We start from the raw sequence: 240,754 nt of genomic DNA on the forward strand, positions 1-240,754 counted from the left end.
AATCATATTAAATTAAAAGTTAAATTATTTTTATAAGAGACAAGCAAAATAAAAGATATATTTTCTTTATTACAGTTTTAAGGTTTTTGTTTGTGTCCTTTTGTCCAGAATACCTCCGGCTTTGTTTTCAGTGCCACTCCAGCTATTTTCCTGCCGCCTGTTCCTGGCAATCCGCTCAACTTGCATCATTTCCGCCGGGCTCTCGCTGCTCTCGCTTTCCGTTTTACTGTTTTCCGTGTCTTTTTTTTTTTTTTGTTCGTTTTCGTTGTTAACTAATTATAAAGTTGAGAGCGGAAACATTTACAAAACATTTAGCGAGAAATGCACATTTCCCAGAAACGTGTGCGGACTCGGTAATAAGCGAGTTTGGTTTTCGTCCCGAAACTTGCTAACGAAATCAAAAGGCCAATCCCGATTCGGCCCGTCCCGGCCCGGCCCGGCCCTCCCATTTCAAGCTGATCCTGTCCCGCATATCCTTGTCGCCATCGTTCTCCCACTCCTCCTTCTCATCCGCATCCGCATCCGCATTTTCGTCGTCGTCCTGTCGCCTGCGACACGTAGAATGGCCAACGGGGCATGCAAATGCCTCCGTCCGGCGACCGCCGACCGCAAACGAGGCTCTCCGGCTCTCAGCTCTCATTCTTCTTCCTGCCCGGCATCACTCGCTCACTCACACACTCTCGCTCTGTCGCTCTGTCGCTGCCCCTCCTCAAACTCACTCAAAAGCTCAGGCCCGAAAAAAAGGACTGAGACGGGCATATCCTTTTATCCCCAACGAAGGCTTGCTTACTCTTTATTTTTTTTAAAGGAAATTAATGGAAAGTGATTTATTAAATTTAATTATAAACACTAAATGCTTCCTTTAAATATAATTATTTTTATTATTATTATAATTATTTCAAAATATGTTGTTTGAGTTTTTAGCTTGAATTCCTAATTATTAAATATTTCAAAAATAAATAAATATAAAATCAAAGTTAATATTTAAATTTCATTTAAAAAAAAGAGTAAATTACTTAGCCCTAATGTCTGTTAATCGGCTAATCAAGTCACATTAGCCATGGCATGCCAGTAAGCCCCTGGTGAGGGCATTAAATGGGATGGCAGGGCATGGCCCCATGCCATGTGGCATGTGGCACGGGGAAGACGCACCAGCGCCAGATAATAAATGTCAAGCTGGGTGAGACGTGGCCATTGTGGCTTATGGGCTTGGAACTTTTTAAACTTCATGCATTCCTGAATACGTAATCGTAATCTCTGCATATGCGTGCAACGCACTCCTGCACCCCCACTCGTTGCTGCGGCATTTTGTTGAATTGCATTTTTTTTTTTTGGTACACTTTTTATATATGTATATATATGGGAGTATACGAGTATTTTATTTTATCGCTGCTGCGGCAAGATAACAGGGGCAGTCTGTAAAAAAGCTGCAACAGCGAATATTATGCAACTGCAGCTACAAAATGATGCAAGCACGATTTTAATAAAGCCACAACACATATATGATTTTATTTATTTTAAATATTCCAAAATTATGAAATCAATTAATAAATAAAAGTCACATGTCTTATACTTTACAAAACTTAAAAAAATAAATAAATCATAGAAATGCTATTTCAACATTTTATTTTCAAAAATTGTGTCATCTGTTGTCGCTAATTTTGACCAAATACTTATATGTATATATATATAGTATATGGAAGTAACATATTGACCAAAAAATAAAAAATATGAAATAAAGGAAACTTTAATCCGAAGAAGGAATAAGAATTAAATGTCCGTCGTCGTCGCATTGAATTCGAAATATGTTCAGAATGGAACGCATATTTCGAAGGATGGGCATGTCCTTTTGAGAGACGCGTTTGAATCCAAATATTAGCAGGAGGACGAGCGAGGCCATCGAGATGACGAAAACACCCTGACTGGCCAAAGCCCTAAAGATCAAGGACTTGCTCTCCCGGGCCTCCTCCAGCCAGTGGCACGATCCCACTGCCGTGCAGGTAACAATGGCGCCCATAAGTAGGCCTCCCCGGCATTTGCTCGGCTTCTCGGAGGCCACCATCTCGCCCAGACGCCGCTCGAAGGCTCGCAGGTCCTCTGCCGTTGGATCCACAGACCCGGGCATGTCCTGTCACTCTCAACAGCGATTCAGTCTCGCTCCAAAACAGTGTTCTATTCCTCTTTGGCCTCCAAGAAACGGCAACCAGGTCAAGTTTTCAATATGTCGACCTAATTCCACATTCTGTGTTGAATTTTGCGCCAAAACACTGAAATTCGAATATTGGATGAATTATTTAACACTTGACTCTCAAAACAAATGTAGGCTTAACTTGTCTGTACTAAAAACCGAAAAGAAAGTGAAGCCTCCTCAAAAGGAACTGTGATACAAACAGGCCGGCCTATCAAGCCCCTTTCAAAATTCTTGGAATTTTGAAATTTTTCAAAACTTTGTGGGCCATACCCTTTGAAATCCTAAAAATCCCCATCCGGCGCCTTGCGATGTCTATGTCTCGGCCAATTTCCATCCGATTCTTGAGCGGAATGTTTTAAATGATTTCTGGTCCCATTTCCCGTCAATCTGCATCAAAATCTGGACATCAAAAATTTTTTGAAATTTTTTCAAAATTTTGTGGGCCATCCCCTTGGAAATCCTGGAAATCCCCATCCGGCGCCTTGCGATGGCCATATTTCGGCCCATTTCCATCCGATTCTTGAGCGGAATGTCTTAAATTGTTTCAGGTTCTATTTCCCGTCAATCTGCATCAAAATCTGTGCAGAAAATATTTTTTGAAATTTTTTCAAAATTTTGTGGGGAAATCCTTCGAAATCCTGGAAATCCCCATCCGGCGCCTTTCGATGTCTATATCTCGGCTAATTTCCATCCGATTCTTAAGCGGAATGTCTTAAATGATTAAAAGATCCAATATCTAGTAACCAGGTTTACAATTATTAAGCTACATCTTTGATACACTTTTTCAGAAGTATTTGCGTGGAACCCCTTTCAAAACATGACAGTTTCATGCAAGTCCTTCTGTCACCGAGCAGTTGCTTACTATTATTTTATCAAAAAAGTCCCAATTGAATATTTACACGCTCTGGGGGACAAGTTGGAGCTGTGTTATTACAGTTTGAGTAATTTAATTCGTTTTTGGCTGGGGGTCGTTGAATTCCTTTGAGCTGGAGCGTATTTGCATTGAAATGTTGTGGCAGCAAACAAGGCAGCATTTAACTTTTCAACCTACCTGGAAACTTGTGTTGTGTAATGAGCCCTCGATGTCCTGCAACTGATTCCTGTAGGACTTCAAATAGAACGTCAGGTAATAGAGCAGGGTAGACGGGTAGCCGGGTAGCCGGACGGAAAACGGAAATAACAGCAAATAAGAACAATACCAATTTGGCCATAATACGGTAACCGGTATTTTGCACCCATTAAATCTGTCAGGCAAAATCTGTGACGGTCATGTTGGCCAGAGAACGAGGACCAGAACGAGGACCAGGACGAGGACTAGGACCAGGACCTGGGCCAGAAAATACACACAATAAAGTGCTGGGTTGCTGGGGGGAAGGGAGGTTGATTTGGGGTTATTGCCACGCGGATTACCATTCGGTTTTCACCTACCATACCATACCGTAGAAGAGGCGAACTGGGATTGTTATTAAGCGACTATAAAATATACTACCTACAATTTCTGTCCATCCTGGGATAGAGAAGTGCTGCTCAATCGGCCGCTACTGGTAACTGGTAACTGGTAACTGGATTTTCACCAATGCCATTGCCAATGCTATTTCTATTACCCACTACCACCCACTCCCACTAACGATTTCCATTCTCATTTCTATTTCCATTCCCCACATCCTCATACACATTCCAGTAGAATACATTACAAAGCCAGCATCCCAATGGAGTGGGTCTCTGACCATTTTATTCCGGAACAAGTGGATGCGGCGACATAATGTCTTCTCTAGCGATGGGTTTGATTCCAAAAAGGGCAACTAAGGGTTAACAATCAATGGGGTTAAGGATAAGTTATGAAGTTTTCCTATAATAAGAGGAATAATATTTAAAGAATTTAGTTAAGTTTTATGTCTCAAAACTAATCATAAAAGTATTGCCTATTTTTTGGGGCTAAGACTCCTTTACAGGATACTCTATAAAGTCGCATCCCTAGTGTCCTGTTTTCCGACCCGATCCGATCCACTGAAGCGGGGCCAAAAGCGTTCGGAAAGCGCTGACAATTCAGAGACATTACATTCTTTTCTATGTACATGTTATGCAATAAATAGTCCCCCTTTATAATAATCTAATGGCAATTGTGGGCGACAGTTCTCGTTGTCGCCTGTCCACCACTATTTCTCACTCTTTCTCCAGTCCAGTCCAGTATTGCCATCTCTTTCGTTTCGTTTATCTTCATCTCTTTCGCCATATTACTACTACTCGAACGTAAATGGCACGGAAATTGTAGAGTAAAGAGGGTCGAGTAGTCGAAGTGGAAGAGTGGAAGGATGCTTGGCTCCCAGGAGACACTGGACAGGAGACTGGCTGGAGTGGGGGGAAGGACCTACCATCCCCAGTCACTTTTGTGACATCAAAGACGAGAGCATCGAGCACTGCGACTCGACTCTACTAAAAATGGCAACGAAATTATGCAATTAGTGGCGTAATATGAAGCACTTTGCGGGCGTTGTGGGCGTTCTCGTTAATAAAGGTTCCCTCATCATTTTCACTCCCACACTCACACTCACACTCATACCCACAACCATTTCCATTTCCCAATTTTCTTGACTTTCCCTCTTGACTTTCCCTTGGCGGAAAAAGTTTTCCTTTTTCCACGAAATAAACTTGGCCCACGATAACGATAATGAAGTCAAGGGGCTCCTGGACTCCTGGACTCTCGGCCAATGCCAAAGATATTCGGCCACAGATTCATAGATAATCTGCGAATGGCGAAGGCTTTATTGGCCGTAATGTCAACTTAAGTTTGTAAACGACTTTTAAATTTCATTGCTCATTTATTTAAACAAAGACATTCAAAAATTAAGTACTACTGAGACACTCTCATAAAACATTAACAGATTTTATTTTCAAAAGTGAAGCAATAAGTGGTGCTAAGTATTGGAGGGAACTTTATTTTCAAGATTTTTTATACTAAAAATATAATTATAATTATCTTCTAGTGTCTAGCTATTTAAAAATTATTTATATCTTTTTATTTATCAAGTTATAGAATTTATAAAACATTAATTGGAAAAGAGCCTTGAAGTCTTAATTCTTCCTACAGTAATGGGCTCTTAGTATCTCTCTTAATATTAAAAATAAAATGCGAATATTTGATTTCATTTTGCATTAACCCTTAACCCTTAACCCTTAGCTTAGAACCCCCCCTAAAAGAATATGAAAAACATCAGTCATGCAACCAGCCAAGAAAACTCTGCAACAGGGGCAAGGATGCAAGGATGCAAGGATATAGTGGCAATTTACGGTTCCTGCTCCTGCATTTCTTTCTCCTCTGCTCTGGCTTTCTCCAGCTAGTTCCTATATTTTTCGTATTTTTTGTTTTCCATGTAACCCTTGCTGTTTGTTTTTTTTTTGAGTGTGCTTCAGGTAGCGTGTAACCTTGGCGTCGCCTTGCTCCTTTTATTTTTGCTAATGCTGCTGCCGCAGTTGCTGCCTGCTTAACGGTTTGCTTTGCATGAAGCCAGCTTTTTTGACGGCGGTTAGGTGGCCAGGGGTGGCCAGGGGGGGCTTTGGTGGCCCAGGAACCACAGCCACAGAGTCCCAGTGGTTGTCTGGGCGGTGGGGGTGGTACTTGTGGGTGCCCCACCTCTGCCGTGCATGTGGGAGTGCGGCGAGCAAATACTTGTCTTGTGAGTCGCAAGCCAGATAAATGCACTGAAAAAAATACTATTTCCTCTTAAAATTCATTAGAATTATTAACTGATTTTCTTTTATTTTTAGAAATTTTATTAAAATTATTATGGAATTTTTTCAAAGATTGTTCATTTCTTTGTTGGACGGATTTTTAATTTTTTATAATGTTCTTAAACTATCCTTATCCTTTAACTATCCTTATTCTTAATATTGTAAGTCTTCTTTAGTTAAATTTTTTATAATTTTTTATAGCCTAATAGTTATATTTTATATATTATAAACATAATATTAAATGTCAATTCCTATAAACAATTGGCTGTCTATTTAAGGGTTTTTGGATTTTCTTTTAAATTACTTAGAAGCTCTTAGACTTTGTCCTTCTTATATGCCAAACTCTATGTAGCTTCTTATATTTTCTTTTAATATTTAATAATCTCTTTAAACCGTTTTCTCAGTGTACAATTAATTCGCTGTTGGCGAAAAAATGTCATAACATGAAGAGTGATATTCCACGCTCCAATTACGAGCAGTCGTGCCAGTGCCTGAGCCAAAAGAAAAATGTGCATGCGACTCCCATACATACAGTATATATGGCTATAAAGCCACGCCCACTTACACGCCCTCTAGCCCTGTAGCCCTGTACCCTCTACCCTCCATCCCCCCCCCTGTGTGTGCATGCATTTGCGCTTATGTAACCAATGTCATCGTTATTTTTAACTTAATTTACATGCTTAACTAAAGTTGTCAGATAATTATGTTGACGCATGCAGCTTTCAATTATGTTGCATACACGAGAGGCCACGTCAACGTCTCCACCTCCATGTTGCCACCTCCCTCCTCTTACCACCTACCACCCAGTAAATGCCACAGATACACATACATAAGTATGTGTGTGTGTGCTGGGCAACATGGCGTATGAATTTTGGTCTGACATGTGCACATCATATTATCATAATTGCGGCGGGCGTACGTGAATAAACCAAATGAATGACAGTCGATGCATGAATGAATGCGAACGAATCCCGTGATTTGTATTCATTTGTATTGGTTTTTAACACATGATTTCCACTCGCATCGATGGCTAAAATACTATTGGCTGGGAGCTAGAGAGGTTCTCTAAAAATATTTTTAAATATTTCATAAACATTCCATTTTAAATAAAAGCATTTATTATAGGTTTGAAATTTAATTGAAATTGTAAAATTTATTCAAGAACCAAATTCCATTCTGTTAACAAATGATTTGGCCTTTCTGACCTTTTTTGGCCAAAATGAAGGGAAAATACTTTCCATTTCATTTCCACTCGACACACATCCATCTTAATGCCACATTTTCTTTCTCCTCTCTTTTTTTTTATCTCTTATTTATTAATTTACATTTATTTTATTTTTATGTTTTTTTTTTTGGCCTTTTCCCTTTTGAAAGCATCGCGACAATTAAATTTAATAGCAACGCAATTAACTCTTAATTTCTATTTTTACGGAATGTTTTTTGTTTTTTTTGTTTCTTTTTTGCAACCCAGTGACCCATTGTCCTTGCCACTAAGCGGCAAATATTTTAGTTCTCCCTTGTCACGCCCACCTGCAAAAAAATTGGCAAGAAAAAAGTAATAAAGAAGGTTAGATGCTCTTGGATTTATTTTTATTTTTTGGGTAATAGATATTCCTAGAGACTCTTGGTCTTAAAAATAATAAAATCTTTGAGAATTAAAATAACAGCTAATAGAATTAATGAAGAGCTTTAAAATAGACTAATAAATTAATAGAAAATAAGAGAGTAACTAACTAGGTAAGAGTATCAAAAAGAAAGATATCCAAAAACACAAACCCAGATAGCCCCTGGACTGCGACCACTGCGACAGAGGTCGTTTTATTAATTAACCAACAGGCAGCAAAGTTACTCACCCCTTATAGTATTTTTTGTTTGGGTATTTTGAAACCCCTTGGCCCCTCTCAGCATTATTTTAGTGTACAACCTTTCCCAACCTTTCCCAGGACGAAGGACTAAAATGTGCGGCAAATTGCGTGAATTATTCCTGCGTGTGTTTGTCTGTTTGTGTGGATTTCAGTGTTTTTTTTTTTGTCGGTATGATGGTGCTATTCGAGGGGGAATTGAAGGGTTGACGGGGTGGAAAGGTGTTGCTGGGCAAACAGGACATAGCCCAGGACCAGAACCAGGACCAGAACCAAATTGAAATGAAATGAAATGCCTGGGACCTCGCCGGGGCGACGACCCTTTGAATTACTTCATTAAATTTGCATATTAGGTGCGGATTTGGTTACATTTACCGCACTTTTTCATTTGCCTCTACTTTATTTTATTTTATTTTTTTGTCCGAGCTTTTCCCCCTTTAGCGTTTGTATCCAAATGTTTTCACATATTTTCAGAGGGCGTGTTTTTATCCCCCTTCCCCCGCCTTCCACCGGTCTGTTTTTTTTTTTTCTGTTTTTATCTTCATACATATTGTTTTTTTCGGGCAACTGGGCAGCCCGCACAGATTGAATGAGAATAATGGGAATCCGCTTAATGGGCAGCCTGCGTCGGCGGCTAATGGACGTCATAAAGCGTCGAAGCCGAGAAGCTCGTTGCTACGCCACTTGCCACTTGCCACATGCCACTACCACCCGCCATCGCCGCCACTCAGGTGGGGCAAAAAGTGTTGATCTGTTTGCCGTAAAGCGCCAAAAGCGGCTTAGTCGCTCAATTGTTAATTCAACTGCCGCCCCCGCAACGGCCTCCTGGCACTGGGCGACTCGGTGGGTGGCTCTGCTCTGGGCTGGGGGCGGTATAAACAAGGCCAGAGGTTCCAGAAGCCTCCATTCCACCTATCTTATTATTTTTCAGTTGCAAAATGTTAAGCCTTTTCAATAAATCAAATTAAAGCTTAAGATTAAGGTTTTTTAAGTTTAATATTTGCTAAAATAATTAATTCAAAATGTAATGTTTAAAGTTTAAAGTAAAAATGTTCAACAGGTCGTATGAGTAATATTCTTAAGAAATCAAAATGGCTGACTTGCCGTAGGCGCCATTTTCGGAATAAATTACTCATACGACCTGTAGGTCAATGACATATTTTAAATATTTTGAGCGAATTAGTTTTATTATCATGTTTTCTTAAAAAAGTATGTTAAAATTTAAAAATATATGACTTCAGTATTTCTTTGCCAGCCCACAGGTCGTATGAGTGATTTATTCCAAATATTACTCATACGACCTGTGGACTTATAAGATTTTAATAGTAATAACTTAAACGAACGATAGATATGCTTAAATTCTATTAACTATAACTTGTTTACAGATTTTATAAAATAAATATAGTAATTATAGCCTGAAGAGGAAAAATAGTACCTCTTTAAGACCGCCTTGCCTACTCCTTTGTCAGTTTAATGCCATAAAAGTTATATATTATATAAGTTTAAAAATAAAATGAAATCCTTGTTGGCCCGCTACCATCTTGGCCTCAATTACAAGGAAGCTTAACGTGATTGCGATTGTTGTTAGCCGACAGCCGGGGAGAGCCTGTTGCTGTGACACTCGGCAATTTGGATTATCCGCCTGCCATGGCGATCAGTAAGCACCTCCACACACATACACACACACACAGCCAGCACCTCTTGATCCTGTGCTAATTCCACTGCCAGTGCCACGCCCTCACCGCCTTACTTACAGCTACCCCTGCCCTTGCTCCTCGGGCACCTGTTAAGTTCATGAGCCCCGCAAAAGGGCCCCAGACTAAGCGACACTGGCAACGTCATTATCGTGGCCATAATCATGCGCCCGAAGGGACTGGGACTATGACTGGGACAGGGACAGGGGGTGCCAAGGGGAAGGATACTGAGGGGGTAGTGTGGCAAACAAGTTTGGGACAGGTTGGCAAGCCTAGACGGCGAAAAATTCAGCGATGTCGCCGCCCGCCCGATGCCATAAATTAGAAAGTGTCAGGTTCGTTACGTAAATTACCTGGCCCATAAAAAAAGGCGCTGGCAGAGGGCGTTGTGGGCGTGGCCAACGCACCCGCAATGGCATAGGAAAAGCGGCAACAACAATGGCAACAAAGGACACTCAGAGAAATAATATTTTAAATAATACAAAATAATATTCAAATTAAAGAAATAATATTTAGGACTATTAAAGGTTTTTGTTGATGTTTTTATGTTTTATAATTATTTATATTAAATAAAATATCTAAAATATATTATTTTTAAAACTTTTATGTTTTTATTTAAATGATTTTATTAATAATTATTTAATTATTTTAAATAAAAAATTGAAGTATCTATTCTAAACCAGCCATCTATTCCGTTTGAAGCCATGACTTTGTGGATATTTCTTTTTGGTTTATTTGAAATGGAATAATTTTTGTGGGAAGTATTATATTATTTCTCTCTGTGTAGCCACAACAGCGCAACATAGCGAGAACGACAACGACAACGACAACGAATTAATGTCTTTTTATTTGCGCCTGGCGCGTCGAAAGGGCAAAAAGATTTGTCAAGGATATTTACGGCATGGCGGGCGGCAACTGGCAACTGGCAACGTGGAAGGCGACAGCGGCGGCGGCGGCGACGGCGATGGCGGCTAGTGGGCGTGGCTCAGCGTCTAGCCCATTTTGCATACATAAAAAATAAATGAGAGACAGAGATAGAGAAAGAGATAGGGCGATAGATACAGATGGAGAGTGGGCAGAGTCTTCTGTGGAAAAAAAAAGAAAAATATATATGTATATATAAAGATGCTGACCCAGAAATAAAAATGAGATTAAGTGTGATTAACACGCGGCCGAGCTTAGATGCCGCCGCCGTCTTTCCACTTTTTTGAATCAGTGTGTGCACTGAGAGAAATAGATTTGAAAACTAAAATAAATAAATTAATTAATAATCATAAAGAAATAGGTCAATACAGGTTATATTATTTTATTTTATAATTATTTTTTCTTCTATTATTTAATATTACTAAATATTCCATTTTCACTTTCACCAAACAAGAAAGTGAGTTGAAAAAAGAGATTGGAGAAAAAATGGTTGAAAGAAAACAAAAGGACTGAACCTGCCCCGGATTGGGGCATCATCATCTTCATTATAGCCATCGTGCATCTTTTGGTTGATTCACGCCGCGGATTTCTAAGGGAAAGGGGAAGGGGGGGTGTCGGCAGGAGGCAGAAGGCAGGGGTCAAGGGTCAAGTGGGGCAACGGGGAAGTAATTTATTTAGTTACAACTTGATTTGCATAAAGCGAACATTTACTTTTTAATTAGGTGTAAAATTTATGCACTTCACTTTCAGTTTTGGCGGCCATGGCTTTCTTAATTCCCTTCTCGAGTGAAAGAGAGGGATGGACTGTGCGAAAGGGACGGGCAATGACAGACTAGAAAGAGAGGGAATGTCCATTCTAGTATCAAGATGGGTTCTGACAAGGTTCTTCAAGTGAATTATCAAGATGGCCCATAATCTTTCGTCACTGGAACATTATGGAAATAGCAGGATAGGACTAGAAAGAGAGAGATGGCTAGTGAAGGACTAGAAAGAGAGAGATGGCTAGTGAAGGACTAGAAAGAGAGAGAATGTGCCCCCTAGTATCAATTTCTAGTAGTTCTTCAAGTTAACTACCAAGTAAACTTTCGTCACTGGAATACTTTTCCCTCGGCTTCATGGCTTTAAGCCACTTGATTAAATTAGCTTGCCAACTTAACAAGCACCCCCCCCTGGCCTCAGGCTCCCCGGCTCTTGCCCCAACTTGTTGCATCCTCTTGGCTGGAAATTCATTAAAGTTCTCATTAGAATTTGTTAATATTTGAGTCTGAAGTTGCACAACTTAATGAGTTGCTCATTTTCGAGAGTGTGTGTAATTCGATTACAGATACTCCGGAAAAGACGGAAAAGTTTCTTGCCCCAAAATGTGGCAAGCATAAAACATATGCCGTTTTCATTTGATTCGTGATGATTGCATTTGCCCCGATTCGATGCCACTTCGATTGCAAGTCTGCCACTCGTGCAACGTCTGCCTCATCACGTTCCTGATACATTTGCCTCATGCCCCGTGCCCCATCCAGTGGCAGGTGAAAATACTTTGGCCCGGTAGTTAATCGGTTTGCTTGCAACGACGGGTGTTGCCACAAAAAGGGGTTTCAGTCGGGGGTGTCCCACAGTCCCGAAGTCCCGAAGTCCCGAAGTCCTGAAGTCCTTTTAGTCCTTTAGTCCTGTATTTGTGGCGCAGGGCAGTAGTGGAGTGTGAACGTGCCCGTGCCACAGGCCCACTTAATGCAACACACTGAGGTGCGATAAGGAATTTCTAGATTTCTTTTCCTTCACAAGCTAACCAACACATACGAGACTGATGTCCTTGCCCGACAGGGTACTCCTTTGTTTTTTATTTAAATAGCTACAAAATTGAGGTTTTTAAGGAAAGTTTGGAATGAAATATAGAACGGGTGGTCTAAGGACTTCTTTTAAAAACCCAATCTTAAATGATATATTATTTATTTTTTAGTGAAAGCACCCTGTTTTAGTTCGAATGCGTCTCGGTTTTTATTTTCGTTTCCTTTATTCAGTGGCAACTTTTGTTGCCTCTTGTATTGTTGTGCTGCCTGTGTGTTGTTTGTGTTGTTGTTTGTGTGCGCATTTCAGTGGCAACAACTGTCAATCTTTCCGCTCCGCAGCAGCGGCAGATGATGCCTCCGGTGGGTTGAACCTGCCACCTGGCTCCGCCCACCTCTTAACGCTTTTTTTTCCCTTCTTTTCTTTTATTTTTTTTTTGGTAAAAGCCATCTCCTTCAGCCATGTGGTCGTGTGTTTTGATACACATATTGTATCGTTTTGTGGCACAACTCGGAGGTCCCTACGTGAGCAGGTGGGTAGAGTGTATGTGTGTGGGTGTGTTGGGAGGTGTAGGCTGGGAGCCCCAGTTCGGCGGCATAAGTGCCTGTATAAAAAAGAAGTCGACATTTATTTGCGAGCATGTTGTAAATTGTAAATTACATTCCTAATCTTTGGAAGGCCAACACACACAGGCACACACACTAACTACAGTTGAAGGTAGTCTACCTTATCCCATATAACTTTCCACACCCAACTTGCCACACAGCACCTCCCTACCCATTTGAACATCTCCCAAATGACGCACAAATAGACAGGAGACGAGGCACAGGCACGCACTTTTGCTCATTTATGTTTTAAATTTCATTTCGAGACAATGGTGGAGTGTTTAGAGAAGGGGGTCTCGTCCTGTGGCAAGTGAGGACTGGGTGGGATTGGGTGGAAAAGCCGGAAAATTCGGGCTCGCAAGCCGAGGCGAGTCAAGTTAAGTAAAGTAAAGTAATGCAAGGACAGGAAAGTTACAATTTAGAATCCCAACTTCAGATGTCGTTGTGCTTAATGCTTTGGGGACTTTGTATTCTCCGTTTTGCCTTTTGTCCTTGCCTTGATTTGTATTATAAGGATATATGCGAGTGTGTATGTGTGTGTGTGTGTGTGTGTGTGTGAGTGTATATTTACATGTATGGGTGGCTGAATGTCGCTTAAAAATCTGCTACAGTGACAATGTCACGTTTTGTGTTAATTTAATTACAAGAAACCATTTGTAAATATTACGACGTGATTTGCAAAGCACGCATGCCCCCCTCCTCCCCTCCTCGCTTTACTTAACCTCCCACTGCCACTGCCACTGCCACGCCCTGTATAAAAGTTGCCTGAAAATGATATATAATTTTCAAGCATTTTCATTTGCATTTGCAATTCATACGCCACCCACACACCGACGGATAAAGGACTTCGCGCCGTTTGTTTGCCTACTTTTTGGGGTAAGCTCATACTTTCATCACCCAACCCCCCCTTGCCCCCTTGCCACTTTGCCCCTAGGTTGGCAAGGATACAATTTCCCTTCTGTTGCTGAGTCTGCAGCTTGCAGGGCAACATGTTGCCAGTGGCAGACTCATGTTGCTGAGGCTGAATCTGTGAGGAAGGTCAGTTTTTGGCATTTATTGGCTCTGTTTATTGGTTGGCTTGTAATTTATTATTATTATACGGGCTAGTAACTTATTATTGAAGAGGTTGTTAAGGGGTTGAAGGACATATTCATAGAAATTTTATTTATTATTATTATTTTCAAAAAAATATATATTTAGAGTAGAAAGTACTTCGGCCCTTTTCTCAGTCATCTATTCTGTTCTTATGTTTCACTATTTAAACAATACTCCCATTTTAACAGAAAGTGCCCATAAATATTTCAAAAAGCCTTAAACAAAGCCTGTTGAAGGCAAATCCCTGCCATCCTCGACCAAAAAACCAAAATCCCCCCGAAATTAGACGGCATTAGCCGTTAAATTGGCTATAAAATACAATTAGGCATTGAGACATTGATACACTGATGTACTAATAGACTGATGTACTGATTTACTGATCTACTGTAGATATATAAATATATATGTGGGTTTGATGAAGTGACTGGACCCCGGAGGCCTACGAAAGTCACACGTGGCCCGCCGAGTCAAGTCGATGAATCAGAGACATAATTGCCTTGCAATTCCAAGTGTATATATAGGATTCGTGTATAGTCCTTCCCCAACCAACACCACCCCCACCGGGGATTAGTCGTATGTTATGCAATTACTCATTTGGAGAGAGGAGGTGGAAGGGATGCCTGCAACATGCCACACATTAAATGCCGCCATAAGAAACTACCTAGAGTGCACTCTGGGTCGCCTCGCCTATTACTTCTGCTAATGGCGAGGAATTGCAATTGCAATTTCTATTGCAATGGCAGGGATTGCAGGCTGGCAGACTGGCAGGATGGCAGGACTTTGGGTGGGCGGGGCTAAACACTTAGGGCAATTCATTACATTTCCCTCTTTTTTTTGGAGCGAGGAGCAGGACGGTTGGTTCTGCAGGAAAAGTGCAACAGCACCTTCTTGACAGGACATTTCAACGGGGATTTTTGTGAAATTGAAACAGCAGGATTAAAGCTCTTAAAGGACTTGTATTTTTATTTAAAATACTGATTCATATTTACATTAATTCTGTTGCGTAATTGGGCAATCTTCTCCTGGAGAACAGAGATCTTCTCTTCCGTTTCTGGGGGTTCTTTCGGCTCGGGTTCCGGTTTGGGTGGTGGGACTTCCTCCAGTATTATTTCCGGTTCGAGGGGATCGTACTTGTCGTCGTCGGATACAGTCATGGAAGGAGCATCCGAGTCTTCGGAAACTGATCTGATCTGATCCCTGGGATCGGACTCCTCCTCGCTGGACTCCAGGATCATGCCGTAGAGCTCATGATCTTCTATGAACTCTTTGTTATTGCTTTCCTCCTCCACGTCCTCATCCTTGTTGCTTTTCTTCTCGGGATCTGGTCTATCTAGGTAGTCCAGAAGCTGATTAACGTCGAAGGAACTGATCGGGTCCAGGGGATCGCATTCGTCCGATGATACTGACATGGATGGGTTGTCGGAATCGGACAGTGCTCTGTCCAGTGGATCAGGATCAGACTCGGTTTCCTCTTCACTGGTCTCCAACAGCATGTCCTGCAGCTCATGATCGTCTTTTTTGTGGTCCTCTTCCTGCTCTTTCTCCAGGCCTGTCTCCAGGTCTGTGTCCAGGTCTGTGTCCAGTTCTGTCTCCAGATCTGTCTCCTGCTCTTCATCCTGCTTCTTCTCTGGCTGCCTCTTGTGCACCACCTGCCATGTGATTTTCCGCCTCACCTCCGGAACCTTCTTCTCGCCCACCAGCCTCCACCTGACTTTGTCCTTGTCGTCCTTCCACCTGCCCTTCTCCTCCACCTTCTCCACCTTCCGCCCCTTCCCCAAGAACTTAAACTTCCGCTTTATGAGAGGCTGTTTCTTGTACTCCAGATTGTTGTGTTTCGCGTAGAGAGTCGTATCGGTGACTATGGACAGCAGGATGTTCTTCTCGGGAATCTCCACTGTCTTGAAGTATGGTGGTCCCAGTTCCTCAACAGTCGGGACATACTTCCAGCCATCTTCTATGCCAATGTCCCGGAACTTCTTCAAAGTAATGGTGGACTGGGAAGTGATCCAGCTATCCTGCATGATTATATGGTGTTTTATTTTCTTTTCTTCGAATTTGTCTTCCATTTTTACTTCCATCTTGGGGGGTTCTAATTTCTACTGCCAGACTACAAATATGATATAAAAGTCAAGGCCTCCTACGTTTCAAGGATTTTTTGGGGAAATTTTTAAAGAAAATGTGAGAAATTAAAGATCTGGTCACACTCTCTGGTTAAATCAAAACGTTGTCTTTCTGGCTGGAATTGATTTTCTTGGTTTTCGTAATCAAAAGTTTTGTTCCCAAGGCGCGTTTACACTGATTTCCGGGCCAACACACACTCACACACAAACACACTTGGGGAAAATCTTAATTTTCTGCAGTTTGCTGGTTTTTTGGCCAGGGGCGTCAGGGGCGTCGGAGCTTCAGGGAGGGCGTTAAAAAGGGGTCGCGTCGTTGTCGTTTTTCGAGGGGTATAATAAATTTTTGTGTGTTACCAACACTCTGACAAATTAATTAAAATGATTGGCCTGCTGCTGCTGCTGGTGGTGGTGGTGGTGGTTCTTCTTCTTGTGTAACTCCAACTCCTTGCCACACAGATGTCACGTTTATGTTGATAAGAGGATGGCGGGAGTAGGGATATGGGGTCTTTGGGGCATGTAGCTGAGTGGGTGGAGGTGTAGAGGTAGGGAAGTGGCAAGCTGCCTCTGTGGCAACCTCCAACACTCGACATTGGCGACGTGTCGCTTGCAATTAGCAAAGTAAGCTTAATGTGGTTTCACTTGAATTACTTACGAGTGTCGCTGATGCGACAGCAAAAAGTGTGCCACTGCAAGTACAGTGAACACTCCACAGACACTCACCCAACACACACACACAGAGACACACACACACAGAGACACACACATACATACATGCAACATACCTCAGCTCATCAATTGCGACGTGCTGGCAAATGCAACTTCATTTATTTTACTCAAATTTCAAACTGCAACCGATGCACTTGCTTTTGGATTTCAACAGACTAGATTGGGTGGCAAGGTGGCATATGCCGTGTGGCAGGGGGGCAAGGGAGGGGGCATGGTGTGGCTTCGATGCTGTCTAGGCTCTTGGGAAAAATCCGGAAAAGTCATTTGGATTCTCAGGTTCGAAGAGTCACAATTTTTAGGGTTACTCGGGCATGGCATTTCTGGGGGATTTCTACAAAAAGAGGGAAATTTTCAGTACACATTTAAAAATTTTCAAACTTTAAGGGGATTTTTTTGAAGAAAAAGTTTCTAAAATAGTTCCAGATATTTTTAAAGGATAAACAAATATTATTTATATAAAAAATATATAGTTTAAAGTAGAAAATAAAATATAATTTAAATAAAATAATAATCAGTTAAATTTAACCTTTTTAAACTTAAACTTTTGTTGCATTTATCGATTTCCCTTTAGAGTTGCTTAAAATCGAACGATTTAATTTTAACAGCAACCCTGGGGATTGCTTCCGGTTCCTCCTTTTCTTTCTCCTTTCTCTCTCTGTCCCTTTCCCGCTTGGAATTCCGGCAAAATGCAGAAGTAATCAGTGCAATTTGCTCACGCCCCTATCAGTTTTCGATCAGAGGCGTTAAAATTGTTAAAATGCAAATGACAAGTGGCAAGTGGCAAGTGGCAAATGAAAAGTGCAAACAGAACTTGAGCGAAAGTTAAGAGAGCATACACAGACAGACACCCACACCCAAACACAGAAATATATGAAATGTGCCAGACAGGAGAGATCGAGGAGTTCTCTTCATTAAGGCGTTGTCTCCAAATAAGACAGACAAAAAAAAAAACCAAGAGAAAGGGGAACACGGAGAAGAAAACAAAAGTGGGCGTGCACAGTTCGCCAAAAACCGAAGCAAATGAAACACGTAACGGGAAAAAGTTGTGTGTCCAAATTGCAAACGTGCAAGAGCATTCCAGACACTCGACAAGGGAGGGGGGCCTTGGCTCCAAAGAGACCAAAGAGACTAAAAAAAAAAAGAAGAGCCAGAAGCCAGGGGCCAGAAGCCAGAGAGTAGGAGGAATAGAGCTGCAGATGAAAAGAGTCGGCGGGGGGGAGGGGGTGGTGAGACATTTCCCGATGGAGCAGCAACGGTTTCTCTTTTGGGGCGTTTAAGGGGGCAGGATGGTTTCAGGGGCTGAAAAAAAGCACATTTTTGCGATTTTTTTTCTCATTTCTGAGTGAATGAAATGATCCAATTTTTTTACACGATAAGTGGCTATATTTGTAGAGTATTTAAGAATATTTTTTATTAAGAAATAATTATTATTTATTCCGTGACGGCAGTCGGCCGGAGTCGCTTCAAAAAATTGGTCTCTTGCGGTGCGTAAAGTCTGGCCTTACAGTGTTATCTAAAATCAAAAAATTGAATTGATTTACTTAAAATATTTGTTTCTTGTGCGGATGAACGAAACCATTTTGAAAAATATGCAATTTTGGATTTTTGGCGCGGTTTCAAAGTCAAAAGTGCCATTTTTACATAAAAATCCGCCCATTTTTGCCCCTAAAAAAAGTAAAAAAAATTTTTAAAAAAAAAAAGCGTTCGTTCATCCGCAAGTATTTATTGTATTAAAGATGTGTACAAAATTTTATTAAGATCCGAGCATTACTTTTTGAGTTATGTTACGCACCGACTTGGAAAATGCTGTTTTGAGAAAAACGCGTCTAAAGTTTTAAAAGCAATGGAAAGGTTATGGAGAGAAAGAAACTAGAAAATCGGTATCTCAGCAAGTTTTAGTCCGATCGACATGAAACTTTCACAGGATATTCCTAAGATAATGTTCTATTATATAAAAAATTTCTGAAAAAAAATTTTTTTTGAAGTCTCAAACCATCCTGCCCCCTTAAGAAAAATGTCTGCCCTTGTCGTGTGTCATTGTTGCTCTTGCATGCATAATGACAAAAAACAATGAAAGCGACAGAGAGCGGGGGGAGAGGAGCCTCTCACATAAAGAGAGACAGGCGAGTGCACTTGGGCGACAATTAGAAGAATTTTAACCAATTTTATTCGTTGGATGAGCGAGCTAAAAACAACGACAAATGAATGTAATTGTGTGTGACACTTTCGTTTTCCACTTACACATACATATGAGATGTAACAAGGACATACATACATACACACATAGTGCACAGTACAGTGAGCATGCATGAAAAAAGGAAACAAAAACAAAAAAGCAAATTATTTATTATGGTTTTACGGGGCTCGCTTAAATTGATATAAAGGTCAAGAGTGTGCACGTGTGCTCAGTGTGTGGATTTAGCCCACGAGTGATGGACCTGCTATCCCAGATCCCTATACATACATATATCCTGCAGCGCACTCACACACACACACACATCCCATTCTTGTCCCGCTGTGGCTGATGAGCGGGCGAGAAACGAGGCCACTTCGTTGCCCAACCTGAACTCCAGTGGCCTACCACGCACAGACATTCATTTGGGGGGCACACTGTACGAAAAGCACACACACTCTCTCTCTCTCTCTCTCTGTGCCCATAAATATTTAATTATTTGAGCTTCTTTTTTATTGGCATAATAAACGAATACCTTATAGTAATAATGCATTTCAAATATGCATTTCATTTTCAGCCAATTTGTTTAATTTTAATGATTAATTTTGAGGAAAGCGATCAAATAGAGACTTCTTGTTCTTTGTTTTTCATGTAGAAATTATTACATAAAACATAGCATACTTTTTTGGTGGCCCTTCCTGTTTGTTTTTTTCTTTGTTTTTTCTTTTTTTTGTTTAAACTATTAAGGGATAGGGATATAAATGTTTTTATTTTTTTTTAATAAATTGTAATATAGTGGTTTTATTTTTAATTATTTAATTTTTAATAGAGGTATAATTGTTAAAAAGTCAATTGAAAACAACTACTAGGGTGTTTTTTGGTTCTTAAAATAAAAAGAAAACAATATGGTATATTTTTCATAGTTTTAATTGTAAATTTTTGTAATTTCTATGGTATATAATGGTAGTATAATACATAATTATTTATTTTAGAATTTTAAAAGCTTAAAATAAACTAAATAAATAAAAAACTAAAAACAACATTCTGAAGTTCCTTTATGCTAATTATATTTCCTAAAATAGTTCCTTAACATAGTTTCTTAGCAATAAACAAACTTAATATATAGTATTATCCATTAAAAGATTTTCTCGCTGTGTTGACTTTGGCAGCGGGGGCAAGTTGGCCGGCTGGAACATGGACACGTGCAGCATTTGCAACTGGCGCTAGTCAAAAGTTTGCTCGGCCAAATTAAGTGTTCAACAGTTTGAGTGGCTTCTGGATTATGGGTCAGATCCCCACCTTCCCACCTTCCCACCTTCCCACCTTCCGCACCTCGCCCCGGACCACCTCGGATAGCTACTTAAATTATGTTTCCTGGGTTCTGGGGGGGCTTAAATTTCAGGTTGAGTTTAGTTCAGTTTGCTTGATTATCCAAAGTTGCAAGTAGAGGGTTTCAACTTAAAGTCCCATCCGAAGTCGGAAGCCCCCAATTTCGTTTCCATTCCTAAGCCGATTTCGGGCTAGTCCTTTCAAACATCAAAGATGTACATATGAGTGTACATATATGTATTTTGGTTTATGGTTCCAAATGCTTTGCATAATCACGTCATAATCAGTAATAATAAGTGCGGTTTTTCGTATATTTCCGTTTCAGGCAAAGTGATTACCGCCGCAATAGTAAACCTCAAAATGCAAAACATTCAATGATAATTACACGCCTGGATGGTGGACTGGATGCACTGCATTTCAAACTGATAATGATTCCGGACTTAACCGATATAATTATAATAGCAGGCCTAGTCCAGGACCCAGGACCCAGGACCACACCAATCTGTTTACAAAGGAGTCATCATCATTAGGGGGGAACTTCCAAATGGGAAAACCAATTGTCAGTGTGTGCTGCCACTTTTGGCAATTAGTTAATTGAGTTTCTGGTTTGGCTTTAATGAACTAAAGATGCCAAAGGATTAAAGCTACAATAAATGGCCTAAAAAATGGGCTTTTTTATAGGCTTATTTCCTCTTTGAGGCTTAAGCCTTTGACTAAAAGAGTGAACTTAAAAAACTAAGTAATACTTAATGTGTTTATCTGTTTTTTAATTTAAATTAAAATATATATATCTTACAAAAAAAATCCCCTTTTAAATCATAGTTATTTTGTCACTATTTTTTTAAGCTTGTTGCTGTTGGGCCTTGGGTGAGAATGCAACAGCTGCCTATTTTCCATGTTGCATGTTGTTGCTGATGTTGCTGCAGCTGTTGCAAGTGCAGATGGCCGATGGTAGATTGTAGATTGTAGATTGCAGATGAACTGGCCGCCACCACCCATGTGATATATGACCGATGTTAGCTGGGCTGCCATTTAATCGCACATCTCGCATGTGTGCACCTTCGATGGTCAGCGGAATTTTATTGAAATCGAAGTGGATATGGGTGTGTGGATATGTGGATGATGGGTATAAGGATGTGGATATGGTGTAGTGCAGATGTGAAAAGCTGCAGGCACTGCAAAGCATCCGATTTGGGTTAATCTGAATGCGAATCTGAGGCGACGTTGTAAAAGTCATTCAGTCAGGAAGCAATAAAATCATTTTACGCCAATGCCATGAAAATGCTGAATTTGAATAAAGCTGCTACTGCTACTGCTACTACTGCTGCTGGTGCTGCTCCTTCTCCATGACAGTCTCCATCATCATCATCATCATCATCGTCAATGTCATCATTAGCATTATCCTCATCATCGTCATCATGATGAAGGAGTTCTAAGGACAAGTGGGCGGGCATTTTGTGGCGGACGAACGTGGGGAATGGCCAGAACTTCGATGGCGTCTTGACTGCCTCGTTTCCTTGTCGAGCAACCAGGACCATGGACCATGGACCAAGGACCAAGAAACATTTTCTGCTGATGCAGCGACCAATGCGGCAGCACAGCTGGCGACAGCTCCTTTCGCAGGACTTCTCGCAGGACTCTGCGTCAATTATGCGAATGCGAATGTGTGTATCTGTGTGTGTGTGTGAGTATCATCTGTATTGGTATTCCCATAGAATGCGAATGTGAATGTGTGGATTCCAGTCCGATTGCAAAAGCGCGCACTTACGCAAAACGAGCTCCGGCTAATGCACAACGCATATTGGAGCAATTTTCAGCGGAATGGTTATCCGTTTCAAAGCTTTAGATCACTGAAAGAAAAAAATTGGGGAAAAGTTTAGAGAAAAAAGGGGAATTTTAGTCAAAAAAAGCGTAAAGTTTCCATAAAATTCTGTTTGATTTTAAGGGAATTTATTTGTAAGTCTTCAAAGACAACAAAAATATAACTTAATAATTTTTCCCACTTCTTTAAGGTGTGTTTTTAAATATATATTTTTGTCTTATAATAATTAAGGTTTAAAGAAATTTAATTCCTAATTTTTTAATTTATATTCTTTTGTATTTTAAAGTATAAATATTTCTCACTGTGTACCTTTTACAGTCCTAACTTTCATCTTGGATTCTAAGAAAACGTCCAGCTGACAGGACCAACGTCTTCGCCTCACTCACACACACACACACACACTAACAGATAGACAGACAGACAGAGACACACTCCTGTGGAAATAAACCATGTCCATGTGAGTGTGTGTCCTGACCCGCCTTTCCGGCCCAAGCATTTTGCATTGCTGCCTCGTCCTGCCATCGTAATGTGTGTGTCTGTGTGTGTGTGTGTGTGTGTGTGTGTGTGTGTGTTTTACTTCCATTGCCATTGTTGTCAATTGCATTGCGAGGGGCATTGCGATTGCGATGCCTTTGGCCGCATTTTGAGTATCCTTTTGGCCGTGGCTGGCCAATGTGGAATGTTTGTCCTGGCCAAATGCATTCATTACGGATTGTATAACCACTGCCGGCCAGGGCCAGGCTCAGGCCTAGGATAGTATAAGATTATTCTATGAGCCTCATATATCGGACGTGCATAGACCCGAAATTCGGATGCTCAAACAAACTTTCAGGACATCCAGGACACCCCAGGACAGCAAGGACATCCAAGAAATCGAAGCAAAACAAAGTGACACACCCATTTGCCGTTGGATTAGGTCCGATCTTTTAGCCAGAGTGAAGAAAGTGCAAGTTGGTAATAATTTGAGCAGAGCCAGGACCAGAAGGACAACAAGGGTATGAGTAATATTTGTATACTGGGTGTGGCGCCACGGGACATGGGGAAGGGGCATGGGGAAAGTGGCAAGTGGCAAGTGGCAAAAAGTTGTACTGTCGTAGTGGCCATTGTCCGGCCACTGCCGGTCTGTAATTGAACCTCTGCCCGGATCCGATTGCACTTTATATTACATTTGCTATTATATTCCGAAGGAGATTCATGCAAATCGAAGCATATTCGATACAGATGTGATTATAAAATATTTTCCTTTTGCCACTCCCTTGTAGACAAACAGGACACCAGTTAAGCAATTGGATGTCCTTGCCATTAAATAAAAGAGCATACAAAAAAAGAGTATAAATATCTCAAATACTTCACTTCATACTTGTGTAATTTCAATTAGAAAACTAAAAAATGTTAACTTTGTGGAATCCCTGAAATATGCAACAAAATTTTTGATAAATTTGTGAATGCCTCTCCTGGTGAGTGTAGAAATATTACATATTTAGCATTCATGCCGAGTTTATTTTAAACATTTCCACTTTGTCTCACTCTCAGTTCTTTTGTGGCTTTTTATGGCCACAATTTACATGGCTCTCTGCTTTCATTTACAATATTTTCATATCCTTCCACACACACACACACACACACACATACACACACACACTTATACTAGAGACAAACGGCAGACAGAGTTGCATGTAATTTGCCTTTACTTCGTTTTGCAGTTTCCGTTTCCGGTTTTGCATTTCGTTGTAACCGAAAACTTCATTGAAATTGTTTCATTTCATTTATCGTTTATACGTATTCGGGTGCCCAAAGGACCAAAAAAAAAAAAAAAAACAAAAACGAAAGGACAGCAGCCTTATCGCATCATCGTCCTGCCAACTGGCCAACTGGTCGTGCATTATTTTTCGGGTCCTTCGACTTTATTTTCTCATATTTCTTATTAACTATCAAATGGTATACAAAGGACATTCGACTACGGAAGGTCCTTTTGATTAGTGCCGGGGAAATTTATGCATTTCCATTTCTGGTCTGCGGGTAATTGGAAAATATAATAAATAAATTCGAGCGATTGATTGGATTGGATTTCAGTCCAAAATCGCTTCAGAGTCGCTCCTTTTTTTTCGTATATATGTTTAGATATTGGGAGTCTGCAGTCGGCAGTCAAAGGATTTGCATAAAACTAAACGAATGTAAATATTTTCATTTAATTTAATAATAATTTCAACTTCTACTATTAACATGTTGCTTTGTATTTCATAATACTCGGTAATCGGATTAGTAGTCCTACCTTCAGGGGCAACTGATTTTATTCATTTTTTCTGGTCGTTTTTTTTTTTGGCCTTATTTTTTGTTGCTTAACCCCACCACCAGGCTACCCCTTCTTGGTACTTTTTTTTGTTTGGCTTATTTTATAGGGGGGGAGCACCCCCTACCCGACCCCCATCCGATGATTATGGCCAGGCAATAATTCCATAGCCATTTCCTTTGAAAGAACGTCCAAATGCAATAATTTACATGCAAATGCGTTTGGCAATAAATGTGCCAGCAGCAGTGAGACATTGAGCAGAGTCCTTGAAATGTGGGGGGAGGGGGCGCTGAAGGGGGCGTGGCCAGGACAAAATCAAACTAAAAAAGAAACACACACACACACATATATACTGAGTGTATGGGACAAAGAAAATGCTGCAAACTGGAAATGAGTTTCGCGGAAAAGTGGGTAAAAAATAGGGGGGATTGGAGGAGGAGATCCAGGAGAAAAAAGAGGTCCTGGGGGGGGGGGGGCGGGGTTAAGTTCAAGACGAAGGCGGAGCAGCAATGGCCACATCTGTTTTGGCATTTTGGAAATGTCGCGTCAAGTTAACGGCTTTTAAACAGGGTGTCCTTTTTATCCTTCACTCTCTTGGACACAAAAAGGATCAAATATATCCCTTGTCCTTTGGCCTACTTGCCGTTAAGGTAAGAACTTTTGACAGATTTCATTTAAATATTTAATAATCGTAACCCTGTAAATGCAAATCGACAAATGACAGCCTGGCCATTCGCTTTGGAATTCGGTTCTTCGTTCTGCTTCCTACGCCCTGAGTCGTCCTTGCTCCTCCTTCGGCTTGTCGCGCAAATCCTTTTGACATTTTATTTACAAAACGCATTTGTCGGCAACGGAAATTGGCACAGAACACAATAATAAAGCCGCACAGGAGATAACAAGCGCAAATAAACGACGGGCTGACGACGGACGGCGAAGGAGTGGGGCAAAAAAAAGTGAAAAAGGATTTCCAAGGATCCCCTGAATGAAGGCATGGCCAGACAGGTGCTATGTGCTGGCAGAGCCAACCCAGGAGCTAGGCAGGCCCAAGGCTGGAGAAGAAAAATAAAAAGGCATCCATCTTAACCCGAGTTTCCACTTTGCAGCGAGTCGCTAATGAAGTGGCATCATAGATTGACAGCGACAGGGGTGGGGTGGCGGTTGAGCATAATGCCAAAGAGATTGGCAAGGATAATGCCTCAAACGCTGGCCATTCCACCACAGAATAGTCGCCATAGGCCGGAGAGACACAGGAAAGTAATACCAACCATTAATAATATAATAAATTAGGAAAGGACTATTCATATCATTTCTTGATAGAAAGACTTGCTTGAAAAAATTCTATAATATTAAGAATAAACAGAATAAGTCTTAATAGTTTATAAAATATTTTCTTCAAGTGTCCTGCTTCCTGGGCAGCAGGCCCCCTTCTCCGGTTGCAATCAAAAACGTCAAGTGCAAGTGCACGGAGGCCCTAAAAATCGGGGGCATGCCGCCTGCCGCCGACACGAATATGAAGTCATGCTGAAAATTTGCAAATCGATGCGGATTGCCAGGATGGAGCCAGGTGAGGCCCGAAATCTGCAAGGAGGGGAGCTGCAAGTTGGCCCAAATGATGGAAATGAAAGCTAAACCTATTAGAGCTCAAAAGCAACAAAGGAAACTGGCTGTTGCAGGTCTCTAATCCAAAGGTCTCTAATTTTTGCTCAAAAGCACACAGTCTTAAATTTTAAATAAAATACCAAGCAGACTTTGAAGTTAAATAGAATTATATGTTTATTGCTGGAAATTAAATAAAATCAAGAGAAAATAGGAAGCTAGACAGCGCAACGGAAACGGAAAGTGCAGTCTGGCTAAAAGGGATGGCAAAAAGGATACAGGACTGCTGGGCATCTCGGCTGTGATCCATCAGGACCACAATTTGTCAGGCGGGCAGTCAGCCAACACTCGTCCAGCTAGCCACCGTCCATCCATCAATAACGAATGCCGGATAGCTGGATGGCCGGATGGCGGACTCAAATCTGGTATACAGATTCAAAACCTGGAGCAGTGTTAGTTTGTTTAGATCGCAACGAATTTGCGGCACAATCAATAAGGCATGCATCGAGGCGAATACATTTCACTACACTATCCTTAGTCCTTCCCACTCACTTCACTCTTCCTCACTCTTCAATAGCTCCTTATAATATAATATAACAGAAAAAAAAATCAAACACAGCAATTGTTCTTAAAGTTTAAGAAAGGTTATATTGGCTGGGGGTCCTGCGGGTCCTGCGGGTCCTTGGGGCTTCGCTTAAAGTTTCGCTGTATGCACATAGTTTGGCTTGTAATGCGGTAAATCCTGCTCCTTTTGTCGAAAGCCTGCGGCTTGCTCTCACCTCCGAATATCCGTGCTGGCGCCTCTGTAACTCCTCTTGGCCCTCTTGGCTCCTTTTCTATTTCGTCCTTATCCGACAGCTGGGATTCCTACAGCCATCCAGCCATCCAGCCACCTACCTCCCTTTTGGCCTCAAATCGCCGAGAGAGGGAAAGCAAAGTATTAAAAAAGTTTTCAAATTTTCGTGAGGCCCGGCAAGTGCAGGTTACTCTTTATTGCGTTAAAAATTTTCGCTTTCACAAAGCCTTATCTACGATTCCCTACCCAACACAACACCATCACACACACACAGAGGCACACTCACTATCGACAGCCGCCAGTGGGCGTCTGCCACGCCCCATGGCGGCTTTTTCCATGAGCTCTGTAATTGATTTATGTGCCCAAACGTGCGTTGAACGTCTGCTTACAATTTAGCAGTGGCCCCCCGGTGCCCGAATCACGTCCGAGCAATGGTCGAAAGGAAAAAAAAATACAAACCGAAACATAGCCTCAAAAGTTCTGATCCAGGCTATGAGATACCCGCTACTCAATTTCAGATACTCATCTTAGGTTCTGAAAGATGGCAAATAGAAGTAGACACACTGAAAGTTTAAGAAGCTACTGAGTTACTTAAGTTGGGATCTCCTTTCTTATAAAAAATCTATAATACCTAAAATAAATGAGGGCTTAAAGATACTGTTTATTTAGAAGATGGTATATCGGATAACCCCTCTGAAATACCCTGTTTAAAGTAGTACTCTGACTAAAACCTAGTCACTAGAAGACATCGCTGGCCACATCCACTCGCCAGACTCGCCAGAAGACTACAAATGAGCTCGAAAGCCGAGGCGAGGATTTAAAATGAGATCGAGAGTGGGCCACGTTACTGCATAATGGATGATTTGGAGTGGACCAAGAAGGTGCACAAAAGAATAAACAACTCACCGGAAGATACAACAAAGAGATACTCAAGTATCTCAAATTTTGAAGACTGGAGAGTATAATGGGCAACCGCAGGATAACGAGCTGGAAGTTTCCATGTACGTGCGTAAATATTAATTTAATGAATAATTAATAATAGGCGAGGCATGGAGCCGACATCCTGGTTAACTTTAAATGGCATTCCACTTTAAAAACTTTGTCACCAGACCGCTTCCGCTTTTCTCACCTCGTCATGCAATCAATTTGCATGTGTCCGCTTTCGATTTTTTTGGACAAGGAGAACAATCTCTTCTCGCTTGCCGGAAAACCAAACAACTTGGCTGCAATCTTACGGCTCCATAAACCTGCCCATGGGGAAATGCATCTTCGGGATGCGGTGCTCCGCCGGTATAAGATTGAGCACGGGATTGAATGGAGTGGAGATAAAAATTTATGGATTGGTCATTTATCACATGGCAGACGCCAAAGACAAGTTTCGGCATCCACATTACGTGTTTCTCCTTATCCTGCATCCTTGCATACACCGAAAAAAATAGGTTTTTTTTATTAAAAATCTGAACTACCTGATGATCGACTAAAAGTTACAATAGTTTGTAAAGGATATACATTTATTCCGCCGTTTATTTTTGTTACAAGCAGGACTCACTATTGTTTTCTGTTCGTCCTGCCGGGTCCTTGATGGTCATTAATATGGATCCTTTGTTTCATTCAACTGTGACGCAACTGTAAGCAGCTATAAAAACCAACACGAAAAACGAGAAAAAAAACAGTAATAATAACAGACACAGACGAAGGGAAAATTTAAAAGTTGCATTTTTAATGGAGTTTCCTTGTCAAACATGACTTTGATTCCCTCACTGGGCCATCAGCTCACTACGCGGCCCTCTGATCATCCACTAATGTGATTTGTACTTGGATTGCCGCACACAGATACTCGCCACCACCACAGTGGCATTAAAGACACACAGATACACAGATACTCAGACACACGCTGGCAAATGTATTCAAATGTTTCACCATTTTTACACGTCTCACACGTCGAATTCCCCAATGAGAATGGCCCGCATCCAGCCAAATGGAATGCGTGGCCGGGAAATCCCCGAAATACTGACACACGCAAATATCACACCCACATAGACCCACTGGGAGTCACACCCAAGCACACACACCCTGCCAACACAACTGCAAAAGTCAGCTGTTATGGGTGTACAAATCTGTGGCCAAATGCCATCAACTGTTTTTGTTCGGAAGGCGCGAAGTGAAAATAGGCATCGCCCTTGCTCTGAACGAGGTGTGCAAACAAAACAGGAGATCATAAATATTACAAGGGGTACCCCTTGAAAAATTTCGAAAAATTCGAAATTTCGAAAACGGCTTTTAAGCAATAATTTGAATGAGGAAATCCGGCCATTAGTTCCCTGATTACAAAACTGCATCTTATTTCCAGATCGGAAATAAATTGCCAGAGCTACATCCTTCGGAAGGGACAGAAGTGCCCAATTTTTGAAAAAATCCAGAAATCGCGATTTTCCAAGGGGTACCCCTTGAAAAAATTCGAAAAATTTTAAAACGGCTTTTAAGCAATAATTTGAATGGGGAACCCCGGCCATTAGTTCCCTGATTACAAAACTGCATCTTATTTCCAGATCGGAAATAAATTGCCAGAGCTTTATCCTTCGGAAGGGACAGAAGTGTTCGATTTTTGAAAACATCCAGAAATCGCGATTTTCCAAGGGGTACCCCTTGAAAAAGTTCGAAAAAATTTAAAACGGCTTTTAAGCAATATTTTGAATAAGGAAATCCGGCCATTAGTTCCTTGATTACAAAACTGCATCCTATTTCCAGATCGGAAACAAATTGCCAGAGCTATGCCCCTCGGAAGGGACAAAAGTGTCCGATTTTGGAAAACATCCAGAAATCGCGATTTTCCAAGGGGTACCCCTTGAAAAAGTTCGAAAAAATTTAAAACGGCTTTTAAGCAATATTTTGAATAAGGAAATCCGGCCATTAGTTCCTTGATTACAAAACTGCATCCTATTTCCAGATCGGAAACAAATTGCCAGAGCTATGCCCCTCGGAAGGGACAAAAGTGTCCGATTTTGGAAAACATCCAGAAATCGCGATTTTCCAAGGGGTACCCCTTGAAAAAGTTCGAAAAAATTTAAAACGGCTTTTAAGCAATATTTTGAATAAGGAAATCCGGCCATTAGTTCCCTGATTACAAAACTGCATCCTATTTCCAGATCGGAAACAAATTGCCAGAGCTATATCCTTCGGAAGGGACAGAAGTGTCCGATTTGTGAAAACATCCAGAAATCGCGATTTTCCATCGGGCCACAATTGGCCGAGATACAGGATCTAGAAAGCGCATTTCTGGCCCGATCTGGCAACGCTGCGCATTTTTCGAAGCGCATTTTTCGATATCGAACAACTCATTTTCGACCCGATTTTTGAAAAAATGGAAAGGGGTGACATTAGGAAATTGGCGTTTCGGCGAATGTTTCCTTAAAACCCATTGGTTGGGGGTAGCTGGAAGCAGTTTAAGTGAACAGACATACATTGATAGACTAAGAAGCGGTTTAGACTTCAACTTTGTTGAATCAAAATAAAAGAAATTCCTCAAAGGCGAAATTTATGACATAAATTTGTGCACGAAACGTATGTTTTGTCGTGTGGCCATTTATTGTCCGCGCGTCGCCATTCTCAGCATACGAACACACGTATATTCAAGCGATCCTGTGGCCCCTGCTGACTCTGTCCGCCCCTTTGGCCAGCAAGGCTCTCCTCTGCAATATTGGCTTTTTGTTCTATTTTTGTGACCCAAAAAACATATTTTTTGTTTTGAAACTTTTGTGCATTTTTTGTGTGTTTGTGGCTGCGAGTGGCTGGAAAAAGTGCAAAAACTAGAGGCAAAAAATTGAGCTGTCATCAGGCATAAAAATATGTGTGTATAACAAACGGAATGACACTTGAAATGGCATTCGGTGGCGATGTGAGGGATGGGGGAGCTGAAGCTGGGGCTCGGATGAAAGGTGAGGCTGTCCATGGACAAAGTTCAAGTCCCATAAAGCCGATTCTTTTGCAATGCGGAGTACTGAAATCCCTTTGACTCGTCCATGTCCGATGACACAAACCCTACATGGTAGCTTTATGTTTTGTGAGTTTTTGTTTTTTTATTAAAAATGAACAATGGCCCCCCAATTTGTTTTTTCCAAACAACTACAAATGATACTTCTGCCAACAAGCTCCCATTTAAACAGATGCTATTTAAGTGACTCTATTATGTAAAATATTAGTATAAAGTATGCTTAGGTTGGAGGCTGGTGAAGATGTTTGGATTGGGAAATCCTTTCAAATCAAAAAGTTGGCCAATTTTCGGCTTGATTCCTGTCGCCGCTGCTTTGGTGCGAATATTTTGTTCGCTTCATTGATTTAATGGAAAAACTTTTCGCTGAGTTTTCTTACTTGTTTGCTGCTGCTGCCGCTGTTTGTGTTTACGTACTCTGGACTCTGGAGTCCGGACAATACATATATGTTCAAATAAATATATATATATTTATATATAAGTATTATCGGAGAGGAACATATGTACAAGATATATACGTATAGAGTAGTGAAGGAGAAAAGCTACCCACAAATCGACGCCCATAAATCGAAGCGAATCGTGTCGTGTGCGGTGGTTTTTGGTCAGTTCCATGGCTATCATAAAAAATATTTGTTGTTTTTCGGTCATTGTTGTATATATGTAGATGCGTATGTGCAGATATATATATATATATATTACGGTTCTTGGCCAGGCTGTTTATAGTAATTTTCAATAGTTTTGCGGCGTTCATATGAGAAATATGCTTCGCGTTTATTTTCGCCCATGCCCATCTGTTTGTCTGTGGCATAACTTTCCATATTGAAGGTCTATTTGTTATGGCTTGGCATTTATTTGGTAAAGGCTTGCGAGAGCCAATGGAGTGGAATTTAATTCGATTTATCTTTGACTTTAGTCTTTAGTCTTACGGGAAAGGCATAAAGGACCTTTCCATCTTTGCCGGACTGCTGTCGAGGATAGTGAGAGAGAGAAACTTTTATTTTTCATTTCCTGTTTCCTATTACCTTTTCATTTTCCTTCCTATTTTTTTTTTATATTTTTTCTGCTGGAAGTTGGCAGGTTAGAGTGCCTTTCCAATTAACTTCGATGGGTGATCCTTTTGATTATTTTCAATTAGTGCGACATATTTACAATTGTGTCAAGTGATGTGTTAGCTGGCATGTCCGGCAATTAGACATTCAAATCGACACAGTCCACAGTGATGTTATTCCACAAAATAGATGGTGAGAATCAAAAAAATACACCACTAGTACCAGACACACGAGAAGGACACACGAAGGACCATGCCATGCCATGCCATGCCAAGGGAAGTTTGGCCAATTAAAGTTTGTTTTAATTAAACAACTTGGTAACTTACTTACTCGCCCGACTAGTGAAATAGATTGGCGTCAGTCGCTGCTGCCAGTTTTGGCCCAATTTGCCTTCCAGGAGTCGCTCTGTGTGTTTGCACTTGGCCAAGATGCCTCTCAGTCACTATTATTTAGCGTTTTATTGCGTGGATAGGGCTCAATTTCCCCAGCAGTTTCCTGCCAGCCAAACATCCTGACATCCCTCGCTTCTCCGCCTGCAATTGTGCCTTGTGCCACAAATCCTGTTGCACACACAACGCCCAAGCACACTCAGAGTGTACATGTCCTGTTCATATATGCAGTGGTGCAGTGGTGGGTGTGAGTTGCGGGCCTAATTAAAATTCTGCATAGCATTTAATGCCGCTGATGAGAAAACGTGCTCAAGACAGCGGAAATTTCCATTTAATTAAAATTTGCAACAAAAAAACAAGAGGGCGAGGATGTCGACTAAAAAAAATAAAGGCAAAGGGTAGTCCTGCACAAATGCAGGCAAATAAAATAAAAAAGGTAACCTGCTCCCAGGCATGTTACTCCTCAAGTGGAGTTGGTTTCGAGTTCAATCACAGACTCTCAAAAAACATAAAAATATTATTACAATTTTTACATCAAAAGTAAATACGAATTTCCGGATTAAAGCTAAGAAATCAAAAGGTAGAAATTCATTTTGAACTGCCAACTGAGAGATATATATTTTCGGGATGAACAAAAATGTATGCAAACTAAAGCCGTAATTTTATGAGATTCTCTGGGGAAAGTGGCCTGCAGCCAGAGTACATAGAGAGTTCTTTTTACTTTCGTATTTTATGGACAAACTTACCGCAAGCCTATGTTGCAGGTTGGAGGTAAACACAGGTGCTACTGCTGTTGCAGTTGCAGTTGCAGGTGTTTCCCCCCAAAATGCAAATGCAATACCGTGTGCAAATATCCGCTGCAATCAAATAGTGAAGACCTTTTTTTGGATTTTGTTTGAAAGTTTCTTGTCATTTATTAATATTTTACTTTGTGTTGCTTGCCATACAATATTTGGTTTTACTTTATTTAGTATTTTTCTTTTTTTTGTGGATTTTCATTTTTTTTTCTTTGTTTTAATTTATTACATTTATTGGTTTGTTCGTTTTCTTTATTTCTGGGGGGTTTTGTGTCTGCTTGTTTGTTTAATTTTACCTCTGCAGTTTGGTTGGGTCGGCATGTGTTTGCTTTTTATGCCCTACAATTGAACGAGAATTGAAGGGAAGAGTCTGAGTCCTGCAGCAAAATGTACTTTTTTTTTCTTTTCTTTTTGTAGAGCATAAGGGGAAGCATTGTTCAATTTGATTATTTTTGCTTCCTTTCTTTATAGATTTTTGGTTTTTACTTATTTTGTTGCCTTAAGTTCGATTTTTTGATTTTGATTTGCATTTCGTACTCGTACTTTCCATTTCCCCAATGGCCCACATCTAGTTGTTATTGTTTGCCTTTAAGTTTTCTTCCCAGAATACTTTACTTTCTATTGCAATTGCTGTTGCAGTTGCAGTTGCTGTTTTTGGTTTTGGTTTTATTTTGCATATAACAATATTAAAATATTTGCAAAAGCCCAAGCACACAGACATTGGGACACACTGAGAAAACGAGAAAATCTTCTTTTGAATGAGCTCTGGGTGTGTGTGTGTGTGTTTTTGGCAACATTTCATGGATTTTGATTCGGTTTCACTTAACTCGTTTGCATTATTTGCTAGAAATTCTTTAGCAGCTCTATTATTTGCAATCTATTCCTAGACTAGACGGCCTTAAGTTATTCTTGTTTTGTCATTATGCTGCCTGGCCATCAAATTGTTCATTTGCCAGCTCATTTCACTTGCTAAAGTAAACCTTTATGCATATTCTCATCTTCGACTAAAGCTTAATTTGTTTACTAATCTCAATCTCACCAAGACAAAAAAAAAAAACAAATATCCACTGGAAATAATCAAAATAATAGTTAACTAGGAGAAAAAAAAGTCCGACTTAATATTTGTATATATATATATATCCATATGAAACTCTTTGAGTTTTGCTAACAATTACGCATAATAATCGGGGCCAGCTCTTAATTGTATATTTTTTATAATTATTTAGTTAGTTTTTAATATGTTTCCTCCGTCTTTACACCGCTGCAAGTGCTCATATTAATTGTATTTACTTTACGCTAGTTTTTATCTTTGATTCTTTAGTAATCGTTCAAGTACTTGCTAAAAAAAAAAACTCACATACATTATTTATTCACTAAGTCTAGCTCACAAAAAAAAAGTGTGTGTGTTTCTTCCATTTTTTTTTATCCATTATATACTATTTATGGATGTATATACGGCCATGATGGATTTTCAAATGTGTGTGTGTGTGTGTTTGTGTGTGTGGGAGTGTGTGTTATGTAATTCCTATAGATAGCCATCGAGCTTAGTTTGATTTAGATGCAACATTTTCTCCCCCTCGCATTTCGCATACTATTTACGATTATTACTTTTGCAATTTTTTCCGATTCCGATTCCGATTTTATTCTAACTTTTTTCTGGCTGAGATTTCGCTTTGATTCCACATTATTTACATTGAAAATTCTGCGATACTTTACTTTATTCCTTATTTTCTTTGCTTGCATTTTTCATTTTCATTTCGATTTCCATTTTAATTTTCATCCCCATCGCCTTTGTGCTCTAGTTTCAATTGTCATAACTAAACGAACGTTGAACGCATCATCGTGATTATCACTAACCTAGCTTCTTTTATTTTCCATTTTTTCCATTTCAATATTTTTGTTTTTTGGAAAGTTTTTTTTATTTTTTGGGCCTCCTCCCTCGTAAATTAAATGCATAGTTTTAACATAGTGGAGAAAAAAATGCTTTGGCATTCGCTCTGATTGCTAAAAAGTTGTTGACTCCATTTTTCGGGAGTATGAAATATGATTTATCCAGGGGGGGGAGCCTAGGGTTGGGGATTATTTGAAAAACTAATGCCGATTTGATTGAAATACTTGGCAGTGGGAGGGCCGGGGTGGCGATTCGGATACGGATTCACTTAATTCACTTTGAAATCACATAAATCACGCCATCAATTTAATTATTAAAAGCGGATTATATTGTTGAATGCCAAAAATCCGGACCACTCCCTCGCATCCTCCCACTCTCCGACAGGATCCACTTCGAACTCATTTATTATCGAATGAGTGGGCAATTATTTTGAAATTTCTTTAATTTGCAAAAATATTTTTGGCTTTTTTTGGAAAGTGTTTTAAATTATCATTCAAATGCTAATGTACGTTTGAAAGCGTTTCGATTGCATTAAGCCTACTTTGTGATCCAAAGTGCTCTTCATTTTGGTTTGTTTGGATTTTCAATCAAAAAAATATTAGTTTATTGGCTTTTTTCCGGGGCTATCAATTATTTGTTGATTAAAAGTGGAAGTTTTCATCGAAATTAGCTACTGATTGCTAGAGATAATCTTTTGAAGAAATATCTAAAAGAAACTAGTAGAGTTTCAGTTTCCTGATAAAGTCTAAAAAAATAAAAGAAAAATTAACCCATACCCTTTCGTCCCTGGAAGTTTCTGCTCAAATATGCTCAAGAGCTGCCACTAGTGGCCTGCTAACTAACACACACTCAAGTGATTGGTGTTCAGGACCACACCCGCTGCCATATACCCGTTGTTCTGGCGGTGGGCGTGGGCGTGGTTGTGGGCGTGATTGTTGTGACTGTGATTGTGGGCGTGGGCGTGGCCGTGACTGTGGTGGCTGGCACTGTTATCGGTTGGAGCGACCGCCGTGGAGGGATCAACGACCAGGCCGACAATGGGACTGGCGGCCTTTGCGACGAGGGGCAGGCCAACGGGGACACCACCGATGGGCGTGGTGGCTGTGGTGGTGGTGGTGCCAGTGCCAGTGCCGGTGCTGAGGCTGGTCCCACTGATGTGTGCACTGATGCCGCTGGGCACACTGGACATGTGCGGCGAACTGCCCGACGGCGTGCCGGAGCTGTTGGCCGCGGCCTGGGCAGCTGCCGCCGCTTGGGCCGCCGCCGCCGCCTGGGCAGCAGCCACGGCAGCGGCAGCACTGCCGGCACTGGCAGCGGTCCGGGTCAGCTCCTCGTTGGGGATGGAGAAGTGGCGATAGGAGATGTACTCCGGAGGCAGGGCGGCCTGCCGCTTGGCATTCTCGATCCTCTGCTTCTTCAGCTTCACGTAGCTCAGCACCGAGATCATCACGATGAAGACTATGATGCCCAGACAGCAGCCGACTATCAGGCCCAGTCTCCGGGTGAGGATGGAGTGGATGAAGCCGTTGCTGGACAGCCCATTCTCGTCCGTCACCAGGCTGGGCGTGGAGTCCAGCGTCTGGACGTCTGTGCAGGCCGAGATGTGGGAGTTCTTCAGCACCTCCATGAGCACATTATCGCCGCCAATCGCATTCTCCAGATCTGGATCCTGAGCCTGGTCCTGGGTCATGGCCATGCGACTGTGATGCTGGTAGGGGGAGTACGACTCCGGCAGGGGGGCCGACACCACCAAAGCCTCTTCGTCGCGGTTGGAGTCGTTGACATGGAGGCGTTGTAGCGCATTCGCCAGGGGCTCCGAGAGCCAATTACCGCTCCCGATGACGCAGATGTGATACCGGGTATTTGGACTCAGTTTGGTTAGCTTGGTGGAGCTGGCAGTTCCGTTCAGCCGCTTGCCGTGTATCTGTGGAATAAATTAGCCAGGTTGCAAGATGGTTATTGTCATCGCAGTTTAGCCATTGTCATTTTCATCTACTATCCATCCCAGTATCCCCATTCCCATTCCCATTCCCATCTCAGCATCCCCATCCCCATTCACATTCTCATCAGGATCAACGACAGTATTAGCATCAGCATGGCCGATGTTTTCGTCCTCGTCCTGGTCCTGGTCCTGGTCCTGGTCCCTAGTTTCCTATCCTCTCCATCTCCCTCTCCCATGTCCATGTCGCTTTATTAAAAACTTTCCCTGCGGCTTTCGAGTTTCCCGGATGGTGGCCATCAGCAGTTTATCGATGTTGCCGGCAAAAAACTAAGAGGCAACTGGCCGGGACTGGCTCTTAAAGCGTTTCGAAAATTGTAATGAGCAGCCGGAGCACAAGGGCTTTGCATTTTAAAGCGGATTTATCGATGAGGTAGTGGAATATTAACGGATAACCAAGCCCGGCCTGAAAGTAGGATTCTATCCTAAAGGCCAGTAGCGAAAAACCTCGTAAACCTCATTTAAAATTTTCCCTCTAGGCTTTAGTTTATTAAAAGAAACTAACGATGTTATTAGATTTTTAAAAAATACAGTCAAAAAAAAGGATATAGTTTTTAAACAAAAATACTCACAAACTCTATGTCTATAATCTCCCAAGCTAACCCCCTATTTTTTCGAGTGTAGGAAAAGTGTGGTAGGAAAACTTACCTCATCCGTGGCAAGAGGGTAACGGTCTCTGTCTCGCTCCCGTTCCTGTTGCTCCTGATGGCGATGCCGCTCCTGGCCATGACTCCTGTCCCTGTCCCTGTCCCGCTCCCCATCTCTGCCGCGCTCCCGTTCACGGTCACGGTCCGTTGGAGATCCGGCCGGAACGAGTCCGTCGCCGGTGGCGTGGTAAACAATTTCGAAGCCGGTGAGGCCCAAATGGTCGCGACTCTGCCAGGACACGACCACCGAATAGGGCTGGATGTCCTGGATGGCCATTTTCGGTATTAGCGGGGCATCGCAGAACTGCTGCGGCTCCATTTTGCCAAACACCTTGCCCCGCAGCTCCGAGGGGTGTTCGCACCTCAGGTAATTAATGGAATCCCCTCCGCCTCCTCCTCCGCCACTGCCGCCGGTGGCCAGCGACCATTTGCGATGATCCCGCAGCCATTCCCAGAGCTTCTGGGCGTCGCAGCTGCAATGCAGTGGATTCTCTGAAACGAGCAGTCAGACGGTATAGCAATAAGCACCAAATTGGCCATGACATCGTCCTGCCAACACACACACACTCATACACACACACACACATATATATTTATATACGTAAAGGACTCGTATCAAAGGACAGTTGTTAATCCTTTTGATAAGCCGACTACATGCAATGGTAATTGTTTGCCCTGCTTCCCAGCGGAACTCATATTCCTCGATTGCATTTCATGCTGGGGCTCTTCAGAGGTGTTTCCTCACACACAACACCTTCCCTGAGTTCTACTTTCAAGGGAACCTCTACCTCCATGATAATCGCAATTTTTTTAACTTTACAGAGCAAGGCTTAAGGGGTACTCCTTGGAAAATCGCGATTTCTGGATGTTTTCAAAAATCGGACACTTCTGACTCTTCCGAAGGGCATAGCTCTGGCAATTTATTTCCGATCTGGAAATAAGATGCAGTTTTTTAATCAGGGAACTAATGGCCGGATTTCCTCATTCAAAATATTGCTTAAAAGCCGTTTTAAAATTTTTCGAAATTTTTCAAGGGGTTCCCCTTGGAATATCGCGATTTCTGGATGTTTTCGGACACTTTTGTGCCTTCCGAAGGTCATAGCTCTGGCAATTTATTTCCGATCTGGAAATAGGATGCAGTTTTGTAATGAGGGAACTAGTGGCCGGATAAGTTAATAGTTAGAAATTGAAGAGACCTTGCTGGGGATCTGATTAATACATTGGAGAACCCAAGGTTTTGATTTTAAGAAAAAATATTTTACAAAATAACAAATCAAACAGACAATAAGAACAGATAGTTATCTGTTTGGAGTGATGAAAAGTAAAAAATAATTATTTATCAGAAATGTATCAAAGGAGAAAGATAAATAAAATAAGAAAATGAGATCCAAGATGAGCTAGGAAGGGAACTCGTGAGGATCCAGGCTTGTTAAATTAAAAAAATTAATTAACAAACCATGTATTATTATTATGAATGCATTGAAAAAGGACCAAGGCTTTGGTTAAAAAAAAATAAAATAAAAATATTAAAAAAACAGCAAATGAGAACGAAACATGAGTTGTGAGGAATGCTTCATAAGAGCCCATTGCGGGAAAAGGGAAAAATAATTAAAATAAATATTTAAAACAAAAATAGAAGCAACGATGCTGGGGATCTGATTAATACATTGAGAACGAAACATGAGTTGTGAGGAATGCTTCATAAGAGCCCATTGCGGGAAGTGGGAAAATTAATTAAAATAAATATTTAAAACAAAAATAGAAGCAACGATGCTGGGGATCTGATTAATACATTGGAGATCCCAAGGTATTAATAGAAAATAATAATAATAAAAATGAATAGGATATAAATAAAGTAAAAAGCATACCAAAGAACACCGCTTCGTAAGAGCCCATTTGCATGAAATAGGAAAAATTCCAATAAATTTTGAAAAGAATATAAGGAAAGAAGCTCGCTGGGGATCTAATTAATACATTGGAGAATCCAAGGTTTTTTTTTAATTAAATAAAATAATATAATTATAATTATAATATTTATATAATAAAATAGAAAAATCCAACCACAAGCGAGTGCATTACAAGGCAATTGCTGGTATTTAAATAAATATTTAAATAAAATAAAATAAGAAAAGAAGAATAAGTATTAAATAAAAAGGGAGCTCGACCTGTTCTGGTCGAGGAGCCAACAGCTACTGAATGGAAATGGGGACTCTTCCAAGGGCCTCAAGTTGTGGAGACAGTGTGGCCAGCATTCTATAGGCCTACCAATGCCACTTTTTATCCCGATTACTATTCTCCGATTATATTCCCCTTCCTATTTAAATATATATTTAATATTATTATGTTGAAAACTTGACTTACCCTCCAGTTTGAGAGTCTTCAGATTGGTTTCCAGCGGCTTCAGAGGATCCAGGGGCACCAGTTCGAAGTAGTTCTTCCTGAGGTCCAGCAGGTGCAGCTTCCTCAAGTAGCGGAAGGCGTCGTTGGACAAAACCGTCATCCGATTGCCCATCAGAAGTAGCTCCACCAGGCCGTGCAGGTTCCGGAACGTCTTCTTCGAAATGCGATCCAACTGATTGAAGCTGAGGTCCAGGGTTTGCATTTCCGATAGATCGGCGCTGAACTCCTCGAGGTCCTTGAGGGTGTTGTGCGAAATGTTGAGGAATCGAAGGAGCTTGAGGCCCTGCAGGCGCTCCTTGGGCAGCATTTCCAACTCGTTGACGCTCAGGTCGAGGGTCAGGAGGTTGGTGAGCGACTTGAAGGCGCCGGGCGATATGCGGGTGATGCGATTGTTGACCAAATGCAGGTGCTGCAGTGCCTGGAAGGCCTCAAAGTCCTTCGACGTCAGTATGGAGAGATTGGTCTGGCAGATGTAGAGCTCCTTGAGGTACGGATACCGTTCCTCCTTAACCGTGTAGATGCGATTGATGGGATTGCCGGTCAGGTTCAGCCAGGAGAGGCGCGGTATGGAGACGTCCGAGAGCGCCGAGGACGGGATTTGGAGGAATCGGTTGCTGGACAGGTCGACTCTCTGCAGATTAATCGAATGCCTCAGGAAGTTGGCCGGCAGGGACAGCAGGGAGTTGCCGCTCAGGTCCACACTGTCCAGCTGGGTCAGGTTGACGGCATTGAAGCCGCTCAGGGCTGTGATTTTGTTGTCCTTCAGGATGAGCTGGCGGAGATTGAGGGTGCCGCTTAGCTTGAAGAAGTCTATGGAGGCCAGGTGATTCCTGGCCAGATCGAGGCTCTCCAGGGTGCTCAGGTTGTAGAGGGCGATGTGGGGGAACTCAGTGAGCAGGTTCCGGCAGAGGCGCAGCTCCTTGAAGACGTTCAGTCCGCTGAAGATGTTCCTGTTCATCTGGCTGAGCCGATTGTCGCAGAGATCGAGCTTGACCAGGTTGGGGTTCTTGGAGAAGAGCAGGTCCGGCACTTGCCCCAGACTGCAATTGGCCATGGTCAGCTGTTGCAGGGAGCGCAGCTTGTCGAACATTCCGGCCATGATGCCGCCGCCATTGCCGCCCAGGCCCACATGGCTGAAGTTGTTGTGGGAGAGCTGGAGCTTCCGCAGGTTCGGCACGTCCAGCTTCTGGATGTCCGCCGGATTTAGCAAATTCCTCTCCAGATTCAGGTCGTTCAGGTTGGTCAGCGACTTGAAGGTGTGCTGCTCCAGCTTCCGCAGCGAGCAGTTGGCCAGGCTGAGCGAGCTGAGGGGCAGCTCGTCGAGGAAGACGTCCCGGGTGATCTGGACGAGGGGATTGTGGGACAGGTCCAGGGACTTGAGGTTCTTCAGCTTGGCGAAGGCATACCCCTCGATGGCCTCAATGTGGTTGCGGGCTAAACTGAGCTCCTCGAGGCTCTGCAGCGGGGCGAAGTAGTCGCGCCTGAGCTGCCGCAGCTGGTTGCCGCTGAGGTCGAGGAACTGCAGCAGCAGCAGGCTCCCGAACGTGTCCTTCTCGATGTCCCGGATGCGATTGTCGCTCAGATAGAGCCGGCCCAGCTGCGGGGTGTCCGCGAAGAAGGATCTCTCCACGCGCACCAACTGGTTGTCCCGCAGCCACATAATCTGCACCTTCTGCTGGCGGCGGAAGGTGCGCGGATGCACCTTGTGCAGGTAGTTGGCCTCCAGCTGGACGGACAGCAGGCTGGAGTTGTCCTCCGGGAAGATGTCCTCCAGAACGGTCAGCTGGTTGTCCTGCAGATTGATGTGCTGCATGTTCAGTAGCGTGTGGAAGGCCTGCGGTTCGATGTCCTCGATGCTGTTCTTCTGGATGTGCAGCTCCTGGAGGGCCGGTAGCGGCTCGAATACCCCCTTCCTCACCCGGCGGATGCGATTGTTGTGCAGTCGCACCTCCCTCAGGTGCTCCAGCTTCCTGAACATGCCGATCTCCAGGTCCTGGATCTCGTTGTTGTCCAGCGACAGGGACGAGAGCTTCGTGGACTTGTCGAAGAGGGTAACCGGCAGCAGTGGTATGAAGTTGGAGCGCAGATACAGGTGGTCCAGGTTCACCAGCGTGCTGAACACATTTGGATCGATGTGGCCGATGGCGTTCGACTCCAGATAGATCACATCCACATTGGTGGAGTTCGTGAAGGCGTCGGCCGGCAGCTCCAGGATATTGTTCTCGCTGAGGAACACCTCCCGCAGCTGGGGCAGGTCCGAGAAGACCCCACCGATGGAGTGGATGTGGTTGTGGCTCAGATCCACCGTCTGCAGGCGCTTGTTCCGCTCGAACACCTTCGGGTCGAGGGTGACGATCCGGTTGTGTGACATGTCCAGGGACATCAGCTCCCTCAGGCTCTTGAACGCCTCCGGCTGGACAATCTCGATCTGGTTGGCGTAGAACGACAGCGTCTTCAGCTGCGGAAAGGCCCGGAAGCAGTCATCTCCGATCTCGGCAAACTGGTTGGAGCTGAGGTCCAGGAAGATCAGGGAGGGCAGTTGCAGGGCAGCTGCTGCCGCCGCCGCTGCCGTGGCATTGTTGGTGGCCAGCTGGATGTCCCCGTAGAAGGTGGCTATCCGGTTGTTGGACAATCGCAGTATCCTCAGGTGGTCCAGCTTCCTCAGGGCCATGAGCGGAAAGGTCCTAAGTCCGTTCTCCGACACGTCGATCTCCTGCAGGCACTCCTCCAGTCCGGCGAATGCGTGCTCCGGCATCCCCTGCAGCCGGTTGCCCTTCAGGTTCAGCTTGGAGAGCCGCAGCCCATAGAAGCTGTAGTCCTCCACCCGTACTATCTCGTTGTAATCAAAGTCCAAAGCCGTCAGCTTCTGCATGGCGCTCAGGGCGCGGGAGGGCATCTGGAGGGGAATAGTAGAACATATTAAATATTAGTTATATAATCTTAAATGGCTTAAAGGTTAAGGGTTAGTTGGCTCTTCTTTTCAATCAAATTCCGTGAAATAAAACGCCAAACTGCCAAACTGGAATGCCAAACAAACCCTCGCGTAATCCCCGATATTGCGTATACGCCGCGTGGCACGTGTGTTTGCACTCGTCCTGCTCATCCTGCCCTCCACCTCTCCACCTCTCCACCTTTCACCTTTCACCTTTGTGTCCCGCGATCAAAGTTAATTCCCCCCCTTTTTTTTTTGTTGCCAAAATCTGTAATTAAAAGTCCCATTGTGCGGAATGCATATTTCACTTGATTTCTCTCTCGATTTCTGTTTTTTTTCGGTCGCTGTTCGGTTTCTGTTCACTTGAACACCTGAAGCGTCCTCGGCGGGGGAATTGTTTACTTGTTTGTTCACCTGGTCAGGTGTAGCCATCGGTTCGCGGAGCAATTAAATTGCCTCGGATGCCAATAAATTGAAACCCACTCGCGTGGCTCTTACACGCGACTAGACCAGTTGACGGGTAGCTTCTGTTTTTTTTTTGTTCCTCCCCCCAAGAGCTTATTTGCTTTTCCGGAAAAGGGGGGTTCATGGGAGAGATTGGAATATTATTTGAGACGAAAGGTATTATTAAATTTGTATGCAATTCTGGTCAGGTCAGGTCAGGTCAGGTGGCCTAGCTACTCTACTCCATCCTGAGATAGTTCTATAATCTAATGGATTCCCGTTTTAATTTTTATTTAAAAATAGTTTATAAATCAGAAAAAATTCCTCCTCCCACAGCCACCTAGTTCTAAATCTTGTTCAGACCCTTCTATGGCCTCGAGTTGGGCCGATGATACTGTCCGTAGCGCGGCGAGGAACGGGAGCGGGAACGGGACCTGGACCTCGACCTCGACCTCGATCTTGAATGGGAACTGGACTGGTAGCGCGACTTGAAGCGCGTCCTGCCACGCCCACAGCGCGGCGACTTCGAGTCCGAGTGGGAGATCACCGAGATTGACGGGGAGTGGGACTTGGAGTTGGACTTCTGACGCTGACGGCGGCGGACGGGAGAATAGCGACGGTATTGACGCCACGGCGCTCGCAGCATGTTCTCCTGGAAGGCGGAGACGACGATCCGCTTGCCGTCGATCTGGCCGCCGTTCATGTGCTTGATGGCGCAGGCGCAGTCCTCCGGCCGGGTGTACTCCACGAAGGCATAGCCCCGCCCCAGACGTCCCTGGAACCGATCCGTGGGAAAGTCCACCGCCGTGATCTCCCCGAAGTGGCCGAATATCTCCGAGATGTGCTCCTTGGTCACCTGGCGCGACAGACCCTTGATGTGGAGACGGACTATCCTTACTGGCAGGCGATTGAAGTTGAAGTTTGATCCTTTCCCGTTATTATTGTTGTTGTTGTTGTTGTTGTGGTTGTTGTTGTTGCTTCTGTTGTTGTTATTTCTGTTGTGGTTGAAGTGGCGATTTATGTTCCTAGAGTTATTCCTTTCGTCCTCCAAGTCACTGTACACTGGACTAGCGCTGCGACTGCGCCGATTCCGTTGCATGTACCGCATCCGGCTGTTCTGCCACTGGCGCCTTGGGCCATCTGTCGAGTCCGGGGACTGGTCCATGCCCCGGCGGCAGGGTCTGGCGGTGTTGTTGGGGAAGGAATGCCTCTGAGGCCGGTTCCCGGTCTGCTCCTTCCCGGCCATCTGGCTGTGGTTGTTCTGGGAGCTGCTGATGCTCGGCTTCGAGGTGGTAGTGGTGGTGGTGGTGGTGTTGTTCTGGGTGGCGTCGAGATTGGTGTTCTTCTGGTCCTGGTCGCCCTGGTTGAAGGTCTGGTTGTTGCCTTGATTGGTTTCTTGGACTCGGGACTGGTTGGGCTTCTGCTGCTGCCCTCCCAGCGGCTTCGTCCCGGAGCTCTTCATGGCCCCCGACGACTTGTTGGAGGCGCTGGCGATGCTGATGATGGTCTTGGTGGTCTGGTTCTTGCTCTTGTAGCTGTTCACCTCGGGGAAGATGGACTCGCTGTCCCGGGCATTCGTGAAGTTCGTCGTCCCGGTGGTCACTACCACCCCGGAGCTACCGGCTGGCACGGTGAACTTCGAGGTGGTGGACAAGTTGGCGTAGTTCGGTACCTGGGTCGGATGCTGCTGCTGCTGCTGCTGCCTGTTGGGCAGGTGGCTGGATTGGTTCGAGTGCTGGGTAGTGGTGGTGGTGGTGGTGGCACCTGCTCCTGCTCCAGTTTGGGAGTTCATGCAGCGCACTCGCTGCTTCCGGACGCCTTCCGGGGCGTGGCCGGCCGCTGCCGTGGACAGGGGAGTTGGCGCCGGGACGGGAGCTGGGACGGGAGCCGGCACCGGCTGCGGCACAGCCATGGCCGCCGGTATGGGCGCCGGCACCGGCTGCGGCACCGGGTCCGGGATATGAATAACAGGCGCCGATTGGGTAGCCGTCGCCTTGACGGACGTGGAGGCGACAATGGCAACGGTCTTGGTGGATCGGTCCGAGTGCCCGGATCTGTCGCGGCGACTCCGCTTGCCGCGCCGCAAGTTGCACCCCCGGTGGCGACGACGGCGACGGCGCGGCCTATGGTACCGCCGGCGGCGGCGATGGTGGTGCCGGTGGCGGCAGCACTTGTGCTTCCGGTCGGACCTTTCCGGCCGTTCCGGTTCGTCATCGCTGTCGCTGGACGAGGAGGAGCTGCTGGGTGAGCTGGAGGCGGTGGAGGAGCCCGACGAGCTGCTGCTCGAGTCGGTGAAGCTTGACTCGGAGCTGGAGTCGCTGCTCATGGAGTTCTGGGAGGGGGCGGGCGAGGGGCTGCGCTGCCGGGGTGCATTCGGGCCGTTGGCGTCCTTGGGGTTGTTGCCCTTGTTGCGGTGGTCCTTGCGGTGGTTGCGCTGCGACTGCTTCGGCGATCCACCACCACCACCACCACTACCACCACCAGCACCGCCACCGCCTCCACCACCACCGCCCTCCTTTCGCTCGCGCTTCGGAGCCGACTCCCCGGAATCGGGAGCCCGGGTCTTGCATCCTCGAAATTTTGGCATTTTTTTCTTGCTTTTTTTCTTTTAAAATAAAATAATAGATTTTTTTAATAATTTTTTGTTTGGCTTTTAGTTTTTTTTTTGTTCAACTGCTGCTGCTTTAGAGAGAGGCTTCCTCACAGAACGGCTTCCACTGACGAATGAGGTTACGGGGCTCCAAAAAAATGGTTTAATGACAACTGGCCGGCAAGGCTGACTCGATTGGAGTCCAGAACTTGAATCTTGAAGGATAAATATACGGGCCTACTGTCCTATTGGCTTTTAAATCTTAATCTTTCATTGAAAATCAATCTAGTTGGCAGGGAAAGTGCCAGTATGCCTTGTTATTAGACTGGCACTGGCCTACTCCCTGAAGCCAAGACCTTTTCTGGCCAGAATCTGGCCCTTAATTGCACTGCCAATTTGTGATTCTGGCCAAGAGGACCCTTTCGGAGACATTTCGACAGTTGCCAGTGGAAACAAAAGTCTGTGAATCGCCAGGAGAGACGTTTAATTGCACTGATTCGACACATACACGGAGTGGGAGAGAGGGATTCAGGAGCCAGGGGCCATCAGGAGTGGTGGGCGTGCCATCAGGACCAACAGGACCAACAAGAGGACCAGGAGATCTGGGCAAGCCGAGTGTCACCTGAGCTGGACAAAGCGAATTACGGCCTTTTAATTAATGTACTGACATGGAAATTTATGGCAGTCGATTTTAATTTATTGAACTTTTCGCGGCGCCCATCCAGGACACTCGACGGACGCCCAGGACACGACTTCACTCGACAATTTATGGCCAGTCGCAGTGGCTGGCTCGAACGCGAAACTCTGGCTTCTCCCATAAAATAATATTTATTTTTATTGTTGGCACATTATGAAATATTTATGGTTATTTTGAATTTCAAAGACACTGAGCAGTGGCAGTGGCATCTAATCCCTCTTGACTGGAATCACTGGACGGGAGGCACAAGGTCCTTGGGAGCCGCTGGGTATCCTGCGACAGCGGGCGATGCACGTCTCCTGGAGCAGTTCCCGGCCGGTGATCCTTCGCAGGCAGTTCTGCTGCTGTCGCTGGCAGGGCTTCAGTCTACGGCAGTTGTTGGTCGACTCTTCCCTGGCACAGATCGTCCTTGGGTCCTCCAGGTCCTTGGGAGAGCAGCGGTTGAGGCAGCGAGGCCGGGCCATCCTCTCGGCCTTAATGGCCACCAAAATTGTGGCAATCAGCAGGAAGAGACTCAGCTTGGACATGGTTTTGAGGGAGGATTTTAGAACCTAGGGATCTTAGGATCTAGAGTTCTTGATTTCCAGCAAGGGAGTGATATCTTTCGAAGGTCCAAGCTTACTTTTTATAGCTCTGGTTCTGGTTCTGGTTCTAGAGAAGATTGTAATCTTTCCGCCATATATTGTATCTTTTGAAAGAAAGTATCTTCACGGCTTTTGTTTCTTAATTTCTTTCAGCTCTCAGTAGAGGTCTCCAGGTTTTGTTTTCTTTTTTGGAAGCTTCTTGGTCTTAAGCTCTTTTGTGAACAGACTTGTCTTTCTGGAACTTTCCTACAGCCTATTGTTCTACTAAACCTTCCGGGTAACTCTTTTTAAGACTCCCCAACCTTATATTTATATAAAAAGCCACTAAACTAGAGTAGTTATTAATCAGAAGTTAGTAAACTTTGAGCCTCAAGATGTATCCTAACAGATGTGGAACTATTTTGGGTAAGGATTCAAAAACTCATATCCTAAAAATAATAATAATAATAATAACTACTGCCCTTTTATAGGCCTTATACTAGTAGCTCTATGTTGGAAAAGTAATGCCACCACCACCGAAATAGCCACCAGCACCACCTCCAGGATATCCATTATCCGGCCGCCCTTCCCCCCGCGCTGCATCCTGCTGCCGGTGTGCCTGGCCAGCAGTCCCCGGGTCTGCGGCCGACTGCCCAACGGAGACTGCCAGCGGTTCGGCAACATCTGCCAGCTCCTGCTGGCCAATCGGCGTGGCAGCTCGGCCGGAGTGGTCCACACCAGGGATCTGGAGTGCCGCGGGATTAGGGGTGTGGGCGCCTCGAAGCGCCGCCCCTGCTTCTATCCCTGTCCCGCCCGTCCTGTCGCTTGTCGGAGGACTCCCCCCGAGCAGGAGATCTGCGTCCGGTCGCGGAACGGCCAGAGCTGCAAGGTGCTGGCCAACAGGTGTCAGTTGAACAACCAAAACTGCCACTCCAGGCCCAGGAATAGTGAGTTCTTGAAAGGAGGTCTCTATAGATCTGATTTTAAATCTTTTTCTTAAATTCCAGACTGGCAGCGGACTGATAGGAGGCTCTGCGGCAACAGGCAGGTGGGCGACAAGCCCGATGTCTGTCTTCCCATCATTATCTTTCCACCCAGGACTACCAGACCGCCTGTCTAATATCTTGACTAAATTATAAACTACATATATACTATAATATACAGCCAATAAAATGTGGAAAATAAATGGAAACTACAAGACAAAGTGATATTTATTTTAGGGAATTATTTAAACACCTTGGAAGGCCATATCTTAGAAATAATATAACCGATCTCTCAAATGAATACTCTGAAAGATTTGTAGGTTTATTTTCTATTCATTTCCAGAAAAAGTTAGAATAAAGTTTTGAATCTGATTTTTTCACATTTTTCTAAAGAAATCTCTTCGAAAAAAGGGAACAGTATGGAAGAGGGACTATATCTTAGCCAATTCTTAATAGATTCGTGACAAGAATATTCTTAAAAATTCTCCAATTTGTACTCTATAAATATGAACTAATAAAAACAATAGATCCTTGAAGGAAACCCCTTCAAAAGACTTCCAAAAAGAAGCTCCTAAGAAGATTAAAGTCTAGTAGCTCTCCGACCTGTTGAATTTTTTTAATAATCTCCCTCGTCAATTATTTGATCGCCTTTTAAATGCTAAATCATGGATTGTTTTTGGACCAGGATTCGGGGAAAATGAGCCGAAACAAAGGACGAAATGAGGCAGAAGGCAGCCGGCCTCAGAATTCACGAGTTCAGTGCTAATTTGGGGCCTAATACGCTGATGAAATATATTCGGGGAATCACTTTGGTCTTGTTTACTTCCGCATTTTTCCGCTTAAAGCTCTCAAGCCACTCCCACGCCCACGCAACGCCCCACCGCCCACTGTTTCACTTCCGGTATGCCTGTCTATCTGTGTGAGTGTGAGCTGTGTGTGTGTGTGTGTGTGTTCGTTTCCGGCTGGCCGATTTTCGCCAGTTGCGTTTGCCAGCTCGCCTGCAAATTATTTTATTGAACGCAATTGTTTTTGGCTTTGGCTCGTTTGTTATTCAGCGGCGGCGGCAAATTACTTTTTATGGCTGGCGGCTAGCTGTCCCTCCTGCCTCATGCCCCATGCCACATGCCCCTTGCCACTTGCCACTTGCCATCACTTGCCACTGTTCACTGTTGAATGTGAAACGCACGCAGGGATACTGGGATTTTGCTTTTGTGGCGGCTGTTTTTCCAAATTTAATGGCTTAGAAAGCCATTTGCATTTTTTTGGTTGCCCAACTTTGTTTAACATTATTTGGCGCCGTATGTTGCCGCAGGCTGTTCTCAGAGGGCGTGGCAGGGCGTTCGTCCTGCCCGGTTTGAAGTTAAAAGGACTAATTAGCCTGAAATGCATACGAGTCTCTCATTGGAGGCATCTCTTTATCCAAGTTCTGAACCTCCTCCCGCCACTCCGCCCAAAAAGTATGCTACGATTTCTGTACAGTTTGAGATTCATTGTGTAGGGGTCTCCCTCTATCCCAAAAACCACTTAAATTTCTAATATTTCTTTGCAAATAAAATTCAGATCGAAAACCACACTCACCTGTGTCAATTTGCCGTTAACTATGCTCAAGGACTCCAGGCTGGAGCGGACGTTGCGCAGGCTATTGTCCTTGAGGGCCTCCAGGTGCGAGTGCGAGAACTGCAGATGCCGGATATGGACGCCCGGCTGGAAGACATCCTGCGAGAGGGACGTCACCGAACGATCAAAGTCATAGATGGATAGCGAATGGATCGGGGCCGAGATCCTCTCCAGGGTCGAGCGCAAGGATATCGCCGTGGTGCCAGGACACTCCAGAAATAGTCCTGTGGGATAAATGGGAAGGGGGGGAAAATGATAATGAGAATATTAATCGTATAGCCGCAGAGCCCAGAGCCGCAGAGAGCACAAGGGGCATTTTGTGCATTTCAATTAGTCCGACCAGCACATCCTGTATGTCCTGCAGGAGCAGAAGCAGGAGCCATAGCAGCAGCCGAGGCAGGTCATTGTAATTCATATTATTGCCCCGGCCGGCTGTTGTCGGCTAAGTAGCATGTCATATTCGTTTGAATTCACACCCCTTTCTAATCAATATTCATGGCAGGATGGCTGGCCATCCAGTGTCCTGCCAAAGGACTCTCAATAAATTCAAAAGGTGCCAGGGACTATAATATTGGCTTTGTAATCCACCGAATAATTATATCTGAAGACGGAGTTGTCAGTCAGAATGCCAGATTGGAAAGCAATGGCAGGACAATGGAAAAGGACTCTCCGAAGGTCCTGCCTATGAAAAACTAACCCTAAACCTGGAATACCCTTTGGTAGAGTGCATTATTTACGAGTTGCTCTAATGACTTTCGACTTAATTGTGAGAATTCGTTTGGAGTGGGTGGACTGGCCCGGCCTGGACGGCATCTGATGAAATAATCGCTCTCCGGAGGAGTTGAAAGTAAACAACTCTGGTGTGTGACCACTGTCCTTAGAGGCGGGGCAAGGACTAAAGGGTAAGGACCAGACAAGATGTCCTGTAGAGACTAGCTAGTTGGACTTCTTAGACTGCTAGTTCGTCAGAGAAGGTAAAGGACATGAGGCTGGGAAGTACTGGGTATCATTCAGTCGACTTATCCTTAAGGTCCTGCCTCCATTGGGTCGACTTGTTATTGCACACACTCCACACTGCACGTCCTGGGTGCAATAAACTTTGCTCCGACGTCTCCGGCTGATGCGTTTAATTAGTTCGCTCGACCGTTCGCACTTACCATCCTCGAATTTGTAGCAAGGACAGGCCGAGTTGTCGAAGCTGGGACACTCGATGCCAGCTGCTCCACCGCCCCCTACACCGCCTCCTACACCACTCCCTGTTCCTGGTCCTGTAGCTCCTGTGATGGGCACTCCTTGGGGAGGAGATGCTGCGGCGGATGGGGAACTAATGCCGCCCATCTCGGTGAAGAGGAGCTCACGTGCAGTGCCTTTGGCACTGGAGATCCTGGCCGAAGGTGTCATCGAGGCTGCGGTTGCCACGGCCGGCAGCGGCAGCTGGAGGAGCAGCATCATCGGTAGCAGGAGCCAAGCCAACCGCAGGACATGCTGCTGAACGCTGGCAACATTATTGCAATTTCCCATCTCCCTGGCCATCGCAGTCCTCCTGGCCCGCCACTGGCAGGCGGGCCTGTCCTGTCCATCGTCCTGTTGGTGTTTGAATTTGTATTTGTGTTTGCTTTTGCATTTGGAGTCTGTTGGCTTGGTCGGCTGTTCGTGCTTCTTGGCAGCCGCTGTTGCTGTCGCTGTCGCTGTTCCTGCCTCTCCTGCCCCTTCCACTGACGCCTCTTCATTTGTCCCCATTGCCGTTTGCTCTATTTGATGTCCTTGCTCCTGACGCTGATTATGGTATTGTTGTTGCTGTTGTTGCCTTTGTTGGTTTTGCTCAAGTTCCAGTTCCAGTTTCAGTTCCTGCAGCTTGTTTCGACGTTCACCTCGTTGTTTTTGCGGCTGCTGGTCCTGACTCTCCTTTTCCTTTGGAAGGACTCTCTGTCCATTTGTTGACTTCGTGCATTTCGCTAATAAGTTTGCCAGCGTTGCTGTCCTTTTAGAATCGCTGCCTTTGCACATTTTCCCACGATGTCCTCTCAGCCGCTCTCAGATCAGATGTCTTCCACTGGCCTTCCACATATCCTGGAAAAAGGACACACACAAATCGAATAAATTGATTAATTCCAACTAGTAGATATTGGTAGCTATTTATTTATTAAAAACACTTGAAATAAAATGGAAATTAAACAATAAATCAAGTCTAAGGACGAGACCAACTACCGGAAATTCGTAATAATTAATATTTCTGTTGAAGCTGTTGCCCGACTGGCTGGCTAGCTGGCTGGCTGGCTGACTCTTCTGGCTCTTTTGGCCAACAAAAAATGAAGAAAATTTCCGGTTAAGGCGACAGGCAGCAGGCCACAGCCATTCCGTGCATTAGCCGCCATAATTTTAATGGCGTTTAATGGCCCAGGAATGGAATTGAATGGGAATTGTGGCAGTATCCTCAGAGTAGGGAGCAAAGAAACGCATTAATTAGAAAACGAGCAAGCGAACAACAAACGACTAAGTAATAAAATAATAATAATAAAGCATGCCAACGTGACCGCCTCGTCTCCTCGGGAAAAAAAAGCACTAAATTAGGCACTCCTCAGTCCTCAGTCCTCAGACCACCTCCTCTTAGAGAAAAAAATTCACGCACTTGACACAAATTCCTTTCGGGTGGCGGCCAGCATTAAAATTGAAAATAAAAATAAAAACGAAATTCAAGAGCGTGGCCAGAGGAGGAGGAGGAGGACTATGTGGAAGTAAAAGTGCTGCAAAGGCACGAAAGAATATAATTCATATTACAGGCCGAACAAAAACCAAAAAATATGGAAAAAAAATGGTCTAATGTCAGCATAAAATGACAGAGATGGCGAAAAATAGAAAATAAAATGAGGACCAAAGGACCCTCGAAAGACAAATGAAATTGCGGCCACAAAATGGGTTAGCCTTGGCGGTTAGCCTCCCAGAACTCAAGTAGCGTCATCCCACTCGCCACTTGCCACTTGCCACTCACATAAGCAGGCTCCTATTAACTTGCTCCATAATTAAGCCCTAATGGGCTTTTGCATTTTAGCTTTAATTGCAATTCCCAGCTAGTTTTCTTTAATACACAGCCGGTTTCTCCCATTATTCGATTTATTTTAACTTCCTTTTTATTTTTTCGGCAGTTGCAAGTCATACTTTCAAAATAATTGTTTTATTTATGAATTTTCTTATCGAGGGTTTGAAGAAATAGTTCCAATAACTACAAAGAGTCTCAGAGTTTCAGGCATAAAATTATGATTTTATGAAAAAAATCACTTTATAGCTCTGATCGAGGGCTATAACTTGGCCAATTTCGATCCGATTCTCGCAAGGAATGCCTTAAATGATTTGTGGATAGATTCTCCATAAATCTGCATCAAAATCTGGGAAAAAATAATTTTTCGATTTTTTTCAAAAATTGCAAGTGTCACCTTGGCATAGAGCCCACTATATAGGCTATATCTTTATCAATTTTTATCCGATTCTTGCGAGGAATATATGAAATGATTTGTGGATTGATTCTTCACAAATCTGCATCAAAATCTTATCATAAAATATTTTTTAAATTTTTTTCATATTTTCCCTGGGGGTCCTCTTCAAAAAGTGTTATTTTGGGGTGTGACCCAGTGGGAAGGCTATATCTCGGCCAATTCTCATCCGATTCTTGCGAGGAATACCTTTAACGATCTGGGAAAAGATTCTCCATCAATCTGCATCCAAACCTGAGAGAAAAATATTTTTTCGATTTTTTTCAAAAAATGCAAGGGGGTCCCCTTCAAAAAGTGGAACCTTGGCATAAAGCACACTATATAGGCTATAACTAACGCAATTTTTGTCCGATTCTTGCAGGAGATACATTAATCATTTTGTGAATAAATTCCCCATAATTATGCATCAAAATCTGACAGTAAAATATTTTTTAAATTTTTTTCAATATTGTCAAGGGGGTCCCTTTCAAAAAGTGTTCGTTTGGTGTGTGACCCACTGGGAAGACCAGATTTTGGCTAATTCTTATCCAATTCTTATACGGAATACCTTAAACTCTTTATGGGAATATTCCCAATAAATCCTCATCCAAATCTAAGAATAAACTATTTTTTAGAATTTTATAAAATTGTTCTGAAAATGCTCTAGTCTTGCCTTGAAGCTAAAACCAATAGTTCTGCCAATCTGATGTCCCAGAACTGTCCACTAAACCAGTTTACTGTTCGACAAAATGTCTAATTTCATAATTCCCCGACACTTTAGGGGGTGAAATGATTATTTAATGACTACAAGCCCAATCGCCTGTATGGCTGTGAATCACCTGTATGAAATGCCCCAACCTCCAACCTTCCCCGAAAAAAAAACCAACCCAGTACCTTTCACTTTCAATATCGTCCCCCGGCGGGACAGAAACACTATAATAAATATGGGAGTTACATGGTTCATCCCCTGGCTGGTGCTGTTTTCAATTAGTGGCCATGACAACTGAAGTTTTTTACTTTATTTTTCCATTATGCGGGCGGTTTGCGTTTCGTTTCGTTTCGTCTTGGCCATTTCCCAATTGTTGGATAAGTTGTTTTCCCGGCAAACAGTTTTCAGTTGCCAGTTAGCAAGTCAGTCAGTTGGGCAGTCAGTTTGGCAGTCAGTCAGTTGGGCAGTCAGTCAGTCAGTCATTCAATCCGGTTAGCTGGACTCTACTCATTTTGCGGATAATTAAAAGTTAATTGAGTAACAAGAAAAGCTCGTAATGCAATTGCACTCACAATTGGTAGAACGAATTGGAAATTATGCCACTGAATCGGCAAATCAATAAATGAATGCAAAATGTGGCTTTCATTAAACAATTAAATCGAGTGATAGTGAAAGTAAAAGGACTCTTAAGGACTATTATATAGTGGAATAAACCCACTTCTGATATCTTGTTTCTGTTAAGAATTGCTATTAAAATAGTCCTAATAGTTGCAATTAACACTAGCGCTTATTAATCGATCTGAAATCGATTCGAATTTGCAAGAATCCACCTTGCCTCCTCTGGGGGGCAAGGACATGATGAACTGCCACTTAACGCGATGCACACAGCTCGCCGGGAATGTTGAAAATTAATTGCAATTAAAAATCCCGATCCCAGGGGCCAAGATACATATAAACGGAGAACAGAGAACGGAATGCAGAGAACAATGAGCTGACAATGACAACGATGACGGTGGACGGTGGAGAGTGCAACCTCTGAACTCCTCGTTCTACCAATTCAGAAACAGAGTTACAGATACAGATACAGATACAGATACAGATACAGATACAGATGCAGAGATGGAGATGGGTAGGGAAAGCCCTGGAGAAACCTCAGCTCCGATGGCATTAGCGTTGACAGCAGTTGCCCAACAAAAGGAACAGCATCAGTAGGAGTAGCAGTGGCAGCAGCAACAGCAGCAACATCAGCAACATCAGCTTTGTTTATGGCAGTAAGCATCTCATCACTCACGCGAGGGCACTGAACGAAAAATATACCAACAAATAGAAGGAATAAAGGTCCTAAAAACAGTAAATAATATATAATTATTACTAACTTGCTTCCTATATTTTTTAAGAATTTTTTAAACCCAAAACTACTATTACTTTTTGAATGAAAACTGGAAACTTTTAAGAAAAGTGTAGAAGAACCTGCACCTGTGTTGGCCCTTTTTTTCTTGTTGTTTGTGTGTGTTGGCCAGGTTTACTTCCTGTCCCAGTGCAACACCAGTAATAGTAACAACAACAACAACAACAACAAGAACAACAATAGATATATAGAAACAACTAACAACATCATATCATCTCCCCCATTTTTGCCCTTCGTCATGCTCCTACTTTAGACTCGACTGCTATTTCATTTTAATGACTCACGTGACTTTCACGTATCTCTTCAGAGTCAGAGCCCTAGCTCTACATAAAAATATATACTATACTATATATATATATCTACAACAACAAGAGGTAGAAATAGAAGTAGAAACAACAACAAGTATACAAGAATATAGAAAATATTGTCCGTGGCAGAAGGGAAGGCAGAAAGGGGCCAGAAGTATAATCATAATAATAAAAGTTATACACCTAACATGCTATTACATAACAGGGAGCAAGAGGACAGACCAAGGAGACCCTCCAATCCGCCCATCATCAGAAAGAGACAGGGCTAGACCCAAACAGAAAGAGACAGGAGAAAGGGACTTCTTACTTCATTTGAGACTCGTATGGAGCTACTATGGAGCTACTAAGGGAGTGGATGGCAGAATATGCATGCTTAAAAAGGGGGGGATCAACTCTACACTCTCCACTACAAAGGGGGGACTGCACTACATGCAGCATCAAAACATTCGGTTAATTAGCTCATCAGCAAATGGAAACTATTTGGCCCGAAAGAGTCAAGGGAAGTGGAAGCCGATTATCGAACTGCACTGACTGGGAGAGGGGATTACGAATATGTATGATTCGGAAGACGAATTCGGAAGTCCACTCATTAATAATGGTCTCCAAGTGGTCACTACTGATGGAAGAATCAAAGGATGAGTGCTTCGACATTTTCTAATTTCCAAAATAATAACTATTTGAGAGACAAGGTAGTGTTTCCTAAGAAATCCCATTCTAGGAGCTGCGGCTCCTCCACTGACAGGCCATTCATCAAATGGTTCGACTTCGGTTGCTTCCTTTTTATTTTCTTAATTTTTTTTCTCTCTATATATATATATATATTTTTTTTTTTTTTGGAGGAAAAAGTAAGGAAGACCCGGGGGGTAATTGGCCAGTCAGATGAATGCCAGAGGCACAATTTTCCATGCAGTTTCCATCGCCTCCTGTGACAGGCCTGAGACGGGGAATATGCGGGATATATCTGAGGGATATGGGAGATATAGGGGATATATCAGGGAGGGCATAAGTGTGGGGGGTGTGTGTGTGTAAATACCACGTCAAATGAACTTCAAATGGCGGACAGACAGGAGGCTGTGATTGACGGGGAAAGAAAATCCCAATCCCAAGTCATGGGAATCATGATTTTAATTCAGATTCAGAATCAGATTCAGATTAGAATTAAGGTCTCTATAGTTTAGTCCATAAACTAGACCTAGTCTAGTCCACCAGCCAGTTCCAATTCGGGCTAAACCAACTGCAGTTTCTATTGAAAAGCGTCACAAAAACGGTTTCCATTTTTTTGCGACTACTGCTCCTGACCATAATCAGTTGGCAGCTGGTTTTCTGTTCAGTTCGGTTTCGAGTTTGAAAATAGAATCAAGCGGAAAACGCCAAAGGCCCATAAACTTGGCGCTTGGATAGAAACCAACCAGAGCCAGAGTATGGATGCTCTTTAGGAGGTATTAGTTGGGAGGTTATAGCTCTGAACAAGACAAAGATTTCATCCCAAAACTCATAGGTTATATCTCTAATGTTTGTAACAAAAATATCTCTCTGGAAGCCCCCTCTATTAGTCACTTTAATAACTCCGTTTAGAGGGTATATTAATGGGAATTACATGCACATACTAAACAGGCAACTGGAAATGGGCAGCCAGCGAGCCAGTGAGAGGACTGGCAACTGGCTGGCTCCTCCTGGCCAGTGAGGCGGAAGCCCAGAGCCAACGGGCAACACCTTTTAAAGTGCCACCAGAGGCCCACAAAAGGAAGCCATAAAAGCAGCAATTTAAAGACGATTAGAATTGATTGTAATTAGTTTACAACAACAACTAAACAACTAAGAGGGGGCCTCTCCACTCTCCACTCTCTACTCCAGTCCCCAAATGAAGTTATTTTTATTCTTGAAATGGAATCTGAAAACTTTTATTTTCCCAATTTAAATTAGAGTTCAGAAATCGTTTAAAATCTTGCCAAAAATAAGAATCTGAAATGACAGCCAATTACTGACTGACACAACCTGGTGTTTCATGTTCGATTGTTTGGGAAGATTTTCAAACAGAAATCTTCAGAAGAATCAGGAAGGCGATGGCGAAGGCGAACCAAATGGTTAATAACAAAGAGCGTGGAATCTGAAGTGGCGACTTATTAATGGGCCACAGATGGTGGTTGCACACCAACATGCACCACCGAGTTTCCCTCGGTGTTTTCCCTTCCAGGAAAGGTCTTTCTTTCGTGCCACCTAAGGTTGTTTTTTTTCTGTTTCTGATGACTCATCGTCGTCCAGTTTGAATGTCACGATTCGGATATATCTTTTTTTCTTTTTTTTTGTCCAAAGTCTGATGTCTGAAGTCTGAAGTCAGGGGTCTCGGGGGTCTTCGATTCCCGGTAAGCCGTGTTTTGCTTATCAGTCTCGGAACACTGACCGCCTGCTCGCCAAAGATAGGCTCACTTTTCGAGGGGTTTCTTCGAGGCAAATATTTCACTCGGCTGTCGTCGAGTTGGTCAAGATTTGGGAGTAGCGAGTAGGACTTTATAGACTCTGTGATACCTGGTACTACTGCTAGTAGAGCAGGATATCTGGCAAACCTAACTAGTAGTTCTAGGGAGTCTAGATCCAAAATCTCATAGCTCTATCTCTTATGGGCTGTGGAGTAGGGAGTAGGACTTGACTATGTAGGGTAGACTATGTGATACCTGTTACTGCCACTAGAGTAGGGTATCTGGCAAACCTAACTAGAACTTCTAGGGAATCTAAAGGAGTCTATATCCAAAATCCCATAGCTCTAACTCCTAAAGTCTCTGAGCTACAAGCTTTTAAAGCAGACTGGCGGACAGTTAGGCGGACAGACGGACAGTCGGACAGTTGATGGGAATACCATATATACACTAGAGCTCTCCAAGTACCAGGTACCACCAGAGCAATGCCCCTTCAAGATAAAATAAATAAACAAATTAGACCCAAAGAAAAGTAATTATGTTTTAAAGTTAGAATTATGACTAAATTACTATACCCGGTACTATTAGAGCTAACCCCCAAATAGACTTGCTCTTTAACCCTCTAGGGTTAACCCCCCACTAAGCACCCACAAAAGAAGAAATAAAAAAAGAGAGAAATAAAGAGGAAAAGTGATATGTAAATGGCTTTTCGAATGGCACACTTGCGAATTGCTGTCCACTTTTCGTGTTGTCCTGTGGCATGTGATCCCTTTTTTGTGTCCTGTGTTCTGTGTCTTCATGGCTTTTCTTCTACTACTTTTTACAGTGAGCCCCCCCCCCCCCCTTCAATTCCCTTCCCGGCAGCGTGTTTATATGTTTATCATTGTTATTATTTATGTTTAGATTTGAATGTCAATGTCGGATGGCATCGGAATCAGATTCGGGACTCAGCATCGACATTTATTTCAAAGTTTTTCTTTTTTTTTTTTTTGGGGGGTAGAGGAGTGGGGGAGTGCCCTTTGAACTTTGATGGCATTAAGTTGTCACTTTGCGTTCTGACTTGCCGAAAAGTACATTTAAAGCGGCGCCTATATCCCCCAGATACACAGATCTATATCCCCCACCCCTCCCCCCTCTTGATTTATCTTCCTCGCTTTATTAGCTGACAACAAAAACAATTACTTTTTCCCCCCCCAAAATTTCCCCTTTGAAGAGGCAAGTCAGTCCTTTAATGTCTTTCTCTCCATATTTTTCCCCCAATTTTTTTGTTGTTGAAAAATAATTAAATTATTAGCTGGCCATTTTGCTTACTTAACTATTTTTTTTAATATTTGTTTTTTTTCTTTCGACAAAACTTTTGACAACTTTGGGTATTGTTTGTACTTTTCTTAATTAATGTTGGGCACTTTTCAAAAATATATATATTATAAGTATATCTGTATCTGTGTGGCTATGGGAGTTTGTGGGTATTTTTGTTGAAAGTTGTTCGGAAAGTGAAAACGAGAACATTAAAAATAAAAAATAAAAGTGAAAATGAAAATAAAAATGATTAGCATGGCGGAGAAATAAACGGACAAAGAGAAAATAAGCAAAAGAAAAAAACAAATTCATTTTTTTTTTTTAAAGAAAGAAATTAATTTCCATTGAAAATTCCAAATGCCACTCGAGGAAAAAGGAGGAGAGTGGGGAGTGGGGGGAGAACTGGGGAGGCAGAAGGCAAACAGTCGAAAGACAAAGAAATTTTTTAATTGATTTCACTTAAAGCATCAAAACAGCGCCGAGGAAGAGCCCAGCCAGCTCATCAGATGGAGAAATATCAGAAAAAAAAAAATAAAATCAAAAAAAAAAAGGAAGGAAAAGTACCAAAAAGCGGATGATTTTGAGTTGTTGGCTCGTATTTGTTAAACTTTTTTTTTTTTTTTGAAAGGTCTGGAGTCAGTGGCAAGTACTTGGCCAGCAGACTTGGCCAGGGGGAAGGGGAGGGGGCTTCCAGATCATACACAGCGAGAAAATGCAAGACAATCAAAATTAACAATTTGGAAACGGGGGAGGGACATCCTCTATCCCTCTAGCCCTTAAAAATAAATTTTTTAAAAATATCTAAAAATAAATTGCCCTCAAAAATCACTTTTTAAATAAATTTCCCTCACTGCCGTTGTGGCCAAGTGGACCTAATTGGCCATTATGCTGGCCTGGCCTGGCCTGGCCTGGCCCAAAACAACTCAAGTGCCGGCTAATTAAAAGGTAGCGTGAAGTACCAAAAACCCAAAACAATTCAAAAACGCGGCTAAATCGCCTCAATTGGCTTTCCTAATGGGATTTATTTTAGTCTAAGGACATTTGCCGAATGTCCCTTATCGGACAAGTGTTTTTTTGTTCTCAGGACCTTCTCAGGGTTTTCTTGGGGGTTCCTGCCAGTCTTCCCAACCGCAGGAGTCGTCCTGGACAACAAATTCAAAAATAAAATTTTCTCAACAAAAAAAAAACCCAAAAAACAAAAGATTAAGAGGAGAGGTCTGTCAATGGAAATTTTCAGGGAAACCGCTAGAGGAAGAGGAAGAAGTGTCTATGTAAATTACATGCACTGAGAAAAACAAAAACAATAGAGGGAGAAGCAGACACATGCAGTGGCCATTTTCGGTCATTAATCATTCTTAGCGGGCGGTGACCGAGTACTGGGTTCTACACGTCAAAAAATAAATGTTTTTTAAATGATTTTAGATTAAATAAAATATTAAAATGATTAAATATTTAATAAAAACGCCTACACTTTGAGAAAATGCATATTTTTTGGTAGAAACATATTATTTTGTAAGCCAAGAACAAGGGGACATTTCTCCCAGTGCACTTACAAGAGAGCTGTTAAAACTAAGCTGGCTTTTAAGCTTGGGGCTATGGGGGCCACTCTCTCTTTGGCTCTCTGGCCAGTGCCGGCTCTGGTCTGTTCTCTCTCTCTCGCTCTCTGTGGGAACAGATCTCTCTGTGGGCGATCGTGCGTCGACGCCGGCAGCGATAGCGACAGCGACGCTGGACACGAACGTATAGTCGTGGACTGTGGAACCTGAATGGTGGAACGCGTTGGGAAGTCAATGTGAGCTGTCGCGGCCGCGCTGTTAAGAGTCTACACTGCAAAAACAACTGTGAACGTGAACGGTAACGGTGTGTGCGCTGCTCTCCTCCGCGCCATCTCTCTCGCCCATCTACTAGGCCTCCCGCCCCCCCTTTCCAAAAACTTGCCAAAAAGAACTACACCAAAAAAAAAAAAATAAATAAATAAAAATAAAAACAATAACAATAACAACAGCAATTTCTAATTATTGCAAAAAAAAAAACAAACAATAAAAATAAGTAAAATATAAAAAATAAAAATTAAAAACATGTGCAATCGGTCAGAACGTGTCTCTAAAATATTTCAATTATTTCCATAAAATAATAGTAATAATTCCTTAATTTATTATAATTTTTGAATGGCCTTATCTAGTTTTGGTTTCTAACTTTGACCCGATTTTGGTTCGGATCGAAAGGGGAACAAAACAAAAAGCGAGATTATAAATATTCCAATCTGAGAAAGGAAACAAAAAGCAAAAAATAAATCTGAAAAAAAATTGTGAAACTTGATTGTTGTTATTGTTGTTGTTGTTGTAAGTGGCAGGCGCCTGATAATTTATAATCTTCAAGAATATATATATATATATAGACTACTACTATATATAGTCTATATATAAGTATATATATTTTTTTTCGTCAAAGCGGAAAGTGTTGTTTCTTTTTTATTAATTAATTTTTTGTTGTTTTTTTCCAACAGATTTTCGAACTACAAACTACTTGTTTTTTTTGTGGAGTGCGTGAATTAAAAACATAATTATTTTTGTGAATTAAAAATAAAAACAGTGCTCTAAGGTGCTTATAAAAAATAAAAATAAAACCGAGTGTCATAATGACTTAAAAAACAATAAAAAATGAAAGGCAATCGGCGAAAGGAAAACTTTAAGCAATTAAATAAAATTTAGACAACTAAAAAACTATAAAAAATTAAATCACAAAAGAACAAGTGTCTGCGAACAAAAAAGAAAAAAAAATAAAAACCAAAACGAACCAAATTTGTGTTTAATATTTATTTGTATGCTAATTTATTTTTTTTTTTACAATAACTTCGTATTAACCCAAAAAAAAATCGTAAAAAAAAAATCAAAACCAGTGAAAGATAAAAAATAAATAAAAAAAACCTAAAAAAAACGCGCAACTTTTTATTTCATTTTTTTTTGTGAATCTTGAAGATCTTCTTTTCGTTTTTTTTCTCGTTTTTGTTGTGGTCTTGTTGTTTTTGTTGCTTTTTGGATATAAAACAGAAAAAAGTAAGTGGATTATAATTTTGTATTTTGTTGTTTTTATTGTTGTATTTTTATTTTAATACCATTAAGTGTGTGTTTTATAATTTCCCCGTTTTTTAATCATTTTTTTTTTTGTTTGTTTTTCTGTCGTATGTTGAGGTGGAAACACGTTTTTAATGCAAATTCAATTGAAATCACGAAAAAAAAATCAAAATCAAAATTTCAGCGAAATTTTTTTGGTCCCAAAAGCCAGAAATAATACGAGTTTCTTGGGTTTCATTTCAGGGTTTTGAGGGTTTACCTTTCCAGGTCGTAGGGTCGTAGGGGTCAGTACTTCCTGTAGACACAAAAATATCCCTGGCAGTCCTTAAGTGACTCGGGGACTTTCCCGAATCACGCCCGATGTTGACCTTCTGACTGCCAGGAGAGCCAGGAGAGTGTGGGAAATTTTCAAAAATAGACATACAAGATAGTTATGGGATAGTTAAGAACCCGCCCTCATAGAAGATGCTCTTAACCCTCATTTTTGGGTAATCTTTTGGTCCATTGAACTCTCCCACTCCCACTCTTATCAGTTGTGGAAACTGGAAACTGGAATTTTGCGAAACTAGAAAAATATCACGATTAGGCGGCCAAGTCACATGACTTTTGGGGGGAATCGTACTAGTGACCATTCTAGTGATGTCACTTCCCCAAATGGGGCCCTATCAGTGCCGCATGGCCAAGTGATCACTTCCGCTGGCCACACAAATCAAATCCAAAAACCATAACCAATTCTAAAAACCAAAAAAAAAGGGGGGGAAATAGTGGAAAAATTTGTGGAAAAAAAAAACGAAAACCCCGCATGAAAGTTTAAAAAGTTAATTGCATTTAACTGGCCCAGAGGTAAGGGTGACTGAGTACTCAGAGAAACTACTAGAAACTAATAGAAACTCTCTAAATAATATATACATTATGTCTCATAGTTACCCCCTAATTTCCCTCAGTTTATATTTAAAAACCAGTCACGGTTCTGGCACACAAATTAAATAATAATCTCCAATTGAAGTTGCCATTTAGGAGAGAGTCTCCTAATTTTGTTCAGTGTTTTGGGGCAGCATCACTATTTCATCTGGGGAGGCCCTGGGCGGTACGTGCCTGAGGCCCCAAAGCCCAAAAGTCCCACAACAAAGTATCTGAATAACAAAAAGCAAATTTGAATCCAAAACCAATATATAGTACGACCTCCAAGTGGTCTCTCTGACTGTTTGCTGTGGAATTTTTTCGCCCGATCGCCAGATCGCCATGGCATTATATAGATCACGGAATAGGTCTCGGAATAGTTCTTCTCAGAACCACAAAGAGTTTGGAAAGAAATCAGAAACTAATGGGCGGGAAAAGTGGCGGAAATTGTAGTGATTAGTGGGGGAGGATGGGTGGGATATTGGGAAGAGGGTTTGGGGTTGGGTTTTGGATCAGATATTATGATGATCAGGATCAGGGTATCGGAGTAAAGAGAGTTGTCTTGGTAGACCTCTGGAACCCAGACCCCTAGACCCCTTCAGACTCTCCTCTTGATATATTTTTGTATCTGAACTATCTTAACTATATCTTAACCCTATCCTAACCCCTATTATAACCCTAATTTAGTAATACTCTTGATAGTAATCCCCTTCAATATTTAATCTTTCATTTATTCATTTTTTGAAGCCCTCTCAGGTGGCACTTGCTAATAAGGCACTCATTCGCCGTTAGATGGAGGCATCCACCTGCCGCCCGCTACTTGCCACACGTCCTATCCCCCACTACCCACTCCCCCCCTCCCCTTGTACCCCTATATTCTCAGGTGCAGCGTAGCGTTGCCTCCAACCCCTCCACCCCCCACTTTGGGACGCTCCATCTCTTTCTGGCCCGCATGGTTATTTAACCATGAAGGCGGATGAATATAAGGCAACAGGGGCGTAACCTGAAAGGGGGGCAGAAGCAGGGGCAGGGGAGCTGGCGAGGGGGGAGGGGGGTCTGGGACGTACCGCTGACTCATCGGCGAGTCAAAAGCGAAAAGCGTAGCACGCACTCGCCTCAAAAAAATCAGCGAAGCGTCAAAGTGTCGACGAACAGGTGCCTCTCTTTTTTTTTTGGAGGGGCGGTGGAGTGGAGGAGGGGGGGTTTAATTGAAAAGGGGCAGGGGTAGAGAAGGGGAAGGGACAGTGGCAGAGGCAGTGGCAGTGGCAGGTATCCCCCAGAGATCAGAAAAGAGACCTTTCTGATTGTGGCAGCACTTGTTACGCCTTTGTGGTTACCGGCTCTGGTCGGGAGTTTTGATTGAAAAATAAAAAATAAAAACAAATAAAGGCTAAAAAATAAAACAATAAATTTAAAATTAAATTAGTTAATAAATTTGCTAAAAAAAATTAATTCATAAAAACAAAGAAGCTTATCATAAAAATGATAATTAATGTCTTGGATAATCTGGAAATAAATTTAAAATTGTATCCCCCCCTATAGGACCCATGATATCTCAAAGATACTGATAAGAAATTTCTTCCAAAAAAATTTATGAATATTTTATAAGCTCTTCTTCTTATCTTTCTCTTTCTTTTTCTATTTCTTTTTCTAATTTTTTGTATTTTTTTTTTGGAACGGAAACCGTAAACAGTTTTGGTGGCAACTTCTAATGGCCTTTCCTCCTTTTTTTTTTGCTGGAAATTGTAGCAACTATATAGCTGTTGCAGGTGCAGTGTGCTCCCCCCCCTTAAAATTACAACAATAATTTGTTGTTGTTGCCTCTATTAGTTGTTGTTGTTGGTGGAGAATCGTAATTTCCATTACACGTCTTTCTTTACGACTCTGATCCGCCTCCCGCTTCCGCTCTCTGAGCGAGTGTATTTTTGTATTTTTTATGACTTTGGTCACACTTAAGAGTGATTTTTGCTTTTTCTTAGCTGTGGATCTTGTTTTTGGAGGTTAAGAGTTCTAACTTGGCTCGAAGCTTTATTTCTAGGGGGTCTATTATAACACTAAGTATCACTGGAATCAGTGGACTATATCTTATAGATTATTTTATCTTTTTTTATCTTTTTTTTTTTTGGGGTAGAGTATCTCTTCTTCTTCTTACCTTTAAGCCCTTTCTTCCTGTTCTTCTCTGCCTCTGCCTCTGCCTTCGTTCTGACTGAATGCGTCGCGTCGCTGCTACTTCCGGTTACAATTCCTTTTTATTGCACTTTATTACACATTCCGTATTCCGTTTTCACTTCCATTTTAGCCCTCTCCCCCTCTTAACTGGCTTACTAGCTTCTAGTTTATTTTTTTTTTTTATTTTATTTTTTTTTTGGTTAAATGATTTAATTATTCAGCTTGTATGATGACACGCCTCACCGCCCACCGCCCACCGCCCCCCGGCCACTTGCCACGAGGTGGCTGTTTCATAAAAATAGACACAAAATTAAACGCTGTCGACCGCAAATGTGACAAGCACTTAATTTTCCTGTTTGCGTTAAAATGCGTGTGGCAAGTGCAGGCAGCCAGGGTCCTGTAGGTCCTGCAGCACGACCACCCCACCACCCACCACCCCCCCCCCCCGGAGGATGTCATTGAATGGCAATGCCATTGGACAGGCGACAAAAGGGTTAAAGTTATTTTTTATTTAAAATGAGGTTAGAAATGAAGAGGGGGGGGGGGGGGGGGGAGGATAATAATTAATCTTTTGATTAAAAAATATATTTCATTAATATTTATATTTATTTTTTATTTTTAATATTAGAAAATGTCTTAAATATAAAAGGATCTACTTAGTTCCTTTTAGCCTTTTCAGTTTCTCTCCAAAACTCTGCCTATTTGACTATTTTGTGTGTAGTTTTCGCAGTTAGTGGCATGCCACGCCACGCCCCCTCTAGGCCCCTTAGCCCCCCCCACGCCTTTTCACATTTCTCCTCTTTTTATGTTCCCCGGCATGGCGAGAGTGTGAAAGCATATGTTTTCACAAAGCTATCGTTGTGTGGCAGGTTCCTAACACCTCTCCCCCTACCCCGACCCTACCCCCACTATGTTTTTGGCAACGAATGTTATGAAGTGGGCGGGGCGAGGCATGCCTCCCAGTGGCATGCAAAGCATGAAAAAAAAAAAAACTGAAAACTGAAAACGCATGTTTTTGCGAGAAAACTCTCTATGTTGCAGATATCGTTGTTGTTACTGTCAGAGGTGTTTGGGTGTTGCAAGTATTGCAGGTCTCGTGTTGCAGGTTGCTAGTTGCCAGTTGCTAGTTGCCACTGTGTGCTGCGTTACAGCTGTTTGCGGTGGCTGCCGCCAATGTTTTGGTTGACAATTCTCGTTTGGCTTTTTGGCATTTTTCATGCCACACACACACACTTGCAACACACACACACTTGCCACACATATGTATGTACTCTCACCCCCACAATCATAAAAATTCATGTCCTCGTTTTTTTTTTTTGCAAATTTTTATTCGCATGTTTTGTGGCACTTTTCTTGTTTATGTTTCTGTTGCAAGGGATGTTGTTGCCACTCCTCCTTCTGCCCCTACTGCCACTCCTGCTCTTGCCACAACAAAACAAACAACATAAGCCAATGAGTGGCAGAGCTTTTTTGAAAATATTTTATCAGAAAATGTTATTTTTGAAAAATAACAAAAATAACGGTAAAAATAACAAAAGCAGACATGTTCAAGCATGTCGGAACATGAAAGGAATCATGTATGAACATGTTGTTATTTGAGAGTTAAGCACTTTCTTTTTATTATTATTATTATTATTATTATTGTTGTTGTTGTCAGTTTGAGGTTATGTTGCAGTTGCATGATCAATTACTTGGCCACATGACCGACTAACTGACAGACAATCAGAGATGAACAATGCAACATGCAACATGCAACACAACAACACTTGCAACAGCAGCCAGCCATCCACTTGCCTTGCATGCCACAGAATCATGTGAGAAATGTATTTAATACGGTTGCGACACCGAATTGCAAGCAAGCAAATTGCCACCAGCACCCCAGAAGGCCACCCTCCACCCCCCCCTCTTGGCTAGCCACCCACGCCAATGCCACACAATGCAAAGAGAATGCAATCGCGGGGCCAAAGTTTGCTGCAGCTGCAACAGTTGTTGCTGTTGCTGTTGCTGTTGCAGCTTCGTGTTTACTGTGTGTGGCATCTTCTGGAGCGGATTCCCATGAACTGATGGCGCCCTCAACAGAACAACAACAACAACAACAACAACAAGAAGAAGAAGAAGAGCAAGCAGTGGGGCAAGCTTCTAAGAGGGGGAAAGGGAAGGGGTCGTGTGACCACGAATGCTGACATGTTGCTGATGTAGTTATACAGTGAGAGAAAAAAATCTATGGCCATCTATAGAGAAGAGATACATCTTGGAGAGATACATTTTTTCTGTCAGTGGTGGGTGCAAGGGGGGGAGCAGATCACTCCAGGGAGCAGATCACGACCAAGCCCTGGCCGGGCTGGCCAGAGAACCGAACGTGAGATGCCAGATAAATCAATGCGACGACTGGGCGGCTAATGGCAGCAACATGTTGCAAGCAGCTAGCAGTCGGCAGCTAGCAGTCAGCAACATGCGGCAGGAAAGAAACAATGATAAGCCCGCTGGGACATAGAAAGTTGAATGACTCTACCAGGGAGAGTGGAGAATAGGGAGAGTGGAGAAGGGAGAATTGGAGAGTTAAGAAGTCCCAGATCAGGGAATATTGTTTATATTTTATTAAAATCTAATAGAAAAATAAAAAAAATTAAATAAAAATTTAGATTCAAGATCTCTGTGAGAGAGAAGACAATAAAAAAAAGGAAAATCTTACAAAGATTATGGAAAATATGGATTATTATTCCGAGAACATTGAACTCCAGTGAACTGAGAGCCTGCCTACACAACACTGAGAGAAATAATATTAAATAACAATTCTAGAAAAAATATAAACAAAAGAAATCAAAAGAGAAAGTTTAGACTCTTCTTAGAGTCATAAATAGATTGCAGATTGTTTTTTGTTTATTATTTATTTATTTTTTAGATTAAAAATAAAAATAAATAAAAAGAAATAATATTAAATAATAATTCTGACAAAAAAATATAATTAAAATAAATCAGAAGTATCAGAACTTTAGACTCTTGAGTAATGACTAGATTGCAGCTTGTTTTTTGTTTGTTTTTTTTTTTTCTTTTAGATTTTTTATAAATTTTTTTAATATTTTTTATTATTTTTTTGTTTAATATATAGCTATTGACAGACTTTGAGATGAGAGGCCTCCCCTTCATTGTCAGACTTTGTCAGAAAAATTAATTGAGCTTTAATCGTGTCTTGGTCGCGGTTCTTGTCTTGCATTTTTTTTTATTTTTTATTTTTTTTTTCCATATATTTAAAAAAACAAATGGAAAAGTTCAAGACCCATGGGTTCTGTCAAGGTGCCACTCTAACTGTTTTTTCTTACTTTAAATATTAATTAAGTGCTTAAATTATTAAATACTAAAAATATCCAAAAAGCAAGTTCCTCCAACCACCAACTAGAACGAATCGTAGAATTAATTGATTATTTCGATTCTAAAAAAAAAATATAAAAAAACTATGAATAAATCACCCCCCCTTTTTTTAGGCTGTCGTCATCTTAATTTTATTGTCTCCGCCCCTCCACCAGCCCTCCCTTGACAGACTTATAATGATCATCAGTTGTTCCCCGTTTTATTTCGCATTTAATTTAAGCATTTTTTTATTTTTTTTGCATAATCTTGGCTGTTAAAAAAATTATTAATAAGAAGAGGCGAGAGTGAGAGAGTGGAGTCCCCCCCTACTGCTGTCGATTGCAACAGCCGAGGCGCTAATTTGATTTTTGTAGCTTTCGCGGCGGCGCCTCCCCACCAACTTGCAATATTGCAGCAAAAAATTATTACATTTTGACATTTAAACTTGTTTTTGGCATTTTGATTTTTATTTTTATTTTATTGGTCGAGTGGCTGGACAAGTTTTCTCCCAGATACGCCCTAATAGATACAGCTACTCTCAAGATACAGATACATCTCAATCTAATATTTAAAAGAAGCACTTCGAACTGCCCTCGGAAATCGAAATGTCATAGCTGTTTGATTCTCAAATCAGCAACAGTATCCTATCTATCTATCAGTATCCATCAGATACATCTGATGTATCCATCTGTTGTGTTTTTGTATCTTCCATTCGATTGAAATAGACACATGCCAGGGATGGAGGAGGAGGGCTTCTGATTGGGGTTCGATTCGTTCACCGAGGCGTAGAATTAAACTGTCAAATTCAACAAATAACTGGATTTGTAACAAGGATTCCGAAAAAATAAAAGAAATCTAGGGCAGATACCAGTGAAGTGGGGAGTAAGGATGAGGTTTAGTTAAATAAATAAATTAAAATAGAATTTAAGAGGCAGATGATTAAAATCTTTAAGTTGGACTCCCTTAAAAAAGCCCTTTTTTAATTTAGTTTCTCATTCAATTGCAGATTTATCCGACCGCTCCAAAATCCATCCGGTGGCTCCAGCAACATCCTGTTTGAAAAAATATCCACAGGACTATACAGGAGGACCTCTGTTTTTTGCTGAACTGATACTGGCCAGGACTGCCTGGCAACCTCTTTCATATATCATTTGCCCTTTATATGGCCTGATTTGGGGTGAGCATTGCTTTTTATAACCAACTATATATTAATTCTCTTAAGGGGGGTACTCATTTTCATTTGGAACAGTTTGGAAAAATTTATTTAAAAATCTAATAAAGAAAAGAAGGAGTTTTTGCTACAAAATCTCATCTATTTCAAGGATAGATTTTTTCTTTTAAGAGTATATTTTTTAAGAAGAGTATCTATTAGTCTACTAGCCTGTAATTTTTGTAAAATATTTCTCTTTCTGATAAATTTCAGGCCATAAATCGCACAAAAGGGCAAAGAATTTCGCGGGGGCGTTGACAAGTCTAGCTACCCTAGCTATTTTTTTTTTTATTATTCCCATATCCATATATATAATATTTCCACTCTATTTTAGTTGATTAAACACAACTGTTTACGTTTGCTTATTGCCCGAGTTCTGTTCGCACTGTAATGTGCTTCTTTTTTTCGCTGAGATTGCATTCACAATTTTTGTACAGGTATACTTTATCACAAGTACTTTATTTTAATTTATTTTCCCCAGTAAAAAATAACAAACAAAACAAAAAAAAAATAATGAATGAATTTGAAAGTGGATGAAACACATTTTTTTGTACAATTTAATGAGTGATTTTTAAAGGTTGGATCATCGACTGCAACTGAAATTCTTAATTGCTTTTGGTTGAGAATTTTTGTTGGCATTTTTTTGCCAAAAGTGAGTGCAGTGCCGAGTGCGTTTCTTTATCAGAAATGGCCATAAATTATGGGAACTTGGTAGGAGTTCGATGTGCATGTGCATAAATATATGGCACTCTTGTTGCCGTTGAATAAAAGTTACAAAATCCGAAATTAATGAACTCGATGCCGATTTGGCAAGCACTCTCCGCTCTGGTTCAATAACATTTCAATTGCGTTGACATAATTTTAATTAAAACACACAAACAAAATCGAACTGCGGGTGCAGAAACACACAATGAATTTAAAGCTGAAAGTGGCAAAAAGTCAGGCCGGCTGCTTAACGGGGTTAACCAGGCCGAACGAGTGCGAAAAAAATTATAAATTGAGCTGGTCGAGGTGGAGTATCTGGGGTAGATACCCTTTTATGTAGAGGGAGTAGAGGACTAGCGGACAGGCGGACAAGCGGACAGTTGGGGAAACTCACAGGGATCTATTACTACTATACCTCTACTATAACTTTGTGGAACCTCTATAGCTAGTCCTGAAAGATCTCAGAACTTGAGAGTCTAAAATAATGACTAACGGACAGGCGGACAAGCGGACAGGCGGACAAGCGGGCAAGAGCCTAGAAGGACAGATGGACAGGGATCTATGGATTTAGGAATATTATTTTATAGAATCTGTATAGTTAGAGGGACTATCCTCTGCAGAGTCTTAAACAGTCACCAACGGACAGGCGGACAAGCGGACAGTTGCCTAAAAGGACAGTCGGACCAGCGGACAAGGATCTCCCGCTTCAAAAACCATATCTTTATGAAAAGTATAACCTCCTTATGAACTCTACCAAGTCCCCCCCCACAAGTCACTCCAAAAAACGAACAATACCCCCTCTTAGAGTGCGAAACCCCCTCGAAAAAACCCAAAATTTTAGGTAATTTCCATGGGAATTGCACTTACCAGGGCTGAATGAATAATATCACCAAGTCGATTGGCACAGAATTTATATAAGAAACAAGTGGCAGTATAGCTCCCCCTGATACCCCTTTTTTTTTGTGGTTTTCCCAACGCCTCTGGGACTCGGACCCGGAAGCGATAACAGCTGACGAACAGCCGCCAGCTGAGATAACTGGCCATGCACCGAAATACTCGTACAATGAATAAAATATAAAGTGAATAAAAACACAAAGTACATACAGTGGACAGCACAAAACAAGCGCCCTCTTGTCACACTCTTTATGCGATTTTTTTCTATATAATATATATATATATATATCGCATATATGGAGAATATATAGAGCATATATCATCTGTCCCTGCCCCTGAAAAGAGTGCAAGAGCTGCACATTTCAGAGAAAGTGATGATTATTTTGGTTTTCAGTGTATGAGACTTCAAGACAATTACTTAACACGATTTTATAATCTAACTATGTCACTATGCCGACTAATTGGGGGCTAATATCTCAAAAAAATGTGTCATGACAAGAGGTATCAGTGGCTCTCCGAAGATCTAAGCTACTGGAGCTACTACCATCCTCCAGAATTTATGCGAAAAGTTCAATTGCTTTTAAAATGTCAATAATTCGGAGGTTGCTGGCTCTTGTTTTGTTTATTTTGAGGATTGTCTCATGAATGTTGCATGTGGCAATTTATTTATTTATTGATTTACTTTGCATTTTGGCGACCTCTTCTGACTCTCAACTGACTCAAAAAAAAAAAACAGCAACTAGATGATGGCAAATTGGCTTGGGCCATTGTCACGGATATAGATATAGAGATACAGATACAGATATATAGATACAGATACAGATACAGATACTAAAAACAGTGTGAGATTGTTTTCACATTTCCATTCCCAGTCCGTGTGTCAAAGGTGTTGGCAATTTTGCAGTCAATTGGCATTAATTGAGTGTGAACACAAAAATATTTTTGTAAATTGCCGTCAGTCTATGGTGGGTGGGGGCGTGGCATGCGGCATGTGGCATGATGACCTCTTGGGAGGGGGGGCAGGCTATTAATGTTCTGCCTCCACAGTGCGGCTGTTGGTTGTTGTTACCGCAAATGCGCCGCGCAATATGCAAATTGATTTGCCGAACAATTCATTTGAAAATGCGTTGCATAAGCCGCAAAACTGCAGCCCACAAAACAGAAAACAGAAAACAGAAAATAGCAAACTGAAAACTGAAAACTGAAAGCTGAAAACCCAAAAACACAAAACAGAACAAAACAGAGGGCTTTGGCCAAAAAAACACAAACAAAAGAAGTGGCGGGGAATCACACAGGTTTTGGTAATTGATTGAAAAAGGTCCTGCAGGAAGGACTAAAACTAAAAGGACTCTTTGGGGTTTCTGCGGTTTCCAGAGACAAGTTAGTGAAAGATCTTGGCTTATAAGCTGGCTCTAATATGGTTTTAGGGGGGGACTTTAGGTCATAAAGCTGTTTAAGTCTGGTTAGTCTTGACTATTTCTATTCTAGAGGCATCTATAATCTTATATCATAGATATTTATATTTCATAGATATTTATCTCTAACTCTTTAAACTCTATAACAACTATATGAGTAACTAACGGACAGACGGACACACGGACATGGAGCTACTCTAGAGGGATCTATAATCCCAAATAATAATAATCTTAATAATATAATCCTATATCATAGATAAATAGACAATTAAGTATAATAACTATATAAGTTACTAACAGACAGAAGGACAAGTGAAGAAAAGTCTTAACGGACAGACGGACAGACGGACAAACGGACACCCGGACAAGAATCTATTGAAGATATAATCTTTTAAGTCCCAGATAGTCCTAGATGGGTGGTCCTACGGATAAATGGATAAACAGATAATCCTTAAAAAAAAATACCAACAGACAGAGTCCCAAAGGACAACACTCCCAACGGACAGACGGACAAGCGGACAAGTGAGTTTTTCCTTTAAAAAATCCTAATTCCTTATTAAAAATATATATTTCTGATAAAGCCCCTCCTCGAAACAGCCCACTTTCTCACAATTAAGTGCGCAATTTGGAAATAAAAACACAGTCTGTTTCCAAATCTGTTTTCCGATTCGGCTCACATGGCCAGGCCAGTTAATTTGGCAATTTTTCTATGTTTACATGACTACGACGCCCACAAGTGGCGAAAAGGCGAAAAAAAAATAAATAAATAAGGGAAAAAATCAACAGAAATTAAACAATGAAATGAAATATGGCACAAATAAAGGTATTGGCCTTGAATGGATCGGTCGGTGGGTCGGGTCGGGTGGGGTCGGCCCAAATGTTTAGTACGCGAAATGAAATACAAATCAACAACGCAAATAAATAATAAACAATTGTTTGTATTTATATTTTGTATTTTTTATACCAAGGGAGTAGATGTGTGGGTGGGTTGGTGGCTATCACGAACTATCGTATGAGTTTGCCTCATTGGGGTTACATAAAAAAATGAAAAAAAATGAATAAAAAATGCAAGCGAGACATGAAACTGGAATTGAATTTAATTTTCATTCGGATTTGGCATTTGTCCATTGATTATGGCAATTGCGGCGGGTTCAAAACCCCATTTCTATATATAATATCCCCCTCCCGACAATATCCATTATCTATCCGGAATGGAACTCATTTCTTAATGCCCCTTCGAGGCCATTTCAATTCGAAAGGGTTATTATGAGACTATGAGACTCTTCCCTATGAGAGACTCTTTTCAGAAAGCCAAGAATTTACAAAAAAAAAATAGAGACTCGACAAGTGATCATGATCAAGTATCAGATACCAGATAACCATTATAAGTTTATGTAAATTTTTAATTGGTTCATAAAGCTACAGTCTTGTTCGGAGTATGTCCCTGACTTTTATAGATATGGTTTCTAATTTGGAGGCTAAGTCTGCAGAGCGACCACACCTCCCAAAAATACCCAAAAAAAAAATAATAACAGAAATGGAAAGAAAATATAATAGTTTTGCCAAATAAAAAAAAAAAACATAAAAAATAAAAACTAAATGCGTAATGTTTTGGGTTTTAAACGATTATTGAAAGTACTAATTGGTCTGGTATTGGGGGGATTCGTCATACCACTCGGAGTGGGTCTGGGGGGCTAGCCATTGAGAGTTCAACACTGGGGGGTGGGGGGTGTGCACAACAAGGAAGCCCATTGTGCCCAGTGGTTGTTGCAACACCGCACTGCCTTGCAATGTCAATGGCAGCCCGACCTTAGCCACGTTTTTGGGTTTTCAGTTGGCTTTTGGTTTTTGTCTCCACCGAACCCTATCGGTGCTTATCTGTATCAGCATATCTTTATAGAGACTAGAGGGCTATAGAGCTATATATATACATATATAGAGCTATGGAGCTACAGTATCTGTATCTTTGAGCCATGCAATTAGATGCGGCTAGCAGGCGTTCCAACTCGTTTGTTTTTACAATTCGTTGGTACTATCCATATAGGTATCTCTCATCCAATCCCATTCCAACCCATCCTAAACTATACTATCATATCCCCAACCAGCACCATTTTCTTTGCAGTGTAATGTTTGTTTCACAGGCACTTGTTGCCGCTTCTGTTTGCTGCATTTATTTGTGCTGTGATTTGTGTGTGTTTTGGGTTCTGTATCTTTGAGTTTGCTTAGTGTATCCATAGAATTTGGCCAGACAATGGTTGTCAGTGGCTCAGTTAGTAATGCATGGCTTTTTTTTTTTTTGATAAACCATCCGTCGCGACCCAAGACATACAGATACAGATACAGACAGTAGTCTGACTGGCGACAACGAATCTTAGAGATACGGCAAAAAATCAAATACTGTCGCTGGGTTTCTTGGTCGATCCGATGATCTTGTAATTGTAGCTCATCGGTTTGTATTTTTTTTTTATTTTATTTTATTTTCTGTCGAGGAGACTCGGACTCGGACTCGGACTGTGATGTGATGTCGACATTGACGGCGTTAATTGAATTGCAAACAGTGAGTGGTTGGCTCTTTTTGCCGCTGTTTTTTATCCATTATTTTCTTTTCGTTTCTTATTTGTACTTTTCTGTGATAGTGCCAAAGCGAAAGCTTCGAAATCGGAGCGATTTTGTGGCTTTCGATCGAGATTGGAGAAGAATTCCCCAAAGTTACCCAGAGTTGCGAGGGGAGAGCTCATTGACCTAGGTTGGGATCAAGACTCTATAGATAGTATTACTTTTATTCAAAGTTTAGATAGTTAGATAGTTTAGATATCCAAGAGGGAAGTGAGATATCTAAAAAATCTTTTATAGCCTCTAGTATGACTAGTATCTCTATTAATAGTTGCCATAAGCTAATAATATATACTAGAAACTAGTAACCACTAACTTGTATATAATTTTAATTCATTTGATTATCAGTTAAGTGAAAAAACAATTCAGTCATTGAGCCATGCTTTCAAGGGAAGACTCTGGAAAGTCCTTGAACTGTTATCAGAAATCAAAGAAAGAGATACTGTATCTCACAGCTTCTTATCGCCTACTCTTTTTTCTTTTTTACGCAATAGTCCCCTCTCTGTTTGGCCCTCTTATTCGTAACTGTAACCATTGTATCCATCAGATACACGAGCCTCAAGGCTGATCGCGGCAGGTAGAAACAGAAACAGAAACAGAAACAGATGCAGTTGCAGTTGCAGTTTCAGGCTTAAGATGCAGCTGCTACCTGGCCACGCTCCTCCTCGGACTCTCTCCTCCTCCAGGATCAAAACAAACAAGTGTGGCAAAAGATTTAGCGCCAAATTGTGAGAGAGTATCTTGCAGATACATAGCAGACACACACACCACAAGATACTCTGTTGAGATACTGAGATACAGAGACACTTTTCCAGAAAACTAGACCGACTGCCTGGCGGCTGTGCTGGTTCTTGGCTCTTTGGATATTGCGTAAGTTTATCTTCTGCATTTGTATCTCGCCGTCTCTCTCCTGCCCTGTATCTCAGTATCTTTATATCTTTGTATCTCTCTCTTGTGGCAATGTTTTGGTTTTGGTTTTGGTTTCTCGGCGATTTGTCTACCAGCCAGTTGATACGAATTTTTCGTATATTTTCCGCTCAGTCTGTATTGAGATCTTCGCCCATTCAAGTCGCTTCCATGCCACACAGATACAATACCTCAAAGATACCTCAACCCAAATCTAACAAAAACTAAATATATTACTTATAAAAATAGTTCTTATATATTTTTTTTTTTTTGTTACAAGTGCAATATCAATATGTGTTGTGAATGAAAGTGCATCATCGTGAAGTGAACTGAAAAATCGGAGATATCTAGTAGAGAGGTGCGGAATATAAATCAGGATTTAAATTGGAAATTGGAAAAATATCTTTGGATATACACCGACTGTAGACTGTCCCGACTATCTCACAGATCCGTGCGTCACAAAAATAAATATGTTAAGCCCCCGGCAGCAGCCAATTCATATATCAGACTTAGCCGGAGAGGGCAACAAATTAGATTCCCCCATCCTCTAATCGCTACTTATGCTAATGCCCTTAAAGGGGGCTGGGGGGGGAGTGCCACCGGAAGGGGCAAGATTATATGGGATAACCAGACCAATCCCTCCAAGAATGTTAAGTCACAAATGCATAATTTGGAAATATTTCTGGGGATTCCTAACCAAAATGATTCAAACTCTTAGGGAGACTGCACTTGGAGTTGGACTCTTTTTGATTAATTTTTTATTTATTTGATTTATTTTTCTTTTGGTGTATTTTGGGGGGCTTTGAAGCTCAAGTTTCGTGCCTGGCTTCGGGTTCTGGGGGTTTCTGTGCCGTGCTTCTGCCTAAGTGCCACCGAATGTAAATCGAATCGAGTGCCGGAGTGCCAGAGTGCCAGAGTGCGAATGCGGTGCGTTTTTATGAATTCGGCACGCGTCTGCGTGCGCATTTTGTCCGTCTGTCCGCCTGTCCGTCTCTGTCCGCGAGTCCGCAGCCTGTCCGCAGCAAACACCAACCCACACCTCCAATCCAAGCCAAAAAAAAAAAAAAAAAACAAAATAAGAACAACATGAACCACACGACCAAGTCATAAACACTTTTTCAGCCTTTCATTTCGTCTATTGATTGTTGATTTTTTTGTTCAGATTTTTCTGATTTTCCGATTTTCTGATTTTCCAATTCTTTGAATGAAAAAGTGCACTTTGCAGATCACATCCAGCTGTTGGTTATTTTGCAACTGTGAACTGATCGCAACCCTTTGGTTGAGAGCCTCTAGAGCTTCGTGTAATTGAAAACTAATTGCGTTTCTCACGCCCGATTTTCACACGCATTTCGGTTTGTTTGGAAATCAATTTAGCATCTGAATAGTTTATGATCTCTCCTCCAGCCATCTACCATACGGCGGAGGGAGAACGAAAAGCCCATAAACTTGTTTCTAAATTGGCGTGTGAAGTGCCCCAGCAGATAGGAGATGATGATTCTGATTCTGTAGGAGATCTAAATAGGAGCTAGGAGGTAGGAGGTAGGAGGTAGGAGCTGGTGGTCTATCGGAGGAGAGGTTACTCGGTTCAATTTGCGATTGGAAACAAACGCCATTGACTGTCCGAGATTGTGGAATGTGCGGCAATTATTTTCCCAGCCGAGATGATGTCAGAGAATGCAGATTTCTGATGCCATTTGGCCGATAAAGAAAGCCACAGACTATATGATCTCATGCAAGTGCAAGTCAGTGTGGCAGTCAGGGCCTTTGGCTTTGGGGGCAACTTGTTTACAGTTGGAGGGAACGTGCAACAGTTTTTGGCGGCAAAGCCAACTTCTTGTCACTGGCTGGCCAAACTAGTTAACACGTGCGTGGGCCACCACAGATACAGATACAGATACAGATACTATTTTCTGAGCTAGAACTCACCTTGAAAGTCACTCCAAGCCAGAGATTTCTGCAAACAAAAAAATAAGAGAGAGAAATGATTAATTTAAAAAATATATGTATATATTTTAAAAGCTGAAAGGATAAAGGATAAAAGTGCGTGTTTGTTGGTTTGGGGATATGGCAGACTGGCAGACTGGCAGACAGGACATAAAGGAACATATAGGAATTGGTATTGAATCATTGAATCGAATTGAATACGTGCGAGCACGAATCCAACAGCCCCCATCCCAGGCACTCAGACATCCCAACATCCAAACACATCACAGGATAGAGGATACAGGATACAGGATACAGGATCTGAGCGATGACTACGTGTTGCTGTTTTGTATTAGCAAGATGTCAATGTGTGTTTGCGGAATTATGTACAAACATTCGTAGTCCGTAGTCCGTAGTCCGTAGTCCCATTCGGATTCAGAGTCAGATCCGTATCTGTAGAAATGCCACTGTCCTCAGACCTCATACCCTCTTTTTTTTCCGCGTTAAAGGCATCAAATGTTGTCCGAATCCACAAACCAAAAAAATAGACAGATAGATAGATAGATAGAAAGATAGATAGATAGATAGATGGATAGCCCAGGCCTTCTCCTATTTTCTATCTTTTTTTTTTTTTTCGCCTTTCACCCCAAATCGACATCAGTTGCTGATTTTTAATTAAAAATTTGCGACGTGTGAAGTTGATTTCAATTTGGTGTCCGCCAAACTGACGGACAGATGAACTGATACAGCTGAGATGTCCTCTGACCACACTAGTCCTCCCTAGTCCTGCCCTTCCTGATGACAGCCTGAAACAGCGGTCATCACATGTCCGCCAAAAATGCCAGGAAACGGGGGAATGGCAATTCCTATTGCTGTTTGGTGTTTTGGGTTTTAGGTTGTTTTTTTTCGGGTGGATCTATGTGTCCAGTGTCCTGTGTCCTATGGATAGTGTCCTGTGTCCCTGCTTCATAAATATAGATTAGGAAATCGGAAAAAGGGGAAATGGAGCGTCGCATTAGTGGGCGGCTGGCGAGTGATGGGATAATCTGGGGAAAGTGCATTCCAAACAGACTGATTTTCTGGCTTTTGCCGGGCATTTCCACATGAATAAATAATTTTTAGAGGGACCAGGCTATTAATAAACACAAATAGAGTGTTGCAAAATGACAGAACAATGACAGTTTATTTAATTAATGGAGTAATATGCTAAATTAGTTAATTAATTGGAATTAGAAGGCTCTCTTTTGGGAGGGATATGATAGGTAGTTCCTACAGTTATAAAATAAATAAAAATATATATATAAAAAGAAATATTGAAATGTAGGGCACTTCCTCGGTAGCTGCGGGTGTCAAAGTCATTGCTTTATATAATACCCCTTACCGTTATGACATTAACCTTATCGGCCAGACCAGATACGAGGGCTATACGGTATATATATAGTAGGTACTTGACATTCAGATTGAGGGTTTCAAGGGGGGGCACTCCACAACAGACAAAAAAATAAAAATAAAGAAAAAAGAAAAGAAAACCCAAGGGAATGAGTTACATCGCTCTGTGGACAGTTTTTACGACCGATACGCGACCCAGAGAGACACACGCACTTTTCGTGGCTATTAACAAGTAATAATGCCACCAACAACAATAAAAACAACAACAAAACAATAAGATATAGAACCAAAAACAGAAGCAACAACAATGGGCCATAAACTTGAGTGCAACAGTTAGAAAAAGTCGCGGTCGCGATGCCACACACTTGAACTCATAAATTCCAAGAACCACGCCGATAACCTATATATGTTTATATATATATTTATGCCTCTTTCTATATATTGTTGTGTGTAGTGTGTGGTGTGTGGAGTGTAGTGTAGTGTTGTGTGTTTAAACACACTCATTTATATGCCCACCTCCTCCTACTCCTCCTCCTCCTACTCCGTATAAATAAACACTTGTGCGTGTCTGTCTGTCAGTCTGTTCCCTCGATATATTTCCATATGTGTGCTTGCTACGCTTAAGTGCAACAGCAGCAGCAACAGCAACAGCAGCAGCAACAGCAGCAACAGCAGCAGCAGCAACAACTGCAACATCCAGAGCAACACTAGCAACAAGTTGTTGCCTTCAGTTGCCGCTGATTATGACAACACCGATGACTGATGTACGATACACAGATATAACACAGATATATCTCGCAGTCTGCCTGATATAACCATTAAAAGAATCCCCCTTCCCCCCTTCCACCAGCACAGTGGATGCCGAGTATCTGACAGATAGCATCTTGAGGGATGGATTTGAGAAGAGAGAGATACCACTTGCCCCACTGTCACTGGCCAGCATTAATATTGTTAACGTGGCCCAGAACCGGTATTTATTTGTTGTTATTCAAAGGGGGGGGAGGGGGGAGACAGTAGGGCCAGTAACGGAGGGAGAAGCGGACAAACGGACAAGCGGACAGGCGGACAAGCGGACAGAAGAACAGCTGCTGCTGCTGCTGCACAAATACGAACAAAAAAAAAAAAGCCAAAAGCGCATTGGGTGGCCCAGCTCGGGTCTGATACTCTAAGAAAGAGTCCATCAGATAGTTCTTAGAGAGGTTCAAGATATTAGATACATTCTGTTCTTAAAGATACTGTCCATCTGTCCGCTAGAAGCTTTGAAGTACAAACTTCTAAAAGCCTATAGAGCCTGTCCTGCTGACCGCCTAGTCCCTCCTCTTGATTCCTATTCTTACTATTTATTTAATTTTAAAATTTAATCAAGAAACCCCTTATAACTGACCTTAATTTGTAGTCGAAAACCCCCTAAAGAGCATCTAAGATTCGCCCTCAAGCCAAACCCTCCACTTAACCGTTTAATAGTCCCCCTTGTTTATACTTTCTCTATTCTGATAGACATCTCCCGCTCCGACTCTTTCCAGCCACCACCAGGAGCAGCCCCCCGAAATCAGAGCAAAGATTAGAGCCAACTCCGGAACAATGGCATTGCCGAGCTGCCTCTTAACGGTTCTGGGACTGACGGTCATAGCCTCCCTCTCCCTGACCACCGATGCCCTGCCCATCACATCGCGGCCCGTGGAGGACATCCAGCGGATGGTGTGGAAGGACTGGGTGAACCTGGGACCCGAACAGCAGACCCTCGAGAAGGAGAAGAAGGTCACGGCCAAGTCGATATTCACGCTGCCCTTCCGCCACTGCCCGCCCCACCACACCCTCTACAACGAGCTCTGCATCCCCCAGAGCAACATCAATCCCAACCAGCTGATTGTCCAGGAGCTGATCCTGGCCGAGACCGCCAACGGCAAGCCCCCGCCGGCCCCCATCGCCGACTACGATTATGGGGATGAGCCGGAGGACAGTGACGAAATAGTGTTCGATATTGGTGGCATTCCATTGCCGGCCATCGGTCCAGTCCAGCCATCTGGCCAGGATCAGGCGCTGCCCAGCGAGGATGCCCCGCTGAAGTTTAACATTTTCGAGAAGAAATTCCCCACGGGAACGGGTGAACCCGACACTGAGCTGGGAGCACTGCTGGGAGCCATTCCCCCGCCAGTCGCGACAAACACAAATGCGACAAACACAACAGCTCCGGAATCGTCATCGAGTCCTCCGCCTCCGGGCTATGGGATGGATGATGGGAATCGCATTGCCAACGGCGACCTACAGGCCTCCTCCAGCAATGCTTTGGCCACCACGGCAACACTCACACTGCCCAGCAGCACCACCACTACTACCACTAGCACCACCACCACCACCACCACTAGTCGCAGTGACATTGGCAATGTGGAGGCCATTGTTTTGCCGGCGGATGGATCGGCGGTGCAGTTGGTGACAGGTTCTTTGACCGACGGAGGCGAGCCGGATGCGAAAACGAATGGAAATCGTAAACCGAATATGGAGGCGGAGGCGGATCTGGCCCAGCTGCTCAAGGACGACGCGTTTGTGCCGGCCTACGAGGGCAGCATCGAGGTGCTCCAGCCCCCGTTCAGCCATCGCCGGGTGTCGCCGCCGTTGAGCGCCGTTCTGGAGGTGAAGAACACCGCCATCACAACCACCAGCGACGAAGACCTGGAGATCGAGGGCTCCTCGGAGGAGGGCGAGGAGGAGACAACTACCACCGATATAGTGCCAGTGCCGGAGGAAGAGGATGCTGGGACAACAATCGCCACAGACGACGATGAGACAACAGATATTGTGGAGAGCTCCCTGACGCCCACAACAATGGATCCTGAAACAGAAACAGAAACAGAAAGAGCAACGACGTTGGAGTCGCTTGTTCCAGACTTAGATGAAGGTAAAAATGGTCTCGTCTTGATAAAATCGAAAGTGCAACCGGTTCAGGTGACAACAACAACTGCCAGAGCCAGTAGTGATGCCTATACCAGCTCGACTAGTGACCGGTTTCATTATCAGCACTTCGAAGATGTTGCTGCTGGCAGCAGTACAACATCAGCAACATCACAAGCAACATCACAAGCAACCGAGTCATCTAGCAGCAGTAATAGCATCAGAAATCGGAGCCAACTGCTTGAGGAGAGCGACAATCTAATGACAAACACAATTGGGGAGGAGGAGGAGGGCCATAAGACGACAAGTGAAATTAATGTCGAGCAGGAGCTGAAGCTCATCAATGAGCTGGTGAAGAACAAGATGAAGTTGCAGATGCGGACAGCAACATCGGAGGCAACAACAGAGTCATCTAGCTCTCAGGCCTGGTCAAAGGTGATGCCAGAACTAGCAACATCAACTGCAACAGCAACATCAACTGCAACATCAACTGCAACTGCAACATCTACAACTACGGAGACAGCATTACCAGAAACTACAACATCACAAGCAGCCCCAACAACTTTAAGTATTAGTAATCCTAGCAATAGGAATAGTAAAATAATTAGAGTAGACCCATCACCAGAAACAGCAACAGCAACTAAAGCAACACTAACAAGCAACAGCAACAGCAAAAGCAACAGCAACATGAGCGATGGCTATACCCCCTTCTGGTGGCTGCCGAACATCGGCTGGCGTTTGGATCGCCAGGTCGATGAGAATGGCGAGGATCGCTCCTTACTGTTGAGACTCTTCAGCACATTTCGTGGCAGCGACAGGTCCTCCGAAGGACTACGCTGATCTGTTGCAGCAGCAACATCCCAGCAGCAGCAGCAGCAGCAGCAACAACACCTAAGTAGCCCTGCTCCTTGCTCTTTTCCAGAGCAACTGGAGCAGGAGCCTCCCAAAACACAAACACTTGCTGTCGATTTCAATTTAGTGTTGAAGTCCGTTCACAGTCGTACCATCTCGTGTCAGAGTTATTATTTATTTTTTAATGTTCTACCGCCTTTTTAATGTTTCGAATTGAGTGTTAAATAGTGCCGAAGCCATGTCCTGATTGTAAATAGTATTTTGAGCAACAACTTTTCATTTTTAGATTTCTAATCACAATTTTCTCTTTGATGAGTGCTTCAGTTTTTCTTTTAAGTTGTTGATTTAATTTTAGTTTGATTTTTTTTTTCAATTATTATTTTTTTTTATTAATATTAATACATTAATTTAAAGGATAGTTTTATGCTGCTGGCTTTGTTGCTGCCGTTGCCTTAGCAATATTTAATTGTGATTATATAATAATAGAACCGTAGCCCTAAGTGAGTGTTAGGATGTAGGACTTGAATGTATCACCCTTCCAGGTTTCTAATATTTTTTTTTTATTCTACATAATTATACAATTAATACTACTATTAAAAAACTATATATTGTATGTATCGGTGTGTAAAGTAAAGATATACTATATTGTTGTAGCTGTCTCTGTGTACATATTATACTCTCTAGTGCAAAGCCATTGAAATCGGAGCATTTTTTAAAACGCGTGTGTATCGTAGGAACTAAGCTTAAATATTTATACTAACCCATTGTCCTGAAAAAATCGAGAAAATTATAAAAAAACTAGTGTAATGTGCATGTATATAGGTTATAGAGAGAATCTCCAGATCCGAAATCCGAAATCCGAAATCATAAATCCGAAATCAGGCAAGCCAACATGTTTTTCTTAAATTGAAATTCAGCCAACAACCAAAGTTCTGAAGAAAAACAAATGCGAATGCAAAAAAAAAAAAAAGAATTGTGGCATTTTTTTTGGGGGGGGTGGCAGAGTGGGGCATTCTTCGTGACTTAATAGCTAGGCCAGGCCAGGCCAGGGTCTGTGGCTGGTGGCTGGTGGCTGGAGGCTGGTGGCCCAGCTTTGTGGTAAGTTTCCAACTATGAATTGGGTGCGATTATGCGGGATTAAGTTGACTTTCGCAACTTCTCGGAGCGGAGCAGGGGCATGTCCTGGACTCCTGGACAAACTCCAACCCGAAAACCCAAAACTCGAACTGCAATCCATTCAACTGTATAATGCCAAGTGCCACGCGACTGGGAACTTTATAAAGATGCCGTTGCTCACCTCGAAAGTCTGGCTGTCCGTCTGACTGTCCGTCTGTCCGCTTGTCCCTCTGTCCTCTGTCCGCCTGCCCTCTGTCCGCCTGTCCACCTGTCGCTTTTGCAAATTGCCCAACGAAACGGACAAAGGGACAAAGGTGCCCCTTCTCGAGGCTTCAGACTTCAACTCGAACCAGAAGTCCCATCCAATTTGCCAACAGACTGTGGCACTTTTCGAGCCTTTTGAGTGACAAATGGCCCAAAAATGTCCTTCAATCACAAAGGATTATATTCTTAATAATAATGATTATTATTGCAGTTTTTTAAATAAATTTGTGAGAAAAAGTGAAAGATTTGCGAGGCATTTGAATCATAAATATGTCGAGAATAGAACCTCTCTTGTGGAAAATGGCATTAGTCTTATCCTTTTTTTTATATCCTTTTGCCAGCCAGCTCCTTGCTGACAAACACACTGGGCGTGTGTATGTGTGTGAATAAAATCATGTGAGAGCGTCTGTGTTTAACTTTCTATGTTTGTATTTGTATCTGCATCTGTGTGTTTGGCTAACGAGCTGCATTAGTCCGCTGATTGCAAGGGGGTGGGTGGGGGGTAGTGTAATACGCATCTTGTTTCCGGTCCGGAATATAAATATCACCTGCCATGATTTGCATGGGAAAGCACATACGCCATCTATGGGCCTGTGGAGGCATCTTGTTTCCTTCAACCATTTCTGCTGCATACTTTTGGGCAGCACTTTTCTAAAGAGATACATTTCAATATTTTGAATTCTCAGGTGTTTTGAGTTTAAAATGCAAGAAACACTCTTTTTTTATCATTTTTTTTTATAGCCAACAATAAAAGTCATTGGCATTACCATTAATCACCCCGAACATACTTTTGCATATATGATTTCCCTTTCTTTTCGATTAAAAAACAGGAACAATCTGCAATGGCAGTCTTGCAATGGCAGTAATTGGTTAAATGGAAAAGCATGAGGCAGTCAGGACTATTAAAACCTCAACAACTGTAAAGTGATTGCCGTAAAAAAAAAAAGGACACAGATACAGATACAGATACAGATACAGATACAGATACAGAGAGGACTAAAAAGCGGCTGGCAGGCAGAATGCCAAATGTCCTTTAAGCCAGCCGATGGCAAAAGGAAACTTCTGTTTATTTAACTATTAAGCAGGATTGCACACAGACACAAGGACACACACAGACAGCACTTAAATGCCATGCCAAGAGAGTGTGTGTACAGAGTGAGTGTGTGTGTAGAGTGTGTGTGTGTAGAGTGTGTGTGTGTAGAGTGTGTGTGCATAAAATATAAATGAAACGGCGCCTAATGCTTTGCAATACAAAGTCTCAATGTGTTGTGCAGTATTTTAGTTTTCAATGCCTGAGCTTTTATGCAAAGTAAACACACACACTGGCACACCCACTCTGGCACACCCACTCTGGCATAAGCATCCCAACCATATCCTTTACCATCCTCCACCATACATACATAATTTTTCAGTGTACATATTTGTGTTTGTATTTACCAGCTGAAGCATTAGGCCGGCCATTGTCTGTCTAACAACGCAGCAGGGCTGCCTGGCCGATTTATCGAAACAGTTATCGGGAAAAAAAGGACTATCTTTTTTCTGTTTCAAGTCCAGGTTCGACTACGCTTTCAACAAATATTTATTTTTTTCTCTTCATGTTTGTGTTTTATTTTTACGCATCTCTGTCTCTCAATAAAGTACAGGCTTCACAATCTGTTCAATGAATCTCAATAAGTTTATTCCTGGCTTTATGCTTATGTCTGTGACTGTACATGTACATGTGTGTGTAATGAGTATGAGTGTGTGTGTGTGTGTGCTAAATCAAGCGGTAATTGGTTCTTCTCCCACCATTTTCTGGCTGCCAGGAGCTGTAGTAGTAGGCCTGTGGCTCGTATCTCGCAGCTCGTATCTCGTAGCTCTCTCTCGTCCTTGCCGTTGTTGTTTATATAATTGAAACTAACGCAAATAAAGTGCAAAAGCTTTCTGATTATGGGGATTTGCGCCTGCCACAAAATGAGCACGGCTCAAGTGGTGTTGTTGCCCCCGCACAGTTGAACAAAAGCCAGAAGGTGAGCGATGACAATGGGTGGTGTTTGAGTGTCCGCGTGTCCGCTACACTGTCCGCCAGTTTAAAGTGTTATATCTCGAAAGTCTTGAGAGGTAGATCTATGAAATCAGCTATATAAATTCTTTGTTCTTTTAGCTTTAGCCTCTTAAACCCTCTAATCTTTTAAGTTTTTTTTATCCCTATATATAGACCCTTCATCCCACTGTACTTTTCGCCATAAAAGCCAAGATTTGAGGTTGTGGGGAGTGTGCTTCCTTGATTACTGTATGTGTTCGTTTGCTTAGTTAAGCTGCTGTTAACTTAAGTATAACAATGATAAGGATAATGCCAGGCGATTCGAATACAGATTCAGATTCAGATACAGATACAGATGCAGATCCTGTGATACAGCTTGAGGTTCAAGTTGCCTTACACATGTTTGCACCTTAGTTAGTGCTCCCTCTCCATTCGAACTAAGCCACTTTGCCGAAACTCACTTTACTTAAGTAATTGGAATGGTAGGGATATGGAGAGACTTAATGCCAGTCTTATCGCTGAGTTGTTGTGCAATTTGCCAAATGATATTCAGTCTGGTGGGATTTCAGATATCATCTCATTAGATCGGCTCAATGCCATTTGTCCTTTGGAAGGACGTCCTCAAAGTGATCATTCAACTGCACTCTATTGCATTTAGTGATAAGCCCGAAACTGAAACCATTGCTACAAAATTTGAAACACAAATTCAAACTCCAAATCAAGCAACTCAATTAATGGCAATAATTGTGTAAATTGCATATAAGTGCGAGGCTTAATTTTGTATTTCACATGCGGCTGACTGCCAGGCTGCCTGACTGCCTGACTGCCTGACTGCCTGCCTGCGGCATCTCGTGGCATTCTAGCTATTTGCAACCTCATTTTTCCCCACCACCACCACTCCCTCTCTGCAAAAGCAAAAGCATCTGTGAAATTTCCAAATTCCACAATATGCAATCGAGTATTGAAAGGTGGATAGATGGATGGATGGATGGGTGGATGGGTGGGTGGCAGTGACAGACAGTGGGCTGTTCAGATTGAGATTGTTTAGGGGCGGAGATGTTGGCAGCAATTAACCCATTACTATGACGGGGTCATGACGATGATAATGACGACGATGATGACGAGTCATGAATCATTTTTGCCCTCGAACCCCCAACCTCCAATCTCCACCGACCTCCCAACTGTCATAGCATCTGAGCCCCCAGGTCGCACTTTTTGGACCATTTTGCAGTCATTGCTTTCGCGGCAGACTTTTTTAATTGGCCAGAGGGAGGGGAGGGCCAGGGGATCCTGGACGAAAGGATATGGCCCTAACAAGCGTGTTGAGCCGGCCGCCTGTGTTTTGTGTAATTTGGGAGAAAAACCAAAGCCCTGCAATCTCGTAATGCCTCCACGTATTCATTCATTCCTGTTGTCCGGCCGGGAAAAAGCCACGATGACCACGGCTGCCCCTTCGACCCCTCCCTCCTCCTCCTCCTCCTTCTCCGGCCACTTGTCATAAATAAGCAGTGCAGCTTGCAACATCCTCTTGCTCCTCCTCCTCCTCCGGCGGACAACCCCATGTCCTTCCCTTCAACCTCCACTGCCCGCAATTCGTAATCCCTTGCTCGCACTTTCAATCCCAGGACTCTTTCGCATTGAACGAGCGAATTCAATTTAACGAGAAATTGCAACAATCACCGCCACCCCCTCCCCCTCCCCCTCCCCGCCGGCTTCTGATCCTCCCTCTCTTGTACGGACATTCTGCGGACAGCCAGCCAGGCGGGCAGGAGGATAAAAAAAAAAAAAATACCAAAAACAAACGTCCAGACAATGGCAAGGATTTCGAGCAACAGGAGCCACAGAATCGGCAACAGCAATAAAAACAAGAAAGAGATGGCTATAGTTGGGAGGGTAGGAGAGAGAAAGAGATGGAATGATAGGGAAGGTCCTTGCAAAAAGTCAGAGCCTGAAAAAGGCGGAGAGCCGAACCGCTGGCCAGCTTATGCCAACAATGTAATTTTGACGCTTGATCTCGACACAATTGCACACACATGCGTTAAAACACTGAGAGAAACTTATACATACTAGGCAGTTTTATATATTTGATTTTAAGAAAAAAAGGAAGTACTATTTTCTTATGATTTTATAATAATTTTTTAATCAAGAAAGCAACCTGACAGTGTCTTTTATAGATCTCTTTCCTCAGAGATGTTTTGTTTTAAGATTTTTTATTAATTTATTTTAGTATATTTGGTATAATTTACTTAGTTATACTCTTCTATATTCATTTCTTTAGTCTCTAGATTTTTGTTCAGTGCATTATCCCCAAAAGAAGCCACTGCAAAATGGAAATGGAAAACGCGTGAAAACAAAAAATAAAGAAAGCGGAAAAACAACTGCCAAAAAAGCCCGCTAGATAATGGACACCGTGGAATTTTCCTGGACTTCCTGGAGATAAAAAAATTAAGCAGACTAAAGCATACACTTCCCAAGAATAAAATAAAATTAAATAAATAAGAAATATATTTAGTAGAAATAATTAAGAGCTAATAAACTAATTAAAAACTAATTTATTTAAAAAAGAATATAGTTAGTCTTCTACAAGCATTATTATTATATTTATTATTAAATTATTATTATTATTAATTTAAAACTAAAAACCCGGAGCCCTGAAGAGCATCTCTCTTGCCCTGAAGAAGCTCTGTGTGTTTTTTGTTGTCAAGTCTCATCTTTTTTTTTTCTAGAGTTTTTTATGAGTTTTTCACGCGTTTTTCGTGCGACTTCTGTGTGTTGCATTATTACTGCCCCACTGCCCCGCCCCGCCCCGGGCCACCATCACCCCCGTCCTCATACCACCCACCCACCTTGTACCCTTTAACTCGCAAAAGCCTCATAATATTTCATGGCTGTTGCAGATTGTTGACATTTCGGCTGCTCTGCACCTTCGGGCATCCTCCCACTTTTTTTCTTTCTTTTTTTAGTTTTTTTGTTTTTTGTTGCTTTGTTTATGTTTTTTGTGTGAGTTTGCCTCTTTTTTTTTGTTGTTTTTGTGTCGTAGTTGTTTCGATTATGCGGCAAGAAGGGGGAGGTAGTCGGAGGAGTGAGGACTTTAAAGGGACTTTGCCAGAAACCCACACCAGCACCCGCACCAGGACTCTGCTGCCATCCGCACTGCAGCGGATGCAAATAAACGCGGCGCATAGCTCCGCATAGCATAGAGGGAGGGAAAGGGGTGCCCCACCAAGGGGGGAGGGGTGGTGGTGTGGGTGGCATAGGACGGGGGTGTCTCTGTCCCTGGTTTAGCTGCATCCGCAGTCGCGTGCAAACAGGATAAAACGCGCATCTGTCGCAGTGTCCATCACCATCATCATCATCATCCTCAATGTCCTGTTCCGAGTACTGGTCCCTGGGCCCCCTGTCCCCCTCCTCCTCCTCCTTCTCCCTCTCCTTCTCCTCCCCTGTCACCCTCCTCATCATCAGGATGTTGCAACGGACATGATGTCCCTGTTTTAGATGTGAGTTCTTCGCAAAAGTGAGGGAAAAACGCGAGAAAATCGCGAAAAGCGCTGAAAAGCATAGGATGGCGCTGAAAGGGCGCCGGAGGATCTAAGCCCGGCGAGAGAAATTATTTTTAGAAACAATGGCGTGGCGGTTTAATTAATTTCCGGTCAATTTAAACTCATTGTTGGCCATTCAAAAGGTCACAGCCGTTCAGCGACTTTCATTTCTTTCAGAACATCGGCTAACAAATGCATTTGGTTTAAAGTTCCTTAAAAAATATTCGAAAAATGGAAATAGACATTTTTATTCCTAGATTTCATTAAAAAATTATGACAAATTAAGCCACAAACGGTTTGAGGCATTCCCTACAGGAATCGGATGAGAATTGGCCGAGATATAGCCTTCCCAGTGGTCCAGATGCGGAAAACCCACTTTTTGAAGGGGTCTCAACAGGAAAATTTTGAAAAAAATTGAACAAATATTTTGCTGTGGGATTTTGATGCAGATCGATAGATATTCGATATACAAAGCGATTGAGGTATCTCTCGCGAGAATCGGATGAGAATTGGCCGAGATATAGCCTTCCCAGTGGGCCAGATGCCGAAAACCCACTTTTTGAAGGGGTCTCCCCAGGAAAATTTTGAAAAAAATTTGAAAAATATTTTTTTGTGGGATTTTGATGGAGATCGAGGGGAAATCGATCCAAAAATCGCTAAAAATACCCCAGGAGGGGATCGGGTGTGAAGTGGCCAAGATAGAGGCACTGTTTGTGAGAGATTTGAAGGCCCGGAGGGGAAACTGGAATCGGAATCGGAATCGGAATAGTAACCCAGCGGAGAGCCATCGAAAACGATCACTAACTGTCCGTTTATTATTCACACAAGAACACAGCACAAGAGACGAGTCCAAGTAAGGATACGGGAAGCGGGGAATCCCACAGGACACACCGAGGACGAACGCGCGAAGAAGATCCTTGATGCGAGGCGATGACTGCCGCCGTGTGCGTGGTGGTGACGGTGCCCACCGAAGCGGAGGAGCTGCGTCTGAACCCGAGGTCCTGCTCCTGCTGCGGCGGGAGCTTTGGGGGGAAAAGGATCTCGGAACTGGGCGCGGATCTCTGCGAGCGATGCTGGCGCCTGGGCCACATAGCGGCCAGCGACGGTGAGGTGTCCTTGGCCTCGATCTCCCTGCAGCAGCATCTCCCGTCCCGCCCCCACCATCCCCTGCCCACCAGGTCGCAGAGCCGAGCTCTGGTGATGCCCTATCTGAAGAACAATGCCACGCTGGAGCACGTCCTGCGGGCGATTGTGGACGAGCTGCGGCTGGAGGATGTCTTTTGGTCGCAGGACGTGGAGGGCAAGCAGCTGCAGGCCCGATTCCATATGCGCCAGGACGAGAAGTACGAGAAGCTCCTCTGCACCCTGCAGGACTGGGGCGTGGGCGAGCGCCCCGGCAGCCAGGTCTCGGCCCTGACCTGCCTGGAGACCAGGGTCAAGTCGAGGGCGCAGGGGTTCAAGGAGACGGAGGACGGGCAGTCGCTGGCCCAGGACGAGGACCAGGAGCAGAGCCAGGGTTGGCAGAGCTTCATGGACTCGGTGCGGTGTCGCTTGAATGTGAATCAGGTGGTGCGGCAGGTGAGGCGGGACGCCACGCTGACCTTTGACTTCGTGGTGCTCCTGATGGCCGCCGCCCTGCTCTCCTGCGTCGGCCTGGTGGAGAACAGCTTCCTGTTCCTCTCCAGCTCCATGCTGATATCGCCCCTCATGGGTCCGATTATCGCCGCCATTTTCGGCTCGGTCATCGGGGATCGGGAGCTGAGGTGTCTGGGCCTCAAGAACGAGCTCCTGGGGATTGCCGTCTCCGTGGGCATTGGCTTCTTCTTCGGAGGAATCGTCTGCGGATTCGGTCACTTCTTCGCCATCTCCTCGGGCCTCACCGAGGAGATCGTCTCCCGCTGCGACACCCACTCCCTCGCCATCGGCATCTGCACCGCCCTGGCCTCGGGGGCAGCGGGGGCCATCGCCGTACTGGGTGGCAATACGGGCTCCCTGGTGGGCGTGGCCATATCCGCCTCCCTGCTGCCGCCGGCCGTGAATGCCGGCCTGCTGTGGGCCCTGGCCATCGGGACGCATCTCCTGCCACCGGATCATGAGCTGCTGGGGAGTCTGGCGAAGCACAGGACCTACTCCACGGACCTGTCCATTGAGCTTTTGGTGTGTGCCGCCGTTAGCATGGCTCTGACCCTCCTGAACATCGTCTGCGTCTGGCTGATGGGGGTGGTGGTGCTGAGGATCAAGGAGGTTGCTCCCGCGGTCCAGAGGCATCACAAGTTCTGGCGGCACGACGTCCGCACGGCTAGGGAGGTGGCCCTCCTGGATCCCGCCCTGCAGGACGCCATCGACCGGCTGGACGAGAGCCAGATGGACCTGGAGGCGCCGCACTACCAGCACACCTGGTCGCCGGGCATGGAGCACCCGCGCAGGATCTCCCAGTCGGGAGGGACTAGTCACAGTGTGGCTCCTGGATCGGCCAAGGATCAGCCGAATAACTACCACACGGTGCATGGCTTCAAGGAGTTCTGCATCACCCTGCACCGCCTGAAGACCGTCAAGAAGGAGCCGACCACTCCCCTCAGCATCATGGATCTGTTCACCCATGGAGCTATTCCCGAGGCCAGCTCCGGCCCCACCACCAACACCTCCCCCCAGACCCAGACCCAGACCACCACCACCACCACAACCACCGGTGGCAGTGGCTTCAGCAGTTGCCGCAGCCTTCCCGACGCCACCAGTCTCTCCCGGCTCTGGCCCCACCGCCGGCCCAGTGAGCCCAGTCTCCCCAGCTCCAGTCCCGACCGGAGCTTCAGTCCCGGCGCCATCACTCAGCAGGAGTCCAGCAAGGAGCGTAGCAAGAGGAACGTCCACTGGCGCAAGGAGCAGCAGCACCAGGACAGGCATCAGCAGGAGAGGAACAGTGATCCTCCCCGACAAGGCGACAATATGACGAGTCGGGAGAATAGTCCCAGGAGGAGGACTGGCCAGGTCCTGATACCACTGCCCACTTTGGAGGAGAGTAGTCCTTTGAGGCCACTGGCCGACCGGCCACTCATACTCCGCACCGAGTCCGAGGAGCTCAGCCTGGACATAGAGCCCGCGGACGATGAGTTTCAGGTTTAAAAAAAAAAACAGAGAAGGGAAGGAGAAGGAGAATCTGTAACCAGAAGGTGGAAGCGACCCATCGAAGAGCAGAGCAAATATTCAGGACATTCGGGATATTCAGGAGATATTGTGGGGGGAGTGGCCTGAAGGTCCTTGTCCAGCTTTGATTACTCGACGATCCGGCGGCCATGTCCTTGTTTGCCAACCACTCCAAGTCCCGGCCGCCGGCCATTGATGGCGCCACCACACACACACCCCCACACACACACACAACAAATTGAGAAAAAAAAAAGGAAGAAAATATTCAAAAAAGGTGATTTCTACCTTGGGCAGCAGAGTATTATTTAAAATATATACGTATGTAGAAAAAAAATCAATAAAAATTGGAGTTTTCAATCAAAAGTCTCCTTCCTATTTCTCCTAAAAATTAAATAAAAAATAGCAATTGTTCACTGCCCTTTAAAGCCAAAAAAAAGTAAGTGAATCACGGTCCACTGTCCACTGACTTGGTTGGCTTCAATTGGCACCAGACCAGAAAAAATCAAATAAAGAGCGACCAGCAGAGTGGCCAGCAATCTGCTCCGTGGTAAGTGAATTAAGCGAAACATTCTACCAACCCGGGGGGGTTGGGGAGTTGGCAAGTTAAAGGTTACAAAAATGTGCAAGGGGAATCGAATTAAGCCGCAGGACAATCTGGTGGTCAGGACATACTGCACATGCTTCAATTTTAAATAGTTGGACTTGATGTCTTTAAGCCATTTCGGTGTAATGAAGTTTTATTGACGATTAGGAGCGTATCCTTGGGATTGATTGTTTTATCGTTCGCTTCCCTTTCGCCCAGGCCATTTCAAGTGTTAATATCCTTGATGTGTGTCCTTTTTTCTTCTGTTCTCTGGTCCATCTGCCGCCCATTAGATGGTAACAACAATTACGTGTTGCGCTTTTATTGTGGCCAGTTTCTTTCTCTCTTTCTGGTATGCATCCTTTTGGTCACTGCCAGGACCAGGACCAAGTGCGAAAAAAAGGATACGAGCCACGTGTGATTGCCCTTTGATGTGGCCTGTTGTTATTGCTGTTTCTGTTTCTGTTTCTCTTCCTGTTGCTGTTGTCTTTTCTCTAATGTTTATTTGCCATTTGAACAGGTCCTTTTTGCACCTAACCCAGCTATCCTTTTCCCTGTTTTTCCTGTTGTTCCAGCCCAGTCCAGACCAGCCCACCTGCCAGCCAGCCAGCCAGCCAGCCTTGTTTGTCCTGGCCAAGTGCGACATTTGGCATGTCCACGCAATTAGCACCCTTGTCCGGTCCGCTTTCCACCCATTACTCCCATCTGGGCTCTTGCTTTCTCGCCTTTGGCCTACTGCCACTGCCACTGCCACGCCCACTCGTCCTTGCGGCCCTCGATTAACTCATTCTCGCCCTAGACCAGTGTCCGCTAACGAGGCCACATTTGTCCAGCCATCGAGGACTATCGAGGACTACCGAGTCAAAACAAACGGGCACTGCAAGAAAAAGGGTACTGTTTCTAAATGTTTTTAGAGTTTAATTATTAATTAAAATCTTATATTTTAAGGTTTTAATTATATTTATATTTAATTTTTATTATAAGTACTTCGAACTCCACTGTTTCTCTCAGTGTTTGGGCCTAATTTGAAGCACCTACACCTCGTATAATTTTATGATAGCCTCTCCTCGCTTTAATGGAAGTGCGAGGAGCCATCCCGCCCGGCATTTCAGAAAACAAACAAACAGTTAAGTGAGATTGTAAAACACTTCAAGTTCAAGTCCTTTAAATTAAGGACGAACAAATGCTGAAAAAAAAAACTAAGCCTTGACTGCCGGATTACTGGCTGCTCATTATTTAGCATAATTATTTATAGTTTTATTTATCACTCGCAGCAAGTTTTTATGGTCGTTTCCGTTGCATTTTAACAAAAAAAAAAAAAAAAACAAAACAAAAAATATAAATAAAAAACACAACAAAAAGGAGGAAAAGGACGAAAGAAAAGCCCAACTGCAGGACGAAACTTTCCCAGCCGGCCAAAAGAAAAGCCAAAGGAAGCCTTGGAAACCTGTAGAGGGAAAAAGAGCTCTGGATTCCAGGCTCCAGGAGCTCCCTGGGAGCAAAACATTTAATATTAAATGGGGCAGGAGCTGGGCGAAACTTTGATCCTTTGTGTGCCTGTTTTGTTGTTGTGCTCAGTGCCTCAGTGCCAGTGAGCTAGCCATACACTGAGACAAAAATAATTGCCATTTTTGTTACTATTTAACAGGACTTTGTTTTAAAATTTGAAAGAAATCTGAGATCTAGAAGAATTTTCTGACTTGTTTTAGATTTTAATCAATTTTAGTAAGCTACTCCCCATTTCTCTTAGTGCAGTTTAATGCTGCTTGGCTTGTGGCGGTCTTCGTGCCTCAAATAGTTGCACCTCTGGCCACTCCAAGGCCGAGGAAATCCACAGGACGAAGGAACTCGACTCGAGTAGCTCATCGAGTGGATTGTTGTGCTTCTCATACTTTCCTCTACATATTTTTTTTCTCTGTAGTTTTCTTATATTTTTTTTTATTTTGGACACTGCTGGCGGATTACCAAGCACATGCTTAGTGCCTATTATTTATGGACCCTTGAAGCTGCAGCAGCTGCATCTGCCGTTGCAGTTTCAGTTTCAGTTTCTAGCCACAAGAAGCCAAGCGATGGCCAAGCGTGGCATGGCCAATTGATTCCTCGGATGGTCCATGGTCCATGGTCCTTGGTCCTCCATTATCCTCGCAACACACCAACAACAATAATAGGAAGCCGGATTACACACAGTATTTTGGTACTCGGAGGCAATCAGGTGAGCCAGATGATGAAACAAAGTCCTTCAAAGTTAATATGAAAAGCATGTCGTGTGCGGCATTAACTGCCTTTGTTTGGTTCCTCGACTACCTCTAGTACCATCATACATATATCCTGCAAAGGGAGTGGAAGTGAGGAGGAGTACTTGGCCAAGATTACTGAAATTTCATTTCGGTCAGACATTTTTGTGGCCTCACATAATGTGGAGAGCTAACAATTGTAAGACGATTTCGGACCAAAATGGGATTAGGCTAAAAATAATCAACTAAACTTTTCTTTAGAGCGGCTAATGGATTACAAGGATAATGGGAGATGCTAGTACAGAGAGAGAAAATACCAACAAAATACAAATAATCAGTATGTAGTAACTAGTTAGTATTTATTTTAAAAAGTCTTGAAGAAAATAGTAAAATCTAGTAACTAGGTTGCTTTTCGATTATTTATCGATTAATAATACTACTAGTCTATCAGTAACTATCGAAAAATCGATAACCTCAAGAAATAGCTCTTTAATTTCTATCCCTAACCAGCTAGTGTTAATTACTTTTCTAAATTACATTTTTCCCCCCTTTTTTCTCAACCTAAAAATTCCAGACTTGCCTCTTTTTTTGTCAGAATCCAACTAAATAAATATATATTTTTCCCGCTTTTATTTTTTTTCCTTGTTGAACTTGCAACTTGGGGGCGAACTTTGCTTTGGCAACAACAAATTGCAGTAGCTTTGTCTTTGGGATGCGTTTTAGTCTGGCCATTGTTCTTAGAGTCCAGGACCTTTCTCCTTTTTCCCAGGACCTCTCATCCACCCCTCCACGCCTCTACTCCCTTCCTCTCTGTCTAGTCCTTTCTTTTCCTGCCACTTCGCCTTGTAAATTATGTGTTTTAATATTTTACAAAGACTCAAAAACTGCGCATTTTGTTTATAATCTTACGCCCATTCACCCTCCCCCTCTTCACTTTTTCGCTTCTTTTCAGTTTTAATAAGCCGACCCCCCTCTCCAAAGGATATTTTTGGGGGGAGAAGGGAGAGTGGCAGCAGAGGCTGGCAAATATAAATAACTACGAAAGGACAAAAAGATCCGACAGGCGACGAAATGAGCAGAAGTGATGGAAAATTCTCAGTTGTAACTTTTAATTTGGCCAGAAAGGGGGGAATCTGCCAGGGGCTGTTATTGTATTTATGCATCCTGCGGAGAAAGCCCGGTCCTTGGGCGAGATCTCCAGGACTTGTTAATTGCCGGATTTTGGAATGATTCGAAAAATCAGATAGCTTTTCTAGAAGCCTACACTTGGAGAAGTTATTTTTCCACAAGGGGTTGTTTCACAATTATTGGAAAAATTTTGAAAAAATATTTTGTTTTAAGATTTTGATGCAGATTCGCGGGAAATAGATCAATAAATAGTTTAAGGTATCCCTCGCGAGAATCGGATGAGAATTGGTCGAGATATAGCCTTCCCAGTGGGCCAGATGCCGAAAACCCACTTTTTGAAGGGGTCTCCCCAGGAAAATGATGAAAAAAATTGAAAAAATATTTCGTTCTGGGATTTTAATGTAGATTTATGGAAAATCCATCCACAAATCATTTAAGGTATTCCTCGCAAGGATCAGATGAAGATCGAAGCAGATATGGCCTATAAGCCGCAGAAGGAACTATATTTTCTGAAAACTTTGTTTCTCTCTCTGCAAGCACCTGGAAATGGGCAATTACAAGGATTTGACGTGAAAAGGATATTTCAAAAAATAAGTCATCCTTGCTGTGGGCCATCCTTTGCACTATTTTTCCCCCTCTTACCCCCCCGGTGGGCCCTGATCCTTTAATGGCCAAAAAGCATCGACCTGGGGCGAACTGGGGACTGACTTACGAGTATAGGCAACTTAATTATCTGCGACAATTACAAGCAGGCAACAAATCTAAGCAGGAATGTCCTGTGTCCTGTCAGGACGCCATATACCATGTGCAAGTGTATGCGAGTGTGCGAGTGTGTGTGTGTAAGGGCTGTCAGCACATTTGTCTACGTGGCGTATGAATAATTGCAAATGCCAACAATGGGCGGCGTTTGTCGTTGTCCCACCGTCCGTGTGTCCTTTGTGCTTCGTCCTTGCTCCTCCTGTTGCACATTCCACATTTGATAAACAACTCAAATGTACCTGGGACATGCAGTTCCTGTCTCCAGTCCTGTCTCTGGCTCTGTCTCTGTTTCTGGCTTCGTGATAATTTAGATAAATAATTCCAAATGTTAATTGAGTGTAAGAGTTTAGGATGTTGAACAAAAGTTCTATTCCTTGTTAAGGATATGTGTGTGTGTGTGTGTGTGTGTGTGTGTCTGTGTGTGAAAATTAATTAACTAAATTATTAAGTGGGCAAGTCCTGGTGGCCCGCAAAATGAATATTGTAAATTATGATTTTATTATTGCTGCAAGTTGTTGGCCATTTTAATGATAATGTCGTGTGCTGGCCCATGTGCTGGCCAAAAACAAGGACACACAAATACACATTGGCATGTCCTGGCGGTCTCTGGTCTCTGCCATTTGGCATTAATTGCGGCCTAGTGGCCAAAAATTACCTTTTCGAATGGTTTTCGGGGCGTAGAGTGGCGTACCGACGTCGCCAAAAGCATTAAGCAATATTTATGACAGGCCCAGTTGGCCCCAGTCCCTTCCCAGTCGGACATAACACCAACCCACCCACCCATAGCTGCACCGCCAAATGCTTATTTAATGAGTTAATTATTTTTTTGTATTTATTGCAATGCCAAAATATGCGAATGAGCGAACCTGAAAATATGCGCAATTAAACGCTAAGCACGACCAGTCCGGAAACCCATTAGAATTTTCTTTCTTTTTTTTTTTTTTTCTCCCCCTCTGGCTTCGAAAACTCAATTAGCGAAGGGTCTTAAATGTCCAAAGTAGGGGGTAGTACGTGGCAAAAAAAAAAAAAAGAATAAGGGAGAACAAGTGCCAAATCATCCATATAAGCCATGGTAGAGGAGGGTATGACAGTCCCCCTTCTTCATATTATTTTCTCAAAACTATCTTCCTTAAAGTTCTGAGGCTTCAAATTCTTAAACTCTCTACGATTTATTGAAAAAACAATGAATATCGGATGGCAGATGGCAGTTGATGGAGGTTCAAATGTTGCAAAGCCATCATTAACCCGCGAATTAACTTGTTTAACCCGTTGGTGGCTGGCCGCAGGAATTGATGGCAAACATGATGTGTTTTCTGCCGCACAGCCAGACAAAGGAAACTTTTCCAATTTCCACAGAGAACCAATCCAGAGAATCCAACCGCCCAACCATCCAACCACACGAGAAATACTTTGTGCGACTCTTCGCGTCAATCAATCAATCAGGCAATCATTCATGCGAACATTAATTTATTCATTTTAGCAGAAATCGCCAAACGATTCTGCCAGCAAGCCAGCCAGCCTGCCTGCGAAGGGGGGGCATCTATCAGAAACGAGAAATATATTTTTGCCCATTTAATTGCTCTCTCTCGAAACGCTTTTAATTACTTAACCGGAAATTGGCAAATAAAGCGATTTAATAGGCACTTTCCATACAATTTCTTTTCAAGTTTTTTTAAGAAAAAAAAATATAGCCTACCTATAGGGATAGGAATACTATTTGAATATCCTTTTTAATTAATCTTACTATTTTTTTTATTAAAATATATTTTGAAACAAACACTCCCCTTTCTTACTCTTACAGAGCCTTAATCAAGTTTTAAATGGTTTCTCCCCATACCTCCCACTGAAATCACCCCAGAATCCCCTTGGAATCACTCCCTTCAAGGTGCTGGGGGGGGGCTGCCAACTCGTTCATTGTTATTTATTGTGTGTTGTTGTTATTGCCGGCAATTTATTTCAATTTCGCAAAGTTTTGTATTGTCATTGGGAGCGTTCATTCGTTCGTTTGCCTTTTTCCAATTAGAAAGGGGTGGTGGATTTTTGGGAGAAAGAAAATAGGGGGGGGGGGGGTCCAACTCAAACCATCCATCCATGGCTTGGCTGTTGAGTTGGAGCATAAAAACTCATTTAACTTTTACTGGCCAGCGAAACGTCAAAGGACGAAAGGATGGCCGCGGAAACTTTTCCAGCTCTGCTCGAGAATAACTGTTGCATAGTTTTCGGCGGTGACGCATACAATAATTGTTTTTTCCCTCCAGCGGAACGAATGGAATCGAACAGGAAACTGTCAGTAGACAGTCTGTCAACGGAATGAAACGGAAGCTCAAAACTTTTGCCATCAGAGCCATTTTCAATTCTGTTTCATTTAATGAGCGACCTGTTTACAAGCCTCTTAATTAAATGGGTCAACAGGGAGGCTCTTCTAATTGAAACGAACTACAGACTTTAAGGGTATTCGAGGTGTAATCTATATTCCTCACCCTCCATCTCGCTGCCAAAAAACTTATTTTCTCAATAAATTAGTTTGAATTCTTGTGGCGGGGAAGTGGAATAAGCCATAGATCGATCCCAGGAGTCTACTGGCTACAATATGCTACGTGGAAAGAGTTATTTTCTTTTTTTTTTTTGGATTTTTTGGGAGATGGGATTGAAGGAGTGCCGTGGAAGGGGCATGACTTGCGGCTGGCCGCTTAATTTTCGGTCTTTGCCAAGCGTCCAATTTGCCGCCACATTGCTGCCAAAGTTGTTCGCGAAAAACTTGAAACTTTGCCATCCATTCCTCCGGAAAAGCGAACAACCAAAGTTCCACCAAGGTCCCCACCAACTAAACTCCACTAATTTCAATTGCTGTCGGCTAATGTAAGACAAGTTCAGCCCAGAACACTACCATACATATATATAAAGTAGAATATTTTTGAGAAAAATGCCAAGTGCAATTTATACAAATTTCACGGTCCTGTTAAAGTGTCGAAAACTTTTCACGGTTACTCGGACAGCTTCGCGAAATTAGCTCCCATGTTTCCCTAAAAAAAAAAAAAAAAAAATAATAAAATTTCTAGAGTTTCATTTAGACTCTCTGTTCAAACAATTCCCAGCGATAGTTAATTAATCGCTTTCGTGTGTGAATTTCATGCCTTTTGAATTTGAATTTTACTCTAATTCCAGCATGTCCTTGCCAGATACCCTTTAGGATGAGACTTTAAGGCAATTAATTACCTTTCTATCACAGATCTCCTTTTATTTTTATCTACCAGATAGTTAGTTTTTATTTTTAACTATTTGTGTGTAATATTTTGTTTCGGAATACCCTTTCTCCCCTCACTTGTTTCAATATATGTATATATTTTCACAAATTCTTTTCGCTATATTTTTTGAAAATATTTTCCCCACCGAGCTGCAAAATGTTTGTGCTTCCGATACACAAAAAACAAATGCAATCGCCCAGAGTTGTACTCTCTTTTTTTTTATTTTTGCGCCATCCTGTGCTTGAATGTTTATTTTATTTTTTTAGTTTTTTCGCTGAATGTTTTATCTCACCCGCTGCGTTTTGGGGGTTTTGTAATATTCCCCAATGTCAGTTTGATGGCCAAAAAATACAAACTTTGTTCCGCGAACAGGGGGCGTTGGGTTGGAAAAAAGTTACGACATTTAATTGGAAAATTAAATTTAACGCTGGTAGCTAAGGCCCCCGTGTTTTTGGCGGAAAACAATGCTACTATTCATTGCATCTCTGGCTCTAGCTCTGGCTCTGGCTCTGGCTCAGGTAATATCTAAAGTAAAATGCATTTGAAATATTTTGGTGCTGCTGCTGCATACCGGGGATTCCCCGAGCCACTCCAAGTGTCATGTCAAGTGTCTCGTGGAAGGAGGATCCTTCTCCTACTCCTACTCCTACTCCAACTTCTCCACCAACGCTTTCTATTCACTTTTTCCGGCTTATGCAATTTTCCAAAATGACTCGGAATTCATTTGACAAATTGTCTGACCAGGAAGGACGACCAAGAACAGGACCAGAACTAGGACCAGTAAGAAGGACTGGTGGGGTGCATCATTTCATTCCTGGGATAGCTGTCTGGATTCGTTTTGTGCCCTGTCATTCGTCGAGCAAGTGGCAAAATTAAATTTAACAAGACGAGTGCCTGGGCTGCCACATTGTTTTTAAAGTGCTTAACAAAGGGGGCAGTGTGGCAGTGGCAATGTTAGCAGCAATGCCAGTGTGGCAGTGGCAGTGGCAGTGGCAGAGATGGAATAAGAGATGCTGCCAAACACCTTCCAAAGTTGACCCACCGACCATCCCTAAAAAGTACCGCCCCAAGAAGTGGCATGAAAAATGAAATGAAAACCAGCAAGTAACCGCAATCATTGCTCGCCTCGCCGCTCGTTAGCAGTTCTTGCCACAAGTGGACAGTATCGGGGGCAGGAACTGAAAGGAGACTGAGTAAAAGCCAACCTCAAAGAAAAGCGTCGAATGCAGTTCGTGCCTTTTGATTTGAAATGAATTTTCGCACTCCCTGTTCTTGATACTTCGGGGGATATCCAACTATTTTCAAAGGACTATTATCCTTGAAAAATATTCAAAACTCAACAATAGACTCTCCTTAAAAGACCAAATACTATCTAATATTTTAAAGAAAAATATGATGTTGTATCGGGTATCACATAGTCGTTTAATGGAAGGCTTAACCCGCAGTCTCTGGCCTCTACTCCCGCCCGGTATCCTGTCCTTTGTCCTTTTGTCTCCCGGCTGCGGGCGCTGAACTCATTTGGCTTTGGTGTCGGCCTGCTTAGCGAGAGAATGGCTACAAGTGCCGGACAGCAGCAGCAGCAGCAGCAGCAGCAGAGTGCGAATGGTAAATGGGAATGAAAACCAGTCTGGCAGGCTACCCAGCCCAGTCCAGTCCAGTCCAGTCCAGTCACTCATCCTGTGCATCCTTCATCCTCCAACTCGTCCGGTTCGTTCGTCTGTCAGCATTCTGGTCGGTTGGAAGGGAAAGGAGCTTTGATTTTGCGGTTTTTGTGGGGAACGAGACTATATGCCACTCCTTTTGCATTAGGTAATTACTTCTTTGTGACGCTCGATGAACTGCAAATTCATTAAGCTGATGGATGCACTTGCTCCTCAACTCCACCCGCCACTCCTCTAATTATTCCCTATTTTCTGGACTTTTCTAATTCATTTTTGACACAAAATCAAACTAAACTTTAAAGTTTAGTGTCTGGGCGTTTTATTGAAGCACTTTACAGGTGCATGATTCCATTCTCTCGACGGGCCACTGAAGCCCCCAATGAATCCCCAAGCGTCGATAACCATTTGTTGCCTTGTCTATGGCCGATCCAAAATTCATGTTCGCCAGAAGTGAAAGCACTTTGGCCGGCTTGCATCGGATTATGACTGCGAAATGCAATTTGGGCCAGCTCCTCCGGATGGCTCCTCCCTTCGAATGAAACTCAAAGGCGGAAAAGGGCCAGCTCCAAGTCCCAGGCTCCAAGACCATCTGATGCTCCTAACGAAGCCGAATTTCAAGTGTGCATTTCCGACACACTCTCCGATCCGCTTGGAGGCGAACTTCATGGAAAATAAACTTGCTTATTGAAATGCAATTCCGAGTTGCTATTTTTAAGTGAAAAAAAGGATACTAGCAAGGATACTAGTACAGTGTTTCTCATAATTTCTTTACCGGATTTTCATTATAAATAATTTTTAACTAAAATTCCCCCAAAAAAAAAAAAGGGGACCCCATCCACTCGATACTGAGAAATATAAACAAGAAAGCTTCAGAGCTGCTGAATTCGAGGCAAAAAGTGAACAAAAGCGAATGCCGCAGCTGAAAGTAATACAAATAAATGCGAGTCGGGCAGAAAATAGGAGGAGAGTTGGAAAAAAATATGGAATGTAGAATGTAGTAAGTGCATGCCAGAAACAGAAACTCTCAAAGTTTATGAAAGGCGCGTCGACATCGTCGTCGTCGCCGCCAAAGTTTTCTGTTCTTTTTTTTAATACCCTGTAGTGGGAAGGGTATATAGAGCTTAAGTGATGAGTACTAGGTATTAATATTAAGGCTATAAAAAATATATAAAATTATAGATAAATATTTTCAAACAATAATTAGATTTAGAGACTTAGTCTTTGAAGTTTATTTCTTGGAAATTATTATAAAAAATTTAATAGATCGTGTTTCAAAAGATTTTATACAAAATTTATAAGTTTAAACTTTAAAAATATCTATAATATAATGGACAAATATTTTATAATGTGTAATTATGTGTTTTAATGATGATTTTTTACGTTTAAAGTTAGTTATAGATATTATTAAGTTAGATATTAGAAGAAACAATGTACAAAATGATGAATTTTGATAAAAAATATATTTAAATTAAAAAGGAAAGTTAATTTCTTAAGCAATTTATAAAAAAAAATGGTAAGACAACCTATTCAGACTCTCTTTTTTAGTGAAAAGAGTTTCAAACCCCTTACCTTAACTTTTCCATTACAGGGTACATCTAAGATGTTTCTTTAATTTATTACCGACTGGACTTTATATAGAAATATTATATAGAAACGAGTGTGTGTGTGTGAGGAATATCCTTGGGAGGGGATGGGAAATGGAGAGCGGGTCTTGTATCGCCAATTACAGTGTCTGTTTGAGCGTACAAAGCGTTTTATGAACCAACTCAGACCGCCCGGCCGATTTTCCGATGCCGGTCACGCTTGGACTTTGTCGAGGAACTTTATTTTTTTTCTTATTTTATTTTTTTTTTTACCATCCGAGTCTCTGCCCTCTCGACCACTGTCCCTGCTGGTCTTGAACTTTTTTCGCTTTTGATTTTATTGCCAATTGACCAACTTTTTGGGTCGATTGCTTATGTTATCGGACAAAGGGGAAGAAAAGCCAAAGGAAAAAGGCGACTTCTAGCTGGCTCTCTTACTTAAAATGCCAAGACAGCTGTCCTGGATGAGTATCTTGGTATTTGTATCTGTATCTATAGAAGGAGGAGCAAGGCATCCGCATCTTAGCCGGCGGCCAAATCCCCCAGATGGCCATTCCTTTGCCAAGGATCCGCAAGCATATTTAAAATGTCTTCAACTCACCTCAATGGCCACGTGGCATCCTGCACATCCTGCAAGCTACAAAGAAAGAGAGAAGAAAGAGTGAGTATCCTGTGGGTGTAGGAATAATAATAAGCTGGCCAGCCAGCAAGGCGGGATGATAATCAAATTTAAATTGGCTCAAATGGCCAGGATATCGACAGGACCAAGGATATTCTTAAAGTTTAAGGACATTGCTTAAAGGCTGGCATCTCAAACATAATCCAATAATAATTATCAAACTTGAAAATAAACCACAAATGGCTTTCATCAATCACACTGGCAGTGGCGGCCAGTGGCCAGTGGCCAGTGACCAGTGGCGGCAGGTACACCGCCATTCCGGTCACAAGGATAACACGATAACAAGGATAACCGCAACAATGTACCCTTGCATGGCCCCTAATTATCGACTTAGGGGCATTTGGGGCCAGCCTCTTGGCTTATTAGATACCACAGCCACCAAGCCCTCCGAATCCAGTTCAATCGGACGGAGGGGGACTTAAACCGGAAACGGAAACGGGCATGGGTCTCGGAGAGAGCTAGGAATTTCTGGGTGGGATTGAAGGTGAAAATGAAGCCAAGGATGAACCGGCACGAAGCTGCCAAATCTCCTCATAATAATAGTAATAATAATAACAATAATAATGATCAAATTCGAGAAGAAAAAACAGGCCAAGAAGGCACTGCGAGAAATAGGAAAAATATATAAAATATTATAGAATTTTTCAGCAGAAGTCTCTAATATTTGTTATATTTTATTCCCCTTTTCTCTCAGTACATTTAGACCGAATTTGTGCCGCATTAAATAAATAAGAGCAGCATGTGTCTGCCGCTTCGTAATAAATGCGCGATTATTTGTAGCTTTTATTAGCGCCAGAGCTGGATCCTGGCTCCTGGTTCCTGGCTCCTTCGGGGTGAAAATGTGCCAAAGCATAGGGTTTTCCCTTCTTATTCTTATATTTTTCCCTTTTTTTTTTACAAGCCAGCCAGAACACAAGCCGGAAGCTGGGAAGCTGGCAAGCTGGGAAGCTGAAGCATTGGAATTGAGGTAATCCCGGCGCACTCGGGCTTTGTTTTCATGTCAAGCGACTGACGCGGCGCCTCAAGTGGCTTCAGATTTATATTCCGGGTCGGGAATAAGTTGTTTGTTAAAATGGAAGAATTATTGCCAGAATATGCAGAGGCTTTCGAGGCGGTCTTATGAGGGAGTGTGTGTGATACCAGGTACTTCTGAGATCTATTTCTTTACTTTTCTGTCGAAGATGATCGGGAAGATATATAGATACTTTATGAGGAAGGAAACTGGTCCTTTGAAAGTAAACTTTAAGCTTTAAAAATGCTACTCTTAAAGCATAAACTTCCATATGATATCTGATGGCAATCCCCCCACTATTATCTCCATAAATACCTTAAATTCCACTTTTGTTCCGAGGCCCATTTAAAGCCTCTTATTTTCACAATTTAAATGTTTACCCCCCCTATTTTTTTTGCGCTGGAGTGTTTGGGTTTAAAACTGATTTATGGCCAGGTGGGGGTAGCATTTAAGCCGAGGCCTGGGCTTCACCTGTTGAGGGCGCCTTTGTTCAGAGCCATTGTTGATTTTGTTCGGTTGCTACAAATTAGCCATCGATGTCGCCGCCTTTTGTTTGTGCCACGCCCAGTTCTCTCCCCCTCCCCCTCGTGAACAACCTGAAACCAAAACCAATACCACTTTTCGCCATTCGGTGAGGTGTGTGTGTGTGTGTGTGAGGAGTGTGTGTGTCGGCCAAAGTCAATACTGGGCCACCGAAATTGATTGGCCAAGGCAACCAAAAAGCCAAAAGAAAATAAAAAGGAAATGTTAAAAGAGAAATTTATTCCGCGAATCAACGTATGAAAGCAAATTGAATCACTCGACCGACCGAATGCATTGATAAATATTTTCTTTTCAGAATTTCAAATTGGCTTTTATTCGGCGAGAGCCAGTGTCTTAAATTTCAAGAGACAGGAGGACAGAAGGACAGGCTGTCCGCTTGTGATCAAAAGGACAAAAGGACAAGTGGACAGAGAAGCGGACAAAAGGACAAGTGGACAGAAGGACAGGTTGTCCTCCTGTGATCAGATGGACAAATGGTCAGAAGCGGACAAATGTAAAGTCGGAAGACAGAAGGACTAGAGGACAAGCAGACAAGTGGACACGCGGACAGTGACTCTCAATCTGATCTAGGACTTCCTTATCCTTCCAATCCTTAAAACTATCAGCGATACCTGCTCTACTAATTCGAGTAACTTTATTAATTCAGCATTTCATTGAAAGATTGAAGAGGCAACTTTTGGGTCAGTGGTGTGCCGAGAGGGAACTTTCTGCGCCCTCGAACCACTCCCTACCCCTTTGAAAAGTTCTCCCCCCACACACACACACATATGTATATAGATATAGTATATATATCCCATATATGAAACGCTCTGCACGCCCAATTTTGTGCAATGCAGCCCACTTAAAGTACACCTTTTTGGAGCAAACGCTGAAAATGGTTGTTGACTTGAAATGCCCTCGGGCGCATTTCGAAATTAAAAATTTTGGCAGCGATAGAAACTTCCTGTCTGTGTGGGTGGGTGGTTGGATGGAGGATGGAGGATGGTGGCATCCTGCCACCACACTCGTTTTCACCCACTTTCTCCGGGAGACGGGAAATCTGCATATGCGTGGAGAGCCCAAGGACTCAACAGGAGCCTTCAAAAATGCGCTCATGTCGCGAGGCAGCAAAACTTTATTGCGCCATATTTTCTCGAGCGGCTAACACACACACACACACCGACACACACTCACACAGGACATGCTCGTCCTCCATATGCAATTTTTATCAACGGCAGTGCAGTGAAAAACATGGCTCCTGATCCTTTTTTTTTTTTTTTGGGCAACTTTTCTCCGCGGTATCAGGGTAGGCCCTCAGTTCGCAGCTCGGCTCTTCAAAGGATAATGTAAAGGATACTGTACGGTGTCAACACTGCGTATACGCAATAGACTCCTTTGCTCTCCCAGCCGATCTACCATTTTTATTTTTTTTTTTGTTTTTTTTTTTTTTGGCAACGAGACAAAAATTTCATTCAAAAAGCCAACAACAGAGGGAGCGAGTTGAAATTTTTCGGCGATTTACGTTGCTGGCAGGAGAGCCTTTTGAATAATGGCCATAGGATACATAGGGATATGGAGGAGTGTCCTTTTTTCAGGCTTTTTGGTTGAGGCAACGCGACAATTAAACTCAGTCCCAGTCCCAGTCCCAGTCCCTGGCAAATGGCAGTTTTTTGGGGCAAAAAAAAAAAAAAAGGATGCAACAAGGAGGCTTAGACTAACGAAGCCAAATAAATGCAAACAGAAAGGATGAATTCTAAAATGCAAGTGCATACATGATACAAACGTGTTTAAACATGAATATTATAGAAGCCAGGATAGCTATCCTTTCGAGGGCTAGAGAGGGAGAGAGATTCTTTGATTTTGAGGAACTCTGACATTAATCGCTGGGCTCTTAGGGCCCGAGAAGGTTTAACTCTGGCATGTAAATCAGGAATCACGTTTTTCCAGATTCAGACACACACACTACACACACACATACCATACACACATCCTGGCACACACACACATATCAACAAATCAAGTGTCCCAGCTCAGCCCATAATGGCCATTTGGTGTTCAATGTGCCGCCACATGCAACAATTTCAATCGAAAAGGGGTCTGGCAGGAGCTTCAGAGTTGCTGAATTGATGGCCAGGACTGCTGATGTCCTGCTAGTACTCGTCCTGTCACTGTCCCTGTCCCTGTCCCTGCCTCTCCCGTCCATTAAAGCTGACTTAAAGCCAGTCACTTGTTCCGAATTGATTTGCAGAAACACGATTTTGATTTTATGATAATTATTATAAATAGAGTTGCAGCTGCAAGGACCTGCTGTCCTGCCAGGATACAACATCCAAGGACATCATTTGTGGCTTTGCGAATGCAGTTGCAGCGATTACTGATTACAGGATTACAGGATAACTGATTACGGGACAACTGCTTCTCTATATTGTTGTATCATTTTCGCCAAGCGACTATCCTTTGGATGTCCTTTGTGTCCTGCGAGGGGGGGAGTAGGAGGTTTGTAATAGGAACATTGTAATCAACAGGACCCGCTGAAAAGCAGACATCAGCTCCTGGATACTCTGGGGGCAACTCCCGGGAATTCTTTAGTATCCTTTAGTCCTCCCACTCCTTTTGATCCTTTTTTCATATTTTTTTTTTGCTGCTGCTGTTGTTGTTGTTGTCGTACTTCCGTTCGTCATTTTCTGCCGTTCTGCTTAAGCGGATTGATTGTGGCTAATAAAAATGGTTGTAACAACAGGGCTTAACAATGCGGTTGGGCCTTTAAAGTTGCATGGATCCGGGGGCATGCCCTCTCTCTCTATCTCTCTCTCTCTCTCTGTTGCCACGCCCATTTCCGTTTGCACTTTGTGGGAGATGGCAAAAAAATCCTTTGGAAGACGGCAGGAAGTGGCTTTCTCCGATGCCTTCCTGCCGGCTGCTGAAGCTTGTCAACCAGGGCCTGCCTTCCTTCAGATCCTTTACAAAATCACATAATGGCAACAATAAGGAAATCGCATGTGGCCCAGGATGGTGGCATGTTGTCCTCCAGGACTCTCAGGACTCTCATAGTAATGTTTATGAACAGAAAGTCGCGTTTTTTTTTCACTTTACACAACAATGCAGTGGACAGAGGGCCGGCCGGAGAAACGGAAGTCTTTCGCTCCCGAAGGAGCAAGGATATTCGACTCCTTTCTTTTTTATATTTTTTTCGCCTGTCGCCGAGCAATTTCGAAGGCGTTGAATTGAATTCAAAGTCAAGCGCAGAATCTGGGCTTTCATTCTTATTTATTTTTTTGGTGGCAGTGGCACAGTGGCAGTGGCAGTGCTTTTCTTTTCTTGCCACTCCTTGGATGCCACTCCCGGAGGCAGTTTCTGCATTTGCTTTTGAAGTGGCAACAACTTTGCTTTATTTTTCTTGGGCCTCCTGTCTTCAGTTTCCTGTTTCCAGTAATGTTTTTTTCTTCTTCTTTTTATATATTATATAATATATATTTTTTCCCAGCTTGGTTTCAAGGGAGTAGGGGGTGAACTGCTAATGAATGGAAACTCACTTAAGTCGGTAGACTTAACCCTCCACTGAACAAAAAATTCCCCAAAAAAAAATCCCTTAAAATTTATATTTCATATTTTTCAAAGAATTTTTTCTTCAAGTGTATTTGTACACCCACGCATGTGTATAATTTCATTTGTATTTCGATTGAAAAATTCTTGTAACTTTGTTTCAGGAAGGAGGCGGCGAATCCTCCTCCTCCGACCCAAAAAAGTATGCTACGGAAAATGGCTAATGCGCGCAAAAAAGCTTTTGATGTTTTGCATGAATGGCTGACACTGTACTTCCACTTCTTGGCTTCTTCTACGCTCTCTGTTGCTCTGTAGCTCCCCTTTATTCATTTTAATTGCATTTTTGGTATCAAATTCATATGTATTATGTGAGTGAGCTTTTTCCCATTAACAAGAGGAAATTAAAACGAAAAACTCATAAAGTATACACACACACACTCTTATACACACACACACACACATGGAAGACAGGAACAATTTATGATTGCCCCATCCAAGCCGCTAATTGCGTTATTTTTGTGTGTCTGATTTTCATAAAATTGATATTTTGTTGGCCAATTTTCATGGCAAAGTGGCAAAGTGGTGGAAGGATGGTTGGAAGGATGGCTTTTTTTGTATGGCTTTTACACTTTCAGGACCAGAAATGAGCGATAGCCCCCGCCCCCGCCCCCGCCCCCGCCCCCTTCATACTCTGCCATACATAAATAATTAATTTAATAGTCTGTTTTATAAAATCAAAGCGTAACAACAATAACAAGATTTAGTTGAAAATTCAATGAAAATTATCCGATAAAAAATACACTCATCTCTCACTCTCTCTGGAAATAAATTCCAACTGGATATATTTCATAAAAAATATAAAGATTTAAGTTTAATTCTTAATAATAAATATTAAATGGCAGGCACTTGTTAATCGAACAATTTAAATTGGAAAAAAATTATATAGAAAAAGGTGTCCATCTTGGGGACATCCTTGAGAGTTTTTTTTCTCAAAAAACTAACATAAAAAAAGGACAAAAAAGGATAAAAAAAAGGACAAAAGAAAAGACTAAGAAGAAGGTGAAATTCTATCCAGAGAAATAGGAGTTTTTTGTTTGGGCTTCTATTTTTTGGCAAAAAACTTGCCTTTCTTGTGCCTTCCCGCATTTCCCATTACCATTTCCCTCGCATCCTTCCAAGGATCCTTCTGCTCCTTTTTTCTCATTTCCCAACATCAACTAACCGCGTGGCAAGAAAAAGTTTTGTTTTGGGATTTCGGTTCGGTTCGGTTTGGTTCTGTTCGATGTAGGCTGCAGTTGCAGTTGCACTTCAGAGACGCCGCACAAGGACCAAAGGAGCAGCAGCTGCTGGCTGCCGTGCCAGCCGTTCCAGCTTGCAGCTAATAACAGTTGCAATTCGAAAAGGACATTCGACACGGAGAGAAATTTCTAGACAAAGATTTAAAGCCATGAAGTGTAGAGCATTTTTAGGAGAAGAGACATCCTTTTTGAAAGAAATAGATCCTTTTTTTTCAAGTGCCGAAGCAAAAAACGATTTACGCTGAAAGTGCCAACAAAGGCGCCAAAGTTGCCCTGGTCTGGTTTCAGCTGCTCCTCCTCATCCTCATGTTCCTGTCCACTCGTCCTTTCTGTTTTCTTTGCCTTCACTCCTCCTGGTATCCTTCCGACATTGCGCATACGCCAGGTTGGCTCTTACTCCGAGTGTGTGTGTGTCGGTGTGTTCTGAACAAAGTTTGCCGCTGAGCGTTTTAATTTAATACACAAACTTTGGTGGGCGAAGGAGTTGGTTGGGAGGGACGTGGGGCGTGGCTAGGGAGGCAAGGACGAGGGCTAAACTGAAACTTGACTCAACGGCGGAGCTGCTTCCTTCTGCTATTCGAGCTCATCCAAGTGGATTGGCGGTGCATTTATTTAAAGTCAAGTTTGTTGATTTGCAGCTCGCAGGCTCACAGGCTCGCAGGCTCTCAGCCTCACAGGATAAACAGCAAAAGGACAACAACAAAAACCAAAAAGAAGCAGAAACAACAAACGAAATGAAACGAGAAATAGGATAACATTCCCCAGTGATCATTTTCGTCCTTTTTTTTAATATTATTTCTTAACAATTAATGCCAAGGATACGCTCAGGTTAATCGATGTCTCTTCAGTGTCCTTTTGTCCTATTTTTACTGCGCTTGATTGGACTGTGAATATGAAAAATATATGGATATTAGAGAGTGCTTACAGGACTTTGGCAGGACATCGGCAGGACGAGGCAAGGGAGACACTTTTAATCAACAAAATGGGGCACAAAATCCAGAGAAAACGCCTCGCTGAGCTCAAATAGAATATAAATCGCAAAATAAATAATTCGTTTGAAGCGTATGGACATATTTATTTATTTTCCATTTTCGATTATTTTTGCCTTTTTAGGATTTTTGGATTTTTGGATTTTATTTCCGAAAATTACATAAATAAAAGGACATGGATGCAGTTTGGAGGGTCGGCAGGGCTCATCTCATTGCCGGAATTAGGAATATCAATGTCTTTGGCATTTTTCCTTATAATTTGTCATTCTGTTTGGATCCTTGTGTATCCTTGTAGCTTTTGTGTCCTTCCAATCAATCCATATTACGCCATCTTTGGCTTCGAAGCCAGGACTAGGCCCAGATGGATGAATTGAAGTCCTGCCATTGACTTGCCGGATAAGTCCTGCAGCAGCAAACACAAAATAAAGAAGAAACAGGTGTCCGAATACAACAAAAAAAGGACACGGGAAATAATAAAAAAAAGGGGGGGAGCAGGAAATAGAGAAGTGGGAGGAGAAGAAAAAGAAAGGACGACAGGACCTAAAAATAAAAATCGTGTCTCGTGGTGGTCCTTTTTTTTACGACTTGCTGACAAATGAATGCGTAGACAAATTTAATGAGAGCCGGAAATGTCTTTTCGTTTTCAGTTTTTGTTTTTTTTTTGGGTTTTTCGGGGTTTTCGAACAAATTTATGGGGAGGGTCCTTGCCACATCCCCTCCCTTGTAGCCTTGCCCCTCGGGCTCGGACGCTCCATAAAAATTACGACAGTGTCCGTAAAGTCCGATGTAAAGTCCTTTTCCCATATGCTACTCTGAACCGGAAACCGGAAGGAAGAGGAAGAGCCAGACAAACGGAGAGAAGAATGAGGAGAGGCAAAAAAAGTGAAATAAATGACAACAATAAAATATAAATAAATAAATAAAATTAACTCATAACCACTTAGACAACCGCAGGACAATGCCCAGTGGGAAGTCCTTAGCTGTCTCTCTCTCTCCCTATCTCTCCCTCTCTCTTTTACTTCCTTATTTTATATATTTTTTTCCTCATTTCATTTTGTATTATTATTTTGTGTGCTTTTTTTTCGCATTCGTACCGCAGATGAAGTGAAACTAACAACAACATAATTCAGTGGAGCTCGGGATTCAGGACTCAGGACTCCCGACTCCAGGCCTCCCAACAAAAGGGACAATCTTCATTTTGTCCACTGCCTCTATTAGTGTATGTGTGTGTGTGTGTGTGTGTAAGGATACTTATGGCAGTGCGTGTGTGCCCGGCCGGAAGCGGCTACGGCTACTGCCACTTCAAAAATGCCACCACGAAACCTTCATTTATCAAGTTGACATTTTAATTTATTAAAACAAAATGGAACGAAATGAAATGAGACGCAAGATGGTAGGGGGAGAGTGGGGGTGGGGGAGTGGGGGAGTGGGGGGAGTGGCAGGGGGCAGAGCATGGGCGTGGCTGTCCAATTTTTGAGTAGGAGTTGGGTTTTCCCAAAAAAGGACACTGTTTCAAGCCAGTTTTTCAATTAAATTAAGTTTTAAAGTTCTTCTCTTAAAAATAATTCATAAAATATAGTTTAAATAATATATTTAAACTTAAAAATTAATAAATAAAAATGATATATTATATAAATAGCTCCTATTTTAATTTTAAAGATAAAAAAATTGTGAAAAATGCCGAGACTCGCTGCAAATGAATGTGAAAAAGATGACAGGACTCTGGCAGGATGCCACTTGAAGGGGGGGGTGTGGCAGTAGAGGGGTGGCCTATAAGAAGTAGAGGAGCAGAGTCCTGGGGACATCCTTAACTGCCGCATGACCAAGCGGAATAAGATGCAAGTAAATATGACTGAGAACGTCGCCAGGAAAGCTGTTCGAGCAGCATAAGTACCATAGATATGGATACAAGTCTTTAAGAAGCTTCTTCTTTTTTCTATAAAAAAATATAAAATAAATCAAAAATAAATATTTAAAAAATGTAGAAACTAAAACTGATTTACAAACTAACAATAATTCAAACAGAAATGATTCCAATTCACATAATATTTGCATTTTTCAATCAATTATTCACTTTTGCTTCAAAAAACAATAAGAATTTTAATTTTTTTTTTGGAAAGAAAGGATTACTACCCTCTCTTTCTTTTATGTTTTCTCTCCCTTTCCCCTTCAAGACATAATATTTTGTACATTAAATAATGGCTGTAAAGAAATGTGAAATGAAAATGATAAATAAAATAAAATGAAATATAAATTCCGAGCCAAACAAAAGGTGCACAAGAAATGTAACCCTTCTGCCGTCTCTTTCACTCGATGGCTACCTCTCTCTTTCCATTTCTTTCCACCAAAAAAAAAAAAAAACGGGAGAAAGAAGAAAATTTGAAGAAAATTCTGGTGGTATTTTATGAAGACTGAGCCGCAAGGACTTGAGGGGCGAAACACATTTTAATATTCAAAAAATGTTGGTTTTTCCCGCCAACCATTAAAAAAAAAATAAAATAATAATAATAATAATAGGAAATAGCAACTAATGCTGTCCAGTGGGTCAACGGTGGCTGAGGGAGGGGGGTCAGAGGTCACGGCAGGGGAAGACGCAAATGTCTGGCCGCCTGAATGGCGGTCGCTGGAAGGCTTTTGAGCGATTTCTCTGCCTCGGTTCTGATTCTCAGGGGGGGGGTTCTTGTAAAAAATATACAAAAAAAACAAAATATATATTAATTATTTTTAATAATCAAATAAATCTTAAACTCTATTTTTTAAGGAGCCTGAGAAGCAGCTCGCAGCCTTTTTTTCTCAAAAAAAGACTTTCTTTCTCATAACTCTTTTAATTTTTTCTCAGTGCCTTATCCCACTGCCACGCCTCCATACCTTTAGCGGCGTAAATTGCTTTTCATTTGTTCCTTGTTGAGAGGGGGAAGGGGGTGGGGCAGTGTGGCAGGGACTCGAATGGAAAGGGTGCAGGACCCGAAGAGCTATGGGGGCCGAGAATAAAAAGGAGAAGCCTTAGTGACGAATGGGGGTAAAAAATGGAGCCAGAGGCGTACCAGGTACAAGGGGGAGGGGTAGGGGGAGGGGGAGGACCATGTCCGGCAACAGCTGTCATGACGCCGCGCGGTGGCAACAGTTTCGACTGGCCCTTAAAAAATATGAAATTTAACCACAACGACGACTGCGACTGCGACTTTGCCACAAAAGGAGAAACGCTTTACAAATTGAAACGAAATTTTCTCCAGCACCGCAGAATGGAGGAAAATGAATGAACAACGAAGGTAACAGAAGGGGGTGGGGAGGGGTGAAGAGGTGGTGTGGCAAGAGGGGAAAAATTGTGGGCGGAAAACTGAAAACTAGCGAAGCGGCAGGAATTGAATTGCAATGGTTGGCGTAAGTCAGTAAAGGAAATTAATGTTTATATTTATTAAGCAAGGGGGTTTTCAATTTATTTTAAATTAAAAATATATTTTAAAATAAAAGTTAAATAAAATATAAAATAGTAAAGGCATAAAACAAGCAAACTGACAAGTTAAAATAAAGAAAGTGTTTTAAGAAACTACTATTACTTTCTCTACTATTTTTATTAAATATTAAAAAATAATCCTAATTATATAAAAAATATATATTTTAATGATAATTTTAAATCATTATTTATTAACTAAATCAAGTATAGTTTATACTTAAAAAAACTATAAATATCTTCTAATTTCTTCAAAACTCTTTAAGAAATCCCATAGAACCCCCCCTAATCTTAATTTATTTAATTTAAAATACAACCTTAAACCTTAAATGATGGAAAATCAATCTGTATCACTTGAAATTAATTAATTTTTCCTAAAAACCTTTCAAATGCCCAACAGTTTGCAGTCGAAGCGTGAAATTAAAATGCCCATCGAAGGGTCGGTTTAAAGCTTCAATTCAATTGAAAAATAAAATACAAAAAAAAAAATTTGTTATATAGGAGCTATGATATCAGAATCGATTAATCGGAAGAGCTGTTCAGGTGAATGATGAAATAAAATGCGATGAGCGAGCAATTAATTCGAATATTTAATAATAAATAATAACGCCGCGAATAGGCCATGAATGAGTTAACACATAAATAGGTTAATTTCAAGCCATTTGTTACCCGCTGCGACATTCACCCATTAACCCATTCTCACGGTTGGACCATTGAGTCCAAACAGTGTTACCCCCTTTGCCTTTTGGGGAGAAGCGGAGAACGGAGGACATCCAATCCGCCATTCATGTCCACCTGATCCACTGCGGCCACCGTCGACATTCCGCGAATCCATTCAAAATGAATGCATGTCCATGAAAGGGTGGGGGCTGTTACTGGGTATGGAGGATTTTTTTGTGCCATTCCTGGTTTTTGGCGGGCATCGCTTTCAACATTCTCGCTCCCAAGCCAAGCCCCCCTCGAAACATTAAGCAAAGTGGCCCGCGTTCCATTTGCAACTGACTGTGGGACTGGCATTGCTTTTGATTTTAATGGTTATGCTACTTATCATGTCCTACAACGAGTTGCTAAAAAAAAGGATACTCCTCCCCATCCCCACACTCATCCCCACACCCATCTCCACTCTCTGTTAAAAAGTTACAACTACAAGCTGTCCATCAGGAGGCAAAAAAATAGAAACTGAAACTGGAACAAGGTATGGAACTAGGGAGTACCTTTTTAGGGTTTATATATTTTTTAAACTAATTCTAAACTAATTTAACTAAACATAATTATTGTTATTAATTAATTAGTAGTTAAATAATAAAATAGAAAGCCTTTTATTTTAACTCAGAAACATTGAAATAATTGTTTTTTAATTTGTAATTTTTATTGAAAATAAAATAAGCCTAAGATCTTCAAAGTTTCTTTAGTTTTTAGAGCTCCAAAAACTTTTATTTTGTATATAATTTAAAAATAAATATCTAACTTAAGATATACCTTAATTTTAAATCAAGAATTAAACTTGAAAACCTAAAAACTCATCAGAATTAAGGAAAAATTGAAAACCATTTGATGGCTGCGAATATTTCGCGGTTAGATTTTTTTTCCCCAACCAGGACTTTTCCGGGGAAAATGGTGGAAATAGGAGGAGGAAATAGTAGGAAAATAGTAGGAAAATGGTAGGAAAATTTCACAGCCAGCCAGGAGGCCAGGAGGGGGGGGAGTGACCCAAATATGTTTGCACAAATGAGTTTGGCGGGCATTAAATGATTTGTTTGCCCAGCACGGAATCGAATTAAAGACGTCAGTTGGTCAGTTGGATGGGAAAAAAAAGGGAGGAGGAAGGATTTAGCAGGTGGGCGTGGCACTTATGCCATTTGTCGTCTGTGGCGGAAATTTACACGGAATTCAATCCAAAAAAAAAAAGGGGGGGGGGAAAACAAATAGTAAAATTAAAAATAAAAGTTATATGAACGGGAAAAGGGGGAAACAAACAAGCTCGAACTCTCGTACATGGATGGTAGTAGCCCCGGAGCTCCAAGCTCCAATCCCCAATCCCCAATCCCCGTTCTGGTATTTCGTCTATAAATAAATTAGCATGGCAAACAAGTTGGCAGTTCTCCGCTGAGTCCGAGTGTGAGTGTGTGTGTTAGTGTGCGGCTTGTTACGGCTAAAAAGCTGTTTCCGCAATGAGCTTGTTTCCTGTCCGCAAGGACATGGTTCCTGCTACTGCTGCTGCTCCTGTCATTGACAAGTTAGCTATAAAAACTAAATGCGATGCCCAACACTGGACACTGACATCCAAAATAAGCACAGTGGGGGAATCCCCTTAGCACAGTGGCCTCGTTAAAAGGGGGATTCTCTTCCATAATTCTTAACGAGTTCTGAGATTTTAATTAGAAGTGTTTAATGGTTGAAGGGGTTTTACTTTTTATGATCTTGAGATATATAATTAATTACAGTAATTAAAAATACTAAAATAGTGTTGGTAAAGTTGAATTTTGTAGCTCTAAAAAGATGGCTCTTATGATAACTATTATTTTTTATGATTTTCTTTAAGAACTTAGATCTAAGAGCTTTATTTTTAAAATCCTATATTAGAGACGCCCCCTTTTTTCGCTCTCCTAAAAACCAGCTACACCCCTGGCACTAACAAAAACAAAAATCAGAAAAAAGTCGGGTAAAAAATCTAATTTCCTGTGAACAACATAAAGTAAATGTTTCAAAACTGACGCCCCAGGATGGTGCAGCAAGCTGAAAGGACTAGGCGAGGGGGCAAATTGGAAGAGGAGATGGAAAACCCTCTAGTCATGTATGTATATGTGTGTGTGTGTGAGTGTTAGTGTGAGTGTCTGTGACAACATGGCCGTGGTAACAAATGCGCTACTTCGGCCCGCCATTTGCCATTTTTTTTCCTTCTTTTTTTTTTTTGGTAACGCTCCGGCAGAGAGCCTCTGGCATAAGTTATGAGCCCCGCAATTCGAGCTCCACCCACAGTAGCTCCTCCTGCCGCCCGCCCCCCCCACCTAGTGCCCCTCGCCAATCTGGTGGCATGAAACTGGCATGAAACATGTGACCGAAGCAAAGGGGCAGGGCTGACCAAGAGCGCCCCCTGTCGGCTGCAGACGAAACCGCAGGATCAAGCGGGTTTACAAAAAAAAAAAAAACTAAAAAATGGAGCAGGAAGGGATAAGGATATAAGTTTCGACTATTGGTACCCAATAGCTTGAAGGTTTTCAACAGAGACAAGTTCCTAGACTATAAATACCTGATACTCTGTTTCATTTGCAGCTTTGGTCACTCTAAAAAGCACACTTTTTGTTTAAAACTAATCTATTTCAACTATAAACTTCTAGTTTGAAGAGTGTTTTTTAGCAGATAGTTAGAATAACTATGATTAGTCTAACTTTCATAAGTTCTTAGACCATAAACCCCCAAAACTCTGTTTCATTTACAGCTTTGGTCACTCTAATAAGCATCTATTAAATAAGCAACCAATACACCCTCTATCTCACCAACTACCAGGTACTAAAATCACAAAAAACACCAGCTCCCAAAAAAATGCTGATTAAACCGCACAAGGCACAAAGCAAGCGCTTAGAAAAAAATTGGTCTAGAAATTATTTAAACACGAGACAATTTACAGCGAGCTGAGAAGAGACTTCGTTTTTTCTTTTTTTAAGCCGTATTGCTCATTTTGCATTCGATTGGCTTTAACTTTATTGGCTCATTGGGGGAGCAGGAGCCGGAGAGGAGGGAAGCCAAGCAAATTATCGCAAAAATTTATCCTTGATCGTTTGTCTCGGCGGAAGCGAGGAAGTGTTGCAGGATGAGGAGGCCAAACCGCAGGCTGTGAAGCGAGCAAAAACAAAAAACCCCCCGAAAGCAAAAAAGGTGCAAAAGCGATTCCCAAAGGACACGACTTCCTAAATGTATGGCAGAGTGTGTGTGGAAATTGGCTAAAACGAATTTACACAAATTTATCAACGTGGCCCAGAGAAAGGCAACGAAGCAAGTCCGCCAAGAACTCAACTTCACGTACAACCTCAAACCAAAAACCAAAGCGGAAAGAAAGTGTCAAGTGTGGTCCCCCATGCCATGCCATGCCTACATAACATACATACATATATGTTAGGTCCTTTTGGCGGAAAGCGGAAATGAATCATTTCATTAGAGTTGGCAACGCCTACGACATGAGACACAAGAGCATTAGGGGGGCAGTAGCATGGTAGCAATGGCATTGGGGAAATGGGCCAAAAGCCACAGCGAACGACCCAAGAAATTGCCAAGTAAAATGTGTTTGACACTTAACGTAGGTCGCTTGACCGTTGCCACAACGTTGCGAGGAGCGTCCAAAAAAAAAAAAAAAATATGAAAAAAAATAGTAGGCGTGGCATTAAGTTTCTGCAAGTTGTGCCAGGTGAGCTACCAGAACACTTAACACGTGTAGAACGAACCGTCGAAGCGGAAACGAGGCCAAGTCCCCTCTTTCCTCTTCTCTACAAAAAAAAAAAAAAGAAAATGAAAAGAAAATCCAAAAGGTAGAAACTTGAAAAGCAAAATACTCGTGGGAAAATCCATTTGAATTATATATCCGCAAAGAAATAAATCGGAGAGAGGCCAGAAATCATGGCCAATATGCATATAGATTGTCAACAGCCAAGTAACAATTTAAATTCGCAAACAAAACAGCCAGAAACTAGTTGGCATCAATACGAAATGGAGAAACTATTTTAAATAAAATATTCCGAAATGCACAGAAAACAAAAAGGCGTTAAGGTATTAATTATATAAAATAGAAACGGCCACACTTAAGATTGTCAAAAGTGTCAAAAATAAGAGACATTCAATTGATTAATTATTATTATTTATGATTTATGAAATGTAACTTTTATTAAAGAACATTTGAATTTCTTCAAGTGTCTAGCTACTCTGGCCTCACTTTTTGTTTATTAATTGAGAGTATGGCTTTTGAGGTTTTCAGCATAGATATCTATATATTTTTGATTTATATTCAAATGCAATTTTCCCATTTTCCCTCAAAAGCCTCCCTGCCGTCTTGGCTTCAATTTATTTTCGGAAAATATTTATTCCCCCAAGGGGGGGAATGAGATGGCTTCCCTCCACCGAGATTAGATGGTAAGTTTTAAGTTGCATTTTCCCCACAAAGTTTTCTATTATAATATATGAAAATTTCTTAGCCAGTTTAGGGTTAGGATTTTTTTTTTGGCCGTGTGTCCCTTGGGCTGATGACGGGGCGTATGCGTAATATTCACTTTTATGGCCAAAACACACACACACATTGGCTTCTTTTGTTGCCAAAAACTCAATCGCTTGTCGGGTGGTAGGGGGAGAGGAGTGCGTATTAAATACAATTGAATTTTTTGATGCGTTGACGCGATAAAGGCAACGAAACCGAAAACGCTTTTATGTTTATTCATACCTGCTGCCACCAAGGAAGCGATTGAGAAGCCAGCTTCTCCTCCTCCTCGATTGTATTACCCTTTTCCGCTGCCATCAGCGGAGAAATGGCAGTCATTTTTTTGCATATTTCTTATCAGTAAGCATTTTTTTGCTAATTCAACATTTTTGCAAAAAAAAAAATGGAAGGCAGAGGGCGGGAAGTACTTGGGCAACAGCTTTTTGTTGAACCGACTTTTATGATCCTTTATTTATGCGCCTGATTAGCATCCTTTAGCTCACTCGATTTGCTCTTTCTTGCTTTAAATATTATACATTTTTTGTTTTTGGGGAATTTTAGAATTTGGAAACTCATTTCATTCCCTGTGAAGCCACAAAACAGAACAGAAATCGTATGCATAAGCAATGATTTCATTTCTATATGAATTATGCACCTCAAAAATACTAGACAAGCAAGTGCAAGGACCAAAAAGGATAACCAAAAAAGCAAAAAGAAAAAATATAGGAATATAGTTACTTAATCCTGGCAGAAACATCTTTCAATATAAATTTCAACGGCTTGTCAAGCTGTTTCCTGCAAAATGCCGCTGGCAACTGTAATGGCATCGTTCGTCCTGTGTCCTGAGTCCTGTGCTCCTTCGTCCTTGCTTGGTCCCTTATTCATTGCTTCTGAATCCGGCAAAACTGTATGTTGGGATTGAGAATTCTGGATGGAGGACTCTGTAGTAGTCCTGTTGAGTCCGTGCACGGCATTTTGCAGGCGTTGTTGTCCTTCTCGTCCTAGTCCTCGTCCTCGTCCACGTCGTCGTCGTCGTCTCTATTACATTACTGATTGTTTTCGTATGTGTGTGTGTGTGTGTCTGTGTGTGTGGCAGTCCCCTTTATCCTTAGTCCTTTCACTCGTAATTCTGTAATATTTTGCCTTGCTGCTTCCATCATCAATCCCCACTATAGTGGCAGTGTGTGTGTTTTTCCAACTGTCGTTTACCATTCATTCTGGATAAATACAAAATGAAGATGATCCTTCGGGAGCTTTAGTTATTCAATTCCACATGTACTAAATTTAATCTAGCATCCGACTGGCATTTCTCAGTCTGACTACGACTCTCTCCAGACTCCCCATTGCCCCTACACCTTGGATCTCTGTCCCTGAGATGTCCTAGTTATCCTTTATTAAATAAAAATCCTTAACTTATAGCTTCTTAATATCTAAATTATTTTTAATAACTCTTTAGATATCCTTTATTTTTTTGGCCAATTTTATTGCACATTTTGTCGTAAATCTTTAGATTTTCTCGTTGTGTCCTAGTGTCCTGGGCCTCCTTGTTTGTTGGCTTTCTAATTTTTCCTTTTTACAGTATGCTTGTGTGCCAAATCCCTGCTGGAGCCTGGCTGCTTCGGAAATCTATCTATTTTTCCTGTGTCTCAGGCTTGGGCTCATCCTAGCCTTCCAGTTTTCATCCTGATGTCCTAGTGTCCTGCTGACAGGCTCAGTCACACAAGCGGACAGTTGGCATTTTTATGCGACTCTCTCTCTGTCGGTCTCTTTCTCTCTCTTCAGTCCAGGACCTCCTCTGGTCTGGTCTGGTCTGGCATGGGACGAGTGTCCTTCTCATTGCGTTTTCCAAATGCGTTTTGCCGCCTTTGGCACTCCTTGTTTGCCCCCCTCCCATGCGTGTGTGTGTGTGTGTGACTTGTTTACCCATTTGAGTCGAAGCAAGAAACTGCAATGCCACTATCCTCCCCGCCCCAGTGTCCTGTGAAACGTGTGTTTGCTCATCTTGTTTGCCTACTGCTGCCTATTTATCTTTTCTTCGTCCTGCATTTGGCTTTGGCTTTCCCAGAGATCTCCCTCCGCAGAGCCGACCTCCCACCCACCCACTGCTGTCGCCACTTTGTTATTGCTGCATTATCTTTCAAATGGCATATTTATAGGATTTCGCCTGCTTGCTCTCCTCTCCTCTGTCTTCTGTCCCAGCCCAGCATCGAATGTAGTTTATTGGCAGTGGCTCAGTGCGCCTGATGCGCATTTCCTCAATCAGCTCGTCAGGACTTCAACGGACAGACCGACAGGCGGCCAAGTCTAGCAAACAGTTGAAGGAGCAACTGGCCAGAGAGTCCTGCCAAATACAGGACACCAAAAACTTGGCCACAGCCACCAAAAGCTGCCAGGATCTCCCGAAGAGACCAACCATGTGACAAGAGTTGGGAAACTGAGATAAGTTTTTCGGGAAGTATTGGAGAGGTTTCAACAAATAATTAATAGATCTTCGTGGTAATCTAATTTTGAAAGATTTTTTAATGTCTTGGATAAGAGAGCATGTCGGAATGAGAAACTATCGAGATTATCGATTACTTTTCCCTAAAAAACTCAAAACTATCGATAGTTTAAATTAAGTTTAATAATTTCTCTGATAACTATTACTCTGATAACTATTTCTATGATAAAGTATCGATAAGTCTCTCCCCAAACCCCCTTAACTATCGATAGTAGACTCTCCAAACAATCACCCTTTCGCTCTCACCTTTCAATTAATAAATTTGCCTTTACAATTTGAATTGATTTAATGTCAATCGAAGACTCCTCCACAAATAATTTATATTCCGAATCATTTACCAAAATTCAATTATTTCCCAACCAGCCGCCATCCACTGTGCCATCTCGCTTTTGGGGCGAGCCACTTTCGAGGCCACTTTGTCTGTTGCTCCTGATTCTCCTGCTCCTGCTCCTGGTCCTGCTGCTTTCGGCTTCGATACACAAACTTTTACTTAACCATTTCGTACACAGTAAATTCATTTTCTCAATTGCCTCTCACCAATGTCGATGTCGCTGTCACTGGAGGAGAGATGATTCTCCTTCCTCCTTCGCTGTTCGCCGTTGACCTGCTTTTTTTCCCCTTCTGCTGGTGGCTAGTGGCCCTCTTATTTTGTCGTCCTTCTCGTCCTTGGCCATATTTTATTTGTGTTTATATTTGTTTGTATGCATGTGTAAATATTTTATTTTCCCTTGATTTTTATTATATTTGTCCGAGCCCGTTCGGATAAAACGTAATTCCAACTGACCCGGACAGAGGCTCAGCCGCCCCATCAACTGCCGACAATCGACCGAGTTTTTGTGTTTTATGGTGAGAAATCAAAGCGTCACACGTGGCGTATGAGCAATGTGCGGTGCGGCTTAGTAGCGCCTCTGGGCCAGAAGGCCCCATGTCATTGCCATTGCCATGTCGGTAGTGCATCGCACTAGGCCCTCTCTCATATTCGCATATGAAAATTGCATCAACTTTCATTTAAAACGATAATGGGAAATTGAATTTCCCATCGAGTCGCACCATTCTCTGGCAGCAACAGCAATCCACTCCACTTTCAGAATCACCGCCACAATCCGCACACAAAACGAGGTAATGGAAATGCTAATTGGTAATCCATACCCACGCCAATTGGAGTGCGAATGTAAATACGGATGCGAATATATGGTATATGGGGAGCAGGGATATATCCTCCTGTTTTTGTCCTGTGGCTTGGCCATCTCATATTCAGGCATCAGGCATCAGGGAAAGGGAGTCTATAACTAAACCATAGCCTTAGTAACTATTTGAGTCATAGTTATGATAGACCCTTCCACTTTAATGGAAGAGGTTTTAGGGACAAGTGACACCAGGACTCTCCCCTCATCAAATCAGAGCCACATCCCTCCACAAATCACTTTGTTGGCCATTCGTTTTAGCTTAGTAACTTTTATTTAGCAACCTACTGTATCATTCATGGCAACATTACTCATTCGAGTCCTTAGTTTAATGGCGACTCCCGATTTAATTCGATTCGATCAGGAGTCGCTTAGATGCCTGAATGCTTTCCGGACACGCGATGAAACACCTTTTAATTTAACGCTGACTTTTTATTATCATTGCGAGTGCTGTTTGGATTTATTAACTTGGCTTTTATGGGCCAGGACTGTCCTTGGATATCCTTCTCCCTAGCAATTAGAGCGGAGGTGTGGCAGAGTCGGCAAAGGCCTGTCTGACAAAATCAGGGCTAAGGAATTATCGATCCGTTCTACAAATCTTGGTTGCCTTTCACCCGATTTTTTTTGTGGAGTGAGGCCATGAATTATTTATTTGTGCGGACATGAATTATTGTTATGAAGTTTATTGCAAACAAATTGCGTCCTGGGACAGTGGAAATCAATAGCAAATAAATAAAAGCGCCAACAGTTTTTGTGGCTTTCGTTGAAACAACACCCAGTGCGTGAGTGGATGGGGGAGGAGGTCCTGAATATAGGATGGTCAAGATACGGAATACGGAATACGGAATACGGGCTCCAGCTTTCAGCTTTCAGCATTCAGCTTTCGGCACTGAACTGACCGATCCGAGAGTTATGTTTGAGCAGACAACAATGGGCAGAGATGATATACCCCACGAGGGCACCACGAGTGCCCCACGAACCCCAAAAACAGAGTACCCCGTAGCATTTTGTGGGCAGAGCCATCAACAACATGCACAGGATATGGCTGAGCGCTGCGGGCGATTCATGAAATTTAATGAAGCAGGCCAGCAGGACTATGGGTAGCAAAGGGGCCAATGGGGGTATGAGGTATGTGGTATGAGGTATGAGGTCCTGGGACCAGATTCGCATGACTGCTCGACTCGCGGCGGTTACACAAAAAGAAAATAAAACAAAACACATCGAACAAACACACGAACGAGTAACATAACTACACAAAAATAAATAAAGGAATTAGGTATCCTTGCAATAAAAACACAAATATTTGTATTTCCAGCTAATTCGTGATATTCTATCTATATATGGGCCGTGTAAGGGATATTATTTTCGAAGGACAAACAGCTGATAGAAGTGTAGAAAAGGGCGTATGAGTTGTGTGTTTGAAGTTGGCTTTTTAATTAAAATGAATATTTAATTGGAATTGTAATTAGGAGTTAGTTGCGGGCAGTAAGTTGAAGGCGAACCAAAAGGACAACTGTCCGGTATCTGTAACTCTTACCTGGCATTTTTTTGGCGGGGCAGAGGGACAGAGCATCAATTTCTGATTAAAAAGGATAAACACTGCCGCATGCTTCGGTGAACAGCTACAGGATAACCGCCGCCAAGGATGAGGTCGCTGGCGATGAAAGCACACAATCTCTTGTGTTCTCTCGCCGCCAGACAAACACTGGGACATTAAGGATATTAAAAGCAACCGCAGTGCGAAAGCACTGAGGCCAATGGCAAGTGACAAGCGGGCGTGGCAAGAGGCGGTGGCATGCCTCACTTCCACCATCCCTCCCATCCTTTACGTATTCGATTTCAATAACATTTAGTGGCAATTTCTTTTCGCCTGTTTGGCGCATTTAACGACAGCAACGCTGCCCATTAAGCCAAAGCCAAACGCCAAAGGAGTGGATCTGGATCACAGGACTCCCAGCCAGGATTGCCAGGACTTGCCAGGCAAAAAGCACCAGCACTAGCACTAGCAGTTGCTGTGGCAGGACTAATGTCGTGCCATTAAGCTGAGAGGTTTTCGTTTTTTCGGGCCATCCAGTAGTAGTCGTTTCCAATTACACACATTTTCGAACCAAAAAAAAAGGACACACTAATTTTGTAGCTGGATTATAAAGTTGATTTACTTTTTTTCTGGCTTGGTTCTTTATCCTTTATAGTTTTTTTTATAATTATTATCTAAATAGTAACCAAGGAGCTGCAACTTACCCTTGATATTCGGGGAAAATCTGAAAGAAAAGGAAGGAAAAGCAAATCAGAAACTCGTCTTGTCTTTCGACTTCAAATAATGTTAATTTCGTGGCAAGAGTGGCAAGGATAATGCTGATATTGCTGGCAGGATGTGTGAGTAAGAGGAAGAGCAAGAGAAAGAGATAGAGCAACGCTGATGAATGCGACAGACAGGGCGTGACACTGCCACGAAATTGCAACTTTAACTGAATTTTAATAAAGGATCTGGAAGCAGTAGCTGTAGGTGTATCTTGTATCTGGTAGATGTATCTGTATTTGTATCTCTTACTGTGTATCTGTATCTATCTATCTCCTGTTAAGACACCTCCCTCTCACCTTGGCCCCAAGACTGCCTCTCAATCTCCTTAAAATTGATTTAAAATAATCTCGTATGAGACTACTACTCTCCCTTAAAAAAATGCAATAAATATCCTGGCATTAAAGGTCCTGCCTGCTGCTGTTTGTGGATAATAATGTGATTATGACAATATGCAGTGTCCTGGCCCTCTCCTTTCATTAAATTAGTTGCATTAAATGCAACCCATACATCCTGTTGTCGCTGCCGCCATCAGATTTCCGATTGCAGCAATCGGAAAGAGATTGGGGCATGCGGCATGCGGCATGGGGCATGGGGCAATGGGGCATGGAGGCTAGTTGAGATTTTCATGACATAGCTGCGGCATAGCGGCATAGCGACATAGCGACATGGCGGCTCGGGGCATAGATAAATCGTTGGTAAATTTTATATAATCTAATAAAAAATTGATGGCTTTAGAGTGCGAGGCTGGCGGCAATAAATAGCAACAGACTGCTTCTGGTTTCCAGGATCGGGGCTGTATATCCTGTAACCAGTAAACGACCCTCTTCTCCTCTTCCCCTCTCTATTTTCCCTACTATTATCCTTGTCCTTGCTGCCATCTTGCCGGCAGCCAGCAGCTAGCATCCTGCAGCCAACAGCCAGGCTGGTTATCCACTTTAAGCGATGTATTCGAGCTGATGCCAATCCGTTGAAAAGCGCTTGCCAATAAATGATGAGACATCGACAACGAGCTATCGAGAAGGAGCTGCAGGAGCTGCAGGATCCTGGCTGTTAGATGGAGGGGGGGCGAAATGGTAAACGGAAAATGGGAAAAAACTGTAGCATGCCAACAGGCGAGGAAGCGCATTAGCTGCTAGTCCTTTATATATGCAACGCCGGGCTTAATGAAATGAGTTTGTTCAACTTATTGCTCGCTGAGGCATGCAACATGCCACGCCTCTGCCGCAGCACAGATTTTTCGAGGGCCCTGCCATCTCCCTCCATGCACTCCATGCAGATACAATTTGCCGAAGGACTCTCACTCTGAGGTTGACTAAACAAGTTGCCCATCCTTTTAATTAAATGCAAGATGGCTGAATATGGCTCGGATATCGCAGTGATTTTTAATTTCCTGAACTGCATCTTACGGCGAAACAATCGATAGACTTCTTCGCGATGAAGCCTCGCATAACATTGACCCAAGTCCAACATCAACACTCGCCAGATTGTGTATTGTATCCGCTGGAACAACAGACTCTCGCACTCGCCTCAAGAGTATCCTTTACTTGCCGAGTATCCTTGCCGCCTTTCCATCCTTCTTCCAATCTCAATTTTTATTATTTTGTAGCTCTTATCGCGCTGCGGTTATCGCACTTGAAAGGACGTGAGTTTCAAGAAAACTATCGCCAGGACAAAGTTTTCCCAGGGTCCTGGCGGGGCTGGGCGGGAATGGTTCTCGCAGGGCGGCCAACAATTAAGTGGGTCACCAGCCGCAGGTCGCGGCACGTTGGCAAGTCAATCAGCCAATCAGCCGTGACCCAGTCAGTTCCCCAGCTCCTCGGCTCCCCAGTGTGTCAGTCCCTCCGCCTGTCAGTCCCTCGCTCCAGCCCAGAGTCACTCCGTCCTCATGTCGGAGCCCAAGACGCTGGCTGGTAACCGAGGCCGCAAACTTTTCCTCTGTTATCTTGAAAACATTTCAAAGTTACACAGCGGACCGGCGGACTTCGCCTTACTCTTGTTCCAACAAAAATAACTCCAAAACTAAATATTCAGAGTCAGGACTTCATATACTCGGTACTTATTCGAACTTCATACCCGGTACTTGCAGGTATGGCCCACTGGGAAGGCTATATCTCCGCCAATTCTGATCCGATTCTTGCGGGGAATACCTCAAACGCTTTCTATATCAATTTCCCATCATTCTGCATTTAAATCTGACAACAAAATATTTTTCCAATTTTTTTCAAAATTTTCCTGGGGAGACCCCTTTAAAAAGTAGGTTTTTGGGGTATGGCCCACTTGAAAGGCAATATCTTTGCCATTTCTGACGCGATCCTTATGGCTATCCCTTAATTTTTCCAGAAGCACAATCCCCAAAAATTGTCTTGAAGAACACCCCTTTAAGGATTTATGCGGAACCCCCTTAAACTCCAAGTAAACCCCCCAGTAACCGGTTATAAAAATCTATGCAAACAGTTTCCAGTTAGAGGCAGGGCGAGTTCCGTCTATTAACAAATTGGCACGCGTCGCACTTTAGCCGAAAGTCCTTGCCTTAAAGGCCTCGCTCCTCAGCTCCTCCAATCTCCCCCCAATCTGCTCAAAATGTTAGCCAAGAAAATATTTATTTATGACTAAAGTTTACTCCCAGTACTGGTTGGATGGCTGGCTCACATGTCGAGAAATGGGGTATAGCGTTAATGTTTTTATTAGCATGGAACATGCTCTGAAAACTCCACAAAAATTGGGCGGAAAACTGTTGAAGACTGTTTGGGAAACTTTATGCCGCCGCGTTTTTATGTTTCCCAGACGAAGTAGTCGACAACTCCAGAGTCTCGACGATGATGGTGATGACTACTTTTGCAGTGCCGATAATGATAAAGATATGGAAGAGACAGTCGAGGATGAAAAAATAGGACTACAAGGGAGTTCATTTATGAAACTATGAAGTTAAACCATTAAAAAATATATTTATTGTCTAAGACTATGTTTAAATTTCTTAATATTTAATTTTTCTTAAACCATCTAGTAGTTTTAAAAGCCTGATGATTGTATTTCTGGCTTCGTGATTGCCCTCGTTTGAAATTGACTTAAAAAAAGGAATCATCGAGAGCTCGAGTATGTGTTTTTTAATGCCAAAGAAAACGTTTGGCGCGACCCGAAATGGGCAATCAACCGAAATGGCACAAGACCCACACAAATCAGTTGAAAAAAGAGAAGATTTTCTTGTTTTTTTTTGGGAGGTAATGGAAAAGCAGACGCCAGTCAGTCAGCCAGTCAGCCAGTCAGTCAGATTTTCAGGCTGATGACAGACATTGAGCATCTGATTCTCCTTGAAGAGGCCGTCAGGACACATGTGGTAATGTCTACCGGGGACAGGACCACAGAACGAGCCACTCAGTCAGTCATCCAGGAGTGACAGACTCTGATTCAGATTCAGATATAGGCCAGATCTATGCCCGAAATCCATCCTACCTTTTAAATAAAACATAAACCCCAATAAATACCTAAAGAGTTTTACAATTTTCACTCCCATTTGCCATTATTTTTTAACTGCATCGGACTCGGAGCAATAATAGCAATGCCTTTTTAATTTCAATAAATTTAAAAATGTTTTTACGCCCCACGGAGCGTGCACTTTGCCCTGGACATGGGTCATGGGATTTCCCATGGCCTTTATTTCCAATGGGTCCCCCCCTTAACAAATAATAAAGCACAATAACAATGAGAGTGGAGCAAAAGTGAGTTCTCAACGAGCTAGTGGCCCGGTCAGGGTGCCCAAATGAACTATTATTTGAGTTCAAAAATAAATTTTAATATAAGTGGCATGAGTTTTTATTTATTTTAAAAATATTTAATATAATTAAAGCTTGAAGTATCCTCCCACCGAACTACTGTTTTGACTTTGAAATCAAAATACAATCAGGACCTCCCCTCATTAATATTTAAAAATTAATTAAACATATGGCCAGTGCCCAGTGCCCATTGGCTTTTGGAATAGAGCCTTCTCGCTCCTTTTAAGGTAATTAGTAGAAAAGCTTAATTAAACTTTATAATGGAAATGCTGGGGAATCAATCAGTGGCATTACCTTGAAGCGATCTCATAAACGACTCCATTAACCATTAACAATTAACCATTAATGCGGAATAGTACTGCGGAGAGCAGAACGGCCATCAAAATCTAATGCCCTGGCCTGGCCTGGCCTGGGAAATGTGCCTCGGAAATCAATTGGCATTTTGATGGACAGTTTTGTAATTCAGCTGGCTGTCAGTTGCAAGTTGCCAGTTGCCCGTTGCCTGAACCAAAAATCATAGGGCATGGCCGGCATTTAACATTTTAAACGAAAAATCATAATAGCACATGGCCATAGCACATATTGTATGTGGATTTTCAATTGAAAGATTGGAGATCATTGTCACCGCAGTCGATTGCACTTGGAAATGCATTTCGGGCTTATTACGCCGGACTCCCAATGGCTACAATACGTAAAATGCTCGAATATCTAAAATGGTAAAAGCGTAAACGTATTCCAAATGCAAATTCAAATGTCCAGAGTCTATAGAGTAGAGTCCAGAGTCCAGGCTATGGGCAGTCCTCGTCGTTTGACATTTGCATAAAATGCGAATGGTCGAAGGCATTGTCAATCAGTCACAGAGTCAGTCATTCAGTCAGTTTGTCATTCAGTCAGTTGGTCATTCAGTCAGTTAGAGAGTGACTCATTCAGAAATTCATTCACTTGGCCGTCTATTGAGTCTGTCATTTGGCCACCAACGACCGTAGACCGTTCGGGTTTGTTGATCTATTGACAGTCCTCGCCCCTCCCGGCCTCTCTCCTAGTGTCCTGGCCCTGTCCAGTTGTCCTTGTCCCACAGCTAGTGCCCCTCCCCCTTCGAATTACGCACTCACTTGACCAACAGGCATATATATCGCTTTGGTTTTCACAAAAAACCCTCCAAATACCAACCAATTACTGATTATTTTTAACTTTTTAATACAAAAATAAGCTTAATTGTAATTATTTATTAGTTAAATATAAAATAATAAACCCTAAAGAAGGCTAAGCAGTCAAATACCCCCACCATAACCAATTGTTTCTACCAAGAATATGCCAAATATTGAAAATCAAATAAAAGCCAAGAGTCTGAGAGGGTGCGGAGGCGGAGGAAGAAAGGGGGCGTGGCATTGTGGCATGATGGCATGGCGGGTTGGGAAAAAAGTCAAATGGATTGAATATTGAGTTTATGATGTTGTCGCTGGCAATTTTCGTTGGCTTTAAGCGGTTTTGGCATTAGATGGCTGGCTACGCCGGCTCTATTGTGTGTCGGTGGCGTATACGCAATATGCCAAGCGTATACGCAATATGTGTGATTGTGTGAGTGTTTTGGGTGTTCTGGTGTTCTCTTGGTCTGTGTCAGTGTGTCAGGATATGCCTGTGTGTATGTGTTTTGTCGATTATATGCTTCAGAGAGCTGCCAACACACGCAACTTCCACACGCTTCACTGGAGCAATCGCGTTTTGTTTTTGCCATTCCGGTTACTTCTCTCAGTGTATGTGTGTGTGTTGAGTGTGTGTGTGTGTTATGGAGTCATGCAGTAAATTGAATTTTGCCCACAACAACGACATTAGCCATCTCAGAGCCTCTCCTCCCGCTGGTCTAGAAACAAAAAAAAAAAAACACAACGTCTGCCACGAAACTGTTTTGATTTTTTTCTTTTTTTCTGATTTCGACCTTTGGTTTTCTGTTTGTTTTTTTTTTTTCTTGGGGTTTCGGGTTAAGGGACTTGGGTAAGCCCTTCCGATTTTAATCTTGCTTTCTGGGCTTTATCGACAGCATAATTTTATATGCCAACGCGCGCTCGGCATTAGCATATGAATGATGTCTGGAATTGGGTTTCGGTTTCGGTTTGGGCTTCTGTTTCGGTTAGATATTTGCTTTCATTTCTATTACTGGGGGCTATGTGGGTGATAATTGTCTTAAAGGGGGATAGGATGTCATTGGAAGGATAGCTGAAGTCTTGTTCCAGACCTTAGAGAGTCTTTGAGAGAGAAAAGTTAAAAAGAAAGAGTATAAGATACCCGCTACTCCTCTAACTCTAACTTAAGACTAACTCAAGACTAAGACTACTAATATTTCTGTTTTCTTCCTCTTAAGATCTAATATATTAGAACCTCAACTCTAAAAGAAATTCCTAATTTCCAATTCTTAACCATTCATCTTTGAAATTTCATTTTTCTCCTCAAGCCTCCCTCTCTCCCACTCCCCCCCACCATTTGTCACACAATCTGACAACTTTTTGGGGGAAAACTACTTTTGAGCTTTTCACTTTCCAACAGCTCTGGCCATTCGGCTCTGGCCTCTCCACTGGCACCTCCTATGTGCCAGCCCAGCACCCACCCAGCACCCAGCACCACTCACCAACGCTTAGGTAATTTGAGTCAAACTTTATGCGAAAGTTGCAAATTTGCACCGCAATTTGTGCAAACTTTTCCAGCTGAGCATTGAAATGACATCATCATCAGCACCATTCCCCGGCCCAGGCCCGACTGCCAATCGAAGTGGAGAGAGTGCAAATCAATAAGGATGGCGGGAAAAAAGGGTAAAAAAAAAAGTAAAAAAGGATAACAAATAGTGCAAGTTCTCCTTCCTGGCTTCCAACTGGCAAAAAGTGCAAGGAGAAAGTGCCAGAGAGAGAGAGAGAGAGAAAGCAACAAAAATCAATTTCAACTCGTCAAAAAGTGTGGCCAAGTGGCGCATTTAAAAACTAACTTGAATGACAATTATAATGTGGCACGTCCACACTGGCCTCGCAACAGCCAGCCGCCCCTTTTCCGGCTGATTTCCATTCACATTTTTCAATTTCCCTTCAACTTGAAGTTGATTTTTTTGGATTTCTGGCCATTTGCATTTCACAGTCCATTGCCGTTTGTTATTTTTTATTGTTTAAATCATTTTTATTATTTCTTGTGGGTTGGGAGTTGAAGGAGAAGTAGCCCAAAAAAAACAAAGGGTTTCCATACCAATTCTTAATCCCATTCTACCGCACAGAGAAATTCCTCCCCAGGGCAATAACTTTGAACCCAAAAAAAAAAACTGATGAACTTAATGTTTGGTCAACTTTGGCTCAATGATTTTCAAGTGACCCCCGACCCGGTTAAGGATCAAATCAAGTCGTTCGAAAACACAAACAAACAAGGCAGCTGGGACGAAAGGCATGGCATCTCCGGAAGCGTGTTACTTTAGTCATTAATTTGAGATTATCCCTGGAATTACTCGAATGTTTGCCGGCACTCAAATAGACTGTTAATTGAGTTGTAAACTACGGTGGAATTTCATAAACTCCCAGAGTGTTTATTAACTAATACAAGTAACTGTATGATTTATGATAATAGCAGTAAGGAAACTAGAAACTCTAAATCAAAGATATATATATATAAATATATCCTAGCTGTCATCGTTTCACATTTAAAGAGACTTCATTTTCCATTCGAAACGCGTTCGAAATGCGAGAAAAGTGCTGGCAAATGCTTTTCTGTTTTGGTTTTTCATTTGCCGAGTTCTTGCCACAAAATTTACAGACACACCAGAACACACACACACACAGTACAGTGGCAGACATTTGCATATGCTCTGACTATCTGACTATCCGACTGACTGACTGACTAACTGGAATCCTTGTCAGCTGAATTACGCGCTTTAAAAACAATTTTGTCGATTCCTGTTGTGTTGTTGTGTGTTTTAGGTTTTTTAATATTTTATTGCGCATATCAAATTCGCATTCGAGCGGAAATCCCTAAACAGGGCCAAAACGTTTTACCCTCTCTGGCTTTGGGGTGGTAGCTGGTAGGTGGGTGTGACTGTGGTGTTTTGGGAAAAAATCACATAAGCGATTTTCACTGAGAACAAAATTGGGGATTAAAATGCTAATATGACTAAGCTTTTATTGAAAAATAAGAAATTTTAGTATTATGATTTAAATAACGTGACCTTTGGTATGAAAAAAGTGTGACCTAGTCTTAGTTGACAAACAGAAAAATGGTCACATTGGCAAGAGAAAGTTTATAAACTCAAATAAGTTGATAAAAAACTATGAAAGTATGATCAGTAGGATGAAAAAAAGTGTGACCAAAGCCTAAGGATAAGCAATGATATTGAAAATATGACTTTATAACCTAAAATCTTCAAAGATCCTCTACTAAGCCTGCCTTTCTCCCTAATATTTTCGCAAAGTGCACTTTCTAGAGGCTTCAACCGACAGACAGACAGTTGCACGTGCTTCTGTCACTCGCTTGTTGGCTGCGATGTTGTCTGGCCATGTTTATGAATACATTTCGCCCCAAAGAATTTCCATGGGCGTCGCAACAGGATGCTGTGGAGTTTGGTGCAGGGGGGAGGGGAGTGGGAGAATCCTGAATCGATAGGATGGATGGTTGGCTGGATGCGTCTGGTTACCTTGAGAGGTTTGCGCCTTTTTTGTGGCCTCCGGCCGTGTGTACTGAAAATCAGCACGCAAAGTTATATTTTATTGATTCTAAACTGACTGTGATAGATGTCTGTATGTATGCCGCTCCCCCCCTACACACATATATGTGGGCGTATATGTATTATCTCTGCGCTTGACTGGGCAAAATACCATCATGCTGATGTTAAAGTGCGCACGTGACGCTCCCAAATCGAGAAACCAGGGGATTTTCCGTCCAGGACCACCATCAAGTGGAGCAATCACTTTTTTTTTTTTTTTTTTTGCTCACCCGCCCTTTTCTTTCTTAATTTTTTTTTTTGGAATTTATTTTTCTCTGGTACATGGGGCCCATTTTTCGTTTCACATTCAACGCCTTTATATGAGGGTATACCAGCATTACCCATATCGTTGGACTTTTAATTTCGAAGGACTTACAGTGGTGAGGTTTTTGAATAAAAATTCAAGTTATCTTTCAGATTATATAGATTATATGATTAATTATTTGATATACTCTCTTATAACCCCCATTATATCCTCTATAATTTGTAGAAATATTCTTAAGTAATCCCTTTTTGAGAAAATCATCCCACAGTGCCAGCGAAAGTTCGGCGGCCAGGTACTTTTCGCATTTTCCTGGAAAAGCGGATGGGTAATGCAGTCGGAACGTAAGCTTTTGCCATATGTTGGATGCAGGAGGAAATTGTGAAAATTGAGAGAAAAGGGCCAGTCCTCGTGGTCCTTTTTTTTGTCGTTGTTGTTCATCCCTCCAGTTCCTGGTCGTGGGCCTGGTCGTGGTCCATCCGGTAGAACGTGGCAGGACAGCATTGGCGATTGACAGTTTAATAGTTTTCCCAGTCAATATTATGCTATTTCACGATGCACCCTGGACGGGGCCCTGGCCAGCCCATCTTGCAGTGTGTGCGCCCAGGTATCCAGTATCCAGCCATCCAGGTGCATATATATAGCTTCCTTTTTCAACCGCCGACTGGCAAGGCTCATTTGGCTCTTTGAAATTTGATTGCATATGCAATTTTGGCAAGCTTTTTGGCCAAAGTCCTGGCCTAGTTGTCTGTCTCTGTCTATGGCTCTATGTGTGTGTGTGTGTTGGCCGTAAAATATGCAGATTTTATGCCGGAAATATAATTTTTGCTGCATTAGCGGCAGCCTCTGGTCGGCTGGCAACGGCGCGAATACGCGATATTCGATTATAGTCTCTCCCCACTCTCCTCCTCTCCTCTTAAGTGCACAAGAAAAAAGACACACACTCTATACTATATATATATATATATATATATATGTAGATATTTTTTGGGGTTTTTATTTTCAGAGTTTGGGAATAGAGCCGGGGATTAGAGTGTATTGGCCAAAAAGTATCGGTTCGGCTAATGCATGGGGAATTAGCGAATGGTTTGGAGATTTTGTGGGGATTTTGGTATTTGGTGTTGCCATTCAAAGGATAACAATGCAAAAAATTCATCAAGGTATTAGTTGGACAAAAAATAATCTTAAAAATAATAAAAGGATAATTAAAAAGAGTTAGCGGACAGGAGGACCAGAGGACAAGCGGGCTAGTAGAGCCTTTAAAGGCTCTATTTATTGGCTTTTAAGATACTTTCCTCTTAAAGTTCTCTATAAGAAACAAATTATTATAATAAAATAGTTAGGATAGGAGTTAAATTAACTAACGGACAAGCGGACAAGCGGACATGCGGACTTGCGGACACTTGTAATCTTTAAATTCCCTAAACTCCAGCTCCAACCCCATTCCACCTAAAGTCCCTGCCAGACCTCTTCTCCTCCCAATCCAAAAACCATGTCCAAGACAATTTTAACTGCCTTTTGAAGCCATCCACCCCCTTGTATCGATAACTGGATTTTCGGCAAACAAATCGGTGCGGTGGCACTCAACGATCTGTACGCTTCATTGCCGTCTAACTTATGACATTGGGGCGTGTGTTTTTCGGCAACTTCATTATCGATTGCTGATCCCTGGGATTAGACGGACGCCCATGGAAGACAATGTCTCTCACTATGTCTTGTGGAAGGACACACATGGTCCTTACTACCCCAACCCCCCTTCCGAATGGCCCATCCGTTGTGGCGCACAAATTTGTCCACAAATTAACACAAAGCGTGCGGAGCTGTTTTGGTCCCCTCTGGCGGCCGCCCATTTGCCGCCCCCGAACGGAGCACCTAAATTGTACCAGTTAGCCCCATGACTACCCCCCCTTTTTGGGACCAGAGAGTGACCAGTTTGGTAGGCACTCGCACATTTGCTGGTAACATTTATCGCCGGATTTCCACTGTCATGCCGAAATGTTCAACAGAACGTACACAGGCAAACAGAGGAGCGTTTGTGCCACATAGTGTGGCACAATACACGTGCACCAATACCACTGAGAGAAAATTTAAAGAGTGTTATTAATAATAAATAAAATGGAAAAGGAATAAGAGATTTGTGAGCTTCTAATAGAAGGCTATTTAGTCTCTATTATTTTATTTAAAATTTATTTGTTTTTCTCTCAGTGCCTTTAAAGGACAAGGCTTGTTTTGCGGCTCGTCGTTTTGTCTCGTATGTTGAATAGAAATAAATTTGCGACTTAAGTCCTAGCGCGCATTAATTCGGCCTAATGTCGTGTAGTCGCATCCGACCCAGCCTATCCCCTACCCCCTAGACCCAGTCCTGAAAACCCTACGCCCCTGCATACACTGTTTTCGGACTAACATTTTATTTATGACCACACACATGAAGGGGGGGTCCTTTTGTCGTTTCGACCACAGTCAGTGGCATAAGCCAAAGAAGGGGAAGGGATCCCACAAATCTCTGGCACCAATACCAATGCATTGTCCGAGAGAGCGGTCAACAAAGCCGATTTATGGATGGCCCAACAGGGCAGTAGTCTCTGCCACTTTCAAGGGGGGTTAGCTTCAAAACTAAATATAATTAGGAACAAAAAAAGAGGGTTTAAGATCTGATAAGATCATCTTAAGATTTAAAATCGAATAACCTTCCAAGAGAAACCCCCTTTCAATCGACACCCCTGCCCTTTCGTGTTTGGCATTCGAATGCGTGATGTGCGTGCCTCCTCGGCTATTAAATTATTTGTAAACAATTTTTGATATCTGATTTTATGCTCTTGTACAGCATTATGTCCTGTGAGTCCTTTCGTTCCTCCGTTTTATGCTAATTTAGGAATTAGAAAAAGGGATACGATACAAGTCTGCCCAGTCCTCCCAGCCAAGAGGGTAATGGCTTGAAGGAAATTATTAAAAAGAACCCAAAAATACAGAATTCAATTCATTTGACAACTTTTAGTCTGTCTTGACCAAAAAAAAAAAAAAAAATGGGGAAAAAAAGATGGCTAAATGCAATCAGCAGTAAACAAAGGAAGGCAAGAAACGGTCTTAAGACAAATTAGTTGCAACTTGCCAAGGGGGCAGGGAGGAGGATGAGGAGTTTGTGGCAGGAAACTTTTGCCGCACTTTTTATTTTATTTTTATTTTTTTTTTTAGGAAGCTCCTGCAGGACCTCCTTTTGCCTTTTATCGGTTCTGTGGGCTTTGTTTAAAGTTTTGCTGGAAATGCGAAATAGAATCGGACAAGCTCCACTCGACGAAGTTTTCGTTGCACTTTCATTACTTTTGCACACTCCCCTTGGTCCTTGGTCCTTGGTCCTTGGTCCTTTCGCCACCCCAATATTGTTATGGCTTAAAAGGATACAGGACTCCACTCTGCCTCTCTCTCTCTCTTTCTCTGTGTGGCAATGCGCGAATTAGCCAAACAATAAATAAGTGCACGACAAAAGTGGCAAAGAAATTTCGAACAACAATGAAATTACTCGTCGCCTAATGCCACCAGACTCCTCCTAGATGTTCCTGCCCCATGATGTTGCAGCCACACATCAAGGACAAACTTTACACTTTGTATCCCGCAGGGTGTGCGTGTGTGTTTACAAGTTGATGATTCTCAAATTTCATTTCTGTTTTTCTCCCAAAACTATTTCTCTTCTTTTCTTTTTTTTGTTTTGTTTGTCGCTCTGAAAGTTTTTTGGCCAACAGATTGACCCTCTTGCCACTTGCCCCTTGCCCCTTGACCCTGCCCCTGCCCCTTCCACCCGCCCCTCCCCCCTCTGAAGTATGTAGTCATCATGTCGAGCTGACCAAATTGTCGAGTCTCTAATTATTTTGGCTGACACTGCAATGTTATTTTATTACTATTTTTTTTTTTTTTGGAGTGGCAGTGGCAGTGGGAGGTGTGGCAAGTTCTGATAAGAAAGTTCGGCAGCCAGGCAGTTCGGATGTGGCATGTGCAGTTCGCTTTTATTGCCACAGATAGCCGCAAGTTTCCGCTAGCCATTTGGAGTGCTAGCCAAGGAGGCAAGAAAACTTTGCAACTTTGAATATTGCTCATACGTCCTGTGGTCCTGTGCTGTCATCAGAGTTGCATTTCAGTGTCCTCTAATTTCAAAGAAATAGAAGCGGGAGTCTTCTATTCGTATTTAAATTTGAGAATTAAGTGAAGAATTCTGGGGCAACCGAAAGCATTATTTTGAAGTGCAGCCGTAACTTAATTTGCGCGCGAGGCAACGCGTCGTATGCGTAATGCCAGCCAAGGACTAAAGGGCTAAAGGACCAAGGAGCCAGGACTCAGGCAAGGACTGGCAAGGAGTAGAAATCTAAACAACCAGCCAACCCGCCAAAAGGGAAATCGCCAAGGAAAATGGAAAGCTTCTAAGTATAGAGTGTGGAAGCATGTGGCATGTGGCACAAGAGTGCCAGAGGGGGGAGGGTGCATTGGGTTATGAATGCGACTTTGACTGCGATGCGTTTAGTTGAGCGGAAGTCGAGTGCTTCGGCAATTTGTAGCAAACTCCTGATGCACCCAGCTACCAAGCTCCCTTTTGTTTGCCACCGAAGCTCTGAATCCGGTGGCTCTGAAGGGATATGCGGTAAATGAATGAATTAGGAAGCCAAATCCCGGATAAGCTTAAGTGTGTGGCATGCACCCTTCCTAGCCCCCCCTTGCTAGCCAAGTATTTGAAGAAGCAGCTTATGCATTTAAGCAAAAAGTTGCCAGCAGTTGAGAAATTATTTGAAAGAGAGCTGCCTCTAGTAGCTTGGGGTTTTTTTTTTGAAAAAGTTCACAGAGTTCTTCGAAGGGTTTTGGGGTTTCAAGTATTTTGAAAACTTAACTGGGACTTAAGGTTTTTTTTTTTTAATATTATTTATAAAAAAATAGTCTCTATAGCATGAACCATTAGCTTTGCATTATAAGCTTTGATAGAAAAATATTAAATTTTATTAAGCCCCTTAAAAATTTCTTGAAATCTGGCATTTATACCTAGAGGTTTTACTCTTTTTAATATTAAATTTCTTAAATTGTCTAACATACCTTTCCTTTTCTCTACCTAACATTATTAGTTTATAATTTTATTTATTTTTAAAATTTTTCCCCCAAAGCTTACTTTTTTCTCATTACATTACGCATTTCATTAAAAAGCCCTTGAATTGCTTTATTATTCCCGTTGCCATCGCCACATTCTGTAATTATTCATTGCATTTAGAAAAGTATTCAGTTTTCCGCTTCTGCAGCTACTGCCTTTTTGCCAATGCTTTTCCAGCCATTTTCCTGCCATTTCTACTGCTTTTCCAGGCCCCAGTATGTGGGGGAATGTTTTGCTTTTGTTTTCGGCTTCATTACATTGAAGTTTTTGTTTTTTCCCAGCCATTTCCTTCGGTTACTTTTTATTGTCGACTGCTGATGTTGCTTTCCTATTTTTTTCTATTCTATTTTTTTTTTTTTTTTGAAACTCTGATGGTGTTATTTTTTAAGTTGGTGTGTGCTTTTTTTTAAGGTCTTGGCCCTCGGTATGTGCACGTTTGATTGTTTGTGGAAATTAAGCTTTGAAAAATGACTAGCTTGCTGGCTGGCTGGATGGCTGGCTGGCAGAGGACACTGGCTGCAGGATGCAGGACACAGTCGTAAGTATTTGGAAAATTACTTTCATTTGTTTGTGCTTCGTTTGGCTTGTTATTGCCAAAGTAGTAGTAGTAGTAGTAGCTATAGTTGTCCTGGCAACTTGCTTTTTGTGGGTTTCTTTGCTGGTGGAAAGCATTTTCATTTATATATTTAGTTCTAGAGTTGTAGAGAGCCCCCAGCCCTTCTTCTAGTTGTGACCACCATTTTGGCTCGGGAGCTGTTGCATTTGTAAATTACAAAAATGAAATTAAGTTCACACTTTGTCATGTGGGGACATTTACGGTTTTTAATTGTTTGTGTTCGCTGCGTTGAGCACTTGAGTTTGGAGTTTCCTGTTTCGTGTTTCGAGTTTTCTCCATAACAGTTTCCATTTTCTATTCCAGCACAGCCCAGATGGAGGAAAATGCTTCCTACTTTTCGGGGTTAAAATGAGTAATGAACGCTCTCATCGTCCTGTTCAGAGTTTGTTATACATTTCGCCTGTGTACATTAATAATTTCGTTAAATATTTGGCCAGGACCCCCACTGAGCGAGGCTCTGAAGTGTGTACGAGTGTGTAAGTGAGTGTGCTTTTCAAATTAGAAATTATTCTTGGCTTTAAGATAGAGGCTAAGGCAGAGTAATAAGAGTAAAGATGGTGCAAATTAAAGCGATTTTTTAAGCCAAGAACTAGTTCTTATAGAGTCTTCTTACTTATTTATCTTTTTTTTAGGAACAATTTGTTCCTCTGGCAAGTTGAAATCTTATTTGAGAAGAAAATTGCGGCGGAGATTGGCCAATTCGATAAGGATACGGTGTTTTTAAGGAGTCCTCTCGGCTTAGCTTGTCTCCTCGGCTTATCTGACGCCACTGACATAATATAATATATAGCTTTTGTTTTTCTCCCCACAAACTTTACCAACCAATATATGTATATATAATGTATAGAGAGAAAAAAGAGACTGTGTATCCTGCGAGCAATTACATTGGCCCTAGCACCCGGCCTGATCCTGATGACTTGGCTTTGCTTTCAATTTGGCTGCACTTGCCAAGGAGTCAAGAGAAAAAAAGTAAAACCTAAACATATATATGCAAAAAACCTCATACCAGAAGACAAAATGGCCAAACCAACAAAATGCAAAATGAAAAACCACCATACCATCCAGAAAGCAAACCAAAAATGTTTTGATATTTGTTTTTGGCCTCAATTCCGGTTTATATCCTTACAGTTTGTAACATCGGTAGATGCGGTCAAAGATTAGTTTTTGGGCTGGCCATAAAAATCTGTTCGTAATAAAATGGAAAATAATTAGTAAGCCACCCTCCCCCCAATGCCCCAATGCCATTACCAGTCCAGTGCCTTTGAAGGAGCCTCTGCTCCTGTTGCCATTGCTGACAATTTCCTTAATGTCAAATGGAACGGAAATTGATAAGGACACATCAATTTGTAGCCATGTTGCGGATGGCTAACTCAAAAAAGACACAAAACAAGCCAGGAGATGGGAGTTCATTTCTTCAGAAGTCGAAACTTGTATGCCCTTTCAAGGACTTTCCGAAATACAACTATCTAACATGATTCAGATAGATTCCTTGAGAAATAAAGGCTATAGGAGTTAAGATCTGAAACAAATATTTTCCTAAAAAATACTATAGATAGTAGTGATCCTTTTTGGTCGCCAAGCAACCCCTAGTTAGAGCAAAAAGGACTCCCTGGGGGATTTGCTGTTAAGTGTGGCCGCAGCAAAATTTAATTGCACTGTCAAATGAATTATGAATTGATGAAATTTTCGGTTCTTGTTCGTTTTTGGTTTCAGTAATTGGAACGTGAACGTTTCCCTCCCTCCGAAGAGCCCCAACCCCCAACTGCCACACTCCAATTTCGATTGCCATTAAGTGCCCCGGACATGGTCCACAACAGCTGTTGCTACAAGGCTCAACAAGGCTCAGTTTCCTTTCAACCATGCCTTCTGCCTCCTACCTCCTGCCTCCTGCCTCCTGCCTCCTGTCAGTCTCCTCTATCCCGCCCTTTTTGAATTATCCTCCCCCGCCAACGCCAACGCCAACGCCCTCGCCCCCATTCCCTTTCGCTTTTCAGCAAATATTTGAATTTAGAGAAGACGGAGGAAATGTTCGGCTTTTGGAGGAATCGTTGCCACTTTTAGCCTGTTGCTCCTGCCACCAGCTCCTGCCACCTTGCCACTCTACTCTGCCCCAACTCCTCCCTTTTTGGGGGTAAACTCCTTTGTGGCTGTCCAACAATGGCCCGAAATGATTAATTTATTGAAACTTACGCTTATTGCCGTTTTCACGAAGAATTTTATTTATGCGCTTTTATTTGGACAAGCGGTGCCGATAATTTGTCAAAAAGTCGTAAATTATAATGTTACAAAGGCCCTCCCTCTCCGTCTTCCCTAACAAAAAAAATCAAATCATAAGCCACAAAACTTTTGGTGAAATGGGGGACAAGACTGCTCCATCTTGAGCAGGAAGGATGAGGATTAGGTGGTACCCTTTAGTTAGTAGTTTAGGAAAAGGAACAGTACCGGGTATCATATAGTAGATACACTATAGATCTAGGAACTCTATAACCTCTAGATATATCTACATATATAATATATTAGAAAAAAGACTACCGGGTATCATTTTCTAAAGGAACTCAAGATCTATAAACATTATCTTTAATCTTATAAACTAATTTTGTATCTATATTTTGAACATATGAATTTTTTTATCATTTAACAAGAAAAGAGGGAGTAAAGGGTATCGGATAGTAAAGATCTAGGTCTTGGAATTCGATGTATCACTTTTGAAACCCTCTTTTAAATGTATATCTAAGAAAAGTACTGGGTATCATATAGTGAGGGAGCTCTAGATCTAGAAACTGTGTAACCTATAAACTTATAGGCTCTATATTTTACATTTCTATCCAAAATATATCAATATATTACAAAAGAAAAAGTACCGGGTATCATATAGTAAAGAAACTAGAACTAGAAACTAGAAGATATATGAAAAGTTATAGACTTTCTAGATCAAGTAAGGCGGAGTGCCGGGTATCATATATCAGATAACTCTCTCCCCATGAAAGCCACTTCCCTAGACAGTATACCCCTAGAAAAAGACAGAAGCCATTATAAGAAAGAGATGGCACCTAAGTAAGCATTCAATTTGCTTGCGGTTGATACACTTTTTTTTCTGTTGTCCTTCCTTGTCCTGAGAGGAAAAGGCTCTTCCAGGAAGATTGGGGATTTGCGGTTACGCCGCACAACTTTGTGGGTCGGTTGGCTCGCCCCGCCTCCTTTTTCTCGCAGTGTGTGTGTGTGTGTGTGTGTCTGTGTGTGTGTGTGTGTGTGACAAAGATAAACACATCCCAGCAACATCTCATCGACAGCGGCAACGATAACGCCTTTAATTATTAATTATTATCGCCGCAAAGCCAAATGTAAAAGCTTCAATTAAAACTTCTCAACACAGAGGCACATTAAGGATACCTGAACGTATTTCATTTATACATTATATACATTATATAATATATATATAATATATATGTATGAACTGCATTGCTCTCGACTCTTGGCCCAGATTGCATGTCCTTTTTTTTTCATTCTCTCTCCTTCAGCTTCAGCTTGGGCTTCAGCTTCTGTGTTAATGATTTATACAAGGATTAATTTATACTCACTAATGGATTTCACTTGGCAATGTCCTGCCAGCATTCAATATTATCAATTACTCAGCTTCTCCAGCTTCAAGGGGGTATGGTTATTCAGTATGATATAAAAAATACTCGCAGGAGGAGGGAAAAAATTAAAAAAAAAACAAGAAAGGAAAGCTAACTTCGGGCGGAGCCGAAGTTTATATACCCTTGCAGTTGAGTCGCAGTCCGCTAGGTGGCGCCACGCATCTTATATTATTAGATATATAGCGGATCGTATATAGTTGGCCGATCCTTATGAAACTTGGAAAATCGAATTATTTTGCCAAAAGAGGAATCCATTGAAACTCCCATCCTTCTAACTTGAAAAACAACGAAGTTATAGCATTTCCGATCAATCAGTTATATGACAGCTATAGGATATAGACGGCCGATCCTGATGACATTTAGCAGATCATATAAGTTGGCCCAAATTAGAATGCACAGAAAGTCCCATCCTTCTAACTTGAAAAACAACGAAGTTATAGCATTTCCGATCAATCAGTTATATGGCAGCTATAGGATATAGTTGGCCGATCCTTATGAAATTCGACAAATCAGATTGTTTTTCCCAAAATAGAATCTCTACCAAATCCCATCTTTCTAACTTAAAAAACACCAAAGTTATGCCAATTTCGATCGTGCTATGACAGCTATAGGATATAGTCGGCCGATCCTTACGAAATTTTGTACATAAGATATTTTGGTCAAATATAACATGTGTAGAAACTTCCAACCCTCTAACTTAAAAAACACCAAAGTTATGGCATTTCCGATCAATCAGTTATATGGCAGCTATAGGATATAGTCGACCGATCCCGGCCGTTCCGACTTATATACTGCCTGCAAAGGAAAGAAGGGTGTGTGCAAAGTTTCAACTCGATAGCTTTAAAACTGAGAGACTAGTTTGCGTAGAAACAGACAGACGGACAGACGGACAGACGGACAGACGGACCGACGGACAGACGGACAGACGGACAGACGGACAGACGGACAGACGGACATGCTCATATCGACTCAGGAGGTGATCCTGATCAAGAATATATATACTTTATAGGGTCGGAGATGTCTCCTTCACTGCGTTGCACACTTTTGACCAAAATTATAATACCCTCTGCAAGGGTATAAAAATAAATTAAGCAAAATTAATTATGGCCCAGTAAGCAACATTGCCATATACCGCATGCAAATTGCTGGGCATTCATTTTATGGCATTTCTCCTGCTTTCACCTTGCTTTCTCTGTGCTTTTGCTTTTTATTGATTTGCTTTTTCAGGTGCGGCGAGTCGAGGGCCCAGGACCAAGCCCACGACCAGGCCAAGATCAAACGATGTTCGCATAAAAATCAACTAATTTCCACACTTTAGGATGCAAAAGTCCAAACCAAGCAAACAAACTGAAGGGAAAAATGGAGAAAAAGGTGGATTTTGCTAAAAATAATACGAATTATAAATGCCCTTTGAGAAAGGCTTGGAATTTAAAGAGGAAATAGAGACTCTCTTATGGTATTTCTTATTTTTAACCTTCTTTAATTTTAATTTTAACCCCTAAAAAATCAATATACCCTTCGAAAGAGTATCTCTATAAAGAAATAGCAAAAAAATAAATAAAACCCATAGAACGCTATGCGGAAACGGCTGTCAATAAAATAAATGAGCGCTATTAGCAGCGGAAAATGATGAACACTTGAAAGTGTTTCGCCGGCAAGCTTCGACCAGCCACCAAGTCCTGTCGGATCCTGGGACAGCCACGCCCCTTTTGGCCACCCAACGCCCCCACGCCACACTTTTTTATAGCAAAAACGCAATAGATAGAGCAATAGAGAGAAGGATGGAGAAGAGAATGCAAAACATTGGCCAGGAAATGGTGCGGAAAGCCAGTACTACAAAGTACCGAGAAAAGTTCAGTTGTCCCACAATGGAAATTGAATGGAAATTATATAGTTTACATATAAAATTTAAACTTAAACATGTCTATTTAATATATATTATTTTATCTTCATTATTAAGCAACTAATAGCCTTCTAAATAGACACTATTTAGCCGCTGTAAGTAGCTATTTAACCACTGTGCCACATTTTTTCTCCCCTCGGACTCTTCCGGCAGACTAACTCGCAAGATAGTAAGCCAGACACCCAAGAGGGGGTAGTCCCACTCTAATGCCAGGAGGAAAAAAAGGGGGGGAGCCTGTGGGTCACAAAGCCGAAGGCAAACAAGTCGCGTACATTTGTGCAAATAAAATTTGCTTGAATAATTTTATGAATGGAAGACAAACTGTTCAAGGGGGTAGATGGCTTGAAGGGAAAAAGGATAAAGGATAAAAGGGTGCAGCGGGATGAGGGGGTAAAATTTAATTTATTATTACATCAATGGGTTAATTGCACAAAATTTGCCTCGAATGCAGGCATGTGTTTGTGCAACGCAAGTGCCACACAATTATGCAGGACTTTCAAGGGTTTTTTTCTTGCGGTGCACTTGCCACGTCCTAGTGTGAGTGTGTGAATGTGTGGCAGGATGTGTGGTCGCATGTGAAGTGTTTAAATAAACGACAACACTTGAAATAAATTGCAGCAAATCAAGTTAAATAAATTGCGCGAAATGTACGCCACGCCATGGAATGAATGGCGGGGCTCTCAAGGACAAAAAACTGAGGCGAGGCGAGCAAGGAGCCTCGCTCGAAGGACGAAAGCGACATCAGGACGTCAGAGCATCGTTATCACATCCACACACGGGGCTTTCCTCTCTCCTCCTCCCTTTTTTTCCCAGATTTCTTTTGCAGATTTTTTTTCGTGATGACATGCCTGGATCACCATCTGGAAACCTCACACTCGGACTCATACTGGAATTTTATTTCCCATTTTCCATATCAATTTCTTGCTGGCGATTTTAATTGCAATGTGCGGAAATCACCTGTAATTATTCTGTGCGATTTCCTTACCCATTTGACTATTGAATTACAATGCAATCAGAGGGTCTGAGGACTCAGGACCCAGTGGGAGAAACGATTATCGGAAGAGCAATTATTAAGGATATGTGGAGGGAATCAGAGGGGAATCAGAGAGGAATCTGTAAGGAATCAGAAAGGAATCAGTCCATCTATTTCAATTTCATTCTTGTTTAAAGAAAACTCTCTTCAAGGACCCTGATTTCCCTCTAAGGATAATCCCAGATCTCAGAACTCAGAAGAGAATAGATTATCAGAAGAGCAATTTATAAGGATTGGTGGAAGGAATCTGTAAGGAATCAGTAAGGAATCAGAACACTCCTTCAAGATCTCCATTTCCCTGCCAAGGATAACCCGTAACCCTTTGTCCTTCTTCAGATTTCTCAACGGAGAGCATAGTGCGATGAAGTGCGTGCTCCGACAGACCGTCGTCTGCCCGATTGACTCATTCTGCCCATTTTGATGGAATGTCCTTTTATATTTTTATACTCGTATGTGCATGTCCTTTTGGGCCGCCAAGTTTAGCACGTTGTTTGCTTTCGCCGCTTTGTGAACATAACAAAAATAAAAAAAAGTAAAGTCGGCCAAAGGAATGGCAACAAAATGGGGGTCCATGGATGGGGAGGGGGAGTGAAATTCCTGGGAAATATCCTGCGAGGTGGGATGGTGGGGGTGGTGGGTGTGGTGAGTAAACGAAAAGGGTTGTAAAAACGTAATGGCGAGTTAAATAAAACAGGGAAGTAGGGAAGCAGGGCGGGGGAGGAGACAAATATGCCAACACTCGCACAACCAAACAACAAAAAAACAAAAAAAAACATGAAACAAAAATGTACAAAAATTTATTCAAAAGTGTCATAAATGTAATACAACTTTTCCTTTATGGCAACTGCATATGTGTGTGGGTGGGTGTGCCTGTGTGTGTGTTGTGTTTGTGTTGGCGCGTTGTTCGAGTGGCACTCTCCAGAAAACTTCTCGTCGAGCCAATAAAAATAAAAAAAAATACAACAAAAAATATATAGAGTTGCAAATAAAATAAAACAGAGCTGCCGACGCCTGGCAACTAAAAAAAAGACACCCAAAAAAAGGATGCAAGTCCCCAAAAACTTTATCCTCACAATACAATCAAGCGTATGTATCTGTATCTGTAAGTGTATTTGTATCTGTATCTGTATCTGTATCTGTGTGATGGCATAATGCGTTTTCATTTTCCATCGTCCTAGGCAATTTTCTCTGGCCTAAGCCATTTCCAGGCTCCAGGTCAGGCTCACAATTGCTCGAAAAACGAAAATAATAAACCTAAAAATAAATCATGAAATTGCATTTTGCCATATAGGTCTCCAAGGATAACATTTCACAAAAAGATTAAATGGGAATTACTTGGGAAAAATACTAGAAATAAATTTAAATAGTAATTACTTTTAAAAGAAAGATTTGAATTAAACGCCTTACAGTAGTGGAGGGCACTGTACCTGCTCTGCTCTGCTCCCATCTGATCGGATGGCCAGTGCGAAAAAAGGACTTAAAACCCTTTCAGTGGCATAAACCCAAAACAAACACACCTGTAACGCCAACAAAAAACTTTAAAATTGCAAAAACAGAGCCAAGATTGTAAAAACAGTTTTTAGTGCATTTCTGAGCGGGAAATCGCCTCTCATCGGGAGTGCGGCTTGTTGCAAATTGCCATTGGCGACGTCGAAATGACTGCCTATAGCCAAAAAAAGGGGGGGCACTCATGCCACCCGCAGGACTCTCTACTCATACTTTCATCCTGTAGCCATGTTGGTGTATTCCGGAAAGCCAAACTGCAGTGAGAATTATTTTAAATTGTGGGGGAGCTTTAATGATCATTTAGTTTGGTTTTAAATTCTTAAAAAAAAAATATTAAAAAATAAATAGATGTTTTTAGATGTTCTTAAGATATAATTCTTAAGTTTCCATAAAGATAGTTAGCCACTTTTATTATTTTTTCCATTTAATACACCTTTTTTTTAAAGAAAACAAGCTTTAAAACACTAGAAGAATAAAAAAAAGATAAGGTGGAATATCAATTAAATACACTCAGAAAAATAAAGAAAAAAATAAATATAGAAGCTTTAAGAATAAGAAAAACTAAAGAGAAATCCCCTTTAAAATAATTCCTCCTCAACTTAAAGTTATAAACAAAAATCTCAACCTCTAACAATTAATAATCTTTAAAAATAAATCTCTAAATAATAAATATTTCTCACAGTGCTTCTTCGCCAAAAAAGCAAAGAGAACTGAACCGTATGCAAGGCATTTGGGCCCAAAGTTATGCCAGAGGGAAGTGGAAGTGGAGGGACAGTGGTGGCACCCCCTACCCTTTTTCGAAGCTCTGCAAGATTGCTTTAAGTTTTATTGGTTGTTGTTTGCAAAGCAAAAACTTTACTTTTGCGCGCTTTTCTAACGGTGCAAATACACACACACATACACAGGATATACAGGACATACACATACATAGATACTAAGGACATACACAGATACAAGAAATGGCGAAGAGAGAAGCTGGAGAAGCGAAAGACCAAGAAAATGTGTGGCCAAAGTTGCCAATGGATCCTTTTCGATGCTCACAGACTCGCATCCTGTGGGTGTCTTCTCATCCTGCCTCCTTTTCAGGATTCTCATCCAACTTGAACCCGTATCCCTTTGCTATTGCTTTTGCTTTCATTCCGCTGGCTGCTCTTTCTTTTTTTCGGTAGCTCCTTGCCCGCGTCTATATCCTATATCTTTCCTATTCAAGTAGGTATTTTCTTTCCCCCGCTCTTTTTTTGCCTCTTTGTGTGGAAACTGAAACTGCCGTTAGTCAGCAGTCAGTGGAGGAGTCATTTCCATTGCCATTTCCCCATTCCGCTTCCCCATTCCCACTTCCCACCGGAAGTCCATGTTCCATGTTCGAGGAGTTGAAGTGCCAGGAAAGAAGTTGGCGTTAAAGTTCGACCTTTTGGTAACTACTTGCAGTTTTCATAAACAAAATAGTTGGACACCGCAGCAGTGGTGCTTGGCCCTCTCCCTACAGCAGCCATAACAATAATCGCAGTAACCATCATCACTATTGCTCCCAGGGAGCTCCATGTGCCAAGCCCATCAACAGTTTTTCCAAAAAGTCGCAGGAGGGCGTGGGTCTCCATCGAGAACCCCACGGGGAAGGCTATATCTCAGTCGATTTTCATCCGATTTCTGCGAGGGATACCTTAAACGACTTGTGGACCGATTCCCCATCATTCTGCATCAAAACCTGACAACAAAATATTTTTTAAATTTTTTTCAAAATTTTCCTGGGGAGACCCCTTCAAAAAGTGGGTTTTTGGGGTATGGCCCACTGGGAAGGCTATTATCTCGGCCAATTCTGATCCGATTCTTGCGAGGAATACCTTAAACGCTTTCTAGATCGATTCCCCATCTTTCTACATCCAAATCTGACAACAAAATATTTTTTCAATTTTTTTCAAAATTTTCCTGGGGAGACCCCTTCAAAAAGTGGGTTTTTGGGGTAGGGCCCACTGGGAAGGCTATATCTCAGGCAATTCTGATCCGATTCTTGCGAGGAATACCTTAAACGCTTTCTAGATCGATTCCCCATCATTCTGCATCCAAATCTGACAACGAAATATTTTTTCAATTTTTTTCAAAATTTTTCTGGGGAGACCCTTTCAAAAAGTGTGTCTTTCCCTTCCAGCCCACTATTTATGAATTCTTCGGTAATTTTTTTGCCACTTTCGGACGATTTTGAGTCCAAACTGAATTTGAATGCCATTAGCAGTTATGAATTTAATATAATCGGCGAGTGAAAGGGTTCTTTGAGGCCCATCGGCCCAAATGGCAGGCTCATATTCATCAATCAGTTGCCCTGAACAGAACCTGCACTCAAATTTGTATTCAATCATTTGGGGGAATCATTGCGGGCCACCCGTTGATTATCATTAGCGAGACACAAAACGGATACAAAGGCATTTTGGCCACGCCCCCTTTAACCAATACTCCCACACCCACACACTCACACTCGCACTACACATCCCATTCAGACACACACACACACACACAGGCACACCCCGCTCTAGCGCTTCTGGAATGGCACTTAATGGCCGCACACAAAACATGGGAAAACTTTGTGCAAACTTTTCACAAACACACACTGCCGTATGTGATGGTGTGTGCTTGGCAGTGTGTGTGTGTGAGGGAGTGTGTGTGTGTGTGGGGAATGTCATTGGCGGAAATTGAAACGCACATGACAATCCATTTCATCAGCAGTTTAGTTGCCTTTGGAACATTTCAGCGCCAGAGAGCTAGAGAATCGGAGCTGGACTATGAAAAGAGGTGTTGCTGGAGTTTCTAGCCAACAACTTTTGGCTAGAGTTGTCCGCATGTCCGCTCAAGAGAGGGTTAGTCTTTAAATAGGGAACTCTTAGGGCTAGAATTGAGAAACTAAGCATAAGTAGAGGTCTTAGGCTTTGTTAGTTTGAAATCTTAACTATAAACTCTTTAATCTAATTAAATAATTATCTAAAAATATTTAATACACTCCCTAGCTAGTTTCTGATTATAGACAGCACTGACAGCCCCCCGGAAGTGCCCAGTTGGTAGAGCAGTGTATGTGTCTGGGGCTGTGACGTGATGTGAGTGGCAGCCACTAAGCCAAATCAACAAAAATCAACATTTCAACAACAAAGTCCTTGACTGTTAAACTTAACCGGGCACAGCATGTGATTTTCGTAGGGGGAGGGGGAAGGGAAAAAAAAGGAGGAGACAGCAAATGCCATAACAGAGCATAATAGAAAAACTGTGTCTGCAAGCATCTTGGGGCTATAAGCTTCATGTCTGTGACATTCAAAGGATCACAGAGGACAGAGGACAGAGGAAGTTATCGGAGGGGCAGGGCGGATGAATGGATGGTTGGATGGTTAGGGGGTGGCACCACCCCATGAGTGTATAATCAATGTCAGTCAATATTTTGGCAAACTCTTCAGGACCTAAAAGGGAGTCGTCAGGGAATGGAATTGAATTGAAAAAGAATGAAGAGCCAGAATGAAAACGAAAACGAGAACGAAAACGAGATCCAAGCGAAGGGCAACAATAACCAAACTAAATTACATATGCACACAAAACTTGTCACTGTGGCTACACTGACAAAAATAAAGGACCAATAAAGGATTAATCTTATTGACTGTAACAAGAAATCATAGAGAAAGAGACAGATTTTAAGACGAAACTCTAGATCAAAAGTACCAGTTATCATATAGTCTTGAAACTTCAAGCAACTCTCATAGTTTTTGAGCATTTTTTCAGTGTAGTCGTTATGCTAAATGACAAGAAACAAGCTAGGGAACAACAACAATGGCAAACACATTTTCTGATTAGTTTGCAGAGGCCACATTAGTCCCCAGTCGCCCAGAAACGCTGACAACTGACAAAACTCTATATAAACAGGCTAAAAAAAAGAGAAGGAGAAAGAGAGGGGGCTAGCGATTTAGAAAGAGATAGAAACTAAAACGGACAAAGGTCAAGCAGCAAAAGGATGAATATTTTCAACCCAAATAGGTCGAATCTCATAGGCCGAACAGGACTACTTCTCTCCGAAAAATTTAATATTTAAATCAAGACTTGTCCGCTTGTCCGCTTAAGAGAGGATGTATTAAGAAAGAGACAACAATTAAAACTAAAACTAATTTGAAATCTAATACCTCTTCTTAAGTCGCAGTTCAAAACAAATTAACTAAAGTCCTAGTCGTGCATACTTAATCACTGACACACTCCACTAATTAGCTTTCAAAACGAATTTAAATTATTCAATGAAATCGGGCCTTGTCTCGTCCATTTCGGCAGAGACAAAGACAAAGGCGATCGAATGGCAATGACTGGTAGGATGGATGCTTAAATAAGCAATTGGCCTGGTTAAGTGCGAATATTTGACAATATATGTATAATTGTAATTACCTGGACGTGGCAGATGGCAGATGGCATTAGAACTGAAATGTCCAGATAACTTCTCGACTTTATTTGACAATTAGTTCTTGGTATTTGCTGGTGGATTGCTCTCAAGGAGCAACTACAAAGTATAGCATACATTAAAGGGCATAGAGGGTCTACTCTCTTGTACTTTAGTTTCTATTTAATATATATTTAATATATCTATTTAATATATTTTATATATTTAATAATTATACACATCGTGCTTACTTTCGAGCGCATTAGGCGGTTCGCTTCTGTCAGCGACGCGTTAACTTGCTTCCTAAGTGAGTTCACCCCCTTCTTGGCCAACTCTTTGTGACCTGGTCGCTTAGGTCCTGGCTATTAGCATCATTTGTGGACGGACCTTGCTGAAATTTGTTTTTAATTTCCCTCAAAGCCGGTAGCTGCCTCTATATATTATATATTACATTTTTTTTCCTTCCCTGCACGCACATTCCCAGCTTAGATGCTCTTTCTTTTCGTATTTTTTTTTTGTTTTCGTCGCCCTTTGTCACCGCTAAACTGCCACGCCCCCAGCTTCACCTTCGTCCTTTGCCCTACTAATCCTACTACTACTACCACATCCTTTCACCACCAACGCCTTTCGCATATTAATGAGGTCCCGTCCTTAACACGCTCTTGAATTAGTTGCCAAACGCGCGGTTCGCACTCGTTTTTGGTGTTCACCTTGCTCTCCCTCCCCCACCTAACTTTTCCATGATTTTCCATGGGTTAAGCAACAAGCTGTGGGAAAAAGTGGGCGGGGCTATGGCTATGGCTATAGAGATGGAGAAGAAGTGCCTCCGCCACCCGCAGACACTTGCGGTTGCTGTACTTTTCACCTTTTTCCTCTCGGCTCGTTTCGGGAAGCCAAAAGCATTTGCCATTTTAATTTGCTCCGACCGGGGTTGCTTGGAATTCCATTCTAAACCCGAAAGGCATTTTAAATTCCATTTAATAATGCTTTAAAAAAAAAATAAATAAAAAATCTTGAGAAAGTTAAGTAAGAGGTCTTTAAATCGTAAGGGATTTTAAGCCAAAAAGTCTAGTATCTAGAGTAAATAATTCAAAAGAAAGGCTTAAGTACCGGGTATGAATATCTTCCACATTTTTAGTATATATTTGGTATTACATTTTCCCTAAATATAGAGTATTTTTCAAATCGCCTAACCAAGTTCCAAAACTCTCTTTTTCCACGCTTTTGTTATTTCCACGTATATGCCATTCTGAGTTAAACAACTTTATCGGGTCTCGTTTTTGAATTAGCCTCTGGTTTCTGGTTTCTGGTTTCTTTTTTTTCCCAGCCTTTCTGTTGCTTATTTTGCGCTTAATTTCCGTTTTAATTCCGCCGCTTTATTCAAAACCTTTTTTTTCCGCCATTCCCATCCCGAAAAAGCCATCATCATACCGCCGCACTTTCACTTTCACTTTTTCCTTTGAGCCCGCTTTTTTTTTTTTTTGTCCGCCCAGCTTTCTTGGCCAAGACGCGTTTGGAATTTTGGCCGACTGGCAGAAAGACATTCGTCCCATAACAATTAGGTAGAGTTTTCTCCTCTTTTATTTTTGTTGTTTTTTTTTTTTTTGGGCCGTGTTTATCCTGCGAAGCCAGCAGGTTTCAATAGGGCCTTTGTACTTTTGTCTTTGACTTTGACTTTCACCCGGCCAGCGAGATGGTACGGCATTTGGCTTTAACATTACCAGTTAGTTGCTGCTGGTCAGTGCTGACGTCGGCACTCTGGCACTAAAACACTAAAAATACAAATACCTAAAGGGAAGTGCACTGCGAGAAATAGGTTTAAGGTCATTACTTAATTACTTTTCATAAATATCATGCTATTTCTCAAGAAATCTTCAAGTAAGAATGGTGAGAAGTACCGGGTATAGATACTATATCCAAAATTTGTGGTATTTTTTGATTATTTTGTATTATTTTTGTCACTTTTCTTAATAAAATACAATATTATTATTATAAATATCAAGATTTATCCCAAAAATGTATCCCAAAGTTATTCTAAGTAAGAATGCTTAGAAGTACCGGGTATGAATACTATCTCTATTATTTTTAGTATTTATTGATTAATTTTTTTCATTCTTCTTAAAACCTTATTATTATCCCCAATATCAAGATTTAACCCAATTAAAAATAGCAAGAAGGACCGGATATGAATAATATCTCCTTAATTTTTCATATTTTAGTATTTTATAGACCATTTCCTCTCATTTTTGTCCAATTTAAAAGCCTAATATTGTATTATCCCTCCAAACTAACCCATTTCTCTCACTGCATGTGCGTAAAAATTTCATACGCCAGCAGAAAATTCATTCGCGCGTGTCCTGCCTCCCGAAACCTGATCTTGGGCCATAAATCGAGCCCAGTCTCAATGCGCCGATGTGTGTATGGGTATGATTTATAAATGAGTTGATGCATTACATCCGCCCCTGGAACATCTGCCCCCCCCAGCATCTGGTTCCTTAACACAGCCTGCCACCTTAAGCGGCAATTGCGAAATGACCACCCTTTCTGGTGGCCTCATAAATGTTGCAACGATTTTGTCACCACACAGTGACACGACAGGTCACCCCGAGAGGTCATAGCGGAAGGGAGAAGGGAGATGCCGCCCCCAAACCGCATAAGCCCACACTTGACCGCAACAAGAAATCAATTTGAATAATTTGAAAGGTTTCTAATCTTGAAATTAAATAAATAAAGCCCATTAGAGTGTAATCTGCAATTTGTGATAAGTGCTCGATAATCTCGATAAAAAGGATATAGTTTCCTTGAACTATTCAAGGAGCTGTGGGTTATCCTTCCCCCAACAAAAACAAAGAATAATTAACCCTTTGATTTTCTTATCTCCATAATCTCCTAATAGTTCAGCAGAAAATGTGTTTCCCTTTGGGGGCCTATTATTGTTTGTTTATTTTATTATTAAATTACACATAATTTGTTCGGGGCTTTTATTTTTTTAGCCATATTTAGGAGTGCGTGTGTGTGTTTGTGTGTGTGTTTCTGAAAACCACCTGGGGGTCAGTTCAATTATGGGGTAATTGAATAATACACATGATGCCTGTATAATATTCTTCTCCTCTAGATCGTATGTGTATTCTGTATCTGTCTATATGTTTATGGAAATGGGTATACGTGCCTGGTAAATTAGCACACACACACACACACACACACTCCCACTCCCTCACACTCATTAGAAAAGAGAAGCATTTTTTGGTTACTTTCATGGTCCTTGCCTGGCTTTCAGGCCTTCTGGCTTTTGATTCTGTTTCTGACTTGACTTTTTTAGCTTTGACTTGCGTTTTCCACTCGAAAATTCAGCTCATATGTCGGTCTATGTACACTTGCCTCCCTCCTCCAGACCTTAAACCATATACGTATGATACGTAGCTGTAGCTCATCCAGTGTTTGAGCTCAGCTCTCGGTCTCGGTCTCGGTTGCTTTCATTTTTATTTTTTGAGCATGAAATGTTTGTTTTGTTTCTGTTTTGCGCCTAAATTGTTCAACGCTTTTGTCCTTGTCTTTATTAAAACTTTGCCGGCAGGCATCGCAGCCAGAAGGATATCCAAATACCAGAGACTCTCGCAACCAGGCACAGTGGCCTATTGTTTAAGATTGTGCCAAGAAATCTATGAAAGAGTGGTGTTTATTGAGGGTAATACCGATAAGTTATAGTATTCATATCCGGTACTACTAGATTTTAATTATTTCTTAGAAAAATGATAAAATCACAACATAGATACCCGGTACTATAAGAGCAGAAATAACTGAAATAATAAAATAAAGACAAATATTCATACTCGGTACTTCAGGATTAAGGAAATACCTCATAAAAATGTTTTAAAAATAAATAAACTCAAGTATTGATACCCGGTACTCCTAATTTTTAATAAACTATTTTTTAAATAATTGAAAAACAAGTAAAATAATTTTAAAAACCCTTTTCTCAATGTCAAGCTATTTAAATCTTAAAATAAATAATTTCCACCTATACAACAAATAAAAATAATAATAAATTGTAAAAAAATATCAATACCCAGTACTCTTCACCCATTTATATTCATTTAAAATCACTGTACCCCCACACATATTGACAGTCAGAAGGAAATAGAGACATGGCCAGCGAAAGAGACAGCCTGAGAAGAGGAGACAGAGCCAGATAGACTGGGCTGGAGTGGGTGGGAACCATTAACATTTTCTTTGGCTTTCTTTCGCTTGTTTGCCTACACTTTCCCGGCCCTGTTTTCCCCAATCTCTGGCTCTTCTCTTGACTTTTCCCCCTTTTGCATGTTGCCGCTGGTTAAATAATCTTGTTCTTGGCCCCACTGTCGAGTGGTGTTGGTGGTTCTATTAAACGAGAGAGAAGGCTCCTGGCTCCTGGCTCGGCTTGGCTGACCAACCAAGTTGACCCCCAAAAAGTGAATGGACCTCGTCTTTCAACTTGACTTTCTGGCATTGCAACGGCGAGCCGGAGCCGGCCTACAAGAGTCTCCCACCGGCAGGCTCTTGGCCCTGCTCCTTTCAATGCAATTCGTATTCATGGCAGCATGTGCAGTCGAGCCAGGTCCTGGGTCCTGGCAAGGACATTCACTCGGCTCATCTGGCTCTCAGATCACACAACAACAAAAGACCCATTCCTTGAACCATTCTACACTTGAAACTATAATTTATAAATTGTCTTCAAGACTAATAACATAATTCCTCTTAGACTTTTATTAGTTATTATTGTTTTCTTTATGAATCCACCCCTTTTTTTTCTCAGTGCACTCAAACACATGTACTCTCAATATGGCCGGGCACATTGTATCCACTTTTGAACTTTTGATTCTCTTTTGTGGCTCGAGACTACGGTGTGCACTTGTCTTTGATTTTCCTCATTTTTCCAGCATTTTCTCTATGGCACTTTATCCTCCCCAATCCATTTTCCTTCTCTCTGTTGTCCTGCCGCTGAAGGGTAGAAATGGCCAAGAGATGGCCACGATTTGGGTTCAGTTTTCAAAGCTTTAACCTTTATTACGTTTTAGCTGGAAGGCCTGACCCTGACTTTAATGAGTTTAAAACATTGATTTTATTTTATTTTTCCAACAAAAAAAGTGAAACAAACTGTATTTTCTCTCCTTTAACTCTCTGAACTAGCCGTACAATATGCAGCAGCGCCCATATACGTATGGAGCGGGAAAAGGAACTAGTTCTTTAAGAGAACCAACTCTTTATTACGTTTTAGCGGGAAGGTCTGACCCTTGGCCTTACTTTAACGAGTTTAACTCTCTGAACTAGCCGTACAATGTGCAGCAGCGCCCCTATAAGAATTAGTTCTTTAAGAGAACCCAACAGAAAAGGCAAAGAAAAAAGAAATCTATTCTCTGGCCAGCAAAAGAAAAGGAAAATATTTTGAAAAGTTAACGTGAATAATATTTACTTACGGGCATAATAAATAGTGCTTTTGTATGGAGATTGGGCCGGCAGCCGGCTGCTGGGTAAAGAAAGAAAGGACTTCTGAGGACGTTCTCCTACTCAGACAGGCAATCAAAATCTAAAGTATCATCCATTCGCCTTCCCATATCCTTGTCTACACACACACACAGACACACACATATACATATAGAGAGAGAGCAGGAAGGAGCCGGCTGTAAGTACAACCATTTGTTTATACTTGCGAGCTGGATGGCTACGTTATTTGCTTAGACAACCAAATCAAATTGAAAAGTAAACTCAGTTAGCATTCAAAAGCTACAAAATGTATTCCACCTATGGCTGTCTGGGCCAGAGAGAGAGAAGGAGCCCAAGGACCAAGGATATATGTATGTATATTTGTACAAAATGGCGCCGGATAGGTCAAGTTTCTGGCACTGGCACTGGCCCTGGCCAGCTGAAAATGGCGGAACAAGAAGGATCCATCGATAAATCAAATGATTTTGAATGCATCTTTGAATATCTCCAGGGTCCCATGAATCCTACTTATTTCTTTAAAGTTCTCTTTCCAAAAAGAGAAATACTTTAAAGTGGAAACTTTAACATCAAACAATGAAAGGTTCTGTCTCCACTGTCCTGTTTCCTTTCTCCAAAATCATGCAAATAGATTTACAATAATCATAAATATAAAGCCCCGGCTCTCGGTCTAAGGCTGCATTCGTTTTCAATTCGAAGGAGATGGAGAAGGAGATCCTTGGGAGCTCAGGCCTCCCAAGGATTTCAGAAATCCATGCTGCTTGACAAACACAAAGGTGTGGAGGTGGTGGTGGTGGAGTCCTGAGCCTTTGACTAAACAAATGACATTGACAAAATAGACACGGAGACAGATCCTGGAAATGAGATTTGAAGATGGAGAGTCAAGTGGAGGCAGCAGGCAGGAGGTAACAGCGGAGGGATGCAAGGATGCCAGGATAACAGGCAGTGTAGGCATGAAAAGAAATCGTCTTAATTTCACTTTGTTTATGCTGAGTAATAACGAATTATGCAAATTATTTTATAATAAATTTATGCCGAGAGCAACAACAACAGGCCGGGTCGAATCGAACGCACAAACGAGCAAGGATATGAGAGGCGAGGCCGAAAAGGAAAAAGGACAATGCGGCCCAGACTCAGACCCAGACACTCCCAGGCAGGAGGCAGGCGGCAGGATAACAGCGTTTAGCACAAGGCGGAGAAGGCTGGAGATGTCCTTTTAAAGAGTTCTAATATTTTTCAATATTTTATTTTATAAAAAAAACTATAAATTGTATCCTTAAAAAGAGTTCGACTTCAAAGGACTTTTAGCCTTTTTAAAGCCAAAAAACAGACTTGCCAACTCTAACAGAGGAACAGGAACCGTCACAGGACTCTGACCAGGGGCGTGGCCCGGGCTTATGTCCCCATCTTCGTCGCCATCTCGCTCCCAATCTCCATCCGCCATCCGTTTGGGCTTTTGCCTTTTCGGGGCGGGCGCGTGTGACCAAGTATGCATGAAAATCCAATTTGCCTTCATCCTTGTGGCAGGACGGCTTGTGGCAGGGGCAGGGGCAGGATTGCAGGAGTGCCACGGAATGTTTGTGTGTTGGAGGCAACACGTAACACGTCACAATCAATGCGAAAACACGGCAACCAGTAACTGTTACAGTTGTATTTATGGATTTTACACAAAAAGAGCCAGATTATCCTTCTGTATCCCTTTTTTTTAAGGATTTCTGTTTTAAAGTCTCCCTCATAGATCACAAAATTAAAGCTCAAGTTTCTTCACTTCGCTTCTCTTCTAAGAAAATACAAATACAATTAGAGTAATTGCAAAATGTTTCTCCCAAAAATTAATTAATTATTCTATGTAATATGATGGCAGGCGGGAATGGGTGGGGGGAAAAAGTACATTTTAGTCGGAAACTGACAGGCTTCCAGAAAATAGAAAAACATCCAATAAAAGTTACTCCCTCAGCCCAGGCCTGGCAGTCGCTCTGGCAGTCTCTCAGTCTGTGACATAATTAAGCCCAAGAATGTTAATTTTGTGCTGACTGATTGGTTTTAACCTCAAACCCATGGGAGAATATACTTTTTTTTTTTATGGCCTATAGCCATAAGCCTATAAAAGTCTTCAAGTGATGGTCAAAAGTGAAGGAGAGTCCTTCCCGAAAATCTTCCAATCCTTTTGTGTCTATTTACATTTTTATTGTTGGCCCGGTTGGGTCATAAAAAATCTGATTAAATACCCACGTAATAGATCCCTTCCTTCCCTCCACTCCACTTGTACTCTTTCCGGTTGATTTTTCCGGTTCGACCCAATGGGTTTTTACTGTGATTGAGCGGGTTAAGTGTTGTTAAATTACATTCAATAAACAAGCAATGAATATTTTATTGTTGTGTCTCTCCAAACAAGATACTCGATGTTGGGTTTTGGTGAAAATAATTTATGATTTCCATCCAGTCTCTGGGATGTCCTGGGATGCCCTGTGATCCTGTGATACGAAAGAGCAGATTGATTTCCGCATGAATGGCACAAATCTCATTTTAATAGAATCATTTGGTTTTATAACGCACGAGATACGAGATACGAGAGCTCCGGCCACCCTCCTCTCTTTTTTATTGAGTTGCGAGCCAAAGTTGTGAGCTGGCTGACCCATAAATTGGTTAAATTGTTGTCCTGAACTTGAATCGTTTTGGCCGCGATTAAGTGCCAGGCTTGGGTCCTATATTGAATCATAAATACTTGTGGAATAGTTCGTTCTTAAAGATGCAATGGCTTATAGTCCTGCTATCCTGCCTGACATCCTGTTGCACTCTCTATCGACATATTATGTCATTTTCTAGTTCATGTCGCGTAAATCTCGACTTTTTACGGCTGTCATTCGGGACAACATAGTTGCAGGACCTGCCATTCTCCCCAGGAGGAGGAAGGGGAGAGGCATCCTGCTGCTGCATCCTTAAGGAACTGTTAAGTGGTCTTAAGAGCCAAGCTGCAGCGAAATTTTTTATGCTCTGCTTCGGCATTTGGCCATTTTTAATTGCTGTCGCTTTTCGAACAGTTACGAGCGGATGCGTTGAGATTTATGGCCAAAACACACACACCCCCTCAACACACACACCCTTAGCCCCTTAGCCATTGATGTATTTGGCAGTACAGTGTGTGGCAAGAAAGTCCCACACTAATACATTTCAATTTGGACACTTGAAAGTGTTGCCAAGGAAATGGCGAGGCGTTAAGAGCTCTCTCTCTCTGCCTTTTACAGCTTCGTCCTTACAAGCTAGACAGTGTCCTGTGATCCTTAAAATTAAAGACATCCCAGTGCCTTTTTTGTTTCTCTCTATTTTTGTGGCATTGTTGGCACTCTTGTTTGTTGTCTGTTGTTTGTTGTTGCCATTTAATTATTTGAAACTCCTGCAAGTCCACATCCTGGCTCTGGTTATTGTTACAGTTATTGTTATTATATTGCATTTTATTTCACTTTTATGCGACAGACTGCCACTGCACTGCACTGCGCTGGCTGGGAAAGTTAGTATTAGAGAGAGTATTTGGTTGAAAATGTCCCAAAAAGGACGATAGGACGGCTGTATGCATTGTCCAGAACAAACTGCAATTGTCATCAACGGAACAAGTTCCGCCCAGCAGGACACGTCAGCCTCGGCGTGTCACAATTTTTATTGCATTTCATCTGAAAAGGATGCTGCTCTGAAAACTAATCACTCATACGCAGTGTGGGCTTCTATAATTTTACGTTTTAACGTTTAACTCAAAATCTATTCACATTTAGTTAAAGATTCTGAAAATAAATGAGGAGCAGTTACGGATTCATTACGGATTCACTTCACACCAAAGAAGCATTTGAACAATGCGTGTTTTTGGGGAGAAAGACTTTCTCACGAGTGACCCCAAATGATTTCCATTGCATTGTTAGAGGGAGTCTCTAGCTCTAGCTCTGGCTCTGGCTCTGGCACTGGCTCTGGAGTATTATATTATTTTTATTTTCGCTAAGTAGCGACAAGTTTGCCCACAAAGGAGACTTGCGGCTGCGGCATTACGTATACGCCGTGTGGCTGCCTCTAGCTGCTCCTTTCAATGCTCCTTGCATGCCACTTGAAGCTCAAAATAGAGAGCCAGAGGAACTGGGCTATCCAGCAAGGGGTTTTCTTTTCTTTAAAGACTACAATATTAAAAGTTAAAGGCTTTAATAGAGAGAGCGAGGAGCTTCTCATCTCTGGAGTTTGAAAGTTAGTCTTGAAGTCTTGAGTCTCGGCTGCTTTAATTTCTAGATGTCCTTGCCAGGCGCCTCTTGTTCTAAAAAGGCGTTGAAAGCAGTGGGCGTGAGTTAGAAGAAGCCAAGGCGACAGCCCGACAGACAACCGGCGAGAGTCTTTCATATTTAAACTGACAGTTTATTGTGCTTTTCATTACAATTTTGTTTTCTTTCGTTTTATTTTCACAAACAAAATGCGACCAGGACGGAGACAATTGTTGGGATGCCTGGGAATAGGGATTGGGGGAGGGGGAGGTGGGCGGTGTCCTGGAGATCAAGTGCACTCAAGCATGGAGTCAAGCTTGCAACAATCGCCCCCACTCCCACCCCCACCCAGTCATGGCCCCGTTGCGGCATTTTAGCCAAAACGGAAGTCATAAAAGACGCGCATTTTCCTCCAACACTACAGGCTACAGGCTACTGGCTCCTGGCTTCTTCTCGCGACAAGGACATCAGCAATGACAATAACAATAACAATAACTATAACTATAACTATAAAAACAACAACACAACAGAGATATAATTTCTCGTTAAAAAGCGAAAAGCGTTAGATTTTAATAGCCATGGCATTCGGGATGATAATAATTCCAATAATTTAGATAAATTCATTTGGCACGCGCCTAATTGAGTGGCAGCTGCATTTCGGCCATATCCCCACAACCATTTATCCTTGGTGACTTTTATGGCACACAGCTGACCGGCAGGAAGTCATTAATCACTGGCCCCAAAGCCTATGGCGGCAGGAGGTAGTCCTGGGACTTAAACCTCACAATTCTTAAAGAAAACCAAACCAGAAACCAAACTATAAATAAAATAATTAATAAAAAAAATATATATTCTACTCTACTATTGTGTTTTGTAATGAATTCTGAGAAATACTGGCACGCACCATGAACTGCAAACTGGCAAATGGATAATGATGCGTTTGCGGATTGGGAGTCCTTTTTATTGGGGAAGGACTAACACTCATACGCCTGGGAATCCCCGGGAGAACTCCCCACTCCTTGGATGGAAAAAAAAAAAACTTGCTCTTTTTCAAGTCGAGACCGAAGTTTTCCTTTCTATTTCACAATGATGGTCCCAAACGTTTGGTCACAAAAGAAAAACGAATCAACTCTGAGGGGGTTTACTTGGCCAGGTTTTCTTTTTCTCCTCCGTTTTTTTGGCCATTTTTTGGGAAAAAGAGCCAGCTCCTTTAAACTGTCAGTTTTTCGGAGCGGTCCTTTGTGCAGTTAGTCGATGCTTTAACAGCTTTTACACCCTTTCTACAGGGTATCATATGATTAATAGAGAGTGATGGGACTTTTGGGGGTTTAGAAGTTAAAAATGTAATAAAAACAATTGAAGAAATGTGATAGATTTTAGAGAATTATGTCTCTTTTTATCAATAGTACTTCTCTAGTTTTATTTAATAGTTTGTAATACAGGGTAACCCCCTAGAAAATCACTATACTTTCCTACTCCTTTTTCAAACACCATCATCATCGCAATTTTCTTCATCGCCGACATCGTCTTTTGTGCGCAAGTTTACACGCAGCTGTCAAATCACAATACTTGCTAAGAATTTCCATTAACTCATTTTCCCTTTCCTGGTTGTTATAGAGTGTGTGTGTGTGTGTGTGTGTGTGTGGTGTGGTGTATATATAGTGTAGTGTAGTGTATGTGTATTGATTGTGTTAAGTGTTCGGTGCACTTGAGGCACTGGTGGGCGTTTTTCTCTCTTCAGCTTGTGGGCATTGCCTCGAAACTTTCGCCATTGTTATAACAAAATAATGGCCCTCATATACCCATACACTTTAACACACACACACTGCCACACTGGTACACACTGGCACACCCCTTATACACCCTACACCCACATACTCTCTTGAAAAACAGTTTAAAAAGCCTCAAACTTACTTGCACTTGTCGCTTAATTCAATATGCACAAGTTCTCTTCACACTCTTTTTGTATTCTTTTTCGTTTGCTTCGTCTTTTGTTTCTTTTTTTTGGCACTTTGATTCAGTTCCTTCTTCTATTTCATAGTATCCTTGTAGGGTATTCTGATTCCTTAAAGGCAGTATAAGAAATAAGGGGAGACAAGGTCTGTATAGCCTAACAGGATAGGGTGTTTAGAGAACCCCTTACTTACCTTAATAGTCTCTTAACTCTCAACCTTTACTGTATTATATTAAATATTATCCAAAAACCATTTCTTTTAGTGTATTCTAGGGTATTCTACCATCTCCCCTCCTTTCTGCTGAAAGCTGATAGTGCATTGCCTTCGGACTTGGTCAATAGAAGTGAAAAAGAAGTGCTCTAGTGAGTGTACTCACCTACACACATTGACTCATGATTGTGGATCGTTTATTCAATTACCTCGAACTCTCCGGCCCTGGCTCCGACTCGGGCTCTGGCTCTGGTTCGGACACTGAAAAGAGTAAAAAACAGAATAATGTTGAGCTAAGAACATGAGTTTCAAGCCCTCTTAGCCTCGAAAGATTCATTTTGAACGGGGTCACCCGTTTTTGGGGGTCGGGGTCACCTCGACACGTGTTTTTCTGACAGCTGTTTATTTGGGCTTCCTATTTTGTCCAAAAATTTGTTTACTATTTTCTTTTTTCTTTCAAGATGTTGGCTTTTTGGTATGAAGGTCGGAGCTCTAAGAACCTTTCCCCGAAATTTAATTTTTTTCACCTTAATGCTGAACTTTTCTCTCTCCACATCAAAAAGCTCTTGCAATATTTATAACATTGCCATTTCTTTCATTTTTTTTTTTATACATTTTTTTAGGGGGGGTTTCCTGTCTTTTCTCTTTTGTACTTTTTCATTTTTTGTAGCATTTTTTGTTATATTCTTTTTTTTAGCTGTTTTCGGTTGCCTGCGTTTGCTCCTGCAGTTCGACTAACGAAATTTTTGCACTGCGGCGAAATGCTTAAAAATTCGAAATTCAATCAATCCCAATGCTTTGTGTTATTTCTTTGCTTTTCTCCTCTCTTTGTTGCTTTGTTTTTTGTGACTGTTTGTTTTCGTGCTATGTGCTTGGCTGCTTTGTTTTATTATTTTGTTGTTACCTCCGCAATTGTATCAGAGTCCGGGCCACAGTCCTTTGTCCTTTTTGTCAAGCTAGCAGCGAGTTAAAGTCACCAAAAAGGAGAATTACCATAGCATCCCCCCCTAATAGAAAACTTATTTAAAACAAAAGCTAAAGGTAACTCTCCAAACCAGAATGACCAGAATGGTAATGGTGTCTTTAAAGAACCTCCAGGAGAACGTGGAATACCTGGTAATGGTTCACCAGAATCTGGTTAATATTTTTCGCAACCAGAGTTCCACCAGAGTACTGAGTATTTGCAAGCTGCTAACCGAAATACCCTCAAGGTGCGCCCCGCGTGCAACACGGCGTATGAGCGACATCAAAGGCAACAAAAATTGCATCAGAGAATAATGCCGCTGGGCAAGGAGACGGACAATTTGTAAGCAATACACCGGGCTGGAACTAGAGAGCAATCCTGGTATCAAGCTACAGGATTCCAGAAAGCCAGGATACCATCCAGAGGGCTGGAGCTCAGGAGGGGGGCACAGGAACGTGGCATAACCGGATGGTTAAGCAAGCCAAAGGCAACGTGCAAATCCGTCGGAGCGAAAGGCGAAAAGAGAAAATGCGGTAATAATTCTTCTTACGCATTTGGCGCTTGCAAGGCGCTCAAAAGCTGCCAGAAGAGGCTTGCGATGCCCACAGTACTTAGCACACAGGATCCCGAAACACGGTCGGTGGGGGTTAGCTTCAGGCTAGGACGACTAGTTAGATACCCTTCCAGGATGCTTGATTATTGTATAGACTTCAAACTTAGAGAGAGGGAGCTCTAAGGACTCTTGCAAGTTGAAAATATATAATTTATCGATAAATTTCGATAGTTTGGTATGAAAAATATGCAATTTAAGCCTCATAATGACTTGTATTTAATAGACAGGACTCTTATAACTGACATATATTTAAGAAAAATGTGGTTGGAAACTAGAGCTATTGATAATATATCATTAATCGATAAATATCGATGTTTTTGGATAAAATAACAAATAATGACTTATTATCAGTATAAATAAAGGCCTCTATTCAATAAGCAGGACTCTAGCACCTCTACCAAGCTTGGTAAAAAATATAATGGTAGTAGACTAAAGCGTAGGAGTGTAGGATAATCGATATTTATCGATAATTTAATAATTATGCATTTAATTTAAAAAAAAAAACCGAAATACCCCTCAAAAAGAGCATAAAGAACAACAAAAAGAATAGCATACGGAAAAGCTAAAAAACACAGTTGGAAAAAGCGAGAAAAAAGCAAGAAAAAAGCGAGAAAAAAGGGAGAAAAAAGCAAGGAAAAAGCATGGAAAAGCAAAGCGAGCGCCATGCAAAAATCGAGAGGTACAACGCTGCAGATACAAAGCAAACCAAAAACCATTCAAAAAACAACAAAAAAATCAAGAAAAAATTGCAGAAGGAGAGAGACAGCAGGAGAGTGGCGAGAAAGAGAAAGGTAGAAAGCATCATCAACAGGACACGATAAAGTGGGCAAAAAATAAAAAATAAAAAAAAAAAAAAAGTGAACAAGGACCCAGCGTAATGGGAAGCGGCCGCGCGTGCCAAGGATAACATGTTAATCCTTGTGAAGATAATGAGCAACAATATGCTTTGCATAAGCACTGGCCAACAAAAGTGGGCGTGGCTGAGGGAGAGGGCGTGGGAAAGTGGCAAGTTGCAGATACATTTTTGGTTGCAACCGAGAGTGTGTGTCTTTAAAGCTACAAAGTCAAGTGATGATGCGAGGGATAACTATTCTCTAAGTATCCCTTTTTTTTTGTCAATACTTTGATGTGTAAATTACAGATGCCACAAGCCACAAGGCATAGGTGGCACGAGGCACGACTTAACCCAAATGCATATTCAGTTTCAGTTTCAGTTTCAGAGTTGTATTATTTTGCGATCCTGGCTGTCATCAGGACTCTATTGGAACGACCTTCACATGCTTTCCCAGCCAGATGTTCAACAAATTGAAGTACCAGCCGCACTTGCACCTGCCACAGCAGCAGCGGCAACAGCAGCAGCAGCAACAGCAGCAGCCTTGATGCATTTCTAATCAAATTCAATAAAATTGCATTGCACTTGCGCATAAATTTAGTGCAAAAATGGAAATCGAATTGGTTGGGACACCCCCATGCCCCCCATGCCCCCTATGCCACATGCCTCGTGCCACATGCCCCGTGCCACATAAGTGTATGCATATTTATACACCTTTCCGTAGCGAGTAAACGAGTATGTATGAAGGTCCTTTGGTCGTACATCGTAAAAAATAATAAAAAAAAAAAGAATTAAAAATAACCACACATGGTTACTATTTTGAAATTCAATGAAAAGTTTGTGGGAATTATTTTGTTTTTATATAGATAGTGAGTGAGTGAGTGAGAAAGTGTTTAAATTATATAAATAATATTAGTGTCGTGTGGGGTGGGGTTTGGGCTGTTCTTAATCCAATCAGCCAGGTGGGGAGGAGCACTAGCCCACCACTAGCACTAGCGATGGCACTAGCTCTGGCACTGGCACTGGCACTGGTACTGGCATGTGGGTAACCCGTGACCCACAACTCATAAATATACAGATGTGTTTGCGCTCGTGTTTGATCAAACAAGATGGCGGACGCATAAACAAATACCACCAGCACGCATACATATGCATGAGGGAGCAAGTCAATGCGGTTCTCTCATTGCCTGCCTCTGTGCAGGGTGGAGGTGTGTGGGTGTAGGGTGTGGCTGTTTGTGGCAGTGGGTGGCACTTGGGTATGGGAGTGCATTTTAGCCCGCAAGGCCGCCTTTGATTTGAATAATCTCGGTTTAATGTTTTTCCTTTATTATTTCCCTCTCACACACACACACCTTTCTCCTCGTCCTTTCTATGGAAAGTGAATCAAGGGGATTGAGAATCAAACGTGAATGCATTCAACAAGGTCATAAAACAAAGAGAAAGGATGTGTATGGCTTTCCAGAAGGCTCTCCATAAGAAAAGAGCTAATTTTTCTAAAAGCCTGACATCTTTAATCTTGTCGGGAGCTTTTTCTTCCTATTAGAGATGGACCACGCTCAATAGCTTCTATCGATATGGTTGATCTTGCCTGTAGATTGTGCTCACTCTTAGAGATGGACCAAGTTCGAAAGCTTTTATTGATATATCGCGGAGCTTATTCTCCCTCCTAGAGATGGACCACGCTCAATAGCTTCTATCGATACATCGTAAGGGATCTAATACGGTTGATCTTGCCTGTAGATTGTTCTCATTCTTAGAGATGGAACAAGTTCAAAAGCTTTTATCGTGACTGATCTTGCCAGAAGCTTAGAGATGGGCCTACTTTTATAGATCTTATCGATATATAGTGACTGATCTAATGCTGCTATAATCCATATCGCTTCCTTTTCCGCTACATCCCAGCTCACTGTGCCTCATACATGCCACTACTTTGCGGAAAGAACTCTGACAAATCGCGGAATAAAGACGAAATCGCACACTGAATTGAAATACTGAATTGAAATGCCTTAAGCCAGAGACTTGTACATCTTTTCCGTTCACTGTCACTCCGTCAGTCAGCTTCTTGTCCGTTAGTCCTTCTCCATCGCATCCTTCGCCTCCTACCCAGTTGCATTCTCCTCAAGACTTACATAAGACTCACATCCACATCCAGACTCGTGTGCAACCGCTGGCGGCGTTGGCGGTCTCTGGGATTAAGCAAATTTCGCTGTAAAACTATGGAAATTTCCGTTCCCATTCCCACTGCCATGGCGCTGGCACAGCTTGCCAAAAAAGTTAACTCCCGGCATGAATATCTTTCACACACACACACTGGCACACTAGCACACAGGATATCCAGGACATATATAGCAAGTGCTTGGGCATAAAGCTCTTAAAAGAAATTCCAGATGACTCTAAGATCTCGAGCAAATATTAATTGAGAAAAGTTTGGAGTTTGAGTTCAAAGAGAACGAATATCAATACATGTCCTGTGTCCTTGTGGGCCACAAGGATCCACCAATTAATAACCATTTGTCGTCCAATTGGTCAGAAGACAAACCAAAAAGTTGCAACCATAAATTCGACTTAAGTAGGAACATAAGCCACAACACATTTGCATACAAAGTGGGCCAGAAGGAGCCTCTTTTTATATCCTCAATGGACATGGCAAGGACATGGCAAGGAGATGGCAAGGAGATGGAGTCAGAGGCGAACAAAAATGCCAAAGTCATGTTGCCGTATATGAGCCAGGATGTAAACAGCCTAGACAGCCTGTCTGACTTTTTGTGGGTCTTTAGGTGTTCCTATTACGAGAAGGTGATGGTTTTTTTTTTTTTGTTCGTCCTTCGGGGTGTGAGTGGGGGTGGTAGCGAGGGAGGGGAGGGAGAGAATATCCTGTCAAAATGTTACACATTAGCATGCATGAAAAATGAAGGAGCGCGCAAGGCGCTGCCAAATTAGGTTCTGAGACAGTGGGACAGAAAGGGAAGGATCTCACACTCTCATCACTCTCTATCTTCCCATCTCTCTCTTATTTATTAATTATGTCCTTCATGTCCATTTTGTGTCAAGGGTTTCCATTAATTTTAGAGTGAAAACTAGACTATTGGCTTAATGGGAAGTGTGGGTGGGCAAGTACATGTGTAAGCCGCTGTCTTCCCGAATAACTTCTGCCAGACATTTGTCAGAGGTCTTACACATGTCGAAGAAAATGCGCCAAGTTCATAATACACACACACACACCGCCACATCATAATGTGCCACAGACACGCACACACACTTCAGAGGGGGGACTGGCATCCCAAGCACTCAGCATCACTTGCAACTACTTCAGGATGGGAGGCAACTTGGCGCGCTAAAAATGAACTTGCCAAACACGTAACGAAGGTCACACAACACAACAACACACACCACCCCACCACCCCACCACCATAGCAACAAGCCACCAAAAAAAAAAAAAAAAATAAAAAGAAAGCAAGCAGCAACCCACCAACAATGCCAAAAACAAAAGCTCTTGGCCGAAATTCGCCAACAGGCAATAGAAACAGAGGAACAAGGACCACTCCAGGCCGAAACAAAGCCAGGTCCTTGGGATCAGTGTGTGGAGTGGCCCTGCTTACAGTTCTAATTTAAGTGGAAAGTCTAGTAGCCCCACTAAATTGCTTCCCGAATAAAAACAAGGCGTTCGAGGCGCACTTCCTTCGAATTTTCAGCCAATTGGCAAGGGTTTCAACCTCAACTTTCTGGCAAGACAAGTATTTTGTTGAGAAAATATTTAAAAAATATTTTGTTGTAAAATTTTGATGCAGATCGATGAGGAATCGATCCACAAATCGATTAAGGTATTCCCCGCAAGAATCGGATGGAAATCGGCCGAGATATAGTTTTCTCAGGGGGCTAGGGACCCAAAATCCACATTTTGAAGGGGTCTCCCCAGGAAAATGATGAAAAAAATTGAAAAAATATTTTGTTTTGGGATTTTGATGAAGATCGATGGGGAATCGGTCCACAAATCGATTAAGATACCTCTCGCATGAATCGGATGAGAACCGACAAAGATATAGTCTTTCTAAGAAGGCCCTTTTGGAAAAACACCCATTTTTCGAGGGAACCCCCTTAGGAGCGGAATATTTCCCTAATGAGGGAATAAAAACATGCCGAAAGCCCCCCCCTTATTTGTAAAAATTTGTATAAACAGTAGAAGTTGATGGGAAAAGAACTGAAATAAGCATCTTTAAGTTGGAAGCCATCAGAAGTAAAAATCCTGTTGCCGAAGGGCTTGCAAAGTTAACGATTCCCGCCGTTAAAGTTGCCCAACAAACATGAGACAAATTGACAACAAATACACACACACACTCATGTGTGTGCCTTTGTGTTTGCACTTCGAGTGACAGCTCTTTGGGCCGGCTCGCTTTGGCATTAGTGTCATTTGCGTTTGCCGTTTGCCGTTTGCCTTTCCAGCGACTCTGACATTCTCACGAACTTTCCAAGAGGGACTTTCGGAGGGAAAGTCAAAGCAAACAGGCAGGCAGGCAGTCCAACACACAAAAAACACAACAAAACACACACAAAGTGCACAAGAAACAAAGAACTTACAAAAAATAAAACTACAAAAAAATAAAACTAAAATCGTAAAACAGAGAATTAAAAAAAAAAAGAAATGGGAGCAGAGAAGAAAATAGAACTATAAAGACAGAGCAAATAGTCCCAACAAATAGTCGACAAGATATGAAAAAATATTGAGAGCTGGTGGCAGCTGGTTACCCCCTTGTCTTGGTGTCCTGGAAGGCCAACTGCCGACAGACATCCAACACTGGCAGGCAAAAGTTTATGCCCCCACTAACTAAGTGCTTCAAGATTCTTGTAGGGAGGACTTTTGAGGACCTAATTTCTAGGAAAAATAATATTAAAAAATGGAATATTATTTCTCTCACTGTAGTTGCCTTCAATCAACTCTGTCCGCTCGCTTATGGCACTCACTGTTCACACTCTCTCATGTCCTGGCACACACACAAATCGATGTGTTTATGTGATTTGGGATGCTGTTTTCATTTTTTATTTTCATGTTGTTATAATATGAGAGTCCTTTGGGACTTTGCCTGTCAATATTCTGTCCGAGTGTGTCCTGGGATGTCCTGGGATGTCCTGGAATGTCTGCCTCGATTCTTTTCATCAAAGATGCTGCTCATATTGCTTGTTCTCAGTTCACTTTTCTTATTTTTATTAAGAAGACTAGAGAGTTTAGAGTTGAGAGAACTTTAAAACTCAATATTTAAATGTCCTTTTATGTCCCTAATCCTCGAATATCAAAGGATATATCTGTATGAAATATATATAATTTCCAGATCTAATGAAAAAGAAATACTCAAATACTCAAATGCCAAATGGCAAAATGGTCAAAATGGCATGGCATCACGTACTAGCGTCCTTGGTCCTGGGACGCTTAGTCCTTAGGTCCTTTGGTCCTTGCCGCTTGTCACCTGTGCGTAGCGGCACGCACCAGCACCTCAACATTTTTGTGGAACGCGGAAATAGTTTGCATAGCGACGCGACCAGGTCCAAATGAATGCCAAGATTTATTTCAATCTGTTGCCGACGAGTCTCAGATTATAGACCGGCTATCTGGCGGATACCTCTTGCCACTTGTGGTTGGGTCTTCTTCTTGGGAGGGTTGATAAACGAGCGACTGACCCGAGGAGGGAAAAGGAATATGCAAATGTCTAAAGAGTCCTTCGAATGACTTGCTTTTCGGGGGCCATTAGGGTATGCAGTGTGTTAATCGATAAGGGATGGCAGCTTCTATACGATTCTTTAATAAATTACTCAAATGAGAGATAAAATGTTTGTTTTTAAAGACTTGCCTGAAATTTCCCTTTTCTTTTTTAGGTCCTTGTGGTTAAATGAGTTGTAAAAATCCCAGAAAGGACTCCTCCTCCACCCTCTTAATCATATTTTTGCCGTTTCTTGTTTATTGAGTGCCCTCCTGGAATGTCATTATCTCTAGCTTCTGTACAGAAGGTGATCCTTGCCACCTTACCACCTTGCCACGATGCTTGCAACATATCAACAAGTCGCAATTTCAGTTGCATTTGTCGTCTCGGCCGACGTCGTTTGCCATTTCACTTTGAAAATTGCCATTTCCGTTCAATTTCGCTTGCAAATTACAATTCCAGTGATACGCTCTGTGCGCCTCCATGCATATAGAATGAATACACTCACACTCACATTCAGACTCATACTGAGACTCAGACTCATGTCTCAAAGAGTATGTGTGTGGGTGGGCGCTTTTTGGCATCTCTGCACATTTGTTTTTTTTTCCTTTTTTTTTCCGTTTTTTTCCTATTTAAACTGTTGCATTTTCGCCCCCGGGATATATTCCATATATATATAGAACATATATATTTTTTGCCAGAATTTTTTCCATCTTTGCCATACTTTTTTCAATTATAATTCACTTCCAGAGAGGAAGAGTATCAACATATCTTTGAAAAATATATTTTTATTAAAAAAATAATATTTGTTTTTGGGAAAAAGGGAGTTTAAGCTTAAAAAGAGGCTTAAAAAAAGATTTTTGAATGAAAAACTTTGAAAATCATAGGCAGGTTTTTAAAGAAAATATATCTTTAAGGTCAAAAAAGTTATTTTTCTCGAATAATATTTTAAATAATACTGTTATTAGAGCATTTGGGATTTTTATTATTAAAAAAATAATATTTATTTTTGAAAAAATAATAGTTTAAACTGTCTAGGACATTTAAAAAGAGGGTTTTAAAATAAAAACTGGAAAATCATAGGCAAGTTTTTCAAGAAAATTAATCTTAAAATTAAAATAATACTGCTATTAGAGCATTTGGTATTTTCATATTTTTCTAATCGCACATTTCGTTTTCTATTTTTGCACTTGTCGTATATGAAAGTTTCGCAGTTTATTCCCCGGGCTAAAATTACATTCCAGAATGTCGACGACGGCGTCTGTCTGACTTTTTTTTCCCAACATTTTTCCCTATTTTTTTTTTGTCTTTTCTCGCATCAGTCGACGGGTTGCAGTTGCAGTTGCATCTGGTTCTCATTCTGGATGGCATGCCACACCCCCCCCCACACTGCCACCACCCCACACCCCCATAACCATCCAATTCTTGTGGCAAATAAATACACATGTAATTTTCAAGATTTGCATTTAATGGCATGGCATATGGAGCAGCGCCCCGAGGTGAACCGAACCGGGTGAAGTAGTTTCCGCGGTCGGATTATACCCAGAGTCATGAAATGCTAATGAACACATATTCAAAAGCCCAGAGAAAGAGTGCCAAATCGGAAGAGAGTCTTCCGCTGGAGAATAAAATTAGATTTCGGCTGGGTTTCCTTCTCAAATCAAACAGTTTCTCCTAAAAAAAATGGAAAGAAATGCCTTTATTTTTCTATAAATTATTCCTGGGGATGTCCTGTCCAATTTGGCCGTGAAAGTTTGACAGGAATTGTAAACAAGATTGCGCCACGATTCGATTATCTCAGATGGATGCATTGTCTTATTTGTGACTGGTGACTGGCAGGACTAGTTGGCCTAAGGACTCCCTTACAGCCTTAATTTTATTAAACCGGAATCGAATCTAGAAGAAAACTGGATATTTGATTAAAAATACTGCTAATTTTGATTTTTATTTTTTTTCTCCCACACAACCTGTGAATAGAAGCCTGCACCGGTTGCATTTCACCTTTATTTTGGCTTTTATTATTTTATTGATTCGAGCCATTAAACTGATAGCAGATCATAAACGTTGCCGGGCCACGTGACCTGCAAGGCCAATCGCTGAAAATTTGATTTCTCCTCCACGGATCCTTCCTCTCTTTCCTCTCTCCACTGGCCCGCCAGGACTCGCCTGCAAAAATTATGGGCATTTGGCGGGTAAATGGTTAAATGGGAATGGGAATGGGATGGCCGGGAATGGGAGCCATTGAAAATGGCAACTTGGCCATAAATCAAAATTGTTTGACATAATGTCGATTTTCCTTCTTTTTTTTTCGCCCTTCGGGCCACAGCTGTCGTTTAGAGAGGCTCCTTCGAGTCGAAAAGTGAATTTTAAATCGAATTTGAATTATAATTTCTCGCAAAAAGTCAATTTCTCCTAAATCCTAAAATAATAATCTAAATCAAGAGATAAATAGTTATTCCATACCTTCTTTTTAAGGACCTCCATGGGAGCTCCACCATTTTGAAAGGCAGTGCCCCCTTGGAGTCCTCTTTTGGGGCTCTCAAGGACCCAGATCTTTAGGATCTTCGCCAGACTTCCCTTCATAGTTTTTCAAACAAAACACTAAGCACTTATCACTACACAACACTACACTACCCGTTACTCTACTTCGCAGTCACTTTCCCGAACGTTAAATCACTTAAAAAGAAACTTTTGAATAATTCCATCGATAGTTAGCTATCGATCTTGGACTTGGAGTATTTTTCTTCTATCGATGGCTAATTATAGATCATTGTTCCTCACTAACAAAGATGGCGGGCGAAAATCTAATTGGATTTGTCTATTTAGATAATTGCAATTTTTGCTAAGTTTAGGAGTTTTAATTAAGGAAAAGGCAATTCCACAGGCATTTAAAAACCCTAGCATCAGGAAAAACTATGTTTACCTGAGGAACCATCCTTAATTTATCAATAATAATGACAACAATTTGAGGTGTTATTCGGTACAGTTTATAGGCAAAAGGATACTGTATTTCTAAAATTCAGGACAAATTTGAAACATGAAGAGGATTATGGAGGATGTAAGGATCTTCAAGGACATCAAAGAAGCTATTTCGGTAAAGAAAACCCCTCTTTTTAATGCCAAATATTCCCTTTTAAGAAAACTGCAAGTACTTCATAATTCGCCAACTGTCAAAAATGCTATTTAAATTGGTTTATACGGCTTCAATCATTTCTCAATCTTCCAGGACGTCAGCTGGCTGGGAGCCATCCCAGCCCCTCCTTTAATATCAACAACATGACCAAGGCAATTCATCTTAGTCGCCATCCAGCAATTGACAGATTCGCGCAATGCGCTGAATTGTATTTTTTTCTTCACTTCCTTTGCCTATTCTCTTAGTCCTTAGTCCTTGCTACTCTTCCTGGCTCCTGGCCCCTGTATCCTGTCTCCCTCCCCTCTCTGTGTGTTTGTGTTTCCTTTTATCGGGATATTTTTTATCATAATTTGCCTTCTTGAAAGGAGAAGAAACCCGAAGAACCAACAAAAATATACTTTACACTTTTCTCTCATAATTTCAATGTCAAATTAGTTTTTGGCCAAAAAAACCAGGAAGAATTCGCAAGGATATCGAAAGAAAGACAAAGTTGAAGAAGCCCAGAGAAAAAAACAAAAAAGGAAAAACGGAAGAAGAAAGAAAGGATAATATTTTTTTTATTCCATCGCCAGTTGGCCGAGAAAAGGGCAGAAAATGAGCACGGGGAAAACGTCAATTTGCATAATAAATGAAAATGCATTGAAAAGTGGCAGAGACAGCTGCAGAGTAAAAAAAAAAGAGGAGGCGCCACTGCCGTCATTAAATGCAAAAAGGAGCAAGGCAAACAAATAAAACAATCGACAAGGATTCCAACACAAAAAATGAAAAAAAAAGAAACTGAAAAATCACTTCCGCATATTTCCCACTGAAACGGGATAATAGTTTTCTTGTTAGCATTAGTTTTTCCCTCTTTTTTTTTTTTTTTTGCCAACATTTAGGTAGAATATAAATTTGAGCCACTTACTGTCGTTTGAAAAGGCGCCAAACAGTCGAAAGAAAAAAAAAATATATAAATAAACCACAAGAATTTATGAATTTGTGGCAGCAACTGCGTCTGGGGCATAAAAAGTTACCATACTTATGATGAAATGGTGTCTTCTAGAGTGTGTAACATGTGTGTGTGTGTGGCAAAGAGATTGTTGTGGCAAAGTACTCGAACTGGCGAAAAGTGCCACCAAACGATGCTTCCTGTCTGAGGACGACTTACCAAGATGCTTTCTCAATGACGCTGCCACTACCGTTGCCGATGCCGTTTCCTTTAAATTGCATTAAGAGCATTTCCCAGCCTTCTCTGGGAAATTATGCAAGGAATTTCACACATACGGGGGGGCGGAATAAAACAAATGTGAATGAACAGACAGAAAAAGGATGAAAAAATGGGAGAAGACGGTGGAGGCTTGAGACTATATGATACCCGGTACTGGGATACTTTCTTTCACATAACTACAAGGCCTATATGTTTCTATAACAGTGTGGTGAGTCAGGATATAGACTTTATCTTGCCTAAATAAGGATGGATGGATGGAAGGACATGATACTCGGTACTCTTCTCTATTCATTTCTATAAGAAATGGTTTTTAATAATATTTTCCTTTCTCATAAACTATCCTAAAAAGGACAAAAGACTATATATTCTATAAACTATAGAGGTTCTGTACTATATGATACCCGATACTCCACTAATCTCTTCTCTATACCTTGTATGTGATGTTAAAAGTAGTAGTATTGTCTCTTTTTTTTATTAAAATATGATAAGATATTCTTAAATTTATATTTCTAGAACTGCCTGATCTTAAAGTCATATATTCCAATACACCCTTTGTCCCCAAAGAAGTACCAGGTACAAAAAAGGACAAAGAACAAAAGGAAAATGCATTTGCGGCATCGACTACCAGTTGACACACATATTTGCCATGCCATCGAGTCAATGACATACCAAATGCATCCCTCCAATCCTTTCGTCCCAACGCCCCATGGGACATGTGGGCCCCAACGCCCATGGCAAGTGTCTGGTGCGGTATAGTAGGTGACTGACAGCCATCAGGACTTTGGCATCAACTTAAGTATAATTTCCAACGTGTCATTTCAGCGATTTGTAGCGGAAATGTTTTGCATCATCGATACAACATACGAAGGGATACCTCCATTCAAACACACACACACATATACTCTCAAATGAAAATGGAAAAGCCCTGCCCAGGAGGCTGCATTCGATAATTTAATCACTCAGCATTCGCAACTGCAGGGCTTTTTTGTTAATTTCCCTCCCCATCCTAAAAATCGAATTTGCAAATGGTAGTCTTTGAAAAAATAATCTAAGAAAGTGCTCTTAGAAGAACTCAGATTCTCTTTCTCAGATCTCTTTTTTTAATTTTCTGTAAAGATTTCTATTTCTATTGATGTTCTGATTTATTTAAAGCTTTAGCTTTTCGATTGAAGAGTGGAATCGAGAAGTAATCCATCTCGATTTAATTAATAATTACAACCCAAAAAGCAAACAATAATTTTCAAATGTCCCATAAATCGACTGTCAATTATGTGGCATTATCCCTAGGAATATTTAAATGAGAATTCAACAATTTTGTGGTTTTTACAACAGGTCCCAAAAATCCCGATCCATCGAAATCAATTTTTGGCGGTAATTGCTAATAAATGGGGAAAAACATATTGAATATTTACGCGAATAACGAAATTAAAGCCGCTTTGTCAGTTTTTGATGAAGACCACACCTCCAAAATACTCTCCTACTGCAGATACAATATATTTATATTTATATTTTGGAATATGAGATTTCCCGCGGGCAGTTGTTGCATTTTGATAACAAATATAATAGTTTCGGTTTAGAATTTTAACAATTTTTGTTTCATAAATGCATCGAATTGTGTAATGTTTGTGTTTGTTATTGTTGCCAGTACCGTTATTTGCTTATGAACCGTTATCGGCTAATTATTTACAGTTTGTCGCCCAAAATGGCGAAGGATCCTGCCAAAAATTTGCATTTAATTGTGGGAAATTTTCAACTGTCTTTGTCAGAGAGATATAATTTGATAAAAAAAAGGGGGGGCTTACAATTTTTATATTAAATGGATTAAATATTGTTTGTATAGTTTTAATTATAAATTAAGAATTAATACAATATTACTCGCTTTAAGAGAGCTCGTGGGAAAAGAGCAATAAAGTTGTATTTAATTGTCTCTCATAATTACACTCGATATTGAAATAATAGACCAATGTAATAATATTAAAAAAAAAATAAAAATGAAACCCTCGATGGTCCTTTTCGGTCAATTGTTTGAACTCCCTCGAGGGGGTGGCATTATCGAAAAGGCAAATATATACGGACGTGTATGTCCTTGCACACCCACACAATTACAAACACACACTGCGATGCGATGCGATGTGGCAACTGTGAAATTGCGTAAGTGGGCGTGAAAGTAGGCGGTAGCCGTGTGCGCGCACTTCCGTTTCCGGTCATACATCACCCGAGGCCCTCCTCCTCCCCCCCAGAACAGACAGAAGTACAAGAAAAGCCAGCAGCCTTCAATTTGTGGCCACAAAAGAGAGGGTCCTATGCCGGGCCCTATAAGACCGAAAGTGATGGAATGCCATAAACGCAGCATAGAACATAAAAATATATATTCTGAAAAAAAGGACCTACATCCTAGGCCATCCGAAAACAAAACGAAACTTTTTTGATGTTTAAATAATGTTGACATGCTTCTTATGTGAGCTTTCTATGAAATAGGGCACAAAAAAGGACTACACTATTTTTATTTTTTATAAAAAATAGCAGTCTGAGAGGCGGCAAAGGCAAAGGGTTAGGGATACAGTGGTTATTCCATTAAAAGAAATATTTATTAGAGAAAAATATATCTCTTTTCTGTTGTAAAATATAGTCTTAAGAGTACTATGAATGTAGCCAAAATTTCTACTTTATTATTTTAAAACTAAGAGAGAAATAAACTTGTAAACTAAGTCTAAGGCTCTTGGAAGTCTAAAAAAAGCTTTTTATTCCTCAAAAAAATATTTAAAAAATGGTTAAGTACGTACTCCTCTAAGGTAAGTCATGAATAATATAAAAATTATAGACTTTCAACCCAAAACTTCCTCTATAATTTCCAGACAAAACCAAACGCCTTTGCCCCACTGTATCTTAATATGGTAACAAGCCGTAAAGGACTTAAATAGAGGCCTCAAAAGACGTTAGAATGCAGTAGGCTCCAATGAAGGGGATCTAACTAACAAAAAAAAATAAAATAGAGACCTCTTCGTGTTGGAATCCGGGTCGGGTTCCGGATACGTATTCCGGGTTCTGTGACCGGGTGGCTGATTAGCGCATATGACGTATACGACATGTGTCCGTGTCCCTTTTTCTTTTTTTTTTTTTTTTGTTCTGCTGCGAGTGTCCTTTCTGGCATATGAAAACCCTTTTTTTTTGCCAAGGCATCTATTCTTGTTTCTTTTTATTTCTATTAGTCGTTTTTGGGGGAAAGTTTGTTGTAGCCATTATATTATTTTATTTGAAGCTCCACAAAGAGCTCATTAATTTCCACACATAAACAGGATACGTATGTCCTTAAAAAGTTTAAATTTTGCAATAAAACAAGAAGTATCCTGTGATCTGTAAGATGGCTTACAATAATTCAAAATGTGATATCTTTTGATCTGTTGATGCTCCTTGTACTATCCATTAGTCGCATATGCTTCACTAAGCTATAGTCCCACCATCCTGGGATATCCTGAATATCCTTCCACTTTTTCTCTCAACAAACTAACCAATGTAGCCATAAATTATGAAACAGTTTTGTGCTGTTTAAGCATATCATAATGCGACGGACCTCAAAGAGGAGCCAGCGCCTTCTTAGCCAAGTCAGTATATACATATGTGTTTTATGTTCCTATATCCCTTGAATCTGGCCAGCCACAAATCTCCTGCCACCATAACTCCCACTCTACACTCTCAGTGTGTGTGTGTGTGTGTGTGTCCACAAGGGTTCTCTCTGCCGTACGTCATGTCTTTTATTTATTATTATGCAAGCCGGGAGAAAATCCAAGCCATCGTCTGGAAATTATGCCACAAAATAATTTAAAAGTAATCAGGCCACAAATGTTTGCCTTGTTTTCTCCACATTTTTGGTTAAAGGGCGGGGGGGCGGACTATAGGGGATTACCCCACTAGTAGTGGGGTGAAAATGTAAAATGGGGAAAAGAAAAGTTTCCTTTTGGGTTTCCGCAGTCGGTGGGTTCTTTAGCATATTCACTAATTGCCAGGACCACTATAAATTTATTAAAGACGTGGCTGCTCTCTATGCTGAAAAAGGACGAAGGGCCAGTATGTTACTCCAACAAGGCATTTATAATTAATTAGCAGCACTAATTTGATGCCCTCGAATGGCCACAACAGTTGCCGCAATTTGTTGCCAGTTGCCAGTTGCCAGTAGAAAGATGCCTTCCGGAAAATGGGAAAACATTTAACTGTCTAGGCCAAGGTCAGACCTCTGAGAATTGTCTGTAATCCCTATTCCTCCTCAGAAGATGTGAGGATGAACTTTTTCCCGGAAGTTTCCCACATTTCTATCTAAGCGAGGAAGTTCTTTTCCTCATCATTTCATCCAAGGTGTTTGTAATACACCCCCTCACACCGCCAGGACGATTATTAATATGCATGGCTTGAATTTTTGAATAGCTAAGCTTATAATACAGAAAAGTACTTGTTTATGCAACGTTTTTGTTGAATTTTTTGCATAATATTTGGCTAATCTGTTGCTTGACATGTCCGTGTGTCCGTCTGTCCGCTTGTCCCTTAAAATATGTTTCTTTTTCTAACTTTTCAGATGTTAAAGTTTGTTGTAGAAGTATCTTTTGGTATTTATGGGAAACATTTTAAACATTGTTATAGAGGTTATGGCTTTAATAGACTGTTAGTTTTAAAGGTTATTTGCTTAGAAGTATAATAGAGATGTATTATTTTCCATAATTACTCAATAAAGTGTCTTAGTTTTCAAGTTAATTGTATGAAACTTCAGATACTCTCTTCTCAAGATATAAGCCATTATCTTATCCCTTAAAAACAAGAATTATGAAACTATAACCCTCTAATAATAACCCCTAAACCTTCATAATTTTATCCTTTTTTTTGCAGTAAAGTTGACTCATATTCTAGCCACTCGAAGATGTCTATATGAAGCGCATTAAGGCTCCAATGCATCGGATTCTGTTGGCACATCCGATTAGGGGACCAAACAAATGCCCTTCGCCACTTTCCCTCATCCACTTACCCACCCACCCGGACTATATCCCGACTACAGTTTCCGTCAATTTGCCGGCAAGTTGTGAGTTCTTCTCCATGCCATCTAAATGGCATTCAAAAGTGGATCTGCAAATGAGTTCGGGGTCAGTTCATTTTCAAAATGCATGCGGGGGCACGTCCAGTCAAAAACTGCCTTTCTGTCCAGTGTTCCACTGGTTTTTACTGGAGTACCCCCTCGGAATGGAATGTGTGTGTGTTGTGTGTGTTTGCATCCATTATCCAATACATTAATGACCGACCAGAGACGCATTAATATGCCAGCCGCCTCGAGTTTATTTCTGCAGCTTTGACAAATTGAATTAAAACCAGAGCAGACGACACAAAAAACGACTAAAAAAAATAAAAAACAAAACAAATGACACTTGAGACAATGAATCTTTCGAGGGGATATGGACCAACTCCATATGAGGCTTTAGTTTAACCTTAAGAGAGAGAAGTAGAGTGATTTAAACGGAAGGAAGATGCGTCGGTCAATACAATTAGTTTAACTTAAGAAGCACTCAAATAATTTAAATTTAATTGGGGTCAAGAATACCCACATGAGTGTGGAAGTGCAGGAGTGTAGAAGTGTGTGTGCCATGTCCTCCAGTGTCTGGGCCTGCAACTGACATTATCTAATTAGGCTGAAGGCACACTCCTCAAACCCCTACTCGTCGGCCCGGCACTCAAAATGATTTATTTCTGCACCCTTGCGAACCGCATTCATCCCCCACCCATCCCATCCACGATGACAACGAATGCCAATGTCAGGGGTGTCCGAAAGGGGCTACCCCAGTTGGATAATTGGACAGCGTTTCAGTTTTGGTGACGAGAGCAGCTCCTATTTAATTGGCAAATAAAAACTCTTCAATTCAAATCGTTTAAAGCCTAATAATCTCTAAGAAATTGTATTTAAAAGACTAATTGTAAAGTTATTTTTTCTGATTTTTAGCTTTTAGTTTTGTTACGAAAACACATAAAGCATTAAAATCTTTCCTAAAATCACTTTTAAACTTATAGTTTTCTAATAATCTTACAGGAAAATAAAAATTGCTATTAAAATTACTATAAAAAGCAAACTCTTAAGGCTAAGAAGTAATTTTTCTCACTTTTCCGCTTTTAGTTTTGTGACGAAAGCCCCCCCAAGCCCTATATTTGCCTCAAAAACCACCCTTTTTTGCCTAATTAATTGCAAATCAATTATCAAGTGTCGTAAAAATCGATTAGGCAATTGTTATAGGTCATCGTGTGATATGCAAATTGGTTGCTGGTCTCGAAACCGAAAACCAAATCAATTACCATACTAAAAACCTCCATCTCTGAGAAAGTTAAAGGGGCCTAGATGCATAAGTATATAACTGGGGGGGGGGAGTTGGGTGGCAAATCGGTTATGCCCAGACACACTAATCAAAATTCACCGCAGAACCCAATTTTGTACGACAGTGTTCCTTTTCCGGGGGACAGGACATGGGAGGGCCTACTGTAGGGACTACTTGGGTTGTGGGGCAACTCTATATGGCTCCATTATGGGGCCCACTTGGGTGCTGGTATGCTGAACGGCCTTAAATATTAAGCAACTTGCTCAAAAAGAGAAGAAAACATACAGACACTGGTAGAAAAAAAGGATATGTTTGGAAGTATCACTAGGTACTTTAAGGATTAAATCTATCTAGAAGCTATATAGGCAGACCTTTGGTTGAAAAATATTTTTAAAAATATTAAAATTACATTTTCTTAAAGTGTATTTGTTACGAGGTGATGTGGCAGTGGGCGGGAATGATGGTAACCGCAACATTTTAGTTGCATTTGCGACGCTCACCGCAAGAGGCAACGCCACAAGGACCAAGGACATTTACCTAAATTAAAGCTAATGAATTGCCTCTTCGCACAGTTACCAGTACCCCTCCCTAGTATGCTCCTAGTACTATATAGATATACCCCCTATTCTAGCCACGCCTACATCTGCCCGCAGTAACCACACCCCCCATCCTCATCAGCCCACCACCGCCCACATCCCTCCCGCAGTGCAGCCACTTTGCTGTCTGCTTTAATTTGCATTGCACTTGTGTATGTTTACATTTTTTATTTCATTCATTTCCATTCTTGTAGCGCCTTCTCGCCATCTATTTTTTAGAGTCCCCCACACTCATCTCATTCATTTATATTTCTCCTATTTTTTTTTTCTATTTTTTGTCCTGCCTGCCTTCCCTGCCGCCGTTGCTGCTTTATTTTAATGAATAAGTGCATTAAATGGCCATGAGGGGCAAGAAACGGAAACGGAAACGGACATGGCAAATGACTGAATGGATCCTGAGCCTTAGAAACGCACTCACACACACACACTCAGTCTGGCACAATGGAATATGAATTAACAGTGGTGCTTAATTTTTAATCATTTTTTGAAGAATTTTTAGGGATAAGAGAAGAGGTTCTTCATGAGGAAGAGTTGTAAGTTTTAAGAGTCACAAGTTATAACTCTACACTCTACAATTCATAATCTCAAACATAAAATTATATGATACCCGGTACTAAGAAACTATTAAGGGCCTTGTGATTAAAAATCTATGAGAAATAATTATCTAAAAATAAACTATTATCTCAAAAGCAGAACAATATCATACCCGGTACTCATAAGCTCTATAATTCATAATCTCAAACATGAGATGATAAGATATTAAAAGTCTAGACTCTAGAGTGTTAAGAACTTGTGATTACAAATCTATAAGAAATATTTTTTTAAGAAGAACAATATGATGCCCGGTACTCCTAAAATCCAAAAACCTTAAAAATCTCCAAAACAAAAGCAACTGGTTGTTGATTTCTAGACCTCTTATATTAAAATTTTGTAAATAATATACAGAGAAATAAAGGGTGAAGGGTCTTAATCATCTACTAAGATTTTGTTCCACTGTGCAGTGAAGCGGGTGGCACAAAATAATTGCCTTAAATTAGCGCTGTTCTGAAGCTCAAAAAAAAAAAACAAAAATAAAAAATAGAAAAGAAAAGGATGCTGGCAGTTGCCTGTTGCCTTTTGCCAGTTGCAAGTTGCAAGTTTTTTGTGCCTCATCCGATTCAAAATGTGAATCAGAATCAGAATCCGAATCAGAATGAGAATCAGAAACAGCATCAGAGCATCAACATCAACATCCATTGCTCCAGTGGCAGTGCCTCAGTGCCTCGTTACAAGTACTTTATGCAGTAATTGCAGCACTTGTCCGGAGACTGCCTTCTGCTGCTGCTGCTGCTGCTGTTGCTACTGCTTCTGTTGCATTCAAGTGCAATTCTTTTTTGCTAATGAAAAGCGCAGCGAACAAATATACAAACAAAATATATATAAATTTATCTCAGCTAGAGGGCACAGAAGCAAATTCAAGTGAAAGTATAGAAAATGGATTTTATTTAATGTGTCCTTTAAAGTGGCTTATTTTTACAATTTTCTTCTTTCAAAAAATCTGAGATTTCAGAGGAGAGCTGTTTCTTGTGAAATTTATGTGGCATGCCACCACCCCCTGCCACAAGGCCGCGGAAAAGAAATTGTAAACACTTATTTACTGTCCATTTCCGTTGGCTTTTGATGCCTGCAACTTGCAGCAGCATGCCACTAATGCATTAAGAGTAGTGGCAACATTTCCATTTGTATCCCCATTTGTATTCGTATTTTCACTCATTTTTTATCCGAAACTCAAGGGACTCTTTTGTATTTAAAATAAAGTATTGTTAAAGGCAAAAACTGTTTGAATTTATTGTTTAAACATTGTTTACTTTTGCCAAAAAACATACAACTTTTCAAAACTATTTTCTCTCTATTTTTGGATAATTAAACACATTTTATGGCAACTTTTTTGGCAAGTAAATATGAAATTTATTATGTTTTTCATAACCAAATAGTTTCAGAGTCAATATTTGAAGGTTTTTTTCAAACAAATATTTTAAAGCTATAAAGGTATTATAGAAAGTTAATTATTTACCGCCCTTTGTGACCCTTTTTGGAAACTATTTTGGAAAATGGCCTTTTCGAAAAGTAGTTGCCTGATATTTGGCATTTGTTTTGGACTATTCCGCACAGTCATCGTCTATCAATCAATTTGGCGCTGTCATAGCAACTCTGCATCAGCAAAATGATACAAAAAAAAAAAAAAATGTGGAAAACTTGTCCCGCTTTTCCACCAATTTTCCTCCTCTGACCGGGCCGAAATTCATTGAAGCTTTCAATTCTTTGGAGCGGTGTTGCGGCTTCTGCGGTTTAGTTTGATTTTCGGAATGGGGCAGTGGGGGCAGGACGGCGGGAAGGCGGGAAGACGGGGCAGGGAATGCAGGAGGGAATCTCCATCCAAAAACCATCTTGGCAAACTCACCCAAAAACGTGGTACTTGCCCCCAAAAAGGCACGTGTTTTTGCGGCACAGTTCCGGCTCAGATTTTTGTTGTTTTCTTTTTTGTTTTTTTTTTTGGCAAAACTTCTGTTTTTATTTTGTTTATTTTTTTGGTCAAATTTTCACACCAAAAAATTGGCAAACAACACATGCCAAATATTCAAAATCATAATTATAGTTATTTTTTAATTTAATAATGCAAAACCACTATTTTTTCACACGCGTTTTATTTTGTTTCTTATTTTGTCATTAATCGCAAAAAATAATTGTATATATTTTTTAAACATTAAATTCAGCTGTCTCTCAAGTTAAATAATTATTTATGTTTTGGATTGGAAACGATTCAAAAATCTCGACAATGTTTTGGACAACTTTTGGTTGAAAAATCAGCCGTCGTTTTGGCTTTTGGACCGCAGCAGTTGGAAAACGCGCAAAGACTGATTTTCGGCAACTGCCGGCATCTGCTACCGATGCTCTGATTTTTCCGACTTTTCCACGAACTGGACGCACGAACTGTGCCACGAACCAGTCTGCAGCATCCACGAAGTTGCAACTGTGCCGCTTGTTGCCGCAACATCGCCCCCATCGTTTCGGCATCACATTTTCGGAGTCTTCGTTGTCGGTTGTCGGTTGTCGGTGTCGTTGTCGGTGTCGGTGTTGTTGTCATCGGCATTGGTCTTTTTTTTTTTTTTCTGGCCCGAGAGGAAAAATTCCCGCTGCGGGGGCTGCCTTCGAGTACTATTTTTATGAATCTGGCCTCTGGCTCACGTGTGCTGTGTTAGGTCAGTGACGCTTCGGCTGGATGGAAAGACTGCAGCCTGAGACTGAGAAGACTCCAAGACTAGAGACACACAGACGGAAGACAGCCGGCCAGAAGACTATAGACACTACCCAGTCTATAGACAGCAGTCTAGGTCTTCAATTTATATTTTTACGCCGCATTTCCCCAGCCAGCCGGCAGGGTATAGGAATTAAAATCAGAAAACACAACCCCATATGAAAGATAATTATAAAAAAAAGTCCAAAATATCACCAAAATGGAAGACTGTCTAGAAGGAAGGGGCGAACTATTGATACTCTTTGTTGATTCTTCATATATTTTATACAATAAAGCTTACTTTTTAATATAAAATATTCAATTTTAAATTATTTAAAAATCACTCCACAAACAAGAATTAAATGCCTTCTCTCCCTTTTCTAAATAAAACTTATAGCCCCAAACTAAAGTCAAAAAAGCAAATAAATAGCATTTAATAAACCTTAAATAAAGTATATTTAATAAAGCTGTATAACCTTAATTGCATAGCTATTTCTTCATATATTCCATAAAACGATTCATATATTCATATTTTAAAGAAATATCTATTTTTTTCCTTAAAATTCTTGTTTTTAGCCTGCGGCTTGCATTTATTTATTTTTGCCAGCAGATGACACTCAGGGCATGTCGGAAATACATACGTTCCATGGCCTCAAAACCCCTCCAGCCAGCCAAATAAATAAAATATTTTTAAACAAAAAAATAAAACAAAAGACCCTGTAGAAGTAACAGATGAATAAATAAAGAAAAAGTTACAGAACCTTGAGGAGTAGCAGCTTATCAATAGCTTATTAATATACATGATTACTTGACTTGATTAGTTTTTGGCTATTGATACTTTTGAGAGTTTTCCCCGAGTTGCCATTGTGTTTTGAAATTATCATTGGAGCTCATTTATCGATGCCACAATACGGACATTGTCCCCTTTGTTTGGCTTTCTGCAGGAACTCGGGGTAAAAGTCCCAAAAGTGGTTAACCAGCACGAAAGGAGGAGGTCCTTTGAAATGGAGGATGGGGGATAGTTGGATGGTTGGATGGTTGGCTCACCGTGCCCTAAGCACACACTATGACACACACACACACACTCTGACATACACACCCAAACCCACACAAAGGCGACAAAAGATAAATCCTTGGCTCTGCTAACCAAACTTAATTATGTCGAGCATTAAAAATGCAACTGTCAAACCAAGGCAACATTAGGACCACCTCCCTTTCTCAATCCCTTCTCTATCCCTATGCCAGGACCCCCTATTTCAGCCACGCCCCTCTCCAACGGGGGGATATCCTCCAAGACTGTGTGCCAGGGTTGGCTGTAAAGGGTCTGTTTTTGGTTCGGGGGATATATATTTATTTGTAAGTGGCATTTGAAGTTCAAGCTCATTTATTTCTTTTCCATAATCAGTCTTGTTTAAACTTAATTTTTGAATACAATTTATATTAGTTTTAAGAGTTATTTAAATAGTTTTAATTTATAGATTCCATTAACTTGTCTATTAGTTCCTTTAATTATTTATTTACCCTTAAAACCCTTTCTTGCTTAAAGCCCCTTACCAGATCACTCATACGCCCTTTTGGCCAAATCATCCCGATACCTACTGGCTATAGCCCCTCCCCCTCCCCTCACAGGCTTTTGGCCAAAACATTCGGCTAACTGGGTCACAAGGATAGCCATTAATTTATAATAATTTCAACTAAGATTCCACAATTTCTTTTCCAGCTTGTCGCAGCATTTGGCCACTCTCACTCTGTTTTGCCTTAACAATTTTCCACACATTTTCCATTCATCATTGGCTATAACCCCGCTCCTCTGTAGCCCCCTCCCCTCCTCCCCCCGAGGTCCATCCCTTTTGGCCGCAATGCCACTGTCAGCGCCCGCAGAAGCCAAGTCAATTTCGCGCACTTTGCATGGCAGGCAGGCGGGCAGGATCGCAGGCAGGATAGCTGGCAGGAGGCTGTCGTCCTTCTCATTTTCCACACTGCCCCGTGGAAATCCCCTGGCAGGCTGTTTGAATTTTCGCCATCGAGTGCATTGCCCCGCCCGCTTTTCCGCCCACTTTCCCACAAGCCAGCATCAAATTTACAAGCGCAATGCATCAATCACAGGAATGGAAAAAAAGACGCCAGAAAACTCTTCCCAAAAAAATACGAAAAAAAATTGGGTGAGAAAAATTTGCACCCTAAAATATATATATATATCATGGAGAATAAGATATGTTTTCCAATTTGACATTAAAATGGAATTTCTGAAAAATTCATCAATATGACAAAAGACGTCTGTGAGTTGAAAACATTTTTTGGGGAAAAGCGCGAAAAAGCCATTGGAGGGATAATTTCCCAGGACAGATTCAGCCGCCAGAGAGTTGAGGGAATTCCGTGAGATATTTCCCCGCTGAATTCTCTTCAAAAATAAATTGCAAGCAATACTAATAAATTAATAAGATAGTTGACATAAAGTGGAGATTAAATTAAAGTTAAGAGGTCATCAATTGGCTTTAAAAGTTTGATTAAAAAATTAATTATACTTTATGAAACGTTAAAAAAAGTACAGTAGTTAATATTAAGTGAATAAATCTTTAAAATAATATAAGATTTAAAATTAAAGAGTTTATAAAAAATGTAAACAAATTTCATTTTTAAAATATAAAAGTTTACAGAGTCATATATACTTTAAAAAAATGTTTTTTAAGCCAAAAACAATTATAGAATTTGTATATAATATTAATTTTTTGATATTTCTTATTAAAAACTCCTAAGAATAAATATTTGATAATTATTTTATAATAAATTCCTGCAAACACATGTTGCTCTGCAATGTTGCCAAGGAAATGTTGCTGAAACCTTTCAGTTTCAAGTTGCTGACTAAGCAAGCACAAAAATGAGAGAATTTCCCTAATTTAAGGTTCAATAATAAACTTGATTCCTTTAAGAAATAATTATTAATAATATTAGTTTTTAATCAGAACAAAAACTAGGTCTCATACTATCATAATTTTAAAAAGGGAAATTATTTAATAGAAAAAATATTAAATAGTTTCTCATTATAGATAGTTTTTAAATATCAAGAATAAAGTTTAAAGTTTTAATATATATAAAGCAAAATGATTTAACGACTGTCTTATTAACGTATTATCATCGGAATCCTGACCTCCCACAATAAATATCCTTATGGTTGGGAAAACAGAAAAGCCAATGGGAAATGGGGAAATGGGAAATGGGGGTGGAAAGCTGATAGGAGGTGTGGTCGTTTATCGCTCGTATATCACACTGACCCCACGCAAATGGCTTTCGCAGAATAGACCCAATTGCGATTTTATTGAGTTTGATTGTGTTTTTTTTATACAAAGACATAAATATACACTATGATAGAGGATTTAAGCCATCCTTCTACCATTTCTTACTTAATTAAATCCTTAAAAATTATGTTCCCTTGAGTCATAAATATAAATCTATTATTTTATTAACTTTTAAAGAGTATTCTTCTTTCCCATTATCGTTCAAACAACTTACTCCCTTTTTCGATTAATTTTCTAGTTAGTTGCAAAAACATAGCCTACTTTTTAGGGCTGTCGTGGACTTTCCTCCATGTGTTTGGCGTCCTTGCTACTTTTTCGCTCCTTTTGCGACTCTCCCCCACCACCCTCTTATGGCCTTTTTCAAAGTCTGCATGTGGTGCCAACAGTTTGTGGCTTTGTTTTGACTTTTATACTTAGTTTGTGTTTACTGCTGTGTTCGTTATATTTATTTGCTGGTGTTGCCACAAGCGGTACTTAAGTGTGTTTACATTCGGTTGTATGGGTGTGTCCCAGTGTGTGCCAGTTTATGCCAGTGTGTGTGTGAGTGTTGTATGTGTTGGCCACACTTTAACCGGATTATTAATGCTTGTCTAGCTGCCTCAAATTAATCAAGTTGACCATTCATTCATTCGAGGCCACAAGGAGCAGCAGCACGAAGACTTAATTAGACTTTAGTGCGGAAAAAGTGCACTTGAATCAAAAAAAAAGTGTGACCAAAGTTGTAAAATATCATTAAATTTATAAATATGAAATACATGTTTCTTATTTTTAAGAATTAAGATCTATTCATATTTTTTAAATATTTATTTTATATTTTCTTTTGGTTTGTATGGATTTTTGTCAGTGCACGTACTTTGTCAGCTTGGGGAAAAATGCTCGTTTAGTCTTATGTGTTAGCCACGATTGCTTGATTCAATTCCGTGAACCTGTTTTGTTATGAGCCCCGTTAACCGCTCCTCTGATTGATGAAGGTCGCGCCATAATTCGTTTTGATTTATCACCCACATTAGTGACATTGGAAATCGTGTGGACCGCCATTAGGCAGCCCTTTGATGACTTACCATCAACAAATAATCAACTTTTGTTTCTTTATCGTTTCCCTAATAGGCCTGGGGTAGGGTTAAAGAAATGTGTCCTTGTTTTTTGGGCCAAATTGACGCCATTGATTGGGGAAAAGGATGAATATGCAACTGGTTTGGATAATATCTGGCTAAAATAGGCTTTCTGACTATTGTGCTCTTAAAATTATGCTATATATTATTTCATTACATCAGAAGTATCAGGTATTGTATAGCATTCCTTTAAAATATACAATTCCCCCTCAAAAGACACATTCTTTCTGTCATTTTGTTGGAAAATCAACTAAAACGAAGCCATATAATTGAAGTTAAGCAGCGATTTTTCGCGAATTTCGATCACGAAATGTCAACTGTCAGGATGCGGAATGTTCTCCTCTCTCTCCACTTCCTATTCCCCTTTATCGTTGTCTCTGCCAGTTCTGGCTCTTTTGGCAAAAGCCCCCTTTCAGCCCCAAAAACCCCCTCAAAGCATGCTTGTTTGCTTTGATAATCCGCACACAGCTTAGGACGCGCGGCGATGCGACGCGGATGTGGACATGGAAACGGACTTTTTGGGGAAGCTAACGGGGTTTGGTGTTTTTCACAAGGACCCCCAGAGTTTTGGGGAGCAGATTCTATAAAGGCCGGACCGGGCAGGTGGTAGATGGAGGATGGAGTGCAGACGGCCGAGTAACTTTGTTTCACCTGCAAATATTTGCTTACAAGTAAAGTAAGCTTCACTTCCATTAGTTACCTGCAAAATCGAAATGAAGGGCTCTGGCTCGGTGTCTCTGGTCTCTGGGATCTGGGCTCTGGGTGGTTGGGATGGTTGGGTTTAAAAAAAAAAAGAAATTTCGGCCAATTTTCTGCGCATTTGCCAGCTGTTTTTCCCTACTTTTCCCTGACTTTTTCCCCTCTTCTCCGAAAAAAGGAAGCCATCGTCCACAAACGTAACAATATTTGTTGTCACTTTTTTTTTTGTGTCATTTTTTTTTTTTAATACACTTTTTTAAACGAGACGCACAGAAGTGAGCAAACAAGCGAATAAACAAGGGCGGCGAAAAGAAAGTGGAAATGGGACCGAGAGGGGGTTACTGGTGACATTCCGTTTGCCGGGGAAATGAAATCATTTTCAGGTGTAAGGCGCTTCAAGCCATTTTGCGGCACCCTCGGTCAATGACAACAACAACGAAATACCAAAAGAAAAAAAAAATAAAATAAAATTGGCAGGCGACAAATTTTTATTTTATTCGAGCCTGTTGGTCCTTAACAAATAGTCGAGGGCCAACAGGCCAATTATTGTCACTGGAATCCCTCGGAAATCAATGTAAAAAAACTTTCCCAAAAAAGAAAGTTTTTAAACTTAAATTTGTTATTTATGGAGAATATTTAAGCACTCTATTATAATTTTTAAAAATATTTACTTTCAATTAAAGAGCTTTAAATTATTAAATTTCTTTATAAGCTTATATTTTTTATTTAATTTTAGAATCTTAGTTATTTTAGGGTATTCCAAAAATCACTTTCGCCTTTTTTGAATATTTATTTATTTTACCTTTGGCATATCCATAATATGTAGCTCATGCTTGAAATTTAAAAATAAAATACAAAATACATAAAGGCATATTGTTTTCATTAAATAAATATTAACAAACGAAAAATCAATATTTATAATGGTAATAAAATATTTTTAAACATATTAAAATCACAATTTTAAGCCAAAAAATATAAAATATTATTTTTTACATTGTTTAAAATTAAGTATAACTATAAGCCTTTATGAAAAATCTTAATGTTTATCTAAATTTTGTTCGCAGTGTATTTTATTTACTTTAAATGCCTCTGCATAAATTTATGCCACTGCACCTGCTGCCCCAACAGCGTTTTTTGAGAAAAATAAATATAAAAATTATCCTCCCGAAAAGGACAACTCCTGCCACTTCTCGCTTAAAGTGAATTATGTGGCTCTGTCCTCAAAAAAAAAAAAAAAAGCAAACATAAATCGAAAAACTTTTCATTTCTATTAAATAATTTATTTTCAATTTCTTCTCATTCTTTGCCTGCCTCGAATTCAATTTCATTTTTATGGCAAACTCGAATACTACAAAGCTCATTTGAATTAAATTTACGAGTCTGAGTGGTTATTCAAATCTCCATTAATAAAGATACTCCGGGATTTATAGACTTTTGGCAAATGTTTTGCGAATTAATGGGGAATTTTTAAAGTTTATTCAGATTCCGATTCCGATTCCGAGACTCCAATCACTAAACTCATATCATTCTGAGTAGAGCTATCAATCAAAAGCAACTCACACATAATTCATTCACACGCCATCGACTCTAAACGCTTTCTGACTCGTCTCATTGGAGGCCCAAAAACTGTCAAAGTCAATATTCAAAGGTATTCATGAATCCTTGGTCACCTAGGCACTCTCCAATCACTCCTCCCCATCTCACGTGGCATTATGCAAATTTCTTGTAATGACTCCCCGGCTAAATGAGCACCTTCTGAATCGTAAATCTGTCAAGACTCTCTTTGAATCTCAATTTTTGTCCTTTGGCCCGCTTACCAGCCTGGCCAGTGGCCTTTTTGCAACACTGGCAGAAAAGTATTGGCTATGGGTAGTGTTGGATAGGGTTTATTATTCATAGGCAGTGTTGAAAAGTCTTTATTACTCATACGCCTTGTGTTTAAGAGTTCATATCACTCATACGCACTGTTGTCTTTGATTTCCTTTTAAATTAAGGTTATGAAATATTTCCCTCAGTGCATTTGAAACCGTATTCTGATGAAACTTTACTTTTCCCAGCGATCTGCTTACCTTTCGCCTTGCTTACCTTTAATCTATTCTGCTCCCTTTGCCGCCTTGCCTCTACCGTGTCCTGTACCCCGTTCCGACAATTCCGAGGAGGCATTCCGTTGTGGCCAAGGATGTTATTGTTGCCACTTCCCCCGGCTGGCAATTGGGGCGTGGCAAGAACTGGTTAAGGCAGTGGCTAGTGGCAAGGACTCGCAAGGAGGTGTTGCAACCGCGGCTGGTTAGATGCACAACTGACCAGAAGCAAACAAACAAATAACAAACAGATACACACACATGTGCGTGCAAAACTCACACAACAACACAAACATACACACACACACACACCTGACGGATGATTCGGTTACGGTTTTGGTTACGGTTACGGGCTAGAACCGTAGCCGTAGCCGTAGCTGGAGTCTGGCACTACGAGGGAGTGGACTCCGGAGAACACACAAAAGGCCTGTAATTGAGTGGAGAGCGTCGGGAAAACAGCGACTGAGCCTAAATTTTCCAACTGGTAATGCCAAAACGTACTATATCTGCTCATTCGTGACGAAACAAGCGTCAATTGAAAATGAAAATTGGAATTTCGTGCAAATATTTCCAATCCAATTTCAATTTTACATCACACAACACTTTCCCCATTTTTCCGATTCGCGATTCCGCCCAAATGCTTTTTCCCGATGCCCCAACGTGCCACCAACGTGCCTCTAGCTGTTGCAGTTGCAGTTGCAAAAATTTCCCTCTAATATTATATTATTTGTTTCTTCTAGGTAATTATATAATAATTTTTTACTTAAAGTAAATATATTTAATATACTTTTTAGCTAAAAAATGTGGGGCTTTCTTAATGTTTTTTTGAGAAAATGGCTTAGAATCATAGACTTAATAGACTTCATAGACTCAATGTTTTGTTTATTATCTACTTGTCTCTAAAAGTTCTTAAAAAACCATTTTATTACAAAATAATTAATTTTTTTAGCTCTAAAAATATGTATTTCTTTAACACAAATTCTGTTTATTTTAGACACAAACAAAGTATTCCTCTTTAGTCCTTTTTATAACTCTAACTATACCCTCTCTTCCCCCTTTTTTTCCCGGTGCAGATATATTCAATCTCCTGCAGTCATTCCACAAAATTTTCAGAGTGAAGCCGCCTGCAGGACCTGCTGTCCTGCCGTCCTGCTGTCCTGCTGCTCGGCTGCTCCAATTCATCATAATTAATGAGCCTGATTTGCAGGCTGACCTGTTGGTGCATTCTGGGCCCTCGAATTTAGCCAGAAGCCCAGCAACATTTCGTAATATTGTTGTTTTGGTTGTTGCTATTAGAGAGAGATGGTAGCAGTGACATAGATAGAGATGGCAATACAGTGAGAGCTTCAATTTAATTTCGATTTGTATGGCGGCAGTACAGAGCACTGGCATTATTCTAATTCGCAATAAATTCGCTACACACTCCCTCAGCCACCCAGCTACCCAGCCATCCTGCCGCTCTTGTCAAATTTTCACCCCCAAAATGCCGGAAAATGCAATTCCATTTCCCCCAACCATCCAATGGCCCATCATTGCTAATCACAATGCACTTCAATTACCAACAAAGCAATTTTTTTTCGTCCTGTTTTTGGCCTTTAATTTTGATATAGGTTTTCCTGTGGCTGATTTCTCAGTTTTCAATTAGATGGATAGCATCTGTGATGAACTATATTCTATTTTATTTTTATTGACAGTTTTTAGAGGTCCCTCCTTTGTCACAATATTCAAATAGTGTCCTTTATTTTTGCCAAAATCTGTGGAAAATTGTATTTTAGTTTTTATTTGTGTGCCTTTGGGGTTAACCTTTCTCGAAAAACTTTATTCTTGAGCAGCCAAGCGATTGTCTTTTCAGTTTTAATTTTCACATCCGCGCTCACTTGCGATTTCATTGTTTTCGAATTGTTTTTGGTTTTATTTCTTAAACTATGCCAGTTCTTTGTCAGTCAAAAAAAAATATTAAGTTCTCAGGCAATTTTCATTTATCATCGTGGAGAATAATAATATTAACAAAAAAAAATAGAAAACTTTTGCCTTAGTCCCAGGCCAGACATGCACAACACACCAAACACCCCACCCAGGACTCTGCCTGTCCGCGTGTCCGCTTGTCCGCCTGTCCGCTTGTCTGTCCGTCAAGCATCTGGCACCTGCAGACTCCAAAAAACGACGCTCAACACTCAACGCCTGCGATAGATATTTGCATACATTTACCAAAAAACTTTTATTCTCATTCATTCACCGAAACAACTCAGCCATGGATCTCCCATGGATTCTCCCCCCTAAAAAAATGCTTCTTCTTCTTCCATTTCTTCTTCTTCTTAGTTCTACTACTATTGTCCTCCCACATCCTGGGAGGGAGGATACAACTTTCGGTGCAGTTTAGCTGTGACGCTTCTCCTTTTGTTAGTGGATTTAATTAAATTTATGAAAAATTTACATATTTATTGGCCTAAATGGCAAACAAATTTCTGGCTTTTCATCAGAAACAGTGATGGACAAAATTAAGCATACAACTCTATACAAATTTGTGTATTTAATGTACAAAAAAAAATCCAAAAAAGTTAAGAAACACAAAATTTATCAACTATTTTTATGATTTTATTTTTAGGGCACACAGACACAGTCTTCCTTTAGGAAAGCAAGGCCAATGTATGTTGAATGAATATTCATTAAAAAATATATATATAAATAAAAATAAAAAACAAAATCCAACTGTGGGATGTGTGAAAGTTTTGTGAGAGAAAACCCACTCATTCCCTCATACGAAGGGAAATTTTTGTGTGGAGTTTTCAAAGCAAACGAAAAATGCACATAATTCCTAGGGAAACAAAATGGAAATTTCATCCAACTTGGCTAGAAGTGAGTATTTTTATTTACAATTCATAAATAAAATAAATAATAAATAGTCTAAATAAAAAAATATATTTTTTATAAGCTTGAAGATTAAGAAACCTTTAGTTAGAAGTTGATTTTTTTTTTTAACAAATATTTCCGATAAAATCAGACAATATAGTCAGAAACCTTTAATAATACAAGTTTTGTTGACATTTCAATAGAAAGGAAAAGTTCATTTAACCTGAGAGTTTAGTTAAAAAAAATAAACAATCTCTTATAAAATATAATCAAAACCAGTTTCTGTTCTGTTCCAGATTTTTCTAGGTTTTTGTTTAAATTCTTAGTATTTCCTTTAATTTACTTTCTGTGATTTTTTAAAAGCTTATAAATTTTTTATTTTTAAAATAACCCTCTAAAAATTATAGAGAATTAATTAAAATGCAAACAACTGGATTTTTGTTCCCAGAATGTCTGTGACATCTTGAAATATAGTGACTCTTTGCTATTACCCTTCACTTAATTGTTAAAAGTCACGTTGGATTTAATTTCCGAAATCTCTCTAGAATTTTTGATTAACCTTCTTGAACATCTGATAACGGTTCATCAGTGATTAGAATTTAATTAAAATGCGGAATGGATCAGCACTTAAAGTGGCAAGACCCAAGGCCTTGTTGAATCATTAACGGCCCGAAACATTATGCATATGGATGTGGATGGCCAGGTAGCCCCAACAACCACTACCATTGCCAGTCAGCATAATGTGACAATCAATATGCATAATTCCAATTCCAAGTCGGATTTTAATTCAGAGTCGGAATTGCCTGGGGGCTCATTGAAATGCGCACGCATGCCCAGTCGGTGTCTTCCACAAAACAACAAGAAATAAACTGTTTAAATAATAAAAGACAAAAACCGGCTGTATATCGAACTCACGCGATTCCACTCGACGACTCCCACCACCACCACCACTACTACTACTACTCTTTAAGACTCGAATCGACTCGAAAAGATACGAATCGTATTGAATAAAGCCGGTTGAAATGAAAGTGAATTTGAGTTTGTTTGCCGAAGGGGCCCGCACCCAGAAAGCTCTCTTTGCCGCTAAGATCAGTGTTGTAACAATGGTTAAAAAATGGCTAAAAAATATTTTAAGGGAGAGGAATTATAGTGTATAAAAATTAAAAAATAATATAAAGATTGGCTGTATTTTTGAGACATTTTTTTAGAAGCATGTTTGAGAAATATTTACTTTTTAATAATTATTTTTTCAATAACTGTTATTTTTTTGTCTCTAAACTTAAGATATTTTGTCTAATTTTTTAGCCTACAATTACCAATTTATGTACTAATTTTAGTAATAATTTGAAACCCTTTTAAGCCAACTTTGGCTATAATTATCTTGCAACTCTGAGCCCTATGTTCGGGCACCTTTTGAGCCAGACATTCGGCCTTTGAGCCGGCTCTGAGCCTGCTGGCGCTGAGCTGGCTAAGTGGCTCATTGGCTCATTGGCCACTTAGCCAACTCTCGTCTCGGCTTCTTGCAATTTCTTGGCCAGGCTTTCGATCAGTTGGCGTTTTGCATTTGGGCGCTGCGGACGTCTCGCTAACTCTCACTCTATCCCTATCACTTACGCCGGTCCCGATCTCGCAGCTCGTTCTCGCTCTCTCGTTCCGGAATCGGGCTATATATATATAATTATATTTATATATATATAACAATTGTAATATCGAATCCATCTAGAATCGGTGTGGAAGCTTCAAGATGTTGCAACAGTGCCTCGTAGCAGTGCTGCTGGTAGTGGCTTGTGTAAATGGTAAGTTCCTGGCCAAAAAACCGAAACGTTTCCGCATTCGTTATATATTTTTAAAATATATACTACATCTACCCATAAAGTATATATCAATATAAAATGATAGACCCACCTATATATATGATGTATGTATTTTTTTTATAATTTTTTTTTATTGTGCTTCGAGTGCAAGTGGAAGTGTTGACGTTGTCAATTGGATATATTATACATATGTACAAGAAATATATATATTTCTTTGTCTATATAGTTAGAGTCTCTTCCTGAGTGTTTGTTTGTGCATTGCAAATCCCAAAAAAATACGAAAAAGAAAAATTGAATAAATGAAAACTGAAAACTGGGAACTGAAAAAAACTTCCTGTACGAATTAGGTAACATTGGTAACAGCGGTTTTTCCAACTGGTTTTCCCTTGACTGCAAGGTCAGCCTCCATCCTGGCATAATACAAAAAAATGAACAAAAAAAAAGAAAAATAGTATAAAAAGTAAAAAAAAAATAAACTGGTTAACATCCAGTTCCAGTTTTCTGGCCACTCTTCCCCGTTACGTAATAAAAGTCTCTGTGTCTGTCATTTGCCAACTGCCGAACTGACCTCCAACTTGATTAGCGGCAGTTTTTGCAGCTCTCACTTGGCTTAGTCGCTGATGCTAATTAACAATTCAGACAGAAAGACGGCCAACAAGCAGCATACATTTACATACACTGAGAGAATTGAGGGAGGATTTCAAATAAATAAATAAATTGAAGCTTCAAAGCCAAACAGAGAGAATAAAAATAATAGAATGATCTAGTAACTAGTAACTAGAAACACGAATAAATAGTAAATAATAACTAATAACTAGCAACTAGTAGCGAGTAACTAATAACTACTTCCAATCCTTTTTAAAATCTTTTTGAAAAATTCAAACTATCTTATTTTTAAGAAAATTTTCCCCTCAGTGCATTTTCTAATCGAAATTCATATCGGAAATATCTGTCATGACTGAATATTCATGAATATGCAAATTTCAAGAAGATTTTTGTTACTTTTTTGTGACTTTCGTGTTTTTTTTTTCAATGCGGCTTCTTCAACATTTCGATTCGATTTAATTAATTTTCTCGCTAGACTCATTTTTGTCGATCATTAAAAACGGTTTTTTCTGAAGTTTATGTGTCATTATCGCAGCATCACGATCATTTGTAAAAATTTCTTCTGTTCGATTTCACTTTCTTTTGTGCTCGCTGAGCGGTAGGGGGGGGTCTCTGCTTGAAAAACTTGTTTCCACTAAAAAAAAAAAATAACAGAAAAGACAAAAAAACGGTGCATATTGCATGAATTATGTAAACGGACAACGTAAAAACTTAAATGTAAATTGTAAATTGCCACTGACACCGTAACAACAATAACGGGAATTTCGAATGCCAATCGATAATACACCACTACACCGATAACCCCCAAAAAAACACAACATATTAAAAAAAAAATAAAAATCAATCGATGGAAAGGGAAATTGGATGCTGAGAGCTGAGCTTCATTTATCCTAACATGATTGTGTCTGTGATTTTACTTTTTTTCCCCCAACTTTTGTTTTATTTTTCTCTCGTATTATACTTTCGTATTATAAAGCATATCTTCCATCAAAGTATTGCATAATTGCTTTCATAATAATTTATTTTAAAAATATCTATCAAAAAATGATATAAAAAATGTTATTTTGTAAAGCCTTTCAAAAGAAAAGTACTCATGTACTTATTTAAAAAAAGGACTTTACTCTTGGGTAACGGTATTATTTCCCTTTATATTTCCTCGCTCTCTAGAGGTATATTTAAGTCCTTGTCCGTGTGTCCGTTTGTCCGCCAAATACTTCCTCAGGCTTTAACTCGCTTGTTTGAAAAGCTATTGACTTGAAATTAAAGAATAATAATTGTTGGAACCACCAGAATCAGCCTTTAAACTTTCAGACATTCTCTGAATTAAATGAAAATAATTTCCCCTTCTCGTTTATGCCTTTTCGGCTTGTTTTTTATGCCAGAGTCTTAAAGAAACCGAAATAAACTTCATTTAAAAATACATTAAAAGCAAAAGGATAAGAGCAGAGGGCACGGGAGGACAGGAGCCTCTTAAACGCAAATTTGTTGATAAAAGCAAGTGGCGTTGGCCATTCCACACTCGAAAAGTGAACACTGAGCTTTATTTTTTATGATATTTTTTTTTTGTCGGTGGCTGTCTCGTTCTCTGGGGCTAACCAAATCGGCATTATTTACAATTTAAGTGTTGTAATGCAGAAAAGCAGCGACTACAGTGAGCGAAAAAAAATGGCGAATTGTTGCAAAGGGTGGTGGCGACAATAAAAAAAAAAAAACAACAACATTTAAGCAGCTTAACACACACAAACACAGATGCAGAAATACCAATACACACACACGTGGGGCAGATGTGAAAAATGAGGCGCAAAGCAGCCACAGAAATGCGTGAAAAATTACTTGAAAATGCCAGCGGATAAACAAGAGCAATAACTGTTGCAAAGGAAAGAGACAAAAGCAAAGACATGGGGGTCGCTACCACCCCCCTTTAAAAACAACAAAAAATAAGGGGGGGAATGCGTAATGTGTTAAGTGAATATCCGCATATACATACGCGTATATCTGTGAATGAAATTGAATGGAAGTGTGCCAGCAAAGCAAAAAACTCAATTTAAACTAGGCCGCAAAAAAAAAATTTACAATAAAGGACTATCTTAAGCTTAAATAAATCCTTTAGTCATTTAGTTAAGTGATTTTTTAAGGGCTTAAATTGTATAAAATGTTTAACGGAAGTGGCTCTTCTTTTAGTTAGTTAATTAATTAGAAATCCCATTTTTAAACTCTTTAAAAACTTGCTTTAAAACACATCTTAAATAACTGATGTTCGTGCCATGAAATGACATATTTTTTTCTGCCATTTTCGGTTCAATTTCCAATTTTTTATTTATTTTCTCGAGCACATTTAATTTCTTTGCAACTGCGTTGCCAGGACCGACGACTGAAAGGACGAAAAATATAAATCCTTTTTGAATGTTACGGTTGCCGGCTTATTTTTAATTATTATTTTCCGCATTGCCAATTTCTTAATAAGGGCCAGTGAGTAAAAAACAGAAAAACGATGAAAACTTGTTCCATATAATTGGCCTTATGACTTTTTAAATAAATGTGCAATAATTGCGTTATTATTTTATCGATGTGAACAGGAGGTCCTTTAAGGTCCTGACCAGGACGAGGAAGAAAAGTGGCTTGAATTGAATTTCTAGCGCTATCAGGGACGGTGGCTGGGAATAGTGAGAAGGGGGTTGTAAGCCGCTTAGAGGACACTGCCTCATTAGCCGTGAAATTCTACTCTCTGTGTGAGTGTGATTGTGTGTGTGTGTGAGGGCGGAAACTGGTTAATAAATATTAATTAGCCATAATAATTAAATGAAAATGTTGCCTTTTTTTATATACCTTTTCACATAGAGATTTTTTGTTATTTATCCTGTTATTATTAGCCAGTTCTTTTCCTTTGTTATTGTTTATTTTAAGCATTTCATTTAAATTAACTTTTAGTGCTCCTAGACTTTAAGGGTATATTGGGACTACAAGAGGTAGAAGGAAGCAAGGGAAGTAAGGGGTATCATATATTCCAGAAACTATAGCTTCGCATTCTCCCCATTCAATGTACATATTTTTGTACAAAAGCCACCATAAATACCAAGCCAAACAATAACATTTAAATATTTTATTAAAATTATTGTGCAAACACACAACAAAGGAATCAACTTTTGCCATTTGTTTGACTAAAATTTTCAAGTTTCCCACTTAATGTTAATCGATAGAGTAAAAAAAAAATGATTAAATGACATGACTCCTAATATAAATGTCAAATAAAAATGAGAAAATGTTTATAGAGGTTTTTAACCTTTCCGGCTAGAGTCTACACCACACAAATTGTATTTATTTAATTCCTAAACAAGTGACAACACTGCGTATGCGTTATATTTTGTATTGTATTTCGTTTTTGCGAGCTAAGCTATCGCTTAATTGCCGTTTTCGTGCCATGGCAACAATGAGAAATCATAAAACTGACAAATAAAATTATAATTATTATAATTATCATGATAGGCCGCACTGGCCGTTCGCCTATCCCAGCCCAATCCCAATACACGTAATGCAATTGTGTTCAATAATAGTTTTCATTTAATTAACATTTAGACCAAAATGCATCGGCTTTATGAATAATTTTAACGTCAGCCCCCGGACTAATAACACCGTTCGCATAATTAAAAACTCCCCGATATCTCATCAGTTCCTCCCAAATATAATCATTATAATTTTGGTTTGAATTGATTTCGGAAACGGGAACACGATGGTGTGCAACGGCGGGTATTAGCGGGGATTTTTGAGAGTTAATCTAATGCTGTTAGTCAATTTATATTCATTAGAGTTCTAAGCCACACCAGCAAGCCCAACCAGCCAACCAGCCAGCTAGCTCAGCCCTTCCTCTACTCACTTTCAAGTCACAATTTTTTAAATATTTTCATTAATTAGGCTTCACAACAAATACAATTTCTCTCGTTTTTTCCTCGCTTTTCCCTCCGCTTTATTTATTTATTTATGGCTTTTTTGTTTTGTTAGTTGATCAAACATAAATCGACATTTAATTATAACTTATCTACTATTTATTTATTTATTTGTTTCATTCGCTTATCGGACTGAGTCCCTCTTGTGGCTTCTGTGTTTTTTTTTTCAACTGTTTTGTTTAAATGTCAAGCCGCCAAGCCCTTTAAGCTTCGATTTGGCTTAAAAATACAAAATAAAAAACACAAAATACCCCATCCGAACGTAACCATCATAAATATACATTAAGCGATTATAATTTATATTTATCCTCCAGGACGGTGTATCGCGAAAATATGTCCAGTATTCCAGTCCAGTGTATATATATGTTTAAAATATAAATCTGTTGGGTTACATGTGTATGCGTTCATAAAGTATTGTGTCTATTATGCAATTAATTGCCGGATATTTAAATTCCATGCACAACTTAACTCTATAAAGAGGTTAATACTAGTGGTTTATGAATTGGATGGATTACCGCAGCAAATTTGCATGAGTTCGTTATGGCGAATTGTGATTTATAAATATAAATTTTAAATGCGGAATGCGAGCTATTTGGTTGAGAAGTTGAGGGTCTTAAAGTGAAGAACTAATTAAAGCTTAAACTATAATTTTCAAATAGGTAGCTCTCAAATAACCTACCTAGCACCCACCTGTCACCTAGCCCCAAAGAAACTCATTTAATATTAAGCTTAAAAATCGAATATTTATGGTTTTAGAAAACTTTTTACTAACCAAAAACCCGAAAAACTTCTTCGACAGGCCAAGGCAAGGAAAAGGAGGAGTTCCAATGCCCCTCACACATCGCCAATGGGAACTATGCCGATCCAGCGACCTGCCGCCGCTTCTACCAGGTAACTTATTATACCAATTTTTGAAGGCTTACTTTCAATTTATGACACTCTACAATGTATGTCCTACCTTTTCGAGGATAGTGCGTCGATGGATATCCGTATTTGAACCGCTGTCCGTCTGGACTCTACTTCGACGACGTCCAAAAGTTCTGCACATTTAAGGACGAGGCCAAGTGCGGTCCGTTAGCAACAAGTAAGTGATTAGTGCAAGTCCCTAAAATTCCAGTCACTATCTGTCTCTCTTGCAATTGCAAGTGCAACATAAATCAGAGGAAACACACAAAAGACCCCCAGGACTCCCAGGACCTTAGGGCCAAAGAAACGGAGTAAAAACTTTAAGTGCTCTCTAAGTGTGGCCAACATTTCTTTTTGGGAAAGGTCCTTCCCCTTTCCTTTTTTTTTTCCTTCTCTCTCTGCCTTATATTTGTGGTTCCACTTTTTAGTTGGAAATTGAAGAAGAAAATGTGTATAAAAGAAGGTTAGGAAGGCCAAACAATTTAAGCAAACTCTATGGATGTTTTGCATTAGAAAGCAATTTGAAGTAAATGTCTCATAATTCATTTATGGCCACACAATTCGATGCTTTGTGCCAAAAGCAAAAACTGAAAGCCTCTCAAGCCCCCCAGACTCAGTCCAAGCCCCGAGAAACCTAAAATCCAAATCGAAATCAAACTAAAAATCTAACTAAAATCGAAATTCCATTGCTCCAACATTGTCCGCTCTATTGACTTTCCCGAAAAGGGCCACCTTGCTGGCTGCCACTGCCTCTGGCTAAAATGGGGCGTGGCCCAGAGGGCTGTGCCATTGCCAAGATGAATGCCAAGTGCTTACGAGCCACCCAACTTTTACACACAGACTCTCCACACACACACCGCACCCCACTTCATGCCACGACATTGAGTGCACTTCAAATGGGGCACAAACGCGACCGCTTAAGAATAACCAAGTCTATCTTTCGTCTCGTCTTCTAGCCTGGCTTGTAAACCCCCCATTGTAAGCCCCCTTTTGTATACCCCTTTCAGGCCCTTCTGGCCCTCCTCTCATGTGTGTGTGCAAGCCATTAAAGCTTACATTTACGATTTAGATTTCAGTTTCAGACTCGGACTTTTGCATTGCCTCGGCGCACCTACAGAGTTGCACAACACTTTGCTGGCTTTTCTTTCAGTTATTATACACAGAGAGAAATTGTTCGATATTTAGGTTTAATATAGAAAATTTAAAAAGGATATGAGGCTGGGATATTCTATCGGATATATGTATATAATACTCATAGGGTTTCCCGCATATAGCCCCCCTGGGGAGGCTATACCTCGACCAATTCTCATCCGATTCTTGCGGGGAATACCTTTATCAATTTGTGGATAAATTCCCCGTCGATCTGCATCAAAATCTGGGAACAAAATATTTTTTCAATTTTTTTCATAATTTTCCTGGGGAGACCCCTTCAAAATGTGGATTTTGGGCCCAAAGTCCCCTAAGATGCCCATATCTCGGCCAATTCTCATCCGATTCTTGCGGGGAATACCTTAAACGATTTGTGGATCGATTCCCCATCGATCTGCATCAAAATCTGGGAACAAAATTTTTTAAAAATTTTTTTCATCATTTTCCTGGGAAGACCCCTTCAAAATGTGGATTTTGGGCCCATGGGGCCCTGGGAAGTCTGTATCTCGGCCAATTCTCATCCGATTCTCGCGAGGAATACCTTAAACGATTTGTCGATTCCCCATCAATCTGCATCAAAATCTGGCAACAAAATATTTTTTAAATTTTTTGTCACATTTTTCTAAGAAATCTCCTTGTAATGCAGAATATTCCGAGTGTATGCAACGAAAAGGCCAAAATTCAACAGGAACGAGCATAGAATTAAATGCACAAATACTATTAAAAAGGGGGGAATAGGGCTTCGGGTGAGGAGGGGGCTTCGCGAGGCGGTAGACAAGGGGGCGGTAGTGGGAAGACACACACACACATGCACACACACACAGAGTGACATATGGCACACATGCAAACACGCACTTTTGCAGTAGTTTCCATTCCATTTCTAGTTTTTGGATGCGAAAAATAAAAGGGTTATGGGGAAGGGTAAGGGGTAACGGATTTTTGGGAGTTACTACCGGGTATATGGATATGGATATGGGGGCAGGGATGAGTGGTGAGGGGGCCGAGGATCCTAGTTCCTGGTCGTTGGTCGGAAGGCAACCGCTTGGAAGAAAGCTGCGACAGCTAAAGCGTTTGGGGATTTGCGTAATACCGACTGGAATGTTGTCTCATATAAATAGCTAGGACTCAAACTACCCCCTAGTTTTCTTTTTTCTAACAGTAGGGATTAAAAAAAAATATATTTTTTTAGGATTTTTAAAGGATAGTTATATGTTTCTAGACTAGTTGTGAGAAATTGTTTTAAATGGTATGTCCTTTTTGCTTAAAACCCATTTCTGTGACCTTGACTGTGTGCGTGATATGTCTGGATGTGTGCGTCATTTATGTTATTACTTTTCTTCAGCGGAACATACACACACACACACTCTCACACACACAGTCTCACATAAACGTTCGCAGGACGAAGAGAAATATTGCAGCAGAGATTAGGTCAAAGCTCTGTGCATAAAATTTTTTCGCTTTCTATTTTTTTTTGTCCATTTTTTTCCGCTGACTCTGGATAAAAAAAGTATATAGTTTTGTGATTGTATATATGTATAGCTGATACCCCAATTTGTTGCTTGGCTATTTACAGATTTAGCCAGAAAAATAGTTGGATATTTTATGCATTCAATAAACACACACAGACACAGTTTGAAAACTCTATAATTTACAAGATGCATTCAAGCATCCATCTTCATTTTGGGAATCGGTCTAAGCCAAGGATATCACATCCATTAAATTCCACCTAGCGATGCTGCCCCATCCTGAAGCTACGGCTACACTTGTATTCCATTATATAATTTAAGGCGATTTCATCAAAATGAGTGAAGCAAACTAACTGATTGCCTATAAACGTCCCTGGCGCTTTAATTTCGTTGCCATCTGCCAACTAAGCCAGTCGAGGGATTAAAAGGCTTGCCAGCTTGCCGGCTTGCCTGCCGAAAAGACTTCTTCTCTGACTCCGACTTCCATTCGTCTAAAATCTACCCAGACTTGCCTCAAATCTCGACTGACGAATTGCGTAAACGCAACGCAACACGAGTCTCAACTGAATTTCAAATTGTGACAGCAGCTTGTCCCCAGAATAAATAACCAAAAAAAAAAAATAAAAATAAATTGTTTCAGATGTGTGTATGAGGTTGAGAGTGTGAAATATATATATTTCATTACCATTTCTATTTCTATTTCTATTCAGATTTCGATTCGGTCAAATTAAAATATTTAAGCCATTTATTTAAGGCTTAAGGTAACATACAAAGTAGATGGATTTCTTCTCTTTCGAGTTGACAGTTTCATGCAGAAAAGCCCATACAATTGACAAGCTGATTTTCTACTCTAGAGTCCATGGTCCTTGGTCCTTAGTCCTGTACTACATACGCGTTACGCTGAGCTGATAAAATTCAAAGAAAAATGTTTTTTTCACTGAATAGTTTTCAATTTCATAATTCAGTGAGCACGCTCAATGACAGCATTTCAATATTACTTACACAACACCAACAAAATACTACAAAAAAATTGTGAAAAAAAGGATATCTATATAAAGGATATTTTTAGTTTAAAAGAAAAAGAGAATATTAAATACTCTTACATAACAAATATCACTTCTTTTACGTCTTATTTATTTTTCTAAAATATTAATAAATATTAAGCAAGTATTTTTTAGAGTGATTTATAAAAAAAATCCTTAGAAACAGTAACCAAATATTACGTATACGCACCGAGTGCACAAAATTGTGAATCTATGTCCGCTTTCCAGGCACAAGACAAAGTTACTAAAAGTGTTTATTACATTTTATTCAATAACTCGGCACAAGTTGTTGGCAAACAGTTGGAAAGAGATAGCCAGCACACAACTAGAGAGAGAGAAAGCTACACTAAGAGTTTCTTAAAGTTTTCTTGTTTAAAAAAAATAATGGGAGAAGAGGAATGGAGTTTGAATTTGCTGCCCAAGAGAATTTATGTTGATTGCAATCCTGTCCTACACACATACACTCTCCTATATGTGTGTGTGTATATATTTTTGTATCCTGGCCAATTAATTGCCAAGCATTTCATTTTCATTGCCGTTATTTATGATGTGACCACAAATATATATTTCAAAAGGCATTGATATGCCACAAGCATTTATTTTCCTTTTAGTCCTTTCCGGTTTTACTTTTTATTTATATTTCTGCAATTTCTGCAGCAAATAAAATAATGCCTTTCTATCGGATCTGATCGGAAATGTTATGTTAATATTGAAAGAAAAAAAGGCACTTGCTGTTATGTCACTATTAGACAGCCAGGACATTCCCATTTTCCCCTTTTCTATCTCTGTATATCTGAGTGGAAAATGAAAATTTGCATAACATTGAAGGCTGTGTAATTAAATCCCAGTTAAGCATTGTCGAAGGCTTAATCGAAATGAGAACTCTCCAGTCTACGATGGATATTCCAACATCCTTTCAAGCTGGCTTAAAGGCTATGGGCCAAATAATCTGCCAGAAAAACAAAAAAAAAAAAAACTAGAAAATAGAAATTAGAAAATGGAAAATTGAAATGAAAATGACATTGAATTGATTGATGATGTGGCCCTTGGGGTGTTCGGATGTTTTATTAATTAAACTTCTTCAACAATTCGAATTCGAATTAGTTGCCTTTTGGCCAAAAACTGTTTAAAGATTTGTTTTTTAATTAATCCTGCCAATTGGCACACATCCTTGACTCTACATCTTGCTAATTTAGTTGGAAATATGGCCTGTTTCACCTTTTTGTTTTCTGAACTTTAAGCGAATTTGTTTGCTTACAAAAAAAAAGCCAAAAGAGCCAAAAACAAGTTGGCCAAAAAAAGCAGAAAATAACAACAACTGATTGGCAATGACGAAGAAATCGAGACTTGGAAAGCCTGGAGAGCCTGTGAGGCTGTAAAGAAAAAAGCAATTGAATTCGTTTGAGTTTCGTTTTGTTTCGATTCGAATGGCAATCACATTTACACTGAGAGAATAGTTTCTATCAATAAATATTATTTAAAATTAATTAATCAATAAACAAGCTGACAACTAGTTCAACGGTAGGACTTCTAGTCCTTTCTAGCCCTAAAATATATATATTTTTTCAACTTTTTCTCACTCTGCATCCCTGACACATATGCAAATAGCTTTTGACCCAAAGAAAGGCAACAAAATGGGGCTCAGGATTTGGCTTTAAGCTATTTGACTTACCACCTACCACCACCCAGCATTGTTAACTTTCTTTTAACTTGTTCCTTGGCACTCTCGCTCCTCCTCCCTATTTATTTTTTGCCCGGCCATTGTGCTACTTCTGATACTTGTTGACTTCCAAGTTTGGCCAAGTATTTCGGATTGGATCTCGCATAACGAAATAGATGTTAAATAAAACCCAAAATCATGTTTTCTCTTATTTTTTCTTCCATTTTTTTATAGCACCTGCCCCTGCCACGGATGCACCCGCTGATACGGCGCAAAGATGCAACACGGAAGACTGTGCCCTGCCGTATTGTTTCTGTTCCAAGGATGGTACTCAGGTACCCGGAGACCTGGAACCGGAGAAGGTGAGTTTTTGGGGTTCGATTGGGGTGGGTTACATTGCTTTTGTGGGCCCAAGGGTGTTAAAAAGACACCTATGTTGCTAAAAAATGGGTTAAGTATTTGGAAATTGGAAAAATGTAAAGAAATTGTAGAGGTTTTAAAAATTATTATAAAATAAATTCTATAGTTTTCTGTAGCAAATAAAACTTATAGATTTTGGAAGAAATATTATATTTTTGGTAATAATTCTTAAACTAAATTACCAAATAAATAATACTTAATAGTAATATAATTAGTAAGCCCTGCAAAAAAATTCTTAAACTCTCTAACTAAGCCCTTGTTATATTCCCAAAAATTCTAAAACCTTTTCCAGGTCATCTCTTAGTCGTAATTAAAATGAATAAAATATCCTGCCACTTGTTTGCTTCCCTTGAACCCCCCTTTCCATTTGCATTTAAGTGTTAATTTGCAGGGCGATAAATTTCAAGTGCATTGACAGCTTTTATTTTTACGACACGAAACTGGGGCTACGCCAGCTGTGGATTCTGTGGATCGGAGGAGTCGTAGTAGAGCTTTAGGATGGCAATGGAAGGGCAATGTAAGGGAATTGGGGGAATACTATACAACAGAGAGCTACCCAGTTCTTAACAGGCTACCAAGCTTGCCATTCACCATTCACCATTCTCCTCCTGGATTGTCCGATTTCGTCCTGGCCATAAATCTATGTATTTGCATTCGGTTTTGCTCTTATCGTCGCCTTGCATAAGGAAATTGTTCTCCTGTATTTATTTATTTTTTATTTTTTTGTGTATTTTGTATCCTTCCATCTGTTGTTGTTGTTGTTGTTGTCATTTCTTTATTGTTGTGAGAATTGTTGTTGTTATTATTGGTATTCCTGTTGATTCGAATATCCTGTTTAATAACTTGGCTTTGTTTATTTGGCCAAGAGTTATGTTCTTGTTGGATAAATAGTATCAATAAAAAAAAAAAAAAAGTAACAAAGTGACTTTTAGTATATTTAGTTTTTAAATTTATTTCTTGATATATTTTTATTATTATTTGATTTTTTTTTACTTTAAACTAACTGAATTTTGTCTTGTTATTCTCTTTAAAGTTTCTGTCCCTTCTTTGAATCTTTTCTTCTCTTAAATTTAACCTTTTTTTTGTAAAAAAAAAGTCCTTTTCATTATGAAAACTCTTATGTTTATTTTTTTTAACACCCTTATCGTAAAAATCTTGCCTGCAGTTTTCAAAAATATGCCCAGAACATAAATCAGTGGGTGAAAAATAAAACAACATAAACCGCATAAGTTACGAGCAAAACGGATGTTTATATGGCAAGAGCACACTCTCACACACACACAGACACACTCAGACATACAGACAAACAAATAAAGCCACACCCACACATACATGTATAGGCGAATGCATCAAAAACACACACACACACTAACACACACACATAGACATTCAAATACAAACAAGGCAAGTGAGCCACTTAATTTCGAAATTGAAATGTACGTTTGTCCTTGCCATCCGCTTTGTCCTCTTTGTGTCTGTCTGTCAGTGAGAGTGTGTGTGTGTGTGTGTGTGTGTGCGAGTGTGAGTGTATTAGTGCTTATTTAAGTATTATTAGCGCTTACATGTGTTTGCAGCAGCGCGGCCCAAAAATAATTGCATTTCCTAACTGAATTTTAATACTCTGCCGAAGGGTGGAGTTCAAAGAAAAAGGATTGAACTTTTCGAATAAAAATTATTGCCTACTTTTGTGCGGTTGTCCTTTCGCTGCTCAAAAAATAGATTTCAACTTTTTAATATTACTCTTTTTACTCTTTACACAAAAAAATAAATATTCCCTTAAAGAGCATCCCTTTTTCGACATGTCCTTGATCAAAAAATATCCTTTGTTGTTGTCACACACACACACCTCCAACTACACCTACCAATGAGTGTGTTTGTATGATTTGATTGTTTGTGCGCGCGCTGGCATAATTATAATTAATATCATCTCAATTAACCGCTAACAAGCGGTTAATTTGTGCATGCCAAAAAGTTCCTTTGATTTGGGATCGCACATCACGCATACGCCCCGTGTGATGCTCAGCCCAGGCCTATGGTATTCCCCCTCCCCATAGGTCACACCATTATACACCATCAATCTATTGTTTGATTTGGTATTTCCATTATCGCATCGCTTCATTTCACAATGTGCGGCTAATTTCCGGCATTCCACTCGAATCTTGAGTCTAGAGTTCGATCTCTGATGGGAGAACTAAAATTTTTTTTTTTGTTTAATTTTAAGATTAAAGAATTGCATTTAAATAAACTATAAGCTCTTGCTCGATTTCCATGCGAATCGAATTTGATTTGAGGAAAATGAAACGAAAAGATGGCACAGTGTCAACAAAAAGTTTGTGGACAGGAGGAAGAGAGAGAGAGAGCCTGAGTGCAAAGTGGAAAAGTGGGTGGGTGGATGGGTGGTTGGGTGGTTGGGTGGTTGGGTGGCTGGGTGGTGCAATCAATGAGCCGCTCAATTGTCGCTGCGATTGAGCAACTGAGCTATGCAAATTTACCAGAAGCCTGCCACCCCGAGCCATCGAATCCTTCGGCAAACGACGAAGGAAAACTTCTACAGCTTCTACCAGATACCCCCGCCTGTCTGTCTATATTATTCGGGCCATAGTCCTGAGTCCTTCACTCGGGTAGGTGCTTATCAATTCGCAACTCTCGGCTGCCATATTTGCCAAAAGACTAAAGTGCAAACTTGAGTCGCATTAGGGAAAATTATCAACGCACACGGAAAAGTGCGGGTAATGGCATTTTTTTTTTTGGATATCTCTGTTATATTTAAATAAATAGAGTCCAGAAACAATAGGTCTTATTAGTACTGAATCCTTTCTCTATAAAAAGTCTAATTAGGTTTCAAACAGAAGGTAACTTGGCCGGAAAACCCCTAAAGTTTGTCCAAACTTGGCCGACAATTTATGAATTTTTTTTAAGCAACTTCTTCTCATCACGTTTCAGGTCCTTTTCAAGTCCAAGTCCTCCAAAAACCAAATTCATTATTTTTGCAATAATATTTTTACGAAAGAAAAACTTTTTGCAGTTGATTTGCAATCGGTTTGCAGAAAAATGCATCTTTTCAATAAAAAGAGAGCTAAAAACGAGATGGAAAAAAATTATATAAAATATAGGATGAAAGGAATAAGGGATAAACGAGAATGGGGCAAGGATGGGCTGTCAAATCGAAGTGCAAATTTCAATTGGAAGTGAAGAGCTCGGGGCATCCTAAGCCCCCGCGCCAACTTTCGAGTGTTTCACGGCTCTGCATAATTTCGCCAGCTCTATTCGGTTTTGCCATTCGACCACATTAATATTGAATTTGTATAATAATCCTTTTTATGCATCCAACAATGAGCGTTAAGTGCCACCTTGCCACGTTTCAGCATCTTCGTGCCACACGCCTTTATGACCGGCTCTCGACCTGCACAACCCAAATGCAGTAAGCGATTTTCTTTTCATTTTCACACTTCCAAGTTCCAGTTCTTCACCTTTTTGTGGCAGACAATAAACCTTAAGTCTTGCCCTCAAGGCTTGCCCCCAAAATGTTGCAGTTTGCCCTCTCTGATATTTTTTTTTTTTTGGCAATTTTGTAATGGAATCTCGGTGTGGCAAGTGTTGTGTTTTTCGACTGCTTATTGATGGCCGGACATTTTTTGGGAATTAATTTGGATGCCTCGTTCGCCCTCGTTTCTGGCGGTAGTTGCAACTTGGTACTTGCAACCAACCCACATGCCTGCCCACTAATTATGTTTAATGCTAAAGTTGCTAGTTTTACCAAAAAAGCCGAAAGGTGATTCCACACATAGTGGATGCCACAGTGGTTGTACAGAGTGGTGGTGTTGCAATTGGGTGGGTTGGATGGTGGGGTGGATGGGTGGTTGGGTGGGTGGTATGATGGGTGGTTGTGTGGAAATGCGCAACCAGGCGAAACGCAGACAGGAAAAACAAACGCAAAATGCAAAACCTTCAATTAGAGCTGCTGCTTTGGTGCTTTTGCTGCTGCGGCTTCCAATGCCATCGTATGCCCGGCTGATTTTGAGGTCGGCAATCCTCTAATTGGGTACAAACACCCACTCAAAATCTGAAACCCAACCACCCAACCACCCACCGACCCACTCCAGCACACACACTTAATCCACTAAGTCACGTAGCGACAAATGTTTATATTTTTCATTGCAAAAAATAAAAAAGATAAGCTTCTATAAATTATTTGAAATTATTCCCTCAATTACAGATCCCTCAGATCATTATGCTGACCTTCGATGGAGCTGTCAACTTGAACAATTACGATCATTACAACAAGATCTTCAATGGAAAGCGCAAGAATCCCAATGGCTGTCTGATTCGAGGAACTTTCTTCCTCTCCCACGAATATAGGTGAGTTTTTTACAAAATAAAATAAATATTAAATCAGTTAAGACAGTAAAAAATATGTATAAAATATAAAGAAATAAATCCCAAGCAGTCCTAGTCACAAATTGAAGTTTAATAAGCCAGTTGGATGACTCTACAAGCTGACACTTGACAATTGATGTGTTTCTCCAGCTAATTCGTATCCTTATGTTGCTCCTGTTTCTGCTCCTGTTTCTGTTTCTGTTTCTGTTTCCTTCTATGGAAAGAGGTTGAGGGGCTGTATGACAGCAATTTTCCAAATGCACATTATTTTGGCATTATAATATTAAGCATACGCCGGCAGAAGATGCAAGTTGGAACGACAAAGCGTATGTATGTAGTCTCCGTTCCCCTTCTCGAGCAATTTTGCAAAGTTCTCAGGCCAGAAAGTCAAGCGTAGTCTGTTTGGCAGACAAAGTTTTTGTTCAAAATACTTGTCACATACTTACTACGCATATATATGTATATACATAAACCATATATACGATATACTATATATACATATTCACTTGTCAGTCAAGTTGGTAAAGAGTCAGTGGGGCCTGTCCGCTCCGCTCTTCTAATTGTTGTTGATAAATTGGGGCTGACAAAGTTATGTCAACTGCAAAATGAATTTTCGCCAAAATATATGAACTACATTTTCACAGACTTATAAAAACGGTAGTCCTTCCTACACACACACACACACACACATCCTTACAGGCAACATAGTAAGGAGCCAACAACAAAATGGAGTGAAAGAAAATGATGAGGGAAACGCACACATACAAGTACTCACACACTCACACACACACACACACTCTCTCATAAAGTGGCAGTCGTAGATAAAGACGCCAGCAGAAGGATTCTCCAGGATCCTGGCAAAGCAAGAAGCAGAGACGTAGCCAGTCAGCGTGCATTCCCAAAAATTATGAGAATACCATTTACAATGGGCCGGAATAAAATGAAATTTGTCAGGGAATTTCTTCAATTTTAATGGGAGTTTTTGAGGAAATTTATAATTAAGAGCAAGCAGATGGCAAGAATGTAAGAAATCTATTTAGATTTTGTTCTTTAGTTTACTTTATTTGGTTTAAAAAAGAGTTAGCCCCATAATTACAAGAATTCTGTGTTTAACTGCAGTTTGCAACACTTTAAAAAAGCCTTTTACAACACTAGTAATCCTGAGCAACCCTGTGTTTTTGTCCGTTAGTATTTTTAAAACATGTTCATAACAAAAACTATAAATATATAGCTTTAAAAAAATAGCTATGGCTTAAAACTAGTTATAGTTATAGCGGATATCTATAACTCCCTTTGGGAAAACCCTTTAACCTTTATGTTTACCATTATCCTTAACATTCTGCCATCGTCCACAGATTTTCGGTGGTTGAGACAACACTAGGGAGTCAGCAAAACTAAATAAGCAGCAACAGTCAAAAAATTTGCGAGCCAAGCGTGAACAGCAAAAATCTTGAGTTGAGTTTAAAAGCTTTTTTCTACTTTCACCGCAACACACACACACATACTGATACACACACTGACACACAACAAGGGATGCCAAAAAGGAATGCCCACAGGGAGGAGGAAGGATATAGGGGGGTAGTGGGGGTGTGGAAGAGGGCAGTTTTTGAAGTTGAATTGAAATGCGCTGAATGGCAGTAATTGCCTGAATATGTTACACATGCACACACATGAATGCGCTAATCGGACTGAGAGAGAGTGTACTACATATACGTATATACCCATACTTTCTTATATCCTTTTCTTTTTTTTTTTTCTTGTATCCTGCTGCTCCTGCTCCTGGCGAATCATTTTTCTGGTACTTCCACAGAAGTTGAGATGCACTTTTCATCTTCTTATTCCAACGACAGGCCATAAATAGTGCTAAACTGTGCCAACTAAAAAGGATCTCTTTTCATAGTTGTCCTTCCAACTTATTTTATTTATTATTATTATTATTTTTTTTTTTTTGTATAATTTAAGGTGGTAGATGTTAGTCCTTGAGCTTAAGCTTTTGTTGCATGATTTAAATATGATTTTCTTGCGGTGCAGGTTGTTGCAAGTTGCAAGTTGCACATTACCGCAGTGGAACAAGAACTGAATCTGCCTGCTTCGCGGTGCGGAAATGATTTAATGCGCTCTGCAAGTCGGCAGCTTTTAGCTTATTTTGTTAAGATTTTTATTTTCAATTTGCCTTCTTCTTCCACCTCGTCCTCCTCGTCCTTTTTGCTCCTGGTTTTTTCTGTTCGACTATGACGTTTTCTGACTGCCACTTGCCGCAAAGTATGCAACGAATATTCCCTTTTTGTTTACGGCCGCTGAGGCAATTAGTTTTGTCAGTTTTCCCAACGATGGCGGAAAAATAAAAAAGAAAAACGAGATTCTGAATCAGAATCAGAAATGGTAGAGAAAAATGTGTACTCTCTGTCATCCAGTATTCTGCGGATCCTTTTGCCACACACACTCAAACACACACATATAAATCATATTTCTCCATTTTTTTTTTGATGGTGTGCCTGTGTGTGTGTGTGTGCGGTTTGCGGTCAGCAATTGATTTAATTTCGAGTGGAACAGCGAATGAGAAAACGAGTGAGAGTGACACTCGCATGTCGAATTTTATTTTGTATTTTTTCTGCAAATTAAAGTCGCAAGTGCAAACATCCTTTATCCTTTTCATACCGTATTGAGAGTCTATTTATTTGATTTACTGCCATTGTTGTGATTCATTTACCTAATTGGATAAATGCAAACACAATCCCAAGATTTGGACTTCAATTCTCAAAATCTCCGGTCCTCGAAGTGCTACTTCAAGTAGGAGTAGGTACTACGACTGTTGGTGGCCCAGCTGCTTAGAATATTCATTTCAATTGTCATTGCCAGCACGTTCGCCACGGCAACTGGGAACTGGGAACTGTTAACTGCTAACTCTAACTGGGGGGATACACTTGAAAAAATTATATTTAATAAGTTTTTTAATGAAGTAAGTTAAGCTGAGAGGCAAGAAAGTAATTTTCTGTAAAGTGAGACACTACAATACCCTCTTTTTTCTCTTTTTGAAGAAGTACTGGATATCACAGTTACTTTTATAGAGTAATAGAGTATCTAATACATCCAATAATAGTATCTGATATTTATTTTTCCTTTAAAATGAGTACCAGTTATCACACAGCCCTCCAATAAAGCCCTCTACCGTAGCCCTATTTTTTCTATCTCTTACCAACTAAAACCCTAGCAAACGCCCTTATTTTTTCACAGTGTATGGCAACTGGCTTACCGCTTGCAGACAGTTGGGGAGTGACTGCGAGCTGTTTGCTATTTATACGCCAAAATGTCACTGATAACGAACTTTCTTGCCATTCAATGCTGCTCCTTCTGCTGCGGCTAAGAAAACAATCAGACAATTGCCACAGGACTTGCACACTTTTACCACTGCAGGCTAACAGGACCTACGCAAACACACACTATTACATATATATATATATATAGGATGCTGAGACAATACTTGTTCATTTGTATTTGGCTTTGGCAAACTGCAAAAACCAGGGGAAAAAAATTAAGAACAATGTTGAAGGAAACTTTTTGCGCAGCATTTTAATTGCACGCAAAAACTTTTAACTAACTAACAAGCCGAAAACTAGGCAACACCTCACTGCACACACACACACACAGACACACACATACACGCACAGAAAGCACAAAGGATATAGTGTGTTGAGAGGAAGAAGAAAAAAAAAACAGTCCAGAGTCAACTAAACAAAAGCAACTTGGGGCCAAAATCTAATTTTCAAACATTTACGTTTTAATTTTCCTTGTTAACAATACTAGAAATAGTTGCATTATACACTGGAAGAAATAGTTGTTCCTAGGTAGCATTTATTGCCATCACTTTTGAGTAATAGAGTCCATTAATCATGGGCTTTTCAATCTCAATGGCATCAAAATCCATTAACTGCATTGCGGATTACAGTCGAGTAGAGCGTTTCGTTGTTGCATATTTAATGCCGTCAGAGGCCTAATCCGGATGGCCGGACTTGCCACATATACGGCTCGATTAAGTGGCATTTGTAATGGAATCGATAAAAGGCTAAGCGTGCCACAAGGCCAAATATGTAGAAACCAGATTCAGAGGACACTGAGATTTTAAATGAAAGCCACACACTAATTAATTAGTAGTGATACCTGGTACTTTTGGATTAAAAGATATTACTATCCCTATTATTATTATTCTCTAGCAGTACCAGGTATCATTACTTATTCTATCATCCTTTATTTTATACCAAATATATCCCCAAAAAAAACGCTTTGAAGTTTCTACTTTTACCTCCTCTTGCGGAGGTCCTTTTCTCCTTGGAATTAAAACCAACATATTTTGTTTGAAGAGTGTGGGCTGAAAAGTTCACTTTTCATTTTCATTCCTGGCCCGTTTCAGCGACTTAATATTAATAACGTGGAGCGGCTAACCAGCCAGCCAGCCAAGCTGCCACGCCTACTTAGAAAACGCCCACATTGGCACAATATGGTCAGAGGACTTTAAAGAAGACAGTGGTACTAGGAAGTAGTAGATACTAAATAAAAGGTACTAGGATAGTGGGCTGTACTCGATATTTATTTATATTTTTCTAATAAACTATATTTTTTAAATTATTTAATATATTTTTTTTAATTTAAAAACTACAAACCACTGTGTTGAACTCTCGCTTTTTGTTGCAAGTTGTATACCTTGAGTTGGCCCATCTGTTGGATAAATTTCTATGCCTAGCGGCATTGTAGGTGGCGACTCGCGGTGGCGCCTGATGTTGATGCTAATGTTGACGTGGCTGTCGTGCCCCCAAAACAACAACAACAACAACAACAACAACAATAACATGACCAACAAGACAACATCTTTAGCTTTAAACTTTCTAAATGACCTGAACAACTTTTGAGCAGCTGTCTGGCGGGGTTTGCAAGTTTTTAAGTTGCCATCAAAAAGGCAACGACATAAAAACCGAGACGGTTGGACTTTTAAAAAATGCAAATTTCACTTTAATTTTCAACTCAACTGTCCGCGACACTTTTCTTCCGGCCTGACGTATACCTGGCGTATACGTAATGTTATTCTTAAGACTCTCTACTCTAAGGCTTTTAATTCTTTTATTTTAAAGACTGTAGATCTCGTAGCCAGGACTGCTATAGTCCAGTGTCTGACAGACTTTAACCTCTCTTTCAATGTGCTATCCTTTGGGTCCTGGCAATTGGTTTAGATCAGTGAGCTGTGCAACATTTTCTCCCTTCCGTGTTTGCAATTTGGTTGGGAAAATATCCGTAACGTTAATATGTAGATGCTGCGCGCCGGCTAATGGCTTCTCTCTATCTTTGTATCTGTGTATCTTGGCATCTATGTATCTATGTGTGTGTGTGTATCTGTGTGGGTGTATCTGTGTTTGCAATGTGTCTGTTACATGTGTGCTAGTAGTATGGTATGGTATTCTCTGTAGTATGAGTGTGTTCCTGTTGTCCTGTGTTTTCCCAATTGCAAATTGTTGATGATGGCCGAGCTTGGGTTGTTTTTGCTATTTTGCTGGCATTGTTGTTTGTTGCCAACCATACGTATGTAGCTTTTGTCGACAATGATGATGAGATTTGGATTTTAGGAGCAAAGGAAACAACAGAAGAGAAGCCAGGACAGGACAGGACTCTGGCAACTCCCCAGAAAATGGACTACAATTTTTCTGACTTCTCACAAAACAATTTTTATAAAATTTAAAATATAAGAAATAATTTAAAGTTTTGGCTGAATCCTTAGCCATAAATAAGTTGCCAGGATCTGACCACAAAATGGCCAGATGGACAGCTCCTGTGAATGGCAAGGATATTCCAGAATGATAATGATGATGATAATGACAATGTCGTTGATGTGAAAATAAAGATAACGACAACGTTGACAACGACTATGACAACAACCCAATGACACTTTCACAGCCCCATCCCTGCATTCGCAGGTGTGCATGGCCATTCGGTATCCTTTTTCCCCAGGACACGTATTACCATTAAGTCAAAAACCCAAAAGGAGTTCATATCTATTTTTTACGGATTTTTAAAGAAAAAGTTTCAATCTCTTAGCCAGTTTTTAGTTGACTTAACCTTTTCTTAACTTGGCTTTCCATCTTACCATCTGTTAACTGCTTAACTGGTGTTGATAACAGCCATGATCGTCTTGGCCGAGAGGAATAGAGACAAGAAGTCAGAAACGCAGTCAAAATTTTTCCATGTGAACAGTCTACTGCATTCTAGTGCCTTCTTCTTCATCTTGCAAATTGTTGCAAGTTTTTTCTATTTTTTTTTTAGCCAGCTTGTGTGTTGAGTTTTTATGCCCTATAGTGTAGGGTATTACTACTTGTCCGTGTGTCCGTTAAAAGATTTATTAATTCCTTAAATATTTAGTTAAAAATTAAATTAAAAGTCCGAGCTTCAGTCAAGTCAGGTAGCTTGCTCTTGATTTTAATACTTTTTAGTCTTTAAACCCTTCTTAGTCTTAAAACAATTGTCCTTCTGTCCTCTTGTCCGCTATTTAGTCTTTAATTGATATGTAGGGTATATATATTTCGGTTTTATTTGAAACCCTGTTTTCTTTTCTTCTCGGCTCTGCAATTTTCTACCCAAGAATGTGAAGCTGTCGAAGAGCTTTATTGAAATCCTGGCAAAGGGGGAAGGCTTTTTGTTTTTATGCCTTCTCCAAAGTCAGGCTACCTCGTTAGCCACACACACACACAATAACACACACACACACTACCACTGGCCATGCAAATGAAGTTAGTTTCCAGTGTTGAACAGTGTAGATAAAAACAGAAAAAAGAAAACAGAAAGAAATTGAATGAAAAAAGCAAAATATCGCTCATTGCTATGAAAAATTTCCACCTACAAGGACCAGAAGGCCACTGCGAGAGGAGAACCTGTAGATTTGGCTTTTAAAAGGACATTAAAAGAAATTTCTCGACTCGAGTGGTAGACGGTCACAAATTGAAGAAAAATATATGGAAACGAGTGTGTAAGTGAGTATTAGGGACATTTTTCCAGGATATCACAAAGAGAAATGTTAGTTTAGAGTTTAAAGAAAAAAAAAATATATATTTAAGACTTTTAATAGAAAGGATAATTGCAATAATATTTAATTTGTTACTATTCTTGTGCTTATTGTTTTTTAATTCTTTTGAAAATCTCTTCCTACTTCTAACATTTTTCGCAAGGACCTTTGAGCACAAGGCACCCCTGTGTGTGTGTGTTTGTTGAGTGTCTGTGTCTGTGTGCATATCTGTGTAATCTTACAATTTCTTATCGTCGAGATTACATGTGTTTCTACCTTTTAAATGCAAATTGAACTTGTTAGCAACCGCAACATTCGAACCAGAAGCCAGACCACACACAGATACATGTATATCTGTAGCTATATGGCGTTTAAGTTAGTCAGTTTTTCCCATTTGAGGACAATTTTAGTAGAAGGATAACCTTTAAATACTTGCTTAATCCTTAGGCCCAAGAGATTTTTAGAAAATCTACATTTATATAAACTATATAGTATGGAGACCCGAAACCCAATTTATTTTCTAGCCAGGAGGGGCGGTGTGGCATAAATAATGGCCAAGTTAAGAGTGCCAGTTGCATCAGTTTTCCCCTTCCAGCCACTCGCGACAAGGGCAAAGGGAAATTCATCAAATGTGACAGTGTGACGCACTTCCACCACAGAGACTCTTGGCCTTTGGCCTTTGGGCATTTTGGCCCAAAAAACTCACAACACGCCTCCAATGGCCGCCTATTTCTTGGCCCGTTTCTGAGATCTTTGTATGTATTAAGGGGTGTGTGTCTCTCTGAGTGTATGTGTGTGTGTTGTTGTGTCACTGGGTTCTTTGTAGCGTCATTTGCCTATTTTTGCCTTGGCTCGTTGGTTCTGTTAATTGCTGCTGACATTTGTCATCTACCTCTCGCTCCATCCAGTGTCCTTCGTCCTGAGTCCTTTGGTCCAAAAAACCCACCTTTTTTTTCTGTTCTGTTTGTTTCTGTTTCTGTTGCTTTGTTTTGTTTTAGCCACTTCTCATATGCTGTCATTCGAGCCCATCATCTAGAGAAATTGAGAAGGACACGTTTGTGGCTCAAGTCCTGTTCAAGACTTGGCCTTCTTGAACTTGAAATGTTTTAATTGTCAAGGTAGAAGTGTAGTTTTTAAAGGGAAATTGTTCAGGTTTATCTTTTATTCCTAAAAAATGTTTAAAAGCTATAAAATCTTATAAGAAAGCTGATGGGAGTACCGGGTATCATATTCTATCTTCTCTAAATGGCTTTCTCTTTCTTAAACTTTAATTTAAATGCTTCAAAAGCTTAAAAAAGCTGTTACAAGTACCGGGTATCGTATAGTACACATTAGAAAGATAAAAAGCTCAAGAATATTTAAAAAAAAACTGCTAGGAGTACCAGGTATCGCATACTAGTTTATCTTGAAGGCTCCTTTAGGCTTTCTCTTCGAAGAACTTCAAATAAAAACCTCCAGAAGTACCAGGTATCATATAACAAATTTAAGAAAGCTTTGAGGCTAGTCTAGTTTCCTGGCCAGATCCTTTCCGCTCCAATGCTCCCAACTCTTCGTCCAGCTGTTTGTCTAACAATTGAATTGTCGAGCAATAAATTTACTCACACACACACACTCGCATATCTAGGATGCATCCTACGCACATTCGCACACACTCCTATACCCATAGAGAACAAGGCCCTGGGTTTTAACAACTTTTCACATTTCCACATTTTTGCTTGAACTTTTTGACGATGTCAGATAGTTGTGTAGCCGTGCGCTTTTGTTTGAAAAAGCAGTAGCTGCCAGAAGACTCAAATGCATTGCCTTTTGAGTGGGCGTAGGTAGAAATGGGCGTGCCCATAAAATGCATAAAGCTGGAAAATTAAAACAGATTAATTATCTACTACATGTTATATTTTATTTGTTAATTCATAATGCACTTTGCAAAAAATACTTTCAACTTGAAAGTCATGCCTTTATTGTTTCCATTTGCTAGGAACTTTTCAGGTAAAGTGTAAAGAGGTAGAATAAAATTTTATTTCCAGTGCAGTGGTAGAAAAATAATATTCGTAACAATAACAAACAAAAAAAAGTGTTTTCATCGTTATCGTTTCTTAATGGGCAGAGAGGTCCACGGGGCTGGAAAAACTGGGTAGAAAGTTTGACTTTAGGGTGTAATTTCATTGGAAAATATTTTTACACATACACATACGGCTTTAATAAATATATACACTCAGACTCTGACATACAACCATTCATATTCAGAAACATTCTTGCTTATTGTTTCTGCAGTTTTTTTCCATAAAATGTGAAAAGCGAGCGAAACACAAAGGAGCATTAAAAAAACAACATGAAAAAAATGTATAATTTTGTTACCATTTTTTATTTATACAAATTTTTTTCCATTGCTTCTCTCAACTATTTGTTCGCTGGCTAAAAAATGAAAACTATAAATAATTCTTTGGCTTCAAAATCCCCTTTAGCTAATTTTTGTGGAGTTTCCAGAAGATATACATATGTTATGTAGTAGTTTATAGTTTTTTGGCAAAATTTTCTGTTTTGTTTATATATATTTTCTCTAATTGGCTCTAACCAAATGTATTTCGTCAAGGAGTTAAACAACTTTTAAGCATTATTAACAGAAATGTCAGAAAAAATAAAAACTTTAACAATTAAGTCGTCCTGTTTGTTGGATTGTTTTTTTAAATAAAAATTTGTGAAAATATCCATTTACAGCAACTATCAGCAGATTCAACACCTGGGATATGCTGGACATGAAATCGCTACCGAGAGCATCTCACAGCAGCAAGGACTCCAGGACAAAGGATACGAGGAGTGGGTGGGCGAGATGATTGGCATGCGTGAAATTTTGCGACACTTCTCCAATGTGACCACCAACGATGTGGTTGGTATGCGAGCTCCATTCCTCAAGCCCGGTCGCAACACCCAATACAAGGTGAGTTTTGTTCTCTTTCTGTCAAAGAGGGGGGGGAGTTGTTCTGGTGTTGCAACAAAAGAATTGCAAACAATGAGAACATCAATTGACAGGCAATTGCCGATTGCGATTTCTTGAAATCAGAACCAGAGGTATATATTTGATTTCACTTTATTTTTCCACCCATTTTTTTATTCATTTATTTTGATAGCCTTGGGTGGGTGAGAGAGAGTACCATAGTATTGAAATGTCAACAAGAAACGGTGAAATCCAATGAAAAAGTGATATTTCACAGCACCTAGGCACCGCTGCAATGTATGCTATAGATTTTTTACTCCATAACAGGAACTAGTTTGAAATAATAGACTTGATTATATAATCTCATAAATATATTCCAAATAAATACACATATTCTGTCTTTGAATTAAAGTCACTTTGACTTAAAATTGAAATCAGATTTGTTGGGAAATTTGATGGCAACCTAACCGTAACCTCAAAAACACACACACACACACAAACAACACATATCTGGGGTGAAAGTTTTCAGCTTGACATGACATGACATGACATCAATGTCACAATACATACATAACGGTTCAGAAGCCCCATAATATAGCCCCATATCCCATCTCCATCCCACGAAATTCATGATCCGAGTCGTTGGCACATTCATGCATTTAAAATCATATCTAAAGAGAATCTTTTTATGCAGATAATAGACTCAGTGTGTGTGTGTGTGAGTGTGGCAAGGAAGAGCCATCAATAGCGAGTGTGTGCTGTGTTGTGCTGATGGGATAATGAAGATAGGTTCGGTGGCATCTGTTGCACGATTAGGCTCTTAATCCTTTGGTCTGTTGGCTAATTAAAGTCGGTGTTGTTGGGATTTAAAAGAGACATTAGGCTTAATGGGTTAAAGAAAGTGTTTTTTCGGGTTTATTTTGCTAGAACCAATTGCGAATTATAACTAAAGACTGATTCAAGAACTAGAACCAGTTGCGAATTATAACTATGAACTAGTTCAAGAACTAGAACCAGTTGCGAATTATAAGTTTCAACTCGTTCAAGAACTAGAACCAGTTGCGATTTATAACTAAAGACCAATTCAAAAGTTCAAGAACTTTATTAATAATATTATTATCCCCCCTCTCGACAGGTCCTTGAGGACTTTGGCTACATCTACGACAGCTCCATCACCGTGCCCCCAGTTGCTGTTCCAGTCTGGCCCTACACCCTCGACTACAAGATCTCCCACGAGTGCAAGAGCGGTACCTGCCCCTCGCGCACCTTCCCCGGCGTATGGGAGGTGCCCTTGAACACCCACTATGTGGAGGGATATGAGGGCGGTCATTGCCCCTACCTCGATCAGTGTGTCCTCCACAATCTGGATGAGGAGGAGGTCCTGCAGTGGCTGCAGGAGGACTTCTCGCGCTACTATGAACAGAACAAGGCACCCTATATGATGCCCTTCCACACCAACTGGTTCCAGACCAAGCCATTGGAGAATGGTCTGCACAAGTTCCTTGACTGGGCTCTCGAATTGTAAGTATTTTTGTTCCTGCCCACTTAAGTAGGCAATATTTGTATTTATTTGAATATTATGATATTTTTGTGGCATTAATTGTGTTCTGTAGGGATTATCCATTATATTTTTTATGTTTTCATAATTGAAAGGTAACTTTTGGATTTTTTTATACTCTGTTGAACTGGTTGAACCCCCCCACATGGGCAGCTGGTGTTTCCTGGGAATGCACTTCCGATTGCCGCTGGCAAGTTTTATATTCAATTAAAAAAAGCCAACTGAGATGAGTGAGAGCTAGGGAAATGAAATAAACGGAACAGGGACAGAGAACAGAGAACAGAGAAGAGAGTCTGGCTCAGAGGCGGAGAAAGTGGAGAAAGCGGAGTAAGTCAGGAAGAAGCAGCAGCAGCAGAAAAATTGGCAATTCCTATAAAAATGGCTTGCATGTAAAAGCAGTAACGGCACATGTTGTCCATCGACAGGCTGAGCAGTCCACTTTTACCGTTACCCGTTTGCCCTTTGACCCTCTCACATCCTGGCAAAGGCCAAGCAGGATGCACTGAGAGAAAATACTTCAAGTTTTAAAACAAAAACAAGCTTTTCAAATACTCAGAGTTGTATTTCGATTAACTTATCGATTAATTTCGATATGGTAATTTTAAACCTTTTTTTTAATTATGCCTAAAATTTTTTATAAGTGTACTTATCCCCCCCTCTTAACCATATGCACACACAACTCCCAGCGGAATCTCAGAGCCCCCTATATAGCCCCAATAGCTCCCTTTTTTCCGCCATTTTTTTTTTCTATCCAACACACACAATGGCGACGCTGCGGTCAGCATTAAAAAAAAGTGAAGTAACTTCCGGTTTAAGTAGAATATTTTATACACTTTCCCTAACTGATATAAAGCTTGATATAAAGCTTATAAAGCTAAATACCTTAAAGCCTTAACTAAAAGTTTAAATAATTATAAAAAATTAAAAGGATACTCATACCTCTAGTAATACCCCTTGTTAGGGTATCCTTTTCGATAGTAGCTGCAGTAGCCACATCGTGGATAAGGATAAGATGAGGAAAAAATCGCACGTTTTAATGAGAAAAGTTTAATTTTGTTAAAGTTTCATTTTGAAAAATATCAGTGCAGGCCCAGGTCGAGGGTCAAGATAAGTAGGGGGCGTCCGAGAAGGACGGATGTAGGGCCAAAGAAAGAGACAGAAGAGTCAGAGTAAAAGGGTAAAAAAGGGATAGAGAATAAAAGGAAACAAGGAACCAAAAACAGAACCAGGACCAGAGGCAGTAGGGGTCGTGGCTAACTAAAAACCCATGTTAGAACACAGAAAATACAACATAAGTCCTTGCTAGACAGAGACGGCAACAGTACAGTGTGAAAGAGAGGGAAAGTGATTGCTTAATGAAGTTATGCTGATAGAATCGCTCTTTGTCATCGGAATAGTATGGTGGGGAGGTCTTCCTTCTATATGAAAAGATATGAGCTCAAAGTATGTGTGTGTTTTTTTATTTTTGTTTCCTTGGAACAGGTGGTGGTGGAATCCTGATAAATGTAGGATTGCCAAAGGATAACAGCTCCATTCAGGACTTGAGCCTTCTGGCCAACAAAACAAGTCGTGAGGAAAATAAATTGGCCGAGGTCAAGTTTCCCAAGATTATTTTGTTTATTTTTCTTCAAAAGAGAATCTAGAATCTAGATCATTTCTTAGAAAACTTTATCATAATAAATTTAACAAAAAAAATGCGTTCAATTTTATATTTTTTTTTTAGAATTTCAACTTTGAAATGTTTATATTTTTTTGTTTTGGGTGAAACTGAAGTAGAAAGAAATTCCAACTTAATTTCAAACAAAATGACTTTACACACACACCACCTCGGGGCATTTGTTTAAAATAGGAGTTAAGAACTATGAAGATCTGACCCGCATGGGGAAAAATTCAGCAAAAATACACACAGGGGCATGAACAAGGACATGGACATGGAAAGGGGGGGGGGAAGGATTCAGGAGAACGGTAGCAGCTGCAAAACTATTTCTCGCACAATTGTACGAAGTTTTTAATTAGTGTGAATGACTTTCAACATTGCGTTGCTTTTGCCAGCCCAGGCCCAAGCTGAAGGCGGAAGGCGGAAGGAGGTCCTGGCATGGCCATGGGGGAAATTGGGAAATGGAAGAGCAAAGGTGTGTGTCTTTGGATGAGATGCTTGAAAATGCGTACTACAAGAATGCCACAAAGTTCCTATGATATTCCTCCCTAAAATTATCTAATTTTTATCCATTTATTAAAAATCTTTTTCCATTACAGACCCGATGTCTACATCCTGACTGTCACCCAAATGCTGCAATACATGACCGATCCCAAGGAGCTCCGTGATGTCAACCAGATCGAGGCGTGGAAGTGCGACAAAAACATTGCTGTTGCCCCCAAGCCGTGCAACATTTGGCAGACCTGTGCCCTGCCCTTCAAGATTCCGGAACAGAATGTTACTGATACCCGATACATGGAGACCTGCCGGGAATGCCCCAATGTCTATCCCTGGCTGGGTGATGCTGGTGGTACTGGTATCGCCGGAAGGGATAATTATATTTTTAACGGTGACCCAGATTCTGAAGACGGCACAGAGAAAAATTAATTTTTTTCTTTTATGATTCTTCTAATATTTCTGTCTGATATCATCCAGAGATGGTATATACTTTTCTTTCCAACTTCTCAAGTCTATAACCTGCCGTATTCTCAGTTCACCAAGCCCAGCTCTATTTGAAAAATTAGTTTATAAGCAAAATTGTGTCGAAATGTTCTTAGGTTCTAAGCAAAAACAAAAATCCTTATGTAAAATGAATTTTTTTTCGTATAAATAAATTTTGCCATTTTTTGAAAATATGTTTGTTGGGCAAAAGTTACCAAAAAACTTTACTAAATGGATTGGAATGGAATGTCCCATGCCCAGTCCCAGTCCCAGACCCAGGTCCAGACCCAGCCTCAGACAAATTGCAGTCCAGGTGGCTCATAAATGCTAACTGGCAATCAATAACCTGGCGGACCAACTCGTATATTTTGCAGCCTGGCGGACGCCTCTGTGCGGTAAAGGGTGTGCCCCAGGACTAACACGGGCAAAAATAATAAAAACTAGACCACAAACAATTCAACTTGTAAATTGCATTTATGCATTATTTAGAGCTGTTGGTCAACCCGTTGGGCAAAATGCATCCAAACTTTCGCCAGGCGGTTGTCAAAACTATGTATTTAAAACGAAAATTAGACGCGACATCGCTCTGGCTTTGGTCGGACAGGATTTTTCCAACAGGATCTCCAAAAAAACAAACAAAAAGGTGACCTTTTTTTGGTTTTTGTTTCAACCAAAATGAAATAAAGTTCGCGAGGACATTAGGTCTTTTAGTTGAATTGATTTTGAGTTTAGTTCTACAAACTAGAGAGGTATAAAGAGGGCCAAATGGGGGAAATAAGTAGTTATCCTTTCTGATTTTAGTTTTTTATAATTTTATAACAATAATAGAGTATATATTAAAAAGAACTTTCCTTAGTTTCCAGTAATTTTCCACTAAATAAACTGATGAGTTTATTTCTTCAAAACATTGTGATTCTTTCCCAAAAACTTCAAAAATATAGTTTCAAATCCTTCTACTTTCAATCTTCACAAGATATCCGGTACTCCGGAAACCATTTTGGATTAAGAATAGGATAAAAGTTAACAGAAAGCTTAAGTTCACACAAAAGCCATCATAAGCTAAGACTTAGCAAGGACTCTTTTGGAAAGTAAGCTCACAGCTGTCAAGCTTTACAATAACTTTACAGCTTTTAAGCTCTAAAAGACTTTTAAGGACCTTGTGGGATAACAAACAGGATAAAAGCTGACACGGAAAAGCTTGTACGTGAAAGGCTTTAAAGCTTAGCCAGGACATGCATAAGAAAGCTGGGGGCCCAAAAAAGGATAAAAGCTTAGGGGAATAAGCTTGCAAGGACCTTAGAACTTGAAGCTAAAAAACTAAAAAGCCTAGCAAGGACTCTCTGAAAGATATAATAAGCTTGCAAGTTGAACTTATAAGCTATCGATATTATTGTTATAGAAATGGATATAGATAAAGATGGAAAATTAATTAGAACTAATTAACTTGCAAGTCCCAAGGGTTAAATGAGTATTACTTGTTCGAAAGGGCTTATCTTAAAGGAATAGAAGGAATATTGGTCTAAAATAAAATAAAATCTTCATCCCTATTCTATAATTAATAACCTTTTGAAGTCTATTCTATCATCTAGCTTATTTTTTTAAGGGAAATTTGTATTATTTTTAGAATAGGAGTTCTCTGATATTTTTTCTTCTAGATTCTTCATTCTTCTCTTCTAGATTCTTTTTTTTTAGATTCGTTCTTTTAGATAAAACCCCAAATTATTTAAAATAATAAAAAGATAATAAAATTTAACAAAATCACTTACCAAATATTAAAATAAAGTCAAATCCCTTTCACGTTTAGTTGAAAAAAAAGCAATAGATCTGAAAATATAAAATAAATAATCCTACAGACATTCTATTTATATATTTTATTTATAGGATTTTGTGTAGATTTATTTTAAATTAAAATTGCATTAAAAAACTCTAGGGGGGAGGCTGAAAATTACAGATTTTGGAGAAAGTATTTCCAAAGACATTGATTAGAATTCGCGACATTGGAAATTTATGCAGAACGGCAGAGACTGTGGGGGAGGCTCGCAGGATTCACAGGACTCACAGGATTCGCAGGATAGCGTGAGCTCATGGGATATTCATGGTGGCCCCTTGGGGGCAAGTGCAGCTGCCACCGCCTGAGGCAAGTAGCAAGTGGCAAGTGGCAATTGGCAACTAACCTCAAATGTCCTTATCGCGACTGCGCAGCTATCAGATATTATATTAGAAATGCGGCCGGGGCAGGAGGGCTTTTATAGATGCCGATGGCTCAGGACATGCACGCATATCGATATGGGCGCATTAAAATTTAACGGCATCGCAGTAGTCCTTGTCTGCCCTGGCCACCCCCCCTTTATCCTGGCAGTCGGCTCCTGCACTAAAGCCAAAAGCGAAAAACAGGACACGTGCGCATTTATGCTTATTTTCTAAACAAAGGAATAAAAACTTTGTCGCCGCGCACATGAGACCCAAGGATGTGCAAGGATATACGACGGGCAGGAGCTACAAGGAGCTGGGGGTGGCAAACGGTAAACGGGAAACTTTTTATTTTCCTTTGGCAATATCGCGGCCCGAAAGGACATTAGTGCGCTGCGTCCTGGCTGTTATTTCAAGTTCATGCTAAGGCTAAGGACCAATCTAATCACTGAACAAAAAATATCTCTTCTTCCTTATTCAATGTCAGGATTAAAAGGATCAAAAGGACTAAGACCTATTACTTTAAGATTCTTGGAAATCAGTACTCGGTACTGGCTTAGGTAAAGATTTCTTGAAATTGAAACTTTGTTGTGTGTCCTTTATACCCTTTCTGCCAGTGTCCTTCTATGTCCTGTATTGTCCTGAACCACTGGGAGGCCTCATAAAAGCCAAAAAACGCAAACCGTGAGTCCGCCTAAGCGAAATTTCATTGCTTTTTATGGGTATTGGAGAGTTGGTTCGTCCTGCCTTGCTTTCACTTTTCTTTTCAGCATTTCCCGGGCTTTTCCTTTTGAGTTTTCTTCTTGAGGCTGTTGCTGCCACCTTTCAACGGCATTGGCAGTGGCAGTGACAGTGGCGGTGGCAGTGGCACTCCGCCATCTTTTGCATCCCCAGTTGCAAGTGCCGATTGCAAGTGCCACCCTATTTTTGCAGACGACGTGTCGCCTCGCGTACGTCCTTCAACCCACTCAGAATGCCCCCTTTTTCCACTTTTCTGAATAGTGCAGGAAAGTGCACTCAGGCAGCCAGGAGGAGTAGCAGGAGTAGCAGGAGTAGCAGGAGCAGTGGTAGCTCCATCTCCAAGTTGAAGTTGCCCCGCAGGACACAGACGACACAGGAGCCACCACCAAGGACCAAGTACCAAGCACCGTGCACCATCGTTGTGTTTCACTTTCGTTGCAGTGTGCTTGGGCTGCCTGCCCCCTTTTTGCTTTTGTGCACCACCTGAGGGGGATGTTGCCACAGCCACTGCCACTGCCGCAGCCACTGCTACTTCCCGTGGTGGTGCAACTATGTCAACATGACATCCCAGGCTCTAATGCATCCTGCCTCCTGCCGTCCTTACTATGAGGGTGGAAATCTGAATTCTGAATCTGAATTCTGAGTTCTGGAAATCTGAAAACCTGAAAAAGGGTTAGAAAAGTCGTCTCGCTTTCGTTTACGTTTTTGTCTCGTGCCTGTCTAGTGCATCTAACTGTGCAATTCCCCTCCCCACCAGACAGGACGAAAAGGACGAAATAAAAAAAAACAACGCAGCCGAGACCTAACCCTTTTGTTCTAAAAACTCAAGTGCATGTCGTCAGCGTCGACGATGTCGTGTTAAGTGCTCCCGAAAACAAAAGCGTCTGGTTTTCTCTCAGTGATTGGGTGTGTGTGTGTGTAAGTGTGTGAGTGTGAAGAAGAATATGAAGTTGTGTGTGTGGCTGGGTAGGGAGTGAGTGTTAGTGAAGGGGTTTCATGCCGTTGGGGGACTGGAGTATGGGGCATACGTGACGCGTAATTTCTGTGCAATTTAACCCCATTTTGCAAAAAACAAGAACAGGAACAACAACTGCAACGCCTAAGCAGCCCTAACACCCCCTTCATACACACCACCCCCTCCCACCCACCTCTTTGCATGTGTGTGTGTGGAAAATTTTCACTTTTCCCAACGCCAAAAGCTGGCAAATTGGGCAGCCGGATTAGAAGATCCCCTCTGGCCAAGCTTGTTTTTTATTTTTTTTATTTTTGGGCGGGGAAATGGGGGGCTGTCTGCCATTTAATTGCAATACCACTTGTGACGCTTTCCAGGGGTGGCCACTCGCGGGGTGGGGCAACTGCAACGGGGGTGTGCACATGCCAAAGTCACACCTCTCAATTGATTTCTTTGAAATTCGCTGAATACGAAATTCCCCCAGAAGGCCCCGGGGTTCGCCCTTGGCTCCAAACTACGCCTATATCTTCTGAACTGCACATCCGATTCTTGCGGGGAGTATCTTAATCGATTTGTGGATCGATTCCCCATGGATCTGTATCAAAATCTGGGAACACAATTTTTTTCAATTTTTTCCATCATTTTCTTGGGGAGACCCCTTCAAAATGTGGATTTTGGGTGCCTAGCCCCCTGGGAAGGCTATATCTCGGCCAATTCTCATCCGATTCTGGCGGGGAATACCTTAAACGATTTGTGGATCGATTCCCCGTCGATCTGCATCAAAATCTGACAACAAAATATATTTTCAATTTTTTCATCATTTTCCTGGGGAGACCCCTTCAAAAAGTGGATTTTGGGCCCTTAGCCCCCTGGGAAGCCTATATCTCGGCCAATTCTCACCCGATTCTGGCGAAGAATACCTTAATCGATTTGTGGATCGATTCCCCGTCGATCTGCATCAAAATCTGGGAACAGAATATTTTTTCAATTTTTTCCATAATTTTCCTGGGGAGACCCCTTCAAAATGAGGGTTTTGGGCATATAGCCCCCTGGGGAGGCTATATCTCGGCCAATTCTCATCCGATTCTTGCGGGGAATACCTTACTCGATTTGTGGATCGATTCCCCATCGATCTGCATCAAAATCTGGGAACAAAATATTTTTTAAATTTTTTTCATAATTTTCCTGGGGAGACCCCTTCAAAATGAGAGTTTTGGGCCCATAGCCCCCTATGAAGGCTATATCTCGGCCAATTCTCACCCGATTCTTGCGGGGAATACCTTAATCGATTTGTGGATCGATTCCCCATCGATCTGCATCAAAATCTGGGAACAAAATATTTTTTCAATTTTTTCATCATTTTCCTGGCGAGACCCCTTTAGAATGAGGGTTTTGGGCCCATAGCCCCCCGGGAAGACTATATCTCCACCTATTCTCATCCGATTTTTTAGCGGATTATGTATTTCGAAGATATGTTTATAATTTGGTAATAATAATAAAATTTCTACCGCTTAAGTGGAACCGGGAATAAAACTAAAAGACCGCTTTCGCTAAAAAATGAAAGAGAAAATGTCAAACAAGAAAATAAAACTCATATTCCTAAGTAATTTGCATATCTGGCTGCGAGACAGGCTAATGAATGCCGAAGAAGGATGTGCGGCAGGATGCCTGACTGCCAGGGCTGTGTGTGCCCCCGGGGGTGGCAACTTAGTCCGGGGTAGTGTGGGTCAAGCTGCAGCCGAGTCGTGTTGCACGACTTATTTGTCAATGCAACAAAAACGAGACGAGAAAGTTTGAGATGCTATTGAAGTTGGCTGAGACATGGGGTGGGGGTGGAGTGGCAAGGAGGCAGGAGGCAAGGAGCACTGGGAAGGGGGCGTGGCAATCGCAAACAAACTTGTCTCAGATTGCGGGCGTGCTGGCATTAAAAAGTGAAATGAAGTGAGCCGGGTGAGTTTTTTGTCTTTTGTCCCGGCCTTTGGCTTTTGTGTCCTGCGATTCCTTGCCACCGCCTTGTTTTCTTCTCCACCATGGCTTAGTCCTTTTTTTTCCAGCTTCCTTTTTCTATGCCTTTCTCTAGTAATTGTCCTGGCTCCTGGCTTGTGGCTCCTGGCTCGTGGCTCCTGGCCCATCCTGTCACTGCACTTGTACATGTGTCGCCTTTTGGTGGGTGATGGTGATGTGTTGCACTTGAACTACACCAATTGCGGAGATATATTTTTGAAAAAGGGGGACCCAGTTGCAACCTCAGGGGGGGTTAGGGTTACATCCCCTTCCCCCTTTAAATAGGTGTTAGGTTTGGGGGGCAAAAATGACGAGTGAATGCCTTTAAGGGATGCAAGCAATTGCAGTTGTGTCGTTAGGGGTTTCTTTCTACGAAAATTCTCTAAATAGAAGGACATACCGAAGTCCCAACAGGGGGTGGCAAATAGAGGGGGGGATGTGGGGTTTTAGGGTTGCAGCTTCTCTATTTGCATATTCATATTCGCCAAATACATGGAGGCAGTATGTACTGGCACACACATACCATATGTGTGAGCAAACAGCATTTATGTTTTTTGCGTCTAATGAGGGGGCTCTATGGACGTAACCCCGCTCCTTTAACCCCTTGTCATCCCCATGTATTAGTCCTTTTTCTTTTTTTTGGGTGTATTCATTAGAAACTTTTGTCTTTTTTTGGGTTTTTTTTCGGCGTTGTTTTTCAAGCGAGTCAGTCCGAAACACACAGTGGAAAAGGGTTCGCACCCTTTTTTTTGGTTGCGGATCCCCTAGTTCCTCAAACTCTCAAAACTCCCAATTACAAAGTACAGTCATACTTCTAACATAATAGTATGTACAGTGCAGCCCCCTTATTTACACACACACCAACACACCCACACACACACTCGTGCATATAGAATATAGAGAGAGATAAACGCGGATGGCGATTTAGATATTTTAGATGTGAGAGCGCGGGTGGGTGTTGGGTTGTTTTTTTGGGGGTATCATCATTATCATCAAACCCAAAGGGTCTGGCGCTGACATGTTTGGCTTGGCTGACCGCTAGACCCCTCCCCCCCCCTCCCCCTACAGACTCGAAGGACCAAAGCCCCAACCCCTTTTCGCGTTTCCCAGGACAACTAAGCACGCTTAATTAGAAAGTTGCTTTGGTGTGTGTGTATGTGTTTTTTGAATCCTTTCTTGTTTTTGGTTTAATTTTTTTTTTTGGCTGGCATCATTTTTCACTGCCTCGCCCCCTCTCTGCCTTGACCCTCTCTGTCAGCTTGACCCTTTTTTTTTTTGTTTTTGTTAATTTTTTGGGCTCATTACATGACTGGCAGGACTTCCTGGCCGCCTTCCTGCCACACACGAGCCACATATATGAATATTTTTCGCATGTTGAATTAATCACTTGGGCTTGGACTTTTTTCTAGTAGACCCCTTTGGCTTTTTAGCCATCCCCCTTCCCCCACCTTTTCTTTAGCCGCCAAAAAAGGAAAAAAAACGCCAAACATTTGACGCGGTTGCCACACTCTACCCCCTACCCCACCCACCTTATTACTTACCAAATCGATAAAAGTTGGTCCACTCCAAAAAAGCTGACGCTGGCAGCGACTGCAGCAGAGGCAGAGGCAGCGACTGCAGGCAGGATAACCACCGCAATTCGTGGACATGTGTGAAATGCGCACATTAAATACAAACAAAAATAAAGGACCCCCGCCGCCCAAAAACCAAAAAAAAAAAGGAGAAAAATTAAAAGGGTTGCCACCTGGACACCCCAGTGTTTGTGATTGCAACCTCTCCCTGCCCCCCAACCCCTCTCTAGGGCTATGGTCATTGTATTTGCCACCAAAAAGGACCCACTCGTGTGTCGTTTTAGATAAGGTGACTAGCGGCGATTGTTTGGAATTTTAATGCAAAAGTTTTTATTGCCGACCAAAAAAAAAGGATAAAAAAAGGATAAAATAGGGTTGGAAAATGCCTAAAATAAATGACATTGCAGAGGCAACTGTACTTCTCAACAAAATTAAAAGAAAAACTATCCTATTCAGATACAAAAAAGGATCTGTTTTTTAATCATCCTTGGCAGCTGCAGGATACGAAAGATGAAAGACAAAAATCAAAGACACTCGCCGAGGACACACAAACACAAAAAAAGGGGGGGGAAGGGTGGGGTGGTGTCCTGCATCAAAGTTAAAAAAATATATATTTTAATAAAGAGATGCAGCCTGATGTTGCAACAATTCAGAACATCCTTCGTCCGAATTTGAAATGCAACGTATTTGTCGCTTTGAGCTGCCACCGCCGCCTGTCACACGAGCTTGTTGCATGCCACCGCCGTCGCCGCCACCGCCGCTGCATCCAGCCTCTTGCAACAACAAAGCACAAGATCTAACATGATTTTAATTATTGCAACAAACAGACTTGCCACTAGGCTCTTGCCACAAAACAAAAAGAGGAAAACTGGCCAAAACCCAAATGGAATCCTGCCCCAAGGACAACTACGCTTCGCTCTCGAGGTTTTTGTAATTAAAACAAAATCCCTTTTTAGATTGAATTTTATTGAGAAAAAGGACGAGAAGGAGGAGGAGGCAGAGAGGGGGAGATGGAGAGGTCCTTCCCCAGTGTCCTAAATCCTTGAAAAGTTTTTACTAAATCCTGCAGCTATTTTTGGATCTTATTAGAAGAGCTTTTTGAATATTTTTTAATTGATTTGACTCTCTTACAGATTTTAAAGGTTTAAAGGATAATAAGTCTTTGAAAAATTGAGTCATTTTAAGGATAATGGATTATTAATTAATTATAATTAGGAATTAGTTAATTAGTTGAGGTTTTGAAGCAGAAATCTGAGAATATAAAGACTTTATAGAAGAAGTAAGTTAGTAACTTGCTCTTTACTTTGTTTTAGTTTCTTTTTCTATTAAGCACTTAACTATTGTTTATATATTAAATAAAAATAAATAAAATCTCTAATTAAAGTTAATTAAATTAAAAATTAACCCTTTAGCTCTATGAGAACTATGATTAAACCAGAACGAGGGTTAAAATTGGCGCTGCAACCCCATTTTTTATTTTGGCATTAAAGATTTCGATGAATTTCCGGTCCGATGTGCCTGCTGTGTTGTTGTGGTTCTGGTTCAGGTCCTGGACCAGGTCCTGCTCGCTGTCCATGTCCTTTCCCGTGGGTGGCACTGAAAGGGGGGTGGTGGTCAGAGGGCAATGGGCAGTAGAGGTATGTGTGGGATTGTGCGGGTGTCGCACGTAATGCGGGCGCATTTTCGTTTTATTTTTGAACATTTTTCGGCCGCCAAAAAAAGTAAACGCAAAAAAAAGGACCTCACACGCACACACACACACACAGAGTAGTACATAGTTGTGCGTATGTGTGTGGGGAGTAGGGGGGGGATAGGCTTTGTATATAGGCTGTTGTGTGTGCGTGAAAGGGGCTGGGGCAGTGGCAGTGGCAGGAGCCAGGACTGTGGCAGGGACTGTCGAAAAATAAATCGAAAAGGCAACACGTCATTGGTGGCATGTGCATAATCAAGCTCGTCCTGTTTCGTCCTTTTCGTCCTGATCATGGCACCCGGCATAGAGGAGGCAGGCGACTGCGCGCATTGCAATTGCAGTTTGCTGTTGCTGTTGCAGTTGCAGTTGCAATTGCAGTGTTGCAACGCCAGAACGCTTGCCCCAAAGTGCGTAGCACAAATGAGCACAAAAAGGCCACGCCCGCCGTTGGCCGACAGGTCCTTTTTTTTTGGGACTGGGCTGGAAAATTTATTGAGAGTGGGAAGCAGTTCCCGAAACTTTTTCTTTTTTTCTTGCATTTTTTTTTTTGCATTTTCCTACTTTCCCTGCCTGCATGTGTCTGTTCCTTTTTCGCCTTTTTTTTTTGGCTTTTTTTTTGTGTGCATGTCCTGGCGATTTTTCCTCTACATGTGTGTGTGTGTGTGTGTGCGAGTGGGTATTTTTTTGTGCAGGCTTCGTTTGTTTTTTGTTTTTTTATTTTTTATATAAATTTTTGCCTTTTTTTTGTATTTTGATTATATTTCCTGCACAATTTTAATGGATTTTTTCGTGTGTGTTGGATGTTTTACTTTATTGTTGTTGTTGTTGTTATCCTTGTTGTTGTTGCTATCCTTGTTGTTGCTGCTGCTGACTGCCACTGCCGCTCATCGTGATGAGCATTTTTTTGTGTTCAAGCAGATAATTACATTTAAATAAAATAAAAATTTCATGTGGCAGGAAGGATGAGAG

At 41.0% G+C, this 240,754-nt stretch overlaps 8 protein-coding genes across 12 annotated transcripts; 4 read left to right on the forward strand and 4 right to left on the reverse strand.

Annotated features, from left to right (window-relative positions):
* Positions 1 to 1,609: 1,609 nt before the first annotated feature.
* Positions 1,610 to 2,408, reverse strand: LOC6504688 (nuclear envelope phosphatase-regulatory subunit 1 homolog). Its single transcript, XM_001966367.4, has 2 exons — positions 2,331 to 2,408; positions 1,610 to 2,267 (listed from the first exon to the last, which is right to left on the reverse strand). Exon 2 carries the CDS (start codon positions 2,123 to 2,125, stop codon positions 1,748 to 1,750), a length of 378 nt encoding a protein of 125 aa, XP_001966403.1. The 5' UTR covers positions 2,126 to 2,267; positions 2,331 to 2,408; the 3' UTR covers positions 1,610 to 1,747.
* A 12,436-nt stretch (positions 2,409 to 14,844) lies between these two features.
* On the reverse strand, positions 14,845 to 15,903 carry LOC6504687 (clumping factor B). Its single transcript, XM_001966368.1, has one exon. It carries the CDS (start codon positions 15,901 to 15,903, stop codon positions 14,845 to 14,847), a length of 1,059 nt encoding a protein of 352 aa, XP_001966404.1.
* A 19,407-nt stretch (positions 15,904 to 35,310) lies between these two features.
* On the reverse strand, positions 35,311 to 188,747 carry LOC6504684 (chaoptin). Of its 2 annotated transcripts, XM_044717119.1 has the most exons (10): positions 188,214 to 188,746; positions 166,607 to 166,658; positions 127,490 to 127,509; positions 105,490 to 105,525; positions 78,486 to 78,513; positions 50,878 to 51,790; positions 49,682 to 49,944; positions 39,856 to 42,790; positions 37,496 to 37,986; positions 35,311 to 36,772 (listed from the first exon to the last, which is right to left on the reverse strand). In XM_044717119.1, exons 6-10 carry the CDS (start codon positions 51,725 to 51,727, stop codon positions 35,687 to 35,689), a joined length of 5,625 nt encoding a protein of 1,874 aa, XP_044573054.1. In that variant the 5' UTR covers positions 51,728 to 51,790; positions 78,486 to 78,513; positions 105,490 to 105,525; positions 127,490 to 127,509; positions 166,607 to 166,658; positions 188,214 to 188,746; the 3' UTR covers positions 35,311 to 35,686. The 2 variants fall into 2 exon arrangements, with proteins under 2 accessions (XP_044573054.1, XP_032309110.1); XM_032453219.2 differs by lacking the exon at positions 166,607 to 166,658 and having other exon boundaries at positions 188,214 to 188,747.
* On the reverse strand, positions 43,528 to 46,044 carry LOC26513756 (putative mediator of RNA polymerase II transcription subunit 24). Its single transcript, XM_014904393.3, has one exon. It carries the CDS (start codon positions 45,855 to 45,857, stop codon positions 43,638 to 43,640), a length of 2,220 nt encoding a protein of 739 aa, XP_014759879.2. The 5' UTR covers positions 45,858 to 46,044; the 3' UTR covers positions 43,528 to 43,637.
* Positions 47,401 to 48,324, forward strand: LOC6504825. Its single transcript, XM_001966372.4, has 3 exons — positions 47,401 to 47,546; positions 47,612 to 48,067; positions 48,128 to 48,324. Exons 1-3 carry the CDS (start codon positions 47,516 to 47,518, stop codon positions 48,238 to 48,240), a joined length of 600 nt encoding a protein of 199 aa, XP_001966408.1. The 5' UTR covers positions 47,401 to 47,515; the 3' UTR covers positions 48,241 to 48,324.
* LOC6504827 (protein folded gastrulation) lies at positions 61,075 to 84,265 on the forward strand. 4 transcript variants are annotated; one of them, XM_032453220.2, is made up of 4 exons: positions 61,075 to 61,185; positions 62,376 to 62,381; positions 69,823 to 69,993; positions 81,395 to 84,265. In XM_032453220.2, exon 4 carries the CDS (start codon positions 81,453 to 81,455, stop codon positions 83,598 to 83,600), a length of 2,148 nt encoding a protein of 715 aa, XP_032309111.1. In that variant the 5' UTR covers positions 61,075 to 61,185; positions 62,376 to 62,381; positions 69,823 to 69,993; positions 81,395 to 81,452; the 3' UTR covers positions 83,601 to 84,265. The 4 variants fall into 4 exon arrangements, with proteins under 4 accessions (XP_032309111.1, XP_032309112.1, XP_044573055.1 ...); XM_032453221.2 differs by having other exon boundaries at positions 61,076 to 61,179; XM_044717120.1 differs by lacking the exon at positions 61,075 to 61,185 and having other exon boundaries at positions 62,322 to 62,381.
* On the forward strand, positions 91,339 to 94,026 carry LOC6504828. Its single transcript, XM_001966375.4, has one exon. It carries the CDS (start codon positions 91,485 to 91,487, stop codon positions 93,672 to 93,674), a length of 2,190 nt encoding a protein of 729 aa, XP_001966411.2. The 5' UTR covers positions 91,339 to 91,484; the 3' UTR covers positions 93,675 to 94,026.
* An 11,173-nt stretch (positions 188,748 to 199,920) lies between the features above and the next one.
* LOC6504830 (chitin deacetylase 1) lies at positions 199,921 to 230,829 on the forward strand. The gene is made up of 8 exons (XM_032453181.2): positions 199,921 to 200,881; positions 206,246 to 206,337; positions 206,419 to 206,530; positions 211,905 to 212,032; positions 216,307 to 216,449; positions 226,225 to 226,444; positions 227,577 to 227,962; positions 230,256 to 230,829. The coding sequence occupies exons 1-8, from the start codon at positions 200,830 to 200,832 to the stop codon at positions 230,581 to 230,583; spliced, it is 1,461 nt and encodes a 486-aa protein (XP_032309072.1). The 5' UTR covers positions 199,921 to 200,829; the 3' UTR covers positions 230,584 to 230,829.
* Positions 230,830 to 240,754: the final 9,925 nt, after the last annotated feature.

This window comes from Drosophila ananassae, chromosome XL (assembly GCF_017639315.1).
Source record: "Drosophila ananassae strain 14024-0371.13 chromosome XL, ASM1763931v2, whole genome shotgun sequence".
Taxonomy (NCBI): Eukaryota; Metazoa; Arthropoda; class Insecta; order Diptera; family Drosophilidae; genus Drosophila; species Drosophila ananassae.

What these genes read in the sequence shown, in the direction of transcription:
- LOC6504688 (XM_001966367.4), bottom strand. Translation starts at nt 2,125, where the DNA reads ATGCCCGGGTCTGTGGATCCAACGGCAGAGGACCTGCGAGCCTTCGAG.
- LOC6504825 (XM_001966372.4), top strand. Translation starts at nt 47,516, where the DNA reads ATGTATCCTAACAGATGTGGAACTATTTTGG. An exon ending in CAGATGTGGAACTATTTTGG is followed by an intron (nt 47,547 to 47,611) that starts GTAAGGATTCAA and finishes GCCCTTTTATAG; the next exon opens with GCCTTATACTAGTAGCTCTA. An exon ending in CCACTCCAGGCCCAGGAATA is followed by an intron (nt 48,068 to 48,127) that starts GTGAGTTCTTGA and finishes CTTAAATTCCAG; the next exon opens with ACTGGCAGCGGACTGATAGG.
- LOC6504830 (XM_032453181.2), top strand. Translation starts at nt 200,830, where the DNA reads ATGTTGCAACAGTGCCTCGTAGCAGTGCTGCTGGTAGTGGCTTGTGTA. An exon ending in GTGCGGTCCGTTAGCAACAA is followed by an intron (nt 206,531 to 211,904) that starts GTAAGTGATTAG and finishes ATTTTTTTATAG; the next exon opens with CACCTGCCCCTGCCACGGAT. An exon ending in GTCGCAACACCCAATACAAG is followed by an intron (nt 226,445 to 227,576) that starts GTGAGTTTTGTT and finishes CCCTCTCGACAG; the next exon opens with GTCCTTGAGGACTTTGGCTA.
- LOC6504828 (XM_001966375.4), top strand. Translation starts at nt 91,485, where the DNA reads ATGACTGCCGCCGTGTGCGTGGTGGTGACGGTGCCCACCGAAGCGGAG.
- LOC6504684 (XM_032453219.2), bottom strand. Translation starts at nt 51,727, where the DNA reads ATGTGCAAAGGCAGCGATTCTAAAAGGACAGCAACGCTGGCAAACTTA. An exon ending in TTAACGGCAAATTGACACAG is followed by an intron (nt 42,791 to 49,681) that starts GTGAGTGTGGTT and finishes ATTCCCCTCCAG; the next exon opens with ATGCCCTCCCGCGCCCTGAG. An exon ending in GAAGACTCTCAAACTGGAGG is followed by an intron (nt 37,987 to 39,855) that starts GTAAGTCAAGTT and finishes TGCTCGTTTCAG; the next exon opens with AGAATCCACTGCATTGCAGC.
- LOC6504687 (XM_001966368.1), bottom strand. Translation starts at nt 15,903, where the DNA reads ATGCAGGATAGCTGGATCACTTCCCAGTCCACCATTACTTTGAAGAAG.
- LOC6504827 (XM_032453220.2), top strand. Translation starts at nt 81,453, where the DNA reads ATGGCATTGCCGAGCTGCCTCTTAACGGTTCTGGGACTGACGGTCATA.
- LOC26513756 (XM_014904393.3), bottom strand. Translation starts at nt 45,857, where the DNA reads ATGCCAAAATTTCGAGGATGCAAGACCCGGGCTCCCGATTCCGGGGAG.